This window comes from Moschus berezovskii, chromosome 11 (assembly GCF_049115385.1).
Source record: "Moschus berezovskii isolate FMDL1 chromosome 11, NW_MosBer_1.0, whole genome shotgun sequence".
Classification (NCBI taxonomy): Eukaryota; Metazoa; Chordata; class Mammalia; order Artiodactyla; family Moschidae; genus Moschus; species Moschus berezovskii.
In genome coordinates, this window is record NC_142470.1 from 64,164,054 (window position 1) to 64,452,411 (window position 288,358).

At 44.2% G+C, this 288,358-nt stretch overlaps 1 protein-coding gene and 1 long non-coding RNA gene across 13 annotated transcripts; both read left to right on the forward strand.

Annotated features, from left to right (window-relative positions):
• Positions 1-67,477: 67,477 nt before the first annotated feature.
• BCL11A (BCL11 transcription factor A) lies at positions 67,478-168,465 on the forward strand. Of its 12 annotated transcripts, none has more exons than XM_088841415.1 (5): positions 67,499-67,957; positions 74,880-75,209; positions 152,617-152,718; positions 158,221-160,243; positions 167,957-168,465. In XM_088841415.1, exons 1-4 carry the CDS (start codon positions 67,903-67,905, stop codon positions 160,239-160,241), a joined length of 2,508 nt encoding a protein of 835 aa, XP_088697541.1. In that variant the 5' UTR covers positions 67,499-67,902; the 3' UTR covers positions 160,242-160,243; positions 167,957-168,465. The 12 variants fall into 12 exon arrangements, with proteins under 12 accessions (XP_088697545.1, XP_088697546.1, XP_088697548.1 ...); XM_088841416.1 differs by having other exon boundaries at positions 67,506-67,957; positions 158,221-160,115; XM_088841424.1 differs by having other exon boundaries at positions 67,535-67,957; positions 158,221-158,363.
• On the forward strand, positions 142,336-143,433 carry LOC148776178 (uncharacterized). The gene is made up of 3 exons (XR_016038591.1): positions 142,336-142,416; positions 142,988-143,060; positions 143,304-143,433. It is a non-coding gene; the product is annotated as an uncharacterized LOC148776178 (long non-coding RNA).
• Positions 168,466-288,358: the final 119,893 nt, after the last annotated feature.

Sequence of the window (288,358 nt, forward strand, 5' to 3'; positions counted from 1 at the left end):
CTCTAAGATGATTTTTAATACTGTGTCCTACACAATCAGACCACTGGCTTAGATGTTTCCGATGAAGTGCAGTACTCGGTTCTCCAATATTGCAATTATTTCCCATGTTTTGGGTTGTGGCCATGCAGTGGTGACCCACGGGGATTCTACAAAACAGCCTTCTATTTGTGTGCTGTGATCCTCTTTAGTTTGGAATGAGGTGCCAGCCCTGGCCTCTGCTGTATCATACCAACTCTCAGATCACTTACCGTTGTTAAAAAGCACCATCTGCCTCAGTCCTCTTTGCAGAAAGCCTCCCTGACTCCCATCAGGGTGTCCCAGGGAGTTTCTTGACCATGCTGCTCAAACCTAACCATGCTGGCTGGCCACATCACAGCAGGAGGGGTTGGCTCAAAAGCTCACACCAATTTTCCCCTCCTCCTCTCTCAGAAACTTGGAACTTCTCCCAAGTGTTGACAGAGACCCACTTCGGACCTGAACTAGAGAAAATTCCTCATAGCCAACACATGAAATTGAAGGCTCTTCTCACTTCTCCCATCTCCTCCCCTCTCCCTCCCCTTCCCAGTCATAGAAAGGGAAGATGAAATGCAGTGTTCGCCCTTGTTCCTACAGCCCAGCTCCTCCGATGAGCATGTCAGGCTGGATACTGTAGCTAAACATAAATGAACGGTTATTAATGATGGTCATAATGTTTTCTAGCAGTTAGCTGGCTGTGATTCTAGGATTTTTTTTCCACTGTGTTTTGAAGGGTTAGGTTATTTAAACTTACCATCAAATAGAATCAAATCAAAGTGAGCTAATTTTTCTTAAACACTAATCATTTTAAGGCTATTGAACTAAATATAGAGGCAGTTCATTAAATCATTAAAACAGCCTGCAATAATGCTCACAAAGTCATTATGGAGCTATTCCCTAGCCAGAGAGGTAGTGTTGCCTTAAGCACAGTTTAATCAAATTAGATGGTGGGCTATGTCATGGGGTTTCTCCTATTGATATTCATTAAAAATACATGATTTATCACTAATCTCTGTGAGGTAGATCCCACTCTTCCAAATGAATTTTGTAAATGTCAAGGGGAAGAAAACAGAATGGCGTATTGTTATAATAATTTAAGAGTGGTGTGATCACATTTACATTTTATATACTATGCAATTTAGGAACAGATAATAGCTTTAACAAGGCTAAACTTTTTTCCTTAGTTAAAGTTAGAACAGAAAGGCTGAACCCTCAGGATTAGGCATTATATTTTATCTCAGAATGGGCCCCAACATTTGAATTATCTTTTCGTAGAATGGTAGCTCAGCCCATTGTTCAGCTAATGCTGCTCTCAGATTCTTTGGTAGAGTTATTTCTACATAAATTTATGCTGTGCTGTTCAGTCATAATACGATTCCCATTTTCAGATGCTGTCATGATTCGGCAGTTGGGAGAGGCGGGTGTTTTCTGGCCCCGAGAACCTCCTTCTGTGCTCACACTTCATCTTCCATCCTGCCTTGGCCTCAAGATCTCCCCTCTCAACCCTTGTGGAATCTGCCTGGCTTCTTCCTTCTCAGTGGACTGTAAAGGGCTGATAACAGTTTAAAAGGGTTACCCCACCCAGAGGTATTTGCATTTTAACTGGGATCAAAGCTGAAACTAAAGGGATTAAGTCCTAATAGTAGAATTTTAAGCATCAACCAGTGGGTGGAAGAGGATTTTTTTTCTGCTGTCAGAGGCCCTCGGGCCTTGATGAGAGCAGAGGATGGTCCACAGTGGGCAAGGTCAGACCAGAGGTCGGTGATGGGAAATCTGGTAGCAAGTAGACCAATAATGATTCTCCCTCTCCCATGTTGTGTGTGTGTTTTTTTTTTAAACTATGAAATGAGCTTTCTCTGTTTCAAGAATTTCCTTCCTAAACAGATATCTTTCTAGGAGATACACTTTGAATTATTGATATTCTGACTTGTCCTCCAAATATTCCCACCCCAACCCCCATGAAAAAAAAACCTGGGGACTAACATTTGAAACTCAGATTTACAGTTTGATTTAAAATTCTCAATCTTGCTTTTAAAATATCCCTGAAGGAAGAAAGACACTTAAAGAAGGAGCAATACCCTTCTTCGGTATAAAAATGTGCTCATTCCTAGCAAGACACATGAGATGTCTCCCTACACTTAGATGCTTATCAAAAGCTTTTCAGAATATGACTCGCAGCCAGAATGGTCAGAATCAGCAGACAGAGACACTTGATTTGTACAAGATAGGAGGCTTTTAGCATCTTGGCCATTTAACCTAATCTAAAAGAGAAACACAGCTTAAATGAAATCCTACTTATTTTACTCTGCTATATTGCAGAATAATGGAATACCCACCCTTTTCTGTGCAGGAGATCTCTAACTTGACTCTTGGCTCAGCGGGAAGCTCTCAGAACCATTTCCAATGCCAAACTCAAGATACAATAGGGTCTGGCCATTAGCCACAAAATCTCCTGCCTGTGAAATAATGGAGATGTGAACAGGATGGGACTGAATTATTAGCAGGAACTGACTTAACTTCTGGAAATAATAAACGAGGGTCCTAGCAAATCCTCTTGTTAAGTGGCTAAGTGTCTAATTCACCTGGGATATTGTTTCAAAATTCATTTCATCTTTGGTAATGTGATGAAAGGAAGCTCTGTACTGGTCATTTCTCTTGTGCAAGGCTGCATGAACCTATGGGCAGGGTAAATTTATTTTGATGATTAATATCTGCAAGTTTCATGGCTTAATGGGAAAATGTTAGATATATTTGAGATGATACTGCCTTTGTCCCTCTCATCATTCATCAGGTAAACACCTTGATTACTTGCCTTCCAAGTCTGTGCCCAGTAGAACTTATGTTTTCCACTGACACTCCAGCAACGTTATTCTTAGGTATTTGTGGTGGGAGAATGCCGGCAGTGGTGCGGTGACTGGTTTCATGTGGGCAGTGTTGAATGTGCATTGTTTAACTCACAGCTCTTCTAGAAGATGGATAACAGGAGGCTGGGAGAATAAGCAGAATGAAATGGAATATTTTCCCTTCTGCTCCCCTGGCACCCCTAAACCCTCACCAAGAACTGCAGAGACAGCTTTGTTGCCATTCAGTTAAAGGATATGGGACTTATTTTCATAGGTTTATTGAACTTATGTTAGAAGAGAAGACTGAAATTAGAGGCCATGGAATGAAGATGGTTGAAGAGGACAAGGGTGGATAGCTCATCTTGGTTTTCTGGGGTCTATCCCTATTTTCAAACTGAAAGTCTTGCATTCCAAAAACCTCTCAGTCCGAGGCAAACCTGCATGAATGGTGACCCTATAAACTTCCCCACCTTTGTCCTCCTTAAACTCCATTTAAATGACGTGGGTGAACTGAGTCATTTGCATTTTAAATATATATAGATATTCATCTCCAGATTGAAAACATCTCCTTTTAAAGCTTCTACTTTTAAAAGTAGAAGCTTACTTTTACTCTTAGTAAGTTGTAACGTTTAAATTGATATCTAACATTAATAAAAATGAGTTTTTACATTTATAATCCTTAATAATTAAAATTTTCACAGTTACTGTCCCATGTAATCCTCAAAATCAGCACAATAAACCCATTTTAGAGAAAATAAAACTGAAAACAATAGCTTCCTGGTTCCATTTCATTCTACCCACAGCGTGAAGGAAAGCCGCCTTGCCCACTTTCCTAGCTTTGAAGTCTTTATTTTTTTCAACCTTTAATTTTATATTGGAGCATAGCTGATTCATAATGTTGTGATAGTTTCAGGTGGACAGCAAAGGGACTCAGCCATACATATACACGTATCCATTCTCCCCCAAACTCCCCTCCCATCCAGGCTGCCACATAACATTGAGCAGAGTTCCCTGTGCTATACAGTGAGATTTTGTTTTCCATTTTAAATATAGCGAAGTGTACATGTCCATCCCAAACTCCTATCCCTTCCCTTCATTCTCCCTCTGCCCCCACCCGCGGCAGCCATAAGCTCTGTGAAGTCTACATTTAGCAAGTGTCCACAGAGCACACACTGCACAGCCAGGACATGGTGAGAAGGACACAGTTTTCAAATCTGCCCCGTTAACCACCTGTGCCAAGCCTTCCCCAGGTCTGATTTGGAAACTGTTACATTGCCTTAAAATCCAACTCTAGGAGAATCTTAAACTCTCTCCATGCTAAGCTTCAGCAGTTTGGGGTCTTCAGGTGGGTTTCAGCCAACAGCCAAAAGAATAATAAAGTTCTCCCAAGTTTAACTGATGCCATGATCATTTGAAAACCCAAAGGCAGTGGAGTGAGTCTTCTCGGCAAAATGCATGGGGTGTGCATGGATGTGTGTGTGTGTGTATGTGTGTGTCTTCTAATAACAACCCTCATCTTCAATGCCCTATCTCAGTGCACTGGAGGAGCATCTATGGTCAATTATGTCATTGTTAAAAAGAAGTCTATCTATTTATTGACACAATATAGACTCTTTCAATATATAACAGTGCCATTAACCTTCATATGGTCACCAACCAGCCCCTCCCCATGATGTCTTTAAGAGTGTGAGCTCCACAGGATGTAATTAACCTTAGACCTGTATCTGCCTCTTTTTTTCACACAGTTGAATTTTTGCCCTAGGCCCTGACCCCACACTCACCATAGACCTTGGAGCTGCAGTTTTCTGTTAAGTTTGGTGTGTGCCAAGCCCACAGGGAGAAGAGACACATAAGTGTTATTAGCAAGAGCATCTAGCATTGGGCTATGTACAGGTGGCAGCTTAATAAGTACTCATGGGTGACAGAATTGAGTTGTCAGGCCCTCTGTTCTCTTGGCTATTAATCCTTATCTGTCATGGTTTAAAAGACAGGATGAGACAGCCAGAAAAATAAAAAAAACCAAAAGCTCTTAAAGCCTGGACTTCAACTGATCAGAATAGAAAAGAGTGTTTCAAAATGATGAGCGAGGTTAGTCTTTAGCATGGAATGGATAGTCGTTGGATTCTCAGACTCTGGGTATGGTCTCTGAAGGCTAGTTTTTAAACTGAAAGACAGTGAAGGGTGTCTTTTCCAAAATTTACTTTTTCTTCTTTTTTCTTACATGTAGTAATCAGCTTTCACAATCAATAGCACATATCCCTCTAGGATAGCAAGGATTTGTCTGTCTTTTCAGTGCTTATTCTCAGTGTTAAACTCAGTGCCTAGTACATAGTAGATGCTCAGTATTATTTTTTGAATAGATGAATATCATAAACCGTGAAAACAGGAAAGGAGTAATGGTAACATTTATTTAATTCAAGACTGCTCTATACAGTTATGGGCTTCCCAGGTGGCGCGGTGGTTAAGAATCACCTACAATGCAGGCAACATGGGTTTGATCCTTGGGTCAGGAAGATCCCCTGGAGTAGGAAAAGGCAACCCACTCCAGTGTTCTTGCCTGGGAAAGTTCCATAGACAGAAGAACCTGGTGGCCTACAGTCCATGGGGTCACAAAGATTCGGACATGACTTAGCCTCTGAGCACAAGTTACACAAGTGCATATATGGGGTCACAAAGAGTCACATGACTGAGCGGCTTTCACTTTCATACATTCATAGGTAATAGAAACTGAATATGTATGAAGCATACTTAATGAAATCTTAACTGTAGAATGGTCATATTAACCACTGGTCACACTTCCTGCTGCTGCTGCTGCTAAGTCACTTCAGTCGTGTCCGACTCTGTGTGACCCCAGAGACGGAAGCCCACCAGGCTCTCCCGACCCTGGGATTCTCCAGGCAAGAACACTGGAGTGGGTTGCCTTTTCCTTCTCTATCACACTTCCTAGTCTGTTCTAATTCAGGCTTAAAATTTCTTCCTCTACTGAATAATACTGAAAAAATCTGTGGAGTGGCATATGGATCATGTTTATCATCTGACCTCTAAAAGAAATATTTAACAATGCAAACTACATGGTACATGTTCCTAGAATGTTGAGAAATAGGAGAAGGCAGGTTTGTGAGTAATCCTAGGATGAGGCTTGATGATGCAAGCAAGAAATCCTTGGTCAGGTGAGGGCTAGCTCCCTGAGATAAGGCACAAATCCAAGCTTATCACATGTCTATCAAAAATAAGGACTATTTTGCATAATTTGGGCTATCTATATAATCTTTTGTGCTACTTTGACTTCCAGACCGGAATCAAGGTATCCGAGAAGGAGCCTTGGCCAGAGGCATCTGTGCTGGTTCTACTGGGAAAGGCATGGGAGAGTCCCCAGGGACAATGGCTTTCCAACCTCAAGAATTAAGTGATGTCTTGTTGCTATTATGTTGTTCCATGTCCTTTCAGAATACAACCTCTCATGGTTCCTATTTTCCTTAGATGGAGGCATAAAACACAGTGAAGAGGAGGTACAGTTTTGAATATTCAAGGGAAATAGTGGTTGTAAAAAGAAGATAGAAGGAGAAATTAAATCTAACTTAAGTAATAGAGGAAAGGAGAAACCAACCCAGAGGGGTCTGAAACTTCTGTAAAACTAAAGACACAGAAAACACAACTGACCCAACACAGATAAGGTCAACTTGGAGCTGTCTTTGGCTACAACATGCATAAATGATGTTCTGAATTGCATCCTTTCTTACCACCAGCATCTCCATGCTGGTTACAAAGTCAACCACCAGGTTTGAGACTAGGCGAGACTGGCCTGTGAAGAAAGCGCGGTATTTGTCTTCCAGACACTGAGACAACAATGTCAGGCCTGTGAAGATGAATTCCTTTACCCAAAGACACAGAAGTGAAAGAACATCATGGCACCCCAAAGAGGGCATCAGTCTGAGGAAACCAGTCACCCTTCTCCAAAGAGAAGCCAAAGTGCAACAGTGGAGCTGAACTCAAACTCTAGGAAGTCTCTAAAATTTCTCTCTTATCCCTTCCAAAATAAATGTATGAGAACAGAGAACTGACATGCTCCTTGGTCAGATCTCTCTCAAGGTGGGACAATATTCCTGATGATCACAAGTGATAAGCGGGTGAGCCAGTACATTTTCATGTCATTTGGAGAAAAGCAGGTATGCTTCTTGTCATTCATAAAACAAAGAATTTTGACCTTCATTTGAAAATCTGAACTGTGTATCTTTACTCAGTGAAAGCTCATGCCCTGATGAAAACAAATTTCTTTATATCCTTAATCCAAAGGTTAGAAACAATTTATCAGTGTGATGGAGCTTTTTTATGACATGTAGAAAAGATCGGTCTTAAGAAGCAAACAGATACAGTTTTGGCAATCATTAAACATCTTCTTCGTTCATAAATCTTTTTTCCTCCTGACCCTAAACTGAATGAGAATAAATGTAATAAAAGTCCTGATTCTTGGAACTTTGACATTAAGGACAAATGCATACGCTATAGCCTTTCCGTATTAAAGTTCCTTTCTTCTTTTCTAAGGAGCTGGGAGCAAAATGTGTCATACATCGAAATAGACCCTTGTTTGCTTTACAGAACTGGCCACTGAGAGCAATTGAAATATATTAATTTAGAAAATCAACACATAGGAACTATTTTTCATTAATGTGTCTAAAATATAAATTTTGTATTTCTACTTAGGAAGAAAAAACAGCTGTCAGAACAATTAGAATAGTATGATCCCACTTGTTGTAAACTGAAGCAATTGCACATGGTTTAGAATTAAGGGAATGATCCACACCAAAAAAAAAAAGGTGTTGATAGTGGTTGTCTGGGTACATGAGATCATGAGTGCTTTCTGATTTCTCCTTTTATCTTCTGTTTCTCTAAGGAACATGAATTGTTCTTGTTTTAAAAAAAGGGGGGGATTTAAAAAATGCTAAAGTAAAATAAAATTCATAAAATAATAGAATACTCATAAAAATACATCACAGATAACGTGTATGTATTTTCTCAGTCTACCTCCTGAAGTTCTTTGAGTATCACCAGCCATTCCCTCTGCCTCATTTTCCAGCTACAGTTGACTCCAAGGCCTAACTGTTTCTTAGAAAGAAGAGGAGGATAAGACCTCAGAGATAGGGACCAGAAGCTGGCCTGGGACCTGGGACAGCAGAGTGTACTTGGGCCCTTGCTTTTGGTGTTATTAATACAGAAAGCTGAAAGAACTAAATCCTGGCTTCCTTTCAAAGCTTAACTTACACCAGACCCCTTTTTCTTTCCTTCTTGCCTTTCTCCTTCTTTCCTTCCCTTCCTTTATTTTTTTCTTACTAAATTTGAAGCTTCTTGGAATAGGGGCCTTGTCTTAGAGTGCTATCATAGTGTTAATCCAAGGTAGTCCAAGGTGTTTGTTGAATCAAGGCCCAGAGATGCTAAGCAGTTTACCCAAGGTCACACAGCTAGTCAACAGCATGCTAAGGAGTAGAATTCAGGCTAAATGAGAAAGCCCACGGTGGAAATATGAAAGCATATTGTGTCAAATCAAAAGGAATGTTGGCACCTCAGGCAGGAGGGCTATGTTAGTAAACAGACACGGACATGGGTGATTTATAGCATATGGAGGGAGTGCGATAAAGAGAGCAAAGGCAGGAATCAAGCTGATACACTTTGGCACATGTTTGCTAAGGCTCTGTTTATTGTTACAGTTGCTTCTTCCTGGAAGCATTTTAACCATTGTTTTCAACTTCTCACAGCTAAGACAGTATACAGCTTTGTGAAAAGCATAGGTACAACCAACACTGCATTTTTTGTGGAGAAGATGCATGATAAATTTCCAAAGCAAAGCAAAAAAAAAAAATCCATCCACACTGAAATCACAATGAACCTGTTTCCATTAAAAGTCCCCGAGAGACAAAGCACCAAGTGTGCAAGTGACAAGACTGTAGATGAGAGATTTCTCCCCACTGAACTGCCTACCCCATGAGGCAGCCAGTGCAACCTTCAGGCCCAGGAGGTGAGGAAGAAAGTAATTTTGTTGGGTAAAAGTATTCTTAGTAACTACCTCCTTTGGAAATGGAAGAATTTCATTTTTCCATCTGACAAATAGAGAAGAACCTGTTTTCAGTGAAGACACTGGAGTTAATCGTCCCAGGATAATGGCTACCTTTGACCAAAGACACAGCCCCAGGAGTTGTGGCTTCATTCCCTTCAAGTGTTGATCAGATCTCAATCTTCGGGATGGTTGTGACATATTTTATTTCTGTAACTCCCTTTGAGAAAAGCATCCTATAATTTTGATCCACTTCATGTAGTTGCTGCTGATGGTGATTCGTATCTCCACTAGAACCATGCTGGGCAGAATTGACCCTTTGTGAGTATCCCTTCACGACACGATGAATAGGAAAATAGAGGGGTGGAAAAAGGAGAAAGCAAACAAGCAAAGGCAGAGGGAAGAGATAGAAATGGGATGATGGAGCCACGAGGAACTGTGATCCCACAACAATCCGACCCTCACATGTCTTTGTACCCGCACCTAACTTGTTTCATGAAAGCCATGTTATTTTGAAAACCTCTAAGGTGCTGGGTTAGAGACATGAAAGTGCCCCACACGTGCCAGTTGTTTGACTTTCATTCAAAACAATATTGAAAAAGAACTGCTTACCTTAAATTTAGCAGGATCAGAAAAACACTGATTTTCTGGAAATAAAAATAGTTGTCCCAGGCCAGTTGCCTTACTAATTCACTTCTACTGACTAAAATAGGATCAGTGTTCTGAAGGAAATCTAGCATAAAGTGTCCTACCTTTCTGTTCTTGTCTTCCTGCCTGTTTCATTTTGTAGTGATTTTTGAAACCTGACTATTTTCTAGAGGAGTGTTGGTGTTTAAAATTTAGATAGATACACCACTAGTTCCTGGCTGCTATGTGCTATTATGCAGCTTCAGAATTTCACTAGCTGACCTTGGGTGGGGTTATCTGTTGGTACGTAATTTGTAGGGAAGTTGTGGAAAAATACTTGAACTAGGAACTTCCCTGGTGGTCCAGTGGCTAGGAGTCTGTGCTCCCAATGCAGGGGGCCTGGGGTTCTATTCCTGGTCAGGAAACTAGATCTCACATTCCACAACTAAGACCCCATGCAGCCAAATAAAAAAATTTTTTTAAATATTCACTATCAAGAGGGAAGCACTGGTAACCTTGGTAAGGAATGCCACTTTTTATTGAATTATTAAACACAAAACAACTTCTACACACTATAGGAATGACTTTTTACTGTTTCTGGAGGAGTTGGACTGCATTAATTTGCTAGGGTTTCTGTAACAAACTGTGGTTTTAATGACAGGAACTTCTTGTCATGCAGCTCCAGAGACTGGAAGTCCGAGATCAAGGTGTTGGCAGGGCTGGTTCTGTGTAAAGACTGGCGAGGGAGCCTCTGCTCTGTGGTTCTTTCTTAGCTTCTGGTAGTTTGTTGGCAACTTCAATGTTCCTTAGCTTGTAGATATGTCACCCCAATCTCTGCTTTCATCTTCACATGGAGTTCTCCCTCTGTGCATATCTGTGTCCAAATTTCCCCCTTTTATAAGAACACCAGTCATACTGGGTTAGGTCTCATCCCAATGACCTCATTTTAATTTAATTACCTCTTTAAAAAGACACCATCTACAAATAAGTAGGACTTCATATAAACTTTGGAGTGGACACAAATCACAAATCAACCTATAATAAGAACTAGTATTTTTTAATATTTATTTTTATTTATTTGTTTGGCTATGGCAGGTCTTAGTTGTACATGGAATCTAATTCCCTGACCAAGGATCAAACCCAGGCCTCCTGCATTGGGAGTGTGTAGTCTTAGCCACTGGACCACCAGGAAATTGCCCAACAAGAACGAATTTTCATTTCCTCAAGCTATATGGAGTCCTGGGTGAAATCTGAGGTAAACTGACACCATATTTCCAGATTATTCTGTGATGTTGAAATGCTCTATGCAGGTCAGTAATCCTAGGCTGCTTCCTAGAAGGTCTGGTTCAAGCATCTCAATGAAGGAATTCTTTGAGACCTTAGAAAATTCCAACATTTGAATAAATGAAAAGAATACAAAGAGAATAATGTGCTTATTTTGGAGTTCAGTAGTAAATGGAATACTGAATACTGGTTCTCACCAAGCATGAAATGACCAGAGGTCATTTCTCTCTTATGTTTCCTACACACCTTTAAAAAACAAGAAGACACCTTCAGCAGCAAAAATAAACAACCCAATTCAAAAAAGGGGAAAAGACATGAGTAGACATTTTGCTAAAGAAGCTAGATGAATGACCAATAAACAAGTGAAATGATATTCATCATCACTAATCATTAGAGAAATGCAGGTTAAAACACAGTGATTTACTATTTCACACCTTCAAGGATGGCTGTAATTTTTAAAATAATAGCACAGGTGTTAGTGAGGATGTAGATAAATTGAAATGCTGTGCTTTGCAGGTGAGAATGTAAAATGGTGCAGCCTCTGTGGAAAGAAAGTTGGCAGATCTTCAAAACGTCAGACATAGAACTACCATGTGTGCTTGCATGTGCTAAGTCACTTCAGTTGTGTCCGACTCTTTGAGACCCCATGAACTGTAGCCCACCAGGCTCCTCTGTCCATGGGATTCTCCAGGCAAGAATACTAGAGTGGGTTGTCATGCCCTTCTCCAGGGGGTCTTCCCGATGCAGGGATCGAACCTATGTCTCCTGCATTTTCAGGTGGGTTCTTTACCATTAGCACTACCTGGGAAGCCACAACTACCGTATGACTTGGCAATTTCATTCCTAGGTATGTATCCAAAACAATTAAAAGCTGGGACTAGAAGAGACATTTGCAAAATAATGTTAATAGCACCATTACTCAAATAGCTGAAAAGTGAAAAGTCCTGACAGGTGAATGAATATACAAAATATATACAATGGAATACTCTTCAGCCATAAAAAGAAATGAAATTTTGATGTACATCATAACATAGATAGGGCTTCCCTGATAGCTCAGCTGGTAAAGAATCCACCTGCAATGCTGGAGACCTGGGTTTGATCCTTAGGTTGGGAGAATCCCCTGGAGAAGGGAAAGGCTACCCAGTCTAGTATTCTGGCCTGAAGCATTCCATGGACTGTATAGTCCATGGGTTCACAAAGAGTTGGACATGACTGAATGACTTTCACTCACTTATAAATAAATGGTCCTTGAAAACATGCTTAGTGAAATCATCTAGACACAGAAGGACATATATTGTGTGATTCCACTTATTTGAGGTATCTAGAACAGGCAAATTCATAGAGGCAGAAAGTAGAATAGAAGTTCCAGGGGCTAGAGGCCTGGGAAGGGGGAAGTTATTGTTCAATGGCTATAGGGATCATACCCACTGGAGATTGGTTTGATGAAAACAGTTTGGATAGAGATAATGGGGATGGGTACATGACATAGTGAGTATATTTCAGTTCAGTTCAGTTCAGTCACTCAGTTGTGTCCGACTCTTTGTGACCCCATGGATTGCAGCACACCAGGCCTCCCTGTTCATCACCAACTCCTGGAGTTCACTCAAACTCATGTCCATCGAGTTGGTGATGCCATCCAGTCATCTCATCCTCTGTCATCCCCTTCTCCTCCTGCCTTTAATCTTTCCAAGCATCAGGGTCTTTTCCAGTGAGTCAGTTCTTCATTATCAGGTGGCCAAAGTTTTGGAGTTTCAGTTTCAACATCAGTCCTTCCAATGAACACTCAGGACTGATTTCCTTTAAGATGGACTGGTTGGATCTCCTTGCAGTCCAAGGGACTCTCAAGAGTCTTCTCCAACACCACAGTTCAAAAGCATCAATTCTTCAGCACTCAGCTTTCTTTATGGTCCAGCTTTCACAACCATACATGACTACTGGTAAAACCATAACTTTGACTAGATAGACCTTTGTTGGCAAAGTAATGTCTCTGCTTTTTAATATACTGTCTAGGTTGGTCATAGCTTTTCTTCCAAGGAGCAAACGTCTTTTGATTTCATGGCTGCAGTCACCATCTGCAGTGATTCTGGAGCCCAAGAAAACAAAGTCTCTCACTGTTTCCATTGTTTCCCATCTATTGTGAGTATACTTAATGGCACTGAATTGTACACTAATAAATAGTTAAGTTATAAACTTTTTATTCTGTATTGCCACAAAGATGTAGCATGTGCATAAAAAAGGCACTTGTTTGGAGGGAATAGAGCTCACAAGCTCATTAGTTGTTGCCACATTGGTTAAAGAATAGTCTCCCTAAAGTCCTATTAGACAAGACTTCCCTTCCTAAATTCAGTCATTAATGTATTTCAATGCAATACAACAAATCCTCATTGAGTACCTACTCTGTAAAAGGCACTATCTTTGCTCCCAACTAGGTCAGGAGGGGAGGCTGTGAGGAGATACCCCTCGTCCAAGGTAAGGTGCAGCAGCTGTGCTTTGCTGGAGCAGCCGTGAAGAGATACCCCACGACCAAGGTAAGAGAAACCCAAATAAGACGGTAGGTATTGCGAGAGGGCATCAGAGGGCAGACACACTGAAATCATAATCACAGAAAACTAGTAGATCTGATCACACGGACCATAGTCTTGTCTAACTCAATGAAACTAAGCCATGCCATGTGGGGACACCCAAGATGGGTGGGTCATGGTGGAGAGGTCTAACGGAACATGGTCCACTGGAGAAGGGAATGGCAAACCACTTCAGTATACTTGCCTTGAGAACCCCATGAACAGTATGAAAAAGCAAAATGATAGGATACTGAATGAGGAATTCCCCAGGTCGGTAGGTGCCCCAGTATGTTACTAGAGATCAGTGGAGAAATAACTCCAGAAAGAACGAAGGGTTGGAGCCAAAGCAAAAACAATACCCAGTTGTGGATGTGACTGGTGATAGAAGCAAGGTCTGATGCTGTAAAGAGCAATATTGCATAGGAACCTGGAATGTTAGGTACATGAATCAAGGCAAATTAGAAGTGGTCAAACAGGAGATGGCAAGAGTGAACGTCGACATTCTAGGAATCAGGGAACTAAAATGGACTGGAATGGGTGAATTTAACTCAGATGACCATTATATCTACTACTGTGGGCAGGAATCCCTCAGAAGAAATGGAGTAGCCATCAAGGTCAACAAAAGAGTCTGAAATGCAGTACTTGGATGCAATCTCAAAAACGACAGAATGATCTCTGTTCGTTTCCAAGGCAAACCATTCAATATTACAGTAATCCAAGCCTATGCCCCAACCAGTAATGCTGAAGAAGCTGAACGGTTCTGTGAAGACCTACAAGGCCTTTTAGAACTAACACCCAAAAAAGATGTCCTTTTCATTATAGGGGTCTGGAATGCAAAAGTAAGAAGTCAAGAAACACCTGGAGTAACAGGTAAATTTGGCCTTGGGGCACGAAATGAAGCAGGGAAAAGGCTAATACAGTTTTGCTAAGACAACGCACTGGTCATAGCAAACACCCTCTTTCAACAACACAAGAGAAGACTCTACACATGGACATCATGAGATGGTCGATACCGAAATTGGATTGATTATATTCTTTGCAGCTAAAGATGGAGAAGCTCTATACAGTTAGCAAAAACAAGACCAGGAGCTGACTGTGGCTCAGATCATGAACTCCTTATTGCCAAATTCAGACTTAAATTGAAAAAAGTAGGGAAAACCACTAGGCCATTCAGATATGACCTCAATCAAATCCCTTATGATTATACAGTGGAAGTGAGAAATAGATTTAAGGGACTAGATCTGATAGATAGAGTGCCTGATGAACTATGGACAGAGGTTCATGACATTGTACAGGAGGCAGGGACCAAGACCATTCCCATGGAAAAGAAATGCAAAAAAGCAAAATGGCTGTCTGAGGAGGCCTTACAAATAGCTGTGAAAAGAAGAGACATGAAAAGCAAAGGAGAAAAGGAAAGATATAAGCATCTGAATGCAGAGTTCCAAAGAATAGCAAGGAGAGATAAGAAAGCCTTCCTCAGCGATCAAGGCAAAGAAATAGAGGAAAACAACAGAATAGGAAAGATAAGAGATCTCTTCAAGAAAATTAGAGATACCAAGGGAATATTTCATGCAAAGTTGGGCTCGATAAAGGACAGAAATGGTGTGGACCTAACAGAAGCAGAAGATATTAAAAGAGGTGGCAAGAATACACAGAAGAACTGTACAAAAAAGATCTTCACGACCAAGATAATCACAATGGTGTGATCACTCTCCTAGAACCAGACATCTTGGAATGTGAAGTCAAGTGGGCCTTAGAAAGCATCACTATGAACAAAGCTAGTGGAGGTGATGGAATTCCAGTTGAGCTATTTCAAATCCTGAAAGATGATGCTGTGAAAGTGCTGCACTCAATATGCCAGCAAATTTGGAAAACTCAGCAATGGCCACAGGACTGGAAAAGGTCAGTCTTCATTCCAATCCCAAAGAAAGGCAATGCCAAAGAATGCTCAAACTACTGCACAATTGCACTCATCTCACACGCCAGTAAAGTCATGCTCAAAATTCTCCAAGCCAGGCTTCAGCAATACGTGAACCATGAACTTCCAGATGTTCAAACTGGATTTAGAAAAGGCAGAGGAACCAGAGATCAAATTGCCAACATCTGCTGGATCATGGAAAAAGCAAGAGAGTTCTAGAGAAACATCTATTTCTGCTTCATTGACTATGCCAAAGCCTTTGACTGTGTGGATCACAATAAACTGTGGAAAATTCTGAAAGAGATGGGATTACCAGACCACCTGACCTGCCTCTTGAGAAACCTATATGCAGGTCAGGAAGCAACAGTTAGAACTGGACATGGAACAAATAGACTGGTTCCAAATAGGAAAAGGAGTACGTCAAGGTTGTATATTGTCACCCTGATTATTTAACGTATATGCAGAGTACATCATGAGGAATGCTGGGCTGGAAGAAGCACAAGCTGGAATCAAGATTGCCAGAAGAAATATCAATAACTTCAGATATGCAGATGACACCACCCTTATGGCAGAAAGTGAAGAGGAACTCAAAGGCCTCTTGATGAAAGTGAAAGAGGAGAGTGAAAAAGTTGGCTTGAAGCTCAGCATTCAGAAAACTAAGATCATGGCATCTGGTCCCATCACTTCATGGAAAATAAATGGGGAAACAATCTCAGACTTTATTTTTTTGGGCTCCAAAATCACTGTGGATGCTGATTGCAGCCATGAAATTAGAAGATGCTTACTCCTTGGAAGGAAAGTTATGACCAACCTAGATAGCATATTAAAAAGCAGAGACATTACTTTGCCAACAAAGGTCCATCTAGTCATGGCTATGGTTTTTCAAGTGGTCATGTATGGATGTGAGAGTTGGACTGTGAAATGTGAAAGCTGATCGCCGAAGAATTGATGCTTTTGAACTGTGGTTTTGGAGAAGACTCTTGAGAGTCCCTTGGACTGCAAGGAGATCCAACCAGTCCATTCTAAAGAAGATCAGTCCTGGGTGTTCATTGGAAGGACTGATGCTAAAGCTGAAACTCCAATCCTTTGGCCACTTCATGCGAAGAGTTAACTCATTGGAAAAGACTCTGATGCTGGGAGGGATTGGGGCCAGGAGGAGAAGGGGATGATAGAGGGTGAGATGGCTGGATGGCATCACTGACTCGATAGACATGAGTTTGAGTGAACTCTGGGAGCTGGTGATGGACAGGGAGACCTGGTGTGCTGCGATTCATGGGGTCGCAAAGAGTCGGACATGACTGAGCGACTGAACTGAACTGAACTGAACTGAACTGAATCCATTAAAGGATCCAGGAAATAAGAGGAATATTAGCAAAGAACCATGGAAAAGGGAGGCTATTATCCAGTTTTAGGATAGAACCATTTCAAGGAATCATGCAAGTTTTAACAAGAGATTGGTTTTCAATGGTAGATGAGATTGGGCAGAGGTGAGTGAGTGGTGTGAGCGTTCCAGTCTAGACAGAGTGAACAACATGAGTGGAGATTCTGAGGCAGGGAAATGCAAGCATATCTGGTGAACAGGAAGGAGTCAGTGTGATATAAGTTAGGGTATGCTGAGGGAGAAGGAGATGATGAGTCTGTAAAGGTGGCCTGTTGTAGAGAGCTTGCAAGGTTGGGCTGAGGACATCATAAGTCATTTGGAAGCCAACTGTGAAGAGATATGACTGGAGCTGCACTTCTGCAGGATTCATCTGGGTTCAGTGTGGTGGCTCAGGCAAGGGCGTCAAACAGGGTGATGGCAGCAGACACAGTCCAGCCCAGAGCAAGACGAGGAATGCTCCTCAGAGGAGATCCTCTTGGGTGGAAGGTGGAGGAAAGGAAATAGGCCAGTATGGAGATGATGGCATTTGAGGAGAGAGGCATGAGAATTCAATTTCTTATGGCTGGGTTGTGAGGGGTCTCATGTAGTGGAAGCACCACAGATTTATACTTGTTAATCCTAGCAAAGCCTTCACCATCCAGTTCTTTTCTCATTCTCTGCAGAATATATTTCACGCCTTTTCCACCTTCCTCAGATTTCCTCCCATCCTGCCATCTTCCTTCTCATTCTCAACTTCTGACTTTGCCAAGAATCATCGACATCATCAAAGCAGAATTCCTTCACCGTCTTGCCATCCTAGCAACAAACAGTCTTGCCTCTGAACCTACTCTCTCCTCCCTCGCTCCTCCTGCTCCACAAACTGAGCTCTATCCAAGAGCTCCACAAACCTCCTTGAAACTTGGAATGATCAGTGATCCCCTCTCCTGTAAAGCCACACTTCACCTTTCCTCTGAATCCTTCCCACAGAGACTCTTTGGAGAAGGAAATGGCAACCCACTCCAGTATTCTTGCCTGGAAAATCCCATGGACAGAGGAGCTGGTAGGCTACAGTCATGGGATCGCAAGAGTTGGACATGACTTAGTGACTAAATCACCATAGTCTAAACCATAAAGATTAAACCAGGTCACTAAATCATAGAGACTATTAAATGCTCAAATCACTCCTCTTAAAAGCCAGCCTTTCTCTTCTTAAAAAATGAAGCCATTGGCACTTGTCCTTTCCAGATACTGCTGCTTCTTGCTTCCCTACTCCAGCCAGTCTTGTTGAAAGCATGGCTGGCGCTGGCTGGCTGGGTACACTCATGGTGAGGTGATCTCACCCTCCCTCCTCACTTCCTGCTCACTCCTCACTCATCATGTGGTTTCCACCTCCACCTTTCCACTCAAACTGCTGCTCCTAGCGTCACTGACAACTTCTTAGTAACTGTCATATGAACACTGATCAGTTCTATTCTTACTTGACTACTCTTGGGTTTTTTTTTTTAAAAAGATTTATTGAGATATGATTCACATACTATATAATATACCCATTTCAGTTCAGTTCAGTCACTCAGTCGTGTCCGACTCTTTGCGACCCCATGAATCGCAGCACGTCAGGCCTCCCTGTCCATCACCAAATCCTGGAGTTCACTTAAACTCATGTCCATCGAGTCGGTGATGCCATCCAGCCATCTCATTCTCTGTCGTTCCCTTCTTCTCCTGGCCCCAATCCCTCCCAGCATCAGAGTCTTTTCCAATGAGTCAACTCGTCGCATGAGGTGGCCAAAGGATTGGAGTTTCAGCTTTAGCATCAGTCCTTCCAATGAACACCCAGGACTGATCTTCTTTAGAATGGACTGGTTGGATCTCCTTGCAGTCCAAGGGACTCTCAAGAGTCTTCTCCAGCACCACAGTTCAAAAGCATCAATTCTTCGGCAATCAGCTTTCTTCACAGTCCAACTCTCACATCCATACATGACCACGGGAAAAACCATAGCCTTGACTAGATGGACCTTTGTTGGCAAAGTAATGTCTCTGCTTTTTAATATGCTATCTAGGTTGGTCATAACTTTCCTTCCAAGGAGTAAACGTCTTTTAATTTCATGGCTGCAATCAGCATCTGCAGTGATTTTGGAGCCCAAAAAAATACAGTCTGACACTGTTTCCACTGTTTCCCTGTCTATTTCCCATGAAGTGATGGGACCAGATGCCATGATCTTTGTTTTCTGAATGTTGAACTTCAAGCCAACCTTTTCACTCTCCTCTTTCACTTTCATCAAGAGGCTTTTGAGTTCCTCTTCACTTTCTGCCATAAGGGTGGTGTCATCTGCATATCTGAGGTTATTGCTATTTCTCCCAGCAATCTTGATTCCAGCTTGTGCTTCTTCCAGCCCAGCGTCCCTCATGATGTACTCTGCATATAAAAGGTACAATTAGTATATTCACATTTTAGGTACATTAGTATATTCAGAGTTGTGTAATTATCACGACAATCAAATTTTTTTTCAGTTATCACTTGGGTATTTTTTATTGTGGTGAAATACATAGAACATAACATTTACCATCTTAGCCATTTTTAAGTTACATTTTAGTATGTCTAAGTTCATTCACATTGGTATGCAACCATCATCACCATCTCTGTTCAGAACTTTTCTTCTAGCTAAACTAAAACTCTGAACCCATTAATAAATAACTCCCCTCTTCCCCTCAGCCTCTGGCAATTACCATCCTAATTTCTGTTCTTATGAATTTGATTACTCTAGGTGAGTCATACATGTGGAATCATATAGTATTTGTCCTTTTGTGATTGGCTTACTTCACAGTGTAATGTCCTAAACTTCACATGTATTGTAGCATGTGTCAGAATTGCCTTCCTTTTTAAGGCTGAATATTATTCCACTGTATCTATGTATCACAGTTTGTTCATCTATTTATCCATCTGTGGACCTTTAGATTGTTTCCACCTTTTGGTTATTGTGGCTAGTTGCTGATGTTAACATTGGTGTACAGGTATCTTTTTGAGTTCTGGCTTTCAATTCTTTGGGGTGTACATGGAGAAATAGTATTGCTGGATCATAGATAATTATATTTGAATATTTTGAGGAATTGCCGTACTGTTTTCCATAGTATCCTCACCATTTTACATTCAATTCAACATTGCACACGAGTTCAATTTCTCCACATCTTCATCAATACTTTTTTAATAGTGGTCATCCTAATAGGTGGGAGGTTATATCTCATTGTGGTTTTGATTTGCATTTCCTTAATGAGTGAAATATCTCTTCATGTGCTTATTGGTCATTTGAATATCTTCTTTGGGGAAATGTCTATTCAAGTTCTTTGCCTGTTTTTGAACTATGTTGTTTGAGGTATTTTTGTTGTTGTTAAGTTGTAGGAGTTCTTTATATATTCTGGGTATTAATTGCCATAATCAATTTTAGAACATTTTCGTCACCTCAAAAGGAAAACTCACACCCCTTTGCTGTCAGCTTAGATCCTCCATCCCCTACTTTTGGGTTTTTGACAGCAGTGTTGCTCCTTTCTTGCAGAATTCTCTTGCCTTGGCTTCTAGAAATTACCCTCTTCTGGTTTCTTCCTACTTCTCCAGTCACACCTTTGCTGTTTCTTCTGCCATCAATTAATCCTGATATTCTTCAGGAGTCCATCCCTGACCCTTTCTCTTCACACTCTACACTCTCCTTAGGTGGTCTCATTTATCTCCATGATTTCTGTAGCGAGTCTCAGATTTCTACTTCCAGTCCTGATGGCTTAAGACCACATCCAATTCATCTCCACTTCCTGTTGCCCCTGACTCTTTCACAACTCTAAATCCATTGGTTTTGAGGCATCTCCAAACCAGTCTCCGATTTCCAACCACCATCATCCATCATCCACCATCTCTTGCCTGGATTACCTCAAAGCTTCCTAACTGGTCTCCCTTCCTCCAGTTTTGCATCCTTCAAATACACACGGTTTCCCAAAAGATTTTCTACAGTGGCAAAATGGGACTGTCTCTTTGGAACTTGATGGAGAAGACTACATTGGAGATTTAAATGGAAACTTGAGAATTAATTGTATGCAAGAGACAGTATTGAACAATATTTGATGTTTATTGAACTTGAATATATATCTTATGAAAAATAAATATAATATATACTTATACTATTTATATATATAGTTAGTATAAAGCATATACTTTGCTTTAGTATAGTATAAGTATGCATTATCAGTATATATGTATTATAATAAGTATATATATGTATCACAGATCTAAATATGTACTTTACTACTTTGGTTTTAAATGCAATTTCTAAGAATTCTCATCTTTCTTCAAAATTTCAATATTTGTGTTTTTAAACCTATTAACAACTATTTGGGCAGTACCACATGATTCCATTTTGGGGCTGAACTGCCCATATTCGTTCTGTGCTGGCACTTAAGGAGCTCTTTTGTGTCTGCTGCATGCTCTGCTAACATACCTCTACTGGTTGTGTTCTCTCTCTCCTTAGGAATCTCTGGCTTTTTGAAGGACTGGAGAAATTTCCAACTTGAATACCAGCTGAATTTTTTGGATCATATGATCAGGAGTCAGTTGAAGTTTTGGTTTCCAATTATTTCACACAATCAGGAGGCTTCCCTAGTGGCTCAGATGGTAAAGGATCTGCCTGCAATGTGGGAGACACTGATGTTGAAGCTGAAACTCCAATACTTTGGCCATCTCATGCAAAGAACTGACTCATTTGAAAAGACCCTGATGCTGGGAAAGACTGAAGGCAGGAGGAGAAGGGGACTTTAGAGGATGAGATGGTTGGATGGCATCACCGACTCAATGGACATGAGTTTGAGTAAACTCCGGGAGTTGGTAATGGACAGAGGAGCCTGGCGGGCTACAGTCCATGGGATCTCAAAGAGTCGGACACGACTGAGCAACTAACACATCATTTATCTAAACACAGAGACCTGATGAATGAACTTGGGACGTAGTAATGACTATATAATTTCCATAAAAGAATGTCTCCTTATATATCTAGCCCCAAGAAGTATGAGGATTTTCTTTTCTTTTTAAATTTATTTATTTTAATTGGAGGCTAATTACTTTACATTATTGTATTGTTTTTTGCCATACATTGACATGAATCTGCCCCGGGTGTACATGTGTTCCCCATCTTGAACCCCCCTCCCACCTCCCTCCCCATCCCATCCCTCTGGTTCATCCCAGTGCACCAGCCCCAAGCATCCTGTATCATGCATCGAACCTGGACTGGCAATTCGTTTCACATAGATTTTCTTATTAAGCCCTCATTATACTTACTGAGTCTCTGTGACTCACTTAGGCTTCACAACAACTCAAAGATGTAGATCTCATGACGTCCATTTTACAGATATAGATACTGATAGAGGTTATGTGCTTGCCCAAGGTTGCTCAGCCTATATAGTGAAGCCAGGATTCAAACCCAGGCTGACCAGACTCAATGGCCAGGATCATAAGCCTTATATTCAGTTTTGCTCCTGAAGCAAAGCCAGGTGCCTGGTGTCTGAAGGCAGCACAGATAAAACCATACAAAGCAAACACATGGTAAATATACCACGCTCCTAACTCGCCTGAGCCTTCCACTTCTGTCACTGCTTTTCATCTTTCCAAGAACCCCAAGCGTGCGAGGACAGGGCCCTTGTCTCCATTTTAGAGATGAAGGGACTGAGACACAGGCAGGTTAAGCGACTCGCCCACCATCTCACAGCGAGGCAGCGGCTCAGCTGATATTAGAACCCAGGTCTCTTGGCTTTTAGTTAAAAAGCTTTTTTCCATTACAGCACAACCTCGTGGCCTTCAGCTTTCAAACTCGATTGAACAGCAGCATATGAATTAACTGAGGGTTACTATATTATCTCCTAAAACGATGGCTTCCCATTAAAAAAAAAAAAAACAGCAGCAAAAATTCACCAACGGAACATGTGCAAAATACATTTTTCAAGGTCATTCTTATCCAGAGTTATCTTAAAAAACTATTATTCTCCATTTGGGCTTTTGGTACATGATCCAATGGCATGGGTAGTTAAGTGATAATTTAAAAATTTAAACAAATAATGTTTCAAAATTGATTTCTGGTTAATTGGCCTGATTTGAGAAGTTGATGGATTTGGAAGATGTGTGTTAAAAGGAACTGAGATATTGGTTGACCAGCACAGCTATGGAATTTGAAAGATGTTGATTTGGATAAAAGCAACCCAAAGAGTTCTAGTAGCGATTGGGTTTGGAGGGCTGACAGGACAGCACAGTCAACTTTGTGTTGGTAATGAATCTTTCACAGTACATGCATGCTTGATGGACTGGAGTGGCGTTAACAACAGTATTTGGTTATAAAGTACTACCTATACATACTTGTTGGAATTGGTGTTGGCTTTGCCTGTAAGATACTTTTGTTTATGGAAAGTATGTCTTTAAAACAGCTACAGATATATATATTAGACTGCAATTCAACAAATAATGACTGGGGACTCTGTTCAAAATGAGGTGCCAGGTCCTGAATCAGGATTTTTGATGGTATATGAGTCTATGAGCCTCAAGAATACAGGAGTAGCCCCTGTCGTGGCTGCCTGTATCCCATCCTGCCCCCTGCTCTTTGGGGGAGCCCAAGTCCTCATTTCACCCATTCAGGTGTTGGGGGATTCCCAGTTTCTGAGCTCCTAGCCATCCAAGAAGGGGATGTGGGGGAAGGAAGCTCCGCCTACCTTTCGGCTTTGTTCCCAGGCCAAATAAAGCCAGAAAAGTCTTTCTATTTTGAGAAAAGCAATTTATTCTGGACTCATGTTTTCTCCCACACTTGGGCAGGTGAGATAATCTTAATGCAGTTTTATCAGGCTTAACTCTTGAATTCTTGGCTGCTAAACTTAAAAAAAAAAAAAAAAAAACCTGAAAGAAGCGTAAACCTTCCATTTCCATACCAAAGCGCACAAGGCTCTTCTTGGAAACCTTTATCTCTTTAGTGGCAGGGCTTGTCTCATATTCTGTCACAGGATGGTGAGAAAATCAGCTATAAGAAGGGAAAATACTGCGCTGGCAGAAACTTAAAACTAACTCACTGATAACAATGAGGCAATAAGCATATGTTCTGTTCTCCCCTCTTTCTTAAGCAAATACGTTGAGAAGGAAAAAACGTCTTACATAAAACAATCTTTCACATCTCACATGAAGACTCAAAAACGTATAGCCTTGACTTCACCATGTACAGATTCGGAGCTGCTTTTGTTCTCAAGTTTTTGCTTAAGATCTTAAGAAGTACCTCTCAAGATGGATTAAAACACAAAACAAGCAAAAATTAAAAGGTGCCTCTGAGAAAGTAGAACACAAACCGGGGTTCATCTCCAACCAGAAATACATGGGTTTTTGTGCATGGTGGAAGTTTTATGGATGCTCTGTAGGTCACGCAGATGTTAAGGGAAGGTCTGTAGTTACAATTTCACGTCTGGGCTTATGTGCTCTATGATAAATCACATTTATCTCTCCAAACATTTCAGCCACTTGTTATCATTTTTCAATTATTTTTACTCTGTTCTGGGGGACTTTCACAGGGATAATTTATCTCTTAAATCTCCTGTTTTTTATTTGCCCCCAGTGAGAGAAGCAGGAAGTACACAGCAGATCTTGGAAAGGAAGAAGTTGGCTGTTCCCCATAAAACTCTGAGCTCCTCTTAACCCTTCTCCCCCTAAGAGTTTTTTAAAACCTGATGAAAGAATGGCCAAAAATTGAATGAATCAAAGGATAGGAATATAGGTTCAAAAACCAGGGAACATTCCTGAAGAAAATACTTTATACTTAGGGAAGAATCAAATATGTCCCCCAAGTCCCCAAATATAATAAAGACACCTAAAAGCTTATTTAAAATTTCTATTTGTGATTTTCTATAGATTCACAAAATTTAATTTCTATTTTAAAATATTTAAATACAACTCTTTCCCTCTGATTTGTGAATATCAATATGTCACGTTTAATATTTATGTGGCAAATTAGCCAACTCTATTGAAAGTGGTGGAGATGTCCCTGGTGGTTCAGTGGTTAAGAATACACCTTCTAATGCAGGGGACGTGAATAAGGTCCCTCGTTGGGGAACTAAGATCCCACATGCTACAGGGCAAATAAGCCCTCAAGCTACAGCTAGAGAGAAGCCTGCACACCTCAAGGAAATATCCTGTTTGCTGAAACTAAGACCTAACACAGCCAAAATTAAATAAATACTTAAAAAAAAGAAAGTGGTAAAGTAAGGATAAAAATAGATCCTTCATAGGGCTGTTGTGAGGATTAAAATATGTAAAATGTTCATAAATGGGAGCACAAAGTGTTTAATATTTGCTTATTATTATTGTTGTTGTTATCACTTATAAATGTATCTCTATATTTACTCTCCACACAATTGAGACCAAGTTATATATACTTTTTTGTCACCTACTATTTTTTAAACATAATAGCTTTCAGATATTTTTCCATGTTAATAACTACTGTTGTCGTTTGGTTGCTAAGTCGTGTCCAACTCTTTGTGACCCCATGAACTGCAGCATGCCAGCCTTCCCTGTCCTTCACTATCTCCCAGAATTTGCTTAAACTGATGTCCATCGAGTCAGTGATGCCATCCAACCATCTCATTCTCTGTCACCCTCTTCTCCTCTTGCCCTCAATCTTTCCCAGCATCAGGGTCTTTTCCAGTGAGTCGTGATGTATGTTTTTTAAAAAAGAAAGAATAAAGAAGAATGTGGACTATACTGGATATTTGTTGGACTCAGTCAGTCTTGAAAATAAGTGCCAAAAATTCACCAGGTCCTTCTCCTGTACATTCCAGTCACATGATTCAGTATTGTCAAAGAGAGCAATGTAAATAGCATCCAGTTTCTGTGAGTTGACTTGGCAACCAGACCTAAGTAAGCAGAGGGCAGTTGGTCTGCAGGAGAATCCAAGGGGCTCCTGTGCATTAGGGCAGCTCAACCCCATCAGGAGGTCTAGTGATGTCCTAGGGTGATAAAATGGTAGGATGATTTCTTAAGCAGAATCAATGTTTTATTATTGTGAGGGGACTTGAAACTCCAACTCAGGTTTGACCTCCAGTTATAAGCTGGTTCTGAGTTGAGGAACCAACATAATCGGAGCCAGCTGGCCCCACTACAACTAGTCCTTGACACTGGTTTTGAGCTGAAAGGGCTCTTGGAGGGAGCCCATGGTGAGGAGACAGGGCACTGGCTTCATACTTGGTGGTAGCCACCTTCTGCATTGGGTTGAATAGTGTCCCCACAAAGTTATTTCATGTCTGCCTGGAACCTGTGAATATGACTGTTCTTGGAAGTAAGTCTTTGCAGATGTAGTCAAGTTAAAACAAGATCATACCAGATTTGCTGTTGTTGTTTAGTTGCTAAGTCATGTCTGACTCTTTTGTGACCTCACGGACTGTCTAGACCCTCAGGCTCCTCTGTCCATGGGATTTCCCAGTGAAGGATACTGGAGTGGGTTACCATTTCCTTCTCTAGGGGATCTTTCCCACTCAGAGATCCAATGTGCATCTCCCAAATCAGATTCTATACCACTGAGCCTCTAGGGAAGCCCATACCATTAAGATTGGGGCCTAAATCCAGAAGAGGGGAATTTGGACATGAGAATAATTCCATGTGACAGTGGAGGCAGAGACTGAAATTATTTTGCCACAACCCAAGGAATGCCAGGGATTGCTGGCAACCATCTGAATCTAGGAGAGTGGAATTGAACAGATTCTCCCTCTGAGTTCCCAGAAGGGAATCAACCATTCTACGCCTTGATTTGGGGTATCTGGCCTTCAGAACTGCAAGAGAATAAATTTTTTATCATTTTAAGCCTCACAATTTATGAAGATTTATTACACCAGTCCTCCAGAACTAATATACCTCCTATGGATATATGCAGATCAGAATGGAAATATGAAAAGTGTATACCCAGAGTAGATAGACAAATAGGAAGGGAGGAAAGGAAAAAGGAAGGAAAGGTAGAGAAAGAACAAGTGTGTAGTTGGCTAATATTGTTTAATCAGAGGATGTCAGATATTGCTCTGTTAAGGTGTTAAGCCTCATTAGTTCATCTAAAAATCTGGTCCTGAATCCACAGTTGATAGAACACACACATGGATGAAACACTAGTCAGTGAGAGTCAACATGGATTTATCTGTAAGTAGTGTGCTACTTAGATGCCATGTGGACATCGCGCTCACATTATTCATCCATGGTCCTCTTTCTTTACTTTTTTGGCTGCACTAAGGTGGGCTGCCGTCTATGAGGTCGCACAGAGTCAGACACGACTGAAGTGACTTAGCAGCAGCAGCAGCAAGCATGTGGGATCTTAGTTTCCCAACCAAGGATTGAACCTGTGCCCCCTGCATTGGAAGCTCGGAGTCTTAATCACTGGACCACCAGGGAAGACTCCATGGTCCCCTTTCTTGAAGACCCAGGCCCAAGTCTAAAGAGCAGGAGGAGGATTTGAGTGTCCCTCTGGGTGGTGATTTTAAATTACACTAAGTTATTCTCTTTTATGCAAACCTTGGTGACTTGCTGGTGAGTGTATTCTGGGGGACTTTAGCTGCCTTTGCTCTGGGCCCTGCTGCTGATGCCAGAACCTGGGTACATGTTACACATCCTTGTTGAAGAATACTTTAACCCCTGTTGTTTTATTCCCTGCAGTCCTAGAATTTAAATGCATGTGAACGAACCCCATGAGTGCATGCTAAGTCGCTTCAGTCATGTCCGATTCTTCATGACCCCATGGACTGTAGCCCACCAGGCTCCTCTGTCTATGGGATTCTCCAGGCAGGAATACTGGAGGTTGTTACTATGCCCTTCTCCAGGCAATCTTCCTGACCCAGGAATCAAACCCGTGTCTCTTGGGTCTCCTGCATTGGCAGACAGGTTCTTTACCACTAGTGCCACTTGGGAAGCCCTGAATGAAGTCTGGCCAGGGTCAAATAATCAGGCTGAAAGAGAAAACATGAGTTTTTGCTGAATGAATTTTGGAGTGCCTTTGCTTCACAACAAGGATCATTGGCTATATTATCTTGCTAGGACCACCACGACCAAGTACCACAGACTAGGAGGCTTCAGTGACAGAAGTGTATGGTCTCACAGTTCTATAGGCCAGAAATCTGAAATCAAGTTGTTGACAGGGTTGATTCTTTGTGAGGACTGTGAGGAAGAATCTTGTTGTAGGCCCCTCTCCTTGGTTTATCTATCTATCTGTTTATTTCTTTAATTTTTGACCATACCTTGTAGCATGTGGGATCTTAGTTCCCTGACCAAGGATTAAACCCATGACCTCTGCATTGGAAGCATGGAGTCTTAAGCACTGGACCACCAGGGAAGTTTATCTCCTTGGCCCATTGATGGTCATCTTCTCCCTATGTCTCTGCATATCATCTTCCCACTGTGCATGTCTGTCTCCATGTTCAAATTTCCCCTTTTATAAGGATATTCATCATATTGGATTAGGGTCCACCTTAAGGACCTCACTTCATATTGGATTAGGGTCCACCTTAAGGACCTCAGTTTATCTCAAGATCCTGAGGGTCGGCTCCAACATGTCTGGGTTTTTGATGGAAAAGGTGGGGGGGATTTTGAGTCAACCCATTACACTAACCAAGTTAAGCTAAGACCCTGGACTTGAGCCTCACTGCCCACAGCACATCTTGATTCTGCCTTTTACTCTACACCTTGTGGTAAGTCATTGCAGCTTATAGGGCCTCAGTTTCCTCACTGTATATGGAAACCATAGTAACATAACCTTCCTTTGAGGGGGTTGTGAAAGCGTCCATGTAATTGTGCTTGTCACCTGCTTAGCACAGTGCTGGAAGCTATAAACAGTCAATAAACAGCATCAGAGGCAGACCTTGTTTTAGGACATCTTGCTTTACGATATTCTGCAGATATTGAAATTTTATTTTTTTGTGGCAACCCTCATTGTCAGATGACGGTTAGTATTTTCAGCAACAAAGTATTTTAAAAATTAAGGTATATGCTTTTTTTTTTTTAAGATGCAATGCTATTGCAAACTTACAGACTACAGTGTAGTGTAAACATAAACTTTGTCTGCACTGGGAAACCAAAAAATTCATGGGACTTGCTTTATTATGATATTTGCTTTATCGCAGTGGTCTGGAACCAATGCCACAATATCTCTGAAGTATGTCTGTATTATTATAAAGAAGGTGACAGACTGGTCTGAGGACCAGGATATCAGCATAATGGTATTGGACCAGCCTGATGCAAGCTGACCTACTGCATTGACTGGCTATTTCCTAAGAGGATGGACTTGCAAGGTCATCCTATCCCGGGGACCTCATATTCCCAAGCCCCCCAACCCCTCCATGCTGGTATGGTCTATGTTTCTGGAATAATCCAGCAAACATTCTTACTCACTTCTTTGAAGGCTTGATTGGAGTCCACATTTGGGCTTTGGACAGCCATTGGCTGTCTCAAAGAACTAAAATCCCCATCAAAATTGACAGGTTCTTTGGAGAAACGGTTATTTGTGTGAGTTTGTTCCTCTTCCTTCTCCAGAAAATTTCAGGTGCCCCTACATTAGAAGAGCCTTTTCTATATCCCAGTCCCACAAGGCACTCATTCCACATGCAACGCCTCCATTTCTTTAAAATATATATATAAACAGACAACACATTAGATGCCAGGAAATGATGTGACCTAGAAAGTGAGATGACAGATAAAATGAGGAAGGAAATCCAGGAACACAGTCTTGTCGAGGTGGATCTTGTCAGAGCAGATTTTCTGTGACCATAATGAAGGGCTTTTAACACGAGCTGGGTTGCCTCATATCTGAGTAGTAGAAGCTAGAAAGATTCTTAGAAAAACAAATATTGCTCTAATTGGAGTCAGAGGTGAGGCAGGGTGGGACAATGAGTGAGCAAAGACTATTTATGTTGGAAAAAGAGAAGTATTAGAAGAGATTTAGCTGAGAAATTCAGGAAGATATGGGCTTGGTCAAAACCAAAGCAGACCCTCTTGTTTGAGAAGAAAGGGTAGAGTCCAGGAATTAAGAGGACGATTCAAATTACAAGGAGTGAATATAAGCTCACTGAAAAGAGAAACAGTTGTTTTCTGCAAGTATTAAAGCTGAGGAATTCGGTGTTAGGACAGATATGCTGGCTGAATCTCAAAAGATTTGGAAATTTTTCTTGCTAATAAAAAATGTTCATGGTTAGTCAAGATTAGGTAATAGTGACTGAGCAGAGACTGGGGATATTTATAAAAATCATTATAGATAATAGTGTCCCCAACCTGACTGGAAATTTCTAGAAAGCCCATCCAACATCCTGTATTTTTCTTTTGCATTTCTCCACTAGTGCCTGGCAAACTGATCATGGCTATCTATCATTTTTTAAGCAGACAGTTTACATGTATTTTATACTTCACATATTTATTTATACATAAACATTTACATTTATTTATATATACATATTCATCCTTTACATATAAGAAGGTTACCCATGACTCCCCTTTACATTTGAGGATGTTGAGGCTCATAGAATCAAATGAGTCACTCAAGGTCATTGGTAAGCAGAACTGAGATTCACACCCAGGTCTGCCTTAGGTACGAATGAGCACAGTTTCTCAATACATTTCATAGGACTTGGAGAACTCAAGACATGAAGCAGAGATTAAAAACCATACAATCTGACCACCTTTCCTCTTTATTTACAAATGAAGATACCAGGTCCAACAATGGGAAGGGATTTGTCCAAGGTCCCATAGGAAATGGCCGAGTAGAGAGTCATTTGCTAAATAAATTTATGAACCTGTGGAATTTCTGCAGCATTAGGAGAAGGATATTGGTACACCTCACAGTTCTAAGTTCCCTCAAAATATCTAGGTATTACTACATATAAAATAGATAAATGACACGGACCTACTGCATAGGAAATAAAACTATATTTGATATCTTGTAATGAACTATAATGGAAAAGAATCTGAAAAAGAATATATGTGTGTGTGTTTAAAACTGAATCATTTTGCTGTATGCCTGAAACATTGTAAATCAACTATACTTCAGTTTAAAAAAAAATCTAGATATTTTTATACTTCCCATGTTTTAAACAACCCATATCTGGGTAAATAGAGTATACCCTCTTATTTTTAACAAATCTCAAATAATAGCACTGGGGGAAGTAAAAATTTTCTTATTAATCTTTCTGCCTCTGCTGGTCTCAGTTTGCATGTGTGTGTGCTAAATCACTTCTGTCATGTCCAACTCTTTGTGCCTCCATGAACTGTAGCCTGCCAGGCTCCTCTGTCCATGGGATTCTCCAGGCAAGAATGCTGGAGTGGGTTGCCATGCCAAATGTTGGTCTTTGTGGACCCCACTGTAGACTCAGATTCTTTCTCCTGAGTTTCTTCTTACTCCAACCATATCTCTGGACACTTCTCTTTTGGCAAAACATTTCTTTTTTTTGACTTTGGATTAATTTCAAAGGGACAGATGAGGAAATGGGAATTTTGAAGACAAGCGTCATCTTTACAAGGCTTATCTCCAGTCCTTGTGTTACTGTAAACACACATCATGGAATTAATAATATGAATGAATCTGCACAGTTATGGAAATTACAGTGTTTTGTAATTGCTCAATGATACACCTCTCTTCCTGTCACAAAAAAAGGAGACAGCCCCTACCCTGCCCAAAGAGACACTGCTTCCAAATAGAATGATGAGTGACTTGGTTGAGTCACCAACATTCAGCAGCTTGTTAAGCTTATTTACTTCTCTCTTTTCAGCTTAGTCTGTTAGGGACTGACCCTGTGAGGCACTGATAAAACACCTTCGGAGGTCCTGGTAGCCTTTAAGCCAACAAGAGCCTCACAGAGACTGAAGGCAGTGGTTGTGGAAGGAAGCACAGCATCCCGAACCATGAAGCCTTTTCAAGTGGCTCTTCAATGTGATGGGACTCCAGCAGCTCCTGCTCAGATGTCAAAGGCATGAGGACATCGGATCTACCGCTGTGTCTCCAAGACCTGGCTCTTTGTGAACACACGAGTTCCCAAAATAGAATAGCAGCTCTTCTCCCCACGCCTGATCTACTCAGCTTGCCACCTCTATTCGGCAAATAGTAAGTGTTCTGAAGGACTTTGAGCCACGATGATCTCATAGCCGTGTCCTGAAGGCTGAAAGACAAAATGCTTCTGCTGGTACATTCTGAAGTACGCAGCTGAGCAATTATTTGAGTAGTTTAAGCCAGAAATCTTCCCTCTCAATCGTGATGCTTTTGCCCTGAGTTGTCTGGAGACTGCCCAAGTCCTCAGTTCTCCACCCTCTGTTGCCGTTTTATAAAGCTGAACACAAGTAGCGTTAAGGGGAATGGAGAAGTAGGTTCCAAAAGGGTGGCACACATGTCAGGTGCTGGCACTTTTCACGAGAGTAGGCACTGACTGAGGGTTCCAGCCGTTCCTGTGAACATGAGGGAGGAATTGGGAGTTGCAGAATCTTGTTGGAGGAGATAACTCAACTAAGAAATAGCGAAAGGGCCCTGTCCAGTCTAGGCAGAAGGAAAGAAGAAAATACAAGTCTACATGGATGCAAGAGATCGTGTAAAGCAAGCTGGGCATACTGGCAGTCTCCGGAGTCCCCTGGTTCTCTCCACTTCCCGCTGATTTCTCCCAGCCCTCCTCTCGCACCCGTGTGCTCCCGATGGCCCACATCCATTTTAAAGTCATGAGAACTGAAGTCCACAGAACACCACTGACCCAGAGTTCCACAGCTAGTTAGCAATTACCTTGGAAGACACAGGGTGAAGACCATGTCAACACGACTCCACAAAGGTATCCTCCACCTGCTACTTAGGACATCATCTGCTATGGTCTGTATGTTGGCGTCTCCTCCAAACTCATATGTTGGAATCTTAACCCCCCAAAGATGATAGTATTAAAAGGTGGGACCTTTAGGAGGTATTTAAGTTATGACTGGAGTCCTCATGAATGGAATGAATGTCTTATGAAAGAGGCTCCAAAGAGTTCCCTAACTCCCTTCTACATGTCTGTGACCTTGCTGGTATTTGATCTCAGACTCCTTGGCCTCCAGAACCCTGAGAAGTAGATTTCCATGGGTTATGAGCTGCCTGGTCTGTGGTACTTTGTTGTAGCTGCCTAAACAGACTATAAAATACGGTCCTGAGTAAAGAGGTCAGGAGTGGGAAGGTCAGTCCATGCTGATACTTGAGTGGCTGAGGAAGACCTTAGACACCAGTGGCTATTTGAGAAGGGCTCTGAATGTCAGGGGGTACTGAGCGTCTGCGATGAATGGGATTCGCAGGGGCTTGTTCATCTCTAAACATTTTTCAAGAGCCACTTAAAAGTCACAAATCCCTAACCACTTCCCAACAACCCACACAGAGACCTCTCAGCCTCCTATGCACATCTAAGAATAGCCTACTTGGCTGCAGTTGGCCTGAAATTCTTGCTTTTTGCGTCAAAACACTTGGCCACTAGTTTCAGGCTGACACTCCCTTCTACAAATGAGAAGAGGTGCCACCGCTCATTGGAAGAGTTCTCACTTATTTTCTGTTGGCAGAGGAACGTGTCAGAACCTGGACAGTAAGTCAAAGAGTTTGCTGAGAGGAACTGCTTTGGTTCTCTGCCCGTGGGAGAATCTTGATTTCAGTGGCTCAAGAACAGGCAGAAATAGGATTAAAGGATTTTTTTTTTTTAAAAACCAACTTTTAGTTTATTTAGCTTCTAGGCAATCCAGAAATCTCCAAGGGGGCTTCTCATACAAAAGGAATTCTTGTTTATAAATGTGGAAACACCATTAATTTTGAGGGAAGCCCATTTCTGTACAACAGAAGATAGTAGGAAAAAGAGGCAGACCCAGCCTCTCTTATTATAACTAAGTCACTTGGATGTACTCTGACAAATAAATTTAGCTCAGTTTTAAATTCTATTTTAAAATATTGGTTTTTGAAGGATTTACAATAAGCAGCCAGAATGGTTGTTTTAAGATTGGTGGTGAAATGGATTGTTTAGTTCTGCATTGAATCTGTGCTGTCTTATCCTTTTAGAATTACTAAAATTCTCATGATTACTGCTGCTTGAAGCAGGGTCACATTGTGGCTTCCAATCCTTGGTCAGGGAACTAGATCCCATATGCCGCAACTAAGACCTGACACATCCAACTAAATAAATATTTTTAAAAAATAATACATAACATTTTAAAAATGTTAAAAAATTTTCTTTAACCTTAAAAATTCATTGCTTTTTCTTCTGAAAAGAAGCCAAAACATTTTTGTGGCCTTCCTTGTTAGTTTCCTACGGCTGCTATAACAAATGACCACAGATTTAGTAGCATCAAGTAACATAAATTTATTATCTTATGGTTCTGGAGGTGAGAAATCCAGAGTCTGTCTCGTTGGGCTGAAGTCAAAGTGTTGGCAGGTCTGGTTCCTCCTGGAACCTCTAGGAGAAGGTCGTGTTGAGATTCTAGAGGCTGTGTACATCACTTTGCTTGTGCCTCTTCTGTCTTCAAAGTCGGTAGATAAACATCTTCAAACCTCTCTCTGAGTCTCTGAACTCTGCTTCCATCATTCCATCTCCTTCTCTAACCCTTCCCCTCCTGCTTCCCTCTTATAAGAGCCTCTGTGATTATTTGGGGCTCACCCAGGTAATCCAGATCATCTCCCCATCTCAAGCTCCTTAGTGTAATCACGTCTGTGCAGTCCCTTTTGCCATGTCATGGCCATGGGTTCTGGGAATTAGAATGTGGTCCTCTTGGGGGAGGAGGACATTATTCAGCCTACCAGAGTCCCTAAAAGTGTTTGGGGGCCAAAGCACTATGCCTACAGTGTTTTTGTTCAGCCGCCTAAGTCGTGTCTGGCTCTTCATGACCCCCTGGACCGCAGCACTAATGGATTCATTGGTCCCGACTCAAAGCACAGATTTAAGAACTGTTTGCACCAGAATGTAAAACGCACTGCTTCCTTCACTGAGAAAGTCTTGCTCTGAAAGAACTGTGCTTAGTAACACAGTCTGTTTCTCTCTGTGCAAACTCCTCATCTCCTAGCAGCCCAGGAACAGACAGTGAGGGGACTAACAGAACTGCAGTAAGTCGATGAGGTGTGCATTAAATTGCTGCAGGAATCTTTCCATTATTTGACTTGTTCTCTGATTTATGTTGGCTCAGGCTATTCTTGGGTGCTCCTAGGATCTTGGTCTGTCTTCTCCAAAGCGGATTGTGTTGGTGATAATTTAGAAGGCTGAGAAGCCAGCCTGATCTCAGGGCAGCACTGGGCACTCCAGGGTTGGGGGCGTCTACAGAGGTTGGTCCAGTGGATGAATGGATGCATGAATTCATTCAGATGAACTGCTGCTAAGTCACTTCAGTCATGTCCAACTCTGTGTGACCCCATAGACGAAAGCCCACCAGGCTCCCCTGTCCCTGGGATTCTCCAGGCAAGAACACTGGAGTGGGTTGGCATTTCCTTCTCCAAAGTGTGAAAGTGGAAAGTGAAAGTGAAGTCACTCAGTCGTGTCCGACCCTTAGTGACCCCACGGACTGCAGCCTACCAGGCTCCTCCATCCATGGGATTTTCTAGGCAAGAGTACTGGAGTGGCTTGCCATTGCCTTCTCCGTCAGATGAACTAACTGACTTCAAATATTGAATGACTCTGGCTCCAACAAGTAAGTGTTCTGTTTACAGGTTGGTCCACAGTGGTCTTTGAAGAGAGTAAACAAAAAGCTGGGAGCAAAGGCCCTAGGAGCCCTGTGTGATGGGAGAGGGGGATCTTGGTGGTCTGGTGGTTCAGAGGCCTCCGTGGGGTGGTGCCGAGGCCAGGATCCGGGCAGCTCCCTTGCCTCCTGGGTTGTTTCTCCATCTGCATGGAAGGGGCACCCCAGATTCCCCGAGGTGCGTGGTGGCGGCCAGGGAGCCCGCGGAGAGCCAGGAGCAGCTGGCTCCGTGGCGGTGGCAGCGGCAACACAGACCTAAGGAAGGAACGCATGATTTTCTTCTCACTTCACCGATGCCTCTCCATCTGACGTGGCAGGTGTGTGGAGAAGAAACGGTGTGTGAATCGATTTGGAGAGGATCAGTGACACGGCAGCGAGCTGGGCCGCGCCCCTAGCCATCGATCGCCTCCGAATCAATTTGCACGCGGCTCCCCCGTAGGTCACCTGCCAGTTCAGACGGGAAAGGGAACAGTGAAGTGAGAAGGAAATTACGCTGGCAAGTCTGGGGACCCTCTCTCAAGAACGTGGGGGTCAGCCTTCAGCTGCCTTGCATCTGCAGCCCTTGGAGGGGTCTCAACTCCCAGCCCAGCCCAGCCCAGCCCAGGACCCCGTCTGTCTCGCTCACCTTCAGGGAGGCTGAGCAAAATGGGGAAACTCAAAAATCTATCAGCCTTGAGCTCACCTCTGGGGTTTGGGCTGCCACAGTCATAATCCTAAGAGCTATTTCAGAAAACCCAAATTGCCAACAGTAATAATCTCTCCGCCGCGGGACTGGTTTTCATTTGTGCCTCTCAATGCACTTTACAATTAATTCTCACCAACCTCGGCCTCCCACGAGCCAGGAGCCCAGGGGGAGCCGAGAGCAAGTCTTTGAAGATTCCTGGCTCCCCCATGGAGAGGACAAAGGGCTTCCCCACCTGGAAGACAGGCACTGGGGCCTAAGTCTTCCTCAAGGAGCCAACAGCAACAGTCTTCTCTTCTGAGAGCAGACAGGAAGGTTGTATGGAGTGATTAGGAGCTGGAGGACATCTCTGACTCCTGACATGGTCCATCAGCTTTGATTCAGGCAAGAGGCATCTTAACCACTTACCAAGGCAGAAAACATGACTAGTGAGTGGTTTCCCAAGATTGTGTCCATCCAAACAGTGGTGGTGCTGTGGAAATGCCGTCTTCTCTGGAGCTGTGGAGAGAGTGGGATCCACTGCCACCCTCCTTAGGTCACAGGGAAAGTGTCAGTTGCTCAGTTTTCTGTCCATGGGATTCTCCAGGCAAGAATACTGGAGTGGGTTGCCATTTCCTTCTCCAAGGGATCTGACCGACCCAGGGACTGAACCTGGGTCTCCTGTGTTGCAGGCAGATTCTTTACTGTCTGAGCCACCAGGGAAGCCCCTAGGTCCCAGGGATCCCAACAAAACAAACTGAAGATCACGCCTGCCGGCAGTGGATGCTCGAAAAGTGGATCTGGCTCAGAAGCCCCATGCGTGTGGAACTGGCCCTTTTTCCAAGGGAAGGGTTTTGATTATAAGTGCTTTCCAGTTTGTTGGGCAGATTTTGCAAGCAGTGGGCTCCTTACTGTTACTAATTTCTTTGGTCTCCCCCACCGGAAGCAGGGCAAAGTAGGTCTAGGAGAGACCTGGGAAGGACACACCCGCCCTGAGTTCTAAAGAAAGAATAGGAAAACCAGCATGTCCACCTCCTGCCTCGTGCACTTAGATGCACCCAGAACACCCTCCCTCACTGTGTTGGAAATGCTCCTCAAGTTCTTGCTGTCCTTTCAAGTTTCCCCTCCCCATCTCCCTCCTGTGATTAAGCGATTTCTCAGAGTCCAGTGGCGCTCCTGGTAAAGAATCTGCTTGTCAGTGTAGGAGGCATAAGAGACACGAGTTCGATCCCTGGGTCGGGAAGATCCCCTGGAGGAGGGCATGGCAACCCATACCAGTTATTTTGCCTGGAGAATCTCACGGACAGTGGAGTCTGGCGGGCTACAGTCCATAGGAAAGCAAAGAGTCGGACATGACTGAAGTGACTTATACGCATGCGTGCACGGCAGTGAGTCAAGAAGTTCTTATTCACCTGCTCCTCAGATTAGCCCGTCTGCTCCAAGCAGGCAGGGGAAGCAGGGCTCCTGAGTGCTCACTGTCCAGACCCAACCACACACGTGTGCCCTTGCCCCCACACACGTGTACACATGCGTGCACATATGTTTACACATACTCCCCTCTACTCTCCCTAGGGGAGTACACACATACTCTCCCTGGGAGAGCTGGATTCTCCCCCAGGTGACGCCTTCCTGGCCCTGCTCTTCCTGCTCTCAGGACTCTAGCTATCCCCATTGACCATGCAGTTTAAGTCGGCCGTATGATCTCTCAGGCTCTAAAGCCAGTCCTGTTGCCCACACTTCTTCCATCCCAACTGCAAGGATGACAATCTGTGTGCCCCATCATTTTCCGTGACCCCACAGAACACTTACAGGTCAATAAAGAACCAGGTTAGAGTTTGGTTCAACAAAATTGAACCTGACCCTGATTCAGGGTGATGATGTGCTTCTTGCCTGGGGGAGTTCCAGGCCTCATGCACATGTGGAATTCCTTGGCTGGATTTAATGCTCTCAGGGGCCCATTAAGTGACTGGGGCCATCTCCTAAGGCCCACGTCTGCAAGTATGTCACAGAATCAAGGCTGTGGAGAGTGGAAGGAGCTTAAGTATAACCAGTTCTAACTTGGTGTGTGTGTGTGCTCAGTTGTGTCTGATTCTTTCGGACCCTATGGACTCTAGCCCACCAGGCTCCTCTGTCCATGGGATTTCCCAAGCAAGAATATTGGAGTGGGTTGCCATTTCCTCCTCCAGTGAATCTTCCTGACCCAGGGATCGATCCCACATCTCTTGGGTCTCCTGCATTAGCAGGTGGATGCTTTACCACTACGCTACCTGGGAAGCGCTCTAACTTGTTAGTGGCCTCATAGGTTAAATTTGTTGGAATCCATGCTGGAAAGTGGGGTTAGATGGTTAGAAGATTTGGTTGGAAGGAGACAGAGTATCATTTCTGAGAGCTTCAACTCCACTCCAGCCTTCTAAAATAAGTCAGTGGGGTGGTCTGTGGTTAGGGCTCCGAACTTTCACTGCCGGGGCCCTGGAATTTGATCCCTTGGTCAGGAACTAAGATCCCCCAAGCCAAGTGGTGTCACCAAAAAAAAAAAAAAAAAAAATTAAAAACATAAAATAAGCCAGAGGGTAACTACTCCTTTTCTGCTAATCTCCCCCAGTGAGCATTTTCTGAGACAAACTATGTAAGAGGAGTTTAGTCAATAAAGAGACAAGACACGTTTTGCATCCTCAGTGACTACAAGAGACTCACAGCTGAACAGGGTCATTCGAGATGAGAAAACCTGTATTTGACCATACTTCATAGAAAATGATGGTTAATTCCATTTCTGGCACTTGATGAGTTGTCCCTGGATGCCCAGGGTCCCCAGAGAGCAGTACCTGGAATGTTTAATGACTGTATTTACTTCTCTTTGGCTCCACATTTGCACAGGGTACACACCACAGACACATTCTATGCACCATATCTTTATATTATTAAATGCTTTAGTTTCATACAGGAAATACATGCACGTCCTATAAAAGTCCAAAGAATCAAAGCCACCCTCTCATAATCATCCCCTAGACACACGAGTCCCTTAGGTCACCAGGGCAAAGTACTGCAACCAGTTTCTTTTGTGACATACCGGAGATATTCCATTCCATGTATATGCAAACAAGTATATTAACAAATATTAGTGATCATAGCTATTGAGCATTTTTAATCGTTGTACATAGACAAATGTGTCCACTTTCCTCTATCTTTACTGCTGGCAATGGCTCAGATGCGTTTACCAAGAGTGGTCTTGTTTCCCTAACACACAGCATGTCTAATAGAACGCGCCATAGCGGGTCTAGCAGTCACCTCCGAGATCACACCGCGGTCCCCACGAGGATTCCGGCCAAGCTCGGTGGTTCCAGCCGCGCGAGGGTCGCGCCGCGCCTCCGGGGGCGCAGTGCCAGACTCCGGCCGCACGATGGCGCGCGCTTCCTGCGGACCCGGCCCTCGGCGCGGCGCAGACAAAGGCGGGCGTCCGGCCTCCCTCGCGGGGCCGCGGAGGCGGCAGGCGCCCCGGGTGGCCGCGGCCGCCCTTGCGCGCGGAACCTGGCAGCTGCCGCCTGCCTGAGCCTTTGTCCTGCGCTGCCCGCCCTCGTGCTAAAGGACACGGCGGGAGGCTGCCGGGCGCACGCGGCGCCAGCCGGGCATCCACCGGAGCCCCGGGCCCTCACACCCCCGACAGCTCGGCCCCACCTGAGCTTGGGTCACGGTCAAGAAGCTGGAAGCGCGGGAGTGCGAACCACCCCCGAATGCCGGCCCAGGAAGCTTCTTTTCCCTTCCATCCGTTAGCAAAGAATTTGCCCCAGAATTGTGCACCGTGGCGGTTTTTCACCACTACTGTAACCTCCACCTCCCACTTCCCATTGAAATTCTATAGGGCCTGGGTTTCACATCTGCAGAGGAGATGCTGGCATTTAGATTTGAGTGGATTTGAGTGAAAACCATGAGCATGGGGCCTGGCTTCGCCAAGCTCCTCTCTGCAGGCTCTGAGCAAACTTCCCTCTCCTGTCTTCACATCCTCTAGCCTCACAGTCCAGTAGAAGTTTCTGTGATGATAGAAGTGTTCGGCCTCTTCCCTGTCCAGTATTTGGTAGCTGTTAGCCACATGTAACAATTGTGTGCCTGAAGTGTGGCTGAAGAACTGAATTTTTCATTGTATTTAATCTTAATGAACCTACATTTCCAAAGCTACCTGTGCTCATGTGTGTGTAGGTCAATTGCTAGCCTCTTGGACGTGCAGCTTTAAGAGCTCAAGTGGATCCAGGCAGCTGAATATGCAGTTATGTTGTTAAGAACACAATTTTATAAAAATTCAAATGAAGCATGGAGTGTATGCTTGTTGCACCTGAAAAGATGCCTGGGAGTAGCTGATGGAGAGAGACAGTGGTGTCAACTGAGTTTGCTTTGGCTGCTTAGGGAGATGCCTAGAGGATGCACTGTCTGTGGTAAGGTGACATGGGAAAGAAGGCAAAAAGAAAATGAATGGGTCCTTTAATGTCTTGCTACTGTTGCAAATGGAACAAGGTGGTCTCAGCCTTGGGCCATGTTTACAGAAAATTGGGGGTCATAATCACCATCCTGTATTAAATGGCTAAGTATACATATCCTACACGCTGGGCTTCCTCGGACAAGATGATCAGACCCAGAAGTAACCTTGACAGAGCTTGGGTTCTTCTGTGGTCCTGTCTGCTTGTGATGAGGTGCAAAGGAGGGCCTGCATCTGCTTCACCAGCCAGTGACGGCGGGGGTGATGGTGCTACCGTCTTCCCTGGATGTGTGGTGACTATGGAGCAAAGACAGTGCCTTGTGGGTCCCCGGGGCATGTAGCTCTGGGTTGCAGGACAATCCCACAGGGAAACTGGAGGGTTAGAAGTGCTTCTTCATGAGCAGGATGTCTTGGGTTGCACGCCATCTTCTCACTCATCATCAGAGCTTAGTTCAGTGTAAAACTCACACGTTTTACCTGCAGCAGCAATCAGAAGGGTTCTGGTACCTTGAGACTGCCTAATCACCTGTTTTCTCCAAGAGTGTTAACCAACCAACAACTTCATTTATTACGGGTACACCTGTGTAGGTTCCTTGGTCTAATTCCTTGAATGTTTCCAATAAGCAATCCAATTAGATGACTGTTTTTTCTAAAATCTGAGGTGGAGGCTCCCTTTTTTTTGGTTGCACTGGGTCTTTGTTGCTCTTCGCAGCCTTTCTCTATTTGTGGTGAGCGGGGGCTACTCTTCATTGCGGTGTGCAGGCTTCACATTGCAGTGGCTTCCTTTGTTGCAGAGCACGAGCTCTAGAGTGTGTGGGATTCAGTAGTTGTGGCTTGCAGGCTCTAGAGTGGGCTAAGTAGTTGTGGCGCGCTAGCTTAGTTGCCCCATGGCATGTGGGATCTTCATGGACCAGGGTTCGAATCTGTGTCTGCTGCATTGGCAGGCAGATTCTTGACCACTGGGGAAGCCCTTGATCTTCTAAATATTTTCGTGTGTGTGTATGTGTGTGTGTGTGTGTGTGGGGTAGGTGGGTGGGTGGGGAATGGAGACAAATGGAGGGAAGGGGGCAAAAATTGATCAAGAACTTGTGTATTATCTTTTGAGGATTCAGTGTGCCCTTTCACCTATGGTATCCAGAAATACACCTGTGAACACTGACGTTTTGTTTGAACTAAAGCTGATGGAGGTGTCCTGGCAGAGCTCCTTACCCACAGTAGGCACAGAATAAATATTTGGTGAATTTTTAGTGAGAAGGGAAAATGGGTCATAATTCCATATCCAAATGATCTTTGTGGGTTGTCCATCCCTTTTTATTTTGTTTTGTTTTTTTTTCTCCTGGAGATGTTCCCGACCACAAATAAAGGACAAGGGGAAAATAGTTAAGCACACCTAGAGCTGCGTCCAAACAAAAGAGGAAAGAGACTAAACAAACCCAAGGTTTTCTATTTCTCCCTGAGCCAAGTAATCCCTTTGATTACATCTAATACCTGCCAAAACCCAGATGGTGTGCCCACCCATCTCCCGTGTGATAATGCCACATTGTGAAATCTACCCATTAATATTAATTGTCAGCTAGAGAATCTGTCTGAACTACTAAAGCTTGAGATTGCCTAGAGAAAGCAGGCCCTGCTTTAGCAGGGATTTTAAGATAATTCTCATTCTTTCATTCTGAATCTCACATATGTAGAATGTTAAATAATAGCCTGAGAATGCTCGTCTAATTTCGGCACATGTCTGCCTCTCACAATCCAGGTCTTAAACCACTGTTCATTTGGGGTCTACACCTGCTGACCAAAATATTGCCTTAAACTGCTGTGGGCTTGCCAGCGGCGCATAGGCACCCACTGTTCACCCTGTAAACAGAACTGTAACTCCCTAGGAGCTGTTTGAATTGAATGTCCCCTAGCATGTGATGCTCAACTCTTTCCCTTTTATTTTTTTCCTTCTCAGTAATTGACTTGGTGATCCTTGAAAAGTCTTTCAAAATCTTGGTTTTTCAGTGACTGTGTGGGCCTTCCTGAGCAAGGAAGGCAGAGGCAGAAGAGAAGGCCTGGGAAGAGAACCTGAGGTCCAGGTAGGTCTGGGGCATTGCTCCTGCCTTATAGTCGGATAGGCAGCATTTGGTTTGAGCGCTGATCATGAACAGACATCCAGGTCGGCTCCACAACGCTGTCTTTGCTTCCACATCTCCATGCTGAAATGTCTCAGCATTGCAGCCTCTACTGTGTTCACTGAACTTTTATTATTTTTTTTTCTTAAGCCACAAAATTTTAGAATCCATTTATGCCTGAAATAGATATGAAAATTTAGTAGGTGTGAGATTGAGTTTTTCCTCTGGAGTCGCCCCCCTTATCCTCATGGGTTATGGTACAATCGCCTCTGACAGTTGTTCTTGAAGCCAACACCTTAAACTTTATGGGTAAATGCAGAATCCAGCCCACGCCTTGTTTTTGCTTTTGCCGGGAGCATACAGAACTGGTAAAAAAGAATGAATTCAATATTCTATGTCCCGTGTTTCAGGAGGGTGCTCTCTGTCACCCTGAGCTTGATGTCCAACTCGGGCCAGAGCTGTGGCCACACAGGGTGGCTGACTGACTGGGGCAGAGGGAAACTACACAAATGAAAACTGGAAAGTCTGTTCTTTTGGGTACATGAATGTTTACCTCACAGTCCTGACAGTTCTTTTATTAGCAAATATTAATTTCAACTGAACAAAACCAGAAGACCTTCCTGGAGCAGCATGTCTAAATAGGCATTGAGATAATTTTAAAAACACCTATTGGTATGTAAAGCAACCTTCCTTATGAAAAGAAGTAACTGCACAAGTGGCAGAAGCCAGTTTACACAGCTAAATATTTTGATTATTTAATTTATTACCATTATTTTACAAAATGGAAAAAAAAAGCCATTGAATTGCAATTTTGTTCCCATTTCTGGCCAACTTTGCAATTCTGTGTTATATGAATGCTGCTTTTGGGAAGAGATGAGGAATGAGACAGCAAATGGCTTTTTCCAGAGCGAGTCCTCACCCCTTCTTAGCCAATGTGCAGAGGGCTGGTGAAGGTGTGTTCAGGCCGCAATGCCTGAGGAGACAGGCCATGCTGGGTGTTCCGTCAGAAGGAATTGTTGACCAGCGGTGCACCTCTGCTTCTGTGACGCCTGCAGATTGTTCTCTGCCTCCCTCTTGGACAGCATCTGAGGAGAGGGGCGCTTACAGTGTGAGGGTATGGCCCTCTCCTCTCCTCCCCTCTCACCAGGAAAGCTGCTTTCTGATGTCACAGATTGGGAGAAGTTGTTATAAAGGCACCGAGAGGCAGAAATTAGCGCTTTTAAACTGAAGGTGAATCACAAGGCCTGTTTCTGCCTCAGGCGCTTCTTTTCACCCATTTAAAAGGACCAAAGTTAACTTTTAGACACATCCATTCCTTACACAAATAAAAGTGGGAGGTGTCTGCAATCACTTTGTAAAACCGAAATGCTGTCTCAGAGAGTTTGTTTCACGTGTGTGTATGTGTGTATGTGTATTTACATTTTATTTATTTGTTTTGAAATTTTTGGCGGCGCTGGGTCTTCACTGTTGTGCGAGCTTTCCTCTCGCGGTGGCTCTAGTTGTGGTGTACGGGCTCCTTGCTGTGGCGGTGTCTCTTGTTGTGGAGCATGGGCTCTCGGACCTGCAGGCTTCGGTAGTTGCAGCACATGGGCTCTAGAGCACAGGCTCAGTAGTTGTGGCTCATGGGCTTGGTTGCTCTGAGGCATGTGGGATCCTCCCGGATTAGGGATCGGGTCGTGTCTCCTGCATTGGCCAGCGGTTTCTTTACCACTGAGCTCCCAGGGAAGCCCTTATGTACATACTTCTAAATGACCAAATTTCAGGTTATTATGGTGTTTAAAAGAATTTGCTGGTAGGATCAGACCCGAACATTCCACGCTTAGCTCTGAGCAGATTTTTATGACCTGCTTAGAGACCTTTGAAAAATACACTTAATTATTACAAGGCAGCATTGTGCAAACATATCTGCGTGATGTTTACACTATCCCATTCTTATCAGTTAGAAGCAACACAACAAAAATATTAAAGAGCAAACAAGCCAAAATCAATGAGAAGAGAGATGAAAGCATGACTAATTGAAAAAGGGAATGTATATGAAAATACTATAAAAACTGTGAAGTATCACCACATATAAAGTAATAATCCTATCAGCAGAGCTCCAAGTCTTCAAAGGTGGTGCAGCCTTCCCAGTGTGCCGGGCTGTCTCATGGTCTGTATATTTAGGTATTTAAGTTGTGGTACGATGAGCCATTTCCACCTTTTTGTAAACCAGTTTGTACCTTCCTTTTATACTGTGCCTCTTCAGAGGAATTTCTAGAAACCTTAGAACATTTCAGATGTTCCTAAGGGGAACTCTGGATGGTAAACTCAAAACTGAAGCCTAAGCAGTTCCAATTATATTTGCTGTTTTTAGGAAACAGCACCTCTTGAGATGGGAAGGTCAGTTTGAAATGACCAAGTCTACGGAGATCATTTAAACTCCCCACATCACTCACAGACCAGTCTGATTTCTTTTCTAGTGGGCATTTACCGAGGGGCTATGCTACCCACTGCCTTTGCCAACTTGCTGTCCAGAAACCAGAGCCCAAGAGACAAAATTCCAATGTCCTGGAGGCCTTGGGTCTTTATATGCGTGCAGTTCCTACTTTGGTTAGAACAGAATCCACTGAGGTCTTCTGAGCTGACCCTCTAGGACTTCCAGGGGCTCCTCCTCACCGGCATGGAGTTGTAGACGTGGTCTTATAAACACAAATGGAAAGAAACCTCGTTGGTGCTGAAGCTGTAGTATCTAAAACCCAGTTTCCTTTTCCTGAATAAATTGAGGGATAAAAACTTTGAAAAAACTTAACGTCCTCCCAAATCAGAAAAACAGACATGGAATAGACATCAATATCTCATTGCCCAGGACGTTGAAAATTTTAATTGGCTAGCAGAAAGTTATTTAAAAATAATGGGAAGGGCAAAATAAATATGTAATTTGATAGTCTGTTAGCAACTCCTTTTATCGCATATGGAGTATTTTCTAATTTTCTCTTTGATTGTAAATAGAAATCTAGTTTATTAAGCAGAAACATAGATTATTAATAAATAAACCACTTGATGCCCATAAAGCACTTTGAGGGTGAAAAGCCTCTACTAAGTGGCAAATATTATTATTTTTATTGCAAACTAACAGGAAGAAACTAAGCTAATGAATGCTTACAGAGCTCCAAGTAGTCATCAGACCCAAATTGCCACACACTGTAAACTATTCAACTTGTTTCTTGATAGAGATGCGTTTAAATTTTAAGTTGATACTTTTTAATTTTTGCCAATGATGAAAGGCAACACTTATGGGTCTGTAATTTAAATAAGAATAACTCAAGGGATTAATCAGTTTTTACATTTAAATAGAAGTTGCCTAAAATATATAACACTTTTGAAAGTGCAGCTAGCAAAAAAGAAAAAGACAAGACCAAGACTAATTTTCTGAGTTAAATCGTTGCCAAGGGATATAGCTTTTTATAAGTATCACTTCTTTTGAATGATGTCGTAGCCATAACTGATCTACATTAAAATCATACCCTAAACAGATAGAGTGAAACCTGATGTTTTAGGGTTCAGGCTGAATGCTTTCTTATGCTATACTCTTCTGCATTTGGCCTTGACACTGTGGTATATATGATATGTAAGATGAATGAATTCTTTTACTATCTGATATTTGAAGTGAAATATAAAATTAATGCCATGCCACAATGGAATAGTTAAAAATGAAATTATGGATGTAAGTCTGATTTTTCCAGGCATTTTTCTGAAGTCAGATCATAAGTGTTCACTTCTGCTATTAGTTAAAGTGGATGTACTGTATACTTCTATCTATTATATTAAATTTGCTGATCCACATACGAATATGTGTTACATAACTGGGGTCCACACTTTTTGCTCGTTCTCAGTGAGAGTATATTTAATTTAAACCAAAACAATACTTTAACAAACAGATAATCACTGTGTTACAATAGAAACTACCTTGTTTAAATCTCCAGTAAATATACATTTTGGCAAAATCCTGTCGGAAAAATCCATGTGGGTTACTTGAGATTTTCGTCACTAAAAATGTCAAAGCAGTCCTCATTCTCAAGAGAACTAGGTTCTGATCTGGGATGAGAGCTAAGGTGTGCTGAAAGGAAAGCATTTAAAGACAATTTTCTTGTCTCTCCCCCTATCTACACACACACACACACACACACACACACACACACACACACATTCCAGGCATTTTAAAATGACACCATTATGCTCCATGTCCAGGACTAGAAAACAAAGTCTCCTCCTGTTTGACAAGATTCAGCCTGCAGTGTTTTTAGCAGCCAAGATACGAGATTTTTAAATTAGGGCCTTCAGAATGGAATATTAGCAGACCCATATTAAAACAAGGCTGGCGGCCCTCATGATGATATGGGGTAATTTTCTAATTAGCAGAAGGCTATTTGAAATGCAGCATGGTGTCCCATTTTTCATACTGTTACTTTCTACTGGGTAGAGCTGGAGAAGTAAAACAAAAGCCATGAAACCTCATAGTCAGATTTCTATAAATTGGTCTCTCCAGCCCTGTAAAGACCAAATCTAATTTTAAAGGGTTTTTAATTTACAGAACTTAGCTTTGCTGCTCTAGGAGCATTGTGCTAAAAACCAGATCACCATCTAACCAGTTAACAGAGCATAATTGCTACTCTTCAGTTATTTGATTTTAGGGTTTTTTTTTTTTTGGAATTTATTATAGCATATATTATTTATCCTTATTTTCTTAATGTTTGTATTTGGGTTCATGTTTTTGAAAGAGGATTCAGCAAAGGGATGTGCATACAGCAGCTGCTGGATAATATGAGGTTTGTTGCTGCTGCTGCTGCTAAGTCACTTCAGTCATGTCCGACTCTGTGTGACCCCATAGACGGAAGCCCACCAGGCTCCCCTATCCCTGGGATTCTCCAGGCAAGAACACTGGAGTGGGTAATATGAGGTTTAAGTATCTTCAAACATTTATTCTTAAGAGGTAGAAAAGAGGGGTTTCTTTCATGAGTTTGGGTCTTAAATTTTGGCATACTGGGTCAAGAGAAGAGGCAAGGGTTGGAGATGAGAATGTTTGGGGTGCATCCAGGGAAAGACAAATTAGATTCTTAGATATAAAGCTTTCAAATATATAAGCATTCAGTGAAAACATTTTTTATATGTGAAGATTCCAAAAGTCAGTTATCCTGTGCATACAAATAGAAACCCCTGTTGGGAGCATGGTCTTCAGTTTTAGAGGTGGAAGAAATGAATATCCCATCCCTAGAAGGTTCAGGTCACATCATTGTTTATACTGATCGCTTCTACAGACAGGTGGACAGAAAAATGGGTTGATTGGCAGAGGACAACTTGCTTCAAGCCATCCTCCAAACTGTCTCCAGGATTCATTTCCAAAGAGTGTGTCACATGCCCTACCCAGAAACCTCAGGTGGTTTTCCATGGCTTGCAGACTTTGGTCAGAACTCTGAAGCCTGACCTTGGAGGCCCTTCCCAAGTCTACCCAACCTCTCTTTCCAGGGGCATCTTCCTGCCGCTCCACTCTATGCTTTAGCTGCACCAGGAGACTTGTGGCCCCCAAGTCCCACAAGCCCATTGATGTGCTAGGTCAGGTAATTCTTTCCACCCTGAGTGTTCCTCCTGCACCTTACCACCCAGAAAAGCCCAGCGCATCCTTCTACAGCAGCTGAGCAATCTCCTGCTTTGGAGGGGGCTCCCTGATCTCTTCTTTATTTCCTGTCCTCAGTCTGATGGTGTAGCCAGGTGTGTGTAAGCTCCTCCTCTGCACTGTGAACCACTTGAGAACAAGGAGACATAGAACTTAATTTTTTTAAGTCCCTCCCATACCTGGTACAGGTCCCTGGGTGCAGTAGACACTCAAAAGGACCTGGCATTACCTTGACTCTAAGCAAGATGCCTGCCACCTTCACATACATTATGGGTAGTCAATATTCTGTAAATTAGATTGGCTATGAGTTAAAAGCAAAACAAACAAAAAAAACAACAACTGCCATGTTCAAGGAACTACACTTGGAGTAGAAAAATAGTGAGAGAAGCTTATGTCCTGGATCATCTCGAGGAATTTTTCAGCCATTTCTTCTTTCCTTTCTGTCCCATTCCAACATGATGAAAGCAACGTCCACATCCTTGCCAGGGCCTGGGGAGTCACTCTCCAACTTTTACCTGCACTGAAACCGGACAGGGAAAGTGGTGGGCCTGAGAGCGTGGCATGATTGGGCCCTCTCTTCCCTTCCCCCGGCATCCGCTCATCAATGCAGAAATGATCTGTGAACATTCAGTTTTTTAATAATGTTGTAAATGTTTCTCTACCAAAAAAAAGCAAAGCACTTCTTTTCTTGAAGTGATTAGGCATTTTAAAGAAAGAAAAAAAAAAGGAAAGAACAAATGCATTATATTATTTTATGGGATTTTTTAATTCTCAAGATGATTCAAAAACAACATGCTTATCTCTCATGTCTAAGCCTAAGGTGTGGTTTATAAAGCAGTCCATCCAACTCTATATTGGATCTCTTGTTAGACTCTTTGCACTGATGACTCCTGGCTTGTTACCTTCCTTCCTTGAATGCCAACAAATTGGTACATCCTAGATGACTTTTCACTGTTTTCTGCTGGTGACATAATAAATTCCACTGGGTTCTGTTTGCTAGGCCATCAATAAGTGTTTTAAATAGCCATGGATGAAAGATTTGCCTACCCATTTTCTTTCCCACAAATGATAACCGAAATTATTTTTTGTACCTAGGTATCTATTTGATGGGTTGTGCTTTTTCCTCCAAACCTGGGTTCATAGAAATTGAAAAAAAATTTTTTTCCCCCACTCCCAGAGAATACTCTGAGTGTGAGTGTTCTCACAGGTCTCTGACATAGCTGATACCTATGACCAGGTCAGAGTTACTGCACATTGCAGTCTACTTTTTCATATCAACCCAAGGGCTTATAGTCTAGTAGATAGAACTGAACAGATTTGCACAATCACAGGAAAAGCACTAGAACCTGCATCTTCTGATAGAACATGTGTAAGTAATTAAGAAAAAAAATAATTGCACGTTTGAGAAGGTGGACTCACCAAGCAGTTGTTGAACTATAAAAATGCATTAAGTGTAGTCAGTTTCTTTTTTTAATTATTCAGGAATGTTGTTTATGTTATTATGAAAAAAGAGGTGAGAAAATATATTCGGCAATTTTTGGTTTTCCCCCATTTGAGCAGATGGCGATTTGTAGTTCAAAATTTGTAACTCAAATTATTTCACATTTTTATTAATCAGTACAATATGTTTTTAAAACAACAAACTGCACTTAGATATATCAGTGTAAGTTCCCCAATTTGCCTAGTTCCATCAGAGAGCAGTTTAAGAATTAGAGATTTTATTAGCAATATTGGGAAGCAGAGCATTCTAGTTCAGTATTTTGATTGTTATTATTTTTATTCCAGTGTTCAAAGTACCTCATATGAGGGAGGGGACAGTTGAAAATAGTACAGAAAATTGCAGTGGGGAGCTGTAAAAAGCTGGGGAGAATCTGTTTCAAGATGTTTGCTTTTTTTTTTGAACAAAAAGTGCATTTTGTTAGAGACAAATATTTTTTTGTGATAAAAAACATTTTATGTGAAATGTAGATTGGACTTTTAATATAAAAAAGAAATGTTAAGCCATTCTATTTTAGGAAGGTTTGGCGTCTTAGAATGAAAGCTGTTAGAACTGCATATATTGGAATGTTCTCACAACTGTTGTCATCCTATGTTCCTCTGCAAACCTGTTAAATTACATGAGTGTAGAAATAAGGGAGCTTTTTTATTATTATTAATTGACACTCATTTTTAGCTGGCATGTACTGGCAGGTCTTTCTAGACAAACCTCAGGCCGTACAAGGCAGAGTTTCAATCTGAAAGTTTGGGGAGTATTCTAAAGCTCTGTAATATGGAAGCTAGGAAGTGTAATATTAAAGTGATAAACATCTTATATTCAGTGTAATTCACAGTTTCTTTCATTCTTTTTACTATCTATAGATCTAAATCAAAACAAATTCCATAAAAGAGGGGGTTATTTTCAAGCACATTTTCCTTCAGAGAACTCTTGAATATTTTATCATATCTATTTCTATACATATGCTATACATTTCTAGATCCCTGTTGAACAAAATCCAAGGTGATGATAAAAAAAAAAAAAAAACTATGACATTAGAATTCCTGGGAGACATAAAGTTAGCCCTTGTAAATGAAACGAACTTTGTTTCTGGCAATTAAAGAATTCACAGGCATATTAAGTCAGAGAACATTATGTTTGAACTATTAAATTGTTTTTATCCAGGAGGTTATTAAAAATGTATTTCAAATCACCAGAGTGGCAGGAAAAAATAAAAAATAATAACTGGAATAGGGTTACACTTTCCTATGCTCTTGTGAAGAAACATTGGATTTCATACGATGTGATTTCCAAGTAGAATTTTTCAGGCACCAGATATTCACTTTAGGACATGTGAGGTTCACCCCCCACCCCCATTCCCATAGTAAGACCTTTTGAGCTGTTTCTGCAACAAACTGTGAATGGGTGGGCACTGCGGCTGTCACCTGGTAACAGGCATCTATGGATTCTCTGGGTGTCCCTCGAATTGTGCAGAACCCCGGGATTTAGACAAGCTCTTCACAAGGTCAAACAAAAAACCAGACCCGGATCGCAGTGCCGCCCAGGATCAAAAGGGGCAGGAAGTATATATAAGCTTATGGTGTGAGGTGGGAATCACTGGTGTCTGAACAGCCTCTGCGTCCTCAAATGGTTAATTCCCCCAGGCTGTCATATTGCATAAACAGATCCTCCTTTAATAAAATTAATTAGGTTCTGAGCTTTATAGGGTGATGCCCACTGACCCTTTACATGCCTATTGTTCCCAGATCCAAGCGAAAGAAAAAAGAGAGGCTGCCCAGTCGACAAGAGAGAGAGAGACCCAAGTTGAAAGATTAGAAATCTCAAGAAGGAGCAGGGAGAGGGGATGGAGGAAGCTAGGTGATGTTTGCGTCTGCACGGAACTTAAAAGCAAAAACAAAAAACCCAGCCGCGCGGTGATCGGGTTTTGTTAATTTCTCTTTTTTGCACGCGCCACGAAATTCAGGCTGCGTGGGGCTCCTGAGAAACATCCAGAGTCTTTGTAGATTTCAGGGACGCGCGGCTTTAGTTTAAAAAAAGAAGAAGAAGACCCGAGGCAAAGGAGCAGGTTTAGGGGGAGGGTATGCAAAAGAAAAGCAGGACCCCTGGCAAACCCGTTTAGATGCCCAGTACGTCCCTCCCTTTTCTCTGGCTATCCACCCAGCGCTGTCCCGGGCATTTCCTAGCACGAGTTGCTTCTGATATTCTTTTAAGTTTGCTTAGCGAACTCCTCGAGGGTGGCAGCGGGAGCTGGGACGGGGAGAGGTGAAATGTGGACCGCCGTCTTTTTCTTTTTTCTTCACCAAAAGGGGCTTGAGTTCCTCGGTCCTAAGGATTAAGTGAGCGCATCTCCGCGCCTCTGGTCGGAGGAAATCCGAGGCACGACAGCAAACGCTGCCCGATTTTGTAAGAAAAAAAATTTAAAGGGAAAGAAAAGAAAAGAATCCCTCTCGACCGGATGTTTCCAATTACAGGGGAGCTAGAGAACAGAAATGGGGGTGGCGTTTGACGAGGATGGGGCCAGATTTGGAGAGGGTGGGGGCTGGAGGTGGGAAGAGACGCAGCAGGGTAAAAGGCAAGAAATAAGGCTTCTGTAAGAAGAAGAGGAAAATAGGAAAATGAAGCAGAACTAGAAAAATGACAAAGTGTTGAGTGCTGATTTATTGCAGAAGCCTCTGGTCATTTCCATATATTGAAATGCGCCCAAGCGGCCAGTCAGTCAATTTCTTTTGAGCTGCTGTTGCCGCTGCCCACGGGCTGCCCACGTGACTCCCCCTCAGTCAGCCTCTTTACCACCCAGCACCAGAAACAGATAGAGGAGGAAAGAAAGAGTGTGAGGCAGAGAAAGCATCTGTGTACTGTAGTGGGTGATTTGGAGAAGGAGACATTTGTGTGGGTCTTTGGGAAGGAAAGAATGTTGGCCTGGGGAGGGGAGAGGTAGGTTTCCAGCTCCATTCAAGTGCTACATCCAGTTACTCTCTCTGGCACCTTTCCATCTCCCTCTCCTCTCTCTCTCTTTTCCCCCATGCTTCTCTTTTCCTCTCTCCCTCTCCTCCTCTAAGCAGTTAAGAAAGGGGACAGAATACAGAGATAGAAAAGTCTATCTATCTACAAATATGTAATGGGGATGGTGTGGAGATGTAGGAGATTCAAGTCAGATTTTATTTTGGTGTCCATTGCTTTGGTAGATTTTTCCTGAAGAAAAGCACACACACACACACACACACACAATCCTAGATAAAAGCCAGTGAGTTGTTAAAAATGAATTTGCAGCATTAGAGCTGCTAGCATCATTCAGCAAGCAGCAAGCTTGATAATTTCCAGGTGTTGGGGAAAGCCGTTGTCCGGGAGCTCTTACAGAGCTTATAAATCCCTGTTGGGAGAGAGAAAAAAATCTTTGGAGGTGAATGAAATATCAAATCACAAGACTCCTATGTAGATTTATGATTGCATAAGAAGCTTGATCATTTCCATATACTGAAATGTGCTGTCCTCCTGAGCCTGCCCAGCCCTTCCAGGAGACGAGGCGCTCCGTTCTGCCTTGATCAATGTTGACTATGAAGCAAGAAAGGGGGGGTTGGTGGTGGAAAGCAGGCTGGCACCAGATGGAGCGGGGTCTCGGGAAAGGTCAAGGTTAGCCCAGGCTGCTATTGAGCCGGTAGCAGCCTCACAGATAGATCTCTGCCTCGAAGGCACCCACTGGGGCTTCTCAAAATCAAATCTAATAGAAAAGGCAGTCACAGAATGAAATCGCTTCATCTGAATGCTAAAATTGTTATTAGGCTACATTAGAGAGATATCAGGCACGTGGTTACCAAAAAAGGGAGCATGCCTAGCAGTTTGTGTCTGAAAGAAAAGCTATGAATATGTTGATAACATCAGTAATGGGCAAGTAGAAGAGATGGATATCTTTTTTTTTTTTTTTAGTCTAAAGACCAGATTAACATATTAAATGAACATATTTTTCTGTTTTTAGCAGGTCTACCTTATAGTTTGACGTGCTTGGAATTCTTCTTTGGTGGGGGGAGTGAAAAAAAGCCACTCAGTCCAGAAGTAGGTGATCTTTATTGATCGAGAAGTTTGACTCTCTTGAGGAATTTTGTTAGCATCTTTCACCAGGTATGTGCCTCTGGAAATTCATCCGTCAGGCGTTACATCGGGGGGTTGACATTGCCTTGGAAATCAGCCTTTCTGGCTCTGGACCACTGGAAATCCATCAGAGGCCTTGCCTTCTTCCCTCTTCTCCCCTCTTCCTCTTTTTCTTTTTGCATTCTTTTTAGACACAGAAGTGTTTTTGGAATAAATTTCATCCCACAGGCAAATGCCAGCCTAGGAGAGTGCCTGGGACCAGACATACGTACATTGCCTGTTAGGGTAGTCACACTAGCATGTTTCAGGCAGTCTCCCCCCCAATTATCATAATGAAACCCACATTAGCTGTTTTTAACCTACAGCACAGCCATATCTTAAAGAAGGATTTAGTCTTGTAAAATAAATGCGGGCTACACTAGATTAAACATGATGACTGCACTCCAAGGGTTAATAAATTTAGAATTAACAGATCATCTCAGCTTGATACAGCTACTATAGATGATTTAATATGCAGCCTAAGCAGGTTGACAGTCAGCTCACAGATGCAGATAAGATCAAACAGTCTCTTGATTCAATAGATTGAATGATTGTACTGAGTGTCTAGAAGGTGAGTGACAGAACATATATGGCAGGGGTTCTGGTAAAACGGAGCTTCAATTCCCGACTGCTGTTTTGTGCACCAGTTTTCTTTTTCTACCAGTTCATCTCTGTGGCAAGAAAATCCAAAGTGGTGGTGGGGGTTAAAAATTCTCTTCATCGTATAGAGCAGTGGGAGCTTAAGTTTTGAGTAAGGAAAAGATGGATACCTTTAATATCAAGATCTATCTCTAATTAGTTCTCCCTGGTAACTAATACCCACTATTCCCCTTTCCTCTCTCTCCTCACAGGCTCTTAGGTCAGGGCTATACAGACAGGATGCAAGATTCCTGGATGATGCAGATAAAGGCAGCCTCAATACTGAAATTATATAGGTAATTTCCTCAGTCTTCTGCTTTGCTCTAACTGCGAAGATCTGAATATGGAGATGAGGTGTGAAGAGGAGTTGAAATTCAAACTCTAGTACGTAGTCACTGTGAGGTGTTTATGCTAGGAGAGAGCTTACATTTCTATAGTTGATGTTAAAAACTGGCAAAACTAGGGGGCTTGGGATGACTGGGGAAGGTCCACCTGAAAAAGTTAAGAGTAGCTGTGTTATCAGGCCTTGCTTTTGGTGCCCTAACTAGAGTTTCTAATACCTAACTTAGCTATTTTTTAAAAAAAAGATTTAGTTTCCTTTATCTATTCAGACTCTAGTAGTATTTAAACAGGAAGACGAAAACAATTTTAATAGAAGTGTATGTGATCTGATATGATAGACAAGTTTATAACAGTTTTCATGATTTGATCAAGAACAAGGGCTTCTCCTAAACCCATTAGATTCTGTCATGTGAATATATATTCAGGCAATTTAAAAATGCATATTATGCATTCGCTAGACCGGCACGGTCTGAATTGTATCATGTTATTCTGTCCTATTACCCCCACTCCCCAAGTCTGAATATGGAAATCTATAATAGAGTGACTTTAGAGCTGCAGCAATCAGTTTTCCAATGTTTGTAACTTGGTGGTTTCATTTATTTATTTTATTTCATTTTCTTTCTTAATATCAAAATGTCCAGTCCACACCACGAACTAATGGCCCACAAAATTTTCCTTTATTAAATAAAGTCATTTAAAACTGAGTAATAGCCCTACGTGCTGTTAACACTTTAACTTTTCCCTTCCTGCTCTAATGTCCTAGTGGGTAACTGGATATGCTTCTAACTCAGATTTTATTATTGTTGGGTAACCTCTAAAAACGTCTTAGAATATTCAACTCTTTTCAAGTGCTATTCTGGGTCTTGATATGCTGTGTTTTGTTTTTTTTGAGAAATAAAATTTATGTAACCTGCATATTTAAAGGTTTTGAGCTAAAAGCAGATTGTCCCAATTTTAGGCTGAGTAAAGTGTTTCAAGTGAAATCTGTGATGGGCAGGAGGAACTTTGAACTGGGTATGGCTGTTCCTGGGGCAGAGGTAGTGGGCATTTATTTCACAAATTAACCAGATCTAAATGCTTCCGAATTTTATTCTCCTTTTCTTGGACAACCTGTGATTGCAGCAGGGGGCACTCCAACATACGAATTACTTGGAAGTAGGAGGCTCAGGCGCTCCTGTCTCCCCATCTACTTGGAGGCATAACCACTGAAAACAGTTATCTCTCAGAAATTTGCATATTTATGGTGCCTCCTGCAGGCTCCTGTGATTGCTTTACAGTCAGGAAAGGTAACAGAAAAATATATATCCTCCTTCAAAACGTGAAAAAGGATCATATAGGAACAGTGACTCTAATAGGAGACTAATCCTTGCAAAGCCGGTAGCGTGAAATTTGTTTCTGGAGTATCTTTGTTTTGGTGTTGTTTTAGGATTTGAAGGGAATATTTTGGAAGTTGTAGCACTAAGTCCCTGATCCCTTGAAGATAAATATAGGAAAATACTTCACATTTTGAGAGAAAAAAAATTAGCCTAGACTTACTTATTTATTGAGTGAATACCTCAAAAGAATAGAAAATTCCTTACAGACATGGAAAAGCCACCCAATGGATCACTTAAAAGCCTAGTTCCATGGCACATATATTTTTTTAGTCCTAGTCATAAGCAATGAACAATTGTGCAGTGTAGCTTTGGATATAAAAGTTAATTAGGTCTCAGAAGAGAATAGTTTCATTTTTATTGGCTCTGAGTTCCAAGGATACCTTTGATACACCTTTCCTCTCAGCCCCTTTTGACCTTCTTTGTGGAAACGGTACAGGGGCTAGACACACAGGCTTGTTTGGTTCTGGATGCCAGATTTTTGTTACTCTGCTCACTTTCTTGAAAAGCATTCTACCAGAGGAAGCATTATCATTGAAATTACACCCAGAAAAAATCTAATCTTATCTCCATTTCAGGACCAAGGTGTAGTTAATGTGATATTTTTCAAGGGTTTTAGTTCAGGGAGAGAATTCATATACTCTGGCAACTGGCAGCACCTGAATGCAGAAATCTGGGTAGGGGGTGGGCTGAAGCTTTGATTCTAAGTGGCCCAGTTTCCTTGTGTCTTCATCAGAACCTCATCCTTATTTTATTCACAGGTCTATCGTACTTCATTTCCTTCCCTCCTAAAAGGCCAGTGTACAGGGCTCAGAGAACTGACATCAGCAATCATCAGCAAACATCCTGAGCAATGGTGGAATTCTGCAATACACAGCCTTTTCTGTATCCCATCCTTTCTATGGAAATGCCTATCAAAATCAAGGGGATGAAAATAATTTTTCCTGCAATTAGACTTTACATAATAAAGACACAGGGTAGTAAAAATAATATGTGCTATCAATAATACGTGGTGACATAAATGCCCAAACTGTGAGCAGAAGGATTCTCTTATCACACATTAGTCACCACAGCAGTATATGGGCTTATGCACTACCTTTCAGTGTAACATTAGGCGATATATCTGTTTGTTATTCTAGCTAGGGAGATTCTCATTAAAATAATTACTGCCATCATCTGATTATTTCAGTGCAAGTTTATTCACAATGTTTAGGCCTTTGGTTTCATGCTGGAAAAAATATATACTTCAGGATTAATGTTTATTTCCTTGCTGCTGGTCAGTCCCTTGTCCCTAAAAGAAAATGAAGAAAAGAGGCTACCTGAAATCAGGGGCTCTTTTGCTCCTTTCAGCTCCCATAATGAGAACCTTCTTCCTTCTAGAATGTTTAAAAATTGATAGTAATGAATCACAACTTCTTAGTATTGTCAGAGATATATTAATTTTCAACTTTTCTACAAAAACCAGATATTACGTTGGTCTTACTGGGGATAACATATCTGAAAACACAGCCTGGGCTGAGCATTTCACATTAATTTTGAGAGATCCAAACCCTTAAATGTGAAGATCAGTGGAAATATAACAATGTAGCTTGGAATTCTAAAGATGCTACTAAAACTAAAGTCTTATCAATTGAAAAAGAAAGCCAACTAGTTCCATTTTGGTTTGAGGTTGGTTTTCAGTTTGATTTATTTATGCTAAAGTAAAAGAAAAAAAAATGAGAGTTGCAAGTTCCCATTAAGAGGAGTTTACTTCCTGTAAAACATATATTTTAAAATGAGCCTATTTTAAATTTTTTAGAATCTTTAAATGAACACACGTAAAACATCTATAATCTTAGTAAAACCCCTTTATGTGCTTAATATTCAAATAATTAACATATTTGCCTTACCCCCCTCATACTTTCAGAAACTGAATTTATTTTGAAAATCTACTAATCTTGTGTTTTCTCCTACTGATTAAGCTCGGAGTTCAAGATTCGATCTTTTGAGAAGAGAGGGTCAGGATTCTCATTCTACCATATCTGCTATTTCCCTTGTTTCCTGAGCAAGGCCACAGAAATCACCATGTACGGATGGGTGGGAAAGTGGGTGCCATTATAAGGTTCTGTGGGACTTGCTTCTTTCAAATGAGAACCAGCTAGAATAGGCCTTGTTATTTAAAGAAAGTAGTATCTGGAGAATCAGGCTCCAGAATTAATCTCTCAGAGTTATTCTGTGTTGCAATGTATTTGGATATTGGCTGTTTACATATTTTATTGCATTTCAAAATCTGAGAATTGAGAACAATAAAAAGAACATTTTACCTATGGTAGAAAGGATTTTGAAGTTCCCAGGAATCTAAGTGGTCTACTTCATCTTTTATTCATGTACAAAACACTTCCTAAGGTCCTACTCTGTGCTGAGGGGTAAAAAGATGAAAAGGACAGAGGCTCCTATAAGTATGTGACACCCCAGGACTTGTCAGGTGATAGCTTTTATGACATAAGTTATTATATGAAATATATACAGACAGACATGCAATTGTTTCCTCCTGACACAAATGGGCTTGCTGTTTATTCTGTGTAGGTTAGATAGCAGTGCAAATGGCCCATACTTCTTAACTATTTAAAAAGTGAAATAATATAATTTTCCACTATATGCATATTTAATGTATTATGGAGCAGACACGAATTCTTGTGTCTTTTTCACCTGCTGAAACAACAGAAAATGCATTTGTGCAATTCATTCCTTGATTTAGCATGAGTTCAATGCCTACTATGTGTTAGGGAAGTGAAACAATGTCGTTTAAAAAATGATAGATTCACTAATGGTGTTAGAAATAGTCTCTGAAATTGCCTACAAAACAAATGTAATACAGAAAGCTTATTTCTCGAATAATTAAGCTATTTAATGTCATAAAAACTAAAAACGATAGATTATCATAGATATATTCATGACCAAATCTCATTATTTACTATTTTTATTTCTGAGAAACTGAGTTCTTTCTCCAACTAGTGTCAGAAGTAACCAGAGCTGTGTTCCCTCAAATTAGTCCTTGCTAAAGGCTTCAGTTCAGTTGCTCAGTCGTGTCCGACTCTTTGCGACCCCATGAATCACAGCACACCAGGCCTCCCTGTCCATCACCAAATCCCGGAGTTCACTCAAACTCATGTCCATCGAGTCGGTGATGCCATGCTAAAGGCTTAGAATTCTTCAAATCAGCAATGTGAAACCAGGGCTACCCAAAGCAGGGAAAATAGTATGTATCCGTATGACTTTGGCATGTGTGACTTTGGCATGTGTGACTTGTGAACTTTATATGATGTGCTTGTGCCTGTGTATGTGTATCTTAGTGCCTTAAAAATGAAAGCCATCCAAGAGCAGAAACCACATCTCATGTCTGTTCAGGGCCATACTCCATAAAGAAAGAAAGAATAACAGTTCTTAGGACCAGATTCTTCATTTTATAGGAATCTGGAGGCTTAGATAACTGACCTTGTGCAAGAGTTTTTTTTTTTTTTTTAAAATGAAAACAGGCAAATTGTACACAACCAGGAATGGGAGACCAAAGAGATTTATCTTCACCAAGCTGACAAAAATGATGAAATAGGCTTTTTCTACCACAAAAGTTTCCTTTGCTGAATTTGGCAGGAAAAAATAAAATACGGATGATTAACTACTGGGGGGAAAAAAGATGTCTTAATTTCTGGAAAAGGGACCAGAAGAACCAGAGCTCTTCAGTAATCTCTGGGAATGATTGGTACACATCTGGAATGGTTGTGGGACTAGGCAGGCGTTTCTGGGGTTTGTAAGAAACTGGCAGAAAAGGAACTTGAGCCTGGTAACATGTTTTGATGACTGCTTCTCTTTTAGCTAATTTGAGCGAAGACCAACTAAAGCTATTGTGAAATTAGAATGATCAAGGCTCTGTGGTCCTTGATGGCCTGATTTGGTGGTCTGATTTCAGTCAGAGAGAACAGAGAAAAGGAACTGCTTTTCTTCTGGAAGTGAAAAGGTTTCTAAATGCAGATATGGTGGCTGTAGTTCTTGGTGGCTCTTTCTCTATATGGAGTTAGTGAACTTAGGGCTTGCCCAAAACAGCCACCCAGGGCTACATCTTGGTGTGCAGGGGAGGGAAACAGAGCAGCATGCATTTGAAAACTTCATTTGAACTCATCTACCACCTCATCTTTGTGCAGTGGCTTTTCTGATGGAACAAGAGTTGGAGAAGCAAAAGTTTGAGCTTTTTAGCTACATCTTTCATCCTATTTCTACTGCCCTCTGATGGACGCATTAACTAGGGAAACCACTCCCACCCTCATCTCCAACCCCTTCCGTCTCTACCACTATGACCTCATCACCACTGTTACCATCATCATGGTCACCACCACCATCTTTCTTTTCCTTAGAATTAGCATCAACCACATTATCACTAACAAACATTACATATGATGGTGATGGTATACCAAGTTAATAGAACATATTTCAAAATTCTGGTCCATTAGATAATTCAAGATAAATTCTTCATCAATCTGTCAAGAACCAAAGTCAAGTAGAGACACTTACGGTGTTTGTGTAGAGTCCTTGGATAGTCCACTGCTGACTGTACAGTGCTGGTTGTTGCTTTCTGAACAAACCAAATGGTACCAGGAAAGCTACAAAATTTTGAAATAAGATGGCAGTCCCTCTATTGTTTTTACTGCATAGATAAGATGAAAACATTTCAGATACTTTATTTCTTCTCTTCAGTCAATTTATACTTTTTCATCAGAATGTAACATAGCATGTATACCTCTGTGTATGTGTATGAGGTTGCTTTTCTTGTCATAGTGTTGTTTTTTTAGTTTATATGTGTGTGTTTCTCTGTGTGTGTGTCCGTGTTGTGTGTTTGTACTCCAGGGTAATAAAATAGTAAAAAATTATAATAATGGCAAACAGTACTTGTCCAAATAAAGGACTAACGGCCTATAAAATTTCCTTTTAGACAGTGAAGTCATAGCTAGAAGTTGGCAAGAAGACCATCTGAAACCAGTAAAAATCATTTCTGTGATGTTGTGTAAGGAACAGAGGGAAGAAGGGAAGGTGGGGGAAGGTGGGGGGAGTGAGAGAGAGAGAGAATATTTTCAAAAGCTCTTCTTCCACTGAGTTATTCTTTTATAAAACAACTTCACATCTGGACTGATAGGTTGAATTCCACCCAGTGCCATTTAAATAGCCCAAGTTATAAACCTCTTAAACTTGGGGTTTATAATAGAAACACTGACAGACCCTTAACTATAGTGCCTCTATAGTAATGAAAGCACAACTATTTCATTATAGCAGTGTCTGGCAGGGCTGCTATAATTAAGAGTCTGTCAGCGTTTCCATTATAAACCCAAATTTTAAGAGGTTTTTAACTCACATTGTTTTAAATCACATTGGGCTGAAACTTGCTGTACAAAATGTCAGACCAGATGTGTGTGTGTGTGTGTGTGTGTGTGTGTGTGTGTGTGCTGTTTTGTTTTTCCTACTATTTACCCACTCGGGCAAAAAAAAAAGGAGGGGGGAGAGAGAGAGTAGGAGAATAGATGAAGCTTGTTTTAAGACTGGGTGTGCAAAACATGTATTGAAAAAATTATTTCTCTGTTAAAAGCAAAAGATTTATTGGGGAATGGGCAGGCACACAGAAAATGAAGTTTAAGGTATTTTTCATTTTTGGTTTTTCTGATTGTATTGTTATCTTTTAGAAGTGCTCTCATTTGGGAAACCAGATTTCAACACATCCAAAAAGTAATGTTAAAACAATGAATTTTCTGATAGTAGGTTCTTTTATTGCTGCTGTTGTTCAGTTGCTAAGTTGTGTCCGACTCTTTGCGACCCCATGGACTGCAGCACTGGGATCTTGACACTGGTTTATTTGGAAGATATTTGATTATGTAGACTGTTGGAAGTGGTGAAAATATCTTGCGTTGTATTCTTACAAGATTCAATTGTTCAGCTGTTCTGATCTTTGGGATAATCCTCCTAAGCTCACCATCCTTGGTGGGAATCACTTTTAGGCTAAAATGTACTCTTACAAAAGAGTTATTGATCAAAGCCTTACTGGTTCTGGGGGAAACTAGTAGAATTTGAATGGTTATGTTGGTTTCATTTATGTGGTGATAGGATTTATTCACTTATTCACTCAAAAACCATTTGTTGAGAAGCTGCTGTGTGCAAAGTATTGTATTTGGACATTTCTAATGTGGTCCACTGGACTGGCTTCACTGCCCAGCATCTGTGTCTTTGATGTCAATGTTAGGGAGTTAAATTGGGTATTTCAGTGTTCTAGCCAGAACACCTTGCTGTCTTCATAGAAGCCTCTTAACGTGGTGAAACTTACCACCAGCCCCAACACATTGTTGACTTGGCACACAGCAACCCAGTGTCGAGGTAAGTGTAAGCTTATTAGATATAGCTTTTTACTTCCTACTTTGCCCCCTTCCTTCTTTCTTTTCCTGGGGTGGTTTGGGGGGGGTGGGGGGGGACAGAGCCATCCAGGTATGTGAAGTAGTCTGCCAGTCAGCTAAATGCTTTCACCCCATTTTTACTACCCGCTGATGGAGGAGTTAACTAGGGAAAACAACCCTCACCCTCATTTCCAACCCCTACCATCTCTCAGCTAAATGTCCAGGGAGCCTCTAGAGAAATGCCATACTGTTTCCCCAAGAGCCTCCTGGGGAAGTCTGTCCCTTTGCAGGTGTAAACACTGCCCTCCAGGGGCCTCCTTAGGTCCCAGACTCTGAATCATACTGGGAGCAGAGGAGGAAGAAATGTTATAGTGGGTGGGGGCTGAGGGAGGCTTGGAAGAAGAGGTGACTGTGGCCCTCATGCTCACTTTTCAGCCTGGTCCCCACACAAAGCCCACCCCCTTCCTCAAGCACAACCTCCCTTCCTTTTTAACATTAATTTTACCTTTGTCTTAACACCCTAGCACTCCCACTCTTAGAACCCCAAAACCTATGCCAAGTGATGAATCCAAACCTAAGTTTTATTTTTTACCGAGATGACTGTCCATTCTCTATTTTCTGAAGAAAAAAAACAAAAACAAAACAGAAGTAAAAAGCAAGGTGGGAGCGATTATATTAACCATTCATTCATTTATCTTTAAGTCTGTAAAGGTGTTCCCTGCTAAAGGCAGACAGTGACTATTTTATTTTAATCTTGTAGTTTCTATCGAGACAGACCTTTTAACCCATAGTTTTCCAGCTCAACCCGAGTCCCCCACACCAGGCGATCCTCGGCACGAGGGCTGGGACGGTATTAAGCCTGCCTCTTGGAGCTGTTTGTTGACCACATTCACGTTCAGAGCCCTGGAGCTAAAAGCACTTTACACCATAAAATAAAAGCACTGTCTTTTTTTCTAAAAGGTTACGTCTGGAGGCCACGCGGCTCATACTTCATACCGAAAACTACTGAAAGGACTATGAAATCCTCTATGATTTACACTCTCTCACTGCATTAGGGTATAGATCTACTCGACTCTAAAAATACGGTGGGTTTCTAACCGACGTGAATATATGTGCATTATTTCAGAAAGTCTGTTAGAAAACTTGTCAACACATTATAAAGCATAAACCAGGACTTGGCTATTAAGTACGGAGATCAGAGGCAGAATATATACTGCAGGAAGTCCTGGGGAGTCTCCTCCGCGGGCAAGATAGAGAAGGGGAGGAGGAGATGGGAGGGGTCGCCTGTTGGCCTGGAGTTACACGCAGTGTTGTCACCGAAGCTTTGGGAAAGAGTCCACCGAGCGTAATTAGCCCTTCCGTGGAATCAGCAAAGGTTCTACAGCTCCACATGAGGTTAACTGAAACGCCAGAAAATAATTTTAACGTTGTCATAATTTATTACTTTCTAAAAGCTACTTTTGGAAAGTAAATATACTGACTGTGTATCCAAGTGTGAGCGTTTAAAGTGACCTTTCACCCCTCTACAAACCCACCTGCATCATTAATCAATACTTACGTAATATTTTCAAAGCTCTTAAAACAACACGTTTTTATTTCTTGAAACACACAGACACACCTTCCCCCTCCCCCACTTTTGGGCGCTTTAGCGAGCATCCAGCAGCAATGAGGGAGAGGGCGTCACTCGTAGAGGCAAGCTGGAGGGACCGGAGTGGGGGTCCGCGACCAGGAGGGACTCGAATGCCAATACTGAGCCCTGGTTTTCTGGACTGGGTGAAATCAGGCTGGGGGAGGGGCGGGAGTGGAGGGTAGTTCCTATTTCACTCTGGGCATTTTATGATGGTGAAATTAAATATATGTTAATGGTGGAAACGTCGTTACTTACCTCTCCATGGGCACCCAGGGAAGGCAGCTGCAAAATTGGGTTTTAAAGGTATGTTTTAAGATGTGGTTTCGGAAGGAACCCCCTGGAATCTGAAACAAGTGCAATAACATAGCAGACCTACTTGTAACTAAGTGCTTAATTTCCTATGATTTTTTTAAAAAGAAAATCAATAAAATGTTGCCAGTTATTTATTGGAAATAACCACAGATAGCAGCCCTGATAGGGTGCCGGTTTTAGAGAGCATACAATTGTGTAATGAATTGTAATTCAGAAGACTGTTAAATGTGAACCACAGAACCTTTCAGAGGTAATAAAGTCATTACTTTTTACACTACAGCCAACCCTGAAAAGCTTTATACACACCATTATATATAAATCATACATATATATTTCCACAACACACATTCGCTCATTTATATACCTTCTCTATATATGGACTTTTATGGATGGATGGGAAAAATATTTAAATTTGAAAAGCTCGGTTCCGGAAAGAATCGGACTCACTATTGTTACCTGAAGGGGCTTTTTTTTTTTTTAAAGGCCTCCCAGTTGTACTTTTTTCTTGCCTCTCCTCACCTTCCCTCCAACCATTCTCCTCCACGTCCGGCTCCCCCCACCCCCTCCCCTGCAATGATATTCTTTTGGTCGCTCTAAGGCTAGTTGAAAAAGATTAAAAAAAAAAGTAGTGGAAAAGAGATGCTGACCTGCTCTGAAGAACTCGTGAAAAGGGGGAAATGGTATAACGCACACGCTACAGAGCTTTACTGCAAGTGAAATCTTCCTGCTTCTTAAACAGGATTTGAGTCCCCCCAACCCCCACCAAACTGGAGGGAAACAATAACAGCAAACCACATTTACACAAACTCGGTCCAGCCCACATTTCTCCCACTATTGAGCATCAAAACCTCCTTTTCTTCCTTAGAGGGGCCCGAAGCTTCGCCGAGCAAGGCAAACCAGTTATTTTCTAATGGGTTTGAAACTTTCCTAAGACAACACAGGAATAAACAGCCGCTGGCCGGCGCGACTGGGAGATGGGTGCGCGCCTGCAAGCCGGGGGCCCTCGCTTAAGACAATAAAGCACCCCGCCCAGGAGGTGCATTTACGAAAGAGACGTCCCTCAGACTAAGGAGGGGGAAGAGAAGACACGAGGGTTCGTGGAGCCTCTTGGAGGAGAGGGAAAGAAGGCTCCTCGCTCTGCAGACCCACACTTGTACACGTCCACCTGCAGCTCGCAGTCTCGCGGGTCGCGGTCACCCGTACCCCCCTGCACCCTCCGCGCCTCCTTTGGTCCTGAGTCCATTTTCTTCTCCCCCCTGCCCTTCCGGATTTGGAATCGCAGCGCGGTCTCTCGGCGGCGGCGTCGGCTGAGGCTACAGGGTGGCGCAGGCAGGCGGGGAGACTGGGAGGCGGGAGACGCCGGGGGACTTTGCAGGCACGTTTCTGAATAAACTTTCCAATCGCAGGGGGTGCTGTTGCTGTACATTTTACGTAAAACTGAAAGTATCCCACGCCAGAGTGAAGCCCGCTTTTTGACAGCAGCAGCGCGCGCGCGCGCGCGTGTATGTGTGCATTAAAGAGACAGGGGTTTATTTCCAACAGGTCTTCCCTAATTTCCCGGGAACGTCTGCAGAAAGGCCAGACCTGGGCTGCGGGCTCCAGCGGGTGCGGCTCCGCCCGGGGCGCCCAGGGAGCGTGGGGCTGACCCGGGGCGGTCACCCCACCACTGTGGCTTCCCCGCTGCTCCCGCGAGCCAGTCGCTCTTTCTTCATTCCCCATTTTCTTTCCCTGGGTAACTACACTGGACTAGTTGTGCTCTGCCCGTAAGAAACATTTTCTTGCCGTTCCTCGGTGCTTTAGCAGTAGCTCCGGAGTGGGAGGGGGTGTGTCTTTCCCTGGGACCCAGCTTAGGGACCTCCCGCGGCGCCGGGAGCCCGTTCCCAGGGGCTGGCACTCCCCGGACTGCCCGGGCTTTGTCCTCTGGCCGGCGGCGGCCCCGTGAGGTGGACGCCTCTGCGCCTCCCTCGCCCTGGGTCCAGGCACTCCACTCCCGGGGCCGGAACGTGCCCCGAGTCCGGCTCTCCGTTCTTTCTTCCTCCGCGACCGTTGAGAGCCTGACTCCCCGCTCCCAGTGGCATTCAGACCCGATCGTTTGTCTGGGCGTTCAGGTCCCCGGCGCCCCGGCTCGGCCTGGGGGGCGCCCTCCCCTCCAGCCGGCCCGGGGCCTGCACCTCCTCTCGCCCTTGCCCTCTCTCTCTCTCCTGACCGCCCGGGTTCCCGGAGGCCCCCGCGCTGCCTTTCCGGACCCGCAAGCCTCCAAACTTGAGCTGGACTCAGCTTGGCCAGGCGCTCCTTCCCGCCTCCCCTCGCCCGCGGCGTAGCTATAACTTGGAGGCTCAGCTCCCAACTTCGGGTGATTTTTCTTGGCTATCCTCTCCTCGAGCAAAGTTTCCCGAGCGCAGCCGCGGGCTCTGGGCTTTCGGCCCCCGGCGTCCGCACACGAGGCGCGAGCTCCGCGGCGGCGGCGAAGGGAAGTGGGTGTGCGCACGCAGGAGGGTGTCCGGGAGCAACTCTACCTGGCTTCCCTCCGCCCGCGCTTCCCCGGCCCCTGCAGCCTCCAGACACTCGTGTGTGTGTGTGTTTCAATTTAAAATAATCTTTCATTTTAGGGTCCGCGTGCCGGGGTTGGGGGGAGCAGGGCGCACGTCTGGCTCTCCCCCTCCCCCGCCGCCCCTTCCCTCTCTCCCAGCCAAGCCGCTGCCTCGGCACTCGCTGCGGCCACTGGTGAGCCCGAGGCCCCAGCGCCCCCTCCCCTCCGCCCGCCCCTCCCACGGGGGCCGCGTCTGGCGTCTGCGGAGCCCCCCGCCCGGCACCTCCCCCGCCCCGCACTGGCCATTGGCTTGTCCTGGTCTCTTTTTCATGTCCAGCCCCTGATGTGTGTCCATTGGTGTGAGCTTCCCCTTCCCTCCTCCCCTTCTCTCCTGCTCGCCCTGCCCATGTTTTGTGTGTCTCTGTCCATCCAGACTCCTGACGTTCAAGTTCGCAGGGACGTCACGTCCGCACTTGAACTTGCAGCTCAGGGGGGCTTTTGCCATTTTTTTCATCTCTCTCTCTCTCTCTCCCCCTCTATCTCTCCTCTCTCTCTCTTTTTTTTTTTTTTGGTTAAAAAAAAAAAAAAAGCCATGACGGCTCTCCCACAATTCATCTTCCCTGCGCCATCTTTGTATTATTTCTAATTTATTTTGGATGTCAAAAGGCACTGATGAAGATATTTTCTCTGGAGTCTCCTTCTTTCTAACCCGGCTCTCCCGATGTGAACCGAGCCGTCGTCCGCCCGCCGCCGCCGCCGCCGCCTCCCGCCCGCCCCGCAGCCCACCATGTCTCGCCGCAAGCAAGGCAAACCCCAGCACTTAAGCAAACGGGAATTCTCGCGTAAGTAACCCAATAATAGTAATAATAATTATTAATAATCACGAGAGCGCGCAGGACGAGAAGCAAGAGAAAGGGGGAGAGAGGGGTGTGTGCATGCATTAAAAAATTTTTTTTTCACGAGAAAAACCTCCGAGAGTAGGGATAAAAGAGATTAAAGGTGGTGGTGGGGGGGAACCAACCTCATCCCATCCCGAATCGTAGCCGTATGTACACTTTTGGGATAGCACGAATCTTTTAATTTTATTTAATTTTACAAAAATTTGACTCCTCCTCTTTCCTGCTTTCCTCTGCTTTATTTCGCTTTTCGGAAAAGAATGCAATGATTTCGCCTCCAATTTTGCAAAATAATGAACAATGCTGTGGATGCTAACAACTCTCGTGCAAACCTAAGGGAGGGAACTGGAGGGGAAAGGGGGTTATTTCCACTTACCGTAGGAAGAAAAACGGGGGGTGGGGAGCCCAAGTTAAAAAAAAAAAACCAAAACCAATTCCCGGGGAGAAAAGAGGTGAGACTGGCCCTTGGACACCAGCGCGCTCACGGTCAACTGTGCACTGGGAGGAAAGTAGTCATCTCCACAATAGTGAGAAAGTGGGATTGTGGGAGGGGGCCCCGGGCGCTCTTGAGTCCGCCGAGTCTGGAGAGGGGCCGCGGCGGTCGGGAGAGCTTGTGCGACCGGGAAGGACCGGAGCCGCGGCCGGCGCTGCAGCCTTTTGTTCCGGCCCGAGGTGGGTGTTTGCCCCGCTGCCTTTTGTGCCGGCTCCTCGCGCTTGCCCTCCCGCGCCGCCGCCGCCGCCGAAGGGCAGGAGCGAGGGCCGGGGGCCAGTCGAAGAGGGAGGGAGGGCGCTGTGGCTGCTGCCGCCTGGGTTGCCGCTGCCCGCCCCTCCCGGCCGAACCTCAGCGGTGGCGAAAATAGATGAAAAATAAAATAAAATACATAAAATAAAACAAGGCAACATTTTTTTTTTGCCCCCAGACAGACGCCAAACGCTCCGCCAGCCGTTTTCAGCAACGCTCTCCTCTTTGACTCCCCCACCGCCCCCCCACCCCCAAATCTCACAGTCTCTAATAGAGGAGAAAAATACAATTACCCCGTTCACCAAAACCTGTTTAGTTGCAAACTTAGAGCGCCGGCGGCACAGAGAGGGAGCGAGGAACTCCCTCCTCTTACTATTTTTTGGAAGATTTTCAAAAAAAGTGGAAGTGGATTTTGATTGGGAAAAATCTCGTGTCTGAATGTTTACAAGCACCGCGTGTGCGGGAGCCTCCTGCCAACAAACAGACAGAGGACCGAGCGCGGCGCGGCAGGCCGGGAGCGGGCTGCGGCTGCGGCCGGGCCTCGCCGGGGCCTCGCCCGGCCTCGCCGCGCCCCCGCCCCGCCCGGGATCGCCCACCCGGCGCCCGCCGCCCGCCCGCTGGCCCAGCAGCAGGCGGTGCAGCGACTCAGCGCCAGCGGGTCCAGGGTCCTCTCTGGCCCCCTAGTATAATGCCCAGACCTCCTCTTGGCCAACCCTACTGCGAAATCGGCTGGGGAGAAACTCGTCTTTGCAAAGCATTTTTATTTTGCAAAGCAACACTAAAAGCGAGTCCTGTCCATTCCCTACCCGCGTTGCCTCTTGCCCCCAGCTCGGGGCGGCGGGGAAATCACCACGTGCCTTCCCTGCCCCCCTCCACAGGGACAAGCTTATAGCCCCCAGCTCCCGAGCTCAGCCAAGCAAGGTGGGGGTGGGGGGTGGGGGTGGGTGGTAGGCGGTAGGTGAGTAGTTGGTTCGAGTATGCTTTTGGGGAGTGTTCGACCCCGGGACTCCACGCATCCCTCCCTTGAGTTCTTGCTCTCTACCTCGGGCCTGGCTTGGTCTGGGGGCCCTTCTGAGTCTGTATAAGGGAGGTGGGGTGGTTAAGTGGGTGGCTGTCTCCTGGCTAACAGAATGCGCCTAGAAAGGCAGGCGGTGGGCGCTAAGGAAAGTTTGGCTGCAAGCTAAAGAAAGGCGTGAGAGGGCCCACTTCCCTCCCCCACCTCATTCATGACCCTTATTTTAATTTTTGCTGCAATTTTAAAGGACCACCCCATATCCAGTTCTGTATTTTTTAAAGGTGTGTGTCGTGGGGGGGGTGCGCGTAGGGAATTGAATTTTTCACTGGGTCCTGGAACTTGTCACACACTTCGAAAGCTCCCCCGCCCCGGCACGTTGCGGGGCCCTCCCTCTCTCCACCCCCGCGCATCCCTCCCTCACCGCTCTCCCCCGCCCCCACTCCCCCGGCTGCGCCGGATGCGGAGCAGACGCGGCGCGCGGCGGTGTGAAGTTACAGCCCGGCCAGGTACCGGCGGGAAGGAAGGGCAGTGTTCGCAGCACTCGGGAAAGCCGGGCCCTTCTTCGGAAGGATGCACTCGGGGCTCAAAGGACGGACTGTGGCGTGCAGTCCAGGCTGCTCCCCCGTCCCCCACTCTCGCGGGGCCCATCCCGAGACTCCAGGCTGGGTGGGTTATCCCCTTGGAATCCCCGAGTCTCAGGGCGGGTTTTGGGTTAAGGGGCCAGATTAAAGTGGGTGCGGTGGTCGCTCCTTTCTAGTTTCTGGGTGCGCAGAGGGGGCGGGAACCATTCTAGTCTTCAGGACCCCCTTTCCCTCCCCTCAGCTCCCATCCCCCGCTTCTAGGGCTGAATGAGCCGTTCGGTCGCTAGGAGGCAGAACAAGATCAAGAAAGCTCAGCGAACTTGAACCTGTACCAGGGCCTCCCCCACCCCCCTCTGCATTTCTCGACCCGGAGGGAAGAGCTTTGCGAGGGTGGGGGTGGGGGAAACGGACGGTTAGGCAGAATTCCCTTTCTCTCCCCCCCACCCCATCACCCCTTCTGTCTTTGTTCTTCGTTTTGACTTTAAAAATGCTTCTGGCCAGTGCTGTGGAGAAGCGCCCGGGCGCGCGGCCGACTCCCCAGTGCACCGGGAGTGGAGCGGGATACAGTTTTCGTTCTTTCGGGCAGGCGTTTTGGTTGGGAGGAAAGGGGAGTACGCGCTCTCCGGCTCTGGGGCAAGGCCGAAGGCGGGATCCGGCAAGTTTGCACTTAGTCTCCTGGTTCACTTCTCCCACCCCTCATCCCCGTGCAAAGCGCCGACCGAGGCGGCCGCGGCAGGCTTGCCCGGCGCCTCTGCAGCCCGACCCCCCTCCCCCAGCTCCCCCGCCTCCTGCAGCTCTCGCCTCCGAGCCCGAAATCACAACAATAGTAATAGTTATCATCATAATGATGCGGGCAAACGGCGTCATTAATAATGAATAACCACAGCCACTGCCGCGCTGTGCACACCGGTGCCGGGGATTGCGGGAGAAACGCATTTGCAGAGATCCCTCAAAGTAAAAAGTGTGAGCCTGTGGACACAGAATGAATTTCAGGACCCGCGCCTGAGGTGTGTGCGGTGATCCCGAGACAGCGCCAGGGTAACCAGCCGAGTTTTCCAAGCCTCACTTCCCGTGTCTCCACCTGGTGGGCCTGGGGAACAGTCGTCACTCCGCGGCCGGGCAGGACGGGCGTGGAGGCAGCAGTCGTGGCGCGGGACTGCCCGCCGCCTCCCGCCCCCAGCCCCCAGCCCGCGACTCCCGGCTCCCGGCCCCGCGGCCGCCGCTGCACGTGTTCGCTGCGAGCGCGGCCAGAGCTTGCGGACAGCACGCTACTCGCTTTGTGCCTCAGAGTCCCGGCGCCCAACTTCACTTTCCGCGCAGCCCACCCCCGCCGGGCCCCCTGCCCCGGGCCTGTCGCCCCTGCCTTCGCTTTTGTTTTTTTGCTTTTTCTCTCCGCATTTCAGTCTCGGTGTGCTTCCTTACCCTGTTAAGACAATCAAAGGGAAGGACTTGGAAAGCAAACTTGAAGGCAGAGCGCCTTTCCCCCTCCCCCTCCCCAGCAGCCCTCGTTTCCCTTGCTCCTTCCCTACATTTCTTATAAGGCTTTTTTTTTTTCTTTCAATTTATTCCTTTGCAACTGCTGAGACAGGAAAGAGATCTCAGTTCAGCGGCTGGGGCGTTGAGACGTTTCAGTCAGTCTTCTTGTTTGAACGCAGAAGCATTTTATTTTGTATTTCTTTTTACCCTTGTAGAGAATTCGCGGCTAATTATTATGATTATTTGCCTACTCCCTTCCACTTCAATCCTGTACTCCTTGCTTTGTAGCCAGCGCGTAGGCCGGAGCTTAGAAACGCCGGTTTTGTGGGGGTGAAGGAGGATGGAATTGAATTAAGGGAGGGGGTAAAATGGCTGAGGTTAGGAATGTTTTTAGGGAAAGGGGAATTTGCATTAAAATACAGAGAAATTATCAGAGCCCAGAAAGGAAATGTTGATTGCCACTGAGAAAAGATGTCAATGCAAATCAGTAGATTACACCAAGAGAATTGTATTTTCATATTTTCTTTGTGCCCCACTTCGTCTGATTTTTAATAATGTAGCAGCAACGATAAGAACGCATTTTGGTATTTTTCTGAACATCACCAGCCAAATGTTTAGCAGAGAACCTGATGTTAAAGGTATTTCATACATTAGGATATAATTCTTGTTAATTAGCAATAATTTACGTTAAGAGCATAGAAAATGTTGAGGTTATAGGTTTTATATCTGTACATTTGATCATCTTGTTATTTTCAAGAACTTTGCCTCCTATAAAATTAATTAGGTGAAATGTGGAGGTGTAATCAGCAACCTCTGAATTACCACTTCATTTCCTGGTTTTGATTGTAAATCAGTTCAGTCACTACATTTAGAAGACTTTAACCAAGTCTGTTTTGTGCCGCGTTACCTTTAACTATTTGATACCTAGGAGAATATCTTCTTTTGCTCCCAAATAATATTTCCATTTTCAGAAATGTGTCAGGGCTTGGGGATAAAGAACAAATCCTAACGATGGAGTTTAAAAAAATGTGTTTTTTTTTTGCCAAGGTTCTATGTACTACTAACTTTTAAAAAATAAGGTATTTCTCTTCAGATTTCCCTTCAATCTGTAAACCTCTGAACTTGTAGTTAATGCTGAACAACAACCAAAAAAGCCACATTTGTTAATGTGTACTTAAAATCCTTAATTCAAATAGGAGGGATCTTGGCGAATAACTTTCTTATTCAGTTCCTCCCTTGTCACAATGAAAGCAAGCAGGGGAAGATGACATAGACGCATAATGCAAAAGCACTTCTGTTTGTCTCCTTTTATTTGGAAAGTATGCATGTGTATCTATCTTTCGGTCAGTATGTTGGGCAAAGAAATGTAAGTGCTTACTTTTCTGTCTTTATTAGTAGGAATATAACCTTCATACTCCTGTGGTGACCTTATGTTAAATTAGGAGGAGTACCAGAGGCTAGAAATTATGACATGTCCTAGTTGAGCACAGGTGCAGCTAGACAGGACTCTCTCAATATTATTTCACCCAGCACATCTGGGAGTTACTCCAGATCTTCCCCCTCAGTATTCAGCCTGGGTAGGGTTGAAATAAATTTAACCTGAGTTCACTGGATTTTTGCACTTTATCAAAATCTGTTCCAATATTCTACACTCAAATTAAAATCTATTTTTTGATTCTCTGTGGCTTTAAGTTCATTAAATGTGAAATTGGCAGCTTGCTAAAGAAGGTCAGACTGATTAACTGTTTAAGACTTGTACATTTTCTGCTTCAGTTTTATTAACTGGCAGCATCCTGGATGTATTTTGTGTTTTGTAAATTTTTTTTTTTTTTGGTGATGGAGTGAGCGTAAGGTTTCAGGAGCAGAGACTTACTCTCGTTTCCTCTTCGGAAGTTTAAAAAATGATAGAAGCTGTCCAAATACATGCTTGAGTATTTTGGTGCAAAGTTTTTTTTTTTTTTTAAAGAAACAGGAATGAAAGACATATCTACCTTGTTGTACCATCCACTGGTGATCATGTGTGCAGAAATTGTCCCATAATGAAGCATTTTGGAGCTCATTCAGAAAATTAGTCAACTTTGACAACATTAGACAAAGTATCTCAAGTCTTAAAAAAGGACTTCTCAGCCTTGATCTGAAATGTGGCCTTTGCTTGACCATTCTGATTTTTATGTGTTGGGGGCCACCAAGTGCAAACATGTTTAGAATATTTTAGGCATTCCTTTCTTCAGAATGAAAAAATGACTAATTGGCTTATTTTCTTAAGTACTCAAAAGTATCCCATTTAGCTAATGTGTCTGAGAAGAACTGCCAGTGAATTTGGGATTTGTTTGATTTTGTGGCACTGCTGAGTGAGGTCAGAGAGGCTTTTGGCAGAGTAGGTTGTACTGCATCATGATTATTGTTTAGATCCTTTTCACAGGTGAGTGCAGTCTTATTACGGCAGTGTGAATATGGCACGTTTTCTGTGTGGTGTAGTAGCTTTCTAATTTATGAAGCCATGTCTCTGTATATTTTGAGTGTATATGTTCACACACAAAGAGGGTGTGTGTGTGTGTTTATTCACCTCTCCTTTTATTCTTGGGCACAATAGACAACTTACTGTATAGGCAAAAAGAAACAAATTTGGTTTCAGTCCATGTTTTTACCAGTTCTTTGAGGGTGGTTATTATTTAAGCTTACATTATGTTTCTGTGCTAACTATTTATTTAAATAGCAGTCACATTCTTCTAAACTCACAAACCGGACACTGGTGTGTGGTGTGTGTGTGTGTTATGTATATATGTGTGTGTAGTTTTCCATGGAAGTATGTAAGTCAGGCAGTTTTCTTTTAACTGTATAATGGTTTGCCTCTATGATAAATTTGCTTTCTTGTTGTCAGTTTCCACACCCATGTATGTTTCAGGTGCTCACATGTTTTTCTGAGAATTAAATGGAGGAGCCTAGAAACCCTTTACCTAATGTGCTGGGGTGGGATGGGTCTGAGAATGTATTTCCCCCTTTCCTCTCCTTTCTGGCCCTCTAATAATTGTGCTTTTGTTTCTTCAACCACAGCCGAGCCTCTTGAAGCCATTCTTACAGATGATGAACCGGACCACGGACCTTTGGGAGCCCCAGAAGGGGACCACGACCTCCTCACGTGTGGGCAGTGCCAGATGAACTTCCCGTTGGGGGACATTCTCATTTTTATCGAGCACAAACGGAAACAATGCAATGGCAGCCTCTGCTTAGAAAAAGCTGTGGATAAGCCACCTTCCCCTTCACCAATCGAGATGAAAAAAGCATCCAATCCCGTGGAGGTTGGCATCCAGGTCACGCCAGAGGATGACGATTGTTTATCAACGTCATCTAGAGGAATTTGCCCCAAACAGGAACACATAGCAGGTAAATGAGAAGCAAGGAGAAAAGCTGTTTGCATGTTTTCTTTTCATTTACAGAGGCACTGGAGCCATACTCTAAGGAGTGGTGAAGTGCTTTCTGTGTTTCTCCATGTGACTGTCCATGAGAGCCCTGTAACGTTAAAGTAATCATTCCAATGGTTTATGTCCAGAACACACAAAAATAAATATTTTCCACTTCACTTGAGTCAGATGTAGGCAGGATAGGTTACACACTCCTGATACCCTCTCTCTGGATCTACTGATTATGAATTTCTTCCCTTTTCTCTCCCCTTCTCATTTTGAAGTGTCGAGCCTTACTACACCTAGACCAGTTTCCAAGGCCCATTTCCAACCCTGGTGATAAGTCAGAGGCAGAGGGGCTGTATGGGCATTTGTAGTTCGGCCAGTGACATGTTTGGGTCAGAATACCTGATCAGGCCTCCCTAGTGGTGCAGTTTGTTCTCGAGGCTTCCGTGACGTTGGGTGGGCTGGAGGGGCATTTTGGAGGGACTGGAAAGAGTTAACTGAGCTTCGGGGCTAGCCTTGGATCCATATTGGCTGTCAGCCCGTATGGGGCTGTAATTAAACACAGCCCCGTGGTGGGATGACACCGTGACCTTGACTTTAAGATGCCATTTTCGACTGGCCAGGCCAGAGTAGAGAGGGCAGTTGCTGAAGCGCACAGACATGCTTACTCGAAAAGTTTAAGGGCATGTTGGAAATTTCAAAAGGTTGGTTTGACAGGAACGGCTGCTCCCTGCAGCCTGCCTCCTCAGCTAAATGATAAATGCTTCTTTGTGCTCTCTCTTGTCTCTGATGTGGTTTTGACAGATGTATCTTGATTTTGTTTGTGGTTTACACAACCACATGTCACCCTTACAAATGTCCAGTCCAGACTTCACTGTTTCTGCTGTAACACAATGTTAAAATTCTCTTGGAAAATACATACACACATTCAACAGCCCTGCTTCCTCTGGTTAATTTTAGCAGAAAGGTAGCTAGAGGTATGGGTTTCTCAGCAGTACAAGGAAAAGGAATTAACCACTAACAGAGGGACTTAAATCCCTACTCTGAATGATAATCAACAACACTTATATAGTGACCCTTAAAACATTTTAAAAAATGAAACAACAGTGATTTAATGTACAAGATGAAGTGAATATGGATTCTGTAGTGACAAAACCAGCATGACCGAATCACTTTCCTCTATTTCCCCTGCCCGTGCACCCCAAAGGCAGAAGGTTTGTTTAGATTTAGGAAGAGTAGTGCATAGAATCAGTTGATGTCCTGGAACTTGTCCCTCCGACTGAGTTTGACCAGAGTTGAACTATAGTGGGTCAGTGGTCCAGAGGGGATTAAATGTTGTATCATTTCTCCTCCCTCCTCTGGAATTTGCTCATTAAAATCAAATGTGGCATTTTCTTTCTTTTTTAATGCTTCCTGCAATAGCACCCGGATACTTTACCTTTAGTAAAGCAAGAAAGCTGCTGCCAGGGAAGCTGCGTTTACAAACTGTTTTCTTGAATCCATCCCATGTAGCTTATATGCCATGCAGGTTACAATTTTATCTGTCCCCCCAGCCCCCCAGTAGGATATGGTGGTGACCATTTCCATGTGCTGTCTTGTGACTGGAAGGAAAATGAACAGAAGTGTAAGGCATGATTAATGAAGCTAGAGCAAGCGGAAGGAGATTTGGTCTTCGGAGATCCAAAGCCTTTCTAAATCGCCAAATATGGAGTAACACTTGCGTGATGTAACATCGTATTTACATATTGAGCTGCTCGTTTAAAAAGACAAAACACAGTGTCTGTCAAGCAAGAATTAAAACCACACTTCTTACTGAGGTCCCAAGTAGGTTATTCGGTCTCCGATTAACCAGCTTGAAAATTCTGTGCCTCTGTACTTAGAGGAGAAATCTAAAAGCTGGTGGGGGGAGGCCCTATAGTGAAGGCTTTTCACTGTCACAGTTGTAAATCTACGTAGGGAAAGAAGAGATTTTCCTGAACTCTCTGGTGGTCATAAAGATTCTTTTTTTTTTTAAGGAGTAGTACTGTAAGAGAGCTCAAAGAAGGACCCCCCCTCCACACAAAAAGCACATTTAAGATATGTTTTATAGGGCTAATGCTAAGCAATTTCGCTGAGATGAAAAGCTACCTACGCTATCTATGATATTCAATGGGTGCACCGGTGCTGCGACCCAGGTGAGGTAAACCTTTCATGCACGAATAATTACAAAGTCTTGATTCCTTTCATTGTGTTTAATCACCTGTTCCCACCCTGGAATTGGCTGAACATAAATAGCGTGGTCACATCTCAAAGCGAGATGTCAGTAACTAGAATCACGACTTCTCATAATTCAGGGTAATGAATTAAGAGTTTCCTATGGTGAAATTAACATTCTGCCATTGCACGTAAATTAAGATGCTCTGGCTCTCAGGTGCCTCTGAAGTGAAGTTCTGGAAGACGGCTGTGTACTCTCAGCCCATTTCTCTCAAGTACATCTTCAGGGTTCCAAGTCTGCTTTTCTTTTTATGGTGAGGAAGGAAACAATAAGAGTAATCATTCAGTAGATATTTGAATTGTGTCACACACAAAAACGAGAAGCAATGCTCTGTATTAGGAAAGAGATATATTGATGAATCTCTAGAAGAATATGTTTGGCAACTGTATAAAAGGTAGTTATTTAAATGTGCTGTGTAGGAAAGGCTTTATTAAAGTGGTGTAAGTTGGATATGAGCTTACTGTATGCTCTGTGCCGTCTTATAGGCAGGAAGCTGGAATCAAACAGCGACAGATCTTCCTGAGATAAATAAAGCTTAGAATCTGGGCTTTCACACAGGAGGTTGAGTGGAGTTCTTTAAATCTTCAGTAAGATGCCATGCATTTTGGCTGTACATAGGCCTCTCAAAGCCGAGTATTTTTTAGTGAGGATAATTTTTACCAGGTTGAATGTACACATATATGTTGTTCAGGTTGTTTTTTTTCATTTTATTCAAATATTCAAAATATTGTGGGATTATGATCCACTGAGACCCCTGAAGTAGGGTTAATTTAACTGGAAACCAGCAGGTTGTATTGTGCAGGGCCCAGTTCATCATTGTGTGTGTCAAATATCCACTATTGGATATCAGCAGTCTTTGACTGGCAGTCAGGGCTTTTAATTGGGGTTTTGTTTTGTTTCCTAGTCTGATGTTTTGTGAGGGAAGCAAGTATTCATTGAAGATCAGTGACTGTAGAACTGCTGTTCACTTATAGAAAAGGCGAAAAAATATTATCCCACGGTGTCAGCTTTGAGGTTTTGGCTTTTTGCACATAGAAATCTTTAAATTAGGGTTAAGCTGTCATAAAGTTAGCTTTTTGAGAGAGTGGCAGAAAATACGATGAGTCCTGTGAATTGTCAAGCAGTCTGTTGCTATCTAACATTTTTTCTCTTTAAAATCAAGAACATAGACATTGATATCAGGGTATTTAAAAATTATTTGCCTAGATAACACTTCATACCTGGATAATAATATGTCAGGCAGAAGCTCTGTGGAAGGAAAAGTACCAATTCAATCCAGAAATATATAAGCATGTTACTTAAAGGTAAATCAAGTATAACATACTCATGCTTTTCAGAATTTAAAAACTCAACTTGCCTTTTCTTTTTGTACCCATTTGAATTCTTTCCTATCTCAGACTGAACTGGAGGATGTACTTTATGATATAATTGTAAATAAGACTATAAATTATAGTATCCTGTTATAACCTATTTTTCATTTCTCTTTATTTGTGTGATTCTGAATAAAAATCACTGACTTCTGAAGTGAATTTTTAGTGTGGCAGCTACAAAAAATGACAAGCAAACAAAAAAATCCCCAGTATACTGGGGAACATTTTATTTAACCTTCACACCCAGAGAATAAAGAATATTGTTTCTTAATAAATACCTAGGATTTTCATTGGGAGCCCATGTTTGAGAGGCCATTACCCAAAGGCTCATGTTCATGAGACTGGGAGTCCTATATACAAGATGTATTTGTAAATAAGACAGAGAAAGGTTGTGAACTGGCAGCTTGGATGTTTTGTCAAAGTACAATGTCAGAGAAACTCTTTCTAAGACAAATTGTAAATAGAACTGTCACAGCGATTGCATGATTGAGCCGCAGAAGTGTCTTACAATTGTTGGCATTGTCAGAGGACTTTTGAAAGCTTAATTAAACACAGTGGCCCGCATGGCTGCTAAATTTACTTGGGCAAGCCAAAAAGAAAAAAAATCTAAAATGTGGAAGATCCCAAAGATCCCAAAGTTCTTGTGACGTTACCCTTTTGGTGACACAGAAAAGATGCATTGTGCATTTTCCTAGTTGTCTTTTATAAATACTAGTTTTGAGAACTGGGCCACGTGATATGAAGATCGTCCTGTGTGTGATGTGGAGATTGTGTTAGTTTTTCTGTCTCCTGCTGTTACAGACAGTTAATGTAAAAATGGCCTTTTATTGGAAACACAAATATGTATTCACTTCAAGAACAGGAGCAGGGGGGAAGTTTCCTTCCCATTCTCCGTGTTTATTCTGTGAAGGCTTAAAAAAAAAAAAAAACAGTGCTGTAATTTCTCAAATCACCCCATTCCTAGTTTTGTTGCAAGTTGTGCCTTTTACTTTTAAAGGATCTGAAATCTGTTTTGCACACCTTCCTACTGGTGAATGTGGCATTTAATTGTGGAGCTGCCCATGGGTTAGAAAATGCAACTGGGTATAGACACGTGCAGGCAGAGTTAGAACAGCAAACCTTAAGCTCAGGGAAGAGGTGAGTTGGATGCATATTAATGGCACATTGTAGAATCCTGGAAAATCATTATTTTCACACTGCTGTCTCAGTTTGGCTAATGTAGGGGGACTGAATTGGAATATATAATAGATGTGCAAAACCTAAGGAGGCATTTTTCAGAATTTTGTGATTTCTTAGCGAAAGTGTTTCAAAAAGAATAGGTGAGTGGTGGCCTTGCACACTAGTCAGTGAGAAAGGAAGAAAGTTTTGGCTTTCGTTTGGGAGAAAATGTGAAATTTAACTGAAGCAGCACACTCAGGGCGATGCACCAAGATTGCGTCACTCGTTGTTAATTTAATCTACTCTGGTTGGTCTGTTCACACCCTTTATTGCACAAAGAAATCATTTGACAAAATTTACCCCAAGCCCAAGTCTGTTTTTACATACAGTAGTACCAGCTTTGTGCAATAAAAGGCACTTAGCATCAAATCGGACCCAGCCTGGCACCTTGCCACTTTTTTAGCAAGAGATTTAATCACCAAGGATCTTTAGTACCTTTCTGCTTGTTCAGATTTCATTTGGGTCATGGTTATGTCAGCAGTGTTATTATTACAGGTATTTAAAAAAAAAATTTAAACTTAGGGTCCATTTTTAACACTATCTCAAATCAAGCAGGTTTTTATTTTATGTGTCAATTTGGAAGACATTAATAAATTCATAAAATATATTCAGACTATATAATTTAATGGATAATGACTAGTATTTTTATTTGTAATACCAGTGGGAAATTGGCCATTGTCTCTCTCCTTTCTCTGTTCTCTCTTCCTACCCAGGTAAATAAGAGTCCTTAAAATGCTTCTCCCCTTTCCTTCCAGGGGATAGAGCTCTGGCCAATATCAGTAAATTTACCTTTGTAATTTGTCGTGTAGGTTTTACAAAAATGACCTAATTAATTTGAGCATGGACCATATTACTGCTACTAGAGTCATTTTGTGTCACAAACGTAATTTCTAGGAAATGTAACCTGACGAATAAGAATGCCTTAGCTCTCCACGTGTGCGCCTAGGAACCAAAGGCAGATTTAAAATAATAATAATAATAATAATAAAATGCCAGCATTATGAAAGCCAGTATACTTGATGCCAAACTCAATTTGAAGCCAGTAAACATCAGACTGGATTTCTAATCAGTTTTAGAATGTAACGTATTCCATATTGGGTTCACTGGAATTTGTCTCTCTGCTTTTTACTGGCCAGCTGCACTCCCTATGCATTTTTAAAACATTTCAGCAGTGGCTTTTGCTGTTCTTAGCAGGGTTAGTAACTTAGGGTCTATTTCTGAGCTCATTCGTCATTCTGCGATGGCATCGAGTTGGGTTGGCAAGGGAAGGATTTGAGGCTTGGGGGGTGGTGAGGTCACTTCTGACCCCAGCAGGGAATAGGTGAGCTTCATTTGCCTTTACAATAGGCGCACAGCTACTGCACCTTGGAAGATCTCTCAGGTGCCGCTCAGATGGGCGCATGTAAATGCCCTGTCAGTTGCGGAGCCGGAATATTAATGCTTCTTCCACCAGCGCACCATAATAAAGCTGTACACAGCAAGCTTAATATGCAGCCAGTCTGGGGAATTGTGTAAACTTAGATAGCCCAGTGTGAAAGACAGCGATGTAAAAATGCTGGCTCTGCCACAGTTTCCATTCTTGTTCTCCTTTGATCTAGAGCAAAATGAAAACATCATCCTTGCCTCCTCTTGGAGTTGTCTCCCCGACTCTGCCACCTCCCAGTCCCCCACCCGAATTTCTTTGCATGTGCTGGTATGGAGAAAAGCGACATAATTTGTTTCATATGGTTAATTACAGGCGTTTGAATATTTAAAATTTTAAATAGCCACAGTTCCAGCTTTTCCTGTTAAAAGTATGTGATTTGAACAAAGGGAGTACAGTGTAAATATTTGTGGTGATTTGCAACACCCCTCTTTCCCCATTAAACACACGCACACATACGCACACATGCACACGTGCTCATACATTCAGTTTAAATCTAGCTCTGACTTAAAGGACTTCTGTACTTTCATTTCTACTTTTTTTTTTTTAAACAAACTCTCAACTGGAACTTCATTAAAATATTTTACCATTATTTTTAAGTCCACTGTTGCTTGAGGTTTTAAAGAGGATTTTTATAATGTGTTCATTTAACAGAATCAACAGCTGTCAGAGCCAGTTGTGGGAAATCCACAAAACGTACAAAGAAAAATACACGTGTTTCCTGAAACAAAACACTTGGAAAAATAAGTTGCCAAGAACTGGAGAATGAGGAGTTTGCAGACAGGGCACCAGAGTTTCACCTCTCCATTCACCCTGGAGACTGATGTGAGCCGGTCTGATGCAATGCCGCTGGAAGGCTTACCTGCACAGGTTATTGCTCTGAGCTAGAGCCCCGCTAGGGGCTAGGCCAGGCCACAGCTCGCTCTCTCTCTGCCTTCCTTTTTTCTTTTTGATCTCTTTAGATAGATAAAAGACCAAGTTCTTGGAGCTCTCGACAACAAATTATAGCCACTAAAGTTGAGATGATCAGGTTTAAACTTCCTGTAAAAGAGGCAAGAAGATGCTGTGCACACCCTTTTCCACTTTTCCAGATAGGGTTGGCAGCGTGTTATAGAATTCCCAGTGGGGACCTGGAACAGGCCTATTGATGAAGGGGATACCTGGGGACCTGTGGTCACTCACAATGAGTTTCTGTTTGTATCTTCGCTGTTGTTAGCATGGGTGATGAACAATTACACCTACAATTTGATCTCAGTTTTAGATAGAGGTGAGTCCATTGGTTAAGAAACTCCCATTAAAATGAAGAATGGAATTATTGCGAAACCTGCAGAGGTGCTTTGAGAAAGAACACAGGTGCTGTGGTGTTCCGCCCCCCCTTCTCTGCTTTCTAGTTTATTTTGGAACTTTCTTTAAAAAAATGGGGAAACCTCCTGCTAAGCATTGGGGCATTTACATTTATATTCATCAGTTGTTCATTTTCTTGATATGTAATGATGCATAAAGAAGTGCAGAAAAAATCACATCTGTCAATTTTTAGGAAAATAAAGTGTAGCTTGGATTCCTGCCTTAGCTGCAGCATGAGGTACTATGTGCCATATCTGCTTTTTAGGTTTTAAATATGGAGTTTCTCTTTGGGTCACAAAAAATATCTGAAGCATTTCCTTCTACTGACTCATGATGTCATGATTTATTTACATTTAGGGGCAACTTGCAATAAGCCATTTACTGCCCATTTTGCCCCCACCCCTATCTCTGAGTTCATAGTTAAAACAATGCCTTAACCAGTGTTAAATTTTAAATCTCATGAGTTTTTCTCTCCTACTCTATCCCATCCTAAGATTTTAAAAAATTATTCTTTTACATTTAAAAGTGAACATTGGCTACTGAAGAATGATTTAAAGGCTGAGAAAAATTTTAATAATAAATCTTAACCTTCTCATGTTATGTTTTTGTTATGTTAAGGAGAAAAAAATCAATAAGGAAAAATTTAATTCTGATAAAGATACTCTTGGATCTTTGAAAACAACTGCTGTCCTTTTAACTAAAACATTTGAGCAGCTTCAAAGACTATGTATTTCTTCTGATCTTGGAGCTGTGTGACTGGTAGCAAGAAAGAAAAAAAAATCTTATTCTACATACAAGTGGATTGCTTAACAAGTCTGCACAGACACGTACTTGTTTGTACAATAGAGATAAAAATTCCTGTATAAAAATAATTCAGCTGCTGACAGCAGGCATTGTTGTTGGACCTGTCTTTTGTGCTGGTCCCAGCTCCAGGCCCCTCCCCCACTATCTGCTTGGGGCAGCTTGCTGCCTGCAGACTCCTGACCAGAAGTTAATTGCTATATATTAAATATATAGGTATTGCATCTAAAGAGGAATATCTCAGGCCTTCCTATATGCATTCCGCTCTGCTTTCTGATGGGATTGTGGCACTGCCAGCAGGGGGGTGGCGGGCAAACACTCTAATAGGGAAAATGACTTGAAGGCAGTTAGGGGAAATTTGGCCTTCAACTCCCATTTGCTCTGCAGTGTAGCATCGGTTTCTAAACTTTTGTTTTTAATCTAATTCTGATTTACTCTGTCACATCCCATATCAACCCTCATTGAACTCTACTCATGTAGAGTAACATTAGTGTCAAACAGAATTGGTCAGGACTGCGGACCTGTGGTTCATACAGATGGTTGTGAATGCAGGTCCCGTGAAGCTCTGCCTCCTATTCTTTCTAATAAACGTTAAAATGTGGCGTGTTTCTGAGCAGGGCCCTGGATTAGAGAGTCGAGGAAATCGGAGCTAGTGCCTGAGGTTTTCTCCCTTCTCTCTCCACCTCTTTTTCCACTTCCTTGACATACCTACATTCCAGGTAAGATCAACTCCAGGAAAGCATCTGAGGCTGGGGGTCGGGGGTGGGGGGTGGGGAGGGGGAGAAGGGTGGCAGAGAGAAGCCGCTGGAATATTTTCAATAGGGGTTCAAAGACAGTCACCAAAGCAGAGGGCCCTTTGGGTCTAGCTTTGGAGCAGTAAGCACAGGCACGTGGTCCTTTCAAAGCTATCATTCCCAGTCTTACTTGTCCACCAGCTGAGGGAGGATTCAGAGACTTCTGTGCTTTTCACCTGGATGGAGTGTTTGCGATGGCAGTGGGGGAGGCCTGCAGTGGGAATTCTGTTGCTAGAATTTCTTAATGTCATGAGATTAGTTAAAGTGGGAGTCAGCATTCAAGGTGTGAGTTAGATTCTTCTCCACACTGGTAATTGGGAAGCTTGAAAGTCCAAATTCCCACGATGCTCTCTAATAACTGGGGTGGGGTGGTGGTGGGTGGACACCCTAACTTTCTGAATGTCACCCGATGTCGGCCTGACCTGTTCCTCTTGGATTAAATGCTGCCAGTGTGGGATGGGGGGGGAACCCCCAGGAAGATAAATACCCAACGACAAGATTTTCACTCCTCAGAAGTAAACCAGATCACGCTCCTCTCTGCCTTTACCCTCTCCTTCCTTGCTCTTTTCTCTTTGGAAGCAGAAACTTCTAAAATGAATGCCACTCCAAGCCGATGAAAAAGCTGTTTTTATACCATAGTGGATGTTTACACAGGAGACTCAACTTGAGGGGAAAAAGGCTTTTTGGGAGGGTGGTGGGACTCCCGTTAATCTGTTTTGTTGGAGGACTGTGCAGTATTGCCTATGAGCAACTCTGGGCTGTTTTTGATAAATTACCATGTTTAGAGATAGGTTTGGCTCTTAAGGGCTTAGTTTTATGAACAAAGTCCGTAACGATGTTTGCAGCCTCCGTTTGTCTCTTAGCCCCTTGGCTTCACTTCTAGCTCAATGTTTAGTTTAAGCTCAGTCTGGAAGATATAACAATTTTGCATTAAAAAAATGAGGAAATCATAGGAAGAAAAACCCTTTGCTTTTTGGATGAATCTTACTGATAATTTGCTAAAGCTCATTTGAATTTTAAGCACTTCTTTAATCTTCAAAGGCTAAATTGCTTTATGAATATGCATGGTGTGGGCAGACTTCAGTTCATTACCTAGTTGTAAATTCTAATGACCATTAGGTCCTTCCAGTAATTGCGAATTGTTTTGCATTTTTGATTGGCCTATTAACATGTACATTCGGTGCACATCAGGCTGGCCTGTCAGCCTGCTGAAGGAGAAAAAAAAGGTGAAAATTGTTTATAGCACCAAGATTCTTAGATTTTCAATCTTGCAAAATTGATGATGTAAAAAAATTAAAGCCGTGTTTTTTCTTCTCAAGATTGAAAGTTCACCAAGAGATTTGACATATTTAATTTACATGATGACTTTGCACTCCTTCATTAATGCAATTTGCATATGAAGCTGTTGTTAATCACTTTTGATCATGTTTTGTGTATTAGCTGCCTCAGTGGCTCTCCTCCTCAGATGCCCCAGTAGAAAGGAGCAAAATGATGCATCTTCTTGCCAAGTTTCCTTTAGTGAATTGAGGAATTAGAAGTCTAACCTTGAGTAATTACATATGTTTTTATCCACTTTCTTTTAACGTTAAGTACAGTTTGTGGAAGTGTTGGCTGGAAGTCGTTCTCATTTGGGGAGAAGAATAAAATTTAAGTGTTTGATGGAGGCATACCCAGATACGCACAGAAATATGTATGGCTTGTCCCTTTTCCCCCCTGAAAGTTGTTGGGCAGTTTCACTGTTAGCAGTTTGATGGCGGAGAGACTGTTTCAGTGTATTAAGACATCAGGCGCCTCTGGAAGAGAGACGCCTACGAACGACAGACCTTTATAACAATGCTTTGGGTCTCTGCTTTGAAAAGGTGACTTGCACCTCCATGTCTTGGGTCTGAGTTTGACTAACTTCTCTTTTAGCTCAAGTAAGTTTTACTGGGGTCTTCTGCTCTCAGCTGTTCTGCCTGTGTCCTCCCCTAGTCACTAAAGTAAATTGTGGTCTCTGGGCTACCGGGTGCCTCTCTCAAGGTACATAAGTGCTCTGGTTGTGAAAACAAGGTGCTAACGAACAGTTTCCGATTTTTGAGAGCCTGTGATTTTGGTGTTTGCCTTTGCTGTTGAATAGCTTGTGCTGTATTATTGATGTTTGTCTTTGGTTTAGGAGTTTTATCACTGGTTAACAAGCAGAATCAGAACATTGAAACTGATATTCTGATTAAAAGGAATGTTTAATGAAAGAAAATAAATTGTGATGGAGAATGAACAGTGTGTAAGAAACATAACTACAATTTTAACCTCCGAGGGACCCTAGCACTGCCCTACCGTGACTTCCATCCATACCATGCTAAAAGCATGCTTCAGTTCAAAGTTGTTAATATTCAGCTGGGAAACAGTATCCAGAACACAAATAAATTATTAAGTGCATGAACTTTTTAGGCAGTAAGATGAACTGATGGGGTCCATCTGTGAGATCCAGGGGCTTTTTATTTGTGTGTGTCGAGCGATTCTGCCCTCTCCGACTTCACAGCCTTTGGTCTCCGGCCAACTGCATGCATAATTGATTCCACACGCACTATCATTTTCTTGATGTAATTGCTTTACTAAGATATGATGAAATCTAATGGATAATTTGCTATTTGAAAATAGGCAAAAAAATGTTCATATTTTTTATTGAGGGGAGGATAGTAGACAAGGAGGGATATTCAGATGACCCAGTATTTAAGAACACAAACACAAATCGAAAAGGGCAAAACTAACTTAGGCAGGCTGCTTCATTCTCGTTGGTTGTGGGTAGGAAGGTCTTTGTGACATATGGAAGCCAGTGTGTAAATCTCTCTCTTTCTATCTCATATCACCCCCGCCCCCTTCATTCCTCCTCTCTCAGTCTCTCCCCAAAACTTTACAAGAAAGGGATCCTAACAAGGTAGAAAGTAAACAATTTAGTCATCACAAGCCTTATTATTCAGTCTATCCAGGAGTTTTGCCATGTCGGTTTATTTAACTTCCAGGAATGTAAACACTGACACAGCCCTAGAAGCAACAAGAAAGATTACAGTATTAGAGTTAAAATCCCTGAGCATGGAGTGGCTGCGCTTTATACTCAGCTATAATAACACTTTACATCGAAATGTAATGGCAAGTCAGAACGGACTGGAAACTTCTGCTTATACGGAGTACAGATTTCATTCTAATAGATTGGCATCATCTAGTGTACCCAGAGTAGATTGTTATATAATGGAGAGACTGTATAAATGTCAAGTACACAAATAATTCTACAGGAAGTAAATGAAAAGCATTAGAATTTCTTAAATCACCATTAAATTTTGTTGGTGGGACAGTCTCATTAGCTCCCTCAAAATCATGTGTGGCTTTGCATACATCTTTTAAAATTGTATTTTCAGGGAATTTGTGGACATCGAAACTTTTTAATCCAAACCAGTTCATGCTTTAAACCTACCTTTAAAAAAGTGTACTGGTTTTCAAAGTCCTTAAAGAGAGTGGAGAGGTAGAAAGCATGTAAAGCGAATCCATCTCACTGTGGCAAACTGTTTTTCAAGTAAAGTCATAATAATGAACAACACATGATCTGAAATTTGATCAGCAAACATACACTTATGCCAAGGAATTTTCTTTCTTTTTTCCTTTTTTTTTTTTTTTTGCCCTCGCATACCAAGGGTCTGTAAATCAGTAAACCAGGGAGAGAGTAACTATTGTAAGGGGGCGACCAAATCATAATATGCAGAATGGCACAATGAAGCTGTCTTTTGGAAGAAATATTAACATCATCACCACTAACAACAACAAAAACAAAACACCCCTTTTGCAAAACTGGAAATGACAGAACAGTTTTAAAAGGAAAAAATAAAAAAATATAAAAACCCCACCCTACCTTCTGATGCTCAAAACTTCAAACTATTAATAGACCACCAATGAGATAGACTGTCTTTGTGCCTTGAAATTCAAAATGAGGGAAATAATTAGCAGAGGAACAAAATTCTCAAAATTTGAAGAACTTCTGTGATTACTGGGGGTACAGTGAAAAGAAAATGCAAATTTTTTCCCAATCTTAATTAGATTCGATTGTGTGGTGGGTGTGTTGGACTGGGGAGGGAGGGAGGGGGGCAGGGAGTGCTGGGGTGAGCGAGGGGCTGTGGGATGTGGAGATGGGTTAGCCGGGGCCTGGTGGTGTGGCAGGAATGCTGCTTCCAGTGCTGATGCAGTAAAGGGTGCTCGTGGGGCCTGAATTCTGAGCCCTTACCTAGCTGGGCTTATTTCCCTCTGGGTCTAGAGGATTGTGTTTGTCCTTCCACGGGAGGAGTGGGCACTGAAATAATAGCCCAGGCCGCCTTAGGAAGGGGAAGCAGCCTGTGGCTAACTTTCCTTGACCACAGGGGAAAGCTGTGAAAGATGTTATGGGCCCTGCTTTGTGCACCATGGCCATCAATCAGCCTCTCAAGATGGTGTCTGCACAAAACCCCCAACACTAGGGCACTGCTGTACCACCCCACCCCCGCCCCACCTTCCCTGAAACATGCTCTGTAGAGTTCAGTGGTGGTTGGTTGGCCAGAGTCCTGCCAAAGTATGTGCAGCAAGTTTCACTGGCTGAATTTCCCCTTGTGTGAAATAATAAAAGCTCTGGCCAAGGCTTATGAATCTATTTTTGTTTCATTAATATTATTTATTATGTCTTTTATTAATATTTTTAGGAGGGCCTATGCTCTCATTTGACCATTTGTAGTTATAATTAATACATTCCGTACTGGTTGTAAAAAGTGTACTTGCATTTAATTGTGAGTCAGGATAAATGAATGGATATGGTTTAAAACAAAATTTACTGAAAATGTTCTTTCAGGGAGCAAAACAGGGGGCAGTCCCTGTGTTTCTTTTATTTTCTGGGTGAGTGTCTGTGGTGAGAGGGTCGAAAGGATTGTGTGGATCTAAGGGGGTGTGTGTGTGTCCAAGGGATGAGGGGCCACAGGGGGACAAGGAAAACCTGGGCAGGAGGAGGAGCGGCCTGGGGCTCCGTTCTTTTCTTTTAATTTCTGAGGTTACTGGGAGGGGCTTTAAGCAAAGTGGTCAAGTCCATCTGCTCTGGAGAAGGTGGTAAAGAAAAGACGTTAGTGGCAAGAGGGACGGAGCACAAAGGGAAAATTGTACATTGGGAGCCTTGCTCTCCCGGCTGTGGTGTAGCCAGACTGGTTTAGCAGACAGAATGATAGATTGTTTTGTCAAGGGTCCCAGGGTGTGCCCTGAACTTGAAGCACTTTGTTTATCTTGAATAGAAAGGGAAAAGCGCAGACATAATCGATGTCTAGTTTTTAGGAGCTCGAAAGAGGTAGAACAGAGAAGAGTCTGAGAGGTGGGGGAGGTGTACGCCGTGGTTGCGGCTGTCCATTAACAGATGAACTTGGCCGAGGGCCAAGCTTTAGATGAGAGCGTGTCAGGGCCCCAGTGCAGCCAAGCCTTTTCAGTGGTGGGGTTTTTTTTTTCCTTCTTCTTCTTTCTTTTCTTTCCTACTTTCTTTTTTTAAAAATACCTGCCGACTGCACATCAAATGCTCCCAGGTCTTTGGCTAAAGGCAAGAAAAAAAATACACAGCTCAATTTTTTTCCCCTTCTGAACCAGTTGAGGCCAGTCTTTTGGCTACATACACAGTTCCTATCATCTTTCTTGGCTTGCCGTTGGGAAAAAAAGGAATTGTGATAACGCCAGTAACCCGAGGACTGGGGATTGGAAGAGATGGTGTGTTTAGGAGACCAGCGTGTGTGAGAGTGTGTGCGTGGAGCCAGGGCGGGACATGGCGGGTGGGCCTGCATGTGCAGGTAGAAATCGGTGGGAATCAGTTTTTTTTTTTTTAATGGCTGAAGTTAAACTCTTCGTTGAAAAGGACCTGTGAGCTAATCTATTGGTGGCCGAGCAGGAGCATACACAGGCGAGGCCAGGGGTGGGGGGAAAAGTGCCCTGTTGGAAGCATGGCATTTCCTGAGCAGGGCTGATGGCAATCCCATGTGTCTGGGCTTGTTTTGTTCTCGATTATCTTATCTTCTTTGGTCTGTTTCTGTGTTTTTTAGTTTACTGTGACATTATGTATTCACTTATGAGTGTTGGCAAGCAAGAGTCATCAGCCCAATAACTTCCTGACATTTTTGGCTCTTTTAATGTGCAGTCTTTGCCCTCTTGCCACAAGTGGCGAGGTAATTGAATTTCCCTGTTACTCACTGGCAGGAGGCATGTTCTGGCTCCCACCAGAGGGGCTGCTGAGGCTAACGCCGAGCCCAGAGAATTCCACATAGGGGAGCCTGGGGTTTCCAAGTGGTTTGGAGGCCTGCAGTTCACACAATAAAAAATATTTTTTTCCCTATCATGGACTAGAAAAGGCACTATCGTGAACATCCAGGTAAAATATGATAAAATCATGTTTACTTGCCCAAGCAGAAGCCTCAAAAGGGAGGTGAATTTTCCCCCATATTCATCCAGGAGCTAATAGAAACTGGGAGAATTTGGAGGCCTCTGTGCTCATCCTATAGATCATGCCCCAAACTCAGCCAAGCCCTTAGATGCTGTCTTCTCTCTCTCTGAGGTTATCTTGTAACCTGCATGGTAAGAAAATGAGGAGGGCCTGAAAGAGGGTAAATAAACTCTTAAAAATATGTGCATCTCTCTCTTTTTTTTTTCCTTTTCTTTTCAGCCTATGTGAGTACATGGAATAAAATGCCAAAAAGGTGCTGCCATTTCTGGTGTGTGAGTGTGGGCAGATTTCTTCATCTCTCCAAGCTCCAGTTTCCTGATCTGCAACATGATGGGTGGGGGGTGTCACAGGACCCACCTTGTGGGCCGTTGTGAGCATTCTGTGTGGACGTTTGCTTGTTTCCTCAAGTAAACACTTGAGGAAAGCCAGTTACTGTTATGATTATGACTCATGGCTTAGGACTGTTTTCTCCTTTAAGGACTGGGATCTTTCTCCTTGAAAGACTGAGATCTCCATGTCATTTCTTCTGGTGTGGGGTGACCGGGTTGGGATGAGAGAACAGGACAGGGACCCTCTTTCTGCCTCAGGGTGGGCTCCTGAGTCCTTGGGTGTAGAGAGCTCAGGAGCTCTCCCGGACCTGATGTGGTGGAGCTATTGGTGGGGGGCTTCTCTCCATCGGCAGCTCCCTTAGCGCTTGGCTTCTGTCCATGCAGTCACATGCTGCCTCACCAGGAGAAGGTGCCTGGTGTGTGACCAGAGTCCTGCTTCACCACTGACTGGATGGGAGGGTTTGGGTGAACCCTTGAACCTCTGTGAAATGGAGACCACCCAAAGAACCTCCCTTCCAGGGTCGATGCAAGAAGTAAATGAGAGAAAGCATAAATACACAGGATGCACACCAGGAGCTGCCATTGCCATACTGTGGCTCCAATGCATGGTTCCTTCTCCCCACAGCAACACCAGAAGGGAAGTCCTATCAGCCCCACTTAGCGGAGGAGGAAATTGAGGCTCCCCAAGGGTTAAAGAACTTGCCTCCCTAAGGGTTCACAGTTATTAAGGATTCTGTCCTTTGCCGTCCAGGCATAAGCGCCTGCCACCTCCTCACAAGGTCTTCAGTGGTGCTGGGGCACCAACTGGGTGGGAAGCTCCAGGGCTGGACGGTTGGTCCTCCTGTGGGTTTTGTGGTTGAGGTTTTCAATCTTCTGGGGAGGAGAGGAATGTTCCCATCCAGTCCCTGGGCGGCTGTCCTGGGAGTCTTGGAGCTGTTGGAAAGAGCAGCAATGTAAGGAATTCTGCTTTGCAAGTAGTCACTTCTCTGTCTGTCCAGAGTGAGCCAGGAGTGGGGCGAGGGTCCTGAGAGGATGAGGGAGGGGGTTTTACTACATGTGTGTGACTTGGCTCGGAGATAGCAGAAGGATGACCAAGGAACCCAGCTAGGGCTTTTAAGGAAGGGCTGGTGGACTCTGCCTGGCAGCAGTTCTGTTCTATTGTCTCTGTGACATTCCCTTCACTTACCACACTTTTAAAGGCCTGGAGAATCGGAACTATGCTGTGCGGGAAAGGTGAGGGAAAGAGTGTAGCGCATGAATGAGTGAGTGTGTGTGTGTGTGTGTGTGTCTGTGTGTGTTTAGGGGGTCCTGAGGGGTAATAACCTGCTTCAAGGAGGTTTTCATTTCTGGCCAAATAAGCGCTGTGGTAAGGCAAGTCTGGAAAGCATGCGAGGAGACTGAGGGAAGTTTTGAATGGAAACTACAGTCAACAACTCCATATGACCCACATGTGGCTTTCCCTGAGGCTGGTTTTCAGTTGCATGGTGGCCTCCCCCAGTCACTCCGCCGGCTGCTCTGACACCATTAATATTTGCTGAAGCAAGACCTGAGGTTCGTTGCAGAGGGATTACATAATGTATTCCAAAACCAAATGGCAGGGTTTTCCTTTCATTACCCAACCTTTCAGATTGGCTGGGCCACTGTAGACCACCATTTATTTAACTTTAGAGTCTTTGGGTAGTATCAGGAAGCGCCTACTATATGCAGAGGTCCCTTGGGGAAGCTGAAGGATTGGCCTGGGCACCCACAAGTGTCACCTCGGAGCTCTGCTCACTTGGTAACCCTTCTCTTTGAACCCAGGGAGGTTGTTTCAATAGATCCTCCACCAAGGGGTTGTCATTGGTGTGGATGCAGGTGTGAGTTGGGGGGTTGGGATGGAGCTGACTGCTGAGAATACATATGGGTAGAGAACTCCAAACCTTCCATTTCAGTTCTTCATCTGCCCTGGAACTGGATCCGTATTTCCTTTTCTCCTCAGCTCTTCCCCTATCTCCCTACATCTCTCCATGCCTTGGGTTCAGGATGGATCACCCCAGAAGAGAAGCTCTGAATTTTGTTTGCTGGGACCCCTAGGCAGAAAAGCAGAAATGATACCAAAAAAAGAATAGTATTGCTTTATAGCTTCTTTGCCTCCCCATCCCTCCTCTCCCCATTTTCTCTCCATTCTCTTGAAAATCAGGCCAGCTCTCTGATGCTGGCCTTTTGTTTCTTTTTCTTTTTTTGGTTCTGCTTTCGTTAAGGTAAGCACGAATTTAATGTCCCAAGAGGCAGGCCGGTGACCCTTCAGGCCAAGTGCCTGGATGTGGCAATGCTATAATAAATATTGAATGGTGAGAGCAATGGAAATTTAACAAAGCCATAACTGAGGAGACCGCAGAGGGGCAGCGGACTGGTTAAGAGGCTGTTGGATGAGCTGGGTAGTATTTCTGCTTCACCCTGATTGAAATGTCGACTAAAAATCAATGCTGTTGACTAGTGATAATTTACAGCGTTCCCTGTGCTAAGTAGTTCCCCGCTTAAGAATGCGTTGGCTGGGCAGAGATTAGTGCAGGGAGTTGTGTGTGTCACAATGAATCAGACGTATTATAGGTCAGCCCTTTATTTGTTTCATCATGACTTTTACACAGTTGTCATGTAATTTATGGCTGCTTTCACGTTGTCAAACATTTTCATTGCATCTTCTTCCTTAACACACTCCTGACACAGACGTGCTGTCTTGGAAGGCTCGGTATTATTTCCTAATCTGAGAGGAGGCCTATAAACCATCAAATTACGCTATCTTCGGGCTAATCTAAATGCACTGCAGATTAAAATCAGAGCTCATTTGTCCCTGATGCAAATTATTAAGTTCTAATTATAAATATCCATTTAATTACCCCATACATTTTTATTTTGTGGCCCCTTTTGAGCACTGCTGTCTGCAATGGGGGGGGAAGACGCATAGGAGACAATCTGCGGTAATTAATGTACACTCCCCAAATGGTAAAGGATAAACATATGCTGCTTTGTTTGTCTTATTTATTGATTGATTAGATGTATAGAGATTTTGGCGTTGGCACAATTCAAAGTTGAAATCCTTTTAAAAATGAAAACTATTTAAAAATCTTCGGAGGGAGGAAAAGCACAATATAACCAACCCAGAGCTTTCTGTTAGAACACATCGTCCTCAAATAACAGGATTTTAACCAGATTCTAAATTTGATCCAATCTAGATTTTGAGGAAGTTAAGGGTGAGAGAAACCATACACATTTTGCACCCAGAATGTGAAATCATTGTTACAGAAAAACTGTAATCTTAAAAAAAAACAAAAAAACAGTGCTATCCCTGTGTCCAGCCCTGTTGCTATTCGCTACTAAATAGTATCTGCCTGTAAGAGGAAGACAGTTCATTTGAGAGCATTATGATGAACTATTTTTGATTCCCAAACAATAAAGTACAAAAAAAAGAGAGATAAAATAAAAATTCGTAAAGGTATGTAACTAGACATTTACTTTTCCATGAAGGCAACGGAAAAATTACTGAGACTGGTTTGGGGTGAGGATTGAGGTCTTTTGGGATTTTTTGACTTTTAATGATAGTGGAAAGACACAGGTCTAAGAACCAGTATATGCCTGGGTTCTGACCCTGAGCTCGGTGACCATGGGTTCCTTTCATCTCTTGGCATTTTAGTTTCTTCATCTGTCAAATGGGTGGTCTGGACAGGGTGAATTCTCTAGCCCCCATCATATACAGCATGTTCCGAATGTCGTAGGCAGATTCCCAACTTCCACTCCTTCCTGCTCTGTTTAGAATATAGTTGCTGAATGAGGCTAATCTGCAGAGAGGCCAGAATATTTTCTTGCTTTGCCTCAAAGATGGAAGCAACATTGGAGATAGAAGGCTTGAGCTCATGAGCTCTCAGCAGAAAGCTTAAGAGCAACTTTCCAATTATTTGAAGCATGATGGAATCATGGTATAATGGAATGGTAGTAGTTCACAGAAGTTTCCAGCCTTATAAGATTTCTCTATCTTTTAATTGTAGCAAGCTGTTTTTTCCTTTGATAAACTCTAAAAATGTGTATTTTCTCCAACTTTGCTTTTTTGGGCAACTGTAGTTATGTCAAAATAGAAATACACTTGACAAAGAAATCAGTTGAATTCAAACAACCAGGTATTTTAAATTCAATTAACTGACTAAATTCAATGATATTTTCCTTCTTCCTCCCCTCAAAACTGGTTTTTCTGCATGGACATAGCCTACATATGCTGGGTTCTTGGAGTTACAAATTCTTGCTTGTTAAAGGCATCCGATGCAACATGTTTAGAAGAACTCTCCCTCTGTTAGTGTTGAAGACAGCATAAATTGAGGGGAAAATGTTCTTTTTTTATTCGTCATGAAGGTAAAAGCATATGGCCGCTTCTGGGACATGTGATCTTTGCAATCCATTTTCTAAACTTAGTGATTACCATTGACTTTTAGCATGGATGTTTCCGTTTTCTGTGCTGTCCAGCAAATACCATTGATCTGTTCCATTCCGTCGCTCAGTCGTGTCTGACTCTATGCGACCCTGTGGACTGTAGCCTACCAGGCTTCTCCGTCCATGGGATTCTCCAGGCAAGAATACTGGAGTGGGTTACCGTTTCCTTCTCCAGGGGATCTTCCCGACCCAGGGATCGAACCTGGGTCTCCCGCATTGGAGGCAGACGCTTTAACCTCTGAGCCACCAGGGAATATCATTGATAGGTGACTCTAAATTAGATATAAAATGATGTTTTTCAGAAGCGTGCTGAAAAACAACATTCAGAGTTAGCCCTTGCAGAATGATTATCTGAAACTTTATTATCCCATGTGATAAGAATAACGGGGAAATGAACCAGTTGTGAAATACATGTTTTTTTTTTTGTTGTTGTTGTTGGATACAAACATTCAAGATCTATAGCTTCAAATAAAAAAAAGTAATTTGTCTAAATTACTGCCTCTTTAATTTATAATATTTGGGGGATTTTTTATTAGGAGTGCTCTATTAGAGCACTGATAATTGGCTATTTCAGATTTTGCGTGCTCTTCTGTCTCTGGCCAAAAAAAAAAAAAGTTGGAAAAAAAAGAAAACTAACAGGAAAAAGTTTAGCTCTAACTTAAGCCAAACAGAGATAACAGACTGCCAGAATGAATGGCAGCCACCTAGAGGCACTGTTTTCCCCGTCGGTTATTACCTGAAGAGAAAGCATGATAACATTCTTGCCAAAGAGATAGGAGACAAAATATGTATTCAGATGTGGAGTTTAGGATTTCATAGCCCGATAGTGTCTCGCTCCCGCCTCCAATTGTATTGTGTAAATGTATCAGCTGCTGTATTGTTAATGTCTGATAGGATGCTGCTGCTAGGACAGTCTTCGCTCACTAATGGGGTCAGCTGTGTCACCATGTGATATATGGATTATGTTTACCATGGCATATTTTGTTTGCGAGCTGGGCTGTGAGATGGGAGCAGATGATAAATGAAGATGCCCTACAGTTTTCACACTAGTTCCTGTGGTCTTGAGTCTCCAAGACAATCACAACACTGCTGACAATGGCCAAGTATTCCGGGGGTGTAATTGACTTCAAAGTTTTAGATCTCTGCCTGGAGTTTAAGATGGGATAGTCCATTACGTGAATATCTTTACTTAAAGATCCTATTTGACTTTAGAGTTTGTTGCTAAAACCTTGGTAAATTCATGAACCTTTGGGTTAGTTAAATAACTTTCCAGTGGCTTTCTGTGTCTGGACGATTCATTTGCTTGGGCTCCTGTGTGTGTTTTTGTGATTTCTAAATTTATTTCTTAAGTTTCACTGGCAATGGATGATTTTTCTTGCTGGAGTTGTGTGTGGTACACCTGTAAAAGACTTGTGATCTCTTTAAAAAAAAAAATTCCCTAATAGAGCAACATTATGAGACATAGTATATATGCACACATATATACAATGTATATATACATGCATACTACATGAATATACATATTTATATATATGTTATGTATATAAAGGCAGAGTGTATGTACAGTGTGTATATATATGTGTATTCATGTAATATGTATATATGTATACATATACACACATATTTTACATAAATGGAGAGAAGGATTGAGAAAGTAGGAAGATCTCTAGATTTACCATGATTCCATTAAGTTAGTATAAATTAAAAAAAAAATCTTCATGTGAACGCCTCTTTTCACCAGATTCTGACTTAGGCAAATAGCATGTTAATGCTATTTGTCTTTGAAGGTCTGTTATTCACATAGTCCTGGATTGAAGGGTGTTTTTAGGGACTAGAGTCTCAAGCTGAAATCCCATATGGCCGCTTGTACCTTTTGCCTTCACTGAGTCAAGAAGGCCAGGCTTTCTCTCGATCCGTGGCTTTAACACTTGTTGCCTGCAAGCCCCTTTTTCAGAGTTTTGCCAGGAGTATATTTCCCATGACCCGCCTCTGCATCTGGTTAAATGGACTTCAGTAATCTGTACACAGTTACTTCTTACTTATTTTATATCCTGAAAGATATTAAGTCCAACAAGCTTTTACCCACTGAGTCTACGGAGAAAACGGCAATTTTTGTTTCAATCTCCGTGTCTCTCTGGAGCAGTAGTTCCAGAGGCTGATCAATAGGTTTTATTGTAGACCTCACTGTCTCTAAAAGCACTGTGACCTTATCCTGTCTAAAAATAGTATTTGCTCTTGCCTGCAGAACCTTGACCTGTGAAAACCCATTTGGAACATAACTGACACATCTAGTCAGCGGTATATCCAAGACATGCTCTGTGAATGAATTCTGTACAGAACCTTCCAGGAGAACACTTTCATCAGAGAAAAATAAATACCAGTTCTGAACACTGGGAGTTCACCTGCCTGCCCACTGCGGTGATGGGCCACCTGATGGGGAGCCAGGAGGACTCAGGGGCTGCGGGGTGTTGAGAGGGTGAGGACCCTTATGGAGGACTTCTGCAGGATGCGTTTGGCCCCGAGAGGGTAGGGGACCGTGCAGGGCAGGAGTTTGGGCTGAAGTGCAAGGTAGCTTTAAACAAAGTCTGAAACCTTTTCTAGAGGGTGTGATTCTCCCCAAGCTGTCCTTGGCAGCCTCAGTCTCAAACCTTGGTGATAGGGATTCTCTGAAGCATAACCTAGATGGAAAGAAGTATTGATATTTTGGAGTCTAAAGTAACTTCCCTATTTAATGATAAGAATTACTTTTGCTTTATTTATTTTTTGGTGTGATAATGGTTTTGTGGTTTTTTAAAAAAGAATCTTTATCTTTTAAAAAATGCATACTGAAGTATTTACTGATGAAACGATAGGACGTGTGGAATCAATGTAAATAATCAGTGGGCAGGGTTGGCAATAGATAAAACAAGCTTGGCTCTGAAGTTTCATCATGTGTACTGGTGAGCTGATTTATACCATTCTCTCTGCTGCTGCTGCTGTTGCTAAGTCACTTCAGTCGTGTCCGACTCTGTGTGACCCCATAGACGGCAGCCCAGCAGGCTCCCCCGTCCCTGGGATTCTCCAGGCAAGAACACTGGAGTGGGTTGCCATTTCCTTCTCCAATGTGTGAAAGTGAAAAGTGAAAGTGAAGTTGCTCAGTCGTGTCCGACTCTTAGTGACCCCACGGACTGCAGCCTACCAGGATTGGTGTAAATTGCAACTTTCTTGAAAATAAAGGTGCTGCTTGAGAGCAAAATGGCCTTATTCTGTGGGTGTTGTTTCCTCACCAAAGGTTTGGCTCGGAGGCAGTGAAAAGGCAGATGTCCTGTGGCGAAGAAATGACCTGTGAGCCCAAGTCTTGGAAGTTCGCTGTTACGGGGGTCATCTTAGTGTCTGCAGTGTGCACCGTGCCCCATCCTTCTGGAAGAAAAGAGAGCCCATGATTTTTTTGGTGCACAATAAAGAGTTGGAGGTGGAGCTCGCCTGAGTTTCAGCATGGGGGCGCCTTTTCTTCCTGGAGGGTGTTAGGAAGAAGCAGGTGGGTGGCGCCTGCTTCCCCGGTTACATTGAGGAAGACAAGGCTCTTGGGCCTTCTTGTGGCCACTGGAGCCCTGGCTTGGAGAGAAAGATGGTCCCTCTGAGAAGCAGCTGACCACACTGTAAGGAAGAAGGGGACAAAATGCAGTTGAGGGAGGCCTGGGCCCAGCCCCTGACAGGTGACAGGCGGAGTGCCATGACTGCACCATCGTAAAGGAGCATCGTGTTCTCTTGTTTAGCAACAGCCGGGACTCTCATCCCGAAAGCGAGGTCATCGGTGGTTTAGGCACAGCCCATCACATGGGAGCCAGGGTGGGCCTGCTTCCGGCCCTCTCTGCTGCCTGGAAGCTGAGCCCAGCCCCTCTGAGCTGTTCCTAGGCAGGGGTCCCTCTGGTTTTACAAAATGTCTGCTCCTGCTTGCTTTTTGTGGAAGCTATTATTAGCAAGTGTCACTCAGTTATCTTGAGAGTGGCGCTTTTAGCTGCCATCTAAGTGCCTGACACTTGGGTTTACAGCAGATTAAATTAAATTTTAGGCTGGTTTGGCTTCACTGGTAGTAGACAATAGGAGCAGTTGTTGTAGAAATGTAACCTGGCACCCTCCAAGACTGGGTGTGTATGCATGGTGTGCGTGCATGTGTTCACTGTGTGCCCGCTCAGAGGTGCACCTTTGGGAGTTCTGAGTGTGCAGGTGACTCTTGGGTGACGAGGGACCTCCTAGGCCACTGTTGAGCCAGTGGAGAAGGTACCATTGTTTGGGGGCCTGACTGCGGGTGCTACACCTCCTTCCCGCCCCATTTCATTCCTTCTTCAAAATGTGTTCAGACAGATAGTTTCTCCAACTTGACTTGGTTGTGCTTGGTTGGCAAAGGAAGTACACGAAGCTGGAATAATCTTTCTACTGTTTGCACATCCATGTCAGTGTTTTCTTGCAAAACAAGGGGCTATGCCTGCATGAAGACAGTAGTGGAAATAAGCAGACGGGTATGGGTGATTTCTGGCTTGTTGCAACGTGGGGACCAAGCTGATCTGATGGGTGTCGTGGGCAGAATATCTGGCTGCCCCCTGTCCTGCTTTGTCTCTCCAATTCCTGTAGACCCAGCAGGCAGACCCACAGGAGGGTGGGAGGAAGGTGTTTGCTCTCTCAGACTCAGATATCTTCTTGGTGCTGTGCCTGGTGTGGTTGTGCCAGCGAATCTGTGCCTCGTATTGTTGAATCAGAGCAAAGCAGTGCACATCAACGTCACTTTTTAAAAATGCTTCTGAAAACTCTGTGGGGATAATTTCTCTTTTGTATAAGCAGATTGCAAATGTGTACATTACTCTGCAGAAGGGCAGTGCTCTTTACTTTTATCATCTAGATTTAAAAAATTCCGTGGCACTTGATTTTAGTTCCACAGACTTCAGAATTTATACTCACTGATTAGTGATACATTATGCAAATAATTCAGTTTACATATCCAAATACTGTTTTGCATCATTCACACCTCATGTCTTGAAAAAAAAAAAGTGAAATGTTTCCTCAAAATAAACAAAACCTGCAGAAGAGTTTATTATGAGGGTGAAAATTAAAGAGGCGCCCATTTGCTTGGGAACTTTTGAGGAAAAATTTCATACTCTTGCATAAATAATTTTACAAGTTTTTATCCTTTTGTCTTTTGCCCATAGGCCATGCCATTCAAGGTATAGATGTTATCTTTGGCTTTCTGAATTTTTCAATTTTTGGGAAAAAGAAGCCGTAACACTGAAAGTCACTCAGTCATGTCCAACTCTTCGCGATCCCATGGACTATACAGTCCATGGTATTCTCCAGGCCAGAAAATTGGAATGGATAGCCAGTCCCTTCTCCAGGGGATCTTCCCAACCCAGGGATCGAACCCAGGTCTGTCACATAGCAGGCAGATTCTTTACCAGCTGAGCCACCAGAGAAACCCATGTCAGATACACATTGGTGAGTGAACACTTCAGCCATAAGTGAAAACTCAAGCTGAGTTATTTGAAGGAGGTACAATAATTGCTAATCAGTGACATGAATTTTCTACCAGAGAGGGGAGAGTCAGTAGATGCAAACTTTTATGCTCTGTGTCAAGAAGAGTTACATAAGCGTGGCCGCAAAGTCTTAAGTTACATGTTGGCGACTGGCAGTACCCTTTGAAAGTGTCTCTTAGGGACTCCCCTGGCGGTGCAGTAGTTATGACTCCACCTTCCAATGCAGGGGGTGCAGGTTCGATCCCTGGTTGGAGAGCTCAGACCCCACATGCCTCGGGCTCAAAATCCAAAACATAAAACAGAAGCAGTATTGTAACAAATTCAGTAAAGACTTTAAAAATGGTTCCACATTGAAAAAAAAATTATTTAAATAAGAAAGTGTCTTTTAGCGTCCAGGGGTTTTTTATTGTCATTGGAGTCATTCAGGAGAACCCAGGATGTGACCTGGAGCCCTGGTCTGAATAAGCACGTTCCCATGCCCACGTGAATGTCTAAACTGGTGGCTTTGACCTCACGTGTTGGGACAGAATTGGCCTCAGACTTCTGCTCAGGATTCCAGCGGTTGCAACCTCACTCTCTGGAGCCGTTCACTGACTGCTGCTTCGAAGCATGTCAGATTTTGGGAGGAATTTCCCGGAGAAGGAAGGAAGGCAGGAAGGGAAGAAAGCAAGGGGGGAACCTTGTTTTCTTTCTGCTGTGTGAGTGCTGTCCTCCTTCTTGGACGATGCTCCACACCCATCCCTCCTAACAGGTTATAGGCACGTTTCTGGCACTGTGTGAAGTTAAGTGTTCCAACATGTTTTTAATCTTTAACTTTCACATCATTAAGAGTCTGATGTACTGGCTTTCAGCTGCCTGGAGATAGTTCAGGGCACAGCACCTGACAGGTGTAATGTTTTGTGTTTTATGTCTCATAATATGGAGGTTATAGCATCAAAAAGGCTGAAAATGCCTTAAAGATGTTGATACCCATATTCTGAACATGGTTGGGCCTTTCTTGCACCACTTTCACACCTACTTTTTTTGGTAATGCGTATGTAGAAGGGTCCTTGGTGTACTTGGGAGACAAGAAGCTTCTTCGCTTGGCATGACCTCCCAGAGTGTCAAGTCTGGGAAATCCCACTGTTCTTCATCTTCTTTCTCGGGTTGGGAGATGTCTCCCATAGCTCTCATTTTGCTGTGGATCGTGGGGAGACACACGTACTGGGTGCTGTGGCTTCAGGTCTCAAATTGAACCACAGAAGGTCAGCAAGAAGCAGCCCTGTGAACTGTGGCCTTGAAGGACTGTGCCTTGATTTTTGCCAAGAAGCAGTTTGACTGGAGCCTGAATAGTAATTGCTGGGTCCCCAGGTTGCCCTGTGACACTCTTAAGTCTGGATATGGATGGACTTTTATTTTTTTGCATAAATATCTGTGATCTTTATTAAAATTTTTTGGAGTATAATTGCTTTACTATGTTGTGTTAGTTTCTACTGTACAGCAGAGTGAATCGGCTCTGTTGTCATCATTGTTTAGTTGCTGAGTTGTCTCTGACTCTTTGTGAGCCCGTGGACCGCAGCCTGCCAGGCTCCTCTGTCCATAAGATTTCCCAGGCAAGAATTCTGGAGTCGGTTATCACTTCCTCCTGCAGGGGATCTTCCCCAACCCAGGGTTCGAACCTTTGTCTCCTACTTGGTAGGAGGATTCTTTACCACTGAGTCACCTGGGAAGCCCTGAATCAGCTACACGTATAGCTATAGGTATATGTATACTGCTGCTGCTGCTGCTAAGTCACTTCAGTCGTGTCCGACTCTGTGTGACCCCATAGACGGAAGCCTACCAGGCTCCCCCGTCCCTGAGATTCTCCAGGCAAGAACACTGGAGTGGGTTGCCATTTCCTTCTCCAATGTGTGAAAGTGAAAAGTGAAAGTGAAGTTGCTCAGTCGTGTCCGACCCATAGCAACCCCACGGACTGCAGCCTACCAGGCTCCTCCATCCATGGGATTTTCTAGGCAAGAGTACTGGAGTGGCTTGCCATTGCCTTCTCCGATATGTATACTAGAAGGACTTTTAAAGGAACTCCATGATGATACGCAGCCTCTTACTATTTCCTTGGTATTCTCGGATGGGCTTAGTGTTGTCTCTCCCTGCTCTGCTGCACTGATGCTCAGATGGTGCGCGATGCTTCTCACCTTGTCCCCCAGGTCCATGCGTGTGAGAAACTGACATTCTCACGTGTGATGCCCTCCCAGGCTGGGCCTCACTTGAGCAAGTGTATTGAAATTCAGGTGAGTTGGAATGTCATTTTACAGACATAATCTTGAGTCGATGCTAACGCAGACACTTACAAAGTAAATAAATTTTATTAGCTCTGTGTGCTGTGCTTAGTTGCTTAGTCATGTCTGACTTTTTTCAACCCCATGGACTGTAGCCTGCCAGGCTCCTCTGTCCATGGGGATTCTCCAGGCAAGAATACTGGAGGGGTTGCCATGCCCTTCTCCAGGGGATTTTCCCAAACCAGGGATTGAACCCAAGGATTGAATCCCACATTTCTGGCAGATTCTTTTCTGTTTGAGCCACTAGGGAAGTCCAAGCATACCGGAGTTTGTAGCCTATCCCTTCTCCAAGGGATCTTCCCGACCCAACAATCGAACCAGGGTCTCCTGCATTGCAGGGGGATTCTTTACCAACTGAGCTACCAGGGAAGCCCTTATTAGCACTGCTGCTGCTGCTTAGTCGCTTCAGTCGTGTCTGACTCTGTGCGACCCCATAGATGGCAGCCCACCAGGCTCCCCTGTCCCTGGGATTCTCCAGGCAAGAACACTGGAGTGGGGTGCCATTGCCTTCACTAAGTGGTAGCTATTCTTTGGACTCACTCCACTACGGGCTATGGCATAGCTATGCAGAACTGAAAGTCAGGTCCATGCCATCTTCACTTCCAGTGCCTTATGCAGCGGGGGAGCAGGTGCTGGTGGAGGGAACGAGACAAGGTAAAGTCAAGCCCAGCCTTGTTGGAGAGAGTCTGTAAAGAAAACCCGGGCCCGATTTTGTCTTTTTAAATTAAGATAGCTAGATCTCAGTAATTTTTAAAGATTTTTCTCTTTGCCTCGAATTGACTTTTTAGGGCAAGGCTCTTGTTCCTCTTTGACCAAAGTATCTGAAGAATCACAGTGCAAGTCTTTGGGCCTGGACATTTTCCTCTGTGCAAGGGGGAAGTAAACATTTACTGAGCATCTTCTGTGTAGATGTTGAGTTATAAAGTCCTGTTGTTTCCTGTATCATTTTACAGACGAGGCAGGTTGAGGCTGAGAGGGAAGCCAAGTTGCTCAGGCTCCTCACCAGGCAGTGACAGGCCTCACCAGGGCCTCACACTTTCATGCCTGGCTTCATCTTTGACCCTCTGTCCCAAGTCTCCTGGCCAAGAAGGACCCAGCGTGGTCCTCCTGGCTTCTTCTCACAGACCTGTGCTACTCCTAAGGCCTTGTGTGTGATGACTGCAGTGGTTTTCAGAACTGGAGCTTTGCCGGGGAGGATCCTGGCGCTCTCTGGGTGATGCTAACCTGTGGATCCCATAGTGACACCAAACAACAAACACCCAACCATCCAGGCCATTGCAGAGGGTGGTCGTGTTGCTTTGCCTCATTCCTTCCCACGTCCTCTGCCCTGCTTTGTCTCCTGATAGGATTTACACACTGTGAACAGTTCTGAAGTTTGCACCAGGTGCACGTGGAACAGCCTGGTGTTTTTATGCAGATCACTGGACAGATGGGGTGGATGGAGTTGGGGTGGCAGTGCCCCTTACAGTGCAGATGGATCTTGAGGATTGGCTGGCCCAACCTCTTCCTCCTCCAGGGTTCTGTTCTTAAAGGCATCTCCTATTAGCGGGAGGTAACTTTCGTCTATCTTAAATCCTTTATGCTTCAGTTTAAACCCCTTTCTTCTTCATTCCAGAGAAGGCAGAGTATCTCATCTCCAGCTCTGGGCTGAAACCCCGGATATCTTAGAATTCTCTGCTCTGTTTCCTGCCATGGCTTTTTTCTGAGTTATCTCTAATCCCTAAACTTGAACTCACAGATCTATTCTTTTTCAACCCATTTCTGATTTTTGTACATCTGTTAAGAACTTCCTGATTTCCCAGCTCTTTTACTCAAACATTAGTCTAATTACTGCTGAGTACGATGCCAAGATACCTTAGTGTTTTCCACATTACTTACTGCTGCATCTGCACTTGGGTATCTTTGCTTGTTTTTTTTAGAGAAAGAAGTGCTTCATTGATGACTCACACTCAGCTTGATGTCCACTAGGAACCCTAGACCTTAGTCAGGCATCTTTGAGTGCAGTTAATCTTTCACTCCCAACCATATTGATGCCACACCTCTCTCTTCCCAGACCTTCTTCTCTGTTCTCATCCACCCTGAACTTAGTTCTTCCCTCCTGTCCCAAGTTCCCTGGTCACCTCTCTGCTTCACCAGGTGACGGCGAGTTATGATCCTGCCTCTGAAGGTGCCTCCTCCCTCTTGGCTCCTCTCCCAGTGACAAGTTCATGGAGGCTGAGAAACACAGTGAGTGGCCTTTCTCGCCTCACTTACTGCCGGGGAGAGGGCTGTTCATCACTTTCCGCTGACATCTGGAGAACGTAGGTTTTGGAGGAGCAGAGCCCAGATTCCCCGCGCGCCAGCAAAGCCAAGTCTTTTTTGAGTTTCCAGCACAGCCCGTGTTATAATAGGAGCTGGTCATTGTGTTTAACAGTGAAGCAAAGCCCAAGTGCACGTCACAAGCACGTCGCTTCTGTGTGCCGGGGTGAGCAGAGGTGACCCTCCCTGAGTGTGTAGGATGATACGAAGAGCATTACAGACATGGGAAAGCATTTCAGAGCACCCAAATGCGGCATGAGTAATCGCAGGCATGGAGCCACAAGACTGCGTTTTCAGCCCCTGCCTCCCCTTTCTGCACTCCAGTTCAGTCAGTGAAGACAGAAACAAGCGGTAAGAAGAGGGGCCACCCGCTCTTCAGACTCCAAGGTGTTTGTAGCCCAGGACCCCTGCATGGACGTGGGCCCAGCAGAGCCCGGAGAACATCCCCTGCTGGGATCTTTCTCAGACTGACTTGCTCACTTCCCGTTCAGCCCAGCCCAGAGGTGGCTAGGTAATCCCCACGGGGTGACCTCACAGTGGGCTAAGTGGCCGGGGAACTTATGTGTCCAGACTCAAGTCAGGGGCAGAAATGGGGCATCTGGGAAGCTGGGTGATCAGGAGGCAGTTGGAAAGCCGTGTGTCCAAGTCAGACCCCTCTGTGCACTGCCACGTTCTCCCTGCCTGAGAGCACTCGGCGACATTTCATGGAAGAAGGATGTAGCCTGCCCCCTACATCTATGCACTGAAGGCTGGTTTCCGGATTGCCTTCCCTTGGGCTGCATCCGCGAGACCCTTTCTGCAGGTAACTAAGAGTGTCTGAGTGTAGACCTGGTACCGCCCTGGAGGGTGCTGTCCTTGCAGAGGATGTGACTCTGGGATCAGTGAGCAGGTGTCCATGTATCCATGTGACTTTGTGTGAGGGGTTGGTGTCTTCTCCTCCTCAAACTACAATATAAGCTTTTTGAGAGTGGGGGTCATTCTTTCTTTTCTGTGTTTTCAAGCCCCACATCATTATGGTATTTAATTCGTACTCTTGACTGATGGGAAATGGAAAGGCCAGGCTTTGAATCCATGCCTTGGCTTCCAGAAGTGGAAAGGTGCTGAGCGAGGCTGGGCAGTTTTATCTGCCCTGTGTTGCCTGGGAAGAAGATGGGAAAGCCTGGGCTGGAGGGCGGCATCTTCACGTCCTTCACTCTGTGGTCGCCTTTTCTCTTGGCCCAGCAATGAGGTCTCTGATTATAGTTCCTGCCCCTTGTCACATGACAGTGGGTGCAGGGAGGCTCTTGGGGCTGGGCAAATGCAGAGAGGGCAGCTAGGGGGTCTCTGAGGGTATGGGAAGCTGGGAGCCACATCCTGCAAACAGGAGTGTGCCAGGAGGGTCTGAGTCCTGCTCTTCCTTCTTGCAGTGCTGGCTCATGCAGAGTCGGCTTTGAGGGTGATCCTGTCTTTTTGTTGTTGTTTTTGGTGTGTGTGTATGCAAGAACTTTGGTGTTTGAGTAGGGAAATCCTCTCTTCACGTCACCCTGTTCAGTGTGTTGGGAAGAGTCCTCTAGACCAGCTGGATTTATGTGCACAGCTCTGATTTCTTTCATAAGGAAAAGGAAACTCAGTTGAATTCTGCACGCAGGTGGCTTGTTCTCCAGGTCCCAGGACTGTCCAGATGTGGGCTGCTCAGCAGGAAGGATCAGGCAGGACTGCTGTCCTGCCAGGGGCCAGGGTGACCCACAGCCTTCTGGTTGAGCTGTGATCTCTCTCAGGTTACCACTTGGTGTGACCTGCGCCCACCTGCACCCCTGCAGGTGGCCCAGCATCTTGCTCCTGGAGAGCCATCAGAGCACTGCTGGTTGGAAGGGTGTTAGTGGCCCGGGACCCCGTTGCAGGTTTTGACCCAGCTGAGCTCTGTTCCAGAGCTGGGTCTTGCTGCTGTTTCCCAATACTGGAGTGATGGGGCTGTTGGTTGCGGGCAACTTCTTCCTCTCCTGGCCAAGGATGGGTTGATTCTGCTGTGGACGAGAATGGGCAACCAGTCGTTGGAGGGTGAGGGGATCCAGAGGGAAAGGGCAGGACGGGGAAGCTTCTGGCAGCATTTAAAAATGTGCTTCAACAAGAGGAAAGAAGTAGGAGTTCTTGCCAGAGGTTGATCCAGTCCCCAGGCCTGCTGGAGCTGCTCCCAGGCATGTTGGCTTCGGGACCTTGGGCAGTGGCTTGGGTTGTGGAGAAGCTGCAGCGGTGGAGAGGCATGGAAGCAGCATCTCTCTCACCATCCGGCAGTGACCACCCCTAAGGAGTGGGCCTCCAGGGGCAGGAATTCCATCTAGTGCCCCTGCTAGGACCAAATTCCTGGTTCCCTTCTTCTCCCACATTCCCCCGCCTTGGAGTGGGGTTGACTGCATGGATTGGACACTGGGGCAGGATCGGGGTGTCCTTCAAACCTACTTAGCGCACGAGCCCCTTACTCTGATTCTCCTCGCAGGCATGGGCCTTTTACAGAGTAGTGGTGGATGAGAGAGTCATTTAGCACCCTTCCGAGACTCTGCGTGGATTTTGGTGGGGGGTTGGGTTAGTCTTCAAAACTGTCCCTCAGGTGTCACTGTTTTGTGGGCCATCCTTTCTCTGCCTCTCTCAGTGGTAGCCAGGGGTGGTGGTGTGGTCAGACGTGACCATTGCCCTCGCTGGGTGTTGGTTTTGGGGTGAGATTCGTCTCTGCGAGGGCTCATGGGTGAAAGTCCTTTCTCCTTGTGTCCCTGAGTGGCTGCCATGTGGGTGGGCAGCGTGGTCAAGTGTATTCCTTCGCTGTGGATGTACATTGCAATAAAACCTGCCTGTTCTCCTACCCCTCATTAAAGGTGACTCATAGTTGAGAAACTAAAAGAAAATAAACTGACTTCACCAGACAGTGTCTCCAGGCTCCCAACCAACTTTAAGTAACCCAGGGATGCTCTGCTGTCTACCCCGTTGCAGCCTCCTCAATGAGATGAGCAATATGAAGTTATTGGAGGCTTTCATTTCCACAGGATCAAAGAGTTAGAGTTGAGAGGAGAAGCAGATGCCGTCTAATCTCATTTTTTAAAATTCAGCATGTGTTTATTGAGCACTTACTCTAATGCCCGGCACTGTATTGGATGTTAGAGATGCAGAGGTTAGTGATGCTAGGCAAGTACCTGCTCCTGAAGCTTTCTTATTTAGGAGATGGGTGTGTGTATGTGTGTGTGTGGGGTGGGGGCAAATCCTTTGTACCTGAGAGCCAGACATGCAGCCAGAAAATGTAAAGCACCCAGGCCAAGAGAGCTGAAGTGATTTGCCCAGGCCACCCAGCTACCTAGCCTTAACCTCATCCAAATAGGTTTTTCTGAGTTTCAAATTCATGCTTTTCCTAACATGTCAGGCCACTACCTTAAGCACCTCAACAGAAGTTATAACGTGGGGTCTATGAATTCTGAATTGCCCCCCATTAAAGCATCCCAGGTGAGCAGACTTCCTCTTCTGACAGCTCTTCAGGGAAGCTGCTCACAAAGCTCCCTTTGCAGCTCCCAAAGCCAGTGCCTCTTATCCTTCCAAGTTGTTTTGGATCAAGTTGCCAGCCCAGATGGTTGCACACTTAGTCCTTTTGGAGTCACTGAGATACTGTGTTTCTTGGGAAGAGTTCCTGTATCTTTGGCCCCATTAGCACTAAGTACGGTTCTTATGCCTTTGAGCACTTATCCCATTACTGGAAGGACAACTTGGTGATTTGGGTGTAGCAGATGAAGCACCTCACATTCTAATTTATTTGTTTGTTCAGAAAGAAAAAATAAATTCCCACTTGCTTTACCATCCGTTTTCTTCTTGGAGACAGAGTATACAAAGCTTAGAGGAGAATTAGCGCTGCCCACCCCCCCAACCCCATGTCTTACATTACAAGCTTCTTCTATGCCTACTGCATTTTCAACTTATTATAGCTTTTCTATGGCTTGGAAAATCCCTTGACTGAGTGATGACTGTTTTCATGAAACGGTGCAACATGTAAAGCAATGGTTGTCATTAATAGTGCAGTTATGTAGAGTGTAGGTCTTTAAGCCTTCAGTTTCAAATCAGATTAGCACTCTGTTAACTTAAAATAGCCCCCAAAAAGAAGGAAGAAAGAAAAAAAAAGAACTGTCGGAAATCAGAGGGAAATATTAGCATTATGAAACATGTTAACAAGTGGCCATTAGCACTTTATGTCTGCATGAATAGCATCTTTAAGTGTTTTATTGGTAACAGAACAGAGTGGAGTCACAGAGAATGGCATTACTTTTCGAATTGGCAAGTTCTTTAAATTCAGACTTCTTGTTATTGCCTACTGGGGAGCATTTATTCACCTGTCAAAATGTGCGCTGGGGTGGGAAAAGGTACTTTAGCTTTTCTGGCTGATCCCAGGCTCTCAGGTGTGAGGAATTTGTCCCTTCGCTGTGGCCGCCCTACTCCCTCCGCACCGAGAGGAGGGAGCTCCTGAAAGCACAGATGGAGAAGGTGGAACACTGTGCAGGAAGCTGGCTCCTCTGGGCTTTGTGCCTGACCCAGGGCCCCTGCCCAGCACTGGTGGGCATGCCTGTGTCTCAGTGTGCCTAGATGGGTGGCTGGCTGCCAGAAGTGTGTAGGGACCACCAAGAAGCGGGGAGCTCCTTCTAGGTTGGCACCTCCCCAGGCTCATAGCCTCTTCTCCTTCCAGTGGGTCCTCATAAGCCTTCGGGAAAAGACTCTAATTTGGTCTTGACCTGCCCGCTTGAGAGCCGCCCTCCCCATTGCTCTTTTCCCCAAGCCAGCTGACCCCCTCCATTTATATTCTAAGGCAACATGCTGTTCCTTCGGGCTTTAGGGACTTTGGAGGGGATGAAGAATAGCATTTGGCTAAACTCAAATTCCAAAGCCCACGTTCGCCCAGTTATAGGCTGACTGGTGGTTTTATAGATCCAGGACTGAGTGGCCTCTTGGCAGGTTGGAATTCTGGAGTTTCACTCATTCAATTTTCAGTAATTTTTTAAACACTTGCCATGTACCAAGATCTGTTCCTGCGTTGGGCATATAGTGATGATCAAAGCATTCAAATATTCCAGCTCTTGTGGCTTGCATTCTTGTCGGGGAGACTGAAGATAAATGAATATAGGTGAATGGCAACCCACTCCAGTGTTCTTGCCTGGAGAATCCCAGGGATGGCGGAGCCTGGTGGGCTGCCGTCTGTGGGGTCGCACAGAGTCGGACACGACTGAAGTGACTTAGCAGCAGCAGCATAGAACTTGTTGGACTTCCCAGGTGGCTTGGCAGTAAAAAATTTGCCTGCCAGTGCAGGGGATACAAGAGACATGGTTTTGATCCCTGAGTCGGGAAGACACCCTGGAGTGAGAAATGGCAATCCACTCTAGTATTCTTGCCTGGAAAATTCCATGGACAGAGGAGCTTGGCAGGCTACAACCCATTGGGTCACAGAGAGTTGGACTCTCCTGAACATAGCACACAGAACATGTCAGAAGGTGGCCAAACTACTTTGGAGAGAAAATAGGGACTGCGTGGTGGGCATGCTTTTAGCAGGTTGGTTAGGGACTGCTCTGAGAGGCAAAAGCTCCCAGGAAGTGAGGCAATCACCATATGGGTTTCTAGGGGAAGAGGGCTCCAAGCTGAGTGAGCGGCAGACGTGAAGACCTGTGCATAGTCTGTCTGGCTGTGGAGGAGGAGGGGCCCGGTGGCCAGAGTGAAAGGAGACAAGGAGGTGGGTGGGAGCTGGAGCCTGAGGGGAGGAGACCAGCTCCTGCCTGTGGGCCATTGTTTTGACCCTTCCACAAGGTCACTTTGGCTGCTTTTTAAGATTTCATTGTGGGGAAAGTGGAAGTGTTAAGTCACTCAGTCATGTATGACTCTTTGCGACCCCACAGACTCTTCTGTCCATGGGATTCTCCAGGCAAGAATCCTGGAGTGGGTTGCTGTTCCCATCTCCAGGGGATCTTCCCAACCCAGGGATCGAACCCTGATCTCTCACATTGCAGGCAGATTCTTTACCGTCTGAGCCACCAGGGGAGGTGAGGCCTAATCAGTCCAGAGACTGTCACCAAAATCCAGGCAAGAGGACGGCAGCTGGGATAAGAGTGCTGGAGATAGGAGAACGAGTAGGATTCTGGACGTACTTTGCTGACAGATTGGATGTGGATGAGAGGTGTTAGGGTGGACCCTGAGAGGTTTGGTTTGGTGGATGTTTTCTGGGCTGGGGGGTGCGTTGGGGGTGCTTGGGAGGATGGGGTGCTCAGTCCAAGCTGTGGGCGGCCCCTCCTCCCGCTCTTCTTGCTCCTCTTCTCCCCTGTCCTCCACTAGCTCAGGCGGTGGGTGGGGGTCTGACTTCCCCTGCTTAGGAAGGACTGGGAGAAAAGGGAGAGTGGCCTCCGTGGAGTGATTCGGAGAGCTCGGGCAGACTGCTTGCAGCCGAGATGACTCACATCAAACTCTTAACTGTAGTTTTTTTAGGGAAGGTGTTTTTCTGAACGTTCTACTCCCCAGTTCCCTTCTCTATTTTTCTTTAGTGACCAGAGACGACTTCTGACTCAGAAATGTGTGCTTTGTTTCTTGCATTTCTTTCCTTGAGCTTGTTTGCTCAGAGTTCAGGTAAACCATTCAGGGCTGCTGAAGAACCATGGGATTTGGAAATGGGTATACAAGCTCTGGCCCCGGACACCACCCTTTCCAGATGCCTGAGGGTTTTTAGGAATCCACTGCCAGGTCCTGTATCTCCAAAGAGTGCTTTTCTGAAGATGTCTGTGTGGCTCCACTGTGCTCAGATCTGCTGGTCAGCCAGGGGTCCGGAATTTCTTGTGGACACCCGCTGTCTTCCTTCCCCCTGGTCCTCCTCCGCCTCCCTTTTCCCCATTCCTGGAAAGAAGCTGGCTGGCAGATAGAGTGTTTTTCCTTGAAAGGAGAGTGGAGAGCCCTCTAATGGAAAACTAAAATAATTCTTGGAATCCTCGTAACACCCACGCCGGCCAAAGCTGAGACAAAGTAAATTATTGGGGGGTAATTTGCGAGGACCTGAATCAAACAAATTGTTTTCTTACCCTGGCCTCCACTTGAATCTTTAGTCCAGAACTGGTGATTTTAGCAGTCTGGTGAGAAATGAGATCCAGTATTTCTGTCTGAGTCACCTTTATTTTGAGGGCATCTCTGAGGTTTTAGGGCTCACAGGTGAGCAACTTTTGTCAGCAACAGGTTACTTATTGTAGGAGGAGTTCCTTGCTCTCAAATCTCATTAAAGATCTTAAATGACAGCATATAGAGCCTGAGTTTGGGCTTCTCAGGTGGCACTAGTGGTAAAGAATCCGCCTCCCAATGAAGGTGACATAAGAGACGCGGGTTCGGTCCCTGGGTTGGGAAGATTCCCTGGAAGAGGGGATGGCAACCCACTCCAGTATTCTTACCTGGAAAATTCCATGGATAGACGAGCCTGGTGGGCTACAGTCCACAGGGTTGCAAAGAGTCAGACACGATTGAAGCGACTTAGCACACATGCCCAGAGACCGAGTTTAACACCCTGCAAGCCAGACCTTAGTTTTCCATATCCCTTATGGTGCTGGCTTTGACATAGGCAGAACGAATTATTCTGGAATTGTAGGTGAATTGTAGGTGACCCAAGGGAGAGCTCTGGAGAAGGCAATGGCAAGCCACTCCAGTACTCTTGCCTGGAAAATCCCGTGGATGGAGGTGCCTGGTGGGCTGCAGTCCGTGGGGTCGCTAAGGGTTGGACACGACTGAGCGACTTCACTTTAACTTTTCACTTTCATGCATTGGAGAAGGAAATGGCAACCCACTCCAGTGTTCTTGCCTGGAGAGTCCCAGGGACGGGGGAGCCTGGTGGGCTTCCGTCTGTGGGGTCGCACAGAGTCGGACACGACTGAAGTGACTTAGCAGCAGCAGCAGCAAGGGAGAGCTCATAGAAGAGTCCAGGCTGCCAGCTTAAAGCTCCGCCGTCGAAGAGATTCTCAGAGACGTCCCGGGGCCTCCAGCCACTCCCATGGTCCCAGATAGAGGAGCCTCGTCCTGAACCTTCTCATAGCCATGCTCCCCTTGGATCAGGTGCCCAAGTGGAATTTCCTGAGACTGTTTCTGTCCTTGCCCATCAATCCTATCCTTTCCATCTTGGAGGAAAGCAAAGTCCACTTCAGAAAGGGAAGAGTCCAACACAGTGGCACCCCGGCTGTTTCATACCTTAGCACTGCATTCCTTTAGAAATGTGTCTTGAGATGTTTGTCTCCCAGCAGCTGACAGCCTCCTCGTTTCTGTAAACATCATGCTGAGTACCTGGACTGCGTGTGGCCCCTTTCACCATTGCAGGGAGAGTGGCCTGGGCATAATTCTGTGTTTCCAACAAGCTTTTCTCTTTCACATCAAGCCCTCTCTGCCACGCTCTCAGGCAAGTGTGGCCCAGTTTGCGTTTCCTCCTATTCTTTATTTATATAATTTTTTTGTAGTTGTGTTGGGGAGAGGATAGAGAACCCTGGGGCAGTCAGCCTGGTAGTTTGGCTCTTTGAGATGAATAACTACTTAGCTGTTGCTCAACTACTTTTGTTTGTGAAATAAAGGGCAGTAAGCACCATGACAGGAGAGAATTTCAGGTTTATTGTGATTTCTTTTTTGTGTTTGCATCTGTCCGGTTCCGTTAGGGCATTACCCTGTAACCCCCTAGGAACCAACACCGAAGACCATATGATTTTAAAGCTTTAGAAATCTGCGTGTGTAACATGTCTTTTGTAAATTTTTTTTTGTTCTTTTGCTTTAGAAACTGTAATAATAATCCATAGTAATTATCCCGTAGTATGCTGTCCTTTGTTACAGGAGCACCGGATTAGTGTGAAAACGTGTCCTGTATACAGTTTCAACAGCTTGATTTTGCTTCTTCCAACCCTCCCCCCGCCCCGTTTCTGTCTTGTGCTATTTGGAAGACAGTTTCCACATTTCTGCCATATGTCTTAGAAAAGCTTGGGACTTACAGGCAGTAGCAGACTTAGGACAGAGAGCTTAGTTCAGGTGGGGAGGCGGCCCTGTGTAACAGAGACAATTTTGCAGACAGCGAGCTGTTGAAACAGCTGCGTTTGGAAATAGTGCTCCCCCCTCGCCTGCCCTCTTTTCTTGAGAGACTCCAAAACATCTGAAAATGCAAAAGCACTTCACCAGGTTTTAACTTTTCTGGCTTGAACAGAAGTAGCTTCAGATCAACATGAACACCGAGGCTTTGTACGTTTTGTACACATTTTCCCAGCTTTTCAGTTTTATTCTTTCTTTTTTATTTTCCCTGCGTCTCTCTCTCCTCCTTTTCTTTCTTCTTTCCTTCCTTTTTTTCCCCTTCCTTCCTTCCTTTCTTCTTTTTCCTTGTTTGGCTTTCTGCTGAAGCTGGAAGACTGTTTAATCCTTGGCCTACTGTCTGTAGAAATATTATGTTTTTTTTAATAGTGCTTGTTTATGACTAAGGTCAAAGACAGTATTTCAGAACAAAAATTAGAGTTAGTTCATAATTGAGTACATATGTATGTAACTGTTTATTTTTATAGTTTGCTAATTTATTTTTAAACAGCTCAGTTATGCCAACATGTTTATAGCTCTGTTCATCACAGGCCTTACCAGTCAGGGTGTTAAAAGGCACATGCTTTTCAATAGTGTGGATCCTAAGTTAAGTTAGATAATGCCATCAGGTAGTAATTTAATTACATTAATCAAATGTTTAGGTGGAAAGATAGTTTTGCAGAAGCTAGAATGAAATAACATTTAAGTACACATGTATAAATCGCAGTGTTATAGACATTGTTTGAAGTGGCCGATAGGAAAATTGATATATACCAGGAGCTTAGAAGGAAGCCTGAGGGGGCCTTCTCCTGAGTGGTAGACACTGCTTCCGCAATTCAGGAGGCTGCCGGGCCTGGCCATGTCCTTCATGAGGTGTGTTCATTGTGAGTCCTCTGAGCAGAGACACACAAAGGCACTTGGGTCATTTTGTACAGCCAGGGCTTTCCTGGGAGGCAGCTGGCCAGCCCAGGCCTGCTCTCTGAGCCTGAAAAGGCGAGACACACTCTTGTGAGGTCTTTGTCACCTTGGATGGCCGAGGCTTGGCATGCTGGGGTCTCTTTCCCTGGCATTCCAAGCCAGCTCTGTCCAGAATCCAAGGAGGGCTGCCTCGGGGTTCCAAAGGATTTTACAGCCTAGGATAGAAGCTGCTGCCAGAGCCCTGGGGCATGAGATGTGGCGGGTTTGCCCACAGCTTTTGCCAGTGAAGGTGACTTTCTGTGCTGCACAGGGACTTAAATGAGGGCCCAGAGCACCAGCCCCTGGCCAGCCACCTTCCCTCCATGCCCTTGGAAAAAATGGGAGCACTGGCATTTGGCTAACAGGACAGGCTCTTGGAGTCCAGGTGCTCTTTCCCACCTCCCTGTGATAAAGTGTGTGCGCATGCTCAGGAGCTTCAGTTGTGTCTGACTCTTTGCGACTCTATGGACTATAGCCCGCCAGGCTCCTCTGTCCGTGGATTCTCCAGGCAAGAATGCTGGAGTGGATTGCCATGCCCTTCTCCAGGGGATCTTCCCGACCCAGGGATCAAACCTGGGTCTTGACATTGCAGGCGGATTCTTTACTCCCTGAGACACATGGGAAGCCGTGATGGAGTGTGGTGGATGTTAAATGACTGCTAGTACTCTTGCCTGGAAAATCCCATGGATGGAGGAGCCTGGTAGGCTGCAGTCTGTGGGGTTGCTAAAAGTCGGGCACGACTGAAGCGACTTAGCAGCAGCAGCAGCAAAAGGGGACTTTTAGGTGTGTTGACAATAGCTCTTCTGCCTTCTGACTCCATCTGGCTTCACCCGGGCTGTGGAGCCTGGCGTGGTGTCCCATACATAGCCTGTAACACCCTACCTGGGTTATTCACCAGGCGTCCCTGGGACTCCTGGGTGCTGGTTTTCTGGATGCACATTCTTCTGCCCATTGTTGATGTAGGGACACTGTCGCCCTCTCTCAGGTAGATTTGTTCCTGGGCATATCTGTAATTGCCTTGTTCCTGGTTGGGAGTCAACCAGGAATGACTTGGTCTGAAATGAAAGGCCCCAAGGGAGGATTATCATCCTCATCACAAAGCAGCTACCTTGTGTAGGTAGGGCAGGCGGAGAGGACCTGATTTCACCACATTCTTGCCTCGGTGGCCCTGAGGTCTTCGTCCCTTGAAGAAGAGCTGAGGGAACTGGAAGGAAGGGGTGTGTCTTCGTGCTGGTTGAGACAAGAAGGGAAAGGCGGGTGGGTTTGGCCCCCAAGGGCAGGACAGGAAGGCTCTCATTCCCGTATTGGATGCAGTGTTTGTCCAGCTGAAAGCTGCCCTACTCGGCTGACTACCTGATGAGTGATTTCCCCCGAGTTGACAGCTGCTCCGTATTTCACTACAAGTCCCGACAAAGCAGGTGTTCTTTTGGGGCTGCTGTTGCTGCAGCAGGCATGTGGAGAATCTGGAAGAATGGGGCTGCATAGGATGACGTTGAAGCAGTCTCCCAATGTCTTGTTCCTCCCTTTCGTGCCAACCCTCCAGCTTTCTGGGTTTATGAGAAATTGGGCCCATCCCTTTCAAATACCCATTGTGCTTTTAATAACGGGACTAGATGTAAAATCATGGTGTGTATTTATGGTTCTGGAATAAGCCCTTGGGTGAGCATCAGCATATGTGAGTCTTCCCTCATGAGTAACCTTGTGAAGAGGCAGGGAAGATGGTTTCTAAGCCTGAGAGGTGAGAGGGTTCGTCTAGTCTCACACAGCTTCAGGGTCAACTTAGGATCTGGACTGAGGCCTCCTTAGTCCCTGCTCCCATGCACAGTCCGCCCACAGGGCAGACAGCGGGACCTGGAGCGCTTTGGGGCAGGGAAGCTGTGGGGAGGCAGGTGACAGGGGTTAGTCTATTCTCGGAGAGTTTGCAGGGACCGAAATGTACCTGACATTCTGCTTTTCTATATAATTTCAAGAATTTATTGCTATAGTCCGAAAGCACCAGGGGTAATGTTAACCTGGAGGAGCTTCTCAGTAAATACCTCAGGTGTGTTTTCCTGGGGAGGAGCGGCACCTGATTCTGGGGCTTATCCTCGACCTGCTGCAGTGCTGAGCCAAGCCTCTGAGGAGGAGGGTGGGGTTGGGGGAGACAGGCGGGGAACCCCCTTGACTTCTGATTTGCCTTTTGCTTCTGCTTTTCCTGGGTTCCAGGATGCTGAGCTGCCATTCCAAGAAGAGCATTAGTGTAAGTGTGAAACCCTAGGGGTCGAGGGTGATTTCTTTGTTCTGTCCTACTTCCCTCTCTGGGAGAGTGGGCAGGCAGGGTGGAAGGTGTAATAAGCTGGCATTCAGGTTGGTGGCCTCCTTTACCTTTGCAGTGGGTGGCTGGGCTGGGTGAGCCCCGGGGAGGCTTAGAAAGGGAAGGGTGGACCCGACAGACCTTTGGGGAGACTGTGCAGCTTCATCATTGCTCCCGCGGCTGTGCATGGGTGGCCGGGGAGGAGCCGTGCAGTGTGAGCCGTGGGCCCTGGTTCTCTGTGCGCAGGCTCAGTGGGCCCCTCTCTTGTTCGGGGGAGTCCTGCCAGGCAAGTATGAGTCAAAAAGGAGACCAGGACGCTGCGGTACAGAGGTGGTGAAGGCTCAGTGATACTTTAAGAGTTCTCCGAATGTGCCTCCCAAAGTGGAGAGTGCTTTCGGCGGCAGTGAGAGATGTGAAGTTCTCGTCTGGTAGGGGCTTGCTGCCCAGTCTTTCATTTCCTTCCCCCCTCCCCCGCTTCTCTTCCTTCCTTCCTGTTTTGGTTTGGTTGCGCCTTAACACTCAATGTCTTTCATTCCCTTGATCCTTTCCTTCTTTTTTTTTTGTTTTCTTTTTTAAAAAAAAATTGATAAAAGTCAATTTTCAGAAGGTTTAGACAATGCAGATTACTGTCTAATTTTGAAAAGTTTACGAAAAAGAATTGAATTCTGACAAAAGAGCCAGAATACTGTCCCTCTCAGTGGGCACTGGGTTTATATCTTGTCTCTCAGCTTTTTGGTGTGCGTTAAATTGGCCCTCCAGAGAAGGCAATGGCAAGCCACTCCAGTACTCTTGCCTAGAAAATCCCATGGATGGAGGAGCCTGGTGGGCTGCGGTCCGTGGGGTCACTAAGGGTCAGACATGACTGAGCGACTTCACTTTCACTTTTCACTTTCACACATTGGAGAAGGAAATGGCAGCCCACTCCAGTGTTCTTGCCTGGAGAATCCCAGGGATGGGGGAGCCTGGTGGGCTGCCGTCAGTGAGGTCTCACAGAGTCGGACACGACTGACATGACTTAGCAGCAGCAAATTGGCCCTCACAGGAGGACGCACTCTCCTGTCGGGGCCATCTGGGTATTTGTTGAAGGCTCTCCAGGGCTGGGTGAGAACTGCTGGGTGTGGAAACCACAGTGTGAATGTGGGACAGGCCCTGGTGTTGGAGTCTGGACAGCGTTCAGGCCTGAGCGCCGCAGATTCCTTCCCGGGATCTTGGGTAGTAAGTGCATGGGAAGTCTAGAGGGTACATAGGAGGCTCATGCCCTGTGCTGGGGGTAGTGGAGGAGACGGTGGAGGGGAGATTGTGGCGTTAGGCAAAGGGAGCAAGAGCTGCTGTCTTACAGGGCGAAGTCTGCATCCTGGGACATCTGCCCAGTCGGTAGTGGGTGGCGTGGATGAGTGTGTTATTAAGAACCTCAAGAAATGTGGTTCCTTTGCAGCTGCCCCTCTTTTCTCCCTTGGGTCTCCCGGTTGGACCTCAGTCTGTCCTTCACTTGCTTGGAGACAGCGGGGGCTTCAGAACGGGGCCCCTCCCTTCTGGCGTTGGTGGGGACCCAGTTTGCAGGAGGTGGCTTCCTCCCCTACTCCCACCCCTAAGGCAGATGCAGTGAGTGGGTCTGGATCTGCTCCCTTCCCCACAGATACCTTCCTGACTGGCTTTGATCCTTTTTTAAACACATTCCATGCATATTAAGATGACAGACACATTGATTTTGCTCCAAGCAAGTAGCCATCCACCCTGGATGGGCTGTGGGCCCCAAGCAGGTTGATGTTTGGAAGAGAGTAAGGGACAAGCCCCGGATGGACGGGTGTTCTCTCCATCTCACTCACTCCTCCCCCATTTTTCCCATGAGAAACTTTGTTCTCTTAGAGATGAAGTGCCTCCTCCTGGTCACACAGCTTCTTAGTGACAGGATTAGAATTTATGTCTTTTTTAAAAAATTAATTTTTATTTATTTATTTTTACCATTTGGCCCATACTGTGCAGCATGTGGGATCTTAGTTCCCTGACCAGGGATGAAACCCATGACCCCTGCATTGGCAGCCCAGAGTCTTAACCACTGGACCACCAGGAAAATCTATAGAATTTATGTCTGTTGATTACCAGTCAAGTGCTTTTTCTGCTCTATTATATTACCATGATCAGAGACAAATTTATTTTCTTTGATATTGTTTAAATGCACATTTTACTATTAGAAAGCATGGAATTGGGTGTGAATAATACTTTTTGATGTAGGAGGAAGATGAAGAGACGAAGCCAACTGGGACCACTCTGGGGCGATACCTGGGAGCCGGGAGTTGGGATCACGACAGAGCAGATATGTGCTAGCAAGGACCTACTGCGCTACCCTTCTGGGTTTCACGAAGAAGTCATTCTGTGTAATTTTATTAGGCTGAGACTTTTTCCGATGGTTTATTTTTCCGTTTGCTCACAGCCCATAGAAGTGAGCCAGGGAGGGAAGCCAGCACGTTTGCACTATTTACCTACTCTCTGACTTTGGAACTTAGCAAATCTGCTGCGTGTGGCTTTGTTTTGCCGACTTTTACAAATCAAGACCATAAACTGTAAAGCACATCAGCTCACTTTGAGGGACCTGATAGCTGATTGTTGTCTTGATAAGTGTCTGTACAAATATTTATATGTTGCTGATAGTCTTGAGTTGCGTTGTTGCAACATGCAAAGTTGTCAGGTTTCCAGGACTTCTGGTGGCAAAACTTCTCCATGGAGTGAGGCTTATTTTCGATCTGCTCTTCCTCCCTGAAACCTTGTTAGCCTGCGATTGCACGTAATGCAACGCAAGTTGCGGAGAAAGAAACATAATATTAGCTTGTGCCATCATTCACTAGTAAAATAACTAGAAGAAGAGGCCATTCTGGAATGCAGGGAGGCTGGTATAACTTCTCAGTGTGGCTTCTTCTGACCCCCCTCCTTAAGTGTTCGCATGAAACGAGCACACTGCTGTGATTAAGGAAGCAGTGCGGTACTTCGGAAAGGCCTTCATCTCTTGCCACTCAGGTGAGCACCTGAAAAGGAACCTATAAACCATTTGGACGCAAGTACTCCTGTCACGAAGGTGTCCTTCATTTCCCTGAAGGACCCACAGCTTCCTGAGACACTTCCATGTCTGTTAGCAGATCAATAAGGGTTAGAGCTGCTAGACTGGGAGCTCCTTGAAGCCAAGCAATGAGGCTCATTTCATGTTATTCTCCCTGCCATTAACGGTTCATGTTTGGAATAAATGAATGAAACTGGGTGCCCTTACATATCGGGTGGAATGAAGGTAGCATTTCTGGAATGAGGATGTAAATAAGTGTAAAATTGGATATTCACTGACGCTTTCCCGGGAACAGGTCTCTGAGCATGAGAGCTGAGAGCTGAGCATGTGCTGGTTGGAGGCCTCTGTGGCTGATTTACTTGACCATGATTGGGACCAACGGTTAAGTCTTTTCCCATGTTATAGATGAGGACTCGGAGATTCAGGAGTGCTGTGAGCCCACAGGGCAAGATGACTGAGTTCTAGCAGGTCCCGAGTTCCTGCTATGGGCTGAGTGTTTCGCAGGCGCTGTTTTAATCAGTTTCCACAGCAACCCCAGCAGACTGGCAATAAACCATTGTCTTGTACATTTTACTGATGAACAAACTGAGGTTCAGAGAAAGAGCTGTGTTGGGTCACACAGCCGGGAAGTCCTGCAGATGAAGATTCCAGAATCTAATTCAGGGAGCCTGAGTGCCCACTCTGCTGACACACCTGGGCTTGAGCTCACGTGGCCTACTCAGGTCTGGGTTTGCTGTTCCAGGCCCACCAACCTGATACCTGGCCTGCTGGCAGTTTGCTATCTCTAGGGGTGGCAGCCTCCAGCCTGGACCTGGACTTGGTCCCTGGGGGTTGGGAGAAGTGGAGCGCCCTTAAGTACACCTTGTCCTTTCCACTCGTCCCCCGTCTTTCTCAGGGCCTCCCCTTCCTTCCTTCCTTCCCGGTGTCACTGTCTGCCTGCTCCAGTGTGCGTTCCTCCTGGGGATTAATGCCCTGGCCAGGCCACCGCTGTTCCCGTTGTCCCATAATCTGCAGGCATGTCTGTCAGCTGGCAGGAGTGTGGTTTGGGGGTGGAAAAGTCAGAAGTGGCTCAGCTTGAGGAAACTGGCCCTGGGAATCTCACCTGTCCCTTCTCTCCTCCCCAGAGTGGCACTGTCAGGATTGCCTCTCCAAACATAGCTCCTCTGTGGCCCCAAGGGCTCCCTCCAGACCTTTCCAGGCCTCTGGGTGATCCATCCTGGCCAGAGAAACAGGACTGTGGGAGTCCCAACCCTCAGTGCCCTGGGCGGAGCCCTGACATGCAATCATTCTGGCAAGCAGCCTTAGGCAGGCCTGGGCAGAGGACTGAAAGGAGGAGAGGGAGCAGGGAGAGCTGCAGCAGACCAGATGAGAGACAAAAGGCAGCTTGGGAGCAGGCTGCCGGGCGGCGGGGTGGGCGCACCCGTGGAGGCCCAGGCTGGCCTACGGGGAGGAGTAAGGTTGGTGCCTTCTCCCTCAGAGTCTCAGTCCTGCTGGAGGCCAGCCAGCTGCTGGAGCTGGGTGTGGGGCAGTAAACACAGGGTCTCGGAGTCTTGAAGGTTATGGGCTGGGAGGCCGAGGGGAGGGAGAACTGAGAAGACGGAGTATCAGCATCGGCCTCTGCACCCCCTCTCTCCAGCGCACGCTGTGGTCCCGGTGTTGACCCCAGACCTGTTTCACGGCAGCCTCTCCCCTCAAGGCTGAGTGAGTTTGTTCACTATGGTTCACACTTTGGTCCTGCATGGTCCCTGGGGCTGATGGGGAGGTGTAGGGAGATTGGCACACATTGTCTTGAGAAGTCAGCCCCTCCATAAAGCCAGGTACATCTGAGTTCCTTCAGCCGTTGGCCGGGTGGCCTCAAACAAGCCAAGCAACCCCACTGAGCCTCAGGCTCCTCACCTGTAAAATGGAGTGAATTACCTTTCCTGTCCACTGGGAGGAAATGTTCCGCTTGGCTCTAGATCACTCATATGTGTTGCAGGATGTGTATTTTGTCACAGAGGCATGGTTCTGGAAGCACAGGCTTAGTGGTCTTTTGACTTGTCAGTTCTGTAGGCTGAAAGTGTGGCAGGGGAAGAGGTGCGCCTGAGCCCCTGGTGGCCTACCGGAGGATGCTGTCTGCTGACCTTGCCCAGCACGTGTGGCTGGTCTGAGCCCCCCCAGCCTCGCCCGGCTCTGTGGGCAGACATTGATTGTCCTCCAGCTTGGCGTGGGCCCAAAGATGGGAGAAGGTGACCGCAGCTCTGGGAACCTGAGTTCCAGGGGACCTGCCTGAAGTAGTCTCCCATATGAGTCGCCCCTGTGGCATCCTTCCCTTTCCATGCAGTGTGCAGAGGGAGTTGGGGGAAGGGAAAATGGGAGGAGCTGCTGCCCCTGCTGCATATCCCGCACCCTGCTTGCTTCCTGTTCTGTTAGAGAAATGCGGTTTCTTCAGGAGTTGGCCAGTCATCTGAGGTTGATCAAGTTTACGGGTGATTCAAACGTGTGTGCAGGGTACATATGGCTTACGACACAAACCCGAGCGATTTCCCTTAGCAGCCAAGTCTCCATGCTTCTCAGAGAATCAGCAGCCTTGCAAATGATGGGGCGAATCTGGGCTGACCTTGGACCTGCAGGTGACCTCAGCAGCACTGCTGGCATCTGGCTTCCTTTTCCCTCTTCCCTCATCAGCCCGCTTCCCTCTTTCCTGATCATATGTGTTGGTGAGTAGATGGGTGGGTCAGCTCACCCCTGCTCACGTCTCTCTAGCATACTATACCTATTTGCCATTAGAAGTTGGAAAACAAGCCCAGGTGGTGCTAGTGGTAAAGAAGTTGCCTGCCAGCATAGGAGACATAAGAGACATGGGTTTGATCCCTGGGTTGGGAAGAGCGCCTAGAGGAGGAAATGGCAACCCACTCCAGTATCCTTGCTTGGAAAATCCCATGGATAGAGTAGCCTGGGGGGCTATGGTTCATAGGTTTGCAAAGAGTCAGGCAGGACTGAAGCAACTTAGCATGCATTATCATTTGGAAAATGTGCCCAAGTGCCAGAGGTGGCTGTGTTATGGAATGTCCCAGACCACTTCTAGGAAGGAAAGTGGGTATGGGGCAGCCCAGTGCTTCAGGGTACCTCCCTGGTTCATGCACAATGCATTGTCACCTCCCCACCTCCCAAGTGCATGCCCTGTAACCTTGCGGACACCCCTGTGTCCAGCCCAGCCTGGGTGTACATCCTACGTGCTTGGTCGGCACTGATAGGGGTCACCAGTGGGGAGGAGTTCTCTTCGGAGCACACTGCCACATGTCCCGTGAGCTGTCTCTGAGGCCTTGCCCAACCTGCAGTGTCCAGGGCCTCTTCTGCCAGGGCCCTGCTGGTTATCGCTGTGGGCATTATCTCCACTCACCACCTCTGTGCCCAGGGCTGCGGTGTCCCCTTGAAGAACCCCACACCCATCTCCCAGAGGCCCTTCTTGCTTAGAGTCTGACCCAATCCAGCGCCCCCCACCCCCAACACACACACCTTCCAGGGACTTTGAACTGACCCCAGCCTTGCTTGAAGCAATGTCTTTCCTCAGAGGACCAGATCTGCCTCTCTAGGGGCCACCCTGGGAGTCCCTGCCATTTCAGCAGTGCTTGAACCTTGTGGGTTCTCGTGGTGCCCCTTGGCTGATGTGATTTCACTTAGAACCAAGCACAGCACCCTTTGGAACATTTCTTTACTAGAGTGTTGTCCTATGACTGGAAAAGAGAGAAATGGGACAGAGAGGTCACAGAGCCCTCTGGGGGAAATGTGTGCTGAAGATAAGGTGGTAACACAGAGAAAGAGGGAGTATGAGACTGGTCCAGCAGACCTGCCAAGGAAGGACAGTTTGCTCCGTTGCTCTCTCAGCTGCACAGTGCTCTTCAGTGGCAGCTATTGTTATTACTACCATCATGGCCATTATCATCACCATGAGAGGATATGGTCATGGGGCAGGTGCTCACTGTAAGTGCTGATTGAGTTTCCAGCTGATTTCCTGATTTTAGAGGCCATGAATGTGTCTACCTGGAACATTCCAATTCTATCCAGGAGCTCAGGTTTGAGCCTAGACTTCATAGCTCTCCGATAGATTGCTGACTGGTTTCTAGGTGTTGACTTGAAGACAGTTTATACATCCTTGAATATTTGTCCGTATTGTGAAAAATCTGAATTTATCAAACAGAGCAGTAAAAAGGTGATGCTTCATTTTACAAAAGATTTTTTTTTTTCACTTTACCGAAGGATCCTCAGTGGTATTTCTTTTTGATGGAATGTTTGTCTACCTCAGAAAGTGTTTACAGGTCATTAACTACTCCGGCAAAGGACCTCAGTAGAGAAAAGGAAGCCTGCAAGCAAATAGACTCATAGCTCTAGCTTAGAGGGTGCTAGTTAAAGAGAATTAGACTCCTTGGCCAACAGGTGTGTGCTAACCCTGTTGTATCCAACCCTGGGAAAGAAGTAGGGAGCAGGCTTCCTTCCTTGGAGAACTGGTAGTCTCTTTGGAAACAAGACTTCTCATGAAATAATTGGGAAGACAGTATAGTGAAGACAGAAATTAGGTGCTAAGTTGTGTTCACTCATCTCTTACGATTGATTGATGGAAGAATGAATGGACTTTGCTTTACCGAAATTCAGTTTACGTACTGCTTTTCAGGAATACTGCAGTGGTGCACAGTGAGGGAGGCCTGAGGAAGGAAGGAGTTGGCTAAGACTCCTCTTGGGAACACAGAGAGAGCTTATGATGGAATGCAGAGGGCTGGCTATCCTAGAATTAAATTCTATGTGATCAGAGTTTGCCTCCCAGAAATGGCCCAGGCCCCTGAGAGATGCTGGGACAGAGACATCTGTTAGGCAAGAGGGCAGTGCAAAAGGGAGATGGACTCATTGTCAGTGTCTCGAATCCTTGTCTCCAACTAGTGGCCAAGTGGAAGATGACGTCACTTTTTCTCCCGCCCTTCGCGCCTGCTGACTGCTGCTCTGAGCCCACTTTGGCCCGTGTGTCAGAGCTGACCAGAGGACAAGGATGACTTGTCATCAGATGGTCAGCACCAGGTCTGTCTCTGGGAAGTGGTTTCAAAAAGTTTCCAGTTCTGCCTCAGAGGGCTCAGCACTTGCCCTGTTAGTGACATCTTTGGGATGGTCAGCTCTCACGCTTTCCCAGTCGGGGGCAGCCTGCCCCACCTCGCCAGGGAAGGCATTCTGTAAATGGTTTTTTTGTGGGTTTTTTTTTTTTTTCAACTTCCATTTTATGGGTCCTAGTTTGTTTTTCCAGTTTCCAGTGACCCTTCCTGGTGCTAGAATTCTGGGATTTCATGAGCAAATCCATGTTCTCCTAACCCATTTCCTCTGTATATGCATAGTTTTCTTTCATCCCCCTTCTTGTTATTCTAAAAGCCTTCACCATAAATTGAGTTTTCACCTGAGAGTGGCCCTGGTTCCCTTCTACTTAGTTTGTATTCCCTTTCCTGGCAATCTTTCCAGGATTAATAGATTATGTCTTAGGTGTTTTAAAAAACATTCTAAGAAGATTGAAAATATCCTTGAAATTTTAGACTCACAGAAACAACAATGCCATTTAGAATCTGGAGTTGCTGTTTGCCCCAAGTTTTCTGTGCCCCAGGCTCCCATGGTGGCAGGGGATTGGGTTGGGGAGGAGCAATGAGGTGTCTGTTTCTGAGCAGCAAGGGAGTTTACCAAACGTCTTTTATGTATATGTACTCCAAACTCTCAAAGCACAGGGACCATAATAATTTCTGCACCCCAACCTGGGATATAAACTGACTGCCTCCACTGGCCAGACTGAACTCACTTTAAGGGGTTCCACCCTGATTTACTGATGAACCCTGCCTGCCATCCCTGTGATAAGAAAGGAAGATAGGCAGGACTTGGGAGTTATCCAGAGAGACACAGCTGGTTGGTATCCAGGTGTGCACAAATATGAACAGGTTGCTGATTCTAGTCCCATGCTGACCAGGAAGGAGCTGTGGCATCTACTTTTAGCCAAAACCCACCAGGGTCAACACAGCTGTATTGGTCTGGAGCAGGCCAACAGTTGCTTTTATCAAAGGCCCCATGGAAGGGTTTGGCCTCTGATTGGGGTGGGCATGAGGGTGGGGTGGAAGAGGAGTGGCCGATCTCTGGGTCTGTGACTGCGCTCAGGTGGCTTCTTTCAAAAGGTTCTCTTGTCGTGGAGAACTGGATTTTGTTACTCAATAGGAATAAAATTATTTGTATGCCATGGCGGGTGGCCTAGGTCATCCCTCCCCAAATTGTAAAGGAGGGGAAGGCTCCCTTGAACTCACTCTCCGTACCTCCTCACTGTCTGTCTGTTTTCATCTGTCCATCTCTCCATCCACTGGTCATATATGGATGCCTATGAGCACAGTAGCTTGGAACCTGCATTCCCAATTGCCCCCTCCCTCCAACCTTGAATTTCTTGATCTATTCTCCCCCTCTTCCCTTTTCTCCTGATCCCAACTTCCTCTTGGGAAAGGAACTGATGACCTCATTTCTGCTGAGGTGTAACAAATACCAGGAGGCATGTGTTTTATTTCACAATAAAATGTACTCACTTTCTCGTTTTTAAGTACTTTACAAATATTAACTCATTTTACTTTCATAACAACTCCTATTAAGCAGATACTATTATTATTCCCATTTTACAGATGAATCAATTTTTAATTCCAGCTAAAGAAATAGAGTTTGGTGGTGAAACATTAGGAGTGAGCCAGGAGTATTTGTCATCGCAGGACGGCTCTGCCAATTGGAGATTAGGTAGTTGGAATGTACACTCTTCTTCCCCTTCGATATTTTATCCCAGCCAGCTCTGGGCCATTTCTACCCTCCTCTCCCTGTACTCCCATCTCTGCAAAAATGACACAAGATTTATAAGACATTAGAGAGTTAGAGAAGGAAATGGCAACCCACTCCAGTGTTCTTGCCTGGAGAATCCCAGGGACGGGGGAGCCTGGTGGGCTGCCGTCTATGGGGTCGCACAGAATCGGACACGACTGAAGTGACTTAGCAGCAGCAGCAGAGAATTAGAGATCATTTTTTCCAACTTCCTTGTTTACTGTGGGGCACCTGAAGTCGGCAGAGGTGACGAGCCCTGGCATGGTCACCAGACCAGATGAGAAGCACAGGGCTCCCTGCCTCCTTTCTCCCAGCCGCCCATCTTCTCTTAGTCCTGAACCACTGCCAGCACCACCTTCCCTTCTGCCCCATGCTTCCTCAGTCTATGTAGCTAAGAGACGTTTTGCCACAGGGACGAGGATTTGCTCAGGTCTCTTAAGTAATGCAGGTGCACCTCACTCACAGGGCTTCACTTTCCTTTTCTCAGTTTTTTGCCCGTAGCAGTCTCTGTTTTGTTTTCTTGGGACTTCCCCTGTGGCTCTGATGGCAAAGAGTCTGTCTGCAACGTGGGAGACCAGGGTTCGATCTCTGGATTGGGAAGATCCCCTGGAGAAGAAAATGGCAACCCACTCAAGTATTTTTGCCTGGAAAATCCCATGCATGGAGAAGCCATGTAATTGCATATCTGGGACAAGCAAAGTCTTACGTTTGGAAATAGTGTTATAACTCAGTAAGTTGTGTCGAGCCTCACTTGGCTCATTCTCAACTTGTTTGGGCTTCCCTGATAGCTCAGTTGGTAAAGAATCCGCTTACAATGCAGGAGACCCTTGTTCGATTCCTGGGTTGGGAAGAGTCTCTGGAGAAGGGAAAGACTACCCACTCTAGTATTCAGGCCTGGAGAATTCCATGGACTGTGTAGTCCATGGGGTCGCAAATAGTCGGACACAACTGAGTGACTTCCCTTCACTTCCCCTTGAGTTGTTGTCTTTCTGTTTAAGGTGGCTGCCCCTCCACTTCCTGTGTCTTCTCTCGGCCTGCCTCTGCTGCTGCTGGGGGCCACTGCAGCTCCAGTCTCAAGGCTCCAGCTCCTTCAAGGAGCTTTCTGCTTCCTGGTCACCTGTTGTCTCCTAGCTCTGCTCTGTCACAGCCAGTGAGGGTTGGGGAGAGGGGAGGGGGAATCTTCACATCTTCTGGTGATTCTCTGTGTCCATAGCACTGGGCAGCAGCTGGGGGCCCTTCCGAGGGAGGCCTTGATGTTGTCTTCCTTCCCAAGGCCTTTTGGCAAGGTAGAAGTTATCTTCAGGACCCTTGGCCGCTGTTCAACTGCACAGCTAGTGAGGGAGGTCAATCACCCCCCTTTCTGACCTGGAGTGGGGGAGGCTCTTAGGACTCTCAGCACCACATTTAATAGTTAGCCCTGACTCAGAAGGGGGTCTCAGTCCTAATGAATGGCCATTATAAAAATGTTTTGGGGTCATTTCCCATCATTCCATTAGAGTAGTGGAGAGGTTTCTGCTTGGAATAAGGTGACATTTGCTAATTGAGCCAGGCTGCGATACAGGCTTTGGAGTTGAATTCCTTGAGGACTAGGAGGATGGAGATGGGACAGGCTGTAGGGTGACAAAATGGGGGTTCGCTGGACTCTCAAACTCAAAACCTTTTTTGTGTTCTCAAAACTTGAGTTGCTCTGCTGCTGCTAAGTCACTTCAGTCGTGTCCGACTCTGTGTGACCCCATAGACGGAAGCCCACCAGGCTCCCCCGTTCCTGGGATTCTCCAGGCAAGAACACTGGAGTGGGTTGCCATTTCCTTCTCCAATGTGTGAAAGTGAAAAGTGAAAGTGAAGTCGCTCAGTCGTGTCCGACCCTTAGCGACCCCATGGACTACAGCCTACCAGGCTCCTCCATCCATGGGATTTTCTAGGCAATAGTACTGGAGTGGCTTGCCATTGCTAGATATTATTTATCTAAGACAAATGAAGACATACATGCATACAAACACAAATATGCAAATGTTCATTGGAACATTGTTCCTAATAGTCAAAAAGTGGTAACAACTCAAATGTCAGTCAATAGGTGAATGGATAAACAAATTGCAGTACTGCCATACAATGGAATATTCAATCTAAGAATGAAATGGTAATACGTCTAACAACATGGATGAATCTCAAAATCATTCTGCTCAGTAGAAGAAATTAAAAGGTTTAATGCAGTTTGATTCCATTTACATGAGATTTTAGAAAAATCAAAACTAAAATGATGGGAAGTAGATCAGTGTTTAAAAGGGGTCAAGGGATTAGGAGAAGGGATTGACTGCAAAGGGGCGTGAGAAGACTTTTTAAAGCGATGGAAATGTTCTCTGTCTGATTTTGGTGGAGGTTCTACAACTGTATACAATTAGCAGAATTAATCAAACTGTACACTTAAAGTAAGTGACTGTTGTATGTAAATTATGCCCCAATAAAACTAAAAAATAAAAACCAACCACTTGAATTGGACCATCATGGAAGGCCGTCTGTCCCTAGCTTTTAACTGTTTTTAAGACTCTAGCCATCTCTGGGCGGCAGGGTGGGCACTAAAGTACATCTCAGGAAACTTTGGATTTGGAGATTTCATGGAAGTCGGTAATGACTGGAGAGAGGCAGAAGCAGACTGAGATGATGCTTTTCACATGAGCAGAGCACATTTGAGAAATTCATGAGCACTTGTAAGTGTGTGAGGTGAGGGACAGTAAGGGGAACCAGAGGGCTTTAAAATATAAAAGGGGAGAAGATGCCTGAGTCAGTCTTACTCACTGATACATCTTCTCTTTGGGTGGAGGGAGATCCCAACTGTGTGACTGTCTGGTGAATTCCTGTAAAGTGAGAATTTTTGTTTGTTTTTAATATCCGTCTTCCTCTGCAAATCATCTCTCATGCAAAACTTAAGGTCGTCAGCATACATGTGATGTCTAGACTTTCCTCATTCATTTGGTAGACTTGAGGGGACTGCCTTTTCTGAAGCTAGCTTATGCTAAGGCCATGCAGATTTGAATCCTTACATGGAAAACCTGCATATGTGTGTGGTGTTGGCTTGCACCTGGGCACATGGCCTGACTCCGGGACTTCGCTGTCAAGATGGAGAAGGGATGCCCTGGATGCCTCGATATGAACATTCAGCCCAGCCTGTGCTTTGAAGGCAGCATTACAAATCATAGTTGCATTAGTTGTTGCCTTCATTTTTCTAGGGAGTTCCCTTTACAAATTAGGGTAGATAAAGTGGCCAAGAACTTCCATGTTTCCTTCTCTCTGGCCTCAGAGTGAAGTCCTTTTTGATGATGCTAGATTCAAGAGAATATTAAAAATATGTTTTTAGAGCTTAGCGTTTTGCCTTCAGTGTGTGCTTCAGCCGAACCTAACGTCTTTGTAGGTGACCAAGGCTGAAATTGAGCTAGAGGGCTGTGCAGACTTCAAGATGGGTTTCCTGTAAAGATGTTAGTTTTTGGTAACTGGCCACCAGACTCAATCAACCCGGCACACGCTCTGGCTGCTGCATGGGCTTCACTTCTGCTCCTCTGTAGGGTGTGGAGTGGCTGTTTAAAGAGGGTGGATATTACTGCTAATCTTTGTGTAGCATAACAGGTTACTGCCACTTGCCTTTTTTTTATCTGGAAATAACAAGCAGATATCAGAAGGGAACTGTTTGTGGCTACAGAGATGGTTAAAATTGTCATTATGAACAGAAATGATACTTGGAAAAATAACTTTCCTTTTAGGAAGGCACATCAGTCATTTAACCACTATTTGTTGAGTTTCTAAGATATATATATATCACATATCACGTGCTGTGCCGGGTCCTTTGAAATGAAATAAAAATAAATAGAAGACAGAGTCCCTGCACTTCAGGAGCACATTGGGAATTAAGGAGGGGCATCGAGAGGTAACAAGCGATGGAAGGACTGGTTATTTGTCCAGGGTGGTGCAGGGAATGTGCGCTCCTTAAAGTCAGGAAAGGCAGAGATTGATTCTTTATGGCAAGGTGACCAGCAGACTTTTAGCTGGGCTTTGGGTATGAACAGGAAATCAGAGAGGAGGAAGAAAAACCTGAAAGGATTTTAAACTAACCTGAACCCAAATGAACTTTTCTGGATGATGTAAGAGAAAAGTTTATACAAGGAGTATTAGATAGACATTTGAGAGGGGAAGGGAGGTTTTGGGGCCTAGGAGATTAGCCAGGGATGCATGGAGAGTCAAAAGGAAAACAGAGACCCTAGTGAACCCAGAATGTTCTAGAGGAGGACTAGCTTCTATTAGGATTTGAAGTGGTCAGAACATCTTTGTAGCTTCCGTCATGGTACTTCCTCCTCCTGGCCAGAATTTTCTTTTGAGACAGATGTTGGTCAAACAAGCTGTTTTTGTTTGTGGTTGATCACTTGGCGTACAGCATGGCTCCTTGTCCTGGACGATGAGGAGGGCGTTTTAGCAGCAGGCAGGGTAGTTGTGTGTTCACTGCAAAAGGAATGTAAACTTCTAGGAGACTTGGCGGCTTTGGGAACATCTCACAGTGGCAGAAATTAATTAGGAAGTAGAGTAGAACTGACTTCCAAGAGCTGGTATTATATGGATGTGCTATGGGCTGCATGACAAAAAGGAAATGGGATGAGAAAGGGTGTAAATGACTAACAGGGACCTGTTGGCAGGTGGACTGCTGTTGACCAGCTCCCCAGAGTGAATGTAGTTAGGGGCTTCCACTTTGTCTTCCCCAAACTCTCTAAAGCAACTGTTCCACTGGGATCAAAGACATCCTTCAGGAACCTCTTGGTTTCCCATTGTTTATGACCAACAGCAATGTTTCCTTCCTTTCTTTGAAGATAAATTAATTTGGGGTGGTAGTGACTTCGGGCTAATTTTGATTCTTTGGTCACTGATTTGATTTTTCACATCAACCAAAACTAGAAAAGTTTCCCTGGATCCCCGGGAATGTGTTTCCTTTCATTGGGAAAGCCATCTCTAGCCATAACAGGGTTTACACTGAATTGTATAAGTGATACTGACTTCTGTGTCAGCAAAAAAGGAAATGAAAACTGATCACAGATGACATTACCTAAATGACAGTACCTGCGTGTGTCCTTTCTTTCACGTTTGTGTAATCCTGTTATGGCATTGTCCTATTACCTCAAGTACTGTCATCTTTAAATGCTGTCAGGTCGTAACTGGATTGCCAAGGACAGAGGAGAGGAATCAGGGAAAAGTCAATGGCATTTCCCAACACACGGCAGAGATGGGCTTCTTCCCTGTCTCGTGGTTGAATTCTTGGAGAAATTGTTCAGTTAAAACGATGACTCAGGTGTCTTACAGGCTTTGATGAAACAGCCAACTTCACTCCTTGTGTTCCTAGAAGGAAAGAAACAGTCTCTTTCAACAGCCAATGAGGCAGACTCTTCCAGGATAACGTTCATGATTCTGCAGAACGAGAATGCATTACATGTATTATTCTTGCGTTTTTCAAAACCCAGCTCAAAACTAATAACAAAGAGAGGGTTCTTTGTGAGAGTTTAACATCCAGTTGTTTTTTTTTAAATTTATTTTTAATTGAAGGATAATTGCTTCACAGTATTGTGTTGGTTTCTACCAAGCATCAAAATCCAATTGTTTTTTAATGTTTCCTCAGATTTGGTTAGGGAATTCCATTTTAGAGATGGGAAAACTGAGTCATAAGATGCTTAGAGGCAGAGGTTCCCAGAACACTTGTATCTTACATTTATGCCATGTGCCCAGGTTCTTCTCACATATTTAGACTAAATTCTAATCCACGTTTCTTATAGAGTGTTCATAAATTTCCAGTCTTTGCTTTTCTGCAGCTTCCTTAGTTAGAATAGCTGATGGTGAAATGATTGCAAATTAAGCAGTCAGATGAAATTAAGCCTCTCACTTTTTGCATTCCATTGCTTATAAATAAGGGAGTGAGAAATAGTATCTCTGAACGCCCTTATTAAGGCAGGTTTGACTGCCAGAGAGTAGGGCTAACCAAAGGGGATGGACTAAGACATCTTTTTCATGCTTCTTTTTTTTTTTAACTTTGCATTTTATAACGGTATAATTTAGTTTTTTCCTTAATCTGATTCTGTGTTCATTTTTAAAATATATAGTGTTGTTTAGTATGTTCTATTATTTATAGCCCTCCAGAAGGATCCCAAGGAAAGGTAATCTCCATTTGAGAAGATGATTTCCCAGTTTCCATACAGATGACGAAAAAGTCACTGCCCACCGCACGCCACCCACCCTCTGCCCATGGTTGAGTTTTCTTCTCCCGATCTTGGTGTGGGGTGCTATGGGCTGCACCCGAAAGCCTGATAGGAGATGCAGTATGTGATGTGCTGACACTAACGCAAAAGGACTGCCTAATGGTCTTGGAAAATATAGGTTAGGGATTTTTATGGGATATCAAATTATCTTATTCTTTCTCTGATTAAAGACAAAACACTATATTAATAGATCATTACATGGGTAAAAGGTTAGAGCTTCACAGACTTAGGGGGTGCCCTGGCGTTCCCTCTCCTGCCTGTGGCAGAGGCCCATGGCGAGTAACAGATCAAAGGCAGGCAGGTGCCCTGTTTGTAGGACTCTGAGATGTCTGAATAGTCAAGTTAGATTCATAGGAGGGACGTTTTGCTTTAGTTTTGAATTTCCTGAGTCCTTTTCATTCTGATAGAACAGCAGTCTTAAAATGAAAGTTTAATTTGTCCTGATTCTATTTCGTTTAGCAGGGAAAGGGGTGAAAACGTGAAAGGGGGAATGCAGGGCGAGAGCAGTGGCCATGTTTGAGAGACGAGTGGCTTCGCAGGGTGTTGAGCAGAAATGCCGCTCTAGGAAGAGGTGTGGTCATTTTGAGACTATGGGCTGCCTCTCTGTCATACCATGATGTGTTGGTGTATCACCTAATGCTTTAACGCTGCCTTGGTCAACCGTCTAATGCATAAGGGTCTTCCTGGAAGACATTCCAGATCCAGTCCTCATGTGGAGTTGGAGCTCCCGTGGGTCTCATAATAGTCTACCAGCTAATCCATCATACCTCCCACTTCTGTGCAAAATGTGTTTGTGTGATCATGCATATGAGTGTGCATGTGCAGTCTAAGCACAGCTTTCTTGAATTTCTCACTTCAGCACTTAAAGTGGACTCTCAGCATTTGGCCACTGTGTTGTCTCATTGTTTGGGAAGAAGGTATGAGTGCCCAGTTGGAGGTGGGGCAAGGTAGACTGGTAGAACTGTGTTTGGTGTCTCCATCTGATGTGTAGGGGAGAGAATGGGTCACAAGGCATTATCTGCGAATGAGCCATGGTCCACCATGGGTCCATGAGCCATGGTCCACTGTACCATCAGTGCAGTGATGGTGAAAGTTGGAGGACCCACCTTCCCAGGAGGTCTTGACCCTTCAGCAGCCTTTCAGTCAAATCCATTTCAGAATGGAGAAGAACTTGCTGCTGTCCCCCTATTTTAGGCCAAAGCAGTGGTGTTAGATATAGATTTAAATGTGTATAGATCTATATCTTTGGGTAGATGTAGAAATAGATCCCTATATATACTAAACAGATTGTGTGCGTGTGTGTGTGTGTGCATAGGTGTGCACCTATGTGGGTATGTGAAAGGAGAGAGCCAGAGCAGAGGGTTGGAGAAAGAAAGTTGGGAAAGAGACACCAAAATGTGCAGTCTCATTCCCCAGCCCTCCTTTTGAAAATGGGGATCTGGTAAGCAATATATATTTCTGAGAGAAGACAAAGCCATCTCTTGGGCAAAGGGTTTTTCTGGGGAGACGTGGAATTGCTGTGTGACCTTAGGGAAATACTTGACTTCTCTGGGTTGAGCTCAGCCCGGTGTTCACAAAGAGCAATGCTGATATTTATAGACAGCGTTTGACTATCCCAAGTCAAAGACAGTCCTCTCACCTCAGAATAGCAAGCTTTGTTTCTCATATCTAGGTTGCTGGGACAGTTTCCTAGGAACCTAATATTCAGCAGCTTTATGACGTTGGATTCAGGGTTTTTCTTTGTAAATGACTCGATTGGGTTTCACTACTTTTCACATTATTTCCCAGGTCTAGGTTTTTTCTTATATTTTCCTCACAGGCAGAATCTTAAATGATCCTGATTTTTTTTCCCAGTTAACTCAAAGGCACCAAGGCTCAAGGCTTTCCTAGGACTAGTGTCTGGAGGCCAATGACCAAGCTGAAGCCGCAGGATGTCTGTAGAGGCCTGGTTGCCCACCGGGGTCAGCTGCCCACCGTGGCTGTTGAGGATCCTAGCTTTGGGATTCTTGCTGGGGTTATCTTGCTCTACCCTTCCTTGTTGCTGTGACTTGAGCTCCTTCTGGGTTTGTGTGAATTCATCAGTCCAGCCTCTGGCATCCCCTACCCCACTGGATCCCGCTGCAGTTCTTAAGGCAATTCTGAGGCCAGGGTTCCATTTCCCTCAGCTGCCTGCATTTGTGTGAGATCTGCTTAGGGAATTGGGCTTTGGCCTTAAGACCAGTCCACTTGGGAACTGTGGTGGCAAAGGACAGTTGTTCTTCCAGGGGTGTCCCTTGTTGGTGGGGGTGGAGATGTGCAAATAATTTTTATGTTTCCTATTTTGATTTAAAATGCTGATCTCTTTTTGGCCAAGTCTTGGGCAAATGCCCCAGAGGTTTTTTTTTTTTGCTTGAACTTGATGAAATTTAGATTAACTTGATGAAATAAATGCAAATTTACACACACATGGTCATCATATCACCAGCACCTCCCACTTCTCCAGCTCCTGACCAGCACATAATGGATTACTCCTAAATAAGTCTTCCTAAATTTTGAGGTCTTGCTTTGCATGGTGATAAGGGCAAAAGACCTCAGCCCCATATGCCTTTTGGCTTGAGTTTTTAACCTTTCCTTCCTTCCTCCTTCTTTTTGCTCCCCGTTCAAGGTCTTCCTTCGCTTAAGAAAAAAATGTGAGCCGTGCTGGGAGTGTAGACTTGACCTCCACCTCACCAGGTGCCTTTGCTGACCAGCACACACACAAAAAAATAGGAAATAGTTTTTTGAAAGGGGAGGGGGTAGTTTCTGTTCCACAATCACTGCTATTTCAATGAAAAGCAACCTGGTTTATCTATAAAGCCTACTTCCCTTTCTGGTGTTTTGTGACTGTTTTGAACTCGGGAGAGTAAAAGGAGGGGAGGTGAGAGAAGGGAGGTGTGGAAAGGGGATGGAAAGGAGAGACAGAGGTGGAAAGGAGAAGAGAAGAGAAAAGGGAGTGAGAGGGAGAGGAGTGACATTTGGGCTATTTTTAGCTGGACTTGAATGCAGATTTCATCAGGCTCTTTGGCTATGTGGAAACAGACTGTGTGGACAGTCACCTTGCCTGGAACTTCCTGCGAAGCGGCTGTGGTGACTGAATTTTCTGACACTGTCAGAGTTTGGACAACCCTGCCAGCTCCTGGGAGGGGAGCGCCACCGCTGTCACGGGCGCTTGAAGCCTCGAAAGCACGCGCTGTCGATAGTGACCTGCATTTGCGGAAACTCTAAGGGCTTTCTAATTACCGGAGGAGATCCAAATTAGAGGAAAGCTGTTCGACAAGCCCCCTCGCATGAGCTAAGTGTCACGGCGCAGATAATCATTACATCTAACAAGCTCCTGATTTTTAACAGAAGCTATGAGGTGAACTCGTTTATAATGGTTCTGTTTCAAGGGGGGAAAAAAATCACCCTGGCCTGAAAAAGAAGAAAGAAAGAAGGACGGGAATAAAGAAAGAACAAGAAGGGGAAAAGAAAATAGGGTTTAGAGATAGGAAAACCAGGAGGAAAAAAAAATGAAAGGAGACTCTCATGCTAGTGCTCAGACTCCACGCCTGGTTCTTGCCTTTGTCGCTGGCTGGAGCAATCAGATAAATCTTCTGTTTTAGATTTTCCTTACTGTAATCTATTTCTGTGAATATGCCAGCTCGTTCATTTGATGTTTCCCGGAGACAAGCCTCCTCTCTGAGTTATTTCTGACCATTGCAGCATTCCACAGGGTCTGAATTGTTGAAAGCAGTGACCCAAACCATAACAACTTGAATATTACAATCGAAACACGTGACATAGACAGTGGTTGATTTGGGGATGTATCTTGGATGGACCTCATCTGTCCCCAGGGACTTGCCTGAGATCCCTTGGGGTCTGTCTGAGCCCAGACCTCCTGACCCTGTCTGGAGCTCAGGGCCAGGGCAGTGGGATTTAAGTCCTGGTTTGAGGCTATTTAAACCAGCTTTCAAAGGCCTGAGTGGAGCCAATCATTTGTGGACCTTCCTTTCTTGGTGTTCCCTCTGTCAAAACCGTTTCTCCACACGGGACACACATCGGAGGGGGAAAGGGCTGTAAACCTTGAGGGTTGGCCAACAAGGTTCAGGAAGCACAGTATTAAGAGCCGCACTTCTCTTATTCCTGTTGATTCTCCCCAAACTCCCCACACTATCCTTGCAGTTATTCATGGGAAATAGAATAATATAAATCACACTGCCTGATTCTTTTCCAGCGGCTCACAGAGTAATCACAGGCTGAAGTGCAGGTTTTCTTGCCGTGCGTTGATCAGTAAATCAGATTTTGAGCATTTATCAGCAAAAGTTAGATTTAAGCATCGTTCCTGTAATGTTGGAAAGAAAGAAGATTTGTTCTGGTGGGGACTCTGCCAATCAGTGATCTTCCAGCTTGACTCTGCTATCAATTATTGTTGCAATTATTTGTCTAGTTGGATATTTAAAATGTCATCAGAAAGAGATGATTGCATATTCCAGAAAGCAAGGCACTGTATAATCAGATGAACTGAATCCAGTTAAATGTAGTGTGGTACCAACCTGTCCTTCAAAGTGGAATTCTTGAGCTACCACTGAAGGCAGCAGCCTTCTGCCCGGTTTTCAGGAAGCCGATCTTAACCTTGGGATGCAGCGTGCTGCTGGGGTCGGGTGATACTCAATTATGGGAAACTTTCCAAGTCTGAAAATGGAATTGCTCCTTCAGATACACAAGAAGTGCATTTTGGGTTATCTCATTCAATTCATCTGCAAATCTATAAATAAGAAGTCCCTCTATTCTTCTTGCTTCCTGTGGATTTAAATGCCAAATCCTGATTTGTGGCAAAGTTGTCACATGTCCCTTTTCCCACTCTCTCTCTGCCTGGTGCCCAGGATCTAAGCGGTGGCAGTAGAAATTACAACTGTTTGGAAGCCAAGAAAAAGCTCCATTTCTCACTTTTCTCCAATTCCGGATATTCTCGGCCCTGCTCCATCCATCAGCCATCTCCCCACACACCTCCTCCACCACACACCCGCCTTCTGTCCATACCACCAACAGGAAACAAATACAGCTCCAATTTTTTTTTTTTTTTAATGGAGGAAAAGAAACCACAACCTGAACAAATAACAAAAAAACTCCCACCAAACTGTCTACATAGAACGATCACAAATATTCTAAATGTGTAGAAATCTCCTCTTTACCAGGCCTGTCCCCTCTCTGGGCACAAAGAGTGCCCCTGAAGAATGAGATTCTAGATCTGAGAGTGTTATCCAAGCTGTCAGCCAGGAAATGTTAGTCCTTCCCCATTATTAGAACCGAGTGTAGGTTCTGGAGATGTTTTCTCTATCTAGGTGGGTTTCATGAATTTGAGAATTTTTGCAGGACTTTTCCTAGTTCACGTCCCAGAGAGCATGCTGAACTCTTGATTCCAGAACCCCGTGGTGGTCAAAAGACTTTACCACCATAACATAAAATTTTGGGGTGAGGAATCTGCTAGAAAATTCATCTCGTCTGTGAGGCAGGAGTGGGGATGGGGAGAGAGACCTTTCAAAACACAGGAGCCCTGGGTTGTGTGTGCTGGAGCATGTGGGAGAGAGAAGGAGGTAGGCAGTGGAGCTAGAAAAATGACTTAAAAAAATCACGTTTCATTGAAATGGAGAAAAGATATTGTCTCTGCTGCCATCACCTCCTGTCACCATTGTCCCTCTTCTCCTTCACCACCTGTGCTCTGGCACCTTCATCTTGCCTGGGTTTCCCTGCCAGGGCTTGCAGCTTGGGGTGAGCGGGATCAGCTGAGCACGCTGGCCTACTCGGGTTGGGGGTAGAACTTGCTTTGAGCCTGGAAAGCAGGTTATATGCTTGTGGTGGGTGAGGTGGATGCGTGAAGACCACAAAGCAAGGGTGCCAAGGGCTGAGTTTAGCTCTTGGGAGATGTAGAGGAGGCCTGGGGGTCTGAATGGTTTTGATTTTCCTGGGATCCCTGCCTCATTTTGTTTTCAGGGTGTCCGTGTTTCTCTCTTGTTCTTCGGCACATCCCATAGTCAGGGGCTGGGCTTGGGCCTGGGGCTCCGGCTGGGCAGGGACATCCCAGTCATTTGGCTGGGAAGCCCCAGCCCCGCTGAGCACTCCAGGGCTTTGCACTCTCTTCCCTGCCCTCCACAGGGTGGTGCCAGGATTGAGGACAGTCGGGAGATGAGGCGTGGGCTGCTGCAGGCAGCCTCCTGCATCTGAGGCAGGGAGGCAGATGAGGTCATCCACACAGGCTTCCACGCACCTTCCAGGGCTAGCCTTATTTACCCTTTTAGTGAAGCAAAACCGTATGATCTAAAGAGGATTCCTTGAACTGAAGGACTTTGCACTGTTCCCTCTCTCGGGGCAGAAAGATGGGGCTATAGGTAGGGAATGAGAATAGAGGAAAGTGTAGGATATTACTAAAAAAAAAAAAAATTGAGACGATGAAGGGGAGGAAAGGCAGCCAGACTAGGTAATTGGGACCAATTCATCAGAAGGCTTAAGGAAATTTGACATCTATTGTAACTCTTCTAACTGTATAATTACGCAGCGTTTGGAAAGTGAATTATTAACTTGATTGTCCATAATGACCATTGAGTAAATATACAGTCACAGGTTGTCAACATTGTACAGTGAACTGATGGGCCAGCAACCACTTTCAACTGGTTGTAATCATCTCCTGGGTCAAGGCTGACCTGGAGGCTCCGGGGTTAGTGAATCATTTACGGGAGAGACCTCAGCGACTCCAGGAAGGCAGGTCCCCTTGGTCACTGCTGGGTCCTTGGCAGCTCCTTTCAGCCCAGGTCATTTAGAATCGCCCTTCAGGAAGAAAAGTCCCCTGAACAGCATGCGATTTAAGAGTATTGTTTGAAGCGATGGTGTTGGGTGAGGAGAGGTGGACAGTGCATGATTGGTTCTCAGAAGGCTGGACTTTAGTTGGGACCAGAAGTGGTGGACACATGAACATCACATGAAGCCCTGGATCCATAGTGTAAGGCGGGAGATCCTTTGCCGGCTCTGCCTTTGTCTAACCGGGGACTTGGTGCCCCCCGTCCCCTGAGCTGCTGTGCCCTGGCCCTGGGTGCGGGGTGGGGTGGGGAGGTGGGTGTAATCTCAGTGGGGCCTCCTCCTGGGGAAGTCCACAGCTCACTCCACACTGGAGGAGCAGCCGAGTCAGCCAAGAGCCGCAGGCCATAAATGCAAAGTATGGTTTAACAAAAGCAGCTTTTGAGTGAGAAAGCTGAGTGGAGTTGTCCCAACCTGTCAACTTCAGATTTCTTTCCTCCTCCCCCATAAATCAAAAAACGGTTGGTGGAAGGGAGGGACAGAAGCGTTTCATTTTCAGATTTTGTAAGAAAATAAAATCAAATCAAAAGAACCTGTCCCACGCTGATACCTTACATGCCAGGTTTGAGCCCGAGGCAAATTTTTGTGGCCATGTAATAAGCCTCTTTAAAATGGTGACAGACCCTTGACTCTTTGCCTTGAATTACACTGATAAAAGACATTTTATTGCGTTAGAGCTGGGGCAGGAGTACAGGATGGTTCTTGCCTGGTCGGCCTCTTTGAAACCGCGTCAGCCCTGCTGTCCACACTCCCCACCGCCTGACAGGGCTGGAGTGTGATGGTAGCGGAGATCTGTGGGCCGGTGACAGAGGGGGCTTTTAGCCTGAGGGGCTTGTTAGGGAGAGGGGAGCGACTCCGTTCCTAGTGGACCTGGGAGACCTTGACGTGGGTGGCTCCGGGTCGGTCTCACGTCTGGCGCTGCATAGAAAAGAGTGTAACTGAGGCCTCATTTGCCAGGCAGTCATAGGTTCAAAACAAGAAATGATCCTGGGGACTCCCTTCTCGTGTGGGGCCCCCTTGATGTCTGTGGAAACAGGAAAGGGGGTTGTGGCCCCAATGCCCGGAGAGGCCAGGTGTCACAAGCTGAGTTCTCAAGCGGACCTGTCCAGTGGGTGGAGAGGGTGATGTGTTCTTGGCTTGGGAGCTTGGAGGAGTTTGATAACTTTGTGTGTTTCCTCATTGAATCAGCAGAATTAGCAAGCCCGAGAACAGCCAGTGGTACCTCCTGAGGGACTGCAGATCATACACATGGGCATCTTTTTTTATTCAGGAAATTCTTTCCAGGTTGGTCAGTGGGATAAATGCAGGATTTGAAATTGGATAAAAAGCCAGGAAAATGAACTCTGGGGCCAAGAAAACAGGCCTCCAGTCGATAGGCTGTGTCTGCCTTTCCTTTGTTCTGTGGGGCTGTCAGAGAGGTTAGGACTGAGGCCAGGGCTTGGAGCCCATGGGAGCAGAAGTCGGAGGAGCCTGTGGGCGGGCAGAGGCCTGTTTCTGAAACAAGGACTTGCTGCCGTGGGACGAGGCCTGGCCTCGAAGCCCCAGAACTCTCCTTGAGTCAATCTCACCTCAGGCGAGAGGGCAGCCTAGTTTTGTTCCTGAAGAAATGTCAGAGCCTGACCTGCTAGACCATTTTTTTTTTTTTAAGTTTGTAGAGCTTTGAAGCCTTAAATTAGTTCTCATAATTTCCGAGCAGTTCTGTATTAACCATTGGACATAATAGGTTTGAATTCTGGAGAATGGCCAAATCTGGTGCTAAGGATCTCTTGGCCAAGGTTGTCACAGAGCATTAGGCCCTTAGAGCGTGCCTTTCCCCCACTTCCCTGGATGCTCACATCCCATTTTACCATCCCAGGAAGGCAATGCACTGCCTGCAAGTGTCTTTAAGACGAACACCCAGACACTCAGCCGGCCTGGAGGGCTCTGAGGTGAGTGGTGAATGGGGGACACAGCTTGGTCCCTAGGTCGGTGGGCAGGACTCTGAGTTCCAGCCCTGCCCTCACTGCCTGAAGCAGGATGCCTGAAGAGATCTTCCATCACCCGGGGAGGTGAGGATAACACCTTCCCTCACCCCACAGGAGTCCTGTGGAATCAGAATGTGAGGAAGAAGGCTTTGGGGAAAAGATGAAGCCCTGCACAGAGGCCGCAACATACTTCCTTCTTTATTTTAGCCACACCTTGCGACATGCAGAACTTCTCCAGCAAGGGATCAAGCCTACACCTGCTCTGTGGATGCATGGAGTCTGAACCCCTGGACCACCACGGAAGTCCCATGACACACTTTATTAAGAAGGACCAGGCTTGGAGGCTTGACCGGGCCTTCCTGGGGCCACCTGTGCTTCTGTGCCCTTTTTCTTTGAAGGTTGCACACATCAGTCCTGGAAGATGAAACCAGAAAATCCCCCAGCTCTCTGGGCCTGCTCATATCCACCTACCATGCTTCTTTCCTCCAGCAGCATCACTGCCCACATCCCGCCAACATCCTCCTCCACAAGGCCTGAGAACACCTGAAAATATCAGGGGCATTCCTATAAGTGCTAAGCTTGATTTTCTTCAGCTTGTTCTGGCATTTTCTTGAGACTGATGAAAATGGTTATGTGGAAGCATAAATTCTGTTTGTTGCGAGTTGACATAGATAAAAAAGGCTCGGGGTGGCCCCTTCAGAGGAATTTGGGAGTTGCATGTTCTGCTTGCTTTGATAGAGAAGTCCTTCTCTGCCCTGACTGGTGTTATCAGAATTAAACGTTTGCTGAGCAAATGGTCAGTCTCATTGGATCCACCTTTACAGCCTAAATGCCTTCCTTCCCTCAAGGGCTTCCCAGGTGGCGCTAGTGGTAAAGAACCCGCCTGCCAATGCAGGAGACGTTAGAGACTCTGGTTCAACCCTTGGTTTGGGAAGACTCTCTGGAGGAGGGCATGGCAACCCACTCCAGTATTTTTGCCTGGAGAATCCTGAGGACAGAAGAGCCTGGCAGGCTACAGTCCATAGGGTCGCAAAGAGTCGGACACGACTAAAGTGACTTAGCACAGCACCTCATGTGAAAATGGTTGTTCCTCCAGGCATCAAATCCTGGAGAGATGCGGGGGTAGCTTTCCAGGTGCTGGGGCTATGATTTTCCGGCCTTTTCTTCTTTTCTCTGTGGGGTGAGTGGGGTCTGTGTGTGCGTGAGGCTGGATGATTAGGGCAAAAGAAACGCATCCGAGACTTCAGCTTCTTCATTCCTCACCCCTTCTTCTAACCACAAAGGTACTGCAGTTGAGTCCCACTTTAAGAAAGTCCGATATACACCAAATCTCATCAATGGAAACCGATAAATTAGAGGGTGATTTTTCACATTACAGAAAGATTGTTAACTTTTCAAAAGGTTTCGCCACAGGGTTCCTTTAAATAGTGAGCTCCCCCACTGAATTTAAAGTGTTTGTTTACAGATCATTAACTACTTGACAGAGAGGTTGGGGAGGGGGTGGAGGAATAAGCACTTAAAAGGTAAAAGTGTTAGAAGCCCTGCCAATTTTCGATGAGCCTGGAAGGGTGATGAAACATCGCTGAAATTATGTCCGTTAGCAAATGTGATTCAGTTTACAGAAATTCAGTTTACACTCGGCTTTCCAGGAACCCTGCAAGTTGGCTGAGGCAGGGACCACAGGGTGCTAGGGCCTGGCTTCTCTGGTTGGGTTGGGTTGGGAGAGGACTCTGGCTTCTCTCACAGTCCTCTGTGTGCCCTCATATACAGTGGGTGCCAGGCTCTGGCATGAGGCCGATCTTTGCCACTGGCCCTCTGGCATGGGCAGCAGAGACCTTTCCCCTTGACATTTAGCCTGAGTTTGTGGGAAATTTCTTCCTGGTTCTCTCTGACCTTCAGTCTCTCTCTGACCTTCGCTCAGGACCCACCTAGGTTTCCTGCTTGAAACTCAAGACAAGTAAGCTTTGCGAGACTGTGCCCCAGGAGACTGGAAACCACCGTCAGGCCTACACTCTGAGTCTTAAGAGTTAGCCTGGGGACCAGACCCAGCCCACATTGGCCTCATCCTACCAGGTCATAACAGGGCATAGTTCCATCCTGGCCACCTTCTAGGATGGGCCATAGTAGGTGTCTTACCTGTGCCCTTGATCTGATCCCAAGGAGACTCAAGACTCGCTTGGGAGAAAAAACTCATTCATCTATTTCAGTCCTCTTTTTCTAAAGATAAGAAAACAGGGCCAGTAAGGGGGAGTGCTTTACTCAAAGTCACATAGCTGGTGAATGGCAGAGTTGGGATTGAAGAACTTAAATTCCTGATTTTGTTTTAGCAGTCTCTATGGGGCTTCCCTGGTGGCTCAGAGGTTAAAGCGTCTGCCTCCAATGCGGGAGACCTGGGTTCGATCCCTGGGTCGGGAAGATCCCCTGGAGAAGGAGATGGTAACCCACTCCAGTATTCTTGCCTGGAGAATCCCATGGACAGAGAAGCCTGGTAGGCTACAGTCCATGGGGTCGCAAAGAGTCGGACACGACTGAGCGACTGAAAAAAAAAAAAAAAAATAGAGGAATGAGCCCCTAACATCCTACAGGAAGAAAGGAATCTGGAGAGAGATTCAGGGGACCCATGAAGGAACCCATTGGGCAAGCCCTCTTTAAAAGTTGTTTCCCAATTCCCCCAAATAACCTGAAAAATAATCTCGGGTAGAGGCAAGTGCACACACACACATGCATGCATGCGCGCGTGCACACACACACATACACTCTCCCTCACACCCCACCACACACAAACATTCCTCCATATAAGGACTCAGAGCCGGAGTAGGGTTACCCCCATCCTCCCCAGGGCTTTGAAGAGAAGAAAGCAGAGAAATTTGGAGGGAAGGTCAAGCTGATGATTGAAGAGACACAGCAGTATAGGAAAATCTCCGCGTTTCTTGCACAGTCGTTTGTTGAAAATGTGTCAGCAAGTACAAGCCCATCTGAAACTAGCAATAATACATCTGAAATAGATTATTTAAGCTGGGGAGGTGGTATTGCAAGAAAGAACATGGCTATCAGCACTTGTTTGGCTGACTCAGAGGAATAAAACAGTGAATTCTGCCTTGGCAGACCACCCACCATTCATCAGGGGGAAAAACAATCAAGGTTGGGGGGACAGGGCAGGAACAAAACAGGACAGATGAACTTTCATAGTTTGACCAGCATCCACATGGCTGCAACCATTATTGTAAGAAAATGTGATGTTTGAAAATAAGAAGCTGTGAAAGCTGAATCCTTCACAAAAGTCCTGAGGGTTTATTTATTTAGATGACCATATCCTCTCTTGTCAGCTGTGTGGATTTGTCCATAATATTTCGATTTAAATATACTACCTGTTGAGCCCCGTTTGCTCTGTGTGTACCTTGAGCTTTGCTTCTCTTTGGGCATCCACACTTGCCTTTTCTTTTACCTAGAAAGTCCTTCCTCTTGACTCTCCAGGTCTAGTCCCAAAGTTACCTCTTCCCCAGAGCCACTGTCCTATCTTCCAAAATTCCTTTGAATTTCCACTGCAGTTTATCTGTACCTGTCTTGTGACACACTTTCTACTTTGGAGCATAGTGATTCCTTTCCAGGTCTGTCTTCTCTGCCAGATGGAGTTTCCTGTAGGGAAGTCTGTGTCCGAGTTTGCTTTGCTTTGCCCACAGAGGTAGCGCATTGCTTTGGGCATTATAGGCACTCAGTCCATAGTTTGTTGAATGAATTTGTCAAGGAATGAATGAATGGAATTTATACTGGGTACACACATTTTGCACAGTGAGGTACACAGTTAAACAAAGGAAAAAAAACTGTCGTGTCGTATAAGATGATTTGTCTTTTTATGCAGCTGCCCTTCCAGTCTCCTCGAGCAGTTCCACCATTCTAAGGGAAGAGCTTAAAATGTAATAAAAATTTATCTAATTCACGATCAAGTGAAAATACTTTGGGCCTAGAGCCAAAGAATATTATTGGAATGAACTTTTTTCAACACCCTAAATTTAACCAGCTGGAATTCTTTTTTTAAGTACCATCCTATTCAACCTTTTGAAATGAAGGATTTGCCTTTTAGTGGGAAATCTGCATTTCAACACAAAGATGGAACAACACAATGTCTTTGGCTTACTTATTCTTCTGAAAAGCAAGCTCATTTTTTTTTTTTTTTGAATTATATGCTTTGCTTATGTTAAAGACACAGATTGCAGAAAATTCTGTTTAGGCCTGACAGATTGGTGGCTTGCATTTTTTGCATTTTTATAGATAAAGGGACAGGAAAGATGTCATCTCTTCTCCCCACTGATAGAGTGGATGCCTAGGGTGAGAACTCTTAACAGGTGAAATTAGTAATATGTTGTTTAGATAATCAAGGCTCTGAGATGATAGAATTGGTTTAAAAAAGGGTTGGGGGGGAGAGTTTTTAAGTGAGTGATTGATGAGATTAAAGTCACTGGTGAAGTATCTAGGAATACAAGGACCATGAACAAGTTTCAGCAAAGAAATTCTATCAAGTGATGTCTGTAGAATTCTTGTTTGCTTTCGATTGTATAAAGCGTCATGAGTTGGTAAAATCTTAGCTAGTGAAAAAGCATAGTGACGGGAGACGTGCTCACATAAATGCTCATTTCTAGAACAAAAGGGAATGCAATTTTGACAATATCAGAAGGTTAATTAAGAAGTCTGTGAGCAGTGATAAAGCTGGCACATTTTCAGTCAGACTGACACAGTTCAAGACACAGGTATTGCTAATGTTGGCTCTATAATATTATATTATTCAAACTATAATATACATACTCTAGTAAGTCACAGGATCTGAGAAATGAGGGCTGGCATCTGTCCTAAACAGAGGGTCAGGAGATAGAAGGACATTCAGTGGATTTGCTTTCAGTTAAATAAAGAAGCCTCTATCTTAGACTAGCTGCACTGTCGTTATTTTTGTGATTTAGATGCAGTAATATTACTACAACTAGAATGAATTCATTCATGGAACTTTACAAACTTTTGGGATGCATTTTAAGTGTAATCTGTAATTTGGCTATTGGCAGGGGGTGGAGAAGAGACATGAGAATGCTGGAGCTGGAAGGGACAGTTAGGGTCCTTTATTTTGGCCTGTCACCAATAGAGAGACTCTTCCCCATTATAGTGGACCGTCATCCGTTCTTTTCATGAAGACCCAAGGTGAGTGGGAGGTCACATTTCACAGGGTGACCCTTCCTCTTGGGGATCGCTCTACTCCCCTGCTTCATCTCTTTAGGAAAACAGGGAAATTATCTAGAAATGTGTGTTTAAGAAAAGAAATACATAGATGCACATATACATTTTAGCGAACGGCAAACATCCATACATGTATGTACTTCTCTAGAGAGATCTGGGTTTTCAAATCTTGATAAAAGTCGGCACCTGGAGCAGTCATGCAGTGCTTTGGAAATGTTGCCTTGTGCTCGGCTGTTCCTGCCCATTTGTGCATCAACAGGATTACTTGTTGATTGGTAGACAGTGATGTGGCTATATGACATACCCAGGGATTCGTTTTGGAAACAAATAGCAGGTCAATAGTAAAGGAATCTTTGAGGTGTTCTTGAGGAAACCTAGAACTTGATTTAAGGATCTTCAATTCCAGGGACGTCCCACCTGGCTTATAGCACTCTGTCAGAAGTTGGTCCCGATGCACAGTGAAATGTAAAGTGACCCATGTATAACAGTCAAAATCATTCCCAATTCAGTGCAGATTTTTAATGAGACCTGAGAAAAATAAGATTCATTATTTGCTATTCAGCCATAAGGAACCATTGCAACCTAATAATGCATAAGGTCCCTGGGGAAGGAAACAGCAATCCACTCCAGTATTCTTGTCTGGGAAATCCCACGGACAGAGGAGCCCAGAGGGCTACATTCCATGGAGTCCCAAAGAGTCCGATATGACTTAGTAACTAAACAACAACAACAACAACAACAAATGTGTAAGGCATTTCTGAGGCCTTTAATGGAAATGCTGGGTCTGGAGAGACTTTTATGCAACAGAACAGATTAAAGTGCCTTTCACCAGAGGAGTACAAGGCATATGAAAAGATTGATTCAGAAGAGGGCCACATATTTGCAAGTCCAGAAAGGGAAACAGGAGTTCAGTGCTGGCTGCATTACACCATGCAGCGTGCCACAGCTGCATTCACAAACATTTCCACTTTTGCCTGACAACAGCTGGTTTGGAAGTTATGCAAAGAGTGTTCCCTGTTTGAGTCTGGGCCTGTTCCTGGTCAATGAGGGAGAGTGTAACCTTGGACTCCACATGGAGGGATCCTTAGGAATTTCCCAAGCTTGCTCTGGTCCTAAAGGAGGTGAGTTCCAGACAACCTCATAACCAGTGGATCTCTGCCAGGAGAACATCAAAGCTTCCAGCTTCCATGCCTCCCCTTACCCTAAGACAGTGCTTATGAAACTGGACTGTGCATACAAATCCCTGGGAGCGCTTGCTAAACACAGGTTTTTGTACTCCACTCTGCCCCTCCCCATCAACCCAGTTTTTGATTTAGTAAGTCTAAGGAAGGCCCTGGGACTTCGCATTTCCAAACAAGCTCCCAGGTGATGCTGATACTGGGCTTGGGTCTGCACTTTGAGAACCACTGCTCTGAGAGGACCACCGAAGAAGTAAAGGGCGCACAGGTAAACTGCTCACTTCCCTGCCAGCCAGCGGAGCCCACCTCCCCCTGGGGAGAATGAAAATGTGGGTGGGAGGAGAAGAGGCCTGGAGTGGGGGCAGAGCTGCTGGTTGAAGGTGATGCTTAGAAGCATTAATTGTGAGACTCGACTCTGCCTAAACCGTGATGAAATAATTGAAAGCACCATAGCAAAAAGTTAAGCCCTAGGGAGGCTATTAACAATTTAGCATTTCCAGTTCCTGTGGGGATGTTGATTCTGCTTACCAGGGAGAATGTGTTTAGAGATGTGTTTGGCGGGAGAGGCTGCAGAATCAGCTGGGGCTGCCCGTTGCCTTTGGTTTGTCACTCTTCGTGGGAGAGGAGAAATGCAAGTATGAGTCTCTCTCAGGAAGACAGTGTCGGGAGCTTGTTTGGCTCATAGGAACGGTTTTGTTTCTCTTCTACTGGCTGTTTCTCAGGGGAAGCAGAGGTAGAGGATGACAACAGTGGGGATGAGCCAAGAGGCGCAGGAAGCAGATCAGGTGTTGTTTCCTAAGTTTGAAACCAAGTCAGTTCATTCAGACTGTTCGAAAGGCCCATTCAACACCTCTGGGCTGGACTCTCCTCCAAGAGGGTTATTCCTCCCAATGGTTCAAGAGAAAGAGATCCCTCCTCACTGGTACCTCTTGGGCAGTTCTGAACATGGTGGGAACCACAAGAGGGAAGGAGAGAGATGGATATCCCAGAAAAGAGCACTGGATGGACAGTCAGGAGACTAACTCTGATCTTCACTTTGTGGTTAACCATCAGGCTAGCTATGGGCCAGTCACTTCATTTCTCAAGGCCTCAGTTTCCCCATCTACAAAATGAAGGCATTAGACTTGATGATCTCTAAGGTTTTTTACAATTCAGAAACCAAAACCAAATCATGGTGCCAGGTGCTCAGAGACTTTCCTTGGTGAGGCCTCACTTTGCCCTGTGGCCTAGTGCTGTGGGGGAACTGGGCCAGGCTGCTACCCCCAGAAGTTTGGTTTGCTCTAGGCCAGTGGAGTTAGTAGAGGAGTTTGCCAACAAGAGATGCAGGCAATTGGTTAGGCCTGGACAAGGTGAACGGTTTTCTGGTTCTTGCTGGAGGTCTAGTCAAGGCACCAAAAGGTTGCTTCCCAGAGTCAGGGGTGGGGAATATGAAATGAGACTCTACCCTTATGTGAACATCCAAGTACCTTGTTCTCATGTTGGGGTCATAGTATCCAGTTGTGTGGGTCTCCTAAGAAACAGATTTCAGTCTTGGTGACAAACAAATTTATTCAATAGCTGAGGCAAGAACAAGTACAAAAATGCATTCTCAGATCTCTCATTGAAAAACGCTATGACTAAATCTGTAGTTAATTTCACCCTCACCTCTCAATTCATGGAATGTAAGCATTTGGATGAAGACATGCTTGTTTTCTAAGTCCAGTCTTCTGCTTTTGCTGGTTCATTGTGCAGTAATTGGTTTTTTTTTTTGGGGGGGTGGTGGTCAGGGAGGAGGACTTGCCTCTGTAGATGGTCCTAGGCAGCCTCCCTGGGCAGGCCCAGTAACAGCAGATTTAAGAGCTTCCACGAGCACCACGCCATTGTTACCCACCAGGCTCCTCATGAAAGGAAACCTTGTGCTGGTTGCCCTGGCTGTTCTTGGCAGTGTGATCTATAGAAGGAGAACAGGACATATTTTACACTTGAGACCTGCTATCCTAGAGTATAGCAACAACTCTTCTAAGTGCTCTTAATATTAAGCTAATGGAAAACATACTCTGTTTACTCACCATCAAAGTCTGTTTTTCTTCTCTGCTGCCTCCCCCAATCATCTCAAGCTCCAAGCCGCTAGAGCACATGGAGTATCCCTGCCCCGTCCCTCTCCTCCACTGTCTCAGATTTGACCTGTCCATGCTTGGTTAGCTCAAGGTGAACTTGAAAAGCTAGGAACTCACCATGTAAACCATACAATCCCCAGGTTGCACAAACCCAGTATTTCCTTTCTCACAAAAATCTCAGTGCTAGAAATGCTTGATTTATGGCTAGATTTATGTTTATTAGTGTGAGCAGTCGTTTTTCCTCACCAGGATGCAGCCCAGTGCAGTGGGATAGAGAAAGAAGGTGGGCCACTCTTTCTGGGTGCTGCTGTTTTTGGAATGCTGGTTGTCTCCTAGTCACTGAGTGGCAGGATTCCTTATCCTTAAGGTGAGGATTTGGCCAAATTACCTTAACCTCAGAGGTCTAGTCTTTACGTTGCTTTGTGTTATAAGAAGACATGTCTATATGGGGTACTCCATGGATAGAATTCCAAATCCTGAGATGCCCATGGTTTCCCTATCATTGAAGGTGCTAAATACAGCAGAAGTGTGGGACAGGGAAGGCAGAGTGGAACTCTATTCCAGAAGGAAAGAGTCACAAATCCACTAATTTTCTGTTACCATATTGTTTTTTGCTTGAGCTTGTCTATAGGTAAAGTAAATGTATGCATGTAAACCAGCCTTGCAGATAACCTCCCCATGTTACCAGCCTGCCAGTCATACTAGCAATTTCCTTTTGCTGTTCACATATCTCTTATTATAAGACAATAATCAGACTAACAAATGAACCAAAGAACACTCCCTCTCCTATCCCATACCTAAAACATCAACTCCCTTCCTTTTTGTCAAAAAAGACCAAAATTAAAAACAGAACTGTGGGAAAGAAGTCACCACTGTTCATTTGATACAGGCCTTGGGCCTGTTCACTATCTGCAAGGCTGTTGTAATGATGCTAATCTATTTTAATGGAACTGAAATGTGATATCCTGTGGTTTACAATGCACATTGTTTATAGCTTTCATGCTTGATTTTGGGTTTCTTTCACAGATAAACTTCTGCACTGGAGGGGCCTCTCCTCCCCTCGTTCTGCACACGGAGCTCTAATCCCCACGCCTGGGATGAGTGCAGAATATGCCCCGCAGGGTATTTGTAAGTTGAGCATTATTTTCTTCTACAAATGTCCATGTGTGTAGAGATGAGAGTTGCTGGAAATTACCCTTAAGTTTTAAGTACTGAAAGGAGTTACTTTCAAAATACCTTGGCATCTGCATATGTGTATCCCATTACTCACTTGGCACCTGGCTCCCCGAGGTCATTCAGCCCCAGTGACTTTTTTCCTTCCCCGCTTTCTTTTTCTCCTTACTGAGGGCATGAGACTGACAGCAGCTCCTTCTTGTCGGTCTCCTCCCCAGGGTCTTGTGTGGCTCCATGACTGGTGACTGCATAGGTCTGTTCAGGGCCCATTTTATTGCTGGGCATTCACCCTCATGTCTTCATTTAGAGGACTTTGCATTTACTCCATGACATGTGTCTTTAGCAGAGAGCAGAACCAGAAAGGACTCAGTTCAGAGTTACTGTAGAGGTATCCTCATGCATATTATATATGCGTGTGTTTTTAAACATGGTATATTTTTATATATGAATGGTACATTACATATATAATTTCTACTTTTTTTTCTCCTAGATTCAGAAAAATGCACAACATTGTTGCTAAAATTCAAAGATACCACCCCCACCCCCACCATCACTATTGCTATCACTGTCCAGTTATTAGTTCAAGCCAACTTTTATAGTTGGGACCTTCTTATGAAATTTAGATTTGTATGTTTATAAAAACGTTTCTGAAAGATGTTGTTTTAAAAGATAATACAGTTTGCTTCTGTCTGTTGGAATACACGGTATGATTCACCCACGGCTAAAAAGTCTGATGGGGAGGGGTTGAGGGCCTGGGGCTTGATTCTACCCCAAACACAAAAAAGTAGGCTCAAGAAGAAAAGAAATGTGACATCTAATTTGTATTTAAGGAAACCATTTTTATTTTGAAAGTAAATGAAAAAAACGAGGAGCCAGGAGTTGGGGCCTTCAAGGTGGCTGGTTTTCAGATGGGAGGTCAATTAGACCCAGCCTTCTTATGAATGGTGTCTGCAGGGCAGGGCCTACAGCCTGAGATCAAACTGGAAGCTGGTTGTTTATTTTTATTAACTCCTAGGTAATTCTAGCTAACAAAGAGTTATTGTATGAAATTTCACAAGCCCTGAGGTCCTGAGGGCTGGGTGGTGCAGGGGTTAAAAGCACCTCCTCCCCCCCACCGCCCCAACCTAGCTGGGCTAAAGCCTGGGTTAGGTCACTGATTGCAGAGAGCCCAGGGGCTTGCACTCAAGGTGTCAAGTGCCTACATGCTGACTGGGTGGGGAGAGCTCTCCTCGTTTTGCTGGGGGTGCCTGCCTGGGGCCTGTCCTTGGCTGTGGGAACAGAGCCTTTGGAGGGAAGGGAGGAGAAGAGAGTGGGGCATAGTGGGGAGGGTGGAGTGGGGGCCCAGGGGCTGCTGCCTGGAAACAGGTGCCTTCTCTCTCTCCGGCTTCATCCTCCTGAGGGCAGGGAGTTTAATCTGAGGGGGTGGGAAACTAGGAGTCTTCTAGTTTGCTGGTGCCCATGCTGGCAGGGCCAGTTTAGGAGTGACCAGAATGAGGTATGTGGGAGTGGGTCGTAGGGATCTAGGAAGTCCTTGGGCAGAAGTGATCCTCACCCCACTCGACTTCCTTAACCTTCTGCCCTAGGCTCTCAGAGCATTTGGCACTTACGCTGTGGCCTCCTGGCTGTGTGGACCATGGTCCAGGGCCTTAAAATCACCCACTCTTGCTTTCCTCTAACCAAGGTCTCCCCTTGGCCTGAGAAGGCCTGGATCCTGGATTCCAGTCTTTCCTCCAAAAGCCCTTGTGGGTGTGTAAAGTTAGTCATCATGTTAGGTAACTAGTCAAGCCTAGGAATAAAGACTCACATTCATGTTGGACATGATAGTTTACAGAGAGGTTTTATATACATTTGTCATTTGAGCCTCACAATTCTTTAAGGTACTGTTTGTACACTCATTTTACAGACAGGGGCTTCCCTGGTGATCAGAGGGTAAAGGAATCTGCCTTCAATGCTGGAGACCCAGGTTCCATCGATGGGTTGGGAAGATACCCTGGAGAAGGGAATGCCAACCCACTCCAGTATTCTTGCCTGGGAAATCCCATGGACAGAGGAGCCTGGCGGGCTACAGTCCATAGTCACAGAGTCAGACATGATTGAGCGACTGACACTACAGATAGGAAACCTAAGACTTGAAGAAATTAAATGATTGTCCTAGAGCCACCAGCCAGTAAGTAATAGAGCCAGAGTCCCTCATCAGAATTTGCTCTTCTAAATTATAACTCCTGAGCATTGGTGACAAACTGGAAATGGGGTCATTCCTTCCTATACAATCAAATGAAATAAAGTAAAAGCTGTAGGTGAGCTAATAGCTGATTTTAACTGTTTTGATGCCTCAGAGTTCCTCTGCTTGAGGCCAGATCTCCGTTTATTGCTCTAAATCAAAACAATCCCCCTGAATGCCCAATGAGGCTCTCAAATTGAAAAGTTGATTTTCATCAGAGTAAATGAAGAATATTATTATATTTTACACGTCAATAAATCAATGTAGCCCTAATTTTGCCACGCAGGAAATCAATTCTGGTCTTTCTAAACCATCAAAGATGTTATGAACAAAGTAATTTCACAAATTATGGCAAGTAACACATTTATTGATGACTGCAGTTTAGGAATTTAGAGTCTGTGAGCACTGTAATATAATATGGTGCACTGGCATGAGCTGAGTGAAATACAGATTATATGGTGAGACTGTGATGCATCATTCGCTATTAGTGGACTGGTAATAATTACTAGTTTCAAAGCAGCTCTTTCCGTGTAATCTTTAGTCTCAATCGTAACAGCCCTTCTCATTGACATTACGATTACACTAGCTGCCCTCATGATCTAGAATATCTAGTTGATGGGAATACTAAAATGCGGTAGTGAAAACTGTATGTTGTGTGCTCATTATAAGATAAAATGCCATTTTCTCTGACCTGATGTATGAGAGAGAGGGGAGGGTAAAAGCCCAGTGTTAACATACTGTAGCATGATCACATAACTGGCTCTGAAAACAAAATTTGAGAAAGCTCAGGGCAGCAAAATAAAATAGACTTTCCTCATTTAAGCCTTTTCAAAAGGACCCAGATGAGATCCTTAATGGAGTGCTGTAGATTTTGGAATTTATTCATGGTGCCTGCAAAACCAGCACTGCTAATTATAGGTCCAGTGCTGGGTTTCAATAGAATATTATAAGGTAAAATACGATTTAAAGGCATTGGTAGTGATGAAAGTGTTAAGGACTTGCTTCAGCTGACAAATCTCCTTTTTACTTACCCAATTCAGATTGTCAAGCTAAATGTATGATAATAACACAGAGTCCTAGAGAGTCAAAGGAGAAAGCCACAGAGGGTCACGGTAGTTGGAACCAGATAGTTTTTTTCCTGCCTATTTAGGACCCAAGTCATTGTTCAACAACAACAAAAAATTTATGAAAATACTCTCAGTGATGCTTTTTATTTCTCTTTGAAGCGAGGAGGCAAACAAAAATAGACAGATAATGTGATACTAATGTCAGCATTTTCTTTCAAAATCTTTCTGCTTTTTTTTTCCCCCTTCCACATTAGGCAAATGTTTGAAACCTAATTTTGGTATCTTATCATCTAATCTTGTTAAAGAGATTTACCCAGGAGTGGGATATATTGAGTGAGATTATAAATGCATTGTAAAGTAAATTACAAGGTCAGGGCCGGGAGTCCACTATTCAGACAAGTGCTTGAGTGAGGCTGGCTTGTTTTGGAATACGAGTGTTTCGGGCTCCTGAGAAGATGCTGCCAGCTTCTCTTTCTGACTGGCTAAATGGAGGAATCATAATTGATTAATTCCTCATTCCCACTCTTTTAACTCCATGGTGAATTTTTTCCCTTTCTCAAAAGTTACAAATACTATCTGTGGCCTTAAGGACTGCCTCTTAAAAAGGGCGTGCGTGCTAATAAGTCTCTTCAGTTGTGTCCGAGTCTTTGTGACCCTATGGACTGTAGCCACCAAGTTCCTCTGTTCATGGGATTCTCCAGGCACGAATACTGGAGTGGGTCACCGTGCCCTCCTCCAGGGGATCTTCCCAACCCTTAAAAGGGGGGACCTAAGAATATTTCCCGCTTGTGTTTTAAGTCTTTTCTTGAAATTCCTGGGAAGTTACTGATATTTCTCATCCTAGTCCTCTGGCCACCAGCATCTGTGCCCTTCTATGCCCTTTTAAACGCTGAGATGACTGGTAAACTGTTAGTGACTCCCTTGATTTATATGTTTTTTTAATTTAGCTAGCTCCAAAAAAGAATGATTGGGAAGTCAAGCTGGCCCCTTCTTTGCCACGGAGGCATTTCCCACTCTCGGGTTCTTTTCAGCGAGAGAGAAATAATGTGACTTAAGCAGGGCCCCTCTCCAGACGGCTTGGCGACTGGCCAGAGAGTTGACTAGCTGAACTGTATCTTTCTGTTTCTTTCTCAACTGGAGCTGAGGCTCAGCCGAGGGCGCAGGATGTTGTATAATTTGGTTCACGTTGTTAGCCTCTCAAAATAATGAGGAGGAGGCCAGTGTAGCATTTCTCAGCCTGCTGCCCGTCATGGTGCTGGCTGCTTTAACTGTTCTTCAGTTCGGATGCCGTGTCTGCTTAAGTTGGCACCAGACACTCCTCCGAACTTCTCTAGACTTACATTTGTTTGACTTGGGGGGACAACTGAAGATTTGATACGGCCCATTGGTTAAGTCTGAATTAAATTTCTCTTTTGAGATTGTTTTGCAGCATCCCTTGAGATAAACATGGGAATCCCCATGGGGTGTTATGGAACCAGAATTAGGACTCACTGCCCCTCACACAGGCTGGGATGTGAGATGTTACTAGTCTCCCTTCCACATAATTATTTCACAAGGACCTTCTCATGTTTAACAATATCAACAACTAGTGTGTTTCAGGCGAAGATTAAAAGCATTTCTAGGGCCACAGAGAATTGTAATGAGTTAACCTTCTCTTTTTTGATATCTCCATGAAATGATTGCCTATTTAGAAAGTTTACCTGCCACCCAGGGGGTTTTAGGAAGCAGGAGAGTTTCCCTTAGGTCACCTTGTCCAAGTCCCTCCCTTCACGGAGGAGGAAACAGAAACACAGAGATGAAACTGCTTGCCCCAAAAAACACAGCTGGTGAAAGATTGGAAAATTCGGAAGATAGTTGTTGAACTTCCCTGGAATGTAGGGATCCTCATCCTCGAGCTTGGATTGGTCTAGATTTTCCTGCTGTAAGGACTGGATTTAAAATGCTTAGCACTGAGTCAAATGGCAGGAAGGCTGCTTTGACAGACCTTTGTTGGCACAAATCCCCAGATATACCAGCCCAGTCTAGGCACAAGGGATAGGATCAGCAAGGGCTTAGGCCTTGGGGTTGACAGCTGGGGGCAGGGAAGGCTGGAGGTGGAACATAAATAAGCAATTGCTGATGCCCTCCTCGGTGATTAAACATTGATGTTGGTGTTGTATTATTTTGCAGGTAAAGATGAGCCCAGCAGCTACACATGTACAACTTGCAAACAGCCATTCACCAGTGCATGGTTTCTCTTGCAACACGCACAGAACACTCATGGATTAAGAATCTACTTAGAAAGCGAACACGGAAGTCCCCTGACCCCGCGGGTTGGTATCCCTTCAGGACTAGGTGCAGAATGTCCTTCCCAGCCACCTCTCCATGGGATTCATATTGCAGACAATAACCCCTTTAACCTGCTAAGAATACCAGGATCAGTATCCAGAGAGGCTTCCGGCCTGGCAGAAGGGCGCTTTCCACCCACTCCCCCCCTGTTTAGTCCACCACCGAGACATCACTTGGACCCCCACCGCATAGAGCGCCTGGGGGCGGAAGAGATGGCCCTGGCCACCCATCACCCGAGTGCCTTTGACAGGGTGCTGCGGTTGAATCCAATGGCTATGGAGCCTCCCGCCATGGATTTCTCTAGGAGACTTAGAGAGCTGGCAGGGAACACGTCTAGCCCACCGCTGTCCCCCGGCCGGCCCAGCCCTATGCAAAGGTTACTGCAACCATTCCAGCCAGGTAGCAAGCCGCCCTTCCTGGCGACGCCCCCCCTCCCTCCTCTGCAATCCGCCCCTCCTCCCTCCCAGCCCCCGGTCAAGTCCAAGTCGTGTGAGTTCTGCGGCAAGACGTTCAAATTTCAGAGCAACCTGGTGGTGCACCGGCGCAGCCACACGGGCGAGAAGCCCTACAAGTGCAACCTGTGCGACCACGCGTGCACGCAGGCCAGCAAGCTGAAGCGCCACATGAAGACGCACATGCACAAGTCGTCCCCCATGACGGTCAAGTCGGACGACGGCCTCTCCACCGCCAGCTCCCCGGAACCGGGCACCAGCGACCTGGTGGGCAGCGCCAGCAGCGCGCTCAAGTCCGTGGTGGCCAAGTTCAAGAGCGAGAACGACCCCAACCTGATCCCGGAGAACGGGGACGAGGAGGACGAGGAGGACGACGAGGAAGAGGAGGAAGAGGAGGAAGAGGAGGAGGAGGAGCTGACGGAGAGCGAGAGGGTGGACTACGGCTTCGGGCTGAGCCTGGAGGCGGCGCGCCACCACGAGAACAGCTCGCGGGGCGCGGTGGTGGGCGTGGGCGACGAGGGCCGCCCGCTGCCGGACGTCATGCAGGGCATGGTGCTCAGCTCCATGCAGCACTTCAGCGAGGCCTTCCACCAGGTCCTGGGCGAGAAGCATAAGCGCGGCCACCTGGCCGAGGCCGAGGGCCACAGGGACACTTGCGACGAAGACTCGGTGGCCGGCGAGTCGGACCGCATAGACGATGGCACTGTTAACGGCCGCGGCTGCTCCCCGGGTGAGTCGGCCTCGGGGGGTCTGTCCAAAAAGCTGCTGCTGGGCAGCCCCAGCTCGCTGAGCCCCTTCTCCAAGCGCATCAAGCTCGAGAAGGAGTTCGACCTGCCTCCCGCCGCGATGCCCAACACGGAGAACGTGTACTCGCAGTGGCTCGCCGGCTACGCAGCCTCCAGGCAGCTCAAAGATCCCTTCCTGAGCTTCGGAGACTCCAGACAATCGCCTTTCGCCTCCTCGTCGGAGCACTCCTCGGAGAACGGGAGCTTGCGCTTCTCCACGCCGCCCGGGGAGCTGGACGGAGGGATCTCGGGGCGCAGCGGCACGGGAAGTGGAGGGAGCACGCCCCATATTAGTGGTCCGGGCCCGGGCAGGCCCAGCTCAAAAGAGGGCAGACGCAGCGACACTTGTGAGTACTGTGGGAAAGTCTTCAAGAACTGTAGCAATCTCACTGTCCACAGGAGAAGCCACACGGGCGAAAGGCCTTATAAATGCGAGCTGTGCAACTATGCCTGTGCCCAGAGTAGCAAGCTCACCAGGCACATGAAAACGCATGGCCAGGTGGGGAAGGACGTTTACAAATGTGAAATTTGTAAGATGCCTTTTAGCGTGTACAGTACTCTGGAGAAACACATGAAAAAATGGCACAGTGATCGAGTGTTGAATAATGATATAAAAACGGAATAGAGGTATATGAATACCCCCTCCCTCACTCCCACCTGCCACCTCCTTTTTTCACCATTCCCCGCCCCCTCTTCCCCATCGCTCTCCAGCCCCACAACCTGTAGGATTTTTTTCTAGTCCCATGTGATTTAAACAAACAAACAAACAGAAGTAACGGAAGCTAAGAAAATGAGAGTGCTTGTCACCAGCACACCTGTTTTTTTTTTTTCTTTTTCTTTTTTTCTTTTTCTTTTTTTCCTTTATGTTCTCACCGTTTGAATGCATGATCTGTATGGGGCAATACTATTGCATTTTACGCAAACTTTGAGCCTTTCTCTTGTGCAATAATTTACATGTTGTGTATGTTTTTTTTTTTTCTTTTTTAAACTTAGACAGCATGTATGGTATGTTACGGCTATTTTAAATTGTCCCCGATTCGTTGCTGAGAAAACACCGTTGCTGTTTCCAGTTCCGTTCTGAGAGAAAAAGAGAGAGAGAGAGAAAAAGACCATGCTGCATACATTCTGTAATACATATCATGTACAGTTTTCTTTTATAACGTGAGGAGGAAAAACAGTCTTTGGATTAACCCTCTATAGACAGAATAGATGGCACTGAAAGAAAATCTCTACACGGTAAATGTCTGTCTCTAAAGGGTTAAATGTTATCAATTGGAGAGGAAGAAAAGGCCTTGAATTGACAAATTAACAGAAAAAAGTTTATTCTATCATTTGGTTTTAAAATATGAGTGCCTTGGATCTATTAAAACCACGTTGATGGTTCTTTCTACTTGTTATAAACTTGTAGCTTAAATCAGCATTGGGTGAGGTAATAAACCTTAGGACCTAGAGTATAATTCTATATTGTATTTCTCACAACAATGGCTACCTAAAAATATGACCCGTTGTCCTAGTTAATCATCATTTTCCCTTTCGTTCAATCTTGTAAGCAAAACTGATTAAACCAGTATAAAAGCTATTTTGCTCCTGGTGAGAGCTTAAAAGAAATGGGCTCTTTTGCCCAAAGTTTTATTTTTTTTAACTGATGATTAAATTGAATGTGCAACGTGCAAAGGCCCTGAAACATGATTAAATACATTAGTAAGGAATTCATTTTATGACGATAACTGGTTTTAAATAATGTCTTTTGAAGAAAAGTTCTGGCACCAGAAGAAATAGATCCAGACCTACTTGGTTGTCAAATGGACAATCGAACAATAAACGTTAGGACCTTGAATAGCATATTAAAAAGAAGAGACTGACAATAAGGTTTGACAGAGGGTAACAGAGGGGGAAAAATATGTGATTTATTAGCACAACATGGTACTCTGCCATTTTAAACTAGAACAGGTGTATAAGCTAATATTGATACAATGATGATTAACTATGAATTCTTAAGACTTGTGTTTAAATGTGACATTCTTAAAAAAGAAGAAAAAGAGTTTTAAGAGTAGCAGGATATATATCTGTGCTCCCTAAAAGTTGTACTTCATTTCTTTTCCATACACTGTGTGCTATTTGTGTTAACATGGAAGAGGATTCATTGTTTTTATTTTATTTTTTTGATTTTTTTCTTTTCTTTTCTTTTCTTTATTAAGCTAGCATCTGCCCGAGTTGGTGTTCAAATAGCACTTGACTCTGCCTGTAATATCTGTATCTTTTCTCTAATCAGAGATACAGAGGTTGAGTATAAAATAAACCTGCTCAGATAGGACAATTAAGTGCACTGTACAATTTTCCCAGTTTACAGGTCTATGCTTAAGGGAAAAGTTGCAAGAATGCTGAAAAAAATAATTTGAACACAATCTCATTGATGAGCATTTTTAAAAAAAAAAACTAAAAAAAAAAAAAAACTTTGCCAGCCATTTACTTGACTAATGAGCTTACTTACTCGGACTCAACATTGCAAGCGCTGTGAATGGAAAACAGAATACACTTACCATAGAGATGAATGATTGCTTTCGCTTCTACAGTGCAAGGATTTTTTTGTACAAAACTTTTTTAAATATAAATGTTAAGAAAAAAATTTTTTAAAAAAACACTTCATTATGTTTAGGGGGGAACTGCATTTTAGGGTTCCATTGTCTTGGTGGTGTTACAAGACTTGTTATCCATTTAAAAATGGTAGTGGAAATTCTATGCCTTGGATACACACCGCTCTTCAGGTTGTAAAAAAAAAAACATACATTGGGGAAAGGTTTAAGATTATATAGTACTTAAATATAGGAAAATGCACACTCATGTTGATTCCTATGCTAAAACACATTTATGGTCTTTTTTCTGTATTTCTAGAATGGTATTTGAATTAAATGTTCATCTAGTGTTAGGCACTATAGTATTTATATTGAAGCTTGTATTTTTAACTGTTGCTTGTTCTCTTAAAAGGTATCAATGTACCTTTTTTGGTAGTGGAAAAAAAAAAGACAGGCTGCCACAGTATATTTTTTTAATTTGGCAGGATAATATAGTGCAAATTATTTGTATGCTTCAAAAAAAGAGAGAGAAACAAAAAAGTGTGACATTGTACAGATGAAAAGCCATATAATGGCGGTTTGGGGGAGCCTGCTAGAATGTCACACGGATGGCTGTCATGGGGTTGTACATATCCTTTTTGTTCCTTTTTCCTGCTGCCATACTGTATGCAGTACTGCAAGCTAATAACGTTGGTTTGTTATGTAGTGTGCTTTTTGTCCTTTTCCTTCTCTCACCCTACATTCCAGCATCTTACCTTCATATGCAGTAAAAGAAAGAAAGAAAAAAAAAAAGGAAAAAAAAAAAACCAATGTTTTGCAGTTTTTTTCATTGCCAAAAACTAAATGGTGCTTTATATTTAGATTGGAAAGAATTTCATATGCAAAGCATATTAAAGAGAAAGCCCGCTTTAGTCAATACTTTTTTGTAAATGGCAATGCAGAATATTTTGTTATTGGCCTTTTCTATTCCTGTAATGAAAGCTGTTTGTCGTAACTTGAAATTTTATCTTTTACTATGGGAGTCACTATTTATTATTGCTTATGTGCCCTGTTCAAAACAGAGGCACTTAATTTGATCTTTTATTTTTCTTTGTTTTTATTTTTTTTTTATTTGGATGACCAAAGGTCATTACAACCTGGCTTTTTATTGTATTTGTTTCTGGTCTTTGTTAAGTTCTATTGGAAAAACCACTGTCTGTGTTTTTTTGGCAGTTGTCTGCATTAACCTGTTCATACACCCATTTTGTCCCTTTATTGAAAAAAATAAAAAAATTAAAGTACACAATGTAAGCTTCTTGTGTCCTCATTTGACACACTCTGTAAATTACTTTCAAGAAAATAACAGGTTTTAAGAGAAGGCCAGTCAGTCTTTTTCAGGATTATTTCTATGGGCATTTTGATGCGTGTATTATACCCTAAAGGAACATAAAGTACTTACGATATTAAAATAGACATATCTCAAGCCATGGAAATAGTTTTTAGACTTTATAGTTCTAGAATAATTTTCAAGAAATGGAAAGTGTTTTCAGTCTGATGTTAAAAACTTTCCCTCCTTCTCTTAGCAGTAATCCATTCAGATATAAATGAAAAACTTACTGGTAATAGCATCTTAAACTTTTATTCCCTCTGGATTTTTTTTGCTGTTCTTGTCTGAAAGTTCTTTTCTATTCTCCCAACCTGCCCTATGGTAGAACATAATGTAAAAAAGGTGCTTTTTTTTTTTTTTTAAATCAGCTCTTTTCTTTCCAAGTAAGAGTCTTTCCTCAGACCCAAAATAACCCCACCCCTCAAATCTAAAAATCCAGAAATGAAGGCATCAGGTAAAAAAAGAGAGGAAAAAAGAAAGCAGTAACTAGGAGTTTAGCCAGCTTTAGCCAAATGTGTGGAATCAGCCACTGATTTCCTGAGATACATGAAGGTTTGCTCTGTGATTCTAAGAGCCTAAGGGACCCTAGATGGGACAGATGTTTTAGCTGTTTTTACAGAGTCTTTTTGACTGATAGCAAATGAGAGTGGGAATACCCTTTAGTTATCTTTTGGCCTACCAACAGACTTATAAAATGAAGCAACATCTTTGAAAAGCAAGTTAGGTCTGTCTTAAAAGCCCCTCCTTAGAAATCTGTGTTGTCATTTTTACAAATACTGCATGTTGCAGCATCTACACACGTACCTCTGTGATACTGTCTCCCTGTTCCCAGTGTAGATGAATGGATACGACATTGTTCTTATTTTTGTAAAAACCGAAACAAAAGCCATTCTGTTGTCTCGTGGTAGCATTTCTGTTGCTCAGTTCTTATGCCCTGGTGCCTTGTGAGGTGGCCTTTTCACGGAATGCCTTTTGTCTGAGGCAAGAATAGTTTTATCTTTCTAAAATACAGAGAAAGTAGGTGTACTTTTTAAAAAGTCTGATTGGGTGGAAAGCAGAGAGGCAAGAGAGGAATCCGGTAAGAGATGATTTGGGAGAGTATAGTGGAGGAGCTGGGCTGGCATGAGGGGGTACTTACAGAAGGTGATAGTTGGCAGTGAAGTGAGGGGAGATATATGTGTTTTAGATAAGTTTACTTTCACCAATGCAACCAGAATGCTTTTCAAGACATAGAGAAATAGTCTTCAGTGCCATGCCAGCTTCAGATATGGTGACTTCTGCTTCACCATATTAAATGTCCATAAAACTGCTGTGTGTTCCGATCACTCCTTTATTAGGAGCTGTGAGTACAGCTGTGCAGGTTTTATATACAGTATTCATTTTAATTTCCCAGTATATGATGCTCTTAGTGTAATTAGGTTTTGCATCCTGACAGACAGAATTAATGGTGGATACTCTATGCTTGTATGCTCAAATTTCTTAAATCAAACGGGGACTGGGGAGGGGTGCAAACATCTGGTGATAAATCACAAATTATGTTTGATTTACATAATCCCAAAGTTAAATAAATTTATTGGGAGACAGGTTCTTCAGGGTTCTCAATCTCCTGACTTATTGAAACCCTCCTATAAAATATTATTCCTGAAGCTGTGTGAATAATAGAAGCCTGAAAACCTAGGCAACAGAAGATAACTTATAAATGACATCTTGCATCCAGAACACTAAAATTAAAAATCTTAATTTAAATAATAAACATTTCCAACAGTAGATGAATTCATGATAAAGTTTTTTAAAACAAAGAAATAATAAGGATGAACACATTTCAGGATTCTCCAATTAAATTTATGTGACACCCTTGATGTGCTGAATGCAATGTTCTCTACGTACTTGAATGCCTGGTGCTTAAAATGTTCTCTTTTATCTTCATTTTGAAAACAATAAACAGGAGTACAGTAAATAACTATGTCTCACAGATTTTAACCTAGACACTCTGCCTTACATGTAGTGCCTTCATCCCACATACCGTCCTCTCTCTGTTTAGGACTTACAAAAAGAGTGAGATGGACATATTTTAAAGGTTGCTAAGAAGTAAGATTGGTTCTTCATTTGTACCAGCACTGGCAGGAAGTGTGAAGTAGCCGAGTTTTTTCCCAGGGCATTCTGTGATAGAACTGTTTATTTAAATACCATTTCTGTATATGCAGTAAGTTCATCCTGTATATATTCATAATGCTGGAAGTGAGAGCTTGAAAGGAAGTGGTGGTGGGGGTTAGATATCATTTCATTTGGGGAAATAAGGAAATGAGATGGTTTGTTCACAGACACTAAAAGTTTGTTAAAAGGTACTGGGATATGTCAGGCCTTCCTGAAAAGGAGTTGAGAAGCTTCAGGCCCCATCCTGTCCTGCTTCAATCACTTTACTCTCAGAGAGTGAGGGAGGAAATTCAGAAATTTCATTTTTTAAACCCCTCCCCTGCTCCATGATCTCCTATGACTGTGTTGTAATCGTGTGTTCTTCATTATGATTTGTTCCTCCATTGTCCCTGGGCCTGGTGTTTTCAGGAATGTTCACATCCTATACTCTTTTTTTTCTCTCCTCACCCGCCCCAGACTTCCCATTTAAAAAGAAAAAAAATTGTGGGGCTTTTGCTGGTATAAGGATGGGATTGGCAGTGCTCTTTAAACCTGCTTGGAAAAATGCTTTTTAAAAGATGGTTAGATTTTAAAAGATTGTTAGCTTCTAAAAGGCGTTAGCCACTTAGCAAATTTTCCTGTCTTCTAAGTCCCTGACACTTTCCCGATTAAGAATAAATGAACCCCTTTTTAGGGTCATGGACATCAGAACACAAAGATGGAACTGGGATGATGTACATTTACTCCAGGGCTGGTTTAGCTACAAATAGTAGACATGGGTTTTGGGTCTGCACTTTTTGCTTGCTGTCATCTTGTTATCCCATTAGGCCACTGGTTCATTTAGTAAAACACATGGCCAGTGAATCAGCCTTTAGGGGGATGGGCCTGTTTCTCTCTCTCTCTCTCTTTCCCAGTGTCATTCATGATCTTGGGAGGCAATCAGTTCCTCCCTTTCACGTGGGAAAGGAGACCAATACAGTTCACATGGGTCATTGTAGTCAAGAACCTAAACTGGACCGAATGCAACTCAATGGTTGATCCAAATACTGTTTTTTTGTTTCTGTAAAGTGATAAAGGGAGCATTTCTCAGGTCTTTACAAGATGGCAGAAAAGGCAAATTAAGCCATTTCCCCAAGGTCTGTCCTCTAAAGCAGGGCCCCCAAACCCATGGAGGGGGGCTGTGTTTTTAAATAATGGTGGATGTGGTACATGCCCATGCTAGCTATATACTTTTTCTGTTAGGATTTTAAATATCGGTAGCAGGCTGACAAAGTGGCTTGAAGAGGGTATCAGCGAAAGGAGCTTCAACGACAGTGACTTAGGGCTGGGCCCGGAATGGGGATTCCCCAGAGCCCACCTGGATACAGCAGGCCCCTCAGCTCAGGTCTCCACGCTCAGGGTGGGGGTTCGGAAAGCAGCCGAGCTCCAGACCCTGGGGCCTCCTGCGGCGCCAAGTCAGGGGAGAGGAGGCCCCAGGCCCCTGCTTCGGGTCGCCATGGCAACGAAGCCTGGAATGCCACAGTGGTAGCCCTCTTCCTGGGCACATCCCACATCCGGACTCCCAGTTCTGCTGCTTCAAGTCAATGTACACAGCAAGGGAGGAGCCCCGAAGGAAAATAACCACTCCCTTCTTCCCTCCATCACTGCCTTGCCCCCTTACAAAAAGAAAAAAAAAAGAAACGAAAACTGCATGTTTGAAAGAAACTACAGGCAGTTTTTGGTGCCATTTGGGAGCAACTGTTTTGAGTTCTGGTTTCCTCTTCAGAGATTTGTTCGCCTCTTGTAAATTGTTGGCTGCTTTGACGTTGAACTTGACAACATTTCATGTTTTCGTTGTGCTGCTTTTACATCAATTTTTATTTTTTTGTTTCTTTATAATTTTATTATTATTTTAAGGAAATGTCCCCCTCCCTCCCCCCTCCCCTGTTTTCCTCAACCAAAGGACTGTTTCCTACTCAGTTTGCTCAGTCATAAGGGCAAGTGTGTCCTTCCAGGTGTGTCCCCAGCTTATTAGGACTATCCTGGGATGGGGAGGGGGTCTGGGTCCTTTGGGGGAGGAGGGGAGAGAGGTGTGGGAAAGAACTCAGAGGTCAGAGATCTGGGGGAGATGGGGAGATTCAGGTTTAAATCATGCTTAAGATGCCGGTGGCTCAACCTGTGTTTAAGTTGTAATTTTTAAAAAGCTAGTTAGAGAACAGAAAATCACTGGGCCAAGTCACACCTGTATTTTATTTTTTCCTCCCTCCTCTGTCTCCAACCTCTTTCTAGGTTCTTCACACACCCCCATTCGGCGTAGTGCCCAGAGAGCTCAAGATGTGTGGCAGTTTTCGGATGGAAGCTCGAGAACCCTTAAGTTCTGAGAAAATTTGAACCCCCAGGGGCGGGGTGGACGCAAGCCGCCCAGCCGACATCTGCGTGGTCTGTCATCCTGCTAGTTTGTGATGTTTTCTGACAGTAGCCTCCAAGAAGCCGTTGTGCGAAGACAGAGTCCTGCAGTGTCCTTCCTGCCCGGGCCTGCAGTGTCATTTTATTTATATTTTTTAATAAAAAGTAAAAACAAAAAAACAGACCCACATTGGAACAGTGAATCAGCCCCCTAGAGAGGGTCTGTGGACCACCGCTGCTCTGAGTGCCGTCCTGGCCCCTCCGAGACCAGCCAACCCAATTCCCTGTCTTGTGGAAATGAGCATGAGTTCCCCAAACCCCTTGTTTCTGTACATTCTCTGTTGTCTTTTAAGAAGTGTGCTTAACATTGACACAATAAATGTTGGAGCTTTAGGTGGTGTGCGTTTGTTCTTTAATTATTAATGCTTATAAGACAATGCAGATGCTGTAGAACTGTGTTTCTGAACCCATGTCCTGCAGACACCTATCAGGTGGGAAGGAGGGACAGATTTGAGGGATGGGTAGGAGGTGTAGGGAGGGGAAATAGGCTACTGCTTATCAGATGGCATAAATTTTCAAGGAAAATCAAAATGCAAAACTTGGGAATAAATCATAGCAATATCATAATTAATGTAGTGGTAGTGTTGCTGTTTATTAATGCTGAAGTGTAGTTTTCCTAACTGTCTGACTTACAATTTGCATACCATTAAATAATGCATAATATGGCACACTAGATTCTGTTTTTCAAATATATGCTTTTGGTGGCTACTATGCAGGATTTGAGTTTGTCTTTTAATTTAGCTCAAGAAAGATAATGTCACTGGGTTAGTGGTAAATCCCAAAGAAGGTGATGAATATCAGTAGTTGTTTATTAAATATTCTAATATTAGGTTCCCAAACCTTCAGCAAATATATCTTAGCGCAGACAAACAAACAAACATAAAACTTCTTTATTACTCACACCAGGAAATTTGGGGCAGATTTTATAAGGGGAAAAGATGATAGGAGGAAAAAGTTCCACATCAGAACACTCTATTGTCATTGTAATAGCACCCCATTCCTTAGAAATTAGTGACACAAATAAGTTAGGTCTACAAATGAGTGATAAAAATTCCTTCTGGCTCAGTTAATTTGCAAAGAACTTTTCTCACTTTGGTGTTTTCTATTGCCTAGAGATCCAGACGAGAACTAGAGACAATATAGCATATTAAAACAGGTTTATAAATAATAGAACTCAGACACCTGTGTGTTGCAGGTTTACATATTGGCTGTGAACGCAAGTGGGGAAAATCTTACCCACTCACCCTCTGGCTAGGTTACCTAGCCTAGTGAGAAGACAGCAAAATAATTGGCATCTGGATTCTTTCCTGCTTATTCATCATAAATAATGACTCCTCGCAGTCATGTGCTGCTTTATGCGTGATACGGTGCTTTCATGTGCATTGTTTCATCTGATCCTCAATGGAATAGATCTCAAGGCTTCCACTTTGTGGATGAGAAGACTGAGGCTCACCAAAGTTAAGGGCTTGCCCAAAGCCATGTCACTGAGGAGAGCAGAGAAGCCAGTGTTCTGGTGTCTTCTCAGCTTAATTCCACTGAACTCTGTGACTGGTCAAAAGGATTGTCTCTTACTGTGTTAGCACATAAGCTGTAAACGTTCACCAACACACCAACGTATGGCTCTCACTCAGAGATCGAGGATGTCCACTATAAGGACACACGAAGATGTCTGTTCCTAACTACTGTGAGCACTGCAGAGGGGAGCTTGGAGCAAGCATGACAATTAACTGGTCGGTGAGGTGGCTTGGATGAGTTTTTGAGAGTTCCTCTCATCTAGGTGAGATGGGACCTCCAGACAAGGGTTATTTTTTGGAGGAACATTCCCTGCCCCACGTTCTGCCTCTGTTACCGAAACCTCAGACCATTAGGGATTCCGGGACAGCATCTTCCCTGAACGTGCTAAGCCTCTTGCCAATACCTAGAAACGGTAACTCTGCTTCACAAAGGAGACCCGACTGAAATAGAACAAACAATCCTGGATTTGGGGACAACTTCAGCCTTGGTGCTTGCTACACTTTCATTTCTGACCTGTGTGTTTCCACCTCTACCTCTTATTTCTTCTTGGAGTCAGAGTGTAAATAAATGATATCTCTAGAAGTAGGGTGGGGGGATGGTTGGGGGGAGGAGAGGGAGTGGGTAAAGTGTTTATTTTTCTTAGTCCTCCTTTTGGAGAAGAAAGATCCCTCATTGAAGCAAACAAACAACAAACCAACCCAAAACTCCAAACTCCACATATCTTCCCCCATACCCTTTTTCATTGAAAGAAAATAAAAATTCAATTTTGAAATTCATTGTGAGATGACGGTGGTACATTAGGGCTAGAACTTTTGAAAGTCCATGCAAGATGAATGTTTTGGGAAGACAGCTCTCTGTGTGATATGCCAAGGTCATGATTCTCCATGAATGGTGGAAGCAGCTGAAGGCACTGACAAATCCGATCAGGGTGCTTACTGTACCCTCTCCCCAGATAGAAACTTCAAATTGCAGAGAGATTAATTGGTTGCCAGGCATGCACCAAGCGTGGACTAGAGGATGCAGTCCCAGGTTTTCAGGAAGGTAGGGACCAAATACCGGACATTGTTCTTACCCTCCCAAGCCTGGTGTGTGAACGTTAATTCTGTCATCTGTCCAAATTGTCACACTAAACAAAAAGTTCTGTTAGCTGTCTGGGTCCATGGTGGCGTATACTCAGTAGCTTCTACAGCACCCAGCACCAGGCCATTTGAACATTGGTGGTGCTGGAGAAAAAAGTGATTGTATCAAAATCGGTGATAAACAAACAAAAATGGTGGTAATGAAAAATCTTAGGGAAGAAGAGCAATCTTGGATCCTGCTGAGGTCTAATTGAGTGCCCAGACCTCGGCTAAATGTACCCTGGGCATTTTTACTTGGAGTTTTCCAGAGTATTTGTATTAAAGTCCCATCTTTCAAGCAGTAAGAAATATCTTTCCAGATTTTTGTGTGCTGACATGATTTTCCTTTTTTTTGAAAGCTAGATAGTGAGGTGAATGGTGAAGATGATTATTCATACTAACAGGTTTTTTTTCCAGTGCTAATGTTCATGGGGTCGCAAAGAGTCGGACACGACTGAGCGACTGAACTGAACTGAACGTTTATTCCTATGAAGAATTCTTATTCTTATATAGATTAGTATCCCCAGAGGGTAGAGGTAGAGAGGATCAGAATGGAAGTGTTTCGTAGGTGTTGGTTCTCTTCTTACACGCCACACAACATTGGCTCCTTTTTGGGTGGAGTGAGAGGGAAGAGATTTGAGGAATTTGCATAGTGGTTGTGAAGATTTCATTGAGTTCAATTGGAAGTTCAGAAGCCACATGTGTTCAAGCACACCTTTCAAGGACCACCTGAGTTCTTCATCAACAGGGAAAGAGTAAGGTGAGGCTCCTTTTCTCTGACTCCCTAGCGGAGATAGCACTTTCCAGTTTGCACTTCTCCGGGGGTACATTAAGCTAAAAAATGTCTCAATTCCAGAAAAATCCAGAAGCAGTCATTCTTTCTCTTCCTATCTTAGTGTAAATTAAGATATCTATTGTTGGGACTTCCCTGCCTGGTGGTCCAGTGGCTAAGGCTTTGTGCTCCCAGTGCAGTAGGCCCAAGTTTGATCCCCGGTCAGGGAACTGGATCCCACATGCTGCACCTAAAAAGATCCTGCATACCACAAGAAAGATTCTAGGTGCTGCAACTAATACCCAGCTCAGTAAAATAAATAAATACATTAAAAAAAGAAATATATATATATATATATATATATATACATATATATATAGTTAAATCACATTACCTTTCTCCTTGCTTTATATTTAAAAAAATGCTCCCAGGAAATAATTAAGATTTATAGAGCACTTTTGGGCTTCCCTGGAGGCTCAGATGGTAAAGGTTCTGCCTGCAACGCAGGAGACCTGGGTTCAATCCCTGGGTCTGGAAGATCCCCTGGAGGAGGGCATGGCAATCCACTCCAGTATTCTTGCCTGGGGAATCCCATGAACTGAGGAGCCTTGTGGGGCTACAGTCCGTGGGGTCGCGAAGAATGAGACACGACTGAGAGACCAACACTTTCAGATTTTCATAGAGCACTTTTACAGACGTGACTATCAATTTTCCTGGTGATTCTAAAACTTTGGTAGGACAAGTATAGACTAAATCTCGAAAGGAACCACAGCAATCATTCATTTTACAGACCAGGGCAACAGAGGCCTAAAGATTAAGTGAAGGACCTAAGATCACACAGCTTGAAAAAAGTGAGAGCCAAGCTTGAAACCACACAGTTAGTGGCTGAGCCAGAATTGGAACCCAAGCCTTCAGCTCCTGTGCAAAGGAATTCAAGCTGCAAATCTTTCCCTTGTGACCTACTAAATTCAGAAGCAGGAATGGCAGAAACAGTGTGCATTACAGAAGGACTTAAGAATGAAATCAAAAGCTTGTTTTGGTGCCAGTCCTAGTGGGGAGTATGTAAGTGTGTCCCATATTTCAAGGGTTTCTAAATGGCATCCTGATGACAGGGCATACTGAGGTCACTACCTGGAAAGATTCCTCCTTTAATACACCCCTCTGTTGGTAGAAATGAACTTAGGACCCACGAATTGCTGGGAGACAGCATTTAAAGTTTAAAGGGCATAAAAAAAAAAGCTACTCACCAAACCAAATTCATCTCAAATGTCTTAAATAGATCTCACAATCTGTTCCATTCTCTAGGCAAGATTTAAGGGAAACGCCCACCTAATTTGCATTTCATGGCCTCATCACATCCAGTTAGAGAATTCAAATGGCCAATAGCATGACCTGAATTCTGTTACTAGGGATTTTTAATTTTGAGTTCAAAGATGGTGAGATAGCAATGAACTAAATGGAGGGTTGACTGAAATGGTATACAGCTCTGGGTTGTGAAGGTTATTCCACTTACTAATGCTATTTAGGCTGCACAGTCTTTTTCTGTGCAAAGTGAAATCTTAAGTCACTTCCCCTTTGATCAGTGGTTCCTGGTTCTGTTTCTGTTGTTTATCGCTAAGTCATGTCTGACTCTTTTGCGACCCCATGGACTGTGGCCCAGGCTTCCCAGATGGCTCTAGTGGTGAAGAACACACTTGCAGGAAACATAAGAGATGCAGGTTTGATCCCTGGGTCAGGAAGATCCCCTGGAGGAGGTCCTGGCAACCCACTCCAGTATTTGTGCCTGGAGAATCACATGGACAGAGGAGCCTGGCGGGCTCTAGTCCATGGGGTTGCAAAGAGTTGGACACAACTGAAGCAACTTCACATGGATGCATAGACTGTAGCAAGAATTCTCCAGGCAAGAATACTGAAATTGGTTGCCATTTCCTTCTGCAGAGGATCTTTCCAACCCAGGGATCAAATCCATGTCTTTTGCATTGCAGGCAGATTCTTTCCCACTGAGCCACCAGGGAAGCCCTCCTGGCTCTGTGAGGAGATGTACAAATTCTGTCTCAACTTTTTATTAGATCTGCTGTGTTCAGGTCTTCTACTGCCATTTCTTTTCTTGCCAGTCATCCTTTGATTCATGTTTACTTCTTTGAATGGACATGGGTTGACTTTGAATATCTTGAGACTGATAGGACTTCAACTGCTGCGTGCAGCAGCTGTTTAGAGCCCGCATGGGCAGAGCCATCCCCGAAATAGGAGCAGGACGGCAGGAAGCCTCACGGAGCAACAGCAAATCAAATATCCCTGTTGAGGATGGTACGAGAGGAAGTAATTTGACTGATTTTTTTCCCTTGGTGATAGTTCCCTGAATTTCCTGAAATGGTGATGCAAAAAGGGAACTTCTGTTGTCCCTTCTGCTCCTCTCTCCCTGCCGATTTGTCCTCTCTTCTCAGGCACACAGAAAGCAAGCCTAGGAAGATGTGCGTGAAAATTCTCTCCCTTTGGTGCTAAGATGTGTTGCTCATGCTCTTTTTCAGAGTGCCTGATTTTACCTATTGCTGGCTTCCCTACACTAAGGGGGGGGGAAATGAAAGTGCAAATACTCCTCTTTGGAGCAACAGCTCACTCAAAGCTCAGAACCCAGAAACACGAGAGGTTTTCCTTTAAAGGGGTCACCTTTGTATGGATTTGCTGATAGCCACTTTGCCTTATATGTGGAGTTCTTTTCATTTTTCAGCTTCTTCCAGTGTGTGTGTGTGTCTGCTCAGTCACTTCAGAGTGTCCAACTCTTTGCGACCCCATGGTCTGTAGCCTTCCAGGCTCCTCTGTTCATGGGATTCTCCAGGCAAGAATACTGGATTTGGTTGCCATGACCTCCTCCAGGGGATCTTCCTGACCCAGGGATCGAACCTTTATCTCCCGCATTGCAAGTGGATTCTTTACCCCTAAGCCCCTGGGGAAGCCCTCATCCAGAGTGCATTTTCTTTTCCTTCTGACATGGTGATGGATCAGGGATGGACTCCTGGTAGTTTTGATCCAGGCCAATGAAAAGTGCTGGTCTCTTGAGTTGGCAATTCTGAGTTGTAATCCTGGCTTTATCTTTGCCTTGCTCACCCACCTGCTATCCTCTCTCTGTACTTGACCCCATTCAAGGCCCATTTCTTCCTCGAAAGAAGGAAGGACACACCCTGCTTCCTACCTCCTTTCACCCAGCAGCACAGAACAGTGACAATAGTACGAATACTCTGGACTCCAAATAGGATGAGGGGTACTGACAACCAGTCTTGATGACTGTGGGGCTGTGGGGTTGTGGCCCATCTTAAGAGTCTCTTTTTCTTTGCTTTTGGTTAGCAGACCCATTTCTTTTTATAAGTTGATGTCACAGAAAAAAAAAAAAGCTGTAATGATTTTTGTTTGAACTCTAAAGCTGTCATGTTTTTAAAATGTTCAAATTTTGGAGATGGTTGCATTTGCAATGCTCAGGTGAGTTTTATCACTTCAGTGCATCTTAAAGTTGCAGGTACCTCTCTATGCCTCACCCTGCTGGAGGGTAGCTTTGGAGGACAGTTTTCTTCCACAGACCTTGTGCATCTAACCAAGGGTTGCAAAGCACCACACGTCTTCTGGTGCCTGGAGACTGAAGGCCAGGTCGTGTCCAAAATGTGACGTCTGATTGAGCACCTCAGCTGTTTTGCCTGGTAAAGAGCAAAACATAGGTTAAAGTAGAAATGATAATACCAGTTGATATATATTGGGAATTTACTATGTTCTGGGAATAACAATGAGGGTTTTCTTTTTTTATGAAAATATCTAATTTATTTATTTGGCTGCCTTGGGTATTAGTTATAGCCCTTGAGGTCTCTAGCCGTAGTGCACTGGCTTATTTCCTCCACGACATGTGGGAACTTAGTTTCCTGATCAGAGATTGAACCAGCGTACCCTGCACTGCATGGTGGATTCTTAATCACTGCACAACCAGGTAAGTCCCACAGTAAGAGCTTTCCATGCATGTTCTTGTTCTTATGTCTTCTTTATAACCACCTTGTGGGGCAGCTACTACTATTATTCCTGTTTTACTGAAGCTTAGAGACACTAAACGGAGAAGGCAATGGCACCCCACTCCAGTACTCTTGCCTGGGAAATCCCATGGACGGAGAAGCCTGGTAGGCTACAGTCCATGGGGTCGCTAAGAGTCTGACGCGACTGAGCGACTTCACTTTCACTTTTCACTTTCATGCATTGGAGAAGGAAATGGCAACCCACTCCAGTGTTCTTGCCTGGAGAATCCCAGGGACGGGGGAGCCTGGTGGGCTGCCGTCTATGGGGTTGCACAGAGTTGGACACGACTGATGCGACTTAGCAGCAGCAGAGACACTAAAATGACTTGTCCAAGGTTATACCATTTGTACTGCTGCTGTGGTTCCTCACTCTGGAATCCTCTTAACCTCTACATATGGGCCTCCAGGGACTATCTCATTCTACAGGTTTGTCATCATATGTAATGCCATGGTTGGGGGTATCATATGAAAATAATATGAAAACAATGCTAATTAAACTGATTAGGAAGTGTACTCAAAGTGGCTTTGCTGACTGGGTTCTGGTTCTGTTAACTACTGAGCAAGGTCAGTGTCAGTGTTTCCTACAGTGCTTGCATTTCTATCTGTCCTTGGTGGTGGGAAGATGAGTTTGATTTTGTTAGGCATATCTGAGGAATTCACTCATGCATCTGCAGTAAGGCTCATTCATTTGTTCAATCAACAAATATTTATTAGGTCCCTGCTATAAGCAACCTACAGAGCTAAGTGCTGGGGAAGGAGGCAAAGAGGTAAAAGGCACAGTCATTGCCCGTCAGAAATGGCCACCAGTGGAGAATTAAATTAATTAGAATCCTTCTAAATAACTAGTCTTAGTTGAGTTGATGTGGTGAGAACAGTGAGACTTTTAAAATGCTAATATATAATTCACTTTGCCAAGCATAGACAGCAGTCCCAGGCAAGGGGCTTCAGAGCTCCCAAATGAATGGGAATGATATTCTTTATACCTTACCAGTAGGATGCACACTTAAAAGTTGTTTTCAAGTGGTGGAGATGAGTATACACTGGTGTTTCTTCATCTGGCCCCGTCTTACTGGGAAAAATTAACAGCAGGTAATTTAGAAGGAGGGAGTAATAGAGACACAGTTCTTGTTCTGGAATCAAAGATAAGTGACCTATAAAGGGATACGTCCAGGTAGTCAACCATCTGAGCTGTCTGTGACTGTTTACATCTAATGTAATCCAAATGGAGCATGACAAAGACATCTTTACTTCTCCTACATGCAGTCCTACGATCTCTCTCAGAACATCAACATCAGCTAAGCTGGTTTTCTCTACCTACAATGTGCAAGGTGAAGTTCTAGGCACCATGGATAACTACAAAAACTATAGAACTTCCCTGGTGGTACAGTGGATGAGAATCTGCCTGGCAGTGCAGGGTACACAAGTTCAATCCCTGGACTGGGAAGATCTGCATGCCTTGGAGCAACTAAGCCTGTGTGCTACAACTACTGAGCCCGCATATCTAGAGCCTGTGCTCTGCAACAAGAGAAGCCACCTCAGTGAGAAGCCTGTGCACTGCCAGGAAGAGTAGCCCTGGCTCGCTGCATCTAGAGAAAGCCGCTCGCAGGCTTTGGAGCACAAAGATGCAGCACAACCAAAAAACAAACAAACAAACGAATAAATAATTTAAAAAAAGAAACCTGCCCCCCCAGTTATAACACCCCACTCCTGGTCCTAATGTGAGGGATAAGACTATAAGCATACAAGCATATAATAAGTAATTAATAACTAAAAGGTACAATAGGATTAATTCAGAAGTGAGATATGAACTGTAGGAATGTAAAGGAAGATAATTTCTTTGGGACTCACAAAAATGTTGAGCTTTTTGGTTGGTCATCAAAGGTAGGCTAGGATTTAGATGATGAAGAGAAAGGATGAGGGCAAGTCAGTTCAAGGTACTGTTGTGATGTTTGGAGGGCAATGGGTAGACCAGGGAGGCAGGGGAAAAAAATGGTTTTATATGAAAATCATGGAAAATAAGATTGGAAATTAACCTGGAGCCATTTTGTGGAGGAGCTTTAATGATAGGGGTTTGCATTATAGTCAATAACAAGTCTTTCAAAATTATGCCCATAGAAAAGTCTTAGGAAGAGTGTGACCAGGTATGGAATGGATTGACAGGGAACCCAGAGACCAAGAGACTAGTAGGACATGATTCTTGAAGGTGTTGGCACTTTCCTAGAGGAAGGACTCTGCTGTGAGTATAGTATTTGTGTCAGATTATGTAGTCATCCTTATCACATTCAAGTGGGCAATGATCACATTGTTCAATGGTATATCTAAATTCCCCACTTGCCCTAGTCTAGAGCAGTGGAAGTCCACAAAAGGTCTTCCTTATATGATGACTGTTGATAAAGCCTACCCAATGAAGGGCATAAAGATGAAGAACTTGAAGGTCAGTTAGTTCCTAGAGACGGACCACATTTACAATACAAAGTGAAAACATCAGGTCTCATGGAACATTTAACACTTTACCATCATCTCAAGCACAATGATAAATTCAACTGGAAAAAGAACAGAAAGCTACAAGAGGAGGCTCCAAGGACTTTCCTCTTTTAGGTGGAAGATTTATGAAATTTTTCATTCTCTTGATTACTTGTATAAGTTATATTATGTTGCTTTTTTTCTTTGCAGTCCGCTTGTTGATACATGCTATGTCCCATAATAATAAGATTTAATTGCCACTTGGCCACAAAATTAGATGAGTTTCATAATGAAGGTAAGAATTGAAAGTAAGCAAGCATGTTTACCTGGAATCAGTGAAATGTTCTCTGCATAAAGTAAGGTTGAGCAAGCTGGGGCTTCACTCTATTGGAGTTTATATTTCAAAAACAGGGACCTTTGTATTTTTGTATTGCAGTCATATAATCTAATATCCTTCCATGCCTCATATCTCTTGCCTGTTATTCTGTTCCTTCTGGAATCAGGACTGGTCTATGACTGTCTGGTGTCATAAATCAGGACATCTAAGGCATATAAAGAATAATTTTTGGCACTGGGTTTCGGATTCTCCCTGTCACCATTGTTTCTCCCAGAGTCCCCTCCCCATTCCTATGACCTGTCCATGGCCACAAGCCTCGGCCCTGGTCCCACCTCTCATGTAAATTGTCAGGATGTAAATACAGGATGTAAATAAGAGAGTGGTCGGGAGCTTCCCAAAGGGATTCAACACACATGGAAACTTTCCCCTGACATCTGAGAACATTTTGACATTACCAGTATGGCCTGTGTCTCCCCTCCCACTTAAATAAAGTATAATGGGAAAAGTTAAGTATTCCCAATAGACCTTGATGGGGACCAGGGAGGAAAGTAAGGCCTATGTGTGATGCAGCCCATGGAGCAGAGGACAAAGCTCCCTTCTCGAGCTAAACATCTCCTCTTCCTTGTTGACACCTTAGTAAAATAATGGCTGAAAATCATGTGCACTTGGTTAGGAAACTCAAGTGTCCACACAATTGTTTAACAGTTGGCATATAACTGCCCTTTCTATTTTCCCTGGGAGTCAGAATGACGGTGTCTGTACAGGAAGCATGTGCCTTATGTGCGGTTTCACCTTCAATTCCTTACGTATACTCCTGTCTACAGCATAAGCATACTCATGTCTTATGAGGGCTGCCTGTCCACACTCATACGGACAGGAAAACACACCTTGTCTATAATGACTGTAATGATCTCAAGGACATGATTGGGCTTTGATCTCTGATATTCATCACTCCGAGGTTTCCAGAGTCTTATCTTCAGAAATTGTATTCGCTCTGGGCTCCCACCTCTCTTCTCCAGGAGTTAAAGCTCAAGGCGACAGAGCTGAGCTGGGGAAGCTGGGTTTATCCTTTCCTGGTGTACGGAGTCATTGTGTCTACAGAACAGATGTGGGATGGGCAGGAGCGGAGTAAACCTGTCCCCTCTCCTACTGGAAATCACATTTAATTCTGACCCAAGGGGCCTCCGTGTTACAAATGGAGAGGTAATTAAGCCTCCAGACTCAGAGCCTTTTGGGGTGAGAGGGCTTAGTTTTTCATATCTGCATTGAGTATATTTTTGAAGAGCAGAGGGTGGGGGTAAGGGAGGCTTAGGAAGCCTTGATGAGAACGGAAACAAGATGACAGGTGTTGGGCGTATTGCTGTTAGGTGGCATGGATAAACAAACACATATTTAAAAATTCGTTTCAGTTTTAAAGAGCTCAAAGAATTCTACCAGCATCCTGGGTGGTGTGATGGAGGAATGGGAACGCCGACCTACCTGGCAAGGGCTCACGGGAAGGTGTGGGGTCTGGAATGCTCCTCCTGCTTTCATTATTATTAAAAAAAAAATTATGTTCAAAGTGGAAAAGTTTCACCTGCAGAGACCAGATGTGAGACCTCGAAGGACAAGAGCCCTCCGCTGGTAACCACACTTGGTTGTTAACCAACACAGCCAAGGATGGAGCCCAGTGACCTAGAGGGAGATGGCTGAGGTAACCAATCCCCAGGAGCGGTCCCCCCCGAGGAGTGTCGGTCCCACTTCAGCCACTGCCGGCAAGGAACATTCCACTTGCTGCTGCTGCTCTGTGTTGATTTAGTCGATCCTTCCTGGGTGTGTGGCTGCAGTGAGGCTTGGAAAATCTGAAGCAACCAAGAGGACTTGAGATTTCCATTTAGGAATGTTGACACCTTCAAGGGATGCAGAGAGCATATGCATGTGTGTGTGTGTGTGTAGGGTTTGTACAGAGAGTGGGGGTCACTCCCTCACTCCCCCCAGCTGTGTTAGCACTGGTGAAGGGGAAGTTGCCCCTGTACACTGCAAAACCCTCCCCTCTCACCACCCGTTTCAGGAACTAAGCTGAGAGAACTCTCTAGCATGGGCACCCTTAGTTTTTTTTTTTTTTTTTTTTTGATGGGCCAAGCTTACAGTTTTCAAAGTGCTATGACAGGATGGTTGCAAAAATAAAAAGCTAGTGAAAGCTTAGTCACAATATTTCTATAGCTGGCAATCAAAAGATCATATTGCATGCAACTGGCAAAATCATCATAGAGAAATTATGCATTTTCCAGAATACCTTATTCCCTTCTGTGTATTAAACATTACTTTAATATTCTGGTGACAATGTTTTATAATTAATCTAAATGTAAGGGAATGAGCACACCAGAGATTATGTCTCCACGCAAAGAGGTGAAAAAGCCTTTTTTGCAGTAGCAGACTGGATTACTGACTCAACTCCTTCCACTTAGGAGCAGCCACGGATATCACTAAGGCTGATATCCTGCCCCTTCCTCCAGTGAATGCAAACATTCTGTACACTTTGGAGAGTAAAACCCTTTCACTCATAAGGGTGTTATGTTAACACAGAAGAAAAGCATTTTAAAAATTGCATTAGTTCACAGACTTACATTGAACTCATGAGGGGGAATCTAGCCCCAGAGAGATAAAAACTAAAGAGCTGAGCTATAAACCAGTATTATAACATCCTTATTATAAGATGCAAATTGAGGGACCCAATTCACTAAAACACATGTTACTGGTATTTAATTTTGCTTGTGGGAATATATCAGAAGTTGGCCTATGCCTTTTGCATAGTCTACTTAAAAGGAGGGTGTATAACTTCATATTTAAAAAAAAAAGTGATAAAGAAGCACAGGGCAAGCCAGGATTGAAAGATAATTGCAAGGATCTAATTTAAGTGTCAGTATACACAGCTTTCCTTTCCAGGTTTGGACTTAGAGGCACCACATTGGCAAGGGAAGGCCAGCGGGGCTTGCTCCTGCGTGGGATGTCTGGGTCCTCCATCAGGGGAGCAGAAGGGGCCAGCCAAGCCAGTGGGGAGGGAACTCTGGTGGGTGGGGGACAGAAGATGCAGGCCCACGCCCAGTGGTCATCGCAGGAACTTCACTCGAACTAGTATGGTTGTGAGCCTGTGGTTTGGAGCAGAGAAGATGCACTTCCCCATGAGAAAAAGGTCAGTTCCTCTTTCCTTGGGTGGCACAAACAGCCTGCAGAGTGTTCTTGGACTTCCTGCCACTGCTACCACTACCACCCCCGCCCCGAATAGGTGAACTATGCTTCCCTCTCAAGCTGACATGGCGAGGTTGTACCCTGCAACTTCCAGGGAGCCATTCCTGTGGGACTTGACAGATGGGAAAACTGGTGCTTAGCCTTCCCCACCTCTCACCACCCTCCTCACCTGGGGACTCTGCGGGTGGGGAGCTCTCCCTCAAAGTGCTCAAAGTGCTATCTGTGGGTCAGAGCGCTGGCACAGAGAGTGCGCATCACCTCAAGCCTGGTAGAAATGTGCAACCTGCAGCCCCGCCCCAGGGATACCGAGTCATAGTCTGCATTGACTTTTGAGAAGTATGGCCAACCCCATGCTGCGATCTACAGCGTCAGCACCCCCGTTTCACCTCTACCATGTTGGATTTGTATAATGAATAAAGAGTCCTCCAAACATCTAATTGCTTTTTTTTTATGGGGATTCCCAGGTGGTGCGAGTCGTATAGAACCCGTCTGCCAATGCAGGAGATGTAAGAGACGTGGGTTTGAAAAAAAAAGTTCCTGGGTTGGGAAAATCCCCTGGAAGAGGATATGGCAACCCACTGTAGCATTTTTGCCTGGAGAACCCCATGGACAGAGGAGCCTGGCGGGCTACAGTCCATGGGGTCGCAAAGAATCGTACAGGACTGAAGTGACTTAACATACATGTATGGAAAGAGTGAAATCTTTATGACTAGAGGGAAGAAAATATCATAGGAAGCATAGGGATACATTGGATGTGTCGGGCACAAGCATAATACACTGTTAAACACTACCTTAGATACTATTAAGGTCACCTGGATGGTGGGTGGGGAGGGAAGAGGCACCCAGCCCATGGGAGCATGAAGGGGTTGGCTGAAGCTCTAGAAGAAACTTTGAACATAAGAGTGGTCTGGCCCTGCCTGGCCTTCTCCAGAAATAGGCTGCCACAGCAGCAGCAACCTCCTTGAGAGTGGAGGTTAGGTAGACAGGGAGGAGACGGAAAGGGTGGAGGGCAGGGACGCCCGGGCCACCGTAGATGATTAAACTTGCCGACCTGGAAGCTGGCTGGGTAAGCCTTCAGTGATTTCAGGGTCTTCTTGGACTAACTCTGCTCCAACTAGCCTGCCAACACTTCAAATTCCTTTAATAAGATGAAAATCCTTTCATAACACAATTAGGAGAGAAAATGCTTACATGGCAAAGGTTGGGTTGAGGTAACACTGAAGCGTGAGCAAGTTAAAAAATAACCAGCCAGGGACTACCCAGGAGGTCCAGTGTCTAAGACTCCAAGGAGGTTCCATCCCTGGTCAGGGAGCTAGATCCCACACGCCACAACTAAAGATTCTGTGGGTCACAACTAAGACTCAGCACAGCCAAGTAAATAAATAAAAATTAAAAAAAAAGAATAACCAGTCAATCAATCCTCAAGTCTGGACAGATGAGGAGATGGGCCTGGCTTGTTTGGCTGGGCCAACAGACTCAGCTAAACTCAGCTAAGTTAGAGAAGACGGCTGACTGCTGAACATGGATTTTTGAGGACTCCACTCTTAGCTATGAGTGGGGCCCAGTTTACTCCACCCTGAGCAAGATGAATGAAGCCTCTGAGGAAGTATTTTAGTCCTGCAGCTGCAAAGGCCACAGCTCAACTTTGCATTATTCAACAATGGTTTTGTTTTTTGTTTTTAAACCCAGATTATTTCATATACCAGGAGTTTGTCTCCTAGGGCTTATTAAATGGAACATTTTATTTAAATGTCTTGTTTCTCCACCTTTGCCTGTCCCGCACTTTGTGACTTTCCCTGGAGCAAGCACAGTGCCTCCATACCATTCTCTGTAGAGATGCCCAGGTGTAAGCAGCCTGTTTGAAGGGCCGAGAAGACCTATGGTGGAATAACTTCCTCTCCTAGGATGGATTTTTCACATGGTGTTATCCACGTGTATCCACGTCTCTGGAGTGAGTACCTTACTTATGTTTTTCTTTTATTTTTTAAAGGCAAAGAGGATATTTTTCATGAGGCTCTCAAAGTTCAGATTACACCATCAGACTGATGGACAGGGGACTGAGGAAGAAGCAGGGATGGGATCATTAATTAATGCTTTCAAATGTGTGGATTAAGCTGCTCATGTTTTCCCGATAGTTCAGACCCAGGTTCTAGCTTCAGTTCATGTGTGGCCTTTGAGGATCCACCTCTCCAGGTGCTTCCTTTGGGAGGGAGAGCCCTGGGTGACTCTGTCATGTGGAATCAGAAGGAACGATTCCTGAGCACTTGAAAGAAATGCTTAAATGATAGCACTGACTCTCTGGGGAGGCAGTCACATGTCTTTGGAGGAGGCACGTGTAGTTTATGGAGGTCTGTAATTCTATTTAGACTTCCAGTCATTTTCTTGTTACTGTTACCACTACATTGGTGTAATTATTGGCCTACAAAGCAGTTCACAAGCTTTCTCTTATTTGATGCTCAAAGCGTCTCTGTAGCATGATACCAGCTGGACAAGTAGTGTTATCTCCCTTTCACTGACAAGGAAACTGAGGTTCAGAGCAGTTTAGGGGAGCTTATCTGAGATCACACAGTTAGTTAGAAGTCAAGTCCCAGGGTAGACATTTCAGTACTTTGTGAAGATGGCATATAGCAAGATCCGTAGACCACTGTTTCTTTGACAAGTTCACGTCCTCTGCTTTGCTTCTTCCTGCCTCCAAGGTAATAAGTTGCTTCAGTGCCCTCTCCTGGGGCAAACTTTGGAAGCATCTCATCAGTGCTAGGTAGCTACCATTTGGTCCAGCATTCTACTCCAAAAGAATTGGAAGAATTGTATATATCCAAAAGAATTGAAAGCAGGGGCTCAAACAGATATCTGTATACCCACGTACACAACAGCATTTCTCACCAAAGCTAAAAAATGGAAACAACCCAAGTGTCCCTCTCAGATGAACTGATAAACGAATGTGTTACATACGCACAATTAAATACTGTTCAACCATAGAAAGAAATGAAGTTTTGACCCATGCTACAATGTGGATGGACCTTGAAAACATTACGCTTAGTGAAACAAGGCAGTTACAGAAGGACAAATGTTGTACGATTTTCCTTATATGAAGTACCTGCTGCTGCTGCTGCTAAGTCACTTCAGTCGTGTTCGACTCTGTGTGACCCCATGGACGGCAGCCCACCAGGCTCCCCCGTCCCTGGGATTCTCCAGGCAAGAACACTGGAGTGGGTTGCCATTTCCTTCTCCAATGTGTGAAAGTGAAAAGTGAAAGTGAAGTCGCTCAGTCATGTCTGACTCGTAGTGACCCCATGGACTGCAGCCTACCAGGCTCCTCCGTCCATGGGATTTTCTAGGCAAGAGTACTGGAGTGGCTTGCCATTGCCTTCTCTGCTACAATAGGCAAAATCATAGAGACAGAAAGCAGAATACAAGTTGCCAGGGGCTGGTGGGAGGGGAGAAGGGAGTAGTTTAATGGGCACACAGTTTAGATTGGAGATGATGAACAAATTTGAGAGATGGATGGTGGTGATGGGCACACAGAACTGTGACTGTAGATAATGCCACTGAATTGTACACTTACACATGGTTAAAATGAGAAATATTAAATATTATGTTATATACATATTTTATCACTATTAAAAAATTGTTTTTAAAAAAGCAGGAAAACAAAACTCAAATATAAGACAACAACAAAATAAGAAGAAATAAAAAAGGAGGCAAAGCAAGCAGAGAAAGTACAGGGTAAAGGGTAGGGCTGGTGTGGGAGAGACAAAGGCATGGAAATGGAAGCAAGCAGAGGGAAAGGAAAGGGCCTGGAAACAGGTGCTGGGCCCAGGGCTCTGCAGCCTGCATGGGGCAGAAGGGCATCTCGGGAGGGGGTGCTGAGGCTACTGGAGGTCAGCATCCCAGACGGTTCAGTCAGAGAAAGGTGGGTTTTCTTTTACTGCAAGAGTGTACCTGGAGCCCCAGGGCGGGAGCACCTCCCTGGGGTGGGAGATGTGTCCATTTCCGGTTTATTTAAGTGTTTTATCCCAGGAGTGGGATAAACGGCTGTGAAGATACTGAGCTGATATGTATGTCCATTTTGAGGCAGGTGGGTTGTTAGGCATACTTTCTAGATGCCAGTACTTTCTCAGGGCCATTTGCTTTTGTAGAAGATTTCTGTTGGAGAGGAGACTGGGAAAAGCATTACATTTCCTGCTCACTCCTCCCTCTAATTATATTCTTACCTCTGAATAATTTCTGAAAATTAAAGAAACATAAGAAATGGGGCCCCTTCAACTTATGGGGGCATTCCAAAGACAGGCTAAATGTACCCAACAGGGGCCGAGCTCTTTACTATTAGTCTGTGAAATCTGCTTTTATCGTTTAAAAGGTTTCATGTTGCCCATACTGCCTGTTAGGAAAAGTGGAGATCGGGCTTACAAATATGTGCTTGGGCTGCATCCTGGAAGACAGATTCTAAATAATGCCTGGTCTGTCAATTTGTGTGGTCGTTTTTTGTTTGTTTAGAATTCTCTCTCTTTCTCTCTTTTTAAACTGCATTTAAACCACAGGTGGACTAATCACAGCCTTTGCTTGAAGAATTCCCTGCTTGTCAGACCCTGAAGGTTCAAGTTTGTGGACAGAAGATGTGTGAATACTGAGCTAAAACAGAGTATAGGCAAGAGTTTTGTCTGTTCACCACTGGGATTTAAGAACTCGAAGGCCAAGAACTGGCCTCAAAAGCAAAGGAGTGGTGATCATTTTGTAATGTATAAAAATATTGAATCACTATGTTTTACACCTGTAAAAAAAGAAAAAAGATGAGGCAAAGTCAATATATGCTTTGAAAAAATATATAAAATACACAGATATACACACACACACTTATGCATGTGTGCTAAGCTGCTTCAGTAGCGCCTGATTATTTGTGAACCTATGGACTGTAGCCCACCAGGCTCCTCTCTCCATGGGATTCTCCAGGCAAGAATACTGCAGTGGATTGCCATGCCCTCCTCCAGGAAATCTTCCCAACCCAAGGATTGAATGCATGTCTCTTAGTCTCTTGGATTGGCAGGTGGGTCCTTTACCACTAGTACCACCTGGGATATTATACGTGTGTGTATATATATATATATTATAATATATAAATAATTCCTTCTCACATCTGAGAGTCTCTCTCACACACACAAAAAGCAAAGGAATTGAGGCTTGATGTTACATTCTGAGACCAAGGCAAAGGACCCCACACTTTGGGATCTTGCTGTGACCTGCTTACAAGAAAGTATGCAGCATGTTTTTGCTTGGTGATGGAGGCAGATGACTGCAATTCAGTTTTCACCAAATGATTTTGTTGTCTGAGTCCTGGTCAAATCTTCCCTTTTTATCTTATTTATAAAAACATCAATTGGTGCAGACTGAGCTTAACTGCAAGAGAATTTAAGCAGGAGGAGAGGAGCTTGTAATTCATACAAGCTACTTGTGAATTGGGGATTTCCCAGAAATGAGTCCAAATTTGTATTTGTCTAGGAGGAGGGCAAGGAAGTAATTTTATTATTACTAATAACATAATGAGATAATCATACCTTTGAAAAATGTTTTTCCCTTTGTTGAAGAGTTTTTCTTGATCTGTCCCCATTAAGCCTCATTTCTCCAGTGAGTGAATGGAGGCCCAGAGAAGTCCAGCGGTTTGTTAGGGTCCACAGAACTGGCTGGGAGAACAGGCAGGGATTAGGACCTATGCTGTGGTGTTTCCTTGGGATTTTTCGTACTGCTTTTTCTGGATGTGCCCCCTCCTGGTGCAGTGGGAGACTCATGCTTGGTGCTTGGTGGGAGGGTATTGGATGCAGTGCGTTAAGTGTGGGGTAGCGGGTGGCTTGGGCTTCCCAGGTGTCACAGCGGTAAAGAATCTGCCTGCAATGCAGGAGACACAGGAGATGCGAGTTTGATCCCTGGTTTGGGAAGATACCCTGGAGAAGGAAACAGCAACCAACTCCAGTATTCTTGCCTGGAAAATCCATGGTCAGAGGAGCCTGGTGGGGTATAGTCCATGGGGTTGCAGAGTTGGACACAACTGAGCACAGCACAGAGAGTGGGTGGCTCTTGAAAGTGCTCCCGTGGGTAGGTTGCTATGGCAAGGTGATGGGAATCGAGGGCAGACCCTTTGCTAGAAGGAAGAAGTGTGAGCACCGGGGTCATAATACTGATTTGTGGTTCTCAGTGATTTCATTTGTTACTGGCCCTTTCCAGCTGGGTCCAATAAGGGTCCTCCTGCCAGGTGTCAGTGCAGCCAGTAGAATGAGACCCAATTTGGCTCAGAAGTTTTGTTGACTGGAGAAGGAAGAGGTGTGAGCCAGGCTCTAGAGCACAGGTTCTTCCCATTAAGTGAGGCTGCACTGTAGGGATAGGGATCTCATCTGAGGGGAGGAGGCTGAGTTCTTGCAGGGCTGGCACAGCTGTGCTGCTCATGGCTGCAGAATCCAGGGCCAGAAGCAGCGTCTCTGCACACACCCCACTGCCGGCATCTTGGACTGTGTCATGCCCAATGCTTTTGCACATGGCCTGCTCGGCTGAGGCATTGCAGCCATTTCCTACCTGGAGCTCTGGTCTGAAGAGCCCACTACAAGGCTTCTACACTCAACCCTCTTTGAGCAAGTGAAACTAGACAAAGAACAAAGGAAACCCAGGTTAGACTTTATTATCTAGATTCTAGAATTTTTAATGGACTTTGCTGGGGACACATTCAGGCTGAGAGAGCAGGTAGATTGACCTACCATTTACCTCTTCTCGGCAACTTCTGAGCCTGGCCAGCTCCTACCTCTTACTCTTAGGGGGCCAGGCAGCTGACTCCATCACCCAGAGATCAAATACGTTCTTTTAAAGTTACTGTACAGGTTGGGACAGCAAAGCCATTTCCTTCTGAAGGCCTTTGTTTAACATTCTCAGATTATCTGGGGAGAATCATTAGTCTCCTTTCCCCAGATGGATTGATTTGTTGGATTTTGTACATCTCACTTTATTCCAGAAGCAAGGAGTCTGACCTTGAGGAGACAAGGTGCAGGAAAGTGAGCTGAGACAAACCTGGCGGCTGGAGGGCAGTGGGCAGGAGGGTGGACTATCTGGGCAGACAGCTTGGAGACCAGGCTGACAGCCCCAAAGGCAGCCTCCCTGGACCTCACCAGGTGATCCGACTGGAAGGTGTGCTGGGAGAGGGGCTACTGAGGACACCTTCAGGCCAGGTGCCCGATGACTTGGCTCTGGGCACTGGATTCAGAGCTAAGACACCTGGGCTCTAGCCCCGGCTTTTTCAGTTCGTTTGCTTCTCTGAGTCTTAGTTTTCTCTTCTGTAAAATGACTAGATGAATTCCAAAGTCACTTCTGCCTCTAAGGTTCTCTGTGATTCTCTCTGGAGGGGACAACTGGGGAGGGTAACTTGAGAGGATGCAGCTTCACAGTGGCCAGGTAGGAAGTCACCTGGCATAGCGGTAGGAAGAATCGGTGGATGGCCGAGCTGTAACTGTGAGCAAGCCGTGGTGAGAGGAGTAGGTTCAGACCAGTCAGGGAAGGAAGCTTGTTGCAAAATGCCAGGAAAGTTATAGAAGAAGGTTTTGCCTAAATGATGGACAAGTAGGTGCTAGTAGCAGATAATCCAGCTCAGGGTCTCAACTTGGTCAGGAATGGAATCCTTTTTTTTTTTTTAAGGAAATGAATCTAATTGGGTCTTTTATCTTGTTTAGAAATCATAAATTTACGTGTATTGGGGTTAGTAGACCAGTTCAGGGGCTGTTTGGGGACATGAGTTCATTAGAGTGGAGTATTTATGAGGCAAGGTTTAAAGGCCGCCATTCAACAATCCTTGGCCCAGGGTTGTTTCGGCTGCAGCTTTGGGTGATCTTTTGGAGTAGTGTTTTGATGAAATGTAGTTTAGAACACAGAGAATTAAATGGCTTTGAAAACATTTCCCTCTCATCCCAACTAGTTAAGTTCCCAACACTTTGCAACCATGGCTATAGTTCAGTTTATAAATACAGATGAAGTGCCTATGTGTCTTTCTATGTGCAGAATACAGCGTAAGGTATTTAAAGGAAAATAGCAATGAACTACAGTAGGGCCACGGCAGGTGATGAAAACACTTTCCAAACTGTAATAAGTTTTGGGAATTTTCCCTCTCGTATTTGAAGGCACATCAGCACATACCTACACTGTGACTTCCATGTGTCTTTTTAAAAGCTACAGACTTCAGTCTCGGTTTCTGGAAATGTTTTCACAATTGATAGGCCATCAGTTCAGTTCAGTCGCTCAGTCGTGTCCGACTCTCCGCGACCCCATGAATCACAGCACGCCAGGCCTCCCTGTCCATTACCAACTCCCGGAGTTCACTCAAACTCATGTCCACAGAGTCGGTGATACCATCCAGCCATCTCATTCTCTGTCGTCCCCTTCTCCTCCCGCCCCCAACCTTTCCCAGCATCAGTCCTAATCAAAATATGGTAGAACACTGTTTAAAATATGGTGTGAACTCTGTTTAATAAAGAAAGGTTCTGGAATACAAACTGGTTAAGAGAATAAATGAATGCCATCTCACTGGACACTTGGCAAAGGTAAAGGACATGCTCTGTTTTTGAGCATCTGTGTGTATTTCACTTGCTCCTTTGAGCCATGTAGTGTTATTGCCATTCTCCAGATAAAGAAACTGATGCTTGAACTTGTTAAGTGACTTGATAAAGGTCATCTAGCTAGTAAGAGATAAAACCAGGCCTTTCTGATTCCAAAAGCCAAGCTCTTATTTCCTCATTCATTCAACAAATACTGAGCATTTCCCACTAACATGCTGCCTTCACATGGGGTAATATGCATACTCCACTCTTGAAATAAAACATGGTATTAATACATTTTCCAGTTAAGCGCTACTTTAAGAGCTACCTGATTTCAGGAAAGGGAGAAACGATGTGGGTTGGAGAGGCTTGGCAAGATGTCTCACGGGGACTCTTAGGCTGGGTCTCAGAGCATGGAAAAGATTTGCAGGGACAGAGAATAGCGAGGAGAGTTAGAACAAGTTGTGTCTTGGGAGAGAATGAGCCACAGAGGTAACCAGGAATAGATGGTTTAACTTTGCAACGTTACAGCCTTTTGGGTTGAAATATATCTACTCAAAATGGCCTTTCACTCCCCCAGTACCGGAGTGGGTAGAAGTAACCTGCCTTGTGTTACTCCCATCTGTCTTAATAGTGCTTGTTTCCAAGTCCAGAAAGAGAACTTAGAGGGATGAGAATATAAATAATTACTCTTTGGCAATTTCCACATGCTTTCTAAAATGATACCCAACCCAAATTACCTTTCTACAGGTATATCTAGACAGCTGAGGCTTAATAAATCTGAAATAATAATGGGAAAAGCCGTGAGAGTAATGATTTTAAAAGCCCTATGTTCCCTTGGGGAGTGTGTTACCAGCTGCACAGACTCCTTTCTGTGTGATCAAACCCTTTTTGTTTCTTTTAAAAGTAAGACACTTGTAAGAAAGTGCTTCATTGGTTGAAGAAGTAGTTGCTTGGCTGCTGGCTTAATTTTTGAAGACAAACATGACGTTTTTGGGTGTCAACCTGAGCAAGGTGTTTTGTTCAGCTTCTCAGAGGTTGCCAGTAAATTTTAAAAAGAGATTCTCAGGGAGGTGGTTGTGGTGATTGACTTATTATTCCCCATGCTCACCCCATCCCCCTCTGTTCACCTCTTCACCAGCCCCGAATAACCCAGAGGAGTTAGGATGGGAAGAGAGTGCTGTGGGGCTCTAACGTCGATCAGGAGAGGTTGGAGCCTGGGGTTGGAGCCCCAGAAGGACAAGGAGGCTCAAGATGGTGTCACCTCTTATCTGCCACACTTCTGCCCAGGGGACAGCTGCAGCCACCAGCCTCTCCTTTGTCACTGGTGGTGACTATTGGGAACATTTCTCATGGGTTTGGGAGGAATGTCCAGGTTCATCTCTTGAGACCCATTAATTCAGTTGCTTGGATGTTCTAGTGATGAGTTGGAACACTCAGGCAGTGTGGTAGGGAGAGTGTCAGCTTGCAAAAACAGCCTTAGCCCCAGGCTGTTCCACTGTGTAGGCTGAAGTGAGTTCTTTAAGATTTCTCCATCTCCATTTCCTTATGTGCCATCTAAGATAGTGATACTATATAATCTTCATTCTCCCTCCCAAGTCTGTGACTAGAGGCTAAAGTTGTAAACCCTGTTTCCCCTCCTCAGGGAGCAGATGCTGCTGCTTTGTGCTTGAGTCACAGACAGTGGCCCTCACCCGCCCTTATCCACACTCCTCTAGGTGAGGATGTCGGTGGTTCAGTCCAAATTGTTCGTCCTTTTAGGTAAAACAGCTCCTGGTTGATGCAGGCAGCAGAATTGTGTGCAAGAACTAGGGTGACCAAGTGTGCTGGTTTGCCTGAGGCTGAGACAGTTTTAAAGCTGGCAAAGTCCTGGGAAAACTGGGACGAGGTGGTCACCCTGAGAAGGACAGTGTTTACCAACTTTGTGTGAAGGTGCTGCTCGACCAGGGCCACTGAAGGTATCACTAAGAAATATGGAAACATTTTAGAAAGCTCCAGTTTCTCTTGGCAATTAAGGAGTCCCTGGAAGTCTCTTCAGGGCTCTGTTAGACAAATGCTGAAATTTATTTATTTTTGATTTAATTGTTTTATTTAAAAATGTGGATATTTTTATATGTCAGGAATTATATCCTTGAAGCAATGTTTATTTATTGGAGTATAATTGCTTTACAATGTTGTGTTAGTTTCTGCTGTACAATGAAATGAATCAGCTAAATGTGTATATGTATCCCCTCCTCTTAGACTCCCCTCCTACCCCCGCAACCCCATTTCACCCCTCTAGGTCATCACAGAGCACCAAGCTGAGCTCCCTGTACAATACAGCAGCTTCCCACTAGCTAGCTATTGTACTCATACTAATGTATATATGTCAGTCCTAATTTTAAGTGATGAAATGTTTCCTCCGCTCCATTTCCAGGCCTGTGTAACTAAGACCCTTCCCATCCCAGAGACTAGTTTGGCTCTGGTCTAATAGATCTTGCACCAGATATCCCTGAAACAGTCTCTTGCTCCTCACAGTCTCCTCATCCAGCATTTACCTATCCAGTGCAGGAGTCATGATCTGTGTGAGTCTGATATGACCGTGGTTAGCGTCTGCACCAGTCCTCACATATCCTCCCATCCCTCACCCTAGAAATGAGCAACCTCCCTTCCAAAACCAATGCTCTGACTGGGCTACCATAAGAGAAACATGTGACCATAAGAAAGCAGGAGCCTTAAGAGATGAGTATGCCTAAGATCCAAGATATCCTGATTTAGGTGATTTATTTTTAGAGGGAGGGTTCTGAGAGTGGCTATGAGAGTCTAAACAAGCTTAGGTTGGCACTTATTCCTCGTGGCCAATAGCTACTCTCTGTAGGGATCTGACAACTTCTCTCTGGGCCTTGGACTCATCTTCCCATTTCTTCTAAAGTTCTTTTGAATTGAAGAGCCATGTAAGTGGTTCCCTCATGTCTCTTCCCTTTTATTTAATTCTACTTCTACTCTTAGTTTTTCTTACTTGAGCCTTCCTTCTCTCTACGCTCTGGTGGCACAGAACTCTGAGCAGCCATTTTATAATTTCTAAAATCTATCGAATCACATAATTTATATACAGTTATTTTTAGTTGTAAAAATTCAAATTTTGTCAGTTAGATGAATGAGAATGGTGTGGGCTTGGTTTAGTTCATGTTTCCTGGGGTCTCTGAATGACAGTGTGGGGTAGGCCCCTCTCCATCTGCCACCATTTGGGTAACCTGTGTTAAACTGTGATATAAGTGAGAAATACTGTTCTATTGTGTTAGGTCACCGATTCTGGGGTTGTTTGCTACAGCAGTTGGTCTATCCTGACTAACGTAAGGCATTTCAAATAATGGCAGAATACCGAAATCTTCTTGGCCTCTTAAAACTACACCAGCCAGGCTCTGCCCTTCCTGGCCTGTATGTGAAGCTGAATTCCATTTCTTAAGACCCAGCTTAATAGGTTTGAAAACCCAAGTAACTAAATAGAATTAAAATAGCCTTTCCCCCTCCTCTGTTTCTGTCTCTCTCCCTTAGCCATCCTTTCCCCATTGTCTTTGTGAATAGTTTTTTCCTTTCTCTCTCCCAATTTACAAAAGCAAAATGGAAATGTTCAAAGGTTAAAATAGGCCAATGATTCTTTGGCTATGTCAACGCATAACAAATTGGGGTGGAGAATTTTAACAATTAAAAACATTTCTTTTTTTGCGTCTTCTTTTGGCCTTGAGTACTATCTAGATAATTAATGCCACCGTGCTATCTTTTCTTCTCTCTTTGGGTGACTAAATATTTGCACCTCAGCTCCCTCCTTTTTGTGTATGTGTATAGAAATAATTTCAATGCCCTTGCTTAAGATCTGGCAGAGAAAAATATCCTTATCCCCTTGGAGAAGGTCATCCAATTCTGGAAAAGCTGCCTCAAGAAAGGACCATATACATGTTTTGTAAAAGCATGATTATTAAGTTTCAGGTTTATTATCATGCAAATGCTTCCATTTCCCCTCTTACTCCACCCAATCCCCTCCTATAGCGGTGAATGAAATGACATCTGGGACGTTGGGAATTTAACCAGCCAGTCAGGAATGCGGAACGGTGTTTCCTTAGCCAGGGGTTCACAGGGGTTTTCAGAGGGCCTTTGCAGGGGAACTTAAGGAGTTGTTCCTTTAAACAAGGTGCTGGCTTATCTCACATTTTAAAACTCCCTTTGCTTTCAAAGTTAAGTGTTTATCTCCTCGGGAATGTGAATTGGTATAACCCTTTGGGAAAGCAATTTGGCAACATGCATCAAGAGCCTTAAAAACATTTGCTTATTTGACCCTGTAGTCCCACTTCTAGGGCCTTATCCTAAGGAAATAATCAGAGATGTGACCACAGATGAATGTACATGAATGCTTATCACAGTATAATTTATGATAGCAAAACACATGAACAGCCTAAATGCTGAATAGCAAGGGTAGGACAAGTCTACTGAGAAATGGAATATTATGCTGCCTTTAAAAATAATGTTTTCCCACAGAAACTTAAGGACCTGGGAAAATGTTCATGATAAAGTTAAGGGGGAAAAAGCATACAAAACAAATTCTCACTTTATTAAAAAATAGTTTATCAAAGCGTACAGGCATGAAAGGCAAGGAATACATACAAGCAAGAAGAGTTTGCTTCTAACCTCAACAATGATATGTCCTAACTCCTCAGCATGGAACAAGTGATTTCAACCCTCTGAATTTTTTTGCAGGGTTGTGGTGAGGATCTGAAAGAATGCTTTGCAAATTTCCTCGCATGTAGTGGTTGCTCAATAAATGGTAGCAGCTGTTACCATTAGGATTCTTATCACTACTTTTTATTAGTGGTTGGAGTCTGTCAGTGACAAAGTTCAAGCCTGTGGGGACAGTCTTCCTGTTCCTCTCAGCTCACTTCCCACTATTGTCTACCTACTGTCTTCTGTGAGGTGGTATTGCCCACACACCAAATAAAACAACCCCTAAGCCCTGAAATAGAAATTGTCACAAGGATAAAACCTTCTGAAAAATGCATGGATGGGGACATTTGGAAGAGAGCAGAACTTCCTCTGTGTGTTCAGACAAAGCGAGTCAAGCGCTGAAGAAAATGACTTACTTATTGGATTGAAAACAAATGATAATATATAGTCTGTGTGGTGCTTCATTATCTAAAGTCCTATTACCTCATAGGAGGAAGCATTCCTGTGAAGTAGTTTACACAGTTTGATTGCCTGTATTAGTTATCCATTACTATATAACAGATCACCCCAACACATAGCACTTACATCAATTATCTCACAGTTTCTGTGGATTAAGAATCTGGGTGCAGCTTAGCTGGGCTGAGGGTCATCATGGCCTGCAGCCAGGTAAGGACAGATCTGCAGTCTTCTGGAGGCTCAACTGGGCAAGCTCACTCTGCGGCTGTTGGTAGGATTCAGTTCCTCATGAGTTGTTGGACTGAGGGCCTCGGTTCCTCACTGGCTATTAGCTGGAGGCCGCCTTAAATTTCTTGCTATGTTGGGCCTCTTCTGAGCAGCTTATAATGGTGTGGCAGCCAGCTGCATCAGGGTAAGTAAGTTGAGAGAGAAAAGAGAAAAGTCACAGTGTTTTGTGATCTAATCTTGGAACTGACATCCTATTACTTTTGCCGTATTCTTTTTTGTCAGAAGCAGCCCTAGGTCTAGCCTGCACTCAAGGGGGTGGGAGTTACACAAGGGGCATGGACACCAGAAAGTTGGGACCTTTGGGTCATTTTAGAAGATAGCCTACCACATCCCCTTTTTACAGGAGAGGGAACCAGAGCTTAGCAAGGATGTGTGTCTTTCCCTAAATCATCCATGAAAGTGAAAGTGAAGTCATTCAGTCGTGTCTGACTCTGCGACCCCATGGACAGTAGCCCGCCAGGCTCCTCCATCCATGGGATTTTCCAGGCAAGACTACTGGAGTGGATTGCCATTTCCTTCTGCAGAGAGTCTTCCCCTACCCAGGGATCGAACCCAGGTCTCCTGCATTGCAGGCAGACTGTTTACTGTCTGAGCCACCAGGAAATCCACGAAGGCAGACTCAAACGAGAGTATTTTTGGTTTCCAAAGCCTCTACTCTGTCCACTCAGGCAAACCTCTACTCATCCCAGCGTAATCCTCATGCGTGAAGTCATGCATGGTGTACATTTACTGAGTGCTCAGGGATTTTCATAGAATACAAATATCCTAAGAAACCAACAACAGTTTGTGATATTCTAAGTCAGGGGCACATTTTTGAGACAGAAAAGTTTAATGATAATTAGAAAAATATACAGAAGCTCCATTACCTACAAATGCCATCCAGAATTTTCACTTACGAAGGCCTGGAAAATAGTTCTTTAGGCCATCCAGGGTAGCAGAGATGATTAATTCCAAGCTGTTAATGCATTTTATTATGCAAATACTCCAGCAACTCAACCGAGGAGAAAGTCCAGGCACCGCCCCCACTCCATTCACTCTGGACACTCGATTTGCATGGAAATGTGGCACTCTCACTAGGAGAGGAGACAGTTTGGTTTTCCTTGGTGGGGAGGGGAGTTTTAGGAGGTGGGGGGAGGATGTGGCTGGAGGGAGATCCAGCTATCCATTAGTGACATTGATCATTTTAACATCATTTGTGGTTAGAAAAACAATGATATTACCTTAATTTAGTAATTAAATTGCTCCAAGCGGGAGAGATAAGCAAAACCTAGGGTCAATTTCAGATGCACTGAATTTGGGGCCTTCCAGGAAGGAGAGCTGAATCCTGCATCATCAGGAAGAAGGAGGCCAGTGTTCAGTCTCAGTGGAGATGGGGAATCTTCTTTCTGGGGAGAGAAGGGCAAACAAAAGGGGCAGGTTGCTGGGAGCTGGATGGAACTTAATCTGGGAGTATTTAGAATGGTCAGTGCTTGGTATCAAGGCGGTAATTACCGAGGATGTTATGGCTCTTCCCCAGTAAATAATACTTGGATGGTGGGAGATGCTCAAAACTGTTCAGTGAGTGAACAACCTCAGTTTAGGCATGGTGGGCTTATGGGGTATTTAGCTTTGAGTTGTCTGAGGCAGCTGCTGAGGAGGCAAACCAGAGGCCTCTCGAGAGATGGGCCAGGACACCGGACAGACTTGGGAGGTGGAGTAGGGGTGCTTCAAGTTGAAGACTTGAGCTGCACAATTACTTGGAAGTGGGAAGGGACCCCCCAAACCAGAGCAAAGGTGAGTTCAAATATCTCTGGGAAGGACCTCTTTCCAGAAGGAGAGAGGGAGATGGAGAGATGGGTAGAAAGTTGGGAGGTCCACTCTCCTGAACCCCCAAACCTCTACACATTTCTGAGAATAAAAGAACCAAATCAGGTTTTCCTAAAGTGGGGAGGGAGTTCAATGGAGGGGAGATAGTGTGCATGCAGGATAAGCCCCTAAACCTGCTTTGTAATTCCTGCTTCTAATCAATCTTCAGAAAAAGCATGTTTTTGAAGTGTGTTATCTCCATTTCTAAATCTTCCATGGTATGCCACCTTCTAGGGTATTTCTGCTCTATTTTCTCTGTATCCTCACATGGCCTTCAAACAGATAGAGAGGGTGTTATCATCCTCACTTGACAGAGGAGAAAAACTGTTGCTTGGAAAAGTTCAGTGATAGGTGAGTTTGGAGTTGGTGGTCCAGAGACCAGGTCTCCTGACTTCAGAACCTGTTGCATTTTACCAAAGTGCCAGGGAAAGCCAAAACTGGTTTGAAGATAGAGAAAGGGAGCTTACTCTAATGGGGATTTTGAGGAGAAGCCACTAAGGTTTCTTGAAAATGGTTTCTACTGATGTGTGGACAGAGAGGGAGGAAGCATTGGGGAGAGCTATAGACCAACCCTGAATCTCTGGAACAGTTTTGAGCTGATTAACTGTTTAACTTCTTAGAGCTCCAGTTCTGGAAGCAAAATGGTTCTGTTAGTTGGCAGGAGAGGATATACAGTGCCAAAAAAAAGAGGCTGAGATATAGTAGAAAGGTCATTGACCTAGGGGACAGGAGACCTGCATTGTTTTCTAGTTTTAGTTGTGCTATTAATTTAATATTTAGCTCTGTGACCTCAGTCTCTCCAGTTCTTGTTTTGTTCACTTGTAAAACACAAACTTGATGATCTCTAAGAACTTTCCAACTCTTTCTTGGGGAAATCAGATAGAAAAGCAGTCAACTTCCATCCTATTTCTCTGTGATTGATCAACAGATTCCAGCCTCCAGGAACCCTATTTTCTCCCTGTATAATTTCCAAGTTCTAAGCGTCTTGGAACTTTTCCTGATGGTGAAACATAGTGATGCACGTAATGACGGAAACCTTTTCTTCTTTCTAGTCACCACTTTCCTGTCCACTCCTCCAGTGACACACTAGTAGAAATAATAGTCACTCTTGATACCACATAAGAGTTCCCATTCAGTCTGCATGTCTGTATTTGATTCCACACCTTTTCTTGCATGTGTTCTTTCAGCTCTACTTCTTCATCCCTTGGCCCTAATCATAGCCCCATTTCTCCAGAGAGGCAGCTGAATGGCCATTACTCAGGAGCCATGCAGAAATGTAAGATAGGTTCCTTGTCTTCCAGGAGCTTAAAAGGTAACATGGAGTAGGGAGAAATTGATCAATAGATCAGCAGGCTTTTTTGTTGAAATTGACAAATTGATTCTAAAATTTGTATAAAAATTCAAATACCTAGAATAGTCCAAACGATTTTGAAAGAGAAAAACCAAGTTGGAGGATGTTATGTTGTTGTTGTTGAGTCACTAGGTTATGGTTGACTCTTTGCAACTCTGTGGCCTGCAGCATGCCAGGTTCCTCTGTCTGTCACTATCTTCCAAGAGTTTCCTCAAATTCATGTCCATTGAGTTGGTGATGCTATCTAACCATCTCATCCTCTGCCACCCCTTTCTCCTTTTGCCTTCAACTTTTTTCAGCATCAAGTTCTTCTCCAGTGAGTCAGCACTTTGCATCAGGTGGCCGAAGTATTGGAGCTTCAGCTTCAGCATCACTCCTTCCAATGAATATTCAAGGTTAATTTCCTTTAGGATTGATGGGTTTGATCTCCTTGCTGTCCAAGAAACTCTCAAGAGCCTTCTCCAGCTCCACAATTGAAAGCATCATTTCTTTGGCACTCAACCTTCTTTGTGGTCCAGCTTTCACATCTGTACCTGACTACTAGAAAACCATTGTTTGACTATATGGACTTTTGTCAGCAAAATGGTGTCTGATTTTGTTATAGCTTTCCTTCCAAGGAGCAAGCATCTTCTAATTTCATGGCTACAGTCACCACCCTCAATGATTTTGGAGTCCAAGAAAATCTATCACTACTTCCACTTTTTCCCCTTCTATTTTCCATGAAGCGTTAGAACTGGATGCCATGATCTTAGTTTTTTGAATGTTGAGGTTTCAAGCCAGCTTTTTCACTCTCCTGTTTCACCCTCATCAAGAGGTTCTTTAGTTCCTCTTCACTTTCTGCCTTTAGAATGGTATCATCTGCATATCTGAGGTTGTTGATATTTCTCCTGGCAATTTTGATTCCAGCTTGTGATTCATTCAGCTCAACATTTCACATGATGTACTCTGCATAAAAGTTCAATAAACAGGGTGACAATATACAGCCTTATTGTATTCTTTTCCCAATTTTGAACCATTTTGTTGTTCCATGTCCAGTTCTAATTGTTGCCTCTTGACCTGCATACAGATTTCTCAGGAGACAGGTAATGTGGTCTGGCATTCCCATCTCTAAGAATTTTCTACAGATTGTTGTGATCCACACAAAGTCTTTAGTAAATGAAGCAGAAGTAGATGTTTTTCTGGAATTCCTTTGCTTTCTCAGTGATCAGCGATTGTTGGCAATTTGATCTCTGGTTCCTTTGCCTTTTCTAAACTCAGCTTGTACATCTGGAAGTTCTTGGTTCACAAACTGCTGAAGCCTGGCTTGAAGGATTTTGAGCATAACCTTACTAGCATGTGAAATGAGCACAACTGTGCAGTAGCTTGAATATTCTTTGGCATTGCCCTTCTTTGGGATTGGAATAAAAATTAATCTTTTCCAGTCCTGTGGCCACTGCTGAGTTTTACAAATTTGCTAACATGTTGAGAGCAGCACTTTAACAGCCTCATATTTTAGAATTTTAAATAGCTAAATTGGCATTCCTACTAACTGATTTTGAAACTCAATATAAAGTTAGAATAATCAAGACATTGTAGTGTTGGTGTACAGATATGTGGATCAAAAGAGAATAGAGTCTAGAAATACATCTACATATTCATGATAAGCTGAATTTTTACAAAGATGCAAAGATTTATGAGAAAATCTTTTCATCAAATGAACTGGAGTAATTAGAATCCATGTACAAAAAAAGAACTTCAATCTCCATCTCACACCATAGATAAAAATTAATTTCAAATGGCTCATAGACCTAAATTGTAGAAGCTAAAACAATTTAAAAAATGAGAGAGAATCTATGTGACCTTGGGTTAGACAAATACTTTTAAAATAGGACACACACATGCTAAACTATGAAATACATTGATTAATTGAGTCTTGTGAAAATTGAAAACTTTTGCTCTTCAAAAGACACTGAACAGAATGCAAAGACTAGACACAGACTGGGGGAAATATTCGCAAAAATATTCCATAGTTTATATCAGATTAAGGACTTGTGTCTGAAGTAAAGAATTCTTACAACTTAATGAGAAAACGGACAACTCAAAATGTGCAAAAGGTTTGAACCAACTAACAGTTCATCAGAGGAGATATGCAAAGGGCAAATAAACACATAGAAATATGCTTAACATCATTAGTCATTGGGGAAATGCAAATTAAACCTTAAGGAGATATCGCTACCTACATGCTCAAATGACTAAAATTAAAAAGATAATAAATAAAAAAAATTTGGCAAAGATGTGGAGCAGCCATGTGTGAATGAATGTGAACATCCCTCATTCACAGGAATCTTAGATAGTACGGTCACTTTGGAAAAGAGCTTGGCAATTTCTTATAATGTTAAACATACACTGATCTAGCAACTTTTCTGCTAATGAGAGAAATCAGAGCACACATCCATTAAAGCTCTGTACTCCAGTATTCACGGCAGTATTATTAGTGATAGTGAAAAATTGAAAAAACCTGTAATCAACTAATGACTAGGCAAACAAATTGTGATGTAGCTGCACAGTGAAATACTACTCAGTAATATAAAGAGCGGAATTACTGATGCCTGCAACAATATGGATCCTTCTCAAAGATTTTATGCTAAGTGAAAGAAGCCAGACCAAAGAGTACTTGCAGAATGATTCCATATAAATGAAATTATAGAAAGACAAAACAATTGTGAGAGAAAACAGAACATAGAATGCCAAGAGACAGGTCAATTGCGAAAGAGAGAGAATGTGTGTGTTCATGCACGATGGTGGTGGTGATGTGATTGCATGCATTTGTCAGAGCTCACTGAATTGTAAACTGAAAATTGATGAAAGTTTTATTTATGTAAAATTACCCTTCGGACATGAGTTTGAGTGAACTCCGGGAGTTGGTGATGGACAGGGAGGCCTGGCGTGCTGTGATTCATGGTGTCGCGGAGAGTCGGACACGACTGAGCGACTGAACTGAACTGAACTGAACCCTTCAGTAAAGTTGATTAAAGAAAATACAGTGAGGAGAGGGCTTCCGTCGTGGCTCAGGGGTAAACAATCTGCCTGCCAATGCAAGAAACATGGGTTCAATCCCTGGTCTGGGAAGATCCCACATGCTGTGGAGCAGCTAAGCCCGTGAGCCACAACTACTTAGCCTGTGCTCTAGACCTCCGGAATCACAACTAGTGAGTCCACAAGCTGCAACTGTTGAAGCCCTCGTACCCTTGAGCCTGTGCTCCGCAGCAGGATAAGCCACCACAATGAGAAGCCAGCTCACTGCAAGGAAGAGTAGCCCCCACTCTCCACAACTAGAGAAAAGCCGGCACAGCAACAAAGACTCAGCATAGCCAAAAAAAAGAATATACAGTGAGGAGGGAAGAAGCACATTGGCTTGAAATGAATAATGCCAGGGAGAGTAGGAGAGAATGCCTGAAGTACAAGGGCAGAAGAAGCACTAGAGATGCACAGGAGACTCGATCCTGGGAGAAGACTGGAAGCCCACCACAGAAGCCCTCTCCTCACTGTATTTTCTTTAATCAACTTAATTGAGGGATAATTTTACACAAATAAAACTTTCGTCAATTTTCAGTGTACAATTCAGTGAGTTCTGAAAATGCATGCAGTCATATGGAGACGATCCTGGGAAGGTGGGAGAAAGGAGACTCTTAGGATGGGTCCTGCAGGCTGGGTCAGGCTGGCACAGGAGGGAAAGAAGGGCAGAACCCTGGGGAATGCCAGCTTCTAAAGGGCAGAGGGGGAGGCGGTTCCAGCCACTGTGGTTTTGGTCAGCCCTTTACAGTAAGCTGTGGGGAAGTGTGCAGGTACTCGAGTGTGGTGGCACTTTTGGCCTTGAGCCCCACATGCGGGTCACTTTCTTCAGAACAGGAAAACGAAACAGGCTCCCCTGAATGATTTATGGGAGGGTTTGTATTTTGGGGATGTGATACTGCAATTTGTGCCATGGGATCAGGACATCTGTTTCCAGGGAGGTGTGTTCTCTTACCCTGAGTCTTTCCCACCAGGGGCCTCATCCCCTCAGATAGTTACATGCTTTGTTTGGGTTGCTTGTTAGCATACCAGGGACTCTGGTGAAAGTGGCCTCAATGGTGCGTGAGCGTGAGTGGCGTGGGGGCCAACTGGGAGATGGGCAGGAACTGCCTTGGTCCCACCCTGTCCCTCAGATGGTGTCCAGCAGTGCAGTAAGCTGTAGGATTAGGGAGTGTGCCATCTGTCAGATGGCATAGGCAGCCTCCCACTTAACAATTGAGTTTTAGCCATTTATTTGATTACATTCCAGTTGTGCTGTCTCCCGGCGGATTCATGTCCCTTGCTGGGAAACTCTGCTGCCAGCAGATCTTGGCCTACAACCCTTTCTCTCCAGGAGGCACATTCCCCGGCGCAGGTCTGAAGCAAGATGGCATGGAATCGTCTAATATTCTGACTAGAGGGACTTGGGCAAGCTTTGTGTTCAGCTCTGCATGTCACTGGTGGTCACAGGGAGCCAGTCGGGAAGGGACTTGCTCAATGTCACGCAGCCTGTTACGTGTTGAGGAGGACCTGGTGCCTCCAGCCTGGAGGTTCTTTCTGGGTCTTGCGGACTCATTCCTCTTGGTTTATAAGGAGTGTGGGCTGGCCAGGCATGCGTGTAAACAGAAACGTGGTGCATGTTTATGATGGACAGGTACTCCCTCTTTTAGCTCTTCTCAGAAGGGGAATGTGGGAAGTTTTGCTGGTGCCCAGCTTTCCCTGTCAGCCTAGTTCAGGAAAAGAGCCCTCCAGGATAAATTCCACTTGGCAGGGAGGCTCAGTACACATCTTTTTTTTTTTTTTTAAGCTCTACCCCTTCTGCTTTTAAAAGGAAATATGAATTCTCAATTCTTTTCAAAACTTGTTTTGTATTGGAGTATAACCAGTTAATGTTGTGATAGTTTCAGGTGGACAGCAAAGGGACTCAGCCATACACATACACGTCTCCATTCTCCCCCAGATTCTCCTCCCATCCAGGCTGCCACATAACATTTAGCAGAGTTCCCTGTGCTATATTGTAGGAACTTGTTGGTTATCCATTTTAAATATAGCAGTGTGTACATGTTGATCCCAAACTCCTTAACTGTCTCTCTCTTTCCCTCATTCTTCCCCCATGGAAACCATAAGTTCTTTCTCTAAGTCTGTGAATTTTTTCTCTTTCATAAAAGTTCATACAGATCATTAATTCTTAGTGAGGAAGATCTTGTCTCCTTTATATCTCAGGGATTTTGTTTTGTTCAAAGAGTGTTTGTGATTCTGGAAGCCCCACCACACCCAGTTTTCCCCCACTAATCTTTTCTTACCTGAGCCTTTGTCCACGCGGTGCTCATGGTCTCCTAGCATGTCTGGGTGAATCCTCCGAGCGCCCACCCTGAAAACCTCCTGTAACCCATGAACTCCAGGAGTATATTATGCATGAATGTATGTGTGCAAGTACCTCCCCCTACCCTGTGTGTGGGATCGAATATTCACTGTATATAAGTCAAATTAAAATGTATTAACTTTCCTTCCAGATGCCCCCTGATAGCAAGTTTAATTACTCTGGACATAATTAAATGAGTTTAGGAGATTAGAAATATAAAGGGGTAGAGAAGAGCATAAATTTGTGGGGGAAAAAAGAAAATTTCATTCTGGACTCTTTTGTCACTTGGTGGGTAGAGTGCTGGGGACCCAGAGGGATGGAGGAAGTGCTGGGGTAGAGGCAGAGGGAGGAGGATTTTGGGACGTTGAATCAGTTTGGATGTATTAGGATGTATCAGTGTCACGCCCCACAAATGTAGAAATGCATTTTCCTCCTGAATCAGGGCAGTCTTCTCCTGCAGTACTTGGGACAACACACTTGAGGCAGATAGATCAACCAAGGAGCTGGCAAGCAGAGAGTTATGCTGAGTCCTGCCCTCTGTTCTTCTTCGTTCTGGGGTATGGCCCGTTCTCCTGTGATAGGCGTTCCCTCCTGAGGTAGGCTGTTCCAGGGATGCAAGGTCAAGTCCATAAGAGTCAGCGTATCTTCAACAACAGAACTGTCTTCCTAGAGTGTTTCTCTGGCCCATCACACACCTCCAGGTACTTCAGCCCCAATCTTGTCCAAGGAACGTGGGGAGGAGGGCAGATTCCAGTGGAGTCAATAGACCCCTAGTCCTGCTGATTAATCAGATGTTGTTTCTCCATTTAAAACCCAGACACACACTAGTACACATATTCACACAGATAACACACTCTCACATTCACAGGCATGTGCTTACATGAGCACAAACTCCTGTACATTCATAGACTCACGCATAGTTTACATACACGGACGCATACCAGTACATATAAACATACACATGTAAGCTCACTTGCACATCTTAATTCACTCTGCATATACTTTTTCACTTATTTACATTCACACAAACACTCATGCATACACATGTCTACACACACACACACACACAACTAGATACTCAGAACTCAAAGGTGAATGCTTTGGAGAAAGCATCCTTTTTGTGATTAATCTTCTTATAAGTTCTTTTCTTCAGAACTCAGTTTTTCAGCTGGAGCGAGTATCTTGCTTGAGTGATAGAGGCAGTTGTGGTTTGTTAAATTTTTTAGCTGCACAGGGCGGAAGGATATTCTTCCTCGTGGTTTAGAATTACATTCTAGAAAGTTGCAAACAGATTTCCACACCCTTTCTGAAGGTGCCTTCTTCTTACTGTGGCTGTTTTCAAAGGATTGGCCAAAGCTCTAGATCAGGTCCTAGTGTTTTTTTAAGAAAGCAAAAAAGAAAGCACTACGACCCCAAATGAATAATGAACGTGAAGGCAGAACAAGCCCAAGGAGATAAAGTGAAAATTCTCTTACATTTGAGCCTGAGGTTGAGGGTGGGGGTTGGGGACTGCCAACGGCTAGAATGGTGTTTAGAAATAAAGAGTCTGTGTTATGTCTAGTGGTCCTAGTATTTTGTGTTACCCTGACCCCAGCATTGTATCATTTCAATGCAGTCGGGTGTGCAAATGTTAGGTTCTGGTCCATGGAAGGTATTTTGTGTTCAAGCCAAATCTACACTTCAGATTTAAAAATGGAGGGGGTGATAGATGGGGGGAGAAGGGGTGGGGCTGAATGGAGACAAAGGTCAGTGTTTGCAGGTCTGAGACCATGTTTAATATCACATGACACCTTTGTCAAACAGTGTCACCCCCGCCCCTCTGTACACACAGGCCGTCTGGGTTTTTGTACCTAAGGGACCTTCCTCTGTGTTGTCTTCCTGCCCAAACTCTCAGACTTGCTTTCTGTAAACCAGATGACATGAATGAAATTTGACCTGTCACATGGTTTTTTTTTTTTTTTTTTTTAATGTGGTGGCATGGGAAGCCCTGGAGGGTCATGTGTTCCCTTCTCTTACCGGTCAGGCCTGTCTGCATCCCCCTCCTGGCCTCCTGTGGGCTGTCTGAGGCCTCAGGGATTGACTGGAGGCCAGTGGGGAGGGAGCAGTTTTATGTTTCATACCCACGACCTTAAAGGTGAGCCTCGGGTCTGCAGCCCAGGGTCAGGTCATCTTTTGAAACCTCAAAGGAGATGAATGAAACCTGGGCAGTCAGATGCATGCAAAGCGGCCTCAGACAGCAGTGATTATGGCTGTCTGCTGCCCTGCTCTAGTAATGGGGGGAACAGGGGTGTGTAGGCTAATAGTCTACCATTCCCCTTGTGAACCAGATTTCAGCTCTGGCTTTAATCTTCACCTAAGCCCCATGGACGTCTGGCCCTCTCACTGGCCCCTGAGTGAGCACTGCTGCTCCTGATGACACCTGTGCTGGGATGGTGCAGTGACGCACCTCTCTGTGTCTAGGGTCTCTGGGTCTCTCCAAGGATGCTCTGTAATACAGGGCAACCTGGGTGGATATCCTAGTTGCCTCCCTCCTTCACCTTTCAGACCAGAGAGAGGTTTGAAGACCAGGGAGAGGGAGAACGCATCACCAGAAATAGTAGTTTCCCAGTGAAACTTTATCTGAACTTTCTGAAAGAGAGAGTGCTCCCCTAATGATCGTCAAAGGCAGGAGGACTCTGGAGCCACAAAGACCTGGTTCAAATTCCAAGTGTCAGTTGAAGCTGTCCCTTCTCTGAGATCCTTCTTTCCTCATCTTGGAAATGGGGATAATAATCACTCAGCTGTGAGGTTACTGTGAGTGCTGATGAGTTATTGTACTCAAAGTGTCTTGTGTGGCTTTGCCTCTCAGTCTATTCTAGTCATTAGTCACTTCTTAAGATTTCTATCGGGCTCTTATTTAAAAGTGTTCGAGGCAGTCTGTGCACATATCCACGGGGCAGAGGCATTTGGAGAGGGGAAGGGATCATGCTCAAGAATGAAGTTTGAATTCTTTGATCAACCACTACTCTTGACAAAAATTATGATTTACCTTATTTTGGGAGCTGAAGAATTCTCTACTCAGTGCACTGTGGTGGAAAGAATCCACGCAGAAGCCAAGTGGTACCCTGAGGATAGGCATGAAGCCTTAGTGCCTTTAGACCAGCTGTAGCTTTGAGAGCTGTTCTTAAATGGATCAGATCAGCTTTACTTGCTTACTGAAGTGTCTGCTGCCTCCCACATCCTGTCTCCTGCTCCCATCTCCAGACTACAAAGGTTACTCTTTAAATAAGATATAATCTTTGCAATTATGCCTGAGACATCACAAATCACACACAGCCAGCCATTAGTTCCTATCTTATGAGCTTCTTCGTTAAAAATTCAGTCCCTTTCAGTGTGGGAGATACCTGCTTACTGCCAATTTTGAAAGTCCTAAAAATCAAGGAAAAAGCAAAAAAAAAAAACAAAACAAAAAAAACTGGGCAGAGGGACATATAATATGGAAGGAGACTAAGAACTGGATTTCTTCTCTGGTCCTGACACTGATTAACCACAGTTAGCCTTATATCTCGGAGAAGGCAATGGAACCCCACTCCAGTACTCTTGCCTGGAGAATCCCAGGGATGGGGAGCCTGGTGGGCTGCCGTCTATGGGGTCTCGCAGAGTTGGACACGACTGAAGCGACTTAGCAGCAGCAGCCCTATATCTTGAGCAGGTATATCTCCTTGCCCCCGGCTCTCTCAGATTTTTGATCTGAAGATGGACTGATGGTTTCTGTTCCATTCTGGCTTTGTTGTGATGTGCCCTGAGATAGTGGATAGTAAGGGAACAAAGTGCTGTGTGTATTTTTTGCTCCCTAACACCAACTCGATGGACATGAGTTTGAGTGAACTCCGGGAGCTGGTGATGGACAGGGATGCCTGGCGTGCTGTGATTCATGGGGTTGCAAAGAGTCGGACACGACTGAGCGACTGGACTGAACTGAACTAAACCTGTGATTTATTCCTTGAGGAAGCTAAACCCAGCTTCCCATGGCCAGTTAGCCTGGGGTTGGGAGTTACCATAGTCCCCTTTATTATTAGCAAAAGTTACCCCAAACCCTAACAATGTCCAACTTGCTCAATCCTTTGGCTGTCTGGAGGACTTGACAACTGGTGACCATGCCCAGGACTTCAGTTGTCCTTGACATTGTAGTGTGGAAGATGGCGAGATCTTCAGAGATGGCCTTGTGATGCTGAAAGGAGGTCCCAGAATGAAGGATTTGTTGATATAGAGCAGGGGTTGGCAGACTACAGCCTAGGGGGCCAAACCTGGAGTGCCACCTTTTGTAAAGAGTGTTTTGTTGGGACACAGGTGAAATTCTTTTGTCCATCTATGTCTGCCTAAGTCAATGGCTACCTTCAATAGCAGATTGGAATAGTTATCATGGACACTGAACCTCAAAACCAGAAATATTTCCTACCTGGCTCTTTGCAGGAAAAATCTGCTGACCTCTGGTATAGAATAGAGATCAAAATAGGCTGTCACACAAGCTTCCTATGAGTGTGTGACCTCCTTCGTTATTGTGCTTCTTTACTAATGAATTCTTATTTATATCAAGGAGTTAATACTGATTTTGGGCTCGATGGGGAAACAATAAAGTATCATTTTCTTTTTTTTTTTTACCCTATTTGGAAAGTTTCCTCCCTTAAGAGACAGAAGAAAAGTAACCATCTATGTGCCAGACACTTTAATTATGCCATTACCTTTACTTTTTAATATAAACCAGTAGCTTAAATACTTTACACATGGAGGAACTGACCTTCAGAGAAGTTAACTCGGTCAAGATCACACAACTAATATGGGGTGAAGACAGGATTTCAATCCAGGCCAGTCAATACTGGTCTCTTCCCATCAGAGGTTGCTGCCTCCTTTCCCTCTGCCTCTCTCTCTGAAAGCTACTCTGAGACCAGATCTAGACATTATCTAGACCTTGGAGGCATGACTAAAGCCAGTAGGTTACCTCTTGGGGCATTTTATAGCCTCAGTTCCAGTTGTGGAGTAAAAGGCTTTCTAATTTACAGAAGGGATTTTAGGCATCGAATTGAAAGCTGAGAAATGTTTCAGGGGTGAGGGGATTAGGAAAGTGTGGTATTCTTCCCTGAGCCCTAAAATCTCCTTGAAAGGTGACTACCTCATCACCCATGTGAGGCGCAGGTTAGAACTGGTGCTAATTTATATGAATTTGTCTATGTGACTACTACTAAATGAATTATACAGTTTTTCTACATTAGCAACACTCTACATACCCACAAGCTCTCAAGTAAGGAGTAGAGATCTGATAAATGCCAACTTGGAGGATCCTATAACTCTGATCTCATCCCATAAACATTTGTTCATCCACTTATAAACATTTGTCCATCAGCCCCTCAGCCTCTCCACGTATAGCAGAGCAAGTGCCCTTGATGGCCTGGCTGTCTGGGGTGTTGGTGATGGTCCTGATTTTGAAGGTAGACGGAGAGTTCCTGGATCCTGGAACCAGCCTGGACACGGAAACTGTCTGTGCTGTCTGAGCTGAGGTTCTGGACTGAAGCCAACCTGGGAGAAGAGGCATCCTATCTGTGATAAGGACGAGAGGCCAAAGGCGGCTACAGTTGCCCTCGGGCTGGCCCTTTTGCTTAATATATGGTCAGTCTTCTGATGAAAGGGCTGGGGGTTAAAGGTTGGCTCTGAGTTGACTGTTAATATACCTGCCCTCCTCTTGCTCTCTGGGGGAGGGTTTTATCCTGTAAGGTTAATTCAGGGTAAATACGTTTTAGGGAGAAGCAGTAAATGATAAAGACATTAAAGAATTTCTTTTTAAAGGGGAAAGTCCATGATTAATCTGTTGTACTCTGAGTTGCCGATCTAAGTGCTGCACATGTCTAATTCTTTAAAGGCTCAAAGCTCCTAGGCTTATGAAGGGATGATAAATAAGAAATAGTAATTAAATTAAGGATGTGCGCACTGGCCCCTCTAAATTCCAGGAAGTTTGAAAATGGACTCACACTTTGTCATAATTAAGACCTTCACTCAGGGTGTTCTGGTGGTCCTGAGCTGAAGGAGGCATCATGGGAGCTTCCCCACGGACCCCTCAAGCCATCAAGGTTAGCATCTCCTTTGAGAGAAAGAGAGGGGGAGAGAGAAGGCCCTGGGAAGGGGCAGGGGCAGGGGGAGGGGGGCAGTGAAGGGAGAGGCTGTAGGGGAGTCAGACAGAAGTTTATGGGGCGAGTTGGAGCTGCTGGATCCTGGGTCCTCTGGGTCCATATTAGATCTCTACCTTAACCTGGGAGAAATGTGAGCTTAGAGAGGATTACGAATGCATTGATTTCTCTGAGACCGGAGTGGTCTTCTGGAAAGTGAAAGTGAAGTGAAAGTCACTCAGTCGTGTCCGACTCTTTGTGACCCCATGGACTATACAATCTTTACCAGCTGAGCCACCAGGGAAGGTCTTCTGAAAAAGTCGGCGTAAGAGCCACATTGGCTCCTCTGGAACAACAGCTCTACAAAAGGAGGCTGCAGCAGTGACTGCGGGGTGGGGTGGGGAGGGTGGGGGTGGGGTGGGGAAGGGATCAGTTTTGTAGTCTCATATGGAAACCTTGAGCCCCTCACTTTCCCAGGGCCATCCCACCCAGAGTGATGTTGAGGAGCCAGACTGCAGCTCCAGGCACCGTCAGTGATGGCCGCTGCAGCTTGTAACTCAGGCTATGTGATTTTGAGGAAATCTGAAACATTGAGATAACTCCTGGAGGGAGGAGGTCCTGGCAGCCAGACATGTGAGGGTCAGTCTTCATGGAAGAGAAGGATCAGGGGCATCGATAGTGTCTGGATGGGTGTGAGTGAGGAGGGACAGAGTCCTGGGAAAGTCTGTCTCCTAGAGTCACTCGTGGAGCTGAGGGAATTGGTGTGTGTGTGGGCTGAGGTGGGAAGGGTTGAGCCTCCGACCTCTGGGTTAAGGAAATGCCATTTTCTTTCTTTCCTTAAAGAAAAAAACCACACACACACACACACACACCAAAAAAGAAAAAAATTCCAACAGTTTATGGTCCTGTTTATTCTCAGACAGGGAGTGGACGGCCTTTTGGAGGTGTCCGACTGTGCCGTCCAGCCAGACTGACATCTGTGGGAGCTCAGGGTTTTAAATGTTTAGTCTGCACGAGACCCTCAGGCCCCAGCGGGCTCAACTCCTGATATGCCTTAACTTAGCCATCTCCCCTCCACCCCCTCCCATGAAATGGAAACGTAGGGGTTTGTATGGAGGAAGTTGGCTCCTCCTGAAGTCTAAGGGGGAGGACTGTGTGCAAGGCTGTCATCACAGTTGTTGGGAAACCTAGCCTGGGGACCTCCTTATGACTGTAGGTCAGCATCTGCCTGCCCCTCCCCTTCTCCCTTACAGCCAGCCGACATTTCCTCCTCTGAAGGGCATGGCCAGGGCTGGGCTCTGTTCACGTAGCCCTTCACACTTACTGCTTTTGCTGCACTTACACACGGCCCTGAGATTGTTTGTCAGCATGTCTGTGTGCCCCTAGTAGTTTTGTTCTTTTAAGTCTCCAGCTCCTAGAACAGGGCCTGACACAGAGCTTTCTTGTTCAGTAAAAATTTAGGAATTGTCCTGAGCTGAACTCAGCTGAATATGCTTGTCAAAAGTCCAAAGACTCCCCTGGACTTGGTGGAGTCTGTTGCCACACTGGACCAGTTATGGCATCTGCCTGTCATTGCAGGAGATGCAACTGTCATTGCAGGTTGGATCCCTGGGTTGGGACGATCCCCTGGAGAAGGAAATGGCAACCCACTCCAGTATTCTTGCTTGGAGAATCCCATGGACAGAGGAGCCCGGCAGGGGCTACAGTCCATGGGGTTGCAGAAAGTCAGACACAACTGAGCATGCACTGGTGAAGATCTCTGAGTCTGTATCTGTAGGGTTCCTGGGCCATGGTCCTGGAGTAACCAGTGGGCAGGGGCAGCCCTCTGAAACCTGTGCTCAGTTGTGGAAGTTGGCCCATTTAGTGACAGAAGAGGGACAACTGGGGTCCGTGGGACAAGGAGGGAGATGGAGGGGATGGCCCTTGTGCTACAGGGGTGCACTGAGCTCACTGCTTTTCTATCTGGAGGTTCTATGGGGCCTGGGAGAGCGGACACCCTGGGAGTGACATCAGGCCAGGTCTAACAATCACTTACTTAGTTCTTGCCTGAGCAGCAGGCAGACCGCAATTAAATAAGCCTGGTTTAAAAATATGTTATTGCTAAACATACACCTTTCAACCAGTTTATGTAACACTTTGTTCCTCAGGGACTAAAGGGCATGAAGATGTATAAGGCAAAACAAACAAGTTCAGCTGGCAGATTATTTACATTGATAAACATAATTTATACTAATGAATTAGCAGAATATGAGTTGTAAAAGAAAAACACCCCCAAAACTTGGGTTTGAACTGTGTATTAAAATAGTGGCTTATGTATTGCACCAATGCCTCATTTAGAGGTCACCTCCAGAAATAGTCCTCATCCTCCTGGGGTCTCTTTTTTGGCAGCTCCTGCAGTTTGACCAGTTGTTCTTGGACTGCAGGAGCTTTGGATTTGGAGATTCTTTACACGCCAAGGACAATTCAGGGAATAAGCTTAGCCATGCTGTTCTTCAGCCTACACCGTCTGCTCTGATGTTCATCCATGTATCTGCTTCTCCTTCCATTTCACATTTATAGTGAGCCTACTATGTACATTACCTGTTCCCAGGTGACTTAGTAGTAAAGAATCTGCCTGCCAATGCAGGAGACTTGGATTCGATCCCTGGGTCAGGAAGATCCCCTGGAGTAGTAAATGGCAACCTGCTCCAGTATTCTTGCCTGGAAATCTCATGGGCAGAGGAGCCTCGTGGGCTATAGTCCGTGGGGTTACAAAGAGTCAGACCCCACTGATTGAGTGAGCACACGCATTACTATGGATATTAGTAGCACGTGATATTGCAAAGGTCATTCCAAAGATACAGAGTGTCCTGAGGAGCTCACTATGTAATTCAGGATTTCTCAACCTCCACACCATTGACATTTTGGCTCAGAAAATTCGCTGTTGTCAGTGGCCGTCCTGTGTGTCACAGAATGTTTAGCAGCGTTCCTGGCCTCTGCCCACTAGATGCAAGTGGCTCCCCTCCCCCCACCTCACCCTGAGTTGGGAAAATAAAAAATGTCTACAGATACTGTCCCCTGGAGGGCAAAGTCACTTCCTGTTGAGAACTGCTGGACTAATTGAAGACAGACACACCTGACACAAAGCGATGTGCTTTAATGGATATGTGCTCCACGGGTTATGGAATAAGAGAGGAGGGACCTGGGGACATTTGAGTTGCACCTTGAACAGTGTGTGGAAGTTTGCCAAGCCCAGCCGAGAGGAAAGGGCAATGTATGCAGAAGGAGAGTGTGCAAGGTGCAAAGGCATCATAGAGCATCGTGGGCTCAGGGAACTGAAGGAGTTGGACGTGGCTGGTGTGTGGGCTGAATAATGGTGTGGGAGGAGAAGGCAGGAGAGGGGACTGATACAATAGGCTGGAGAGGGTAGGACAGCACCCTGCAGGCAGTGATACACTTAGACTACACTCTTTTCTGACATTGGAACCAGTGAAGACCTACTTAGTCAAACTTGGGGTGGAGTGGGCAGCTGAGATACCACTCATGTGCTAACCAGTCAATCAGATTAAATGAAATGAAGTTAAGTGAGTTACTTCCTCCATCACCTACTCAACCTTAAATAGAAACTAGAAGTAAAGCGAGCTGAACTCATATATAAGCCAAGATTTTTCCTGGGAGCATAGGCGTGAACTGTGCCCCTTCCAGGCCATGGTGGTCCTACTTTCCTCTCCTCTTTCACCAGTCCTAGTGGAATGAAGCTTCACAGCATGTCAGAGACACAAGATGGAGGACCCTGGACCCTTAAGAGACTGTGTGGGAGAGGGCTTCTTGTAGACCACAGCACCCTTCCGAGAGCTCACACAAGCAAGAAGTACACTTCTGTGGTGTTAAGACACTGCATTTTGGATTACTGCATCTTACACTTTCCTAACAAACACAGAGATTGCTAATCCAGTCCCACAGCACAGATGTCTACTCTGTTGCCAGCACTGAACTGGATATGAGGCTGAAAACTGCATTTGAAATGATGATGTTTCAGAGGAGAGCTGCGGGGAGAGTGAGGCTCTGGCTTGATCCTCCTTCCCAGAGCTTGCAGTAAGATTTGCAGATGGTAGCTGCCCTCTGTGTTTTACCTAGACAGTGTATCAAAAAGCAGAGACATCACTTTGCCGATGAAGGTCCATACGTTAGTCAAAGCTATGGTTTTACCTGTAGCCTTGTACGGATGTGAGGATTGGACCATAAATGAGGCTGCGCACTGAAGAATTGATGCTTTTGGACTGTGGTGCTGGAGAAGACTCTTGAGAGTCCCTTGGACTGCAAGGAGATCAAACCAGTCCATCCTAAAGGAAATCAGCCCTGAATATTCACTGGAAAGACTGGTGCTGAAACTGAAGCTCCAATCCTTTGTCCACCTTATGAGAAGAGCCAACTCACTGGAAAAGACCCTGATGCTAGGAAAGATTGAAGGCAAAAAGAGAAGGGGACAGCAGAGGATGAGACTGTTAGATAGCGTAACTGACTCAATGAACATGAATCTGCGCGAACTCTGGGGAGATTGTAGAGGACAGAGGAGCCTAGTTTGCTGCAGTCCGTGGGGTCACAAAGAGTCGGACATGACTTAGAAACTGATGAACAACAAAAAGCTGCCCTCTGCACTTTTACACCTTTCCCTCCCCACCCACCATCCCCTCTTATCCCCCACTATCCTCTTCATCCCCTTTCCCTACTGGTTGCAAAACCTTCCCGTGAAAAGCTGGAGGAACCAGCCTTTTGCTTTCTGCAAAAGCACCAGGCAGAGAGCTCACTGGAGTTCTCAGGAAGGTCCGGTATCCATTGCTTCTGTTTTGGTGGCCGAGCACTAGCACTCCAGTCCAGCTGAATCATCTGGTCCAGTTGGCTACATTTAAACTGCAGATCCCATGCGTGTATGTGTGTGAGTGTCTGTGGGCTGCGGGCCTGGTTAAATACAGCTAGTGAAGTTTCATACATTTACACATGGGGATTGGAGAACTGCGTACGGGGAGTTCCTAGAGCATACATGTGGTTACCTTTTTCCCTTAGGCTGGTTGGGGAAAATGAACTCTCGGATTTTTAACAGGAGCTTCATGTGTGCACGTTGGTGACTATTGACAACAAGATAGCAGCAAGAAAGGCATGGCTTTTGGAACTCCCTTTCCCAAATAACCCCTTTCAACCCAATCTGCCTCAACTCCTTGTGTCCTGTTCAATGGAAAGGGAAGAGGGGGAGGGGAGGAGGAGGAGGGGAAGAGGAAGGTGAGGAGGAGGAGAGGGAGGAGGGGAAGTGAGTATGGTGGTGAAAAATGGAAGGGAAACTTGAGTGTGCCTTTTCTTTCTCTTTCTCCACCCTCAGCCATCATTAACAGAAAAATATTTTTAAAAGATCCCTTGATGGCATCCCCAAATGCAGAGCTTGACATTTTCTTAGCTGATGGCCTCCTCCGTGAAGGTACTTTGTGTCCTCCCAGCATGCCTGCTGGATCCCTGGTTTGCTGTGGTTGCTAAGGTAAATACTCTTTCCATTAAGCACCACAGCCCAGGAGTGGCCTAAAGCTCAAATAAATGACCAAGGAGCAAGTTAAACATTCCCTGGGGTGATTTTAACCTATGCAATGGCTTTTTGGGAAAATTGCCTATTTTTTTTTTCAAGTTTTTTCAAGTGTCTCTTATTCCCTTCTTTTTTCTTTCCTTTTTAGCTAAGTACACCTTTTCTTTCCTTTGTTCATGCATTGGATGAAGGGTGGAAGCTGGATTAATAAATCACAGACTGCCCCCCAACCCCCACCGCCCTGCAGCCCCAGCCTTCTATTTGTAAGGAAAGCCAAGCAGGATACATGCATTATGTTAACTTTGGGGGGACCCGGGCCATGTAGCCAATTCATGCAGAGGCCCCACTTCCCTTTCTTGTGAAAATACCACAACACAACAGGCATTGGAGAACCATATCCTTCTGGAAGCCTTCTCTGGCAGGAGGAGAATTCAAGAATCCTGGTCCACTGACATTTCCAGATGAGTGTGCCCAGAGATTTGCACATGGCTTAGTTGTGCTTGCTCTCCTTTGCCTCAAGAAGGATGTGTTCACAGGCCTCAGGAAAAAAAGTGTCCTGACAGTTGTCATGTTTTGTTGTTTGACTAAGACACCTTAGGACAGTCTTATCTTCTTTTACTCTTTCACGGTGGAGGAGCCTGGATTGCCTGGCAGAAGGCAGTGTTTGGCTGATAGAAGGACATCATGAATGGGCAGCAGCCCCTTGATGCCGTCTGGACCCCTAGGGAAGAGAATCTCTCTCTGAAAGTCACTCTCAATTCTGCCCTGACTACCCACTCTGGGACTTTGCTTCTTCTCTGGGTGCTTTATCTCCCTGCTAGATGACACATTTCCTGCTGCCCCAGACTCCTGTCTCTTTCTTTCACACTTCCTCATGTCTGCTATGCCCAGGATTCTCAGTGGACTGTCCGAAAGCACCTCTCATCACAGCAGTCAAACACTGAGGAGACTGAAGACCATGATCATAAACCCCCAGGTTGGTGGTTTTTAAACCACGTTTCTCAGCTTTCAGAACAAAGAGAGGCCTTGGGTGTGAACAGTGGTTCCTTGGCCAGCGTGATCTTTTTAGAAATGTGAATCCGATCATGTTAATCCACTCACTGAACTTCGAGCAAAACTGCATCCCAAGAGTTTGGCTTTGTGTGACCCCACCTTTCTCTCTGCATTTTACCTTCTAGGGGGCAACAGACCCCTCAGCTCCCTCTGCAGTTGCAGCCTCCATGGCTCTTCCCCTGTGCGTTACCCGGCTACTCCCATGTGTCCTTCCTTTGGTTTCCACTTAAACACCTGTTCTCTGAGAAGCCTTCCCTGAACCACAGACAAAGTCAGTGTCCCCAAGGGCACATTCATAGAGCCTGAGTGCTTTTTCTCCATTGCCTGAGGCCCAACTGAAATTACTTGAGAATTTGGTGTGTTTATTTCCTTAATGTCTGTCTTCCCCACCGAACCGTAAGAACCATAGGAGCAGTCCTGTTCCATTTGCAGATGTATCTCTAGCCTGTGTCTACAGTGGGCTTCCCTGGTGGCTCAGACAGTAAAAGAGTCTGACTGCAATGTGGAAGACTTGGGTTCAATTCCTAGGTCGGGAAGATCCCCTGGAGAAGGGAATGGCAATCTACTCCAGTATTTTTGCCTGGAGAATCCCGTGGACAAAGGAGCTTGGTTGGCTACAAGTGCATGGGGTCGCAAAGAGTTGGACACCACTGAGCTATAGTATGTTGCTATAGTAGTTGCTCAATAAATGAATGTTTAATGAATTCAATAAATGAATGTTTAATGAAGAAGAGAATGAGTGACCTTGCCTCTCACTATGGTATCTGGCCTCCTTTTTATTGTTTTCCCTGCTCTTCAAGTTGTCTGTCCACTGTTTAACAGAGCAGATTTAAAGAGTTCCACCAGAACTCTTTTATAAAAGGGAGGGTTGAGCGGGCTTTTTAAAGCACCTTCTTTAAGCAGCCCTTGAAGAATATAGTCTTTCTTTCCCTTCCTGGAGTGGGAAATCAGAACTCCTGGTCAGTACGCACAGGGTCTGGATTCTGGAGATCTTGGAAGTGACCTAGATATCCTGGATGCTGTCCAGGGCCTGGAACCAGTTGAAGGGGCCCCACTACCCATCGCTGAGGCCTGAACTCCTTGTCTAAGCAACCTCTTTGCCAAACCACCTCGGGCTATAGCACCAGGCTCCAGAGCAAGACTTGGAAGGAGATATTAGAGAATAGTTCTGACACCCACCTCCTTTTCCTTCTGAAAAAGCCCAGCTTTATGGCCCTTTCAGGAAATGTGGGAGGGGACAGCCCAGAATGTAACTGGGGCAGGAGTAGGGGTGGGGGCGAGATGGAGGAGAATTCTTATGTTTTTCGTTCTTGACGCTAAGTCAGTCTGTTTTTGTACTTGTGTCTTTTAAGCTTTTCCACATGTGCCCCAAGGGCCCATCGGTGAGTGTGTTTTATAAACTGGAAAAATGAATAAAAATAAAACCCAGAAGGGAAACACCAGAAGGAGTGTGAAGGGAAAAGTGTTAGTTCCTCTGTACCTCCCAGCTAGGCCTGCTTGCATTTGTGGGAGTCCCAGGGTCAGGTTTATTTGGCTTTATGGATAAAATGTGGAGTCTTCGCTCAGAAAAAGCCTCATCGGTTTTGTATTTGGCCTGCTCCGTTCAGCATTAATTAACTTCAGGAAAGTAAAAAGTGATCCCTTTTTATTTGGCTATCTGGCTCCACAAACCTTGCTGGCTTCCTGTCCCATAGGTGTTGGATTGATGGGACTGCAAATGTGTAAAGTCTTGTACAGGAAGCCCCCCGGCTCGGCCATTCAGAGGCACTCACCTCCCGCTGGACCCTAAACACAAGCAGCCAGGAGGCCCAGGCCCCATCTCTCAGTTTGTGCCTTAGGAAATGGTACCTGAAATAAAGCTTCATTTTCTTCTCTTACCATGCCTGGGCCAAAACAAGAGCCCAGGAAAGGGGATACTTGGAAAATAAAATTTCCATATTGCCTGAAAAATCAACCACAACCAAAACCCCAAATATTTAGAAAAGCAGCATATTTAGGGAGTTTGAAGAACTTTGAAATAACTCTAGAAGGTTTATGTTGACCCCAGGATGGTCTCTGCCATGTGACCTAAGGCTTTTTTCTTCTGAAAAAGCCCAGCTATTAAGGCTTTGTTTTCCAAATCCTGCTTGAATCACTTTATGAGCAAAAGCATTTCTGAGAACACACAATTAACATATATATATATATATTTTAATTGTAATATATGAGTACATACCTTTATACTCGTGGCTGCAGTCACTGACTCAGTGGATGTGAATTCGAGCAAATTCTGGGAGGTAGTTGAGGACAGAGGAGCCTGGTGTGCTGCAGTCCATGTGGTTGCAAAGAGTTGGACATAACTTAGCAACTGAACAATAACTTTGTATTCATGTATCACATATATTTAAAAATAAACCCCTAAATAAAACATTAAGAATTGTTACAGATAAAACAAATATTTAAAAATAATGATTTTAATCTATTAACAACACAAATCTTTTTTTTTCTTGCTAAGGTAGATGATTAATGACTATATTTTTAGTAAGAGCAAAGGGATTGGATAGGCTCACTGTTTTTGAATATATAATGCTTTGTGACACAGTGAATTAAAATTCTGATTCTAGGTTTAGTTTGTCAAAACCTAGGCTATAATAGCTAAAAAAGATATGATTTTATGTATTTCTAAAAAGGGATACATAAGTCCAAATGGAAGAAGGGAACTGGGACTCTCATTTCTGAATCCCAGCCTCTGTGAAGGCATACATTTCAATTTGTCCCTGATTCTGGGAAAGATTGAGGGCAAGAGGAGAAGGGGGCGACAGAGGATGAGATGGTTGGATAGCATCACTGACTGAATGGACATGAGTTCGAGCAAGCTCCGGGAGATAGTGAAGGACAGGGAAGCCTGGTGTGATGCAATTCATGGGGTTGCAGAGAGTTGGACACGACTTAGTGACTGAACAATGTGCTACAGCAAACAGGGTGCTGCTGTCAACCCCTCTTTGTATGGGATACCCCCATTTCCCACAAGACACATCTGGTGTCATATATGATAGAGATCCTTTGTAACATGGCAACAGTCTGTCAAATATTAGCAAAACTTATTCCTTTATTATTGCGTAGGAAGAATGTTTTCCAAAGGTGTTCATGCCTAATTCCTGGAAACTATGAACATGTGACCTTATGTGGCAAAGGGGTCTTTGCAGATATCATTAAAGTTAAAGACCTTAAAATAGAGAAAATATTCTGGAATATCCAGGTGCACCCAATCTAATTCCTGAGACCTTAACAGTAGAGAACATTTTCTGACTGGAATCAGAGAGATGTAACAAAAGGGGAGATCAGCTCAGAGTAGTTTGAAGTAGGAGAGGGAGTTGGCCCACAGTGACTGGCCCACATGGGAAGCATAAGGATCACTGCAGGTAGCCTCTAAGAATCAGATAGCTGGCCTCCAACTGAGAGCCAGCAAGGAAACGGTGACTTCAGTCCTACAACCACAAGGAACTGAATTCTGCCAGCAACCTGAATCAACTTGGAAATAGATCCTTCCCCAGGGTCTTCAGTAAGGAATGTGTCCTTGCCCACAGTTTGGTCTTGGCTTTGTGAGACACTAAACAGAGGACCCAGTCCAGTCCAGCTGGACTTTTGACCTACAGAAACTGTGAGATCATACATTCGCGTTGTTTCAAGCTTCTAAGTTTGTGGTAATTTGCTTTGACAGCAGTAGAAACCTAATGCAATTATGTATTATAAACACTGTAAGCAGGAGCACTCATATTTTCTTCTCACACTCACTGGTTCCTCTTGTGCACCCCCTGGGGTGTGGGAAAACCACTTGAAACCTCTGTCATCCAGGATTCCAGTTCCTACCTGGGAAAAGACCCAGATATAATTTTTAGTCTGTATTTCTGAGCCATTTACAACAAACTTAGAGAGAAGCAGTGTCCTGCCCAAGAGTCAAGTAGTGTGACTGTAAATTTTGGATGTAACAACTTTAACAACTCTCCAAGTGTCCTCATGACAATGAGAGAGAAGTAGTGATGAGGCCTGGGATTCCAGCTGTTGGGGGACTGTGGCTGGAGCCTGGGCTTTAAGTGGGATATCATTCTTGCTCATGGCCTGAGTACATCCTTTCACATTTTATAGCTGGTTATACTTCTGATGTTTGCTTGGCAACTTTCTGTGAGCACAGAATGTTATGGTGGCTCTGATCTGCAGGACCCTTTCCCACTTACAGCGAATCAGTGTGGGTTGTCTCTTGGATATTTACAACAGTCAGATGAGTGAGTGCACCAGGACCAAAAAAGCTCAGAGAGGTTAAAGGAACTGCCCAAGGCAATAAGGCAGCAAGCCATAGACTCAACATGATTGGGATGCCTGGCTCCAGCAGGGATCCGGTTGAGGGAACAGGGCTTACATCGCTAGGACACTGAGGAAGAGAGTGCATTGTGACACAAGGGGTAATGAGCATCCCCAGCCAGGACTGACCTTAGGATGTGTGCAGCTGTGTTATAGCGAGTCAAAGAGCCTGTGGCACTAGGCCTCTCTCAGCCCAAATGTCTCACTCATTTTCACCACCGGAAGTCTGTCTGTACCAGTCTGTATGTTTGGCATCCCTCTCCTGCTTTCTCTCAGCCTCTCCATCCTTCAAAGAGCCATCCTGAAATACCCCTCCCAGGCTTCCCCTAGTATTTCTTTATTTCCTTCAATTCCCATCATGTTAATTGTTCAAAAGACTAATTTGAACAATTAGTCTTATTGTTAAGTAAGACTGGAACTTATCATATGCTGCTTTGTATTGCTATTACAAAACAGCTGCTGTCTTGACTGTTGAGATAGATGTTACATGCCATGCTTTATACACTGCTGTGGCCCTGCTATACCTGGTACAGTGGGGGCTTAAAAACTATATGTGTGTGTCTGTATGTTGAATGAATAAGTGAGATGTTTTGATTTCCCTTGTTCTTTCTTTCCCTCTGATTGTATGTCTTAACTGTCCCCTTTAATAACAATAATTATTTGACTTATATATAGATTAATGTGGCAAATATAAGCTCCTGCAGTCCCAGGTGGAGGAATAATAGTATACCTATCTCTGCTTGAACCAGAAATGCTGAATCTGTTGAAAGGAACTGTGTAAAGAGGGCAGGCTGGATTTGACTGGGCTCAGCCTTGGAAAGAGCCACACCACCAACACGGTAGTTTTCATGTTGTGTCTGATTTCAAACAATAGCTTTGTTTATTTCCCCCCTGCAACCTGGACTGGATAGTGGAATGTGTTACTTAAAAGGCCCACACTTAGCCTGATTCTCAATAGACCCTCTAGAGGTCCAGTCTAGCTGCTGCGTGATGGCAGTTTTCGACCCAAAGCCTGCACATACAGGCTGGCTCTGAAGACTCACTTTGGGCTGTGAGGCTGCCAGTGTTGGATCCAGTCCCTGACATGCCCTGACCTTGTCTCTGGAGTGGCTCCATCTGCTCTCTAGCTAACACTGAATAGAACCGGCCGAGTTAATACCCCAGCAGGTAGCCTTCACCTTTCTCAAAGGGACTAACCCTTCCTGGACTCCTAGTGCCCAGCAAGTCAAGCTCTATACCCTCTGCCTGGCATTGAAAGCCTGCCAAAAGGACTTTGCAAATTTTTTCTCTCTTTCCTCTCCTGTATAGCTCCTGTGCCCAGCTAGGCTGGACTCCTGGATTTCCCCTGCATACACCACATTCCTGACCTGACCTGAACTACTTTGTCATCCTTTTCTTTATAAGCATCCATTTTCTCTGTGTCCCTCCCAACTTCAAATCCTGCTTTAAAAAAAAGCCATTCCTGATAACTCTGACCCAATAGCCCGTTTCCCTCCTTGATCACCTACAAGGCCCATTGTTTGCCCTACATATTTTGCCCTTGATAATCTTTTTGAATTAAATGAAAAATATTTATTTCTAAACACATAGAAAAAAGCACTTTAAAACTTACTAGAATGCCCTCTGCCTGATACTTGAGAGGGATCCAGAAGAACATGGGCTGCAGAGACTGGACACTTAGTAGTTGTCTGGTGTGATGCTGAGTTCTCTACAATCCGGGCTTTAAGTGATCGTGATTAACAAGCACCCCACGACCAGGCAATTCTACTTGGAGAAGCAACCCTAGGGAAAACCTGGTGCATGTGCGTAGGAGATGAACGTCAGGGTTTCTGCAGCCTCATTTGATAACAGTAAAGAGACAGGGCAGCCTGACTGTCCATCAAGATATATAAGCTGTGTTAAATTTGTATAGTGAAAGCTTATAAATAAGTTGTGGTGAATTCATAAAGTGAAATCCAATATAGCAGTAAAAACAAAGTTACATGGAACAATTCGGACAAATCTTAGCAAACATAACCTAAGAAAAGAGTGACCAGTTGTGGGAAGCAAATGGACTACATAATACCGTACATATGGAATTAAGACACACCAAACAACACTCTATCTGGATAGACACATATAGAGCTGTGGTGTGAAAATGTGCCTGGGAATGATATAGACCAGGGGTTGACAAACTGTACTGCCTTACCATGTCTAGCCTGCCATTTTTTCTTTTGTGTATAACCTGTGAACTAAGAATGGTTTTCACAGTTTTCAGTAGTTGATAAAAATGATGTGTCAATTACATCTCAACAAAGTTGGAAAAGTAAGGGAAAAATAGCTGATAAAAAATCAAAAGAACAATATTTTATGACACCTGAAAATTATATGAAATTCAAATTTTGGTGTCCACAAATAAAACTTATTGGAACACCGCCACACTCATTCCTGCCTCTGCGCTCCATGGGCCTGGTTAAATACTTGCGACAGGGACCATCTGGCCTACAAAGTTGAAAATATTCACTGTCTGGCCCTTTGCAGAAGAAGTTTGCCAACTCTGGCTCTACATTAAATTCAGGGGAATGTTTACCTCCGGTAAGGGAGGAAAAGGAATGGATGTGGTGGGGGGGGGTGGGTACAAGAGGGGCGTCAATTATGATACTTTCTCTTTTAAGCTCCTGATGATTATATAACTTACATTTTCAATATCCAAACTATTTCATAATAGTCCAAGAGGTAAAATACAACCCTTCTGCTCTCCAAAATCCCCTCCTATAATTGGTCCCATTATCTTTCCTAGTTTATGGGTGAGAAAGAAAGGCTTGGAGCTGGCACAGAGAGTAAATGCTCGAAGGGGAGTGAACTCGGGGATGTCTGTCTTGGATGTCCGTGTTGCCCACCAGGGTCTGCAGGCCAACTAGGGAGAAGAAACTTAAAGCAGAGCTGGTCTGGAGTGAATATTCGCCCCCGGTGGACAGCTGTTTTCTGAAATCTCCCACCCACATCATTGGCATCTTCTGAGGTGAGAGGAGTGAGGCGGACAGGCCACCATCTGCAACGTCAACTGGGACTGGATTGCCTAAATAGTCACAATACCCGATATTTTAGAGAGCTTTCTATTTCTCCAGGCTGTTACTGTAGACTCGCTCAAAAACCCTGGTTGGAAGCAAAGGCCATCCATCGTTCTTGCCTGCATTATGGAGATGCTGAAAAGGACATTCTGAGCAGGGTTCAGTTCTTTCACATTCTTGAGGCTCAGTCAGGAGTTGGATGCTGGGGTCTGACTCCAGATGCCTATAGTCTCCCAGCTGAGTGAGCTTGGACAAGTCCTGTAGTCTCTCCAAGTCTCAGATTTGTTGTTTAGTTGCTAAGTCATGTCTGACTCTTTAGCCACTCCATGGACTGTAGCCCATCAAGCTCCTCTGTCTGTGAGATTTCTCAGGCAAGACTACTAGAGTGGGTTGCCATTTCCTTCTTCAGAGGATCTTCCTGACCCAGGGATTGAACCCGAGTCTCCGGCATTGCAGGCAGATTCTTTACTGATGAGCCACTGGAGAAGCCCAAGCCTCGAGAGGAACATGTATAAAACAGAGACAATCATTAGCTCCTATTGCATAGGCCTATTGTAAGGCATAAATGAGATAATACATGTCAAGTGCTTAGCCCTGTTTTGGAATGTGATGAAACTCCCTACATGCTGACTACTGTGTTGTTTTTGTTTTCTTACTAATCAAATCCATCCTAGAATTCTTCCCCACAGTTCAGTTTATCACTGTTTAGACTTGGCCATGTTTGGAATGAGTTGTTGCTGTTGTTCAGTAGCTAAATCATGTCTGACTCTTTGTGACCTCATGGACTGCAGCATGCCAGGCTTCTCTGTCCTTTACTGTCTCCTGAGTTTGCTCAAACTCATGTCTATTGAGTCGGTGATGCCATCCAACCATCTCATTCTCTGTCACCCCGTCCTCCTCCTGCCTTCAATCTTTCCCAGCGTCAGGGTCTTTTCCAGTGAGTCAGTTCTTCACATCAGGTGGCCAAAGTATTGGAGCTTCAGTTTCAGCATTAGTCCTTCCAGTGAATATTCAGGACTGATTTCCTTTAGGATTGACTGGTTTGATCTTCTTGAAGTCCAAGGGACTCTGAAGAGTCTTTTCCAGCACCATAGTTCAAAAGCATCGGTTCTTCAGTGCTCAGCCTTCTTTATGGTACAACTCTCACGCCCATACACGACTACTGGGAAACCCATAGCTTTGACTATACAGACCTTTGTTGGCAAAATGATGTCTCTGTGAGTGGTCTTTGATAAAGCCCTGGTGGTCAGGGAATCAAGTCTTGGAGAGGAAATGTTGTGCCTATGAATTGCGTGTGAAAATGAGTGCCCTATGGTCCAGGCACTGGAACCTGTTTGCTTTTACTCTGTAAACATCAAAAACCCGAGTGTCCCAACCAATAGGGCAGGGCAACCATTACTAAGTGGCAGTTGCTGAGGATTTGTCAAAGAGGGTATGGTTCCCTTCCACGTGGTCCACAATACATGGCAGCTGTTCCTTTTTTGAAGGGGTGGGTACTTTTCTTTCCCTGGTGAGGTGCTTGTAACAGAGATAAGTGGGGGAGGCACTGGAATGACGTGTTGATGGTGGGTGCTGGGGAGTGAGATGGGATTGGCATGGTTCAGAGGCTGACAGCCCAGACCAAGGGGGCTGGCAAAGAGAAGTAGGAGAGGCACTGAGAGACGAAGTACTTGCTGTGCTCAGGCGGTCCAGGAGTTTTCCTTTTCAGTTTTAGACTTCAAAGGGAGCAAGAAGATTGGTGTTCAAAGCAGTGACTGCAGTTTCTCAGAAGTACCTTGACCTTGGCTGGGATTTGCAGGCAGGCATTTCAGGTTACAAGTGACAAAAACACAGCTCAAATTAGTCATGATAAAGGGTAATTATTGGCTCATGTACCTGGAACTGCAGAGAAACATGGGATGCAGGTATCGCTGGATCTGGGTGTTTTACAAAGTTGTCGGGTTTCTGTCTCACTCTCCATCTCTCAGACATTCCCTTGAAGAAGGCAGCCCCAAACTCACAAGCTATCAGCTGAGATGGGAAGATAGAGTCTTTCTATATAATATCAGTAGAATCTATGGGGGTCTGGCTGACTGGGCCTAAGTCACTGGCCCTCCCTGTTAGGAGAGGAGATGTTGACTCCACAGTACAGGGCAGCACTCTCCTTTTCATAAGATGTCCTTTTTATTGTTGGGGACAGGAATGCAAAAGTAGGAAGTCAAGAAATGCCTGGAGTAACAGACAAATTTGGATTTGGAGTACAGAATGAAGTAGGGCAAAGGCTAATAGAGTTTTGCCAAGAGAATGCACTGGTCATAGCAAACACCCACTTCCAACAACACAAGAGAAGACTCTACATATTGACATCACGGGATGTTCAATACTGAAATCAGATTGATTATATTATTTGCAGCTGAACATGGAGAAACTCTATACAGTCAGCAAAGACAAGACTGGGAGCTGACTGTGGCTCAAATCATGAACTCCTTATTGCCAAATTCAGACTTAAATTGAAGAAAGTAGGGGAAATCACTGGACTATTCAGGTGTGACCTAAATCAAATCCCTTATGATTTGTGCAAATAGATTCAAGGGATTAGATCTGATAGACAGAGTGCCTGAAGAACTATGGATGGAGGTTCATGACATCATACAGGAGGCAGTGGTCAAGACCATCTCTAAGAAAAAGAAATGCAAAAAGGCAAAATGGTTGTCTGAGGAGGCCTTACAAATAGCTGTGAAAAGAAGAGAAGTGAAAAGCAAAGGAGAAAAGGAAAGATAAACCCATTGGAATATAGAGTTCCAAAGAAAAGCAAGGAGAGAGAAGAGAGCATTTCTCAGTGATCAATGCAATGAAATAGAGGAAAATAATAGAATGGGAAAGACTAGAGATCTCTTCAAGAAAATTAGAGATACAAAGGGAATATTTCATGCAAAGGTGGGCACAATAAAGGACAGAAATTGTATGGACCTTTGCCAACAAAGGTCCATCTAGTCAAGGCTATGGTTTTTCCCATGGTCATGTATGGATGTGAGAGTTGGACTGTGAAGAAAACTGATCGCCGAAGAATTGATGCTTTTGAACTGTGGTGTTGGAGAAGACTCTTGAGAGTCCCTTATACTGCAAGGAGATCCAATCAGTCCATTCTAAAGGAGATCAATCCTGGGTGTTCATTGGAAGGACTGATGCTAAAGCTGAAACTGCAATACTTTGGCCACCTCATGCGACGAGTTGACTCACTGGAAAAGACTCTGATGCTTGGAAAGGTTGGGGGCAGGAGGAGAAGGGGACGACCGAGAATGAGATGGCTGGATGGCATCACTGACTCTGTGGACATGAGTTTGAATGAACTCTGGGAGTTGGTGATGGACAGGGAGGCCTGGCGTGCTGTGATTCATGGGGTTGCGGAGAGTCGGACACGACTGAGTGACTGAACTGAACTGAACTGAACAGAAGCAGAAGATATTAAGAAGAGGTGGCAAGAATACACAGAAGAACTATACAAAAAAAATCTTCATGACCCAGATAACCATGATGGTATGATCACTCACTTAGAACCAGACAACCTGGAATGTGAAATCAAGTGGGCCTTTGGAAGCATCATTACAAACAAAGCTAGTGGAGGTGATGGAATTCCAGGTGAACTATTTAAAATCCTAAAAGATGATGCTGTGAAAGTGCTGCACTCAATATGCCAGCAAATTTGGAAAGCTCAGCAATAACCACAGGACTGGAAAAGGTCAGTTTTCATTCCAATCCCCAAAAAAGGCAATGTCAAAGAATGCTCAAACTACCACACAGTTGCACTCATCTCACATGCTAGCAAAGTAATGCTCAAAATTCTCCAAGCTAGGCTTCAACAGTACGTGAACTGTGAACTTCCATATGTTCAAGCTGGATTTAGAAAAGGCAGAGGAACCAGAGATCAAATTGCCAACATCCTTTGGATCATCAAAAAAGCAAGGGAGCTCCAGAAAAACATATACTTCTGCTTTATTGACTATGCCAAAGCCTTTGTCTGTGTGGATCACCACAAACTGTGGAAAATTCTTCAAGAGATGGGAATACCAGACCACCTGACTTGCCTCCTGAGAAATCTGTGTGCAGGTCAAGAAGCAACAGTTGTAACTGGCCATGGAATGATAGACTGGTTCCAAATCAGGAAAGGAATACGTCAAGGCTATATGTTGTCACCCTGCTTATTTAACTTATATGCAGAGCACATCATGAGAAATGCTGGGTTGAATGAAGCACAAGCTGTAATCAAGATTTCTGGGAGAAATATCAATAACCTCAGATATGCAGATGACACCACACTTATGACAGAAAGTGAAGAAGAACTAAAGAGCCTCTTGATGAAAGTGAAAGAGGAGAGTGAAGAAGCTGGCTTAAAGATCATGGCATCTGGTCCCATCACTTTATGACAAATAGATGGGGAAACAATGGAAACAGAGATAGACTTTATTCTTTTGGGCTCCAAAATCACTGCAGATGGTGACTGCAGCCATAAAATTAAAAGACACTTGCTCCTTGGAAGAAAAGCTATGACCAACCTAAACAGCACATTAAAAAGCAGAGAGATTACTCTACCAACAAAGGTCCATCTAGTCAAAGCTATGGTTTTTCCAGTAGTCATGTATGGATGTGAGAGTTGGACTATAAAGAAAGCTGAGTGCCGAAGTACTGATGTTTTTGAACTGTGGTTTTGGAGAAGACTCTTGAGAGTCCCTTGGACTGCAAGGAGATTCAATCAGTCCACTCTAAAGGAGATCAGTCCTGGGTGTTCATTGGAAGGATTGATGTTGAAGCTGAAACTCCAATACTTTGGCCACCTAATGTGAAGAACTGACTCATTTTTAAAGACACTGATGTTGGGAAAGATTGAAGGCAGGAGGAGAAGGGGATGACAGAGGGTGAGATGGTTGGATGGCATCACCGATTCAATGGACATGAGTTTGAGTAAACTCCAGAAGTTGGTGATGGACAGGGAAGCCTGGCGTACTGCAGTCCATGGGGTCACAAAGAGTCAGACATGACTGAGCGACTGAACTGAAGTGAACTGACAGGACAGCATGAGCCTCAGGTCCATTTTGTCACCTCTCCATGAAACCGGGGATGATTTTGGTGGCAACACATTTGCTCTTATTTTGCCTTAATCTCATCTACATAAACTAGAAAATGTAAACATGTATATATTTTAAAGCTGTTTTTAAAGATAGAAGTGGGCAGAATCTGTAACACTGGAAACTTGGAACAAGAAAATCTTCTGTGTCCTGCCTGAGGTGCACGTATACTTACTCAGATATTCTGTGAGCCCTTCTTGTCCTGCTGTCTCTTTTTGGCTGAATTTTGAGGATGAGTTCTAACTTTGGTTTTGCTTGTGAATGTGGAATAAGTCTGACCTTCCACTCCCAGTACATCAGGGCTGTGCGCACAGGGATCTAGACAATGTATGGTTCTCCCTAGAGCCCCAAGCCACATTCCTTGGGGACACACTGGCTCTCTAGGCCCTGAAGAGAAACCCAACTTCACTTGGCAGTATAGACGGGGCTACTCTGGGGAAAAGCTCTGGCCATCCTCTCGTAAATACTCTTCTTTCCTTCTTTTTCCTTCAGCAGGGGATGGAGTTGGTTCTTCGCATGAATATGAAAGATACTAAACTAGGGTTCAAGAACTGACTTCTGGGGGTCTTTAGTTACAGAGTAGAGTCCACATGTGTGGCTCAAGTCATGCTGGCTACCCCAGTTTGGAGGACCCAGGATCAACAGGCAAATCCATTTGTTTTCTGGAAAAATGTCATGCAGAATCTCTTCCTGGCACATATGCCTGGAGACCCCTTGGAATCAGATAGAAGTGTTTTGCTTTATAGGCCAGCCTCCTCAGCTTCCTCATCTCCTGTGTAATGGCTAATGCAGCGCTTCCCTTTTCTAGAGAGCTGCTTATCAGAATCCTTGCTCCTCGCATGGTGGCTGCAAGGATTCGTCATCCTCAATGCTCACATCCATCCACCCGCCCCATCCTTTCCTTCTCCCACCCACTCTTGCAAATCCTTCCTGTCCTTTACAGCTTCAAGTCTGACTGGTTTCATAATCTGAACTTCAAAAGCGTTTCTGATCTGAACTGCCTGAGTCTTGTTTTATCACATTTTTCTCAGTTTATGGGCACCCTCTTTCTCCCGTCCGTCCGTATGTTCTTCTGTGGTGGGGGGTGGGGGTGACAGGGGTCACGGCTTCTCCTTTCCCTGCCTTCCCCATCCTAGAACTTACCCTAATGTTGGGCCCATAGTAGAAATTGAGGAGGTCCTTGTTGACTGAGATTAAAAAGAAAAAACACAGCAGAATTCTTTATTCAAGTGGAGTCTTAAGTGGAATCTAAAACATGTAAAAGAAACAAGCACAGGGGTTCTGGTAGAATGCAGAGTCCCACCAGCTTGACCCTTTTTCTACCTTTGTTACTGGCTCCCTATCTATCTGTTCCATCTAGCCCCAGAGCAGCTAGAAGTCTTGGGGACTGGCCCACAGTCATGCTCACTATGTACCTGTTGATTTACTGGATTGATGTTGATATTCATGGAACATAATTTCTGTGGCTTGAGTCACTGGCATTGAGCAATCTGTTCCACTGAGTAGAGTCCCTAATTGTGGTGAGGTGTCCTTCTTGCCTGCTAGTCACTCTAGACCAAGGGTTGGCAAACTTCTTCTATAAAGGGCCAACTTTTAGACTTTTGGGGCTGTAAATCTTTGTCATAGCTTCTCAGCTTTGCAGTTGTAGGGAGAAAGCAGCCAGAGATCATAAACAAATGAGTGTGGTCACATTCTAGTACAACTATATTTATGAAACAGGTGGCAGGCCAGGTTTGGCCCATAAGCCACAGTTTTCTGATTCCTCAGTTCAGTTCAGTTCAGTCGCTCAGTCGTGTCTGACTCTTTGCAACCCTATGAATCACAGCACTCCAGGCCTTCCTGTCCATTACCAACTCCCGGAGTTCACTCAAACTCATGTCCATCGAGTCGGTGATGCCATCCAGCCATCTCATTCTCTGTCGTCCCTGTCTCCTCCTGCCCCCAATCCCTCCCAGCATCAGAGTCTTTTCCAATGAGTCAACTCGTCGCATGAGGTGGCCAAAGTATTGGAGTTTCAGCCCTAGCATCAGTCCTTCCAATGAACACCCAGGATCGATATCCCTTAGAATGGACTGGTTGAATCTCCTTGCAGTCCAAGGGACTCTCAAGAGTCTTCTCCAGCACCACAGTTCAAAAGCATCAATTCTTCGGCGATCAGCTTTCTTCACAGTCCAACTCTCACATCCATACATGACCACGGGAAAAACCATAGCCTTGACTAGACAGACCTTGGTTGGCAAAGTAATGTCTCTGCTTTTTAATATGCTATCTAGGTTGGTCATAACTTTCCTTCCAAGGAGTAAGCGTCTTTTAATTTCATGGCTGCAATCAGCATCTGCAGTGATTTTGGAGCCCCAAAAAATAAAGTCTGACACTGTTTCCACTGTTTCCCCATCTATTTCCCATGAAATGATGGGACCAGATGCCATGATCTTCGTTTTCTGAATGTTGAGCTTCAAGCCAACCTTTTCACTCTCCTCTTTCACTTTCATCAAGAGGCTTTTGAGTTCCTCTTCACTTTCTGCCATAAGGGTAGTGTCATCTGCATATCTGAGGTTATTTCTATCTCCTGGCAATCTTGATTCCAGCTTGTGCTTCTTTCAGCCCAGTGTTCCTCGTGATGTATTCTGCTTATAAGTTAAATAAGCAGGGTGACAATATACAACCTTGACGTACTCCTTTTCCTGTTTGGAACCAATCTGTTGTTCCATGTCCAGTTCTAACTGTAGCTTCCTGACCTGCATACAGGTTTCTCAAGAGGCAGGTCAGGTGGTCTGGTATTCCCATTTCTGATCCCTGGTATAGACCAAAGATTTAGTTGGCTTGAGGGAGAGCTCTTTATGATGATCAGACGAAGGAGATTAATAAGTAGGTGTTACTTTGAAGGTGTTACCAGCATTGGCTGTCTGTGCTGAATGCTTTATCCTTTAAGGCTTAGAAGGGCAAATGAGGGTCATTTAACCTCCATCAGAGGACCCATCATTCTCTGCTGTTCCTACAAGCCACTTTTTGGGAACTTTCTTGTTTCTGTATTAATTAGATGCTTCCAGCTTAAGGAAAGCTTCCATAATCACATCACTTTAGGAGATGAAGGATTATTGGCAGGACACACAAGGAGATGAGCAAGAACAGAAAATCTTCAGAGAGATCACAGAGCAGACTTCACAGAGATCACAGAGCAGACTTCACTGAGAACCAGAGCATCACTTATGACCACGTGGTGGGATTTAACAGGAGGGTCATAACCCTCCTGAATGAAATCTCATTTCCCATAATCAAACAGCCAAGTTAAAATTCCAGCTCTGCTATTTACCAGCTGTATCACTTGCCTAGCCTCAGTTTCCCCATCTGCAAAAATAATGATGATAATGGCACTGATCACACAGGGTCTTTGCGCAGATTCAGTGTGGTCACGTGTGTAAGGGCTTAACGGTACCTGGCACAAAATCTTGCTCAATGAGTATGTTTGCTGTTGACAGTGGCTCCATTGATCAGCTTGTTATTAATACTTGTCATTAGTAGGTTCTACTGACAGGTAGATATCCATGATTATCTTTTCCAGTATTGGGTAGTTGGAGTGATTCAGTCACATTTTTCTGTTCTGCTGCATCTACCATTACTTGCTGATGGTGGCTTCCCGTGATGAACAGATGTCTGAGGAGATCTGAAGACTCTGCCAGATGTTATCCAGGACAGGGCAGTTCTTCTGGGCAGCTTTCATACTAGACCATCTCATTGGCCTCCTTTCAGCCTATGAACAAATCCCTTGTTCAGTCACAGGTGGCCAGGACAACCCATGACTGAGGACCCCCCTCAGACTGTGGGCAGGAAGGCTTCTTGCAGTGCTTATCCAATGTGACACTCTGGTGACCCCCATACCCATTGGGATCCATGCCAGGATTATATGAGGGCACTTGTACTCTGCCAGCAAGAGCCCCCAGCTCCATCTCACACCATAAGCACCCCTCCCTGCCTCTGCTGGGCTTCCATTTTAACTTTTCCTCTCACATGTTCTCAGCTTAAAACAAAAATTAAATATCTATGTTGGAAGCTAGAAATGTTAGGTCTCAAATTCTTCAGAGAATTTCCCCTTAGAGCAATGTCCCTAGACTAAGGAGATAAAGACAGAGGCGTGACTTGACACATTCCCTAGGGTGCCCCAGGTCCCTTAACTGAGAGTCCTTGCCCAAGATGGCCCATCCTTCATGGAAACAGGAATTGCAGGTGCAAGGGGGTGCTTGGCATAACTTTAGAAGTCTGTAGGCTCTCTGAAAACTTGCCTAAGTGAATGGGCAGGGAGCGGGGCAGCTGTCTCATTTGTTCTGGGCTGGCTTCTTTGAGATCCTTTTGGGGGCTGTCTCTAGAAAATTTACTCTTAGGCTCTTGGTAGATTTGAGGTAGACTAATCTCCTCAAATCAGAATCTCCTTTCTTTGATTCCTTCAGCGAAGTCCCAGGCTGTTGACCTTTGGGTCCCAGTGCTGAGCCTGGCTCTGGATTTATCTACCCCACTGGGGCTAAATGCCTGTCTTGTTATCCATCCTGAATGGTTTTATTTGTTTTCATTGTGCATTTTTATCATTTTTGTTCGTGTGTCTGGAGATTTTCCTTAGAAAATGATGGATGCATTTTCATAAATCAAAAAATAGATGAGAAAGGATATTAAGGCAAGAAACAGACCCAAGTCTGGAATTTGCCACTCTAGGGTGGAAGGAGCTGTTAGCTATTTCCCAGTGAGAATACACTTTTTGATTTTACAAGGTCAGATCCGGACGTTTTTCACAGAGAACAGCTTTCAGAACATTTCCTAATAGTGATGATGATGATAGTGATTCCAACTGTGCCTTGTACTGTGCTAAATGCTCTACATACGTGATCACATTTAACTCACAAGAATCCTATGAGCCAGATTCCACTCCCATTATACAGATGAGTAAAGAGAGGTTCAAGTGGCTTTGTTACTGAAACAAGGCCTTATAGGTGGTAAGGAGTGGAATTAAAATGCAGATGTCCCTAATATAGAACTCCCGCACTTGATGGCTACAGTGAATTCCTTTTTGCGCTTGCTGGAGGTGCTGAGGGGTTGTAGATTCTCCTGCCACCTCTTCTGGAAGGCAGGTGGCTGGGAGAGATATGGCTGCTCCCAGTTGGAGGGATTCATGAAGAAAATCTGGTGTCACTGGCTCTCTTCCTGGAGTGTCTCAGAGCCAGAACATCATCCTTGCTGGGCAACATATTGGGAGAGTCCCCCACAATTGTTTCTCCATGATGTTTTGGACAATGTCACTGTCACTACCAGCAGAAATCCCTCCCCGCTCCACATTCCTGTATCATCACCCTACAGCCAAGGTGCCCTCTTCCCCAAGGGTCTCCTCTAGGATCTAGACACATGACTGGGGTCTGATACAAACCAGAAAGCAACTGGGGAGAGTCCATATGATTCCTGCACTAGTTATGAGTCCTCTGGTTGTAACAGAATCACCACTGGGATCAGCTTGAGAAGAAAGGACATGTGGGATATTTAGTGGTTCACGTGACCAGAGTAGAAAATGGTTCTTCTTCCTCTTGGGAATGAACGCTGATTTCCCTGGTCCAATCCATGCTGATGCTTGGACCAATAAGAGGGATGGGCAACTGATTGGCTCAATCCTGGTCATGAGTCCACTTCTCCAGCAAGAGGATAAATGACTGTGCTGGGCTGCTTTAACCACAGAACCAAAGTGGAGGTGGATGAGGCCCACAGAAAAGAAAATTGCTGTTCTTGCAGCAATTTGGTAAATGTTCAGGACTTTCCTATTGTTTTCCTTCTATTTCATGCCTCCCTCCTTTGTCTGAGCTACCATATGTCCAGCCCAAGTCAAAGTTGTGGCGTAAATCTCTGGTGAACTTGTGCACCATCCCATTTGTTCTTTCCATTCTCAGAACAATCCTGGGTCCTCCATCCCACAGGGGGTGTCTTTTGTGGTCCATGTCCATATTCTATCTTAGGACTTCTGACATCAGACCCTCTTCTTTGCTCAGGCTTGGAGATGTCAACTGATGTCACTAGAAACAGTGCAGGATTGAAGAGGGACTTCAGCCCTTAGAGTTTCTAACTGACCACATTTGGGATTTTCCATTTAGTAGAACTTAACCTTTGTGAACCCACTCCAGTATTCTTGCCTGGAGAATCCCAGGGACGGGGGAGCCTGGTGGGCTGCTGTCTATGGGGTCGCACAGAGTCTTACACGACTAAAGCGACTTCGCAGCAGCAGCAGCAGCAGCAGCAACCTTTGTGAACATCTGGTAGGACTTGAATCCTATCCTGATTCTGTGTTTTTTTTTTTTTTTAAATATTTGAACAGTAACATCATCTGTAGTTTTGTAAAAGGTTCTTTCACAATTTTATGAGTGTGTGTAAATCAGCTAATTAGCCCAATCACTTGTATTTCTTCATCTGTGTGGCACCACTGGACCTGGGAGCCTGTGGTCACCCCTTTTGAGCTCCAAGCAGTGAGTCAGGGCAAACAATGACCTTGACCAGACTTATAATAAGGAATTTCAAGACCCTGTTCTGGATCTTTAGCAAGGAAATCCACTCCTTCTTAATGGGCAAGGATGAAGGTTTGGGGACTTTCTAAGCAACATCTTTTAAAGCAACTTAGAAAAAGAAAACAAATAAACTTCTAAAAGCTATCATGTGTGTTTGTAATGAATGATTCTCTCTCTGCTTCCTACCTGGTGACCCTGTTACACAATGGTCTATCAGTTGCTCTATTCCACCCCAATCCCCTCTTGTATTGTTCCCATTTGTTTTTCAAGGTTGATCTTGTTTCTTCAGAGATGTCATAATATCTCTGAGGACAGGAAGCCTATCTACTATTTCTTCTCCCAGGCATGTGGTAGGCACTTGATAAGCCTTCCCTGGCTGAGGAATTGTACTTGTGTGTGTGTGTTTTGGGGTGGGGGTCAGGGTGCGTGTTAGTTCTCTAGGGCTTCAAAAACAAAATATCACAGACTGGGAGCCCTAAAGAACAGAAATTTACTTAGAATTCTAAGACAAAGGTGGTATCAGAGTTCATTTCCTGTGAGACCTCTCTTCCTGGACTGCTATATGCCTTCTCACTGTGTCATCACATGGTTTCTCCTCTGTGCATATGTGGAATGAAAGAGATCTCTTGTTCTTATAAGGACATCAGTCCTATCAGATTAAGGCCCCATGTTTATGAGCTCATTGAACTTTAATTACCTTCATAAAGGTCCTGCCTCCAGATACAGTCACACTGGGGGCTGGGCCTTCAACACATGACAGTTCAGTCCCTAACAGGGTGGCAGCTACAAGCAAGTGTCCTGTGACCCCTGTGGCCCTGATTTGTCAGTGTCACTTAAATTACATATATTGTTGTTGTTGTTGTTTAGTCACTAAGTTGTCTTTGTGACCCCATGGACTTCAGCACACCAGGCTTCCCTATCCTTTGCAGTCTCCCAGAGTTTGCTCAAATTCATGTCCATTGAGTTGGTGATGCCATCCAACCATCTCATCCTCTGTCATCCCCTTCTCCTCCTGCCTTCAATCTTTCCAGGCATCAGGGTCTTTTCCAATGAGTTGGCTATTCACATCAGATGGCCAAAGTATTAGAGCTTCAGCTTCAGAATCAGTCCTTCCAGTGAATATTCAGGTTGATTTCCTTGCTGTCCAAGGGACTCTCAAGAGTATTCTGCAGCACCACAGTTTGAATTACATATATGGAGGTTTTAATTTGGGGGAAGGGTAGGTGTTATTTCCTAACTGTGCAGACTTCCAACTGCCCCCTCCCATCATTGCCTGGTCAATGAAAGCTCTGAATTGTGCATTGGAAATGAGACTGTTTTCCATACCAGTTGTGTATTAAATATTTACTTGGCACAGAACTGAGGCCAAACAGTGCTGGCAGCTTTTCAGAGCCTCCCTACCAGTAACCTCCCAAACATAAAGGCCAATCACATGCCTGACCTGAAGTTCTGGCTTCTCTAAAGTCAAATTCCAGCTTGGGTTGACTTTCAGTTCATCTGAAATAGATCTATATGGGCAGTAAGTAGGTGTATGTCCTACAGCAGGGTGTGTGGGGAGAGTGGGGTGAGTCAGAAGGGAAGAAGGGATCTCTGTCCTGACAGTGCTACTGTCTGCTTTCTTCTGATGAGTCTATATGGCTATACAGAATTTGATGTGGCCATGTGAAAACATGCCTCAGGAAAAGCAAAATGTCAGTGTTTTGAGGCCTTTCCGTTGGGGAGGGTGGAAAAGCGGTGGTCACTGTGTGCTCTCCTTAGACCAGGCAGGGGAAAGGGAAGTATTGTGAGTCTCTGATAACCCTCTTCTCTTTCTTCCCCTCGCTTTGGTTCTTCAATAAATCACCCAGGACAATCTGCTTCTCTTTAGTGGTGTGTTTTCCTAGGGTTCAGTCTTTGTTTGAAATTCTAGAACAACAGAGTTGCAGTAAACATGGTCAACCTATGTGTAATTACGCTGGTATGTCAACTTTGCCCCTCAGAGTTGGGTCTGCTCTGGTTAACCAGAGGCCCTCCCTGACTCAGAAATGGGACCTCCTGCAGGACCCTGTGGAGGGCCGACCCCGAGCCCTGCATCTGAAAGGGGTAAGCGAGCCCATAATTATGCTCATTGTTTAGGTCGGGGCACAGGAGGGTTTACATTAAAGACCTCAGCTGGCACACACAGCGTGCCTATGGAAAAAATGAAGGGGCTCCTCCGCCCGCTCCTCAGTCCCACATTGCCTGTCCAAGGGCTTGGGTTTCACAGACGCCTTCTGTGACTCTGCTTCTGACCACTCCTGATTAGAAGCTTGGATTCCCCCAGTTCCAAGAGGCATCTCAACGCTGAGGTCTGGAAATTGAGCCGTGAGATGCCTTTTCAGAATCTCAGAATTTAGGTCTTGGGAAGGACCTAGGTATGGTCTCAGCTGGTATATCTCAAACTTTACTGTTTACTTGAATCACCTAGAGATCTTGTTAAAAGTGCAGAATCAAATTCAGCAGTCCTGGCCCAGGGTTGGAATGTCTGTCTAAACAGCTCGTTGGTAATGCCCTGGGGCTGGTTACTGGACTGCACTTGGTGTAGCCTGCTAAGTCTTATGAAGGGTAAAAGGGAGGCCCAGAGACCTGAAGAAGCTTGTCAAGGCAGAGTAGAGTCTTGAATCTTTTTGTCTTTAGTGTGGTCATGGCCCTGTACCCGTTCTGCTGGAGGGGCTGGGATGCGTCTTAGTTGAAAATACCGTCCTGTGACTATACCTGGCCTTCTGGGGCAAGGTATCTTTCCCAGATGCTCTGGGTGGGTGGGGACCCCCAGAACTCTTGACAGAAGCCCATGGGCCTCATCAGCTAGGAGTCTGGATGGGAGCAGATCACTGTGTGTTCCTTCTGTTTCAAAGGGGCATGTGGGAAGGGAGGGCATTTTGAGCATGTTGTCTACTGAGAGATGTGGGCACTCCCTGATGCCAGGTTACTGTGGGAAAGATCAGGTAGGGCCAATGGGATAGCGAGGGCAGTCCATGGCGTCAGTGGGGAATGAGTGTTTTTAGTAGAAATTAGAGGATGTGAGATTGTTTCTGCCCATACCACCATGAGATCTTGGATGAGGGTATAAACCTCTCTAGACCTCAGCAGTAAAATAGGTGCAGTTACCTACCTGAACTGAGAGGTTAGGTCATGTGTTCTTTTAAAGTTTATTTTGACTCTAAAATTGAAATTATAGATTATATCTCTCATACATATCTCTCCCTCACCTTTTTCTACCTTCATCTTTGGCAAGGTACTTTGGTATGGTACGTGTAGCTAAGTAATGAAGAATTAACCTTTCCTAAAGAGATTCTTCGGAGAAGGCAATGGCAAGCCACTCCAGTACTCTTGCCTAGAAAATCGCATGGACAGAGGAGCCTGGTGGGCTGCAGTCCATGGGATCGCTACTAGTCGGACACGACTGAGCGACTTCACTTTCACTTTTTACTTTCACACATTGGAGAAGGAAATGGCAACCTACTCCAGTGTTCTTGCCTGGAGAATCCCAGGGATGGCACTGCCTGGTCGGCTGCCATCTATGGGGTCGCACAGAGTTGGACACGACTGAAGTGACTTAGCAGCAGCAGCAGCAAAGAGATTCTCAGCCTTTGTCCTCAGCTTCTGGGGGGTGATCTCTAGGCCCCTGGAATGTCCTTCCTTATAGAAATGTCTTTGTCTGGGGGCTTTGACCACTGGACTGCCTGACCATGTGATTTATGGTGGGATTTTGGGACTAACCTGGAGAGGAAGCAGAGAATCAAGGTGTTGGCCTGGAACTCCAGGGAAGTTTGGAGACTAAAGGGTAACCATGTGGGCAGTATGTGATTCAGCCCCCCCAAAAAACTGTGGACAGTAAAGGCTTGAGTGAGCCTCCCTAGTCAGCAGTACTCTGCCCGTACTGTCACAGACCATGGCTGGGAGGAGGTCACATCATCCATGACTCCATGGGGAGAGGAAAACCACAAGCTTTGCATTTAAACCCCACCTGGACTCTGTCCTATGTCCCTCTTCCCTTGGCTGATTTAAGTTTGTATCCTTTCACAATAATCAAGCTGTCATTTTAGGTATAGCATTCTACTAAATTATTGAATCTGAGAGTGTTTGCAGGGACTCCCAATTTGTAGCCAGCCAGTCTGAAGCAGGGATAGTTTTGGATACACTTGAACTTGCAGCTAGTGTGAGGGCAGTCTTATGTACACTCTTCCCTCACACTTTGCAGTTGGGCGAAATTTCACAACAGCAATACGACAAGTTAGCAAATATTTGGGAAGAACAGAGAAATAACTGTGGCTCAGACGGTAAAGCATCTGCCTATAATGCAGGAGACCTGGGTTCGATCCCTGGGTTGGGAAGATCACCTGGAGAAGAAAATGGCAACCCACTCCAGTACTCTTGCCTAGAAAATCCCATAGATGGAGGAGCCTGGTAGGCTACATTCCATGGGGTCGCAGAGTCGGACACAACTGAGAGACTTCACTTTCTTTTTTTCTTTCAAGAAAGCTTGTCTGGTTGTAGAGTGGATCAAGGAGTCTAGGATATTAGTAAAGAGCATGGACTTTGGAGACAGACAGACCTGCGGGTGGAGCTGGGCATCTCTATTTTTTGGTTGATGTGGACACATGACTTAATGCTGTAAAGCCTTGGTTTTCCCATCTGTAAAATACATCAATACTTACCTCGAAGGTAAGTTGAGAAGATGAAATGCAATCAGTTATGGAAAGTACAGGACATGTAGGAAGCACTTCATACATGGCTGTTGTGATTATTGCTATTATTATTACTCTGCCTTTACTGATGGTGTGATTTAGTTATCTACTTACACTTTTTTTAAAGAGAAATCTGTACCTTCATTGGCAAAGCAGTCTACTTGAGGAGGGGTGAAGCAGTAGTGAGTGGTCCCCAGCTGGGCTTCACAGGCTTGTAGGTGAGAGCTTGTTCAGGTGGTGGCCAATCATCTTGGGTTTGATTTCTCCCTGACTGAAGGTCATGCAATTGTAGATGCCCATCATGCTAGCCACCATCAAAGGCAGAATGATCATGACATCCAGGGATAGGTGTTCACCTCCTCCGGTTTCTCCTTGGGTGCAACCTTCTTCTGGGCCTTGCAGAGCTGCTCCCACAGAGATGCTGCTTCCTCACAGGCTTCTCTTCTGCCTCTGATGCTGCCACCAGTTTATCGGCTGCTGATAGGACATGTTCAGGGTCTGATTGAGGTCCACGCAGTAGGTGAATTTGTGGAATATATGCTTCTTCTGCTCCACTTCCACCATCTTGTTGGTTCTTTAGAAGCCTTATTTACTTTTATACTTACTAATATTTTGCCTTGTTCAAAAAAATATTAGAGTGGCTCACATACATGGAAATAAGATAGCCTGATAAAATAAGCTACCAAGAAGTAGAAAAAGAAGTATTGGGTAACTGGAAGCAGCAGCCGAAAATGTGATGCTCTTTTTGTGAGGGTCTCCAGGAAGACCACATCTGGCAAGACTGGGCTTGTCCATCTAAGATTGGGAGAGCTGCCACTGGAAACATGGTGACATGTCTTTATATCAGTTCAGTTCAGTTGCTCAGTCATGTTCAACTCTTTGTGACCCCATGGACTATAGCACACCAGGCCTCCCTGTCCATCACCAACTCCCAGAGTTTACACAAACTCATGTCCATTAAGTCAGTGATGCCATACAATCAACTCATCCTCTGTCATCCCCTTCTCCTCCTACCTTCAATCTTTCCCAGCATCAGGGTCTTTTAAAATGAGTCAGTTCTTCACATCAGGTAGCCTAAGTACTGGAGTTTCAGCTTCAACATCAGTCCTTCCAATGAATATTCAGGACTGATATCTTTTAGGATTGACTGGTTGGACCTCCTTGCAGTCCAAGGGACTCTCAAGAGTCTTCTCCAAAACCACAGATCAAAAACATCAATTCTTCGGCACTCAGCTTTCTTTATAGTCCAACTCTTACATCCATACATGACTACTGGAAAAACCATAGCTTTGACTAGATGGATCTTTGTTGGTAGAGTAATCTCTCTCCTTTTTAATGTGCTGTTTATGTTGGTCATAGCTTTTCTTCCAAGGAGCAAATGTCTTAATTTCATGGCTACAGTCACCATCTGCAGTGATTTTGGAGCCCAAAAGAATAAAGTCTGTCACTTTTCCATTGTTTCCTCATCTATTTGCCATGAAGTGATGAGACCGGATGCCATGATCTTAGTTTTCTGAATGTTGAGCTTTAAGCCAACTTTTTCACTCTCCTCTTTCACTTTCATCAAGAGGCTCTTTAGTGCCTCTTCGCTTTCTTCCATAAGTGTGGTGTCATCTGCATATCTGAGGTTATTGATATTTCTCCCAGAAATTTTGATTACAGCTTGTGCTTCATTCAACCCAGCATTTCTCATGATGTACTCTGCATATAAATTAAATAGGCAGGGTGACAATATATAACCTTGACTTACTCCTTTTCTGATTTGGAACAAGTCTGTCTTTCCATGTCCAGTTCTAATTATTGTTTCTTGACCTGCATACAGATTTTTCAGGAGGCAGGTCAAGTGTTCTGGTCTTCCCATCTCTTGAAGAATTTTCTACAGTTTGTGGTGATCCACACAGACAAAAGGCTTTGGCATATAAAAGCAGAACTTTATTGTATAAAGAGAGTTTATAAACTCTCTTGCTTTTTTGATGATCCAATGGATGTTGTCAATTTGATCTCTGGTTCCTCTGCCTTTTCTAAATTCAGCTTGAATATCTGGAAGTTCATGGTTCACGTACTGTTGAAGCCTGGCTTGGAGAATTTTGAGCATTACTTTGCTAGCATGTGAGATGAGTGTAACTATGTAGTAGTTTGAGCATTCTTTGGCATTGCCTTTTTTGGGGATTGGAATGAAAACTGACCTTCTCCAGTCCTGTGGTCATTGCTGAGCTTTCCAAATTTGCTGGCATATTGAGTGCAGCACTTTCACAGCATCATCTTTTAGGATTTGAAATAGCTCACCTGGAATTTCATCACCTCCACTAACTTTGTTCATAGTGATGCTTCCGAAGGCCCACTTGACTTTGCATTCCAGGTTGTCTGGTTCTAGGTGAGTGATCATACCATCGTGGTTATCTGGGTTATAAAGATTTTTTTTTTGTATAGTTCTTCTGTATATTCTTGCCACCTCTTCTTAATATCTTCTGCTTCTGTTAGGTCCATTCCATGTCTGTCCTTTATTGTGCCCTTCTTTGCATGAAATGTTCCCTTTGTATCTCTAATTTTCTTGAAGAAATCTCTAGTCTTTCCTATTCTATTGTTTTCCTCGATTTCTTTGCATTGATCACTGAGAAATGCTCTCTTATCTCTCCTTGGATTTCTTCGGAACTCTATATTCCAATGGGTTTATCTTTCCTTTTCTCCTTTGCCTTTTGCTTCTCTTCTTTTCACAGCTATTTGTAAGGGCTCCTCAGACAACTATTTTGCCTTTTTGCATTTCTTTTTCTTAGGGATGGTCTTGACCACTGCCTCCTGAACAGTGTCATGAACCTCCATCCATAATTCTTCAGGCACTCTGTTTATCAGATCTAATCCCTTGAATCTATTTGTCACTTCCACTGTATAATCGTAGGGGTTTGATATAGGTCATGCCTCAATGGTCTAGTGGTTTTCCCTACTTTCTTCAATTTAAGTCTGAATTTGGCAATAAGGAGTTTATGATTTGAGCCACAGTCAGCTCCCAGTCTTGTCTTTGATGACTGTATAGATTTTCTCCATGTTTGTCTGCAAAGAATATAATCAATCTGATTTCGGTGTTGACCATCGGGTGACGTCCATGTGTAGAGTCTTCTCTTGTGTTGTTGGAGTGGGTTGACCAGTGTGTTCTCTTGGCAAAACTCTATTTATTAGCCTTTGTCTTACTTCATTCTGTACTCCAAGGCCAAATTTGCCTGTTACTCCAGGTGTTTCTTAACTTCCTACTTTTGCATTTCAGTCCCCAGTAATGAAAAAGACATCTTTGTTAGGTGTTAGTTCTAGAAGATTTTGTAGGTCTTCATAAAACCATGTAACTTCAGCTTTTTCAGCATTACTGGTTGGGGCATAGACTTGGATTACTGTGATATTAAATGGTTTGCCTTGGAAATGAAGAGAGATCATTCTGTCGTTTTTGAGATTGCATCCAAGTACTGCATTTCAGACTCTTTTATTGACTATAAGGGCCACTCCATTTCTTCTAAGGCATTCTTGCCCACAGTAGTAGATATAATGGTCATCTGAGTTAAATTCACCCATTCCAGTCCATTTTAGTTTGCTGATTCCTAAAATGTCGATATTCACTCTTGCCATCTCCTGTTTGAACACTTCGAATTTGCCTTGATTCACGGACCTCATATTCCAGGTTTCTATGCAATATTGTTCTTTACAGCATTGGACTTTACTTCTATCACCAGTCACATCCACAACTGGGCATTGTTTTTTGCTCTGGCTCTGTCTCTTCATTCTTACTGGAGTTACTCTCCATGAATTTCCATTAGCATATTTGGCACCTACTGACCTGTGGAGTTCATTTTTCAGTGTCCTTTCTTTTTGCCTTTTCATACTGTTCAAGGCAAGAATACTGAAGTGGTTTGCCATTCCTTTCTCCAGTGGACCAAGTTTTGTCAGAACTCCCCACTGTGACTTGTCCATCTTGTTGGCCCTTGTGGGATGGCTCATAGTTTCATTGAGTTAAGATAAGGCTATGTGATCAGAATGGTTAGTTTTCTGTGATTGTGGTTTTCATTCTGTCTGCTCTCTGAGGGAGAAGGATAAGAGGCTTATGGAAGCTTCCTGGCGGGAGAGACTGACTGAGGGGGAAACTGTGTCTTGTTCTAATGGGTAGAGCCATGCTCAGTAAATCTTTAATCCAATTTTCTGTTGATGGGCAGGGCTGTGTTCCCTCCCTTTTATTTGACCTGAGGCCAAACTATGGTGGAGGTAATGAAGGTAGTGGCGACCTCCTTCAAAAGGTCCGATGCATGCACTGCTTTACTCAGTGCCCCCAACTCTGCTGACCCACGCTTCCACCAGAGAATCCTGGACACTCATGCCCAAGGTTTGTTTGAGCCCTCTGAGCATCTCTGGTAGGTATGGGGCTTGATTGGAAATGCAATTTTGCCCCTCCTACCATCTTGCTAGGGCTTCTCCTTTGCCCCTGGACTTGGGTTATCTCCTCAAAGTCCTTCCAGCGACACCCAGCTACCACTCTGTCTTTACATCAGGGGTAGGCTATGACCTTGCATAGACCAAGAGTTCAGAAAGATAGTAACTACCTGGCTTAGAGGGGAAGAGAGAGGCAGGTCTTTGGACTTTGCATCTTTGTGTTCACTAGTCATAGCTTCTGTGTTTTTCAGTTTGGTAAGTAGAATGTTCATTCATAGAGATATGAGTTGTGTTGTAAAGAGCTGGGGTAGAGAATAGAGGTGACATTTATTTTTCAAAAACTTCCACTTCTCCTATCCATTATTTCTCTTCGTTTTGTCACCTCCAGGCATTGTCAAACCTCTCCAGAGGCCATCAGTTTAGTTCAGTTCAGTTCAGTCACTCAGTTTTGTCCGACTCTTTGCGACCCCATGGATGCAAAAAAAGAAACAACAAAATTAGAAAAAAAAGAAACAACAACAGAGACATGATATAAGAATGATTCAGTCTTTTGATCACAAAATGTTTTATATGCACAAATTAACCACTGGCCACCAAAAGAGCCTCTTGATAAAAGTAAAAGAGGAGAGTGAAAAAGTTGGCTTAAAACTCAACATTCAGAAAACGAAGATCATGGAATCCAGTCCCCATCACTTCATGGCAAATAGATGGGGAAACAATGGAAACAGTGACAGACTTGTTTTCCTTGGGCTTCAAAATCACTGCAGATGGCAATTGCAGCCATGAAATTAAAAGACACTTGCTCTTTGAAAGAAAAGCTATGATAAACTTTAGACAGCATATTAAAAAGCAGAGACGTTACTTTGCCAACAAAGGTCCATATATGAAAGCTATAGTTTTTCCAGTAGTCCATGTATGAATAGCAAGGAGAGATAAGAAAGCCTTCCTCAGCGATCAGTGCAAAGAAATAGAGGAAAACAACAGAATAGGAAAAACAAGAGATCTTTTCAAGAAAATTAGAGATATCAAGGGAACATTTCATGCAAAGATGGGCTCGATAAAGGACAGAAATGGTATGGACCTAACAGAAGCAGAAGATATTAAGAAGAGGTGGCAAGAATACACAGAAGAACTGTACAAAAAAGATCTTCACGATGAAGATAATCACGATGGCGTGATCACTCACCTGGAACCAGACATCTTGGAATGTGAAGTCAAGTGGGCCTTAGAGAGCATCATGACGAACAAAGCTAGTGGAGGTAATGGAATTCCAATTGAGCTATTTCAAATCCTGAAAGATGATGCTGTGAGAGTGCTCCACTCAATATGTCAGCAAATTTGGAAAACTCAGCAATGGCCACAGGACTGGAAAAGGTCAGTCTTCATTCCAATCCCAAAGAAAGGGAATGCCAAAGGATGCTCAAACTACCGCACAATTGCACTCATCTCACACACTAGTAAAGTCATGCTCAAAATTCTCCAAGCCAGGCTTCAGCAATATGTGAACCGTGAACTCCCAGATGTTCAAGCAGGTTTTAGAAAAGGCAGAGGCACCAGAGATCAAATTGCCAACATCCGCTGGATCATGGAGAAAGCAAGAGAGTTTCAGAAAAACATCTATTTCTGCTTCATTGACTATGCCAAAGCCTTTGACTGTGTGGATCACAATAAACTGTGGAAAATTCTGCAAGAGATGGGAATACCAGACCACCTGACCTGCCTCTTGAGAAACCTGTATGCAGGTCAGGAAGCAACAGTTAGAACTGGACATGGAACAGCAGACTGGTTCCAAATAGGAAAAGGAGTATGTCAAGGTTGTATATTGTCACCCTGCTTATTTAACTTATATGCAGAGCACATCATGAGGAACGCTGGGCTGGAAGAAGCACAAGCTGGAATCAAGATTGCCGGGAGAAATATCAATAACCTCAGATATGCAGATGACACCGCCCTTATGGCAGAAAGTGAAGAGGAACTCAAAGGCCTCTTGATGAAAGTGAAAGAGGAGAGTGAAAAGGTTGGCTTGAAGCTCAACATTCAGAAAACAAAGATCATGGCATCTGGTCCCATCACTTCTTGGGAAATAGATGGGGCAACAGTGGAAACAGTGTCAGACTTTATTTTTTTGGGCTCCAAAATCACTGAGGATGCTGATTGCAGCCATGAAATTAAAAGACGCTTACTCCTTGGAAGGAAAGTTATGACCAGCCTAGATAGCATATTAAAAAGCAGAGACATTACTTTGCCAACCAAGGTCCGTATAGTCAAGGCTATGGTTTTTCCCGTGGTCATGTATGGATGTGAGAATTGGACTAGAAAGAAAGCTGATCGCCGAAGAATTGATGCTTTTGAACTGTGGTGTTGGAGAAGACTCTTGAGAGTCCCTTGGACTGCAAGGAGATCCAACCAGTCCATTCTAGAGGAGATCAATCCTGGGTGTTCACTGGAAGGACTTATGCTAAAGCTGAAACTTCAATACTTTGGCCACCTCATGCGACGAGTTGACTCACTGGAAAAGTCTCTGATGATGGGAGCGATTGGGGGTAGGAGGAGACGGGGACGACAGAGAATGAGGTGGCTAAATGGCATCACCGACTCGATGGACATGAGTTTGAGTGAACTCCGGGAGTTGGTGATGGACAGGGAGGCCTGGCATGCTGTGGTTCATGGGGTCGCTAAGAGTTGGACACGACTGAGCGACTGAACTGAACTGAGCTGAACTGATGTATGTATGTGAGAATTGGACCATAAAGAAAGCTGAGCACTGAAGAATTGATCAAGATTTTGAACTGTGGTGTTGGAGAAGACTCTTGAGAGTCCTTTGGACTTCAAGGAGATCCAACCAGTCCATCCTAAAGGAAATCAGTCCTGAATATTCATTGGAAGGACTGATGTTGAAGCTGAATCTCTAATACTTTGACCACCTGATGTGAAGATCTGACTCATTTGAAAAGACTTTGATGCTGGGAAAGATTGAAGGCAGGAGGAGAAGGGGACGACAAAGGATGAGATGATTGGATGCCATTACCAACTCAATGGACATTAGTTTGAGTAGGCTCCAGGATTTGGTGATGGACAGAGAAGCCTGGCATGCTGTAGTCTATGGGGTCACAAAGAGTTGGATATGACTGAGTGACTGAAATGAACTGAATCACTGGCATCTTGGGGTCTCTAAAAGTTTTCATTGGTGGGCTGGGAGTCCAGCAGAACAGATTAAAAAGTTGGAAAGCAATGTCCTTTGGTGATTCATCAAGCCTGATTCAGTTCAGTTCAGTCGCTCAGTCGTGTCTGACTCTTTGCGACCCCATGAACCACAGCATGCCAGGCCTCCTTGTCCATCACCAACTCCTGGAGTCCACTCAAACCCATGTCCATTGAGTTGGTGATGCCATCCAACCATCTTATCCTCTGTCATCCCCTTCTCCTCCTGCCCTCAATCTCTCCCAGCATCAGGGTCTTTTCAAATGAGTCAGCTCTTCACATCAGGTGGCCAAAGTATTGGAGTTTCAGCTTCAACATCAGTCCTTCCAATGAACACCCAGGACTGATCTTTAGGATGGACTGGTTGGATCTCCTTACAGTCCAAGGGACTCTCAAGAGTCTTCTCCAACACCACAGTTCAAAAGCATTGATTCTTCAGTGCTCAGCTTTCTTTATAGTCCAACTCTCACAACCATACATGACTACTGGAAAAACCATAGACTTGACTAGACAGACCTTTGTTGGCAAAGTAATGTCTCTGCTTTTTAATATGCTATCTAGGTTCATCATAACTTTCCTTCCAAGGAGTAAGTGTCTTTTAATTTCATGGCTGCAATCAGCATCTGCAGTGATTTTGGAGCCCAGAAAAATAAAGTCAGCCACTGTTTCCCCATCTATTTCCCATGCAGTGATGGGACTGGATGCCATGATCTTTGTTTTCTAAATGTTGAGCTTTAAACCAACTTTTCCATTCTCCTCTTTCACTTTCATCAAGGGGCTCTTTAGTTTTTCTTCACTTTCTGTCATAAGGGTGGTGTCATATGCATATCTGAGGTTATTGATATTTCTCCTGGCAATCTTGATTCCAGCTTGTGCTTCCTGCAGCCCAGCGTTTCTCATAATGTACTCCTCCTATAAGTTAAATAATCAGGGTGACAATATACAGCCTTGATGTACTCCTTTTCCTGTTTGGAACCAGTCTGTTGTTAGCAGTTGGAATGTTCATGTCACGGATCCTATTTGATTAAATAAAGGAAACCAACATTCTTCTCTCTTTGGCAATGATACACTGAGGTATTGGGGTTGAACAGTCTGCAGTTTGATGGCAGACTCAGATTCCCCTAGCTTTCTTTTTAACCTTGATCTTCAACTGCTGGATCTTGAAGTAGAACACAATTACAAAAGTCAGCTCAGCTTGGTGCTCTGAGATGTCTAGAGGTGTGGGATAGGAGTGGTGTGAAGGGAGGTCCAAAAGGGAGGGGGACATATATGTATGGATATGGCCTATTCACTTCATTGTACAGCAGAAACTAACATAGTATTGTAAAGCAATTATATTCCAATTAAAAAAAGAGCATAGTGGAGAGAGTTCAGGATCAAACATGAAGAGTGTGTTATGTATAGAATTGGATAGATGACAAATTTTGTGAGCCTCAGTTTCTCCATCACTAAAATGAACTTTACAGAACTTGTTTCATAGTGCTGTTAGGAAGACTAAAGGAGATGTTGTATTTCAAATGCTTTGGGAATGATTAAGGATAGTGAAAATTTTATTATTCATTTGTCCTTGAGATGAATTGACTCATGTCAGTGTTCCTAGAATGAGAACCAGACAGGTTCAGTGCCTTACCCAAGATGAGTTAGTGGGAGAAGGTGATGTGCCTTGGGTCTATAATGGGACTGAGCTTAGCAGTCACCTCCCACACTTGTCCAGCCTTGTGGGTCCAAGTGTATGTTGATCAGGGATAGACGAGTCAATTGGTTTTTTGTCTGCTTGGCTTAACTGTAAAGATCTCTGCTGTGTGTTGTATTAGGTTCCATTCTGTGTCCAATCACTGATTAATTCTGTAACTCAGTGAAGTCATGTAAGTCTGGTGTCTACATGAAATGGGTAGCCTTAGCTTCACCTGTCCTAAGAGAATTTGGAAAGTATAGGCAACAAAAGGGTTGAAAGTAAACGGACTTTACAGAAGACGCTTCTGTTCTGGAAGCAGGATAGTGTTAAGTGCACAGGCTCCTGAGTCAGATGCCTGTATGTCATCATAGCTCTGACATTGACTACCACATCCTTTAACTTCTCTGTGCTTTGGTTTTCTCATCTGAAAATTGGGGATAACAGTAGTAAGTTGGGATCATTGTGAGGATTTAATGCCAAACGGCTTCAAATAGTGCCTTACTCAGGTGGCTGTTCTGCACATTTAACTATGGTAGAGGATAGTCTGTTCTTCGTCCCCTTGGAAGGGAAGTTTCCTGCAGGAGAAATCAATCAGGGATGACTGGGACACTTTGGTCCCTATTTTTTTTTTAGATAGTATTGTCCGCCATAAGTCATTGGTAGGATGACAGCTTGCCAAGCGCTCTGCCAATCTTTGTAAAAAAGTAGATTAAAAATGTTTGAAGATAAATCCCCCAAGAGTAACCCTTTCCTGACTGTTTGCAGGGCCTGAAAGCAGATTTATATTTACATGAATGGCTCAGACACTAAAGTGTCTGCTGCAATGCAGGAGACCCAGGTTTGATCCCTGGGTCAGGAAGACCCCCTGGAGAAGGAATGGCAACCCACTCCAGTACTCTTGCCTGGCAAATTCCATGGATGGAGGAGCCTGGTGGGCTACAGTCCATGGGGTCGCAAAGAGTCGGACACAACTGAGCAACTTCATTTTCATTTTCACTTTCATAGGGAAAGAGGCCTTCAGTGGCTGATTTAATGCATGCAATGATTTGCTCAGTGGTAGTCATACCATCACAATGGAAATCTCTCATGTTCTAGAACTGATGGACAAGGTCATGTTGATGTTAAAATTCTACCTTTTATTTGTAGAGTCCACTTTCCCAAATGCTGAAAGGGAGGCTCTCTGTTCTCTGACCTGTTATTTCAAGCTCAGTGCAGATTTTGCCTATTTTGTAGACCATGAGTCTAAAATGCAGAGTCATATTAACTAGCCATTTTTACCGCAAATACTGATAATGGTTGTGCTATTTTGATACTAGTTGTGATGATTTTGGTTACCTCTTACTGGATAGAAATCCCACGTGAAGGAACTCAGAAGCATTTCATAGGAAATCATGATGGCCTAGTCCTGGTTTGGGAAGAGTTAGTTATTCATTATGACTGTTTGTAGGAAAACACAACCAACATGATAGTTTGATATAGAATCACCCAAAGAATACCCATGTTGATGTAGTTGAACTCAAAAACTGTCCCAGTTGCCTGGGTCCCAGCTTTGTATTGGAGCAGGTTCTGCCCTCAGGTTATTTGGGTGTCCTTGCTGAGGTTAGAAGGAACGGGAAAAGAGCTGATGAGCAGTGTCACCAGGAGCTCCGGATGCATGTGTGCCAAAGTGCTCCTTGGAAGAAGGAAGATGCCTTGCCCAGTCTCACTCTTCCCAAGGGCTCTCTGCATCCGTTGTTACTGGAAGATAGGAAAGTCTTACTCCCTTGCTTTAACTTGGGGCAAATCAGAAGGGTGCCTCAACTCCCGAGTTCCTCCAGGACTGTCACAAAGGTGACAGCTGCACCACACAGGTCAACTCTCCCACCTGTCCATTTCTGTTTCACCCTCTGTCTCACAGGTATTGTTCCCAAGTGGGGTGGGACAGGACTGAATTTGTGCGCTAGGATGTTTGCTCCTGGTGCAGCAGTAAGGTTTCTAAAAAAGATTTGCATTGCTCTATCTTCCCTCCTAGAATTGCTTTTATGATTGCTCATAAGGAAAAGAGTTGTTTTATTCTGTTGTTATTTTTTTTTAATTTCCAAACATATCAGTTCAGTTCAGTTCAGTCGCTCAGTCGTGTCTGACTCTCCGCAACGCCATGAATCACAGCACGCCAGGCCTCCCTGTCCATCACCAACTCCCGGAGTACACTCAAACTCATGTCCACAGAGTCGGTGATGCCATCCAGCCATCTCATTCTCCGTCGTAGCCTTCTCCTCCCGCCCCCAACCTTTCCCAGCATCAGAGTCTTTTCCAGTGAGTCAACTCGTCGCATGAGGTGGCCAAAGTATTGCAGTTTCAGCTTTAGCATCAGTCCCTCCAGTGAACATCCAGGATTGATCTCCTTTAGAATGGACTGGTTGGATCTCCTTGCAGTATAAGGGACTCGCAAGAGTCTTCTCCAACACCACAGTTCAAAAGCATCGATTCTTCGGCGATCAGCCTTCTTCACAGTTCAACTCTCACATCCATACATGATCACGGGAAAAACCATTGCCTTGACTATACGGACCTTGGTTGGCAAAGCAATGTCTCTGCTTTTTAATATACTATCAAGGTTGGTCATAACTTTCCTTCCAAGGAGTAAGCGTCTTTTAATTTCATGGCTGCAATCAGCATCTGCAGTGATTTTGGAGCCCCAAAAAATAAAGTCTGACACTGTTTCCACTGTTTTTCCATCTATTTCCCATGAAGTGATGGGACCAGATGCCATGATCTTTGTTTTCTGAATGTTGAGCTTCAAGCCAACCTTTTCACTCTCCTCTTTCACTTTCATCAAGAGGCTTTTGAGTTCCTCTTCACTTTCTGCCATAAGGGTAGTGTCATCTGCATATCTGAGGTGATTGATATTTCTCCTGGCAATCTTGATTCCAGCTTGTGCTTCTTCCAGCCCAGCGTTCCTCATGATGTACTCTGCATATAAGTTAAATAAGCAAGGTGACAATATACAACCTTGACGTACACCTTTTCCTATTTGGAACCAGTCTGTTGTTCCATGTCCAGTTCTAACTGTTGCTTCCTGACCTGCATACAGGTTTCTCAAGAGGCAGGTCAGGTGGTCTGGTATTCCCATCTCTTGCAGAATTTTCCACAGTTTATTGTGATCCACACAGTCAAAGGCTTTGGCATAGTCAATGAAGCAGAAATAGATGTTTTTCTGAAACTCTCTTGCTTTCTCCATGATCCAGCGGATGTTGGCAATTTGATCTCTGGTGCCTCTGCCTTTTCTAAAACCTGCTTGAACATCTGGGAGTTCACGGTTTACATACTGCTGAAGCCTGGCTTGGAGAATTTTGAGCATGACTTTACTAGCGTGTGAGATGAGTGCAATTGTGCGGTAGTTTGAGCATTCTTTGGCATTGCCTTTCTTTGGGATTGGAATGAAGACTGACCTCTTCCAGTCCTGTGGCCAGCGCTGAGTTTTCCAAATCTGCTGGCATATTGAGTGCAGCACTTTCACAGCATCATCTTTCAAGACTTGAAATAGCTCAACCGGAATTCCATCACCTCCACTAGCTTTGTTAGTAGTGATGCTTTCTAAGGCCCACTTGACTTCACATTCCAAGATGTCTGGCTCTAGGTCAGTGATCACGTTATCGTGACTATCTTGGTCGTGAAGATCTTTTTTGTACAGTTCTTCTGTGTATTCCTGCCACCTCTTCTTAATATCTTCTGCTTCTGTTAGGTCCATACCATTTCTGTCCTTTATCGAGCCCATCTTTGCATGAAATATATAGGTGAAACTTATCCAGTGTAATTCAGCACTCTAGGCCAAAGAGGAGGGAAATATCATTGTAGCCGTTTCTTATTGGCAACTGGAGTTAGGTCTGGATGTGTGTGATTGTGCAGGGCATGGCATAGTGCAGTATTCTTGGAAATTGTGGGAGTATTAGGTATGAGCCTTGGCATTTCAGATACAGGAGCTGTGTCAACATTTGGGCTGTGGCATTCTCTTATCTCTTCACTTAGCAAACTTTATTCCCTCCTGTTTACTCCTCAGCCTTTCTAGAAGAGAATGTTTTAGAACATCTGAGGGTCTTGTAGTGTATGCTGTGGTGGGCTTCCTAGCTTCCCGCTTCAAAATCCAGATATTGTTGGCTCCTGTTGATTCACAGCTGTACTCTTTCTGGAACCAGTCCTGGATGAAGGAAGTGCCTTGCCCAGTCTCACTCCGCTTAAGGGCTCTCTGCATCCAAGTATTAGTTACTGGAAGATAGGAAAGCCTGGCTCCCTTGCTTTAACTTGGGGCAAATCAGAAGGGGGTCTCAACTCCCTAGTTCCTCTGGGACTGTCACGAAGGTGATAGCTGCAATGCACAGGTCAACTCTCCCACCTGCCCATTTCTGTTTTCTCCTCTCTCTCACAGGTATTGTTCCCAAGAGTGGTCCCCAATTTGCTCTGCACCCAAATCTCTGTCAAGGTGTCTGTTTCCAGGAAATCTGATCCTTGGGGCCACAGTTAGGGATGAAGTGGTGACACTGGTCTCTGATCTTTTGATCTTTTCCAGAGATGTCCCCTAGTCATTTTTACTTTCGTGATTTTGGAGGCAGGACTTCTGAGCCTGTCTATTTTATTTACATGGAAAGTCTGGAAGGATACCCACTGAGCTGCCAACAGTAGGAGAGGAAGTGACGAATAAATTTCTATTTTACCTGTATAAACTTCAATATTGTCTGAATGTTAAAATGAAAATACATAATGTATCACTTATATAATTATTATATCTCTTACTTATTAGTTGACTTCAGTATCTGAACGTGACCATCATACAGACCATATGTTCACCATCCCCGCCTGGTCTGGGTCCGTCCTTCCTTCCCTCCTCTCTCTTAGTCTGTTGAGACCTTATGTCACTGGTCCTCTGAATGTTTAGTGGAGGGCTGTGGTGGGGTCGGGGGTGAAGTGTGGGGATGACTGCAAATCATGGGGGTCAGCTTCCTTTACTTATTTATTGACACAAGTCAAAGCAGAACAATGCTCTGAACCCTTTACTACAACGATGGAATTCTCTTTTCCTAGTATTTGAAGAAGTGTTTGCTAGTTTGTTATAAGGGATAATTCACAGAAAGGATCTAATGTGACTGGGAAAATGCTTAATAAATGATGACTATTTTACCATTATTATTATTATGTTATTGTTGTTGTAGCTGAGTTTTGTATTAGAGCATTAGCTCGAGAGTTTTTACCAGAAGGGCTCCCCTTCCTGCCCCTGGAATTCCACGTCAAAGCAGGAGAATTTAATGCAGTGTGAGAGCTATAGTGGGACTCTGTCCGTCTGGTTCTTTCATGGGCCAGGAGGTTGTGTCTGGTCCCTGGTCTGCTGAGTGGTTAGCAGGAGGGATGCACAGAAAGCTGCCCTTCTTATTGAGAGTGTCCTTTGGTATTTAGGGATACTTCTTTGGCCTTATCTATATAACGCAAGGTTTCAAAGACTGATCCTTTTCCACTGGGACAAGGATGAGTTATTTCTAGTTCGGTGAGAGCGAAGAAGGGTGAGCCCTCCTCGTGCTCACTCCCCCTTCTCCGTCTGTGAGCCCTAGTCTTCTGTGTCTCTCCCCCAGGTAGTGCTGGACACAAGATGTCAGAAAACAAGCAGGCCACAGAAACTGAGCCTGTGAAAATAATTTACCCATTCAACAGTAACCCTAGAATGGAAACCCAGATCCTATGCTTCTTGTTTTAAGAAAAGTTCCCTCCAGCCCCTTTGCTTCAGTTTACTCACGTGGAACATTGAAGTAGCCAGACAGAGGCTGGAGGGATGGGAGTGAAAGTTTGTGAAGAGAGGCCTGGGGCAAATGCTTCCTTATTACCACCTGTCTACCCCAATGCCCTCACAAGGCTGTGTTTGGGCCTTAATTGGCTAGGTTAATGAATGTGACTGTATAAAGCAGACTGCATGTAAATATAAGACGAATGAAAAATATGGTTCATTTGCTTTAAATAAGCTCTTCAAATAAACGTCTTCCTGGAAATCAAATGCTACAGTGCAGCTACCATGATAGACATGGGTAAAAGGGGTAACTTTTGTTGCTCTGAGGCAATGTTTTCTAAATGTGTTCTGAGGAACCCAAACCAAAAAGATGTTGCTTTGAAAAAAGTCTTTGTATATTTGTCTCTGTATGTGTGTGTGTATATATATATATATATATGTATATATTTGTGTGATCAACATGTTTGGGAAACAAAGTGTATAATTTGAAAGGAGAGAAGCTCTAAAAATGAATTCACATACAGAAGGAAAAATAAATCAAATCACATAATCATTGAAGGTGGCCCCACACATAATACTCTCTCCATAAACATTTATATACTGAATAATATAACCTTCCCCCCAAAAAAACAAGAAAAAGAAGTACAGATTCTAAATACTGACAAACATTTCTTGCAAATAAAATGACCATCTCTTTGCAAAGCCCCAGATCCAACCTGAAAACGATTGCGATACTGCATAATATAATGGTATTTAAAGACCTTCCTCCCTTCATCCCTTTTTCCTTTGGTAACCATATGCTTGCTTTCTGTGTCTGTGAGTCTATTTCTGTTTTGTAAATACGTTCGTTTGTATCATTTTTTAAGATTCCAAATATAAGTGATGTCATATTATATTTGGAAAAAAGATCTCATTCACAAAACAATGCTGACAAATGCTACATACATGACAAAATCTAGAAAACAAACATAATATTTTTGATTAGTTACTTGACATACTTCTGTGATACCTTCTTTCTTCCCATATTCTATGTGTACAATGACAACGATTTTGTAAAATTTTTTACAGAGAGAATAGAAAGATAATATAGTCTTTTGCTACAATTTTTGATAGAAATTTGTCTTCTATTATTGGTAATTAAGAAAATGTCAGCTTTGTGGCTTATAATTGCTAATGTCATAGATGTATAGGTTGTTGACAAACTTGGGACAATCTCTATCCAGTTTCCTTTGCATATGAGCTGCCAGATTTCCAGATGTTTCAGGTTTTCCAGTGTAGTAGCTCATCTTGCCTACTCTTTACATTGATGACTGTCATTAACCTCCTAGGATCTTGGAAGGGCCCCACAGAGAAGGACCCTGATGCTTAAGCGTCATTCACTTTAAGGTCAATTTTCCTTTGTATAAGACTCCTTCTCCTAGCCCCATGCATTTATTTGGGAAAATTTCAAACTTAAGGAAAAGTTGAAAGACTAGTACAATAAACATTTCTATACCATTCACGAAGATTCTCTGACATTTTTCTACATTTGCTTTACATTTCTTTCTACATTTGCTACATTTCTTTCTTTCTCAACCTATACCTTCCTGCCTTCCCCATGTAGACACACACACACACACACACACACTTCAGACTACCTCTTCTATTCTAGGAATAAGTGTATTTTCATACATAGTCATGATATTATTCCCATGCTCAATAAATGTAACATAGATATAACAGTATAAAGTTTCCCCCTACAGCCCTTGGAAAGAACAGCTTTGGAGACCACGGAACACATCTTAAACTAAGGAGAGTTGACAGGCCTAGGCCTGAGGTGGGTAACAAGTGTGACAACCAGGATTCCTCATGTGAACTTGCTTCCCTGGAGTTACTTCATGGAGCTGTTAATAAATTTTGTGAATTTTTTTTTTGAAAAATGTCTTTTGGAAGAGTACTAGAGAGGATCTGACTCTGTAAAGGTGATGATATCCAGAGCCAGACTAGCTAGCGGAGGGGATGAGGAACCCTGGGCTTGCCATCCCAGTTGTAACTGAAGTGCCCCAGGAGAGGGCCTAGGGAGGCACCGATGAGGTGAAACTGGAGGTGACCACTGCTGAGGGCTTCCAGGTGTGGGGACAGATAGGAGAAGCCACGCAGCTGCTGCCCTGGGTAGGAGCCTACACTGAGACTGAAGACCCTGGCAGGAAGCCCTTTTGTTGGAAGCAAAATTTCCATCATTCTCCTGCCTGGGCAAGTGGGTAAGGGAGGAAGTTGGAATATCAGTTAACCTTTCTTTAATGTGATTTCCTCTGCTTTAAACCAGGGGACTGGATAAGATGACTGATTTTCATGACTTAAAAAAAAGAACAAAACTAAGCCTTCTGTGGGAGCCTGATTAGGTAGAAGTACAGCTGCTCTGCTTGAAGAGGAAGTTGGGGCCCCAAAGCCTTGCCAGGAGCCCCACCACCTCATCTTCCTCCACCTCTTGATGGCCCCTGAAGGCAGTTCTGGGTTTCGACAAACAGATTCCATCTGGAATTTAAAAAAACAAACAAAACAAAGCAAAACAGTTCTAAAATATTTCCCTTATTTTAAACATGCAAATACAGGCAGAAAATTGATAAGTTGGAATCTTTCATGGAATGTGAGTGCTGGTTTAGGAGGTACAGAAAGTGCTTCAGGACCATGTGTTTAGATAGCTGGTGGGGAGAGCAAATGAAGGACCCCAGAGTGACTGGGACTGCTGACTTTGATCAGGACTAAGAGGATCAGATAAACCCTCCATTGAAGGACCCCAGAATCGCTGGGACTGTTGACTCTGATCAGAGCTAAGAGGACCAGATGAACCCCAGTCCTGTGGCTGTGAGTCCTGTCTATACGAAGTCAACAAAGCCTTGAGGTCCAAGTCTGAATGAATCCCAAGTGCCTTATAAAGGCTTTATCCTTTCTGTTCTGCCTGCCACAGGTCTGAGTTGATACTGTGTGCACTAACTTTAGCCTTTAGGTTTCCTAGAAAATATGAGCAATTCTGGTAGTTTGGGGAAGCTCTATCCTATCCAATTCTTATTGTAAAAGAGGATCTGTTCCTTCAATTTTTGCACAAGACCCATGAGAAATATGGGTATACTAGATAGGACCTTATGTGTCCAGAAGGTTTTAATTTTCAGAGAGCATTTCATGATCCCATTTGATTCTCACAACAAATTAGAAAAATTAGGCTTATTTTTCAGATGGACAAACAGAAGCCAAAGAGCAGGTAAGTGACTTCTCATTCTATGTGGCTGACACCTGGTGAAGGTGGGGCTGAATTTTCTGATTCTGCTAGGCCATCCCCAGATGGCCAGTTCTGTCTAGATACTAGATCAAATGCAGGTGCCTAAAAAAGTATTTTGTGGCTGTGGCTTCTGTTGGAAAGGTTAGCCAAAGGCAACTTAAAGGCAGAATTATGGCCCCTTGGCACCAAGTACCTGCTCCAGTCTCCAAACTTCACAGCACATGCTGGCATCCCCTGGCGAGAGTAGTGCTCCCTGCTCCTGCCCAGCCTCCGGCTGTAACTGGTTTTCCTCTTACTCCCTGGGGCAGCAGGATGTGGCAAGAGACTACAGACTTTAATATTGCTCCTAACTCCGCGGCCAACAGGTTATGTGTCTTGGGTAACTTCTCTGAGCCTCAGAGGATACCAGACTACATCCTTGTTTCTCAAAGTGCCATACTTGGGTCACCTGTGACAGAGATGTGTGTGTGCATGCAGGTGCCTGGGTGATTTTCAGTCCCACTGCACCAGAGTCTCTGGGGCTGGGCTACAGGCTCCTCTGGTGATTTGGTGGCTGTCACTAGACTAAAGAATCCTCAAGTGTCCTTCCAACTCAGTTTCTCCTTTCAGCAGTAACTCTTTGCCTTGACCATGGGCAGGCTGAGGTTTCTGTAGGGAGAAGGTGGCACTTGATTTCTTGATTTAACTGCAGATTTAAGAAGCTGTTTCAGGCAAAGACTTGTGAAAACTTGAGAGTCTAAGGAGGAATTTACTCAACAGGTGGTACAGGTGTGGCATGAAAAGTTCTCTGTGCTTGTTTCAGGAACTGCTGTAAAGTTCTTAAACTCTGCTTATGCCAAGCAAATGTGTGAGGACTGTCTTGCCTCTCATCAAAGTCAAAAGAAATTACTCTTCTGGGGAGATGCCTCTTGATCTCCTCTGCCTGTCTCTCTTAATTCAGGTGCTATCTGGGGATTGAGCCCAAAGGAAGATTTAAGTTCTTCCTTCCATTTCCCTTGGCAGACATGGATGAAACAACGTACTGTATTGACTAAAGAAGTGAGACCAGCAGCACTGGGATGAGGAAGAAGGCCAGCAAAAGAGTCACGTTTAAAAATATATGCAAAACTTATTATAACTGTAAATATTATAATTGTTTTATGCCCTCTTAGATTTCACACTTTATAAAGTCTGCCTTTCAAACTGAATGTGATATTGCCATGTAATCAGGTTGCATACATCATCTTACAGAAAAACCCAAATGAACTTCTTGACCAACCCAATAGCTATAACAGCCTAAAGAGCTAGTTTTAGGATTAGACTCATGAATCAGTGTTAGATAGGTGATGCTTATGAGCTTGAATTTGGATATTTTAATACGTTGGGAGTTGATAAAGTTATCAAAAGTGTCATGGCAAGAAGTCAAATCCTAAAGGGAGACCACTTAAAAAGTGGTTAGTATTTATAGCTTATATGGAAATTAAGTCCAACTCACCCAAGAGTTCAGAAATGATGAGTTTTTGATAGTGAAATGTGTGATCTGTAAGATTTAATGTGAAGTACAAGTGTTGGCAAGTGACAGGGACATCTTGCTGGATAAACCTTGGTTATCCATTATCTCTTTATGTGATTCAGAATTTATGATTGTTAACTAATGCCTGTAGAGCATTATTAGCTGCTCTTAAGATGAATTTTAGATCTTCTCTTTTCTGTGGGGTCCAGAACGCAGTAGTTTGGAAATGGATTTTTTTAAGAAGTGGGCACGATCCACTAGAACAATAAGAGGTGCTGTTCAGAGCAAGGAAATAGAATTGGTCCCATCAGAGTTCCTATGCTTTTATTCGCATTCTTTAATTCTTCAATGATCACACACAGAAGTTCCAAGGCCAAAGCTGCAAGTTGTTTCAGTATCCTGGGATCTTATTTAGCAGAGCTAAGGAGATTCAAGTTTATTTTGAATTGTTAGGCTCATTCTTCTGAGCCTCTTCTCTCTCCTGTGTGGCCATTCCAGTGTCTACCCCTAAGCAGCTTTCTTGCAGCCAGCCAACTGATCCCCAGCATCTATGGTTTAGCAGATTTCTGAATTCCAGTCTTCAATTTCAGCTGCTGCTGCTTTCTCCTGTCCAATGATCATGCTGAAATGAACTGTTCAGGTGGAGTGAAAATATCTAAAATATCTGTCAGTCTGAGTCAGTAGAAAAGTCTGCAGAAGTGAAGGCTCCCTGAGATGTGTGTTAGTGGTGGGAGCAGCAATGTAGGGTGATGCTCATCCTCCCAGGGCCACTGTTTCCACATAAAACATCTTAAATTTGAGTTTCATATAGTTAGAGTGGGGCTCCCAGGTGGTTTAGCAGTAAAGAATCTGCCTGCAACCCTGGAGACACAGGAGACATGGGCTCGATCCCTGGGTTGGGGAGATCTCCTGAAGAAGGAAATGACACTCCACTCCAGTATTCTTACCTGGAGAATCCCATGGGTAGAGGAGCCTGGTGGGCTATAGTCTATAGGGTTATAAAGAGTTGGACATGACTGAAGCGAGAGCATGCACACACATAGACTATTTTGCATTTACTGTTCTAGCTACTTTAAAAAATAACTGTTCTTAAAAAGTTGCTTGATTTTCCATTTATTTTTTAAATTATAAAAGATGCATAGCATTGCTGATTGTTTGAGAAGCAAAGATAAGGGAAAATAATCATCCATAATCCCTAACACAATTATTATTTTTGTTTATTTCTTTCTGGTCTTTTTTTATACATATGCTTTTATCTAGTTGTAATCACAGTGAAATGCAATTTCCAGTCCCTTTCCCACTTAGCATATGTCACTTGCATTTTCCCATGTTGCTGTATGGTCTTTATCCTCCTAATGGCTTCATAGTGGTCCATTGTAGTGTAACATAATTTACTTAACCATCTACCTATTGTTATCATTTTTATTGCTTCCAATTACCTAATGTTATAAAGCACATTGTAATGGGCAACTTTGTGCATATTGTTTTCCCATATTTGGGTTATTTATTGCATTTTTAAAAAAAGTGTCATTCAGGAACCAAGAGATTTACTCAACAGTTGAAATTACATTTGAAACTAATGGGGAAATGAGGCATTTATTAGCAATTTGTTGAATCTTCACCATTCCATAGATTGAGGGGAACATGCAGTAGGAAGGTATTAGCATAATCATAAGTGTTTAGACGTCTGAAAAGTATCTCTGATTCATTCAGAGGTCCTGGGTGTTGTTAGACTCTTCTGTCCTTAGCGACATGATTGAGTCCTTTGGGGCTGGTCTTCATTGTGTCATTGCAATTTCATTGCCATGTGCAGATACATAATAGGCTATGTGAAAGGGTGAAAAAACCCAGCATATTCTTTGGTCACCATCCCTCAGAAGGGATACCAGTGATTCCTCTTTATCTGAACTTCTCCTAAAGGTGTGAATTTTGTGGTTGTCATAGCAATGCAGTTTTTGTCATGTTCATTGTCAGTAATATAAACCTTAGTGAGTGTCCAGGCGAAGGCTGTGATCTCTGGCTTAATATTCCTGAGGCACTGAATGTATTGGTCACTCCCATGCCAAGTACAGGCTTGTCATTACAGTGACAGTCTCTATTTTTTTTCAAGAGTTACAAAGGTTTTTATCTAATGAAACATGCTTAAAACTAGAACATTTTTTCTGTGTCTCTTTCTACCTCTCTTTTCCTGACTGAACTTCATTCCCTTAGTGTGAATATGTGAGGGTAAATTTTGGGAGGCAAGGAAGCAGGGTTCACAGTAGTGGGTCTCTGTGAGCTAATAGCAGGGAAGAAGAATAAGCATTGCATTTTTTAAATGAGGGAAAAATCAGGAAAAAGGCATGCATAAAGGATTTATCCTTTCCATGAAAACATTGATTAATGAAATCTAGTATGAACGGGGTGTCACGCCCTTTAAATATTAGATTTCATTCTTAGTGGATAGTAGGCTTCTGAAGGGATATTTTGCCTCTGCCGGCTCTTTACGGACACAAATGTTTCATGCCCTTGCACTGATCAAGGATGCAAATGCCTCAGGTAACCGAATCACTGGACAGGGTGAAACATTGTGCTAGACAGATGTGTTGTCAGGAAAGGGCTTTTGCTGATAAAAGGGACAGCTGCCCTCGGGATGGGGTGGTGGAGGGGGGAGAGGGGGAGTCAAGCGAGAGGGAAGGAAGTATGCAAGGGAAGGTGACCCAACCACACGAAGCCAGTCTCTCGAGCCCCCAGCTGGGAAACTCTACCAGCTTGCTAGCTCTTCCGGTTCTAGCAGAGCTGGCCAGACATCTGGCCTCTATTCTAATTAAAGTGGGCAACCAATTTGGTGGCTGTAGTGAGGAAAACAGCAGTGAAATCTTGATGCCTGTAAGGTCATAACAGGGCCCCACATAATTCTTCATGACTGAGGCTTTGCCAAATCATATCCATTTCCTAAGGGCCATTTAATTCAACTCCGCTTAGATTTATTGAGTGCCAGTTATATAGAAAGCCCAGAGCTGTGCCCTCAGGAAACCCTTGTCTTTTGGGGAAGGCAGACAAGGGGACAACAAACTATGTCACAGGGAAGACTGAAGGAAAGACCATGATGGAGAATATTCAGGGTTCTGTAGAAGTGTAGCAGAGACAGTAATTTATTCTTACTGAGAAAATCTGGGGAGGCTTCCTGATGGAGTTGACATTTTCTCTGAACTTGGGATTTTGAAGTCAGGTTCTAGGCAAACATTCTGTAGGATTGTGGTAGTCAGAGAAACAAATTGTTTAAATGAAATTTCCCACCTGGAACCCTCCTCTCTTCTGGGAAAGAGGCAAAAGACTCATTCCAGTATAGTCACAGAATTTCCCACATTTCATGGGTAGCAGCTCAGGCCCTGTGACCTCTAAGACTAGGAGTTAAACAGATGCAGCAAACCTGGAGCCTGGCTTTTCATAGAACTCCAATTGTTGGAGAAGGATCCTTGTAGTCCCTTGATATCTGGCTTTTGTTTATGCTCCAAACAGTGCATATGGTAACCTGTTACTATCAGGAATAATTAAACCCAATCGACCTAAGTTATCTCCTGCTAGGTAGTTAACCTGACTTGGCTCTGTTGGTGGCATTGGCGACAGGCAACGTGAGAGCTGCCCATCTCCATATAGATGAGCCAGTTGGAGCTGATTTGTTAATTGTTTTCTTTCCCTTCCTGCCCCCTCTGACATTCTTCCCCCTACCTTCTCTCAGAGTGCCAGAGGACTGGTTGTCAAGACCGTGCCAGGGATCTGCAAAACTCTGATTTTATCTTTGTTACTGAGGGCGAAAATGATCTGTTATGTATATTTCATAAGAAAATGCATTTTGTTTGTAGCTCTACAGTCAGCCCTCCCTCTCCCCCTCCTAATAAGCTCATGTCAGAGCTCTGAAGTAAGTTTGCCATAATGGTAGCCTAAAGGACATATTTTGTAAAAATGAAAAATGAACATATTATTTATATATCAATAGTGTAAGAAGCATTGATCAATGCAAGCAGCCTGATGTTTTGCTTCTTTATTTTCCTTCCAACCCTCCTCTACCTTCCTCTGCTTCCCCCTCACTTCTTGCCTCAGGTGCCAGTGACACTCCTACCATTTAGAAAGAGAGTTCTAGCCTGTCCTGGTCAGTTTGTGCTGGGATTTGGTCTTTAATGTGGAGCCTTCAACGGCTGAACCTCCAAAATGACTCTCTGACAGCCAGCCATTAATTACCATCATCCGCATCTAATTCATTCATCCCTCTCCCTCTCATGTAGAGGGACAGCTAGGGCTGAGGGCACTCAGGGAAATGTAGGCATGATTCCATGTTCTTTATGCAGAGAGGGCTGTCGGAGACTTTGTTGGATGCAGGGGCTTTAATTGAATTGGCTTGCCAATAAAGCTGTTGTCATTCAGTAAGTGAATTTGTTGTACTACTCGAACCACAGCTGCTGCAGACAGCCCGGAATTTCCTGAAGGCAAGCCAGGCCCTGGGCTTGCCTGGGTTCAGCCTTTTCGACTTATCCTGAAGGCCATGCAGAGCGTGGCCCCATGGGGGTTGGTTTTGGCACTCATTGGATGGCCATGAGTTGCAGGGGCAGGCTGGAACCTGATGAGCCAGTGGGGTGTGACCCTGGGGGATTTTTCAGGGAACAGGGAACCCATAGGAATGTTAAGGGCAGTAAGTGGTGAGCAGGAAAGCCTTGCCCACCACAATCCAGTGTTTTTTTCAGTTCCCAGATGGCTGCTGCCCTTGGCTCCATCGAGCTAGTCATAAGAGGATATCACTTCCCATTGTAAAAAAGAAATTGAGAATATGACAGTTAATATATTTGTAGAGCCTTGTTTAAGAGGTCGAGTGGTATTGAGGAAATACCGCAGCATTAGAACTGGCATTTGTTACTGGGAGATCGTTGGGCCAGAAATATTCTACCTCTCCCCACAGTTTATAAAACATGGCAAGATTGGCAGGTTGTATGATTTATGATGGCTTTAAAGTAACATCAAGATTGAGGAAAGATTTTCAAGGGACTGCAGGGCCATTTTATTTTCTGCATCTAAGCACATGCATGTAGTTGGCTCAAGTGAATGAGAGCAAGACTGGCAGGTAGATTTTCATGTTTTGGTGTCTTTACAATTTAGATCGGTGGAGATCTCTTGTTGAATTCTTCATTCAAGTTATTTTTCTTCCTTGTAATTTGAGATTCTCTGACTGGTGCCCAGACCTTTTCAGGGATCCCACTCTCCCATTGTGAAGAGTTCATAAAACAGAAGGCTCTCTAGTCTGCTTTCAGTTATTCAGGAGCAGAGGATTTTCCAGCCCTTTGTATCTGTTCTCCATCATCTACCTACCTTTTAGCCATTTTGCTGTATCTTCACCAGGAAGTAAGTGTCTTTTAAACTGTGGTGTTGGAGAAGACTCTTGAGAGTCCCTTGGACTGCAAGGAGATCCAACCAGTCCATTCTAAAGGAGATCAATCCTGGGTGTTCATTGGAAGGACTGATGCTAAAGCTGAAACTTTAATACTTTGGCCACCTCATGCGATGAGTTGACTCACTGGAAAAGAGTCTGATGCTGGGAGGGATTGGGGGTGGGAGGAGACGGGGACGACGGAGAATGAGATGGCTGGATGGCATCACCGACTCAATGGACATGAGTTTGAGTGAACTCCGGGAGTTGGTGATGGACAGGGAGGCCTGGCGTGCTGTGATTCACGGGGTTGCAAAGAGTCGGACACGACTGAGCGACTGAACTGAACTGAACACCAGAAAGTGGGAGGGAAAAAACCCCTCTAAATCAAATTTTGTTTGACTGAAATTCCAATAACCTAGAAACTCTTTAAGTTGATCCTATGTATTGGCTCTGTTCTTGACCTGAGAAGTGAGAACTGAATTGATATGTCAGATACATGACTGTAAGATTATAAGGGAAAAAGATGGAAGACCATGGGAAAGAGACTTTGGGATTCTCTATCAACAGGAATACATTTGGAGTGAGCAGAGAGCAAGATGGAGTGTGTATGTGCTCGTGCGTGTGTGTAAAAGAGAGGAGAGAGAGACAGACATAAATAGAGACACACAGAGATAGGTATTGAGAGAGAGCTTATTTTGATTGTGACTTTGGGGTGAAACAGATAAAACAATGTCCCTAATTCTAGTCAGTGAATGCATTGACTGTAACTTGCTCTAGGTATAATCATGCCTCTATAGACTCTTCTCCTCCCAAATTTAATCATGGTAGAGGATGTAAATATATTAAGTACTGTTTCATTGCAAGAAGGGAGATTGCACTACAGGTAAAATTTAAGGTTCATCTTCAGAAGTTTCAGGCTTAGGTTAATTTCCCCCCCTCCCCAAATTGGTTAACTTTTAAAGTCAGAGCCAAATTTAAGTTATGTGAGTTGAAGGCAAGATCTTTTTTTTTCCTTGCAAATGAGAAGTTTGTCCTAAGCCACAGATGTTCTGAAACAATAAGAAAAAGACAAAACAAATGAAAGTTATTCCTCCAAATGGCACAAGCATGCCTCCTCAGTACAGGATTTTGGTGGCTGCTCTTTTCCATTCCCACCATCTGGCCTCTTCCTTTGTTTTCTGTCCTCTGTCTTCTGGGCTTTGTATCCTTCCTACTATTCCCTACTATTTCTTCCTGACCTCTGTACTTCCTTTTTCTTCCATATGTCTCAATCTTTTTTCCTGTTTATCTCATACCATCTTACATCACATTATCTAAGAATAAAGTTCAAATTTAAAGTGGTCTTACCTCCACACACACAGTTTCCTTAACCTGCTTCCCCAGATACTTCTTCTTCCTTCCTTCGTGTTGGGAGGTTTGCACAGCTGGTACCCACTGAGGAGGCCACCGTGACCCTGGTGATGTGCTCCCAGATGCTGCTTCCCCACCAGCTACCATCTTGGGTGGAGGACTTAGTTGAACTTTCCAAGGTAATAAATTCAGGGAAACCCAGCTGAGACCAGACCACAATATTCTTCATTTGGGGTTTCTGCTTTTCATAATGAATGCCTCTCTGTACTTCTCTTTGATACGTGTAATTAATGTCTCCACTTGAACTGGAAATGCTAAACTGATGGTAGTCTCTTGAGGATTTTGCGTCTTGCTCTGACACCTTCAGTGACTTCATCAGAATTTAGGTGTATTAAGGGATTAAGGAGTTGGGCTTCCTGTGTATGAAGTTCTCAGGGTGTTCTCAGAGCGTGTTCCTCAGTCAAGTCCTGATGGTCCCTATGGGAGAAAACTTTTCACATGCCAAATGAACACAGTTCAGTGCGAAACCTCATGACAAACTAACATAATACTTGAATCGTTTTCTGGCAGTGGCTATGGTAAATGGTTATGGAAAAAAATATTGATCCCCCCCTACTTTGTTAAGCATTGTTTTCACTTCTCTTTCCAAGATTCAGAATTCTGCTTTGGTTCCCTTGTTGCTTTTCTTCTCAAGCTGAGGTATGTGGGGTTGAGGTGGTGGTATGCTGATCAAAACTTGGGGTTGTAGGATAAATGTGGCGATTTCCCCAGAGCATTTATTTTACCGAAGGGTATTTGAGGAAATGTTAATTAATGGAAGTATTATTATTACATTATAAATTTGAATACAAAATTTGCATTCGTTTGAAATAAAATCAGGAAACTTCAAAATTTTGCTTGAAAATGGTCAACGTTTTCCTTTGTCTGGGCCCTCAGAAGTGTGATTTCATTCTTCTTGGCATGAGGAGTGGGAAGTTGCATGACCCTTGAGCCAATCACCCAACTAGGTTTCTTATCAGAGGTGAGAAAGATTGATTGTCCGACAGTGGATCTCAGTGGAGCATGGATCTCATTGTATATATCACATACACTTCAACCACTCAGGATACTGATGCATGTATTAGCAGTTGTGTTATATGCAAGTGTAGGAAGGTTAAAAGACTTTGGCCAATTTAATCTCTTCAAGGTTTATGAGAATATCTCGATGTTCACAGAGGCAATCCACAGTCATTTGCGGACATGACATTTATGTGAGGGTTATCTCAGCTTCTTAAATTCCAAATTTCTATTTATTTGATTGTTCAGTGGTTGTGATGAATTGGAAAGCTATTTAACCGGGTCCTAAACATCAGCTCTTAGATCAGGCTTGAGGGACATAGGTAGAGTGGGCATTCTTGGTCAGGTATCCTATTGATTTCCTCAGGGCTTTGGCCCTATGCTCTGATGTAAACTTCTGTTCTTGCCGAAATCTGCACTAGCATGGGTCACAGCTCCTTCTGGCTGAGGGCTTAGCCCCAAAGCAGTCTGGCGATCCCTTTAATACTTTAGCCCCACCCTCTGAGCTCAGTCTTTTAGTCTCACCTTTTGAAATGAGAAGAAGTGCGCATCTTCAAGGAAGGGTCAGTGAAGAGGACGTTTCTCTTTAAGGCTAGAGTTGATCTAAGATGCCCACCTTGGCCAACCTACAAAGGTAATGTTCCCAGGTTCAGTGACATGGGGACATTAAGAGAGAGGAGTTTGAGTATATGAGATTTGAAAAAGCACCAGACCCAGGCACTCCATACTTCATCACCTTTCTCTCATCACAGGGAGAAGTTTGGGAGTGGGAAAAGGGGAAGAATTAGGGCCCCAAGGCCAGTTAGTGTAGAGCAGGATGTGGAGAGAAGTTTAATGGAAGGAGCTATCAGGTTTCATTGGAAGGACTGATGCTAAAGCTGAAACTCCAATACTTTGGCCACCTCATGCATCGAGTTGACTCACTGGAAGAGTCTTATGCTGGGAAGGATTGGGGGTGGGAGGAGATGGGGACGACAGAGAATGAGATGGCTGGATGGCATCACCGACTCGATGGACATGAGTTTGAGTGAACTCCGGGAGTTGGTGATGGACAGGGAGGCCTGGCGTGCTGTGATTCATGGGGTCGCAAAGAGTCGGACACGACTGAGTGACTGACTGAACTGAACCTTTTATCCCTCACCGTACGAAGGCTGTGCCGAGAGAGGGAGTGATATTACATGATGCCTCCTTTATTTTTTATTTACTTTCCAGGTTCCTAGGTGTGGTAAAGTGGCTCCATTGTGGTGGCAAATGCATTTTTCTCTCAAGGTGGCTTTGGATTGTGTGTGGGCTTTGCTAGCAGGGCACCTGGGGCTGATGTTCACGTGATCCACGAGGAAAGGGTTTGCTTAGCAGATTAGCTATGGGAATGACTACAAGCGAGATTGTTCTTCTGCCTGAGAACAAACTGTTTTCTAGCACTTTAGTAGCACCACTGATGTACAATTTTAATGTGCTAATGGCAAGTGATTATTACTACTGAGTTCACTTGAAAGAAATAAAATAGGCTTTTCTGTTCCCTGGTTCAGACATCTCACTAACAGACTTGCCAGGTGCTTGGAACCAGAGAGGTGTGACGGGAATGTTCTCTCAGCTTTTGGGCACTGAGCATGCATTCAAGCAGGGTTCCTTTCCTTCAGAAGGAAAATAAATGACAACATTCTGTTTTGGGGCTTGAAACCGCATGACTGAAAACATAAAGGTGACAACTGTGATATGCTTTTTAATGAGGGCAGAGATGTCAAGAGAAACCAGCCTCCTAGGAACAAAACAATATTCTGTCAGGTGCTGTGGACTTAAGACCTTTTTCTCTCTTGGAATAATGTCCTTAAAAATAACCAAATTTTCCATTCAATAGAAAAATGTTCATACCTTCCTCTCCATCAATATGAGTTGTCATCGAGCATGGGGCACTAGCAAGCCATATTGATTTTGGAAATTAAAATGGGAATGTTCAAGAACGTTTTCGAAGAATTATATGGGATTTTAGCCATCTGAATGGCTTTCTTTTTAGGGTCAGTGAGAGTATTCTTGCTAAAATGTAGCCCATTGCTTTAGAAATAGTTTCCTTAATGTCTTTCCTGTCGCCCCTACTGGGTCTGTGCAGGAAATGTAAACCAACATACAATATGTGTGTTTATTTTCATGTCCCATTTTATGGGAAATTGGATGGGGTATTCCACTGAGGCTTCAGCTATGAACTGTTGACAATATGGGGAGAGCAGGGCATGTTATTGCTGAAAGAGTTTTCTAGGGAAGAAGGGGCTTCTGAAACCTTTGAGAGCTAGAAGGGGCTTCTGAAATCTTTGAGAGCTATGGGGAAGAGCCAGTCCTGCCTGCAGGAGTTCCATTACTCAGGGGTGAGGAGGAGGCATGTAGTAATGAAACTGGCTGGGAGGCTGCTGAGCCTTTGAGCAGCATCCTCACTCTCCAGCCCAGTTGCCAGCGCAGTAGAGTAGGTTTGTGGTGCTGTACCTCATCTTGTGGGATGTTATGTCTGGTATTGTGTGGTCTTCCCTCCCCTGCTAGCCACAGGAAACTCAGGATACCAAACACCCAATCCAAAGCCCATAAGGTGTCATTAACCAGGCAGGGGGCAGAGTTACTCTGAGGACCCCTGCAGAACTGGAGAGGCTATAGATTGTCAGACCAGTCATATCCTGGCCATGTGCAGGTGGTAGTTAAATAGAACCTTTTCCTGGGATCCTACTGGAAAAGCAATTTAAAAAGTATCTGGGTAGTGTGGGGCCTGGGCAGAGTATGTATGTGTGTCAGTGTGTTTCCTGTAGAATGTTTGAAATCTCAGGGCCAGGCCCATCTGTAAGACAGCAGTAGGTGTCAGTGGGAATGCAAGTTCTTCCTACAGAAGAAAGGAGTTAGTATGTTTGCATTTTAAGCTCATAAACAGCTGTAGCTTGGACCATCATCACAAGCGCACTGGGGCTGGAGGCACTAAGGGCTGCTGTTTGCCAGTGCACTGTGGCAATTTCCAAGCTGCAGACTGAAATACTGTATAAACTTCCAATTTGATTAGGATTTTGTCTTGTGTTTCTAAACAAGAAAATTGAGGAGTGTCAAATTAATTTTGTAGTCTTGGTCACTTTTTAATTCCAGTTGGCCATCTCAGCCTTAGAATTGTGCAAATACTGATTCCAGGAAATAGTAAAAAAGTACTAAACTTGGTAAATAAATGTGTTTATTTTACAAATAGATTCAAGATGAAACACCCAGCACTTCTCCAGGGCATTTCTGTTCCTGCCTGTTCATTTTAGCAACTTGACCAAATGAATTCCCTTCTCTTAGTATAATATTTAAATGGACTCCTGGCATCTGATGCATTGCCTGCTGCTCCAATTCCCTAAGAAAGTCATTTAAATAAATTTTGACTATCTAGCACCTACTATGGAAGCCAATCCATTAAAAATCCTGGTCACTTCTCTCTCTCTCTCTCTAATTTTAGACAAACCATGTGGAATTATTGGCATTTGAAAAAATTCATCTATCAGAGCTGAAAGTTTTGGATTTAATTTTTAACAATTTTTCCCCTTTTCTAGCCTTTCTAAATGAACAAAGACAAATAAGAAAGAGTTGCCATGAGAATTCAGCAAACTATCAATTGAGATTTCAATACTAAATGAAACTCCACTCCAGCTTTCAGAGGGAAGATTTACACCTCCCCTTCTTCCAGTCCCCAGCTTTCCCTCTATTCTGCTCTTCCCATGCCCAACATGAGAAAGGAAAAGAACACTGACGGGTGTCTTGTCTTCCAGGAATTTGCAGTCTGACTGAGGAGACAGGCTCTACCCATTCACAGGGTAGCTTGTGTGATTTGGGTTGTTTGCTGAGCATGAAATGAGGGTGCAGAGTGGAGAGAGATGACTGTACATGGATCAGGGACCAGGATGTGGGGGCATTAAGTTTTCTAAGGGAATAGTGAGAAGTGGGAATACAGAGAGAAAGGAAGGAGATACTGGCAGTAGCACAAAGATGGTGACTATAAGAGGAACAGCATCCAGAAAAAAAAAAAGAAGTGGAAAGCAAAAGTTCAAGTTGGAGGGCAGGGACTTGGCCAGCTTGAACGCATCCCTGGAAAGAAAGGGGTTCATGTAGTGGAATTGTTGGAGACAGGACTGGAAAAGGCATGTGGGGCTAGTCTGGGAGAGGCCTTGAGGTTGGGTTAAGGAGTTTGGATTTTCTGGTGTGGCTGGTGCAAGGGGGTTGTGCCAAGAAGTGGTGGACTACAGTGAACGAAGCCCAAGGTAGAAGCTCCTGTTCTCAGTGTCCTTGGGCCTTGGGTGCATGTGTCAAAGCACAAAGTGGGTCACTAGAATGAGCGCCTCCTAGACGCAGGAGGTCAAAGCATTTCTCCACATGGTGGGAGGTAGAGGATGCAGCAGGCAGGAAGGTGTCTTGGAAGAGAGGAGGGTTTTTGAGGTGGAGGGAGTGGTCCTAGGCAGTACTTAGATTCACCTCTTATCACGGAAAGATGATTATTAAAGCGACACTAGATCCTACCTTGGCAGTCAAAATGTATGAATAAAAATACATTGGTTGCCAAATTTACTTCCTGTTCCCTTTCTTCCCGTTCAAAATAGTAATTGGTGCTTCCCCTCCGACCCCAAACAGATGTTCTCAAGTTTTTAGCACGTTGTGAGGTTGCAGAGTGTGTGCTGGGGGCAGCAGCTGGTGATAACATCTTTTCTTTTTTCTTTTCTGGCTGTGGGTTGGAGGTAGATCAGGATTTAGAAATGAGGAAGCCGTGTCTTGTGGTCCTGCATCCTGACCCCTCACAATGCATCGCAGGTAGCAGTTATCCTTGTGAGTCAAACCTGCAATCTATTAGCAAAGTAGGTTACATCTTTATATTATGCAAGTTATGCCTGCTTGTCGTAAAAAAGAAAGCAACACAGGACATTTTTTTCCGCCAGTATCTCTCTCCAGAGGAAGCCACTGTTAACAATTTGGTATTTATCCTTTGCCTGTTTTGTGGATGATGATACTGATGATAACTAACTTTTAATATGTGCCAAACACTTTTCCCAGTGCTTTACTCATATGAACTCACTCAGTCCAGGCGTTAGTCCTATGATGCAGGTGTTATTACTTTCCTCATTTGACAGATAGGGAAACTGAGGCACTGAGGAGTTCAATGATTTGCTTAATCTTACCTAGGTAGTAGAAGATGAAGCCAGAATTGATACTCAAGCAGTCTGAGTCCTGAATCTATGCTCTTAATTATGAGTTCATGTTGCCTCTATGAATGTGTATAATATATTCACACACAATTGTATATTTAGTTCTTACTTAAAAAATAAAATCATTGTACATATTGTTCCACCATTTTCCTTTTTTTCCTGGTAAACAATAAAAATGTGGACATTTTCCCATGTTAGTGCATATAAAGACACTTCATTCTCTTTAAAATCTTCATGGAATCTAACTGATGTACCATCAATTATTTAATGATTCTCTTACTGCTGGCCACTTGTTTTCTTTCCAGTTTTTTGCTGTTATAAACAATATTGCAGGGAACATTCTAACAACAATAGCAGTAGCAACAGCTGCCATTAACTCTGAATAGTATGCTTACTATGGGCAGGATTCTGTTCTGAGCTCTTTCCATGTATGAACTCATTTAAACATCCATCTTTGTCTAGATGAACAAGTATTTCTACAGACTAGATGCCTGGAAGTGACATTGCTAGGTTAGAAGCCAAATGCATTTAAAGTTTTGATTTTAGCTGTCAACTTTTCCTCCCACAAAATGGTGTGTTTATTGAGTGTCAACTTTGTCCTTTTTTTTTTTTTAAAAAAGTTATTTATTTATTTAGCTGTATCAGGTCTTATCTGTGGCACAAAACTCTCCGGCTATAGCTCGAGGGCTTCAATAGTTGTGACTCCATGGCATGTGGGATCCCAGTTCCCTGACTAGGGATTGAACCTACGTCCCCTGCATTGCAAGGTGGACTCTCACCTACTGGATCACCAGGGAAGTGCCTTGAGTGTCAATTTTCAATTTAACATTCTGTTAGGCACTGTTTGGTATGCACAGGCACATAAGATTGGGGTCATCTTTGAGGTCTACAGGGTAGAGAGACAGTAGAAGTCACCGGGTGATTAAAGCAGACTTTACAGAGGACAAGGCTGCTGGTACAGCTGGGAAGCAGTACAGGGGTGCAGGTAGAAGGGAGGTTTTGAGTAACAGAAGGTGTCAGCAGTGCTTCAGATGGGCTGTAGGAAGCTTGGAAGATTTGGAAGGGCTGGGTTGGAGAGCATTCCTGATGAGGGATGGAGAAGAACAAGGCTGGGAGAGGAGGTGGTGTCATTTAAGGATGGGGCAATGAGTCGATCGGATTGTGGTTCTGACTGAAGCAGTGTTGCAAAATGGCAGGCCAGCCTACTGCCAAGAGAAGAGTAGGATTAGAGTAAAAACCGAAGCTCACTTCTGTGTCTAAATGTTTTTGAAGACCCAAATAAAGGTTATAAATTGCTAAAATATGTCCTATTCTTTTGCCTTGACACATGAATATTCATAATGACATGGAACAGGTTTGAACTTAAAATCCTCAACTACATGGAACATGGCAATGGAAAGTGTTGTTTTATGTTTCCAGATCAGCCACAGTTCAGAAAGGGAATAGGACTTGGGGTAATCAGGTATATTTGCCTCAGTCACTTTGATTAACTCTTCTCTGCCATCAGTACTGAAGCATACTGGTGGTATAGCTGTTTTCAAGAGCAGATAATCACAACCCAGAAAAGGTGAGGGGGTGCCCTGGACACACAAAGGTTGAAAACCCCCAATGTCTGGCTTGACGTTGAGAGGTGGGGATGGAAGCATCCCTCTTCTTTCTCACCCACTCCCAGCTAACAAAGAAAGACAGGTGCTTGGCTATGACTTTCTGTTCTGCAATGAAATGGCCCCTGTGTTTTTGTTTCACCAGCACAGTTAAGGTCTGATTTCAATGCTACAAAGGAAATGAGGGCAATGGTAAGAAACCCAGAACTTGGATGCAAATCATGAGCCATTTTAAATTTGTTCAGTCTATTCAGGTAGGGGAAATTCTATATTTGAATATAACCAGCCACTTTGAACCAGGTATTGAAGTAGCTATATAAGCTGTGTTTGGTGACGCATTGCTGAAGTTGTAAAAATTTGTTAACTCTCAAAACAAGGACATTGAAAAGTTAAGTTTCTCCTGGCAATGCTAACATGCCTGCATTACATTGCTTATGCAATTCTGCATCATAAATAATGGATTTACAGGCTTAACTACTACTTAGGAATATTACACGTGTGGAATGTGGCTGAATTAATGTCACCATGAGACCCTTAGCTTTTGCCAAGGAGATTTCCTCAGCCTTAGGCTGGAGCCAGGTGGGGGTGGGCCGAAGAGGGCCTCTGTTGCCTGACTCTGAAACTTTGCCTAATGGGCAAAAACACTGTTTGGGAAAAAGGATTTTGAGTGCTGTAGGCTACAAATCATGGGAAAAGCGAAGTCAAGCATTAAGGTCATCTTCAGATTATTATTGCCCGGAATGGTATAGAAATTGTAAGTTCTTTCTAAATGTCGGCAGGGACCTCTGTGAGGTCCAGTGACATGGTGGCGTTTGCTTTTACTGCTATTTCTCCATTTCTGGCTTTACTTGCTCTGAACCCTGTCAGAGCCAGTGTGGAGAACTGCTCTCAGGCTTTTCCTGGAGCTGGGGGGAGCCCTGGGAGACAGTTTGGTGGTGGGTAATGCGTGGAGACCGGGGCATGACTTACAATCCAGTCCCTATGAGCCTCACGATCACACCAGTCTTAGCTCATTCCACAGGAGGAGCTGGGTGAAAGGACTTCAGAGGCAGCAAGTGAAGGGGAACACATGCACATCGTGAGTGAGTGTGTATGTGTGTGCGTGTGTGTGCGCGCTGTAATGACTGAAGGGTGGATGGAAGGTGGACTTAATGGTTCCTCGACTGCCACATGCAGCTGGTCCATAAGTCACCACGCAGCCCACCACAACTGGTTGACTTTAGATTCTCACACCTTGGAGGCAACTTGCCACGATGAACTCCTCTCTGCTGCACCTTCTGATGTGCTGGTGTGGGGCACGCAGGTTGTTTTCCCTCTCCTTCAGTGGGAGAACTGGTATCAGTTGACCAGCAAGTCACTACTGTGCACCTTTTGTGTGTTCTGTGGGGCTAGGGGCTGGCTGTGGAGGATGCTTGGAACCTTGGCTTAGAACATCAGCAGATGACTGCTGATGAATGAACGTTCTAAAGAGCAGCCCAGGACATGTCATGGGTGGTCAATTCAGAGGATGGAGACTTTGAGTGTGTGTGTGTGTGTGTATGGTGGGGGAGGAGGTGGGATGGGGGCCTATAGTCAGGAAAGACTTCAAGGAAGTGGAAGCCCTGAGCTGCTATTTGAAGGAGTCAGGATTTTGGTCAGGCAGAGAGAAATGGGGTAACTCAGTAAAAGAAGGAAATTCCAGAAGCCCTGAGCGTCTCCTGCCCTGGAGGGAACAGGGCTCCTAGTAATAGCTTTCTGGTCTGAGTTGAAGCCTGACTCTTAGTTTTATCTTGAGTGCTGGTCAGCTTTAAGACAACACTGTTACTTCACTCTGCTCCCTCTTGTTCTGTTCATGACAGCGGTGATAAGTTTGTACCCAACATTGTGCTCTCAGAGGCAGGCAGGCAGGTAGCTGGCCTTTGCCACTGGTGCAGAGAACCGATGGAGAAGGAAATGGCAACCCACTCCTGTGTTCTTGCCTGGAGAATCCCAGGGACCGGGAAGCCTGGTGGGCTTCCGTCTATGGGGTCACACAGAGTCGGACATGACTGAAGTGACTTAGCAGCAGCAGCAGAGAACCGAATCAACCAACCGGGGTTCCCGCCAGAACAGGAAGCTGTGGGGCGTGTCCGCCTGGCTGCACCCTCTGAGACAGTTTCCCACCCTGTACCCCAAGAGCAAAGCCTTGATGTGACACCTGCCTCACTGTGAATGTGTGGACCAGGCCTCCGGAAGGTGGGAGAGGGCCCCGACAAGCTTTCCTGAAATTGGTTGGGTGGCGTATCATTGATGACTGTTCCCCCTCAGGCAGCTGTGAGCTCTGGGTGAGTGACTTCCTCTCTCTGGACTCAGTTTCTGAATCTGGAGACTGAGAGGGTGGACCAGATGTCCTTGGAGGTCCCTTCCAGGTCAGCTCTCTCCTGTCCCTAAAGGCAGATGGAGGCAGGCGGGGAGGGCAGTGGAGCAGAGAGAAATCAAGAGGAATTCCCCAGCTAGGCTCTTGGGAACCGCTCAGTTCCCCATTCTGGTGCCACCTGTTCAGAGGGTATGGGTGAGAAGGGTGCTGGCCTTGAAGGCTGCATGGATGGGTAGTTTGACCTCCCCAGATGTGCCCCTAGGTTTCCTGGGGTCCTGTATGTGGACAACCGTGCAGACCTTACATAGGCCATTCTTGTCTTATCAGAAGTTCTGCTTTGGGTAGACAGCTGCCTGTGGTCCTGGGGAGGAAACTGTTACCTTGAGATGCTCACTCACTGTCTTGTGACTGCAGCAGGGGCTGTGTCGTCATGGCTAGGACCAGCAGACCCAGGTCCAGGGGAAGTGCCCCAGGTGCATTCATGCCCTCACACCCACAGCAGAAGACATCTGCAGAGCCAAGGCTGGAAGACGCTGGCCAAGGACTGTCCTGATGCTGGGAGGCCCTTTGAAGAGTGAGGCCTGGAGAGGATAGAAGGCTTGTCCAGAATTGTGCAGCCACTTGGGGATGCAGGTGCAGCTGACTCCAAGTCTCTGACTCCCAGTCCATTGTGCTTTCTCTTCTACCAGATTGAAAGATGACAAGAGTCTTGGCATACCACAGGATGAAACTTGCACTGAGCCCCCTGGGGCTCAGACCATGCTCTAAAAATGTGTCAGAGGAAGTGAGAATGCAGGGCCTCTCTTCACATGTTGGAGCTGTAGGTGTGGCACGTGCTCTCAGCTCCAGGGCAGAGAAAGTTTTGGAAAGGCAGCCAACCAAGAAGCACTCATTTAAGCATTTGTGTACGTCCAGACTTGAGCTGGGCATAGTGGGGCTTGGAGGAGCTTTAAGGCACACACCTCCTACGGCAATTTTGCTGCAGCTGGTGAGGCAAATTTAACTCCCAAATCAATTGTCAAAACACCTAAATACAAGCTGCTGTTTGTGTTATAAAATAAAAGAACATATATTTACATTTGCATAAAGAAAATCTGGAAGGATGCAAAAAACTAATAAAATTGCTTAATGATCAGTCATGTGACAAAAGTGGGGGTTAAGATGTTCTTTGTACTTTTTGATTATAAGAAATTATTTTGAACCATGAGAATATATTATCTTTGCAAAAAATTTGGTATAAACAATAATACCAAGACCAATCAATTACATGCTGAATTGAATGACTGGTGGCTAAAGGAATTCAGAAAAAGCAGAGCTCAGGGGATCTCCTAGAGCCTTCTCAGGCTCCTGGAAGATTAGAACTAGAAGGGACTTTAGCTGCCATTTTGTCTAACTTCTCATTCAATGCTGGCATGTCTTATACAACCATCAAGACCTGGATCTTCCAGTGTCCCTTACCCAATTTCTAAGCCTTATGACATACATGGACAGTGCTGATCCAGGTATCACAATGCACAAAGAAGCATCTGTTCTCAATGGTCTTATGCTCTCAAAGTGCATCTTTAACTGAAATGCAAGATTTTGAGCCCCAGGGGAATAACCAAGGTGCTAAGGAGCTTGGAAGGAGGGTAAAAATCAGAGAAAGCAGCAGAATTAACATAAACATTTGAAATAACAAAGGATGGGTCCCATTTTGACAGTCAGATGACAGGAGTACCAGGTAGAGAAACATGAATTCATGAATTCAGCAGTTCTTGGGACTGGCTGGAGATTAGCCCAGGTGTGATGGAATACTGGGATGGAAATTTGGGTTGGGCTTATGTGTGGACTGTACTGAGTGCCAGTCTGAGGTGTTTTTTAAAAATTTAATAAAAGTGAGGAACCAGTGAAGATTTATGGGCATGTGCTTCAGTTATTTTTGAGATTCTCTAGAGAGTGAGCACTTTTACTTCATCCAAGAATCCATGAAGAGAAGCTCCCTGGAAGCAGTAGGAGTTGAGCTGGACCGTCAAAGGATCAGTAGAATTTAGACAATATTCTTTCTTGTGGGGCGGAAGAGTGTGAGTCCAGTGTTGATGGACAGCATTGAAGGACTTGAGCATGAGAGAATATGTTGATGCTGTGCATTGGAAAGATATCTCTGGCTGTGCTATTTAGAACAGAATGGTAAAGGATTCCCTGAAGTGGGGGTGATGGATGAGGTAACTTTCTCTACAGTCTCAAGGCAAGACACTGAAGGCCTGACTTAGGTGACAATAATGGGAATGGATAGAGGCAGACACACCAGAAAGGCCTTTTCTTCTCCTACCCATAAGGTCCTCTTTGTTGGATTTAACTCATTCGCCAGTCCTGAGAGAAGAGATCATTCTTTGCTCAACACTCTAAGCTCTCTGTTAAGCAGATGTTTTCCTGGGCCATTTCTCCACTGTTTGTGCCACTGGCAAGGAGTAGAAGCCATGATTAGCCCAGCCTTGCTGTTCATTTGTCACTTTGCTGCAATTTGGGTTGTGCTGATGGTGGGATAAACATTTCCCTCTTGGGCATCTTCTTCCTGGCTGGAAGAAAAGTTGCTCCAAGTCCTAGACATTTTTTTTTTTAAGTATACCTTACAGTTTCTATTGAATAATGCTAATATTTACTGAGCACCTACTAAGTGTCATGTACTATGCTAAAACTTCAATATCATTATTGGTCTCCTGATGACCCTATCATTATTCCTGTCTCTTCAGATGAGAAACAGAAAGTCAAAGAAATGAAGTAATTTTCCCAAGGTCACACAACTAGGAAATTGCCAATCCAGAATTTGAATACAAGTCTCTCTAATTCTAAGGATCAGTTCAGGTATAAGAAATGCTCAAAGTTATTTGTTAAAAATAATTGACTTCAATCAAAGTTCTATTTTTGGCATTTACGGTTTGAGAAGATATAGTGAACTCAGTAATACCTTTAGGCGAATTTATATTTGAATAAGGGCTTCCCTGGAAAAGAATCTGCTTGCAGTGTAGGAGACCAGAGATCAATGCCTGAGTCAGGAAGTTTCCCTGGAGGAGGAACTGGCAACCCACTCCAGTATTCTTGCTTGGAGAATTCCATGGACAGAGGAACCTGGCGGGTTACAGTTCATGTGGTCACAATCAGTGTCTACATGTACTTTGGGAAATATATATTTGGAAAATAACAGTAGCATATTTGTAAGACCTGGCGGGAATGAGATTTAGAACTCAGCTGGGTGGAAGTGAAAGAGGAGAGTGAAAAGGTTGGCTTGAAGCTTAACATTCAGAAAACAAAGATCATGGCATCTGGTCCCATCACTTCATGGGATATAGATGGGGAAACAGTGGAAACAGTGTCAGATTTTATTTTTTTGGGCTCCAAAATCACTGCAGATGCTGATTGTAGCCATGAAATTAAGACGTTTGCTCCTTGGAAGAAAAGGTATGACCAACCTAGACAGCATATTAAAAAGCAGAGACATTACTCTGCCAACAAAGGTCCATCTAATCAAGGCTATGGTTTTTCCCGTGGTCATGTATGGATGTGAGAGTTGGACTGTGAAGAAAGCTGATTGCTGAAGAATTGATGCTTTTGAACTGTGGTGCTGGAGAAGACTCTTGAGAGTCCCTTGGACTGCAAGGAGATCCAACCAGTCCATTCTAAAGGAGATCAATCCTGGGTGTTCATTGGAGGGACTGATGCTAAAGCTGAAACTCCAATACTTTGGCCACCTCATGCAATGAGTTGACTCACTGGAAAAGAGTCTGATGCTGGGAGGGATTGGGGGTGGGAGGAGACGGGGACGACGGAGAATGAGATGGCTGGATGGCATCACCGACTTGATGGATATGAGTTTGAGTGAACTCCGGGAGTTGGTGATGGACAGGGAGGTCTGGCGTGCTGTGATTCATGGGGTCGCAAAGAGTCGGACACGACTGAGCGACTGAACTGAACTGGGTGGAAGTGAGGTGGAAGAAGGTAGTGGCTTGTGAAGCATACTAAGGCAAGCGGTCTCACTGAAGAGAGAGAGGATTTTCAGGTCTCTGACATAGCCTGACCCACCAGCCTGTGGGTGTGATTGGCTCATTATTCCTACCTGTATAACCCATGACCTTGGGTCCTCCTGAAAAATTTCCTACTTAACACTGGTAATCCTGGGACACTCTAAGAGGTATTGTATATAAACAAATTAGAGCCTGTTGATGGACCCTGGCTAGTTGTTATATCTTGCTGCTCTTTCCAGGGCCTGCTCAGTGCCTCTGTGCTCCAATATACTGCTGTATTGGAAGTTAGTGATCTGTGGAAGAGTTTGGGGGTGGGAAAGAATTAGACAGGGGAGTGCCTTTCTGTTTTTCAGAGGCACTCTGAAAATTCTGTTAGAGATTACTTGAGGTACTAGTTAGTGCGTTACAGAGTTTAGGGGCCCATTTCTTTCTAATTTTTGATTGGCTATAATTTATATTCAATAAAGTACATAGGTCATTAGTATTCATTTCAATGATTATTGACAATTGTACATGCATATGTAATCAACAAAGATATAGAACATTTCAGAAATTGCTCTTGTATCCCTTTAGAATCAATTTTCTTGTCCCCAGAGGAAACCGGTTTCTAATTTTTATCATCTTACTTTTAGTTTTTCTTCATATAAATGGAATAATAAATACGTACTCTTTGTGTCTGGCTTCTTCATCTTAAAAGAATGGTTTCAAGATTCACCCATGGTGTTGCATGTATATAAATTTAGGCTGTATTCCATTGTATGGATGTGCCACAATTTATTTTTCTATTCTCCTAGAGATGGATATTTGGGCTATTTCCAGTTTTTAACTATTATGAATAAAGCTGCTATTCACATTCTTGTGTAAGTCTTTTTGTGGAAGCATGTTTTTATTTCTTTTGTGTAAATACTTAGTAGTGAAATGCTGCATCATAGGATAGATGTGTGTTTAACGATATAAGAAATAGCCAAATAGGTCTCCAAAGTGATTGTGCTATTTTATACATGTACCAAATACTGCTCCACACTGTCTCTAATATTTGGCATTGCTAGTGCTTTTCACTTTAATTGTGCTAGTAGGTGTGAAATTATGGTTTTAATTTGCACTGAAAGATGATGTTGAACAGCTTTTCATGTTTAATTTGCCATATCTTATTTTGTGTGATGCATTTTGCCTATTAAAAAAATAGTGCTGTTATTTTTTCAAAGCTTGATTTGTAAGTCTTCTTTGTGTATAGTGGATACACATCCTCTGCCAGATATATGTATTGTAAATACTTTTCCTCAGCCTGGGGATAGCCTATTTATTTTCTTGATGGTGTTTTCTGATGCACAGAATTATTCTTATTTTCATAATGCTGCAGATACTATTATGGCATAATAAACTATTCTTCTTGGAGAGGGAAATGGCAGCCCACTCCAGTATTCTTGCCTGGGAAATCCCATGGACAGAGGAGCTTGGTGGGCTGCAGTCCATGGGGTTGCATGAGTCAGACATGACTTAGTAACTTAGCACCACCACCAAGCTATTCTCCAATATTGTCAGCTTAATGGTGGTGTTTATTTGGTTCATGCATCTATAATTTTGGTAGACCTCAGTAGAGATAGCTTGTCTCTGCCCCCTTAGATGTCAGCTGAGGTGGCTTAAAGACTGAGGCTGAAGTCATCTGAAGGCTTGATCACTCACATATCTGGCCATACAGAAAAGGAAAACAGCTGCCATCTGACTCTCTTTCTCTTTTTGGGGTGCTCTTACCTTTAGAACCCAGGCACATGGAGAGGTCATAGCATTTATTCCTGCTAACAGCCCCATCTAAGATCTAAGCTGACAGTTCAATTCAGTTCCATTTATTTGCTCAGTTGTATCAGACTCTTTGCAACCCCATGTACTGCAGCATGCCATTCCAGTCCGTCCGTTCCGTCGCTCAGTCGTTTCCGACTCTGCGACCCCGTGGACTGCAGCCTACCAGGCTTCTCCGTCCATGGGATTCTCCAGGCAAGAATACTGGAGTGGGTTACCGTTTCCTTCATGTATGAATGTGAGAGTAAGACCATAAAGAAAGCTGAGCCCTGAAGAACTAGTGCTTTTGAACTGTGGTGTTGGAGAAGACTCTTGAGAGTCCGTTGGACTGCAAGGAGATCCAACCAGTCAATCCTAAAGGAAATCAGTCCTGAATATTCATCGAAAGGACAGATGCTGAAGCTGAAACTCCAGTACTTTGGCCACCTGATGTGAAGAACTGACTCACTGGTAAAGACCCTGATACTGGGAAAGGTTGAAGGTGGGAGGAGAAGGGGACAGACAGAGGATGAGATGATTGGATGGCTTCACTGACTCGATGGACGTGAGTTTGAACAAGTTCTGGGTGTTGGTGATGAACAGAGAAGCCTGGAGTGCTGCAGTACATGGGGTCACAGAGTCAGACATGACTGAGTGACTGACCTGAACTGTCAGCTTAGATCTTAGATAGGGCTGTTATTAGCAATAAATACTATGACCTCTCCATGTGGCTGGGTCCTAAGGATGGCAGCACCCCCAGAAAGAGTGAGAATTAGACGACAGCTGTTTTCCTTTTCTGATCTAGTTTCGGAAGTCATGTGGCATCACTCTTACTTTACTCTGGGCTACCCAGGTGGCTCAGTGGTAAAGAATCTGCCTACCAATGCAGAAGACAAGTGCTTGATCACTGGGTGGCAAAGATTCCCTGGAGGAGGAAATGGCAGCTCACTCCAATATTCTTGCCTGGGATATCCCACAGACAAAGGAGCCTGGTGGGTTACAGTTCAAGGGGTTGCAAAGAGTTGGACATGACTTAGTGACTGAGCATGGTTGCATGCTACTTTAAAAATTAAACAGCTTCCAATTCACCTAGGTTTCAGGGAAGGCTTAGTCAACTCAACTTCTCGGTAGGGGAGTGGCAAAGTTTTGGAAGATTATGTGGGGCTGGAAGTACTGCTGTAGCCATTTTTTGAAAACAAAATCTTCACCAGACTAATTCTTTTTTTCTTTCCTTTTCCTTTTCTTCATATATGTCATGCAGCTTGTGGGATCTTATTTCTCCATCCAGGGATTGAACCTACACACTCAGCAGTGAAAGTGTGGAATCTTAACCACTGTACCATCAGGGAACTCCTCTCCAGACTAATTCTAATACATGAGTTTATTTTCTATTGGTTAGTGCTTTTTGCAGCCATCCTAAAAGGTCTATGCTTATCTCAAGGTTGCAAAGATATTCTGTTTTCTTCCAGAAGCTATATACTTCTATTTTTTACATTTAGGCCTATGATCCATCTTTCTTGAATTAATTATTGTATAAAGATTGAGGTAGGTATTGTTCACTTTATTTTTAACACAGATATCAATCTGACTTAGTGCCATATGTTAGAAAGCCTTTTCTTTGTAACAAAAGTTTAAATCAATTGACCATATATATACACACATGTATATGTATATCTCATAGCTCAGTTGGTAAAGAATCCACCTGCAATTCCCCGGTTTGATTCCTGGGTTGGGAAGATCCGTTGGAGAAGGGATAGGCTACCCATACCAGTATTCTTGGGCTTCCCTTGTGGCTCAGCTGGTAAAGAATCCACCTGCAATGTGGGAGACCTGGGTTCAATCCCTGGGTTGGGAAGATCCCCTGGAGAAGGGAAAGGTTACCCACCCCAGTATTCTGGCCTGGAGAATTCCATGGAATGTATAATTCATGGAGTTGTAGAGTCGGACACGACTGAGCGAATTTCACTTTCACTTTCAGTGAATACTCTACCATGTTCTATTGATCTCTTTGCCTGTTTTTGCATTAATATCAAATTATGACTTTATGATAAGGCTTGAAATCATAGAGTATAAGTCCTCCAAATTTGTTATTCTTTTTCAAATATTTTGGATTTTCTATAGCCATATAACTTTTAGCTATAACTTGTGAATTTTTCAAAAAAGTTGACCAAAATTTTTATTGGGATAGTGTTGACTCTATAGATCCATTTAGACAGAGTGGATGTTTAACAATATTTTGTCTCCCAATTTATGGGCATGGTATCTCTCCATTTATTAATCTATTTAACGTCTTTCTGCAAAAATTTTGTACCTTGCATGTTTTTAAATAGTTTTGCTTATCAATATTTTGATATTATATGCTTTTGATATATACTTTTTGATATATAATGCTTTTGATATTATAAATGGAATTTAAAAATTATTTTCTAATTATTCATTAATACTATATAGTAGTTAAATTGCTCTTTGTATATTGGCCTTATATCCTATGACCTTCCTAAATTCATGTATTAGTTCCAGTAACTCAGTGGTTCCATAGGATTTTCTACCTATGCAATCATATTATATACAAATAACAATGGTTTTACAATATTCTTGCATTGCATTTTTTTCTTGCCTTATTGCACTGGCTAGGACTTCTAGTATAATACTGAATATAAGTAGTTAGAGTGGATATAAATATGACAAAACAGTAGGTTTCTTGAGATTCCCTTTATAGATTAAGGAAGTTCCCTTCTCTTCCTGTATTCCTATATGTATATATACAGCTAAACTTGTTATGCTAATATTTGCTTAAGGGTTTTTGTATTTTATGTTCATGAAGGATATTTGTGTTTTTTTGGTACTGTCTTTGTAAGATATTGATATTAGAGTTTTATGAGCCTCATGTGGCAAGTTGGGGTGTGTCTCCTCCTCTAATTTCTGAAAGCATTTGTGTAAGATTGGCACTAATTCTTCCTTAAAGGTTTACATAATTAATTGGTAAAGTCATCTGAGCCTGGAGTTTTCTTTGTTAGTAGGTATGTTGTTGTTGTTTAGTTGCTAAGTTGTGATGGATTCTTTTGCAACCCCATGGATTCTATACCAGCAGGCCCTTCTGTCTATGCGATTTATCAGGCAAGAATACTGGAGTGGGTTTCCATTTCCTTCTCAGGGGATCTTCCTGACTCAGGGATCAAACCCATACCTCATGCATTGGCAGGTAGAATCTTTACCACTGAGCCATTAGGGAAGCCAGTAAAACTCAGTTATTATGAGTTTTCTTTTTTTTTTTTCCGGTAAATTCTTTTTTTTATTTTTTATTTTTATTGGAGGCTAATTATTTTACAATATTATATTGATTGGTTTTGCCATACATTGACATGAATCTGCCCCAGGTGTACATGAGTTCCCCCTCCCGAACTCCCCTCCCACCTCCCTCCTCCCCTTATCCTCCCTCTGGGTCATCCTCACATACCAGCCCCGAGCATCCTGTAACATGCATTGACCCTGAACTGGCGATTCGTTTCACATATGATAATATACATGTTTCAGTGCCATTCTCCCAAACCATCCCACCCTCACCCTCTCCCACAGAGTCCCAAAGACTGTTCTATACATCCGTGTCTCTTGCTGTCTCGTATACAGGGTTCTCATTTACATCTTTCTAAATTCCATATATATGCGTTAGTATATTGTATTGGTGTTTTTCTTTCTGGCTTACTTCACTCTGTATAATAGGTTCTAGCTTCATCCACCTCATTAGTACAGCCACTATGGAGAACAGTGTGGAGATTCCTCAAAAAACTGGAAATAGAACTGCCATATGATCCAGCAATCGCACTCCTGGGCATACACACAAAGGAAACCAGAATTGAAAGAGACACATGTACTCCAATGTTCATTGCAGCACTGTTTATAATAGCCAGGACATGGAAGCAACCTAGATGTCCATCTGCAGACGAATGGATAAGAAAGCTTTGGTACATATACACAATGGAGTATTACTCAGCCATGAGTTTAATTTCTTTAATAAATACAGGATCATTTAGATTTTCTATTTCTTTTTATTTCAGTTCTGGTAAGTTTTGTTTTTCAAATAAATTTTCCATTTTTATGTAAGTTATTATTATTAAATTTGCCATCCATCTGTTCATAGCATCCTCTTATTTTTTTTTAAATATTTAAATGATGTCTCCTCTTTTACTCTTTGGTATTTTGTGTTTTATTTTTTCTTGGCCTGTTTTGTTAAGAATTTATGAGCTTCATTAATTTTTCAAATATCCAACTTCTAATTAAAAAAATTTTTTTTGCCCATTTTCTATTTTATTTATGCTATTATTTGCTGTCTTCTACTTGACTTGGTTTTAATTTGCTCTTTTTCTTGCTTCTTAAGGTAGAAATTTAAGTTTTTGATTTACTCCTTTTTTTCTACTATAAGCATTTAAATTTCTGAAGTTTTCTCTACGCTCAGCTTTATCTGCGTCCCACAATTTTTGTTATGTTGTGTTTTCTTTAGTATTTAGTTAGAGATATTTTCTAATTTTCCTTATGATTTCCTTTTTGAGTTATAGGTTATTTAGAAGTGGTAATTTGGTCGAAGACAGCAGGATGGGAAGAACCTGAGAGCACTTCCTTCCATAGGCATACTGAATTTCACATATATGTGGAGCAATTTCTCTTGAAGAAGAACCGGGGACTGATTGATATTACCTTCTGCACAAGAAACAATAGAGGGATCATATAGGAGAGGTGGAGACATGGCCTTGGCAACCCACAGAGAGAGGGATATCACTGAGGAGAGTCTGCATGTGGACTCATCCTCTCTGGAGCACAGAGGAAAAACAGTGGTTTTAAAAGGCACCTATACTGTATGAAGAAAACCCACTTACTAACTGTAGAGTATCTGCCAAATGAATGGGGAACTGCTGGAACTCTTTCCAGGCACTGGAGAGCAGCAATTTTTTTTTTTTTGTCATTTCCCCTCCACATTGATAGCATAGGTAGGCATACAGTTCAGATGCTCTAGTCAGACTGTCAAAGTTACCGCAGCATGCCCCTGGCCTACACTAGCTCTAGCTCTTCTACCAGAGCAACACTAGTGTGGTGTAACTAGGACCCTCTGGCCCATTCCTGCTCCATCTCCAGCTGTCCAGCCAGGACAGCCCTATTGTAATGAGCCCTGAGGCCCCCATGGCCCCTGTCTGCTCCAGCTCT

Coding starts and splice junctions, on each gene's coding strand:
- BCL11A (XM_088841414.1), top strand. CDS start 69,980: ATGACCCTTATTTTAATTTTTGCTGCAATTTTAAAGGACCACCCCATA. Junction 75,210..152,616: donor CAAACAGGAACACATAGCAG/GTAAATGAGAAG, acceptor TTTCTTTCACAG/ATAAACTTCTGCACTGGAGG. Junction 152,719..158,220: donor ATATGCCCCGCAGGGTATTT/GTAAGTTGAGCA, acceptor ATTATTTTGCAG/GTAAAGATGAGCCCAGCAGC.